Raw genomic sequence first — 288358 nt, 5'->3', positions numbered from 1 at the left:
GCTTAGACATCAACAGTGACCATATCCCAGTATTAGCAAAATGTCGAATTAGACTGAAGAAGTTAAGGAAACCAAGAAGCAAGAAATGGAATCTAGAAAAGTTAAATGATCCATTAACACAAGTAGCATTCAAAGAAAAGACAGACACGTCATGTACAACAACAACAACAACAACAACAAAACAGATTGGAATGCTGTCAAAGCTCCACTTAAGACGACAGCATATGAAGTGCTAGGAAAAAAGACGCTTGAACCCAGGATGAACTGGATGACTGTAGAAATACTAAATCTCATTCAGGAAAGAAATAAAGAACACTGGAAAAATACTCCAGAAACTAAAAAAGAAACTAAAAAACCTAGTTACACAGAAGTTCCAAGAGGCAAAGGTGAGATGGATGTATGACATTAAAAGCATAGAACATGATATGAAAATCAGAAATGCTTACAAAGCATACAATCAAGTAATAAGATTGCAATTCAAGGCTAAAATGAAATCCAGTGTAATAAAAGATAAGTAAGGAAATCTGTTAATAGAAGATGAGGAGGTAATGAAGAAATGGAAAGAGTATTTGGAGGAATCTACATAATGGAGAAGAAATTGACAGTCTAGATAAGTACATCATGAAACAAGAGCAGGATTCACAAGGTGAACTAGGTCCTCCCATAGTGAGAAGTGAATTCGAAACAGCAATGCAACAGCTGAAAAAGAAAAAGGCTCCTGGACCACACAAACTGCCTGCTGAACTCTGGAAAAACTCTGGAAAAAAAAAAGCTGAAGGTTGAACTCTGCTATGAAAACTGAGATATGCCGGAGGATTTTGTAGAAAGCAAAGCAGTACTTCTACACAAAAAGGGAGATTTTTTTTTTTTTTTTTTTTTGCTAGGGGCTTTACGTCGCACCGACACAGATAGGTCTTATGGCGACGATGGGATGGGAAAGGCCTAGGAGTTGGAAGGAAGCGGCCGTGGCCTTAATTAAGGTACAGCCCCAGCATTTGCCTGGTGTGAAAATGGGAAACCACGGAAAACCATTTTCAGGGCTGCCGATAGTGGGATTCGAACCTACTATCTCCCGGATGCAAGCTCACAGCCGCGCGCCTCTACGCGCACGGCCAACTCGCCCGGTAAAAGGGAGATTCAACAGAATGTTCCAATTACAGAATACTAAGCCTTCTTTCAGATACAGCAAAAATATTCACATGCATATTAAAAAACAGAATCAAAATGAAAACTGAGCAGAATCTAGATGATGATCAGTTTGGGTTCAGGAAACGAGTAGGAACGAGAGAAGCTATTACATCACTTAAAACCATCTTGGAGAGAAGACTAGAGATTAACAGAAATACATATATAGCTTTTGACAATGTTCAGTGGAAAAGACTGTTCAGAATTATGAAGGATATTCATTTGGCCTGGAAAGACAGAAAAGCAATACTAAACCTCTACATCAATCAAAGAATAAACACTGAAAGTAATGAAACAGTATGCAAGGTGAGGATCAGGAAAGGAGTAAGACAGGGGTGTTTCCTTATCACCATTTCTGTTTAATCTGTAAACTGAAGAGGCCATGAAAATTTTAAAATCAAAAACACCTGCCATTAAAATAAATGGAACAACTGTACACTGTATTCGATTTGCTGACGACATTGCACTTCTGGCTGACAATGAGAAGAACATGCAGACCATGCTCAACAAATTAACATCCATCTTAAAACATTCCAACTTAACATTAATGTAAATAAAACTAATGTTACGGTTGTAAGTAAATCTAAAATGAAGCCAGAGGCACATCTCAGAATCAGAAATATTTTAGTAAAACAGTTGCACATGTTCTGCTACTTAGGATCAGTTATTATCGATGACAACAGATGTACTGTGGAAATAAAAAGAAGAATTTCCCTGTGTAAGAAAACTTTTGAGGAGAACCAGCTCTTTATTAATAAATCCTTAGATAATGAACAAAAGAAATTGTTTATCAAAACATAATTTGGAGTGTGCTGCTATATGGCTGTGAAAGATGGACTCTCTTGCAGGAGGACGTGAAGTGACTAGAGGCAGTGGAAATGTGGCTATGGAGGAAGATGACAAGAACTAGCTGGATTGAGAGTAAAACAAATAAAGCAGTGCTTAGAGAAATAAACACCCAGAGACATTTAATAACGATAAAAAGGAGGAAAGCATCAGTTTTTGGTCACATTCTCCAGCATAATGACTTCATAAAGAACTTATTCGAATGCAAGGTGATGGGAAAGAAAGGCAAAGGGAAACCACGGAAGAAGATCACTGAAGAGGTAGTTGAGATGACGGGATTCCAAGGTTATGGAAAAATGAAAAGGATCGCACAGAGTAGAGATCAATGGTTGCAGCGACAAGGCAAAGCCTTTAGATAATGATGATGAGCTGACGGATCACTATTCCACACTACACATTTAATTTCATGGACACTGACCTTTTGAAGTCAATGGGGATTGTTTATGGACCAATAATGCATGTTTCGGAGGTTTACTTGGCCATGATTTGTAAATGTTGCTTCATCACTAAACAAGATACATGATAAATCTGGTGTATCTTGTCTTCATGCCCATCTACAAATCATTCACATATGGATCTTGATGGAGAGAAGCATACGGATGAGTGTAGAGAAGTGTAATATACTGTACTTGCCTGACTCATGCCACTTCCTTGTGCAATTGCACGGGAACCAACACGCGGATCTACAGCAAAAGCAGCTAGAACATTAATTTCATCCTCTTCTCCAAACACTCATTGTTTCTGTTGTTTCTAGGTGTTACACTTCCAGTTTTCCATAATTTCTTGAAGAGATTCACAAATAATTGTTGAGATGGGTGATGTCTATTGGAATATCGTTCCGCGTACAGAGAACAAGAGCAAACAACATTCTTCCCACATTCTCCATACACCATTATATTTGTCTGCTTTTTCAGCACTGATAAACACCATCTTCGACCACGTCCTACTTCTTGAACTATCACAAAGTAACTGACAAGGAAGTCTCAACGCAATCAGTGTACTGCAAAGGAAACAAACATAAGAACATCATAGCTCGTAACTAAGCAGTTGAATGGTAAACACAACTGTCAGTATTTTGTAAATTTCAAACTATGATAGCTCGTAAACTACTTGTACTAGAATCCTAATTTATTCTAGTTTTATTTTGTTAATGTTAATGGGGCCCACCTGGTGGCCATGATTGTTAAGGCATTGGAAGTCTAAGTGGTCTGAAACCATGGTTAGCCGGCTCAAATCCTGTTGGTCGAAAAAATTTTCACCATCAGAAAGTTGGCCAGCAGGGTAGGAGAGGTGGTGGTATAAAATTTCTAATCACTTGATTGCGTGACAAAAGCCTGGATTAAATTCCAAATCTCTCCGCAATGCTCATATGGAGTGAGATCATATGATGCTGTTGATGGTGATTTGTCCATCGGATGGGGACATTAAGCCTTGAGCAGACCCCTTGGTGTTATTCGACATGAGTAGGCTATGTGCTGGCACCGGATTTCACCCTCTCCCTTCCTACTATCATATATCACATCATGCATTTCATCTCATTAACTCCTCTGAGGAGGTTCACATCAGGAAGGGTATCCGATCATAAAAACCCGCCACAAAAGATTCAGCACACCTCATACCCAATCCCATAGAAAAAAAGAACAAGGGTTGGTCAAACAATGTTAATAGTCATTGTTCCATTTGAAAAATATAATTTCTGAAATAAACACACATTCTAATAATTATTTAAACCTGTGTATGGGCTACAATTATGAGCTCTTGGTTACACTTAATTTCTGTGAAAACAGCAGATCACTAGCACTTTCCATTTCAGGGATATTTGAGGTGCAACTTTTATGGGATTCACCTAATAATAATAATAATAATAATAATAATAATAATAATAATAATAATAATAATACTTCTAGTTAATAGAATACTACATAATACTTACTTTAAGTGCTTCTGCCATTTTGCCTGTATCAACATCTTTGTTGATATCGAAGAAGTTGAAACGCCTCCACTGAGCAGAAAGAAACAAATGTATGTCAATTAATTCATATATACAATTAGGTTAATAAAAAATTACAAACACACATTAACAACTAAACAAGCAATTAATGAACGACAAATACAAATTAAATCGTAAATGGTTAAATGACGACCATAAACTCACTACTGCGATAAGTAAGAGAAAGGAACAAACAAGGGCAAATTAACCCAGCTGAAGGATAGAAACATAGAAAGGAACACATAATAGGATACACACAATGGCAGGTCAGTGTTCTAAGAGAGTAAAATAAAAAACACAGAAAGACAAGGACAATCTTTATATCCTCATACACTGAAGTCTTCATAACAGACTGACTCTCTCCTCATCAATACCAGTTCTTCTAGGTGTATATCCGTTTCTTCCCACCCCCATTAAAACTGGGAAGCAGAAACGGGCTCATTGGGGACGGAGAAGGAAAGGATGTACGAGGGCTGTAAATAAAGTAGTTGCAATATTGATAGAATGCAATATTTAATGAACTAACAAGTACAACTGCATTACATTCCTTCAATGTAATCACTTTTGCCAAATGTCAGGAAGCCAGGAAGCCGTTGTGGACCATTGGCAAGGCGTTCTCTGTTGATGACAGCAACGGAGTGCCCGACTGTGCAGAGTACAGATGCCACATCAGGAAATCAGCAGCCTCAGAGGGATTCCTTCAACTTCGGAAACAGGTCGAAGTCACAAGGACTCGCATCTGGTGAGTATGGAGGGTGTTCCGAAACCTAATACCACTGTTGCAATAAGAGCTTGACATTGTGACAAAGCGAGTTGTCATGCAAAGCAATAGGGCAATCGTCTTGCAATAAACGTGGACATTTGCGCCGCATAGCCGGACGCACACGTTGCTCCAAAAATTGGCAACAGTAGTCACCGTTGACAGCCGGCCCTGTGGTGTAGGGGTAGCGTACCTGCCTCTTACCCGGAGGCCCCGGGTTCGATTCCCGGCCAGGTCAGGGATTTTTACCTGGACCTGAGGGCTGGTTCGAGGCCCACTCAACCTACGTGATTAGAATTGAGGAGCTATCTGACAGTGAGATAGCGGCCCCGGTCTAGAAAGCCAAGAATAACGGCCAAGGGGATTCGTCGTGCTGACCACACAACACCTTGTAATCTGCAGGCCTTCAGGCTGAGCAGCGGTTGCTTGGTAGGCCAAGGCCCTTTAAGGGCTGTAGTGCCATGGGGTTTGATTTTAGTCACTGTTGAATGTTTGTCCCTCAGGCATAGCATACATAATAATAACACCCTCATTGTCATATGCCACCATCAACATAAGCTTCACTCGACTGGGTTCCTGTCGAAATTTCTGTGGACATGGCAAACCTAGGTGAGTACGGAGGGTGTCACATTCATTCGCTTGACACTTGATTCAGTGATTCAGGCTCGTAGGCTCGTGCCCACGCCTCATCAATGGCGACAATATGCTGCAGAAATGAGTCTTCTTCGTTGTGGTATCTGTCAATATGGATGCTAGGCAGTGCACACCGATGCCATTTATGTACATTGGTGAGTTGATGTGGAACCCAACGGGAGGGAATTTTCCTGATGTTAAAACATTTTGTCAGTATGTGTCCCATCGTTTCACGACAGACCAATCTCTATAGATAATTCCCAGATAGTCCATCGATGGTCTACGAAAACGAGACCATTTGTGATGTCAATCTGATCTTGTGGAATGGACGGCCGACAGAGAAAATGTAGACAGCTATCACCTGGTCTCCATAACATCTGGTGTATGTAAATGCATGGAACACCTCATTGGTAAACGTGCTGGAATTTCTGAATGAGAGAAACCTGTTTAATAACAATCAAGATGGATTCCTCCCTGGAATATCATGCACTACATTTTTAACAAGAAAATGATGAGAGGCAACATTCCCTGGACCAGTATATCATCTCCAAAGTGGACTGCATAACTCTCAACTGAAGTAAGGCCTTTGATCAGGTACCTCCTCAACAACTGTTCTTAAAACTTAGCAAGTATGACAATCGAGGCATAGCTTCGATCATTCCTGGTAGGTTGAATGCAGTGCGTTGTGTTCAATGGGTCTAGTCACCTCGGGTGTGATTCACGGTAGTGTGATAGGGCAACTATTTACGCTGCAATTACCAGGTTGTGTATCATCTGCTATGGCACAGTGCATTGATGACACTATCGTTTACAGAGCTATTAAATATGAGAGCGACATAGGTCATTCCTCATATCAACACCTAGGTACTTACAACAGTAGATGCTCTTTAATCCAGCATTCTAAAGTTCAGCGCGCACCGATCGAGCCACTCATGTTCAGATTTCTTTGGGTGGATTCATACATAAATTGACCGACTGCCATGTTGCTGTACCTGCCATTTTCTTTGGTCATCTACTGTTCGTATGTGTTTCATACAATTATTTTTAATTTTTTGTTTTACAATTGGCTTTACGTCACACCGACACAGATAGGTCTTATGGTGGCGATGGGATAGGAAAGGGCTACGGCTGGGAAGAAAGCAACACGGCCTTAATTAAGGTACAGCTTCAGCATTTGCCTGGTGTGAAAATAGGAACCCACAGAAAACAATTTTCAGGGCCGCCAATAGTGGAGTTCGAACCCACTATCTCCCAAATGCAAGCTGATAGCTACGTGACCCAAGCCACGTAGCTACTTGCTCAGTCGCGCAGTTATACAGTGCTGTCTAGGAACTGTGCGCCCAAATTATTAGTTCACTCAGTGGTTACTGTGACTGTCAGTTTTCAGTTTTTTAGTAGAGTGTTTTTTAACAGGTTACATTTATCATGTTTGCATGGTATTACATATAACAGTGTACTGTACTGTAAGATGTTCTTGTAACACAGCAAGAGTTCAAGAGCAAATTAAAAACTAAGCGTAATCATGTGACTCACTATCCAGCAAAAACTAGATATAATTAATCATCTTGAAAAAGGTTCAAATAGAAACTTCATAATGTATTACCGGTACTTTTTCTTTTGTTCTATTTTTTTAATTAATATTTACGAAAGGCTGATGATGACACTGAAAACATGTCGAAACTGGTACCTTTATAATAATAAAAATGTTGTAATATAATTTATGTGCAACAGTTTTGTATGCATTGAGAGGGTGGATTCCATTATATTAAATTACTTTTGTGATTCTCAGTCAACACGGAACGGCCATGAAGTTCTTAACTTTAGATAGCACGTATCTGTTATGTTAGCCAGGCAGTCTGTAAAAACGGCAGGGCGGTGCGCCCAGTAAAAAGGGTCCTAAAAAGAACATTGGACATACTATGAAACATTTTTCCTTCTGGCACCCAATTCTCCCACAGATATGCCGCCATTCATGCTCGCAGTGGTAGTGTGTCTGTGTGGTGTTTGAGTAGATTTCTTGTTATGCAGTGGACAAAATCCATCGCATTCACAGAAAATTGAATCAGCGGAAATATCAACGGTTGTTGGAATGCTATATATGGTTATGTATGCTGGGATATTATGTCTTGCTGGCATTCTCCATTTTCAGCAGGATAATCATCCAGTCCACACATGTCAATCGATCTGAAACTGGTTTGCAAGGAGACAAGATATCGAACTGATAAGACTGGCCTTGTCACTCTCTGGACTTGAACTCAACTGAGAATATGTGGACATAAATAAAGAAGCTTATGGGAAAAAATTGGCCCTATCCCCCTCCAAGACATACAGATTTGTGGAGGCTCATGCAGGATTCCTGAGATGCCAAGGCTGGGAACGGTTGTTATTTAAAAAGACTAGTTGATTCCATGCCACTCGACAGCAAGATGTTGGAAGGAAGATGGACTAAATTGTTACTCTTTGTAAAGGCAGACACCAGTGAGCTGCTTTTAATTTATGCCTCGAAAGATATTTTTTGTTGAGTAAAATCTCTTATTTGTAGCCATAATGTCATAAAAAATAATATCTAATAAATGCTTGAACCTGGCATTAATTACTAAAACAGTCATAAAAGATTAAGGAGGAGTTCTAATTTTTCTCTCTTAAAAAAGAAAAAAAAGCTTTAGTTTGTGTTTGAAAGTACAACACAAACTTCTTTGCAGAAAATCCAAGTTTCATACGGAACTAGAAAATGCATTAATGTAAATCTATTATTATCTACAGTGTTCTGAAAATACTGCAACCAATTATTAAACTGTTATGATTTAAGGGGAATAAGATATTATTATTAGAACAGTCATGATTGAGGAGGCAGAGCAAAATCCTAATGAAATGTTGTTTTTTTTTTTTTCAGTGCTTTGTCATGTAGCCTAGCATTCTGTGCTGTGAAAATATAAATCAGAATAGCATAGCCAGTCATGGCTGTAAATGCTCTCAGGTGTCTAAAATTAACAGCAAGCAAGGTTCATAAATAGTTCACTGGAGTTCAGATTTTACAGTTGTCTTTTCTTTCTATTTGTATTCATGCTGCAGTAATGATGTACAAAGGGATTATTTTGAAATATTTCAATAGTATCACCTTTAGCAACTTGCCCAACATAACAATAGGCTACTTGTACCTCTACAGAAGTCTGCACTTGTCGCACGAGAGCTGGCAGCATATAACAGGTTATGCATTAAGGAAACAGTGAGTTTAAGGTGGTGGTGGTGGTTATTCTTTTAAGAGGAAGTACAACTAGGCAACTATCAAAGCTGACTGTTTTATGCCACAAAAGATATTTTTGTTGAGAGCAAAATCTCCTTTCTTTCTATTTGTATTCATGCTGCAGTAATGATGTTCGAAGGGATTATTTTGAAATATTGCAATATCACCTCTAGCAACTTGACCACCGGGCGAGTTGGCCATGTGGTTAGAGGCGCACGGTTGTGAGCTTGCATCCGGGAGATATTGGGTTCGAATCCCACTGTCAGCAGTCCTGAAGATGGTTTTCTGTGGTTTCTCATTTTCACACCAGGCAAATGTTGGGGCTGTATCTTAATTAAGACCACGGCCGCTTCCTTCCAACTCCTAGGCCTTTCCTATGCCATTGTCGCCATAAGACCTATCTGTGTCGGTGCGACGTAAAGCCACTAATAAAAAAACTTGCCCAACTTAAAAATAGGCTACTTGTACCTCTACAGAAATCTGTACTTGTCGCAAGAGAGCTGGCAGCATAGTACAGGTTATGAATTTCAGAGACTGAGTTTGAGGTGGTGGTGGTGGTGGTGGTTATTGTTTTAAGAGAAAGTACAACTAGGCAACCATCCTCTATATAACACTAATCAGAGAGAAAAAATGGAAAAGATCCGACACTTCGAAAAAATGAACGTATCAGCCAAAGGAACACAAGGGCCACGAATAGCGTGAAAATAAATGACTCCCTAACCCTCGGAAACTTAATAGTGTCGGGGTCGGAAATGAACAAGAGTTGACCAAGAGAGGTTGGATAAGATAGCTCAAAGAGAGGAGGCTGGCGCAAGTAAGTGGAAGCAATGCAAGGACTCAGTTAAGGGCTTCGTGGTCGTCAACCCAAGCTCCAAAGTTCAGAACCCCTGTAGCCCCTATTAGTCGCCTCTTACGACAGGCAGGGGATACCGTGGGTGTTATTCTACCACCCCCACCCACAGGGTGAACAGTGGGCTTGAACCCACCATCAATACACGTAGACTTTCCCTGCAAATTTTTATTTCCATACCAGGGAACTGCTTGACTGTACCTTAATTAAGACAACAGCCACTGCCTTCTTGGTCCCAGCACTTTCTAATTCCACCATTGCTGAAAAATTTTGTGTACTGGAGTGACCTTAAATGCCTACTAGAAATAAAATGCAAATAACTGCATCAGTCAGAAAATGAGGATGAAGTTCCACATGCTGTGTAGTTACAAGACAATGAGTATATAACAAAACATTGTCATTTCCATAAGTTAATAAAATGTAGACTACCAGACTAATATTACCGTTATCTAATTTGTAGGTTTCAAACGGGAAAATCAAACTGAAAATGTCTCCGGGCAAAAAGTAATCGCTGATTATTTTAATGTAAAGCACTCTAAAAGTATGGTCTTAAAAGAAAATACTGTCTCTTCTTAGATTCACACAGAATTAAACTATGAAAATCCACAGAAATACCCACAAGTAAAAGTACTGTAGGACATATTTTTTAATTTTTTAAATTTACTGCAGTATAACTAACTAAAGAAGGCATCAATATCACAGCCCAAGGCGCAGCTTTTCTAGGCCTACTGCAAAGACTGCTCCTTAAAAGTTTATAATGAGCTCTTCTGTTAACTACGATGATCTTCAAAACCCAAATCAGACAGGAAATGTTCCAATCGCCGTTAATTTAGTTGACTTTGAGCCTTTCACGTTTTAAAACTAATTCTACCACCACTTGAAGTAGACACCTGTAATGCCACTTTTCACTGCAGCCTGAAAGTCTTTCAGAGGTCCACAAATTAGATGAGAATTAATAACTTAAGAAAGATGTTGTAACGAACAATCAATAACAATATAATGACAAATAACTGATCCACCGGCCAGACACAGTTTAGGTTAGGGAAGACAATTATCCAGAACTCCAACACAAATAGAAATTGATTCTTGTATCTTAGGTTTAATTATAATAATACACACCTCTAGAAATGCCATTTCAAAAGTTTTCTTGTTCTTTCGTATAATATTACGCTTTTAGTCACGCCTACTGCTGAATAACCAAAATGATAATGAAAAGTTATGCGTGACGTTCCACCGGTGAAAACGATCCGGAATGTCCATGGTGAGGACACATACGTATGCACAACGTATATTCTAACATTTGGTTTATCTCGCTTTATCTGTAATCAATATTAGACTAAAAATGAATACCCCAACAACTATCTGTCAAAATTTACACTGTAGTCTACTCAAAGAGAAAATAAATCAACTGTATTCAAGACTGTATTCAAGTGACATAATGGATTATGACCTCTTTGATCGAGGAACATTCTCTGGCCATATTATTTAAATACCAATTTCGTTAACTATTAATATTAGAAAATGCTAGGAAGGAAATTGGTAGGAACAGTAGGAACTGAGAAGGAAGTAGGGAAGCTCTTGTCAACATCACTTAAAAATTGATTGATTCATTGAGCCGCGGTTAACGGATATAATAATATGACTGTGTGTGACATCCTATATCTCGTTCCTCAGCAGTGTTAAAAAAACGTACCGGTACATGCGGCATTGTTAGTGTAGTGAATTTTCCTTGGAAATTAATCTTGAGGGGATTAGAAATACTCCGAGAAATAATATATAATTTTCCTCTGCAATTGCTTTTAGAGTTTTAGAGTTAAGACTCTTAAAAGTTTTGACAGAAAACGAAAACTTAATTAAAAAATTAAAAAACCTGCGGCGCAACAGACCCAAAGAGCCATGGCTGAACAAGCGACCGCTTCTCAGCCCGAAGGCCTGCATATTATGAGGTGTCGTCTGGTCAGTACGACGAATCCTCTCGGCCATTATTCTCGGTTTCCTAGACCGGGGCCACCATCTGACTATCAGATGGCTTCTCAATTGTAATCACGTAAGCTGAGTGGACCTCAAACCAGCTCTCAGATCCAAGTAAAAAATCCCTGACCTGGCCGGGAATCCAACCCGGATTTGAGGTTAAAATGGGACTCCTCTGGAATGATATTTAAGGGGCAGCATGGTTTTAGGGAAGGCCTATCCTGCAAAAGCCAGCTCTGTTCCGTATGCCAAAATATATCGAATAAGCTCAACAATAGGTCAAGGATTGATGCAGTAGTAATTGATTTTGCTAAGGCACGTGGCATCCTACTTAACACGTTAGTGCGTACATACATTGACATCAGAGTTGTGAAATGGATACGAGAACTCCTCAATGGAAGAACTCAGAGAGTGCATGTGGGAAAAAGGCTATCTTCTTCAATAAACATTACATCTGGTGTGGCTCAGGGTAGCGTTATTGGACCAATTCTTTTCATACTCTTCATGAATGATATGCCTGATTCAATAAAATCAGAAGTGTGCCTCTTTGCTGATGATTGCATCATATACCAGGAGATAAAGACAGAGGAGGATGAACTATTGCTTCGGCAGGAATTAGATACAATTGAAAAATGGGCGCGTGAAAATTTAATGAAAATCCACAGCGATAAAAGCAAGAAATTTTGTCTCAGTAAAAAACAAATGACAGGAAAGAGGGATTAGAGCGAAGAGGAGATGGGTCACCTCCCCGCAAAAGTGAGGCCAAATATAGGTCGCCTCCCTGCAAAAGTGAGGCAAAAACTAGGACACATGCCCCCATGCAGAAAGCAAGAAATATATTGCCAAAATTGAGAATCAGCTCGTGGAAAAACCTCCGAACTAGCAGACATCCTAGAAATGGACATCGCAGCTGTGCATGAGGCAAAGTGGAGAGGAGGGAAAGCCAGAAACATCGGCCATGGTTATAAGCTCTTCTATAATGGTGATACCAATGTAAGAAATGGTGTAGGAATCATCCTCGTCAATCATCTTATCAGAAGGCTGATTTCAGTCACATGGATCAGCGACCATCTAATGGCAGTAAAACTAGCCATAGATGATACCGCCTGCCTGAATGTGATCTCTGCATATGCGCCTCAGGCTGGCTGTGATAGAAACACGAAACAAAACATCTGGTTTCGACTGTGATCTAGTGCAGCAGATGCCACATGAAGAGAACAAGATTGTGTTGGGTGACCTTAATGGTCATGTTGGAAGGACTGGCAAGGATTATTCTGAATGTCGTGGAGGTTTTGGTTATGGAATGAGGAATGACCAGGGTGAAGAGATCCTCCAGTTTGCCTCAGTTTACAGTCTAGCTGTAGTCAACACATACTTTCAGAAGAAGGAAGAACACCTTATCTCATACAAGGGGAACACCTCATCAATGGTACAGAACCGAGTGGAAGAGAAGGTCATATGTACACAAACTGACTACATTCTCTGTAACCGTGATCTTCTGAGACAGTTTTTTGACTGCAAGGTATTCCCAGGGGAGCCTCTGACTTCTCAACATAGGCTTTTGATCAGAGAGCTATTGCTATGGTGTCCGTTAAACAACAGAGTCAAATTAACTACGAAGATTAAGTGGTTCAGGCTGTGAGATAAAGAGACAGCACAACCACTCATTGATGGTATCGAGGTGTATATCATCCAGGATATCCAGGAGAATGACAACAACACCCCAGATCAAATGTGGAGGAGATTCCAGAAGTACTGTACCAGCAGGGCAAGGCATCACCTTGGAGTTTCTAATGGCAGACTGAAAATAGACAAGGAAACCTGGTGGTGGAAATATGGTATAACGTCCAGGAGGCGCTGAAGAAAAAGACTGTTTAAAGCATGGTGGAAAGAGAAAGACAAGAAGAACGGACATGACCTAAAGGAAGAATATATGATCAGGCCAAGAGAGTCGTAGCAATAGCTAAAAGTGAAATGCAGCAATGCCTCTATGATGACTTGCAGACACCAGAGGGTGTGCAGCGGATCTACAAGGTAGCTGCTCAGTGTGAAAGACAATCCAGGGATATTGTCACCACCAAATATATCCATGATGATCGGGGAACATTACTGACTAATGATAAAGCATTAACAACCACTGGAAGAAGTATTTTGAAGGGTTACTAAATGAGGGGTTTCCACGAGACAGAGCAGTTTCAAAGTGTTCAATTGGGGGACCTGTGCCTGAAGTCACCCCTTCTAATATTGCAGCAGCTGTGTCAGAGATAAAGAACAGTAATGCGGTTGGCTCTGACGATATTCCAGCTGAACTATGGGAAGTCCTAGGTGCCGAAGGAAATGAGTGGTTTACACAATTATTTGTATAAAGATGGGAGCTTTCCACCTAATCAATGCTTTATTTTGTCTTACTAATATACAGGACCAGTTTCGACCTCCTTTGAGGTCATCCTCAGCTGGTCATATAATTTAATATTAACGTAACATATAATTATTAAACATCACTAAATCTAATAAAGAATGTCATATGATGTGAATAATGGTGTTGTAGTATTAATGTAGTGTTTTTCTCTTCGAAGTTGACATGACCTGCATTAGAAACTTAAAACTTCACTATTCTACTCATAAATAACATATAATTAATTAAAATGCAATGTTCTTAAACTTGGAAATGCTCATAGCATCCTTGCGGTCCATATTAAAACTTTTGATCTGAATTGATAAAACATTATGTAAATATACAGGTGAGTTTATGCAAATGTTCTAGTATTTTCATCAGTGTGGACTGTTGGTCTTGAGACGTGCACTTCTCAGTTCTTATGCTACTTAATTGCATTAATATATCATACCATATTATCTAATATTAACATAACTATAAATATAAAACATGCTAGATCTAGTAAAGAATGTCATATGATATGAATGGAGTTGCCCTCATGTGAACAATCGTCAAAGTTCACATGACCTGCATTTGTGATTTAAAATTCCACTATTCTACTCATAAGTAACACTTTCTTTCTGTTCACACTGATAATTGACATATTCAACAACACAACTGTGAAGAGGGAGCATTCGCACTTATTAAATGCCACACAGTGAGTCATAAAATGGAACAAGATAATACGTCATTACATAACATTACATAAACCCACCTGTGTATTTATAAAGCGTTTTATTAACATAGATCAAAAGCTTTAATGTGGATCGCAAGAACGCCATGGAACAATTCCAAGTTTTTAGAACATTGTATCTGACAAATTAAGAACTGCAGGTGTTTCAGATAGTTTCCATGTTGATGTTGGTGTACATCAGGGGTCAGCACTGAGGCCGGTACTGTTCAACATTGTCATCAACTACCTGACGGAGCAGCTGATGACAGACCTGCCATGGACCATACTTTATGCAGAAGATATTGTTTTGTTTGGTGAGTCATGTCAGGAGGTTGATGCAGTCTTGGAACGATGGCGAATAATACTAGATTCAAATGGATTAAGAATAAGTCGCAAGAAGACTGAGTACATGTTGTTTAACTTTGCGCAGCCAGGGCAAGCGGGCCCACGCAACACTGTCTTCCTTGCTGGGGAACCAATGATGATGACCGACAAGTTCAAATATCTTGGATCAGTCAGCACAACTGATGGTAATATCAATGCAGACGTCAAGCACCGCATCGGTGTTGGTTGGATGAAATAGCAATCTCTTACTGGTGTTCTGTGTGATAAGTGGATGCCAGTCAAATTAAAAGGCAAAGTGTACAAAACAACTGTCCGGCCTGCCCTCATGTAAGGCTCCGAATTTTTGGCAAGGCAGAAAAAGCATGACCAGCGAATGCATGTCACAGAGATGCAGATGTTGTGTTGGTTGGCGGGAGTCACTCTGCGTGATAATTGCGCAATGAACATGTGGGAGGATCCTTTAAAGTTGTACCCATCAGCAACAAGATGGAGGAGAAACAGCTCCGTTGGTATGGTCACGTCAGAAGAAGAAATGAGCACCATTTAGTACGGAAAGCTCTTTCCATCGAAGAGCCGAAGAGAGGAAGAGGGCGTCCTAAGGCAACATGTGAACAAACTGCTGAGGCTGCTTTAAGGAAAAGTGAAGTGCCATTAGATCTGGTAAAAGAACATCGGACATACTCTCTCCGAGTCAGACGAGCCGACTCTGAGCGAGCTCGGGAGTGCCCGTTTTATGGGAACATATACGGCAAGGAAAGAAGAAGAAGAAGGAAAGAGCGATTACAAACTTGGAGAGGAAATTGTTGTCGAAGTTGATCGTTGTAAGTGTTTAAGATTTAAACTGGTCAGAGCAAGCGGAAAATGTAGTTAAGAAATCCTGGAGATCGTAACATTTTATAATGCGGAATCTCACGAAAGCTAATTTTGGTGCCAAAAGTAAAGTTTATAAATGTTTGGTAAGACCGATTCTCAAATATGGATCAGTGTGCTGGGTTCCATACAGGATAGGTTTTATAAACTCCCTAGAAAATGTTCAAAGAAGAGCAATGCATTTCATAACCAGGAACAGGAGGAATACCATTAATTGGGAAGGTCAAGAATCTAGAAGAACCAGACCTCGCCTGTATGGTCTTTATAAGAGGTATACGGGAAGGACTATCTGGAGTAGTATTAGGAATAGGTTGGAATCTCCCTCGTACTTATCAAGAAATGATTACAAGCATAAAATTAGGGCCAGAAACCAGCATACGGATGTGGGCAAGTTTTCCTTCGTAAACAGGACCATAAGGGATTGGAATAAATTACCTGCAACAATCTTTGATACATTCCCTTCTGGTATCAAGTCATTTAAGATCATTAGTGCTAGTGTAAAGTGAAAAGTAAAGTTGTAAATTACGTACACTGAATTTGTGATTTTCTGCTTGATTTAGAATGTTAAACAAGTAGTATTTCTTGTAGTATTCACTTTCCAGGGAATTATTTGTTATACTCATGTTGCTGTAGTTGGTGATGGGTAATTACCTATGTTTTTACCTCTACTTTATTATCACTTGTAATGCTAAGCTAATAGTAAGCTTATCCTATAGTATTGTAAGCTGTAGTGTTAAGACCTGGAAATACTTAAGTTGTGTCTGAATTTGTGTATGATGATACTGGATTTAGAGTGTTAAACTAGTAGTTTCTTGTAATATTTTCTTTTCATGGATTTACTTGTTGTTGTTGGGTAATTATGTTTTTAACTTTACTTTATTATCATTGTAATGTTAAGCTAGTAGTAAGCTCAACGTATAGTATTACAAGCCATAGTGTTAAACACTGGAAATACCTAAGGTGTGTGTGAAATTGTATATGATGATGCTGGATTTAGAATGTTAAACTAGTAGTATTTCTTGTCATATTTTCTTTCCATGGAATTGCTTGTTGTACTCTAGTTGTTGTAGTGGTGTGGTTGGGTAATTAGGTTTTAACTTCACTTTATTATAATTTGTAATGTTAAGATAGTAGTAAGCTCAACCTATAGTATTACAAGCCATAATGTTAAGCACTGGGTATACTTAAGAATGTTAAACTAGTAATATTTTCTTTCCATTTAATTGCTTGTTGTACTTTTGTTATTGTTGTTGCATAATTATGTTTTAACTTTACCTTATAATCACACTACTGTAAGTAACCATTGCCACAGGGATATTTTCCAATTGCAAAGTATTTGTTAATAATAATTTGATATCTCAACATTTTCCATTTCTTTTTGCACATTGTAGCAAATAATAATAATAATAATAATAATAATAATAATAATAATAATAATAATAATAATAATAATAATAATAATAATAATAATAATAATAATAATAATAATAATAATAATAATAATAATAATCTGTCTATGTATATACATACAGGGTCTCTCTTTTAAACCTAGACCGAGTGCACAGTGTTCGAACTCTGTGCTATAGCAGCTGCCTCAGTCCAACTTATATCGCACGTGATCGCCCTGCTTTAAGCGTGTATACAATCTTATATGAAATCTTACATTATAAAAGATACTGGAAGTGTCATCCTTTATAATGAGGGGCTTCATAAACACTATGAGGATTTTCTGCACACCAATAACAAGAGTTATAGATGGCAACCAGGAATGAGTTAGCTGGAAAATTTATAATGTCCAATAACGGACCATTTATATTGGTATTATAAATTTACTCATTCGAGACAAATATTTCAGGTTCCCTATGGAGACAAAGTCTCTCATAGTGCATTGGCACTGCCGGTGGCTTCAAGTAGGCTACACAGTGGCTTTCATGGTATACACTAGCCATGCATCTTGGTGGGTGTGCTATTTACCAACTGATGAGCCCAACTTAGCAGACTGGGGTGAAACGCTGGCAACTAGGAATGAGTTAGCTGGAAAATTTATAATGTTCAATAACGGACCATTTATATTGGTATTATAAATTTACTCATTCGGGACAAATATTTCAGGTTCCCTATGGGAATCAACATCTATATCATCTGATGGCCAGGCAGGCATCAATTTTCGGTAATGAGACAAAGTCTCTCATAGTACATTGGCACTGCTGGTGGCTTCAAGTAGCCTACGCAGTGGCCTCCACGTTTTTTTGTTTTTTGTTTTTTTTTGCTTTTCATCGACGTCTCTCTATACACATGGACTCATGGATATTTCGCTACATCTCCTATTTTTGATCAGCCAGGTGACGCCTCAACTGTAATTCCGCACCTCGCCGACTGTAAAAAAGCATATAGGTTGGCACCAAGTTGGAGGTCAGCCTTCCCAACCATTAACTCTTGCATCGTACATGTTGACCCTGCTATCTCCGAGGAAGACATCTACGTTGACCTTTGTACGACTGGCGTCTATAGCGTCACCAGACTCTACAGCGGCCCAGTCCCAGCACCAGACATACTGCTTCTCAAAATTCAAGCTAATGGTGCTTTCATCCAATGCCGCCTCCGCTGAGTGGAATCTACTCCGCCACACATATTAGCCTAGCTCATAGATGACAAAGAACCCATTACGATTACAACGGCCTCTCAGCCTGCTACAAGAACACTACTGTCATATACATCACCTCCACTATCTTCGACTTCCTGCTTCACCACCCCTGTCACCACCACTACCACCACGACCACCTCTACCACGACCACCTCTGCTCATACGTCCCCCTATATTCCTAATACTACCACAGTAATATCCCATCCTATTACCCTAACGACATCTCCTCACCCCCTCCCTCCCACCTCTGATCAAACTAGTCTCCAGAGCCCATCCCTTCCACTTCCTATCGAAGGAAATCCCAATGATCCACCTGCAACAATGGCACGTCCACCACTGACACCACCACCGCCTGATCACAGTAACATCTACAGTTGTTTCGTTCGTGGAGTGGATCTGAGCATAGCAGCTGAAGTTATCGCAAACAAACTTTGCCAGGCAGGCCTTCCTGTAAGAAGAGCTTCTCGTCTCTACAATGCAGATGGACCTACAATCTTAGTTAGACTACAGCTTCTGACTTCCGAAGACATCCAGCGCCTCATCGCCCAAGGACTACAACTCTACGGCTGCCACCATCGTGTTGAACCTTCTCGTTCTCCTCCACCACCCTTCCATCATTCTACCACACCCCGCAGCCGTCCCCGGCCGGCTCTTCCTCCTTCCTCACCGTCCACATCTTCAATCTTATCCACACCCACCCAAATATTTTCCACCACCGCCACCATCTATCGATCTCCTTCACCTTCTTCTTACTTCCCTAGTCAACTTCTCATCTTTATACAACACCCTAGCACTATATCTTCTCCCTGGTAATTTCGTGTAAACCTTCCTCCATTACCTATCTGTTCTGCATTTAAATAGGTCACATCTCCCTAGCCAAGAGGCCCGCCCAAATCTTCTCACTTTTCACACCGCCAATCACCCATCTTCTTCTTCTTTCACTTCTCCCTACCCCATCTCCTCTCCCGGCCAGAGAGAGGGTGTAACCCCCTAGGTGGCCCGCCCCACCATAGACTGGAACCATACTCTAGCAGGGGTCTTACCAGAGACTTATATGCCCTCTCTTCACATCCTTACTACAACACCTAAACACCAACACAACCATGTGCAGAGATCTGTACCCTTTCTTTACAATCCCATTTATGTGATTACCCCACTTAGGTACTTACAATGATCCCCATAAGTAACTTTCACCCCATCAATGCAGTTATTAGAACTGAGAGGACTTTTCCTATTTGTGAAACTCACAACCTGACTTTTAACCCCGTTAATCATCATACCATTGCCTACTGTCCACCTCACATTATCAAGGTCATTTTGCAGTTGCTCACAATCTTGTAATGTATTGATTACCCTATACAGAATAACATCATCTGCAAAAAGCCTTACCTCTGATTCCACTTCTTTACTCATATCATTTATATATATACGAAAATATAAAGGACCAATAATACTGCCTTGAGGAATTCCCCTCTTAATTATTACAGGGTCAGAGAAGGCTTCGGCTACTCTAATTCTCTGAAATCTATTTTCTAGAAATATAGCAACACATTCAGTCACCTTTTTTGTCTTGTCCAATTGCACTCATTTTTACCAGTAGTTTCCCATGATCCACCCTATTAAATGCTTTAGACAGGTCAATCGCGATACAGTCTATTTGACCTCCTGAATCCAGGATATCTGCTATACCTTGCTGGAATCTTACAAGGTGAGCTTCAGTGGAATAACCTTTCCTAAAACCAAACTGCCTTCTATTGAACCAGTTATTAATTTTGTAAACATATCTAATAATCAGAAAGAATGCCTTCCCAAAGCTTACATGCAATGCATGTCAAACTGACTGGCCTGTAATTTTCAGCTTTATGTTTATCACCCTTTCCTTTATACACAGAGGCTACTATAGCAACTCTCCATTCATTTGGTATAGCTCCTTCAACCAAACAATAATCAAATAAGTACTTCAGATATGTCATTATATCCCGACACAATGTCTTTAGTATATCCCCAGAAATCTTATCAATTCCACCTGCTTTTCTAGTTTTCAACTTTTGTATCTTGTTGTAAATGTCATTGTTATCATATGTAAATTTGAATACTTCTTTAGTATTATTCACCTCCTCTATCTGGACATTATCCTTGTAACCTACAATTTTTTCATACAGCTGACTGAATACTTCTGCCTTTTGAAGATCCTAATATACACACTCCCCTTGTTCATTAATGTTTCCTGGAATGTCCTTATTCAAACCTATTTCTGCCATAAAGTACCTATACATACCTTTCCATTTTTCACTAACATTTGTGTGACTGCCAATTATGCTTGCCATCATGTTATCCTTAGCTGACTTCTTTGTTAGATTCAATTTCCTAGTAAGTTCCTTCAATTTCTCCTTATGCATTCATCAAATCAAGTTCTTAGAAGCCTTTTTGACTATATATTTAAGTAGGGTAATTAAGGATTTTAGAGACTTGTGTTCAACAGAGACAAATACTGTAACAGATAATGTTTAGAAGTTGACCTAAGGCTAATACAGAGGAAATTGCAGCATGATATAAATAACCCAGTTTCATTGAAGAAAGCTCAAGTATCTCATTACCATTACTCTTTGTTATAGGTATGTATTCTCTTAACGTTTTTGAAATTACATTACTAATTAGCTGACCATTATCAAAGGATTTATTATCTTTTTGCAAATTCAGTCTTTAAAAACTTTGTTTTTCCTCATTGTTTATAGAATTTAGGTATTTGTGGTGCAGTACTGTAATTAAAAAAAATTGCAAGTGATTCCTTTTCAGAAAACTTAAAGTCTCTTTCTGTCCTCTTACCTTAAAATTCATGCCGCTGCTGTACTTGGGAGGCCAGTTCCTGATCTAAAACTGAGATCTCCACCTCGACACTCAGCCCAGAGAAAACAATGACGAACTCAATGTTTTACTGGAGCATCAGCTCAATATATAGTGCTCAAGATGGGGTAGAAATGAGGGGCACACGCACACATACAAGGAATTTGAGAATGTAGGATGCTGGAAAGTAGAATAAGGTTGAGGGTTGAGAATCGGATACAGGAGGATCGGTTTGGTTTCAGAGGTGGAAGGTCAACAATGGAGCCCATTTTCATTATGAGACGGCTAATGGAAGAGCATTGGGAGTACGGGAATGATATGGTGATGACATTCATTGAGATTGAAAGGGCGTATGACAGTGTCCCCGGGACGGAAGTTTGGGACAATCTGGTGCAAGAAGGAATTGGACAGGGATTGATAAAAATGATCATGGCATTGTATAGGGAATGTTGTGGTTGTGTGCAAGCACAGGTTGGCAGGACAAGTTGGTTCAAGTTAACTAGTGGGCTGAGACAGGGAGGTGTTCTATCACCAATCCTGTTTGCAGTGGTGATGGATGACATCATGAGAGCGGCAAAAGCAGCATATGGAGGAAGAGAAATGAACATGATGTTATTTGCAGATCATATTGTGATTTGGGGAGAAGACGACAGGAAGGTTCAAGAACAGTTGAATGTGGTGAATGGGAAGATCGAAGAATGTGGATTGAAAATAAGTGTAGAAAAGAGTAAAACTCTTGTTATGACTAGAGGGGAGAAAGAAGGGAAAGGTCCGATTAGACTTGCAGACAAGCCCCTGGAAGTAGTGGAAACGTTTAAATACCTGGGGAGTGAATTAATGGAGAATGCTCGACTGGATGCTGAGATTAGTAAAAGGATTCAAGCTGGAAGTTGTTTCTATCATAGTGTAAGAAACATGTTATGGGACAAAGATGTGCCAACGGAAGCAAAGGATACTATGTACAAGATATATTACGTACCCATAACAACTTACGGAGCAGAAACTTGGACAATGACAAAGAAGGATGAGAGTCTAATACAGGCAGCCGAAATGAAGTTCTTGAGGAGTATGATACAGAAGAGTAGAAGAGACAAAATAAGGAATGAGAAAATCCGGGAAGAAATTGGAGTGGAAAAATTGAATGATAGAATAGAGAAGAGCCGACTAAGATGGTTTGGGCACATAAAGTGAATGAGCGATGAAAGAATGCCAAAAAAGGTGATGGAAATGCAAATCCAAGGAAGGAGAGGCCATGGACGACCACGATTGAGATGGAAGGATACCATCCAATGCGGCATTATAGAAGGAAGCCTGGACTGGGACGCAGTGTTGGAGGAGGAGTGGTGGAAGGACCAAAGAAAGTGGAGAGGAACCATATTTGCCCCTACCCGGCTACAGCTGGATAAAGGGAAATGATGATGATGATGTAGAACAGAAGTCAGTGACGTCAGCAGGAACCAAGGTTCATACGCGGAGCGTTCGGCTGGTGGTTGACATTGCATGAGCAGGTTCGATGCGGCAGCAGGCGACAAAGGGTAAGTAGAATCACTACAAATGACATGTTTCGTTCCACAAGAACATCCCCAGACTCTGACAGATCATTTTAAAGAATGAATATACATTATGTACAAAAGTTTACATTGCATAAAATTGTCAATGACATTTGCATGATTCGTTGTGTAGGTTACTGTAGTCACGTCCTAGTTCGTGAACCATGGGCAACAGCTGACTGGCCAAGTAAGTGGTCCTGAGAATCAGGATACAAGTTGCTATGGAACAGGAGTGGGCATCTCAGACGTATTCCGAGACATGTCCTTCCTTGTGCTCAGGCTGCTAGGATTAGACAATCCACCAATGGTCCCTAATCCGTTAGAGGAGAGATTCTCACTGGGACTATGTGAAATTGAGGGTAGCATCCTGCTTCACAGATTTTCACCGATCACACTCCGAACATTTTAAGTAAGCCTCGGACCTATGGGAGTAATGGAGTCCCACTCCCATTTGACAGGCTAGGGACTCCTTGGAAAAATCTTGGCGAATGACATGGAATTTGATGGGAAGGTATAAATAATACTGGGGTTTATGGAAGAACTGGCTGAGTCAGCAAAGAGGGTGCATGGATAGGTTAGGAGTTAATGATATTCAGGTGCGGGGAGATAACAAGGAAGAGATAGGAGATTATAAAGTATATGTGATGGATGTTAAAAAGGGAAGGGGTAGGACTGTTCATCAGGAATACTATTGCACATAACATTGTTTCTGTTAGGCACGTAAATGAGCGAATGATGTGGGAGAACTGACAGTTGGAAGAATTAGGACAAGATTTGTCTCAGTGTATACACCAGGTGAGGGCATAGAAGAGGATGAAGTTGAGACAAGTTTTATGAAACATTTAGTGACATTGTAGTCAGGGTCAACAGCAAAGATAGGATAATTCTAATGGGTGATTCTAATGGGAGAGTTGGAAATAGAAGTGAAGGATATGAAAGTGTGATTGCTAAATATGAGGAAGATATGGAAGCTAACAGGAATGGGAAGCATTTGCTGCACTTCTGTGTTAGTATGGGATTAGCAGTTATATATTTTTCAAAAGATATCAGTTCACAAAGTGTGAATGACCACAAGGATCCTGAATTTTTACAGTTAAGGTGATGATAACCAAAAATATTAAATTATACGTTTTTCAAGCATAAGGCAATTCACCATTACACATAGGAGGGTAGGGACATCAGGTTGATAATAGACTATATCTTAACCCACTGTGAATTCAGGAAGTTTATTAGAAACATGTAGGTTTTCTGGAGCTTTTTCAATGATACAAACCATTATCTGATCTATAGTGTCCTAAGTATCTCTATGCCTAGGTTAGAGAACGTGAAATCTGTCTGCAGATGAATAATGTAGAAAATTTCCAAAACAAGGGTATTAGACATTACATGGATATGATTAGTAAAACGTTCCAAAAAAAATGACAGTAAGCAGGTTAAGGATATAGAAAGAGAATGGGCAGCTTACAGGGAGTCTGTAGTAGAAACACGAAGATAATGCCTAGGAAGAACTGTGTGTAAAGATGGGGAAAAGCAAATATCTTGGTGGAATGATGAAGTGACAGCAGCTTGTAACGTAAAATGAAGACGTATCAGAAATGATTCAAGGCTAAAACGAAATCCAGTGTAATAAAAGATAAGGAGAGAAATCTGTTAATAGAAGATGAGGAGATAATGAAGAGATGGAAAAAGTATTTGGAGGATCTATGTAATGGAGAAGAAATTGACAATCTAGATGAGTACATCATAAAACAAGAGCAGATTTCACAAGACGAACTAGGTCCTCCCATAGTGAGAAGTGAATTCAAAACAGCACTGCAACAGCTGAAACAGAAAAAGGTTCCTGGACCACACAAAATGCCTGGTGAACTGTGGAAAAAAACTGGAAAAAAGCTGAAGGATGAACTTTTCAAAATCACCAAGTACTGCTATGAAAATGGAGATAACGTCAGAGGATTTTATAGAAAGCAAAGCAATACTTCTGCAGAAAAAAGGAGATTCAACTGAATATTTCAATTACAGAATACTAAGCCTTGTTTCACAAGCAGCAAAAATATTCACACGCATATTAAAAAACAGAATCAAAATGAAAATTAAGCGGAAATCTAGATGTTGATCAGTTTGGGTCCAGGAAAGGAGTAGGAACGAGAGAAGCTATACAGCACTTAAAACCATCTTGGAGAAGATTTTTTTTTTTTTTTGCTAGTGGCTTTACATAGCACTGACACAGATAGGTCTTATGGTGATGAAGAGAGAAGATTAAGGCTTAACAGAAATAGACCTGGAAAAAGCTTTTAACAATATTCAGTGGAAAAGACTATTCAGAATTATGAAGGATATTCATTTGGACTGGAAAGACAAAAAAGCAATACTAAACCTATATATCAATCAAAGAATAAATATTGAAAGTAATGAAACAATATGCAAGGTGAGGATCAGGAAAGGGGTAAGACAGGACTGTTCCTTATCACAATTTCTATTTAATCTGTACGTTGAAGAAGCCATGAAAATTTTAAAATCAAAAACACCTGGCATTAAAATAAATGGAACAACTGTACACTGTATTAGATTTGCTGACGACATTGCACTTCTGGCTGAAAATGAGAAGAACGTAGAGATCATGCTCAACAAATTAACATCCATCTTAAAAGAATTCCAACTTAAAATGAATGTAAATAAAACTAATGTTATGGTTGTAAGCAAATCTAAAATCAAGCCAGCAGCACATCTCAGAATTGAAAATATTTTAATAAAACAGGTGCACAAGTTCTGCTACTTAGAATCAGTTTTTACCAATGTCAACAGATGCACTGTGGAAATAAAAAGAAGAATTTCCCTGTGTACGAAAGCCTTTGAGGAGAAGAAGCAGCTCTTGATTAATAAATCCTTAAATACTGAACAAAGGAAATTGTTTATCAAAACATTCATTTGGAGTGTGCTGCAATATGGCTGTGAAGGATGGACTCTCTTGAAGGAGGACATGAAATGACTAGAGGCAGTGGAAATGTGGCTGTGGAGGAAGATGACAAGAACTAGCTGCATTGAGAAGAAAACTAATGAGGCAGTGCTTAGAGAGATAAACACCCAGAGACATTTAATAACAGTGATAAAAAGGAGAAAAGCATCAGTTTTGGTCACATTCTCCAGCATAATGACTTCATAAAGTGAAGCACTTGTTTGAAGGCAAGGTATAGGAAATAAAGGCAGAGGGAAACCATGGAAGAAGATCGTTGAAGAGGTAGTTGAGATGATGGGATGCCAAGGTTATGGAGAGATGAAAAGGATTGCAGAGAGAAGAGAATAATGGTTGCAACGACAAGGCAATGCCTTTAGATAATGATGATGATCAGAAATGGCTCCAGACAAGAACTAGTGCAGACAAGGAGTTGTATGTGCATGAACGAAACAGAGCAAAACAAATAGTTGTTGAATCCAAGAAGAAATCGTGAGAAGGTTTTGATAATAATCCGAAAAGGCTAGGTTAAGCAGCAGGGAAACCTTCCTGAGCAGTAATAAGGAATATTAGAAAAAGAGAGAAAAAGGAAATGAATAGTGTTTTGGCTAAATCTGGTGAACTCATAATAGATCCCAGTGAATGACTGAACAGGTGGGAGGAATATTTTGAAAATCTTCTCAATGTACGAGTAAAAGGAAATCTTCCTGGTGACATTGCTAACAACCGAGCTCATGGGAAGGAGAACAATTTTGTTGGGGAAATTATGCTTGATGAAGTGGAAAGGATGGTAAGTAAACTACACTGTCATAAAGCAGCAGGAATAGATGAAATTAGACCTGAAATGGTGAAATATGGTAGAAGGGCAGGGTTGAGATCGCTTCACAGAGTAATAAGATTAGCATGGAGTGTTAGTAAGGTACATTATGATTGGACAAAAGCTGTAACTGCACCCAGGTGTTCACTGGAATTCTGGAAAGTTTGGTGTGATCATCAGTAGTTGAGAACAAGTTGGATGAAAGCCAGTGGGGTTTCAGACCACAGAGGGGCTGTCAGGATCAGATTTTTAGTATACACCAGGTAATTGAAAAATACTACGAGAGGAATACATTGTTATGTTTATGTTTTGTAGATCTAGAGAAGGCATTTGACAGATTACCCAGGGAAAATATGTTTGCCATACTGGGGGACTATATGATTAACGATAGATTATTAAAATCAATCAAAGGAATTTATATTCTCAATTGGGCTGCAGTGAGAATTGGTGGCAGAATGAGTTCTTGGTTTAAAGTACTTACAGGCAGTAGCGGCGATGAGGGGGAGGGGGTGGGGGGGCAGTTGTCCCTCCAATTTGTGGAGAAAACATTACATTTTTCCTTTATTTTTTTAAAATTACTAACAAAATTACTAGCAAAAATAGGCACAAAATGTCGTTTGTTGCCACTAACAGATTTGTATAGCGACATAGCAAGTAGTGGAGACTTTGCTTGTGCTGTGAGGAAGGATAGCAGGGGTATATATTTTGCTAAGGTCATGGACATTGAGGTTTGATTTACTCAGTCTGGCAGTCTCTTTAGTGTCTGTTAGTTTTTATGTTTGTAGTCAAATAGTAATTCATTTCCAATTGTATAATTATACCAGTGGCGGTTTCTGGTATAGCGCAATGGAGCAATGAACCTCCAGTTTATATCAAATTGTACTCAACTACGTAATTTTCATAACTCCCTCGTCAATCTCGAAGCTGTTGCTAAGTCCCTCTATCCGTAATATACTCGTACTGGCTTTCAATTCATGTGGGCTGCGCAAGGTCTGTGGCTGGATACTTGTCTGGAATGAACCCCCTTGCAAAGGCGATCTCTCCGTCCGGACATAGGCGAAGGGAGTGGCGAGGTGCGGGGGGACAAAAGCCAGCACTAAGGCAAGACCAGGATATCGCAGAAACGGATCTCTGTTCTTTACGCATGCGCAATAGGCCACTGTCTCAAGACTAGCTAGTCGTGTTGTTGGGGTTGGGGTATGTGCCTGCCATCTGTTGGCCTTACGGGAATTTGACTAGGCAGCAGATAATAGTGCACGTAACTAGCGCTAGTGTTGAAAAGCATCGTTACTACCAAAAGTCACATTAAACTGTCAAATTCCAATTAATATCTTGTCCCAAATATATCATTACTTACTAAACACCTATTAATTTGCCTTCTTTGGAATAATTACCTTTTGGAGAGAAACTTAACTCAAAAATCATTGAGGCAAAGAATAGCGGCAAGGTAATACCAATGAAAACTTTTAAATATAGCTGTTACTATTCCCATGACATCGGAAGCAGAAAGGTGTTTCTCTACCCTGAAGAGAATAAAGACTTTCTAGCGCAGCACAATGACCGAGGATAGACTTATTGCTCTTGCTATGTTGTCAATTGAAAGGAACTTTGTTCGAGACTCTGCGGACTTCAATGAAGCAGTTATTTCTTATTTTGCATGTGGTAAAACTCGGCATGTAGGCCTACCGTATTTTCTGCTCCTCTTGTATTTGATATCTTTCTAGAACTTATGTCATCTTAGTTTAGGAGGTTACGGCCCACGATGGAAGAGAAGCTGGCGGAGGTGGGGAGAGGAGAGGTTGGGGGGGAGGCAATTTTTTCTTCTTTTGAACCCCCAGTGATGAAAGTCACGCGCCGCCACTGAATTATACCATACTTCTATTTAATTGTAATACATATGTAATATTGTTCCTTTGATGAAAGTTGTATTGTATAGTATTGAATTTAAAAAAAAGTCACCATGTTGGTAAATTGTCAACCTTTACCTCTCTGTCGAGAGCATAAAAAACATACCATTTTATAGTTTTGAGAGATATATATATATATAATATCTGGTGGCTATATCTCACAAACCTTTTGCTGTCTGTACATTTTTTTGCACTCCTCCACTTCTAATTCCCAATCGCCACTACTGCTTACAGGGGTTAGACAATGCTGTAATCTTTCACCTTTGCTGTTTATAATTTTCATGGATCATCTTGCCACAGTGGGCAGGCTTGCACGTCACAATGAAGCAGAAAGCCGGCATCTGCTAAAAGGTATTAACTGGCAGGGAACGATTAAGTTAAGTGAAAATGTAGTAAGCAGTTTGGCCAATGTTGACGACTTGGTTTCAATGGCAGATTGTGCTAAAGCCACCAGTCCAATATCTTGAAACTTAAAAAAAAAAAAAAAAAAAAAAAAAAAGGTGCAGTGAGTATGGTGTGAAAATTCGCCTTTCCAAGACTAAACTGATGTAAATAGGTAAAGAATCCAAGAGAACTGAATGTTAGATTGGGGATACAAAGTTGGAACAGGTAGATAATTTCAAGTATTTAGGATGTGTATACCCCCAGGATGGTAGTACAGTAAGGAAAGCTAATGCAGTGAGCTTGCATTTGAGATCAATGGTATTCTGTAAGAAGGAAGTCAGCTCCCGGACAAAACTGTTTACATTGGTCTGTGCTCAGATTGCTGGTATATTCAATCAGGGGTGAGCAATGGCAGCAGGGTACTCAGAATGAGGAGATTAAGGATAAGCCAGGAATTAACTCAATGGGTGAAGCTGTATGCATAAACTAACTTCGGGGGTGAGGTCGTGTAAGGCGAATGGAGGAGGATAGATTACCTAAGAGTATAATGGACTCTGTTATGGAGGGTAAGAGAAGTAGAGGGAGACCAGCACAACGATGGTTTGATTCAGTTTCAATCGATTTAAGGATAAGAGGTATAGAACTAAACAAGGTCACACACCTACAGTAAATTCACAGAGACTTGAAGAATGAACGGCAAATGGCATAACAGTCTATAATGAAGTTGTATGTATTTGCATAGTTGAAACTAACTTGGCATAATTAACAAAAATAAAATGTAAATTTCCAAACCTGTCATAATTTGCTGATACCAAATTTTCATAATATATTTAAAATATTAGCAGTTACAGTAAAGTTGACATTACTTCATTCTGTTGGCAATAACCACAGTGACAGAGTAGTGTGAATAGAGGGAAAACAGAAAGGAGGGACAATGACAAATGCAAAAATCTAAAAGAAAAAGACAAATTTCACATCCTTTCCATACTGCCATTATATATTTCCAGAAGAACCTCTACCATTGATACAATTATGACATAAAATCCAATGTGTATAGTTCCATATCAACAATCCTTTTAAAACTGATGCAAAACCATTGTGAATGTACTGTAATCCCCTTGGGTGACCATATGCACTTGCCAGCTTTAATAAAATTATGGAAGCACTGATGAAAGTTATAATATGAGGCTTCTAGTTCTAAAAGTCAACATTTGCATTTTTCAGGTTATTGAGAAAAAAGTTAAAATTCATCATAATGCTAAAATTTGCATAGGTAGAGGTAGATTCAGCAAAGCATTTACGAGATATATCACATTTGAAGACTATGCATCATCAGAAATATGAATACTGACATTCTGTGAGTCAAAGCATGGGATATTAGAAGTTTGAATCATGGCAGGATAGAGAATTTGAAAAGGGGAAATTGATAGACTAAAGTTAGATGTAGTTGTTAAGGTTATGTACGTTGGCAGGAAGAATAGGATTTTTGGTCAGGTCACAACAGAATTTTTAGCACAAAATCAGGCAGGAAAATACAGGAGTTAGTTTATAAATAAGAAAATACAGCAGCGTTTAAGGTACAAAGACCAGCACAGTGAATGGATTATTGTTGTTAAGAGAGACACCAATTCAATGCCCACCATAACAGGGCATTACTATATACCTACTAGTTCAGCGGATGATGAAGAAATTGAAAGAATATATGAAGAGATAGAAATTTAATCTATATATGTAAAATAACTTGTCCTGACTGAAATGAAATGTCGTATGGCTTTTTTTAGTGCCGGGATATCCCAGGATGGGTTCGGCTCGCCAGGTGCAGGTCTTTCTATTTGACACCCGTAGGCGGCCTGCATGTCGTGATGAGGATGAAATGATGATGAAGACAACACATACACCCAGCCCCATGCCATTGGAATTAACCAATTAAGGTTAAAATCCCCGACCCGGCCGGGAATTGAACCCGGGACCCTCTGAACCGAAGGCCAGGACGCTGACCGTTCAGCCAACGAGTCGGACGGTCCTGACTCATTGACTGACTGACTGATTCATCATCGCCGAGCCAAAACTACTGGACAGAAAGAAATGAAATTTTGGGGATACATTCATATTAATATGTAGGTGCTTGCTAAGGGAGGATTTTTGGATATTGAGTCGCTAAGGGGGATGAATTTTTAAAATGGGGATATCTATATCTCAAAAAATTAAAAGTTTACAGACATAAAAATTGGTATCTGGAATCTCCTTTAAAAAAAAGAAATACATATTTTTTTGTTTTCCGAAAATCCCATTGGGGGGGGGAGAGGGTGGAAAGTGGGTTGAACACCTTTTATGAGGAGACTTATAACTCAAAAACTGAAGATGTTACAGACATGAAAATTGAAATTTGGAATCTCCTTTGAAAATAAAGAAACACATATTTTTGTGTTTTTGGATAATCCGATGAATAGGGGGTTAACAGGAGTGACAAACGGAGTGAATTTTTAAGAACACTATATCTGCAAATTATCTCGGACACGTAACATATTACAGATTTGAAAACTGGTGTTTAGAATTTCTTGTAAAATTAAAGAAACATAAATATTTTTTTCGGAAAATCCACTAATCGGAAACTGAAGAAGGGGGGGGGGGAATTTTCAAAATTATCGTTTTTACAGTATATCTTAAAAACTTAACATGTTGCAGATGTGAACATTGGCATTTGGCATCTCCTTTAAAAATAAAGAAACACGCATTTGGTGGGGGAATCAACTTGGTAGGGTTGGGGAATGAAAATGGAGATGATGTATTCCTTTTATGAGGATACATATGTCTCAAAAACTGAAGATGTTACAGTCGTGATAATTGGTATTTGGAAGCTCTTTTAAAAAAATGGGTACTGCTTGTTTTTGGAATATTCACTTGAGTGGGGAGTGTGAAAGGAAGTAAAAGAATTGAATTCTTTTTCTGCAGAAACTTATATCTCAAAACTGTAGGTTACAGACTTGGAAACTGGTATTTGGAATCTCCTTTAAAAATAAAGAAACATGCATTTTTTGGGTGTGGAAAATCAACTTAATGGGCGGGGGTGGAGTGAAAAAGGAGTTGAATTATTTTCATGAGGATACATATATCTCAAAAACTGAATATGTTACGGACATGAAAATTTGTATTTGGAATTTTCTTTCAATGTAAAGAAACACGTAATCTTTTGTCATTGGAAAATCCACTTCAGGGGGGCGAATTAATTGAAAAATTAGTTGAATACTTTGTGTGAGGATACTTATATCTCAAAGACTAAAGATGTTACAGACGTAAAAATTAGTATTTGGAATCTCTTTAAAAATAAAGAAACACACATTTTCTGGGGGAAATGAACTTTGGGGTGGGGCGGTGAAAAAGGAGTTAAATTCCTTTTTATGAGGATACATATATCTCAAACCTGAAGATGTTACAGTCGTGATAATTAGAATTTGGAAGCTCCTTTATAGATAAAGGAAGAAGTTTTTTGGTTTTCGGAAAATTCACTTAAGGAGGGAGGGTGAAAGGAGTAAAAACCTTTAATTATTTTTAAGGAGAAATTTATATCTCAAAAACTTAAGGTTACACATGTGAAAATTTGTGTTTGGAATCACTTTAAAAAATAAAGAAGCACACATATTTTGGAGGGAGGGAATCAACTTAACGGGCTGGGGTGAAAAAGGAGTTGAATTATTTTCATCAGGATACTTATATCCCAAAAGACTGAAGATGTTAGGGGCATGAAAATTTGTATTTGGAATCTTCTTTCAAAGTAAAGAAACACGTGTTTTTTTGTCTTCGGAAAATCCACTTAAGGGGGGTGAATGAATTGAAAAATTAGTTGAATTCTTTGTGTGAGAATTCTTATATCTCAAAAACTGAAGATGTTAAAGACGTGAAAATTGGTATTTGAAATCTCCTTTAAAAATAAAGAAACATGCACTTTTGGGGAGGGGGAAATCAACTTAACAGGTAGGAAGGGGGTGAAAAAGGAGTTGAATTACTTTTAGGAGTATACTTATATCTCAAACACTGAAGATTTTACAGACATGAAAATTAGTATTTGGAATTGCCTTTAAAAATGAAGAAACACGCATTTGTTTGTTTTTTCTAAATATCGACGTAAGGGGTATGGGGTTGAAAATAAGTAAATAAGGAGTTGAAATATGTTTTTGAAGATAGTTTATCTTCAAAACTGAAGCTGTTACAGACATGAAAGTTGGTATTTTGAATTTCCTTTCAAAATAAAGAAACACATATTTTTTTTTTCCTTCGGAAAGTCTACTTAGGCGGGAGAGGGATGGAAATAAGTCAAGAAGAAAAGTTGAATTATTCTTATGAGTATACATTTACGTATCTCAAAAACTGAAGGTGCTACAGACGTACAGGCATAAAAACTGGTGTTTGGAATCTCCTTTAAAAATAATGAAACACGTAATTATTGTTTTTGTTTTTGGAAAATCCAGTTAAGGGGCTAAAAAGAATTGGTAAAGCGGGTGAATTTTTAAAATGAGTACCGGTATATCTACATTATATGTCAAAAACTTAACATGTTAGAGACAAGAAACTTGCTACTGTATTTGGAAAATTCTTCAAAAATACAGGAACCTGTACCTTTTTCTTTTCGGAGAAGGCACTTAACAGGGCGTGAAAAGAAATGAAAAATAATTGAATTATTTTTATGAGAAAACTTATATCTTAAAAACTGAAGATGTTACAGACATGAAAATTGGTATTTGGAATCTCTTTTAAAAACATGTACGTTTGTTTTCGGAAAGTACACTTAAATGGGGGTGAGGGTGGGGGAAGGACTGATCAAGGGGTTGAATTAATTTTATGGGGATACTTATGTATATCTCAAAAATTGAAAGTGTTACAGGTGTGGGAATAGGTATTTGGAATCTCCTTTAAAAATAAAGAAACATGTATTTATTTTTTTGACTTGAGAGAAGACTGTTTCTCACATGTACAGTTCTATGTTGCATGGTCGTCTTAGCCCCAAAAAGTAATACCACAACAAACATGGTTTACATAGAATTTCTGGGGTAAATGTAACTCAATTTTTGGGTGAGTCTTTATACTTTAGGAATTTTCGGATAATGTCTTAGTACAATGCCAAGGAACGATTACCTTGATCAAATTACGGAATCCACGTGAGTGAAGCCACGGGTAAATGCTAGTACAATATGTAAAAGGAGACGAGAATCTAATTGTGATGGGGACTGGAATACAGTGGTAAGCCAAGGAAAAGAAGGTATTGCAATAGGAGAATTCGGACTGGGACAAAGAAATGTATGAGGAAATCGGCTGTTTGAATTTTGCACCTATCATAATTTAGTCCTTGCTAATACTTGGTTTGAACACCACAAACGACAGCTGTGTTCATGGATGAGACCTGGAGACACTGAAAGGTATCAAGTAGACTTCATTATGACTAGGTAGAGCTTCAGAAACCACATGTTGGATTGCAAGACCTTGATGTACTAGCCATGCGTCTTGGTTGGTGTGCCATTTAGCAACTGATGAGCCCAACTTGGCACACTGGGGTGAAACGCTGGCAACCAGGAATGAGTTATTTGGAAAATTTACAATGTCCAATAACGGACCAACTATATTGGTATTGCAAGACCTTCCCAAGAGCAGACATGAACTTTGACCACAACTTGGTGGTCATGAAATACAATCTGAAGTTGAAGAAATTGAAGAAAGGAAGGGATGCAAAAAGATAGGATCGAGATAAGTTAAAAGAAAAGAGAGTGGGGGATTGTTTCACAGAAAATGTTGCACAATGATTAAATGAAAAGGCTGAATCATTGTGGCAAGTTAGAGAATCTGAAAAGGGAAATGGATAAACTAATGTTAGATGTAGTTGGTATAACTAATGTACATTGGCAGGAAGAGTAGGATTTTTAGTCAGGTGACTACAGAATTATCAGCACAAAATCAGAAAGGGGAAATGCAGGAGTCTGCATGACTTACGTTAGGACTCCCTCAGCTGTGATCTTCGTTTTTGGACTCATTATTTGTCATCATGAATAAGGTTTTTATTTTAAAATGTGCACTAAACACCAAACATTTATTTGAATTATGAATAGGGTTTCTATTGCAAAATATGCACTGAACACTTGTTCACATATTTGGGCAAATTTTTGTCTCACTGTGAAACCTTCTAGACGGTTGTTGTTATGAATACGTTTTTATTGAAATATCTGCACAAAACACTTACCGGTATTTACATAATTACGAATTATGAATAAGCTTTTTATTGAAAAAAATATGCACTAAACACTTATTTACAAACTTGGGCACATTTGTCTCACTGAGAAACCTTCCAGACTATTTGACATTTGAGTTAGCTTTTTATTGAAACATTTGCACTGAAAACTTCTTTACATACAAGTTATGAATAAGCTTTTTATAAAAAATATGCACTAAACACTTATTTACACACTTGGGCACATTTTGGTCCCACAGAGAAACCTTCTGAACTATTTGTCATTATGAATAAGCTTTTCACTGAAACATCTTCACAATACACTTATTTACAAATGAATTATGAATACACTTTTTATTGAAACAATATACTAAACACCTATTTACATACTTAGGCACATTTTTGTCTCACTGTGCAACCTTCTGAACAATACTCCATCACATAACCCGACACACATTTTCAATTCACTGAAACACAGTCTGGGCAGGACTCCACCACATAGTCCTTGCAGATTGGCTTCCCACAGTTGGCACAGCACTTTGTAGTTTTGTGATCCTAGGCTCCAGGACAATAAGAGCACCTTCCTCCTTACCATATGGTTACTGGTTCAGTTGTACTTAGTTCCAATCAGATGCTTTATTTTTTCCTGAAGAGGTTTCGGCAAGGTGCTAATTTAAAGATAGAAATTTCATAATGTTCCGTATAGAACTGTATCACAATTAAATTGAAAACAGGAAATAAAATGGTTCAATCTATTCAATACAAGGAGAATAAGAAATGTAATGTTACATTCTTATTTGATTAAAAGCAGTACCGGTTTTGACCACTATTCTGGGTCATCATCAGCCGATTAAATAAAAATATAAAACAATGCATAGGAAATAGATATAGGATATGCATATTGTTTTCCTATGCATTGTTTTATATTTTTATTTAATTGGCTGATGATGACCCAGAATAGTAGTCGAAACCGGTATTGCTTTTAATCAAATAAGAATGTAACATTACATTTCTTATTTTCCTTGTATTGAATAGGTTGAACCACTTTATTTCTTGTTTTCAATTTAATTAAGGTGTTAACTGTTGCCCTTTTCTTGAGATAGTCATCCAATAGACTCCTTCCAAGGTCTTTTAGGAAGGTACGGTGAGTACCTTTATTTTGGTGTTTTTCTGCACTATTACTTGTGTGTTAATGCCACCCACATTCAATAAGAAGTAGAAAATTGTCAGTGACCATCGGTTGGATCTACGGCTCACTGAGTAGTTTAGGGTCATATGATTTACAAGATCGACACCTGCTTTAGTCTTGTTATAAAAGCTGTATCTCCAGTTTCCAGGCTTCGCGAGTTGTTGGGTCTATGGAAGGAGTGTCATGCAGTGTTGATAACAAGAGTACACAATTGTTCTTTAGAGGTACATAGGAAACAATGGTCATCTTGTTCACGCTAAAACTGAATATGCTGGAATAAACTGGTTTATTCTTTACATCGATGAATTCCTTAAGTACTTCCTTTTTATTCTTCCTGATAGTCCCAACCAGAGTCAGTTTATGATGGTGGAGCAGATTTCGTGCTAAAGGTATATTGGTAAACGAGTTATAGAATATTAAATAGAAGGAAGGAACCACCTTTTCAATACTCTGTTATTAAGTTGAACCAAATAGAAGTTACAACCTGTTCTTTTGGGGCCAGTTTCAACACATTTGGAGTGTCATCATCAGCCAATTAGCATGGCAGAGCAAAAATTAAATCATTAACTTCTAAAAACACATAACACAATGATCACAATCAAAAAGATACATAGAATAATTAACACTATTTCATGTCAAAGCAATTCCAGTTGATGTTCATAACACAATGATCAAGAGTAAAAAAGAACAACACTATTTCGTGCCGAAACAATTCCAGTTGAAGTTCATAAGCAGGTCTTGTATAATCTTGCTGTGCTGCATTCACATATGAAGACATTGTACTAAAGGTCAATAACGAGCTAAAGGACTTGTTCTAAGATGAAAACTTGAAGGATAACTCGTCATGAAATTGAACTTGTGATATGCAGTTATATATAGTTGTTGCTAGGCAAGGTCTTGTAGGCATTTGCTTTTTGGCCAAAGAGTGGAAAATGATATAATTGAAGTCTAAGGAATACAGTGTAGGACTTAATTTCAACAATTCAAAGTGGATATATAAATCTTAAAAAAATATTTGAATCATTAGAAAAGAATAAAACCAAATAAAAATATTTAAAAAAATAGGAAGAATATTTTAAAGAACTACAATGTGAGGTTCAACTTGAACAGATTGCCATGGTGATTGATAAATGTATGGGAGACGATAAATAGAGAAAAGGGTGGGAGGAAAAGGAAAAATGGGGGGGGGGGGATATCTAAGGAGGAATGTGGGGGCGTTGTAAAAGGGGCAAGTAGCATGAGAGGGTATTGTGTAAATTGTGAAAGATTGATCGCTTACTTGTTGACTTGAGATTAGTTAAAATGGAGATGAGAAAACAAAAAAGGGCGTTAGGCTTCTTAGAAATATCATTCAGGTTAAGGTTTGGATTGAAAAACTCAAGGTGTATAAAACAGTTTTCAGTGATGTCTAGGAGAGGGCCTTTATTTAGAGTGCTGAGAATTTTGATATCCTGGTCTATTGTAGTGAAAATATGTTTTGTGTCATGTATATGTTGCCCCACTGCCAAAAATCTGTTGTATTTTATTGCATTAACATGTTCAAAGTATCTAATTTTGAAGTTACGACCAGTTTGACCTATATAAGAAGAGTTACAGTTGTTGCATTTAAAACGGTATATGCCTGACTTGGAAAAGATACTGGTTTTATTTAAGGAGTTGGAGTTATGTAACAATTGAAGGTTTCTCTTATTAGTTACAAACCATCATTCTCATTTTCGTTCCGTATTGAAAACAGCGATCTCACTTAGTTTCCAAAAGGAGTATATTTATTACCCCACCTATTCAATACAATTAATACCACGTTATGTGGTTAAATAAACATAGAAATTCTAAATTTCATGGGGCATGTTTCGCCCTTTTTTATTGGGCATCATCAGCCTTATTTAATTATAATTAATTATAATTTACAGTTGAGGTACGTGGATGTCACGTTCGTAAGAATTGATAAGAATGTCACCAATAGCAGCAAAGTCTTAGAAAGCTTAAATAATATCAAACCTAACGTAAATTTCACTAAGGAAGATGAAGACAATGGCTCCTTAAATTTCCTAGACATAAAGGTCACCCGAACTAATACCACCTTTGAGTTTCAGATTCATAGAAAGCCTACACATTTGTCTGTAACCATAAATAATTCCTCACTACACCCCGGTTCTCAGAAATAGGCATCATTTTATAGTTTGATATATAGAGCGTTAAGAATCCCATTATCCTCTACTAGCTTAAAAAAAAGAATTAAATTACATAAGGAATCTTGCCAAAATTAATGGTTATAAGATCAAAATGGTAAACCGCTTACTTCAAAAGATTAAAAACAAGTTATCCATAAACCTTATACCAGACAAACATAAAAGAACTGAGTGCGCCACTTTCACATATAGTAGCCCAGTTGTCCACCAAATTGCTAACACTTTCAACAAATATAATATGAACATAGCCTTTAGAACACCCAACACAACAAAAAATATATTTTTCAATTACAACAAAATCAATAATAATAACAATAAATATTCAGGCTCAGGGGTCTACAGGTTAACATGTTCCCAGTGTGGAATGTCATATGTTGGACAGACTGGACGAAGTTTCTTTATAAGATACTTGGAACACTTCAATGCGAAAAAGCACAATAAATATTCGGCAATGAGCATGCATATGAAGGAAACTGGTCACCGTTTTACTTCAATAGAAAAGGATCTCACAATAATCAGAATACAAACAAAGGGTAAACTTCTAAATGAATTAGAAAATATACATATTTTTCTGGACAAAACATTTAATAAAGATCGAAACCTTAATGATGATACGGAAGTCCAGAGTCCCTTATATACTTTAACGCCTAAGCTATTAAAAACAGTCAATCCAAATCAGAACAGAGTCCCATGAATATTTAAATCCTTTGAATCAAAAACTCCCCTTATCTCACCGAATACTAAGCCTGCACTTGCCCCTCCAAACAATCCCTCTCCCACATTAACATCGACATGTAATGCTACGCCTACCTCCGCTTCCCCTCCTCTTATCACATCGATACAACACGAGGAGTAGGAACATCAGACAGACCAACGCTGCTAATACATAAGAGACATAATTATGGTGAATGATTAAGTACCCGCTTTACATAATACATAATTCTTGAACATTTTTTTTTTTTTTTTGTTCCTTTACAGTATAACCACATTCTTTACTCGGTGTTCTACATCTTCTAGAAGGACTACATTTTCATGTGACAATCAAACATACCTGTCAAATACTCTGATATACTCGTCTCAAAACAGCTTCAACCAGCATATCAACATCTTTTTGCATTGGTTATAACACAATAATTTTTGGAACAATCAACTTAAGAAGATAATTTTATAACATTCGCCTTTTCTCTTGGCCAATATTTTTTAGTGCCGGTTCGAAAAAAAATTCACCCTCAATGTTCCAACCATTCTAGTCTACTGAAAATTTGTGTCGACAACTGCCCCAAGCAAGTATATGCTGAATTTTCTTACAAAGAGGATCCACTTCAGTACCAGACCTGTGCCATTTTTAGAATTTTTTATGACACAAATTTTCTTTTGGATGAGATTTTAAATTTGTTTACAATGATTTTAACATGTGTTGTATATTATGTCATGTCCCAACATATTTTATAACTACTATTTCTTAGTGTTAATACCATAAGAAATCACAGTTCAATTTTGTCTGTGGATGAAAAGAGTCTTGTTTTATGGTATTAGCTGTATGTGTGGGTTTTCTATAAATCATATATGATAATGAGGAAGGTAATCTGCCACCCTCTAATTAGCGCTCATTATTCCCCACCCTTTTCTCTATTTATTGTCTCCCATACATTCATCAGTCACCACAGCAAGCTGTTCGAATTCAGCCTCACATTGTAATTCTTTAAAATATTCTTCCTATTTTTAAAATATTTTTATTTGGTTTTATTCTTTTTTAATGATTCAAATTTCTTTTTAAGATTTATGTATCTGCTTTGAATTGTTGAAATTAAGTCCTACACTGTATTCCTTAGACTTAAATTACATTGCTTTCCACTCTTTGGCCGAAAAAACAAATGCCTACAGGACCTTCCCCGGCAATAACTATACATAACTGCATATCACAAGTTCAATTTCATAACGAGTTATCCTTCAAGTTTTCATCTTAATTTTAACTCGTTATTGACCTTTTATACAACGTCTTCATATGTGAATGTAGCACAGCAAGATTATACAAGACCTGCTTATGAACTTCAACTGGAATTGTTTCGGCACAAAATAGTGTTGTTCTTTTTACTCTTGAACATTGTGTTATGAACATCAACTGGAATTGCTTTGACATGAAATAGTGTTAATTATTCTATGTATCTTTTTGACTGTGATCATTGTGTTATGTGTTTTTAGAAGTTAATGATTTAATTTTTGCTCTGCCATGCTAATTGGCTGATGATGACACTCCAAATGTGTTGAAACTGGCCCCAAAAGAACAGGTTGTAACTTCTATTTGGTTCAACTTAATAACAGAGTATTGAAAAGGTAGATCCTTCCTTCTATTTAATATTGTATATTTCTCTACTCAATACAGAACAATCATGAAATTTTTAACTTTAAAAGGTAAACCAGTTGTCGACAGTTATATTCCTTCCGGTCAACGATATGGGAGCTATCAGCCACTTGACAACATTGCTTGCAGCATTATTGATTACATGGGGCCATCAGGTTGCGTTCCCGTATACATCTCCATGTTTGATGTGAAAAAAGAGAGTCCGAAAGCATGAAGATTTTTCAAGCCGTACTTCACCGGCTTTGACCTCATAAATAATTTCAAGCTCCAGTGGCCCCGAAATGCTTCCAAATTCTCATCTATAATTGTATATTCAGAGATAGTGTATGCATATTGGCATTTTCTTACAAAAGCATCAAATATTTCATACACATGTCATTTTATCCACTCCTTTTCTATCGTCCCAAGTAGTTCTGTCATCAAACCCAAGAGAATTCATCATAACATAGAACAGTTTCTGTGACATATTGCAAATTACAAGTTCTATACCAGTACCACCTGATGCCCAAATGTCTTTTGTGTTCAGATGTGCAGATTTCATTATGCCAGTAATATACAGTATTCCAAATACATATGTTTTGATCTCTTCTGCATCGGTTACTGTGGCATCACCTTCCCTGGAATATTGTTTTCTCTTCATATTTATGTAAATGTTAGTATAATTTACTATCTGATCTAACATTTCTTCTGTAAATAATAAGCTCCAAGCTTCGTCAGCAGTCACTGCATTTTTAGCTATTTGTTTTACTCCAGGTCACTCTGTCACAATATTTCGAGCACGTGTTCTTCCTCCAGTATCTGGAGGTTCCTTATATCAGATTGTACCACCATTCCCTTTCAAACAATGAAGTCGTATCCCCAAGGGAAAGTCATCTTCTGAAAGGTTTACAGAGTGTGAACTATCTTCATCTTCTGATATAGAATCTTGATCACTTTCTGCGCTTTGTATTGAGTTTGAATCATGATCGCTGTCTTGTATTCGTTCCTCTTCTGATGAATACATATCAGATCAAAAGTTAGATGTATGGCTTTTCAGGCGTTTGTTCTATTAACCAGCGTCAGACCCTGACACATCACATCTGATGAGTCTAGTGTCAAGACCTAAGACAAAACGCTGGAAACGCCTGAAAAGCCATACATCTAACTTTTGATCTGATTTTTGATATGCTCTATTGGTGGAAAAATATATAATTCCCTCCATGGGAACTTAGAATTTCCATTTGAATACATATCTCTGCCAACAACTTCATAATCTGATGCTTTAAAACAAGCCTCAATTTCTTTATCCGTTAGTCTTCTTGCTCTGTTCATTTTTTGTATACACTGTTCGGCAATACACAATAAACAAGAACTACAATTACTCATAACAGACAGGCGCATGCGGGGTAACAGCTTTCTACCCATAGCAACAATGAGACAAGTGTTGGATGAGTGCACTTGAAAGTACGTAGTTCTCAAGTTCATGAAAAAATCATCTTGTAACAAGTGGCTCTTTCTTCTTCTCAGCAAAAATTTACCCCGCACGAGTCCTCAAGGGTTAATTATGAATAAGAATAAGAAAATAAGACAGCAGGTAAGCTACTATGACCAGCATGAAGGGTGAAGAGTGGACAGTCGTGAAGAATGAGGTCAGTAGCACTGTTGAAGAGAGGTAAGATCTAGTAAGAATCGGCAGATAACTCAGGAGATACTAGACCTGATTCATGAACAGCGAAAATACAAGAAAGCAAAAAATGGGAAGGGCAGAAAAGAATACAGGCAATTAAAGAATGAAGTAGATAGAAAGTGCATGGCTGAAAGAGTATGATGAAGGTTGTAGGAAAGGTTTGTGCTGCATACAGGAAAATCAAGTAAACCTTTGGAGAGGCAAACTAGGTGCATGAATGTTAAGAGCTCACACGGAAGACTACTTTTAGGGAAAGAAGACAAGGTAAAAAGATGGCAGGAATATATCCGACAATTGTATCAAGGGAAATAAATTGATGATAAGTTTCTGGAACAAGAAGTTGTTGATGCTGTGACATAAGAGACCTAATTTTGGGGTAAAAATTCAACACAGCTTTGAGAGACCTAAATAGGAACGAGGCATCTTGAATTGACGACATATCCCCAGAATTATTGACTGCCTTAGGAGAAATTAGCATGGGGAAGTTATTCCATTTATTATGTACTTTACTTCCTCTTCATGGATTAGGCTAATAGCCAGTCCCGACCTCAAATTTCATTCCGTCTCTTCATAGGATGACCAATATCTCTTCTTCTCGTACGATAGTATTCCAGGGCGAGTTTTGGGATTCTGTTGTTATCCATCCTCAGAACGTGGTCTTTCCAATTTATCCTGTTTTGGAATATTCTTTCATTCACTGAGAATATATTTAATTGTTGTCTTACCTCTTCATTTCGTATCTTTTAGAGAGTATCCTCTCACTGATCTTAGGAATCCCATTTCAGATGATTGTATTTTGTTCCTATACCTTGTTTTATCCACCCATGTCTCACTTCTATATAACAAAGTTGGTACAGTCATAGTTTTATAGAATTTAAGTTGAGTATCTTCTCTCACTTTTCCTTTTAGTGTCCCACGCATATATTTAAATCGATGAAACTTCTTCTTCACCTTGTCATTAAAAGATATTTCACAACCAAGGTACTTAAAATTTTAAACTTGTTCTACTGGTTGATTGTCAATTACTATCTTCGCTCTGATAGGATACTTTCTTGCCATGCCATTACTTTGGTTTTCATTCTGGATAGCCGAAGATTATAACGTTTACAAATGGTGTTTAACTTATGAGTTTATCTTTATCATCATTTGCAAAAAGCATAGTACTTATGTATGCATCTGTATTCAATTTTATTGCAGAGTGCACAGTTCGTTTACAGTTTTTTGATTACTACGTATATATTGAATAGCGTTGGAGAGAGGCTGCATCCCTGACGTACACCTTGGTTAATTAAAATTTCTTCCGTTAGGTTGTATTCTAGATTTAACACAATTCTCGCCCTTTTATACAGACTTTGGATAACTTGAATAAGATGTTTAGGGTATCCATTTTTTACCATTATATTCCATAACTGTTCTCTATCTATCCTATCAAAAGCCTTTTCATAGTCGACAAAAGCGACGTAAGTATTCAAGTTAAATTCTCTTCTCTTCTCCAGTATCTGTTTGAGGCTAAATATTCTATCTGTACAGGATCTGCCTTTTCTAAATCCACAAGGCTTAATGTTTTACTTTCTTACTTATTATATAATGTATGTCTTAACCTTACTGGATTTGGTATCAGTATTTTCATTTTTTTATGTTTCATGTTTAGTTTAATACTTTGATATTATACAAATGTACTTACTGTGATCATAAATCTGTATTGTATTATAAGAAGACGCTACATAAAGGGGCTTTTCAGCCTCAGTGGCATGTAAATCATGATCAATAAATTCAATTCAATTCAAATTCAATTGTTCTTCCAGTAAGAGATTGTGTGCAATAATCTTAAGTCTATTGTTTATTATTTTAACATATATTTTATAAACTTTAATAAACTTATTCCACGATAGTTACTGCAACAACTTCTATTTCCTTTCTTGAAAAGTGATATTATTTTAACTTACCACCATTCTTCGGGTATATTTCTTCTTTTCCAACCAAAATGAATTAAATGTAACAATCTAAATTTAAGAATGATCCCATCATACATGAACAACTCCATATTTATATTGTCAACCTTGGTGCTTTTCTATTTTTGAAGAATTTCAGAACAGTATTAAGTTCTTCCATATCTATGAGGTTAATTCCTTCAACGTCATCAGTATGTAAGATGTATAATACAGAGAAAGTGTCGGGAGGTAGTGGGTTCGAACCCCACTGTCAGCAGCCCTGAATGCGGTTTTCCGTAGTTTCCCATTTTCACACCAGGCAAATGCTGGGGCTGTTCCTTAATAAGGCCACGGCCGCTTCCTTCCAACTCCTAGGCCTTTCCTGTCCCATCGTCGCCATAAGATCTATCTGTGTCAGCGCGACGTAAAGCCATTAGCAAAAAAAAAAAAAAGAGAGAGAGAGAGAGAAAGTGTCAACCAATTTTAAACAGAATGTTGTTATAATAATAAATATTTAATTGCGCACAATGTGCATGAATACAAGTATTACACTGACTCACAAAAGTGTCTCAGAGATTCTGTTCTCAATTTGCACCTTAGTACATGGTATCTCTCACAGAGTTCACCACATCTTCTGCACTTACAGTCATGGCAGGGGTCATGAAATTGCTTGGATTCACACAGTTTATGGTGAAATCCATGCACGGCGAGCCTTGTTGATATATGTCTTAATTTATAACCTCCTTGCATCCACTCTAAATTAATCATTGCGTCACTGAGGTAAAAATCGTCCGATATGTTGTTCCTCTTTTGAAGAAGTTCCTGCAGTAGTGCCTTATACGCCGCGGTGGTGGGAAGCAGGAACTTTAGACGCAGCTCTTCTACATAGAACAGTTCTCTTGTCAGTATGTAAGCGAGGCGCGAAGGAGTGTACTTGGATAGACAAAGTACTCTTTTAAGAAATGCTGATTTTACATTCTCTAAACTTTGCAATTGTGCCTTGGTAAGATGCACCCATATGTTTTCTATTCCGTAGGACGCAACTGGACTGACTTTGAGATGAAACAACTCTATGGCCGTCGTCAGTGACAAGCTCTCCACAGTACAAGCTTCCCGGCACGCTGCAAGGTGAGTCTCCATCCTTTGATTCTCTATATCCATGCTTCATTTGACTTGCCTCTACAGAACTCCACACTCAAAACAGCTCTCTGTTTTCTTTAGGTTTTACGTTCTGATTGAACCGAGGAACCTCGGTCCCACACAATACAATAGGACCTACATGTATATTCTAATACCCACAGGACAACTTCAAATTAAGAAGATCATGCCACCAGCAGTGACCGGACTATTCCTCAGTACCGTATTATGAACAAGATTTTAATGCGTTCACGATAATTTTTATCATATCAAAGCAAAAAATTCACAGAAAGTGCTCCAGCTCATGTACAAGACTAATACGCCACTAACGCGTAGCTATCTGTAGACATTTTACATGAACTATTTTAAATGTGACAATTTACGAATTTTATCTAGTCTGAGTGTCTTGTTGCTATATGTAAATCTATTCACTTGTTTGGTTTTATCTATGGCTGATGATGACATTGTATACATGTCGAAACTGGTACCATTATAATTAAAATGTTGTAACATAACCTATGTGCAAAAGTTATGTATTGAAAAGGTGGATACTATTATATAAAATTACTTTTGTGATTCTCGGTTCAATAGAGAACGGCCATGAAGTTTATAACTTTAGCGCATCGGATTTAGCTGACAGTTTCCCTCCACAGATATTAAGCTGTCCAATGCCATATCGTTTTTTCCACCGATCAAGCCACCCAGCACTGGCAGTAAAATTAGGGTCCCCTTCATTAAACTCCTTTTAGAAATACACCACTATTTATTGCAGAATGGGGCCAGATATTGTCAGGACTTTTTCCCGGTTTTGAGTGAACCAAAGAAATAGTGCTTTATTCACTTTTTCATACTCACATTTTTCATTGTTTTTCTAATTTTCAGTGTATCACTTGTTGCTATGGTAGAGTACCACTTTTCAATTTCTTCTCTCTTATGTTTCCAGCCTCCCACTGTAACACGTCCAACACCATAATCTGGAGCCACTTTTTGAAGAGTTTCCCCTTTGTCCAGTCTCTTTAACCCACTCAACTTGTCTTCCACTGAAACAATCACTTTCTTTCGTTTACTCGCCATACTCACAGAGGATATGAAAACTATAACATTCGCACCAAACCAATACTACACTGAACAATGACTGAAAACTCGCTGCACCTGTCCTTGAGAAAAACCCGGTCCTACCGCATGACTGCCAGTGCTTGTCCCACGGTCGCACCCTCCACACCGGGTGTCCCAGAATTACCTCCACCTAAAGTTCAAATTAAGCCTACTAGTGTCGGATAACACGGAATGTCAGATAAGCAAAGGTCGGTTGAGCGAGACTCTACTGTATATGTAAAATTTAGTTTATCTTTTTGAACATCTTGATTAAAATTTTAAACATCTGTAATCAGTATAGATATGCCGATGAGTTAGATGCTGCAACCAGTGATTCAAGTGAAAGAAGTTCCTCATAAATGTGTACTAATTATAATTTCTGAGGCATTCAATGTTGGACTTCACAATATTTGGATTTTGAATAAAAGTATCTTATATATCTAAAATCTAATGATATGACACTGTATCACAGATATTATATCCCTAGAAGTTCAGTAAGTAAAATGGGTAAGTTCTTTATATGGCTTGGTTTTTACGTGACTGTAAATAGCAACTTAAGTATTGTAAGTTAATATAGAAGAACAGACGAGGTTTTTGAGAGCGTAGTATTGTCGAGTGGATCTTGTAAAACTCTTGGAAGTATCTCGAACCAAAGACAGAACCTAAAAGAATTTTGTATCCGAGGACAAGTTTGGCTCGCCAGATGCAGGTCTTTTGAATTGACGCCCGTAGGGGTGATCTACATGAAGTGATGAAAATGAAATGATGATGAAGACGACACATACACCCAGTCCCTGTGCTATCGGAATTAACCAATTGTGGTTAAAATTCCCGACCCTTCGGGGAATCGAACCTCTGTAACCAAAGGCCAGCACACTAACCATTTAGTCATGGAGCCGGACAGGTAATGTCTATATCAGTATGGAATGAAAATCATTAATTATGATAAGAAGATTATGGAAATAACTTAATGAAGCAGATGTTGGGTTTAGGAAATAAAGTCAAACATTAATATTAACTTTTAACCACAAATATAGTGTTCTAGAAAATCCCATGCCATTCGTTTGATGCATTTTTCCAAGAGGAAAGTCAGATGTCGACTTAATGTTGCAAAATTACACTGATAAGCCAGAACATTATGACCACCTACCTACTATCAATATAAACCCGTCCAGCATCACCTGACAAGGAATGACTGCTAGTCCGACATACGCAGGGTGCATGTACAGTAGTATCAGTGAGCGTGCTACCTGTGTGTAGAATGAGGAAGGTGCGCGATCTATCTGAGTTTGATCGAGGGCAGATTGTGATGGCCTGGAGGCTCGGCAGGAGCATTTAGGAAACCGCCTAACTTGTCGGGTATTCGAGGAGTGCTGTGGCAAGTGTCTTCAACAAGTGGTGAAACAAAGTTGAAAATACATCCAAACGTGGAGGGGTCGGGCGGCCACACCTCATTACGGACACCGGATGTCGTAGGCTGGGCAGACTGGTAAAACAGGACAGGCGGCGAACTGTGGTGAAACTAATATCAGACTTTAATGCTGGGCAGAGTACAGAGTCTGAACACACAGTGTACCGAACACTCCTACGGATGAACCTCCGACGACCCATGCATGTGCCAATGTTAATACCACCATACCTGCCAACTTTCAAAAAGAGAAATCCAGAAGATCCTTAAACGGAAATTTTTTAACAACACGCACATGCGTAACAGTCCTGAGATGTAATGAAAAAGAACGGTAGGGGGGGGGGGGGGGGAGGGAAATTATAAATAATACTAATACAAGTCAAATACAATAGATCCTCGATGCATCCTTCCCGGATCTGTTATCCCGTATTCATCGTTGAATTTATTCGGTCCCAAAAATGTACATATAAACCAATGTTAAATTTCCCCGCATCTATCGTTTCTCGAAATATCGTTTCATCACATTGATCGTCAAAAATATGTTTGTCCTTGGTCACAATTTTCCCGCGTTGATCGATCATACGTAAGAAAAATATATGCAAAAGCTTTTTGAATTTAGAGGGACTGCTGAATACGTGTAGCATATAATAGCGGCAAACTGTTACATGAGAATGTACAGGCGATTCAGAGTTGGTAGTCCTGAACAAGGATCTTGGAGGCTGGAGTGTTGTGCGCTGGTTATTCACGCATAACCTCACTACGAACCTTCTGGTGCCAACGCTTCTCCTCGGCCCACTAACTGACCCCTTATTTACAAGAATTAAAACGTAGACAGTGTAAAACTCAAATTTGTCACCATTTTCTGTGTTGGTAAAGGCAGGCTAGGGATGTCAAATATTTCAGATTCCCTTTGGTAATCAACATCTATATCATAGGGATGTCAACTTCGTTGAAAGAAAAAGGAAAATCGCGCAGTGCGCCAGATACGTTTTAAATAGTCACAGGGTGATTAACCGCACCGTACCTTGTGGAGTGTGTGGGATGCTAGAGGCCTGTTGATCGCTTTCTTGCCCTCTGCCCAATAGTCTTGAAAAGATGGACCTAACCAAGCCAGACCAATAATCTTTTCTCATAGCCTAGTCTTGTAACTAATTCCTAAATTGGCAGCTTTGCACAAGCCGCTGTTACATTGTTCGAGACGCGCCGCGTTGAATTTCTAACCTCTGTGACATCATCTGAGCCGAGCTGCGGGAGCCACGCCGTGTTGGGTATCTAACCTATCGTTCGCAAAGGGTCTACGGAATCTTTTCCTAAATACAGGTTATCGCCGTAATATCCACGTATATCTTTAATTTGCAACAAGGGAACTGAACCTTAAGCTTTTCAATTATTACAAAATGTGTGATGATATGTGAAACGAAACGGTGTAAAAGTCACGCTTTTTATTTTCATCTCGTAGGCCTACATCATGGTTGCAATATTTTGATACCGGTATGTATAGTATGAGCTAAATGATATATAAGTAATAATAATAATAACGTAAATGTTTCCACCTTTTCAATACAATATATTCACAAAATTACAAAATTATACGGTACTAGTTTCGACCCATCTAGGGGTCATCATCAGCCGTATTGGAGCAAAGATCATTTGTGGCGAAATCCTAAGACAATATTATTTTAAAGAATAACAAGTGAAATGAGATGTTATGGTAATAGTTAATAATACAAGGAATATACATACTAAGAGGTTTTTAACAAAGAATAAAGTATAAATGGGGTGTTGTAAAAATTATAATCATGGAAATCAGTAAGTTCTTGTATTGAAATGAAATATGGCTTAGGAAGAGGGCTTAAGGTGGGGCTGAAGGGTGCGGGAGAAAGTGTAATTGTCTTGGAAAAGTACCTTTGATTAAATTTAGGATTGAGTTTAGGTTGGCTGCATTATTGTTTCTGAGGAAAGTGATAAATAGATCGAAGAGTATGTTGGGTTTCTCTGAGATTTCATTGAGATTGTGACTGGCATTAAAGTATTGGTCTAGGTGTATGTAGTAATTTTCCATTATGTTCAGTAAAGGGCCCTTGTTTGCTAATACGAGGATGTCCATGTCTTGTTCAATATTGGTGAAATTATGGTTATAATCTTGCATGTGTTGGCCGATGGCTGAAAACTTGTTGTATTTTATTGCGTTAGTGTGCTCGTGGTATCTGATAATGAAGTTTCTCCCGGTTTGCCCGATGTAGGTTTTTTTACAGGTGGTACATTTGATCCTATAAACTCCTGATTTTAAAAAACTGCTGGTCTTGTTGATGTGTGAAGTATTGTATAAAACATTCATGTTCTTATTGTTGGTTTTGAAGGCTATTTTAACGCCTTGTTTCTTAAAGATGTTGGTTAACTTGTAGATATCATTGTTGAACGTGAAGGTGGAAAATGTTAGAGGTTTGGTTATTTCTTTTTTGAGGGTAGTTTTTGGGCGATGTTTGTGTTTATTGATTATCCTTTCTATAAAATGATTGCTGAAGCCATTGAATTTTGCAATTCCGCGGATTGTGTTGAGTTCGTTTTTTAGATCTTTATTGGACATAGGTATGCTGAAGGCTCGGTGAACTAGGCTGTTGTATGTGGCTCGTTTGTGGGACTGGGGGTGCACTGAATCTTGGCGAATGGTGGAGGCTGTTTGAGTGGGTTTCCTGAAAATTTTATAACTGAAAGAATCTGAGTTTCTAGTGATGGTTAAATCTAGAAAGTTGATTTTTTGATTTGATTCGGATTCTAGTGTGAATTTGATATGAGGATCAATATTGTTGAGTCTTAAGAGGGTGGTGGGTGCGTTAATTGATTTCTCATTCATGATTACAAAGACATCGTCGACATATCTGGCCCAAAAGAGAATGTTTTCGAATTCGTTGTCAATTTTGGTGTATTCGAGGAAGTCCATCACTAGAAACTCAGATTCTTTCAGTTATAAAATTTTCAGGAAACCCACTCAAACAGCCTCCACCATTCGCCAAGATTCAGTGCACCCCCAGTCCCACAAACGAGCCACATACAACAGCCTAGTTCACCGAGCCTTCAGCATACCTATGTCCAATAAAGATCTAAAAAACGAACTCAACACAATCCGCGGAATCGCAAAATTCAATGGCTTCAGCAATCATTTTATAGAAAGGATAATCAATAAACACAAACATCGCCCAAAAACTACCCTCAAAAAAGAAATAACCAAACCTCTAACATTTTCCACCTTCACGTTCAACAATGATATCTACAAGTTAACCAACATCTTTAAGAAACAAGGCGTTAAAATAGCCTTCAAAACCAACAATAAGAACATGAATGTTTTATACAATACTTCACACATCAACAAGACCAGCAGTTTTTTAAAATCAGGAGTTTATAGGATCAAATGTACCACCTGTAAAAAAACCTACATCGGGCAAACCGGGAGAAACTTCATTATCAGATACCACGAGCACACTAACGCAATAAAATACAACAAGTTTTCAGCCATCGGCCAACACATGCAAGATTATAACCATAATTTCACCAATATTGAACAAGACATGGACATCCTCGTATTAGCAAACAAGGGCCCTTTACTGAACATAATGGAAAATTACTACATACACCTAGACCAATACTTTAATGCCAGTCACAATCTCAATGAAATCTCAGAGAAACCCAACATACTCTTCGATCTATTTATCACTTTCCTCAGAAACAATAATGCAGCCAACCTAAACTCAATCCTAAATTTAATCAAAGGTACTTTTCCAAGACAATTACACTTTCTCCCGCACCCTTCAGCCCCACCTTAAGCCCTCTTCCTAAGCCATATTTCATTTCAATACAAGAACTTACTGATTTCCATGATTATAATTTTTACAACACCCCATTTATACTTTATTCTTTGTTAAAAACCTCTTAGTATGTATATTCCTTGTATTATTAACTATTACCATAACATCTCATTTCACTTGTTATTCTTTAAAATAATATTGTCTTAGGATTTCGCCACAAATGATCTTTGCTCCAATACGGCTGATGATGACCCCTAGATGGGTCGAAACTAGTACCGTATAATTTTGTAATTTTGTGAATATATTGTATTGAAAAGGTGGAAACATTTACGTTATTATTATTATTACTTATATATTATTCTCAGTTCAATACGGACCAAAAACATGAAATTCATAACCATCAATGAGCTAAATGGTTAGCACGTGTTGGTCTCTCATTCAAGGGCTCTCGATTGGGTCAAGGATTTTGACTTTCCTTTGTCTGTTTGACGAATTGAACATTAGAATTCATCTTTGGTAGGGCCGCATTTTCATATGCGCGTAGATCGCCTATCACGCGACAACTCGAAAGACCTGAACCCGGCTCCGGAGGCCACGCGCCATTATTGTTGTTGTTTTAATAATAATATATTTGCATAATGAAAAATGCCCCAATACAGTACCCGTATTTTATTATTTTGCCTTCCCCTTAATTTTTATGTTGCCCGCATTTATAGTTTTCCTGCATCCGTCGTCATTCCCCCGCCCCCTGAAAAACGATGCATCGAGGTTTTACTGTATATGATATGATCACCCCTGAAATCAATTACACAAAGTTACATCTTGATGAGGGCTCATCTGTTTTCACTTAACACTGAGAACACTTTCCGTGATCGTATATAACAAGGAAATTAAGCAGAATATGCCTCCCGAAAAGACTGATATCGTTTCTTAGTTGAACACATTATGAACATTACCAAATCAATTAGAAATTCGTCACACAATTCCACGAGTTTCAGAACTACCACCAATGTTACACAGCCTTCCAGCTGCTACAAAGCACGATGCAGTTACTAAAGTTATTTTATATGAATTCACAGCCTGCTACTTTTCACGGATTTATTTCCTTCAAAATTGCAGCCTGCTAGTTGTTTGGGAACATCTCATTGAATGAAGTAGCAGTTGGGGTAGAACAGGTGACAAAAGCACAGTGATAATCGATAACATGATTATCGATACATTTACCGGTCAAAATTCAAACACTGCACCTGGTATTACCAGCTACTATCGAAAGTCAAACAAATCTGATTTGACCGCAGAAAGCGAAACCTAGCGCGGATATTCAAAATCCATACAATAACGCTGTTCATCGGTACAACCGTAAAACACACTCAAAATCCGTACATTGTGCGGAAAAACCGGAATACTTGGCAGGTATGTTCCATGAAATCAGCAACTATGACTGAAATGGGCACGTGACCATCGTCACTGGATGTTGGCACAGTGGCAGAGCGTTGCATGGGGTGATGAATCCAGATACCTTCTTCATCGTGCCAATGGGAGGGTGCGAATCCATTGTCTTCCAGGGGAACAGCTCCTTGACACCTGTACTGTGGGATGGAGACAAGCTTGCAACAGCTCAATTATGCTCTGGGAAACATCCAGGTGGTCATCCTTGGGTCCAGTGAAGCTTGTGCAAGGCACCATGACAGCCGAGATGTGTCGTACACTTGTTACAGACCACGTACACCCCTTCACGACGATCATGTTTCCCAATGGCAGTGGCATTTTCCAGCAAGATAATGCGCCATGTTACAAGAACACAGTGGCAAGTTGCTATTGACGTGCTGGCACCCCAACTCGCCAGATTGAACACACCTGGGATGTGATTGAACGTGGAGTCAACACACCTCATTGCCTCCCTCCCTGGAGTTTACGGGAATTAGGTGACTTGTGTGTTAGTGTTGGCTACTGAGTGTATGAATCGAAGCAGTGTATCGATTCATTCAAGTGTCCGAGTGAATTGATTCACAGGAACAGCAAGCTCACGGCACACGATTCAGTTGACTTGCAGTAGACAGTGCTGAGAGGCGCAGATGTAACTTCCACTGCAGCGAGACATACAGAGCCATAGCACACTGAAAGAATCGTGCACAATCATGGATCAGTGAGATAACACACACGGTTCATTATCGGCACACTGGACAACATTGGTGGGGAGCCGAACTTCCCGCTGCAGCGATATACAGAGCCATAGCACACTGAAAGAATCGTACGCTGTAATGGACTCCTGCTCTCAGCTCATTTGAAAATAATACCCACTTGCATTCCCTGTCCTCTTCTTACAGTGAGGTTTAAATAATAGATCGATTTATTTGCAGTGTTAAAATAGTAGTCCAACCTACTCCACGACTATAAGTGATGCTCATGATCATTCAAAATGTTCTGTTTTATATTGGGAAGAACTGCTCGGTATTCTCTCGGGTCACATGTCGCATCAATGCACAATACTTCAATAATCAGTTCGGCTCCATGGCTAAGGGGTTAGCATGTTGGCCTTTGGTCACAGGGGTCCTGGGTTCGATTCCCAGCAGGGTCAGGCATTTTAACCATTGTTGGTTAATTCCGCTGGCAGAGGGGCTGGATGTATGTGTTGTCCTCATCTTCATTTCATCCTCATCACAACGTGCAATTCACCTACAGACGTCAAATCAAAAGACCAGCACCTGGCGAGCCGAACATGTCCTCGAACACTCCCAGCACTAAAAGCCATACGCCATTTCACTTCAATAATCAAATCACGAGATCATCAGTGTAGTGGACAGTGAGTAAGGAGCCGACTGATGCAACAACTTGAATGAAAAGATGCTGAGTCAGAAAACCAGTGGGTTACTCTGCATCTTGGTTAGCCTATACAAAATATGATGATTTAAAAAATTCTCTGATAGAAAAAAGACATGTTTTCAAAGATGATAGAGTAGTTGGCCGTGCGGTTAGGGTCGCGTAGCTATGAGCTTGCATTCAGGGGATGGTGGGTTTGAATCCTACCGTCAGCAGCCGTTAATTAAGATGGTTTTTTGTTTTGTTTTTGTTATTACCCATTTTCACACCAGACAAATGCTGGGGCTGTACCTTAATTAAGGCCAAGGCCACTTCCTTCCCACTCCTAGACTTATCTTATCCCATTGGTGCGACGTAAAGCAACTTACTTGATTTATGTTTAATATGTAGGCTACTTATTGTGAACAAAGGTATTTTTTTACATCTAATTTTGTATATAATAGAGTTGAGACTTTCAGAGAACTGCGGAAAACCATAAGTTAGTGTATAAAAATTTGAGTTATGTCAAATGGAAGTTTTGTGCTGTAATATAATATAAGCATGCATAATACTACACTAATACCTATTTTTTCCTGCATTTCATTTTTAACTTATTTATTTTGTATTATGTACTAACCGCGAATACAATGAAATTTTCAAGCTCTTTAAAATAATTTAAGAAAAGTCTAGGCAAACAAATGACAGGGAATCTCCCACTTTGGCAACAGCTCTAATTGCAGATCATTGATGACAGTGTGGACATACATTTTTCAACTAATTCTGTATACTTATTGAAGTTGTCACTGTGGGGAAAGGCTTTGTAACATCAAAACTTGATTCGAAGAAATGGTTGCAGGAGAAATCTGAATCTGAATGACACATAGGAAACTAATTCGTAGAATGAAGACCAGATGGCAGCAGCAAGCACTGAATGTTGTTGCTGCTGTCTTATCAATACACACACTACACAGATGCAATAGGAACGGTGACTCTAATGTGCCGTGAATCAGATCACTGTATCGATTAAGTAACGTGAATTGAATCCAATGAATTGATTCAGTAAAATGAATTGAACATCCCATCACTATTGTGTGCGCAGATGTGGTGCCAACTCCCACCAGCGACCTACCAAGGCCTCATTGCTTCCATGCCAAAACGTGTGGCCGCTGTTATCAGTGCCAAAGGTGGACATACAGGCTATTAGGTAGGTGGTCATAATGTTCTGGCTGATCAGTGTATGTCTCTTCAGGTTTTTTTTTCTCTTGGAAAGAGAAAGTCATGAGGTCCAAGTTGGGTAAACAGACAGGATATTGAAGCATAGATGTTTTACTCTTGGTGAGAAACTCTCCATACCAGTAGGGATCGATATGCAGGACTGTCTATTTCACTACATCAAATACAGTAGAGACAATACGGGACACTTCCGGATTTAGCCTTGTTAAAATGGGAGACAAGTCGCAAGTGGTGCTCCTAGTGGCTTGACCTGAAAATTTGCGCTAAATTCAAATATCAATGGAAATGTATATACGGAAATGGATAAATAAATTACGTCTAGAAAGAAAGTGTTACTAAGATATTGACTTCAAAGTTGCTAAAGCAATTCTGGATAAATGAATGAAGAATTATTTAACAAGTTATTATTTAAAGACTGAAATTAGACATATAATCAAGATGTGAAATGGACTGCTGTGAAAGGGCTTGATCTTTCATTTATGCGTTAGTTTTTTAGCTTCAGAATTTCTGCCTGAACGCTCACGGCTAGACTTTTCTTTTTTCTCATTTAAAGCATTGTTATCATATTAAAACACTTGTCAACAAAAATATCGGCACATTCCTTACACACGATTCAATGAATTTACATTTAAGAGCTGGACAATTTTCCTTTTAACTTGAAGCCTACTAACAGAAAGAAAATCTATAAATTTAGCCTAAAAAACATTCAAATTTTTCCTATAAGCAATACTTGCCATTACATTAGGGTAAAGCAAATTTGCATCATCATGTTGTTTCAACAAAATATGTACATTTCTTAAATCACCCATACTTTCTTCAGTGCTTGACAACACATTACGGCATTCCAAATGGGGTTACTTGGAACACAACCAGCCACACTCAAATGCATATGTATTTTCCTGAATTAAATCAAACCCACAGATCACACCTACAACACATCGGTATTGAAGGTTAACTGCTGCACTATACAATAAAATAGGCTTATTATATTTTAAGCCAGTTAAAATATGGGTCGAGCAGGTCAGAAGATTATGAAGTACCATAAAAATCTCTTTGTCACTGGACGAATATATATGCAAACTCAATATTACTTACATTTTCTTGACACGAGGCAAACGGAAGAAAGACCGCGCATTCTTCTCTACTTCATAGTTACTGCAGTCAAACACAGCACATACCTTTCCCCTCATGTTGAGAGGAGATATCAAGGAATGACTCATGCTATTTAACTAGGTCTACTCACTGAAAACGCATAAATAACACCAAAACTTCACACACAAATACACGTGCTCATATGACAGAATCAGTAGTTCTCAGGTCAATCCGCTAGAGAGCGCTCTAATAGCTGTCCCTCGATATCTCGCTGAGTGTCGCGTATTGTCTCTACTGTATTTAACTACATCTGAGGTTGCTTATATTGAACGGACTCCAGTAAAAAACGTAAAATATCCAAACACAGCTTGTTTACTGTTTTGCCCTTAGAAATTAATTCCAAATGAAGAATTCTCTACAAAAAAATAAAAATAAAAGTTTCTAGCATGACTTTCAGCTTGTTGTCACCCTGAACACCTTTCATCTCGCTGTTATGATCACCACACTGCCGTTAGCATTGTGAAAGTCTCCAAAGTTATTTCTCCCAAACGGTGATTAAAAAAAAAAAAGTTTACATGTTGCTCTTGAAAGTGAAGGTATATGACTTACTTTGCAGTAAAAACTCTATTAAAAGAAATGCATTATGCGAGAAATAAGGAGTAAACACTGAACTTTCACTTGTTATACAATACAGAAACTCAATCAATAACAGTCAGTAGTTCTTTAAATTTTTTATTTAGAAAATGGTAAAATGAAACATATACTATACTTCTAAAAATCAAATTTGTAGAATGATTCAATATTTGTTTTTTTTCTATATGTATACAACACACATTTATGTCTTAAATAACCATATGTTTTGTGAAAGTGAATGACATGATGCATGCAACAGAAAAAAAATACCAAGCCCTGTTTCCATTTCAAATCTAGTCCCATTTTAAATTTTTTTTTTTTTTTTGCTAATTGCAAAAACTTATCACCAAGTTATGTTGCAACTGTAATCCAGCTAACAGTGAGCTTACACTTACTGTCTGCCTGAGGAATAACATTATACTTCAATAAATTGTCAGACACAGTAAATATTCTAGATGGTAGGCCAGAAAAATTTTTTTTTTGCTAGGGGCTTTACGTCGCACCGACACAGATAGGTCTTATGGCGACGATGGGATAGGAATGGCCTAGGAGTTGGAAGGAAGCGGCCGTGGCCTTAATTAAGGTACAGCCCCAGCATTTGCCTGGTGTGAAAATGGGAAACCACGGAAAACCATCTTCAGGGCTGCCGACAGTGGGATTCGAACCCCCTATCTCCCGGATGCAAGCTCACAGCCGCGCGCCTCAACGCGCACGGCCAACTCGCCCGGTACCAGAAAAAACAAAACAAAAATGGACATACTGAAATACAAGTGAAAGATAATTAAAAGAATATAAAACACAGTAGAACCCTTTGTTTTGGACTTTTTACAGGATAGCAGAAAAATAGATGTAAATCACATGTGATTATAAATGGAGGGAAACAGGCATCATCTATTCATTTTGAATCTGAAACCATTTGGGATAAATAACTTGTTTTGTGTACTATATATTACTACATTAAATTTTACACAGCAAATTTACTGTATATTCACTTTAATGCTCATTTTTTGGATGATAATTTTTTTTTTTTGCTAGGGGCTTTACGTCGCACCGACACAGATAGGTCTTATGGAAACGGATGATAATTTAAATGTTATTTGTAGCCAATTTAAATATTATTTGTATATACAGTATTACTGTCGAGGGTAAGTAGCCAGTGCTATTTAATAGTTCGCTGTTAATGATAATATCTTAAGTTGTTCAGAATTTATTAAAAACAAGTAAGGATAGGTAATGACAGCCAAAGCTGATTCATACGTAGTACAGTCATTAAGTTCTGAGACTGTGACGGTACGATGGTGCTGTGGTGCACTATAGTGCATAGGTGGCGCCGTGGTCTCTCGTCCCTGCAAGAGACAATTGAGTGCATGCACTGGAAGCAGATGTAAGGTCGTTGTTGTGACAGTGATTTGAATGCGCCAGTCAGATCTTAATATGTCACAGTTTGAGCAACAAGCAAAAAATCAAGTTCTGCCAGAAATTAGGGAAAACTGCTGCCAAAACATTTGAAATGATGCAGGTAGTTTACGGTCAGGACGCAGTGAGTCGCAGTATTGTGTTTAGGTGGCACAGATGTTTTGTGCAAGGACGGGACAGTTTGGAAGATGATGCGCGTACTGGCTGGCCACAAACAGTTCGAATGGAATGCAAAATCCAAGAAGTTGCAACACTGGTGCGTGCTAACCGCTCCCAATCAGTAGACAATCGCGCAGCTACAATAGGGGTCAGCAATGGTACTTGCCACAAAATTCTGATGGATGACCTCAACATGTCTTGTGTTACCCAGTACAGTATGCCACGATCCTGTCGCAAGACCAACGTGATGATCGCATGATGATTTGTGGTGACCTTATCAGTAGTGGTGACAATGATCCGACGGTTTTCAACCGGATAATAACTGGAGATGAAACGGGGTGTTTCCTTTACGATCTGTAATTGAAACGACAACCCGCCACCTGGAAAACGCCTTCATCACCACGATAAGACAGGTCAAAAGGCAAGATGATGCTGGAACTGTTTTTTGATTAAAATGGAATCGTTCACATGGAATTCCTCCCAGGTGGTGCAACGGTAAACAAAATCCGCTACAAGGAGATCCTTGGCTGTTTACGCGATGCAATTCGCCGTGAGCGACCTGGGCTTTGGCGTACAAAGAATTGGCTGTTGCTACACGACCACGCCCCTGCACATCTTTCTGTCCTTGTCCAAGAGGAACTTGCAAGGCAACAGGTGACAGTTTTGCCACACCCTCCGTACTCACCTGATCTCGCACCATGCAAATTTTTTCTCTTTCCTCGCTTGAAAGCACTGCTACGTGGGCGTAGATTTCAGCCATCCAAAGAGGTCATGATGGCCACAAGAGAAGCCATATGGGACCTTCTTGCCAACTGCTTTCAGCGGTGCTTCCAGCAGCTATACCAACGTTGGCAAACGTGCATAACGGCCAACGGCGACTATTTTGAGGGTGGATGTGGTACTGTGTAGGTGCGTGCCGTGTAATGTGGCATTGTGTGCAACATTCAGATTATCAAGGACGCAGATGGGCACCATTTCACGTACACTTTGTAGTCTGATGGATGAGACATCCACAACTACCAGTCATATTGCATGATATGGCAATGCATTAACGTTGAACTTGCTAATGCATTATTTCTCTCTTGCATGTCCTTGGCAATGTTTGGATTAAGTTTCATGTTCATACAACTGCTAGTTTTCCATATAGACAGAGTTAAGTAGGGAAAGTTTAATTTATAACCACCCGGTATATTCTAACCAGAGTAAAACTCGAGAGAAACATAGACACATCTGAAACTGATATTCCTTTCTTCAATTATTTCCTCATGTTAACACATTTCAAATGATTTTGGCTCTGGAATTACTAGATAAAACACATTCCTGCCAATTTATAATCATTTGTGATTTACACTTTGTTTTCTCCTATCCCTTGGACCCCAATTTCAGAAACCTAAAGGAGAGGTTGTACTGTAACATAAATTACAATCAAGCAAGGATAAATAATCATCTACTAAACAATTAAAGTAATTGGTGAAACACTCCATACATACCTGTACACACACATTCCTTTCTGCAACTGTCAAGCTTGAATATTTCGTCGCTGCCAGGACAAAACCTCCTATGTGAAATATTTTAGCTTAGAACTTTGGCCGGTAAGGTTCTGTCATCTAAGGTGCAATATTGTGTGTATATTGTCAAGGCATTATCGCTCTTAATAATGTATGTGCTGCGGGTCAGTATTTCTCCAAAAATATTATCACATAGGAGATTTTACGATATTTGGAAAAACAAGTAGCGGTTAAAAATGTGTTATTCCAATTATACATCCTAGCAACTTCATTTGAAAATTGACAAGATGAAATGGGGTGAATCTACTTCAAACATTTGTTTCATACTCTGCCAAATTAACACCACTAATGCAATGTCACAAAGTTCTTAAAAACAAAGCCAAAGTTCAATTCCAATGATGCAATTTAATGAGTGCAAGGTGCAAAGTGGGATTGGGGGGGATTTCAAGCTATAATGCTACATACAGCAGTCATATTAAAGGGAGTCAGAAGGAGGCGGCTGATTGATATAGTTAATAATGAGTGTGTTGTTTGAGGTAGGGGTAGCTGTTACAGTAAGCCATTTAGGGAGAATTACCAGGTGTGGGGTAGGGATGGAGAGAGATGGCTGAAATCTGGCTTCGAAACATCGATTTTGTGGAGACCAAAAAAAGTAAGGGGTTTTGAAAGGTAGAGGGTTTGATTTCTTGAAGGACCTGTGGTTGGAATTTACTGCCTTGACAATTTGGCAAACAACAGGTTAGATCTCCTGGTAGTGAATGCCCTTCTCCGATCTTTACAGCAGGAGTCAGCTGTTGAGTAAATCCCTATATTAGGATGAGTAGATTGAAAGGCTGCAACAACAGTATTAAATGTGTACGAGTTAACTCTGTTGACGGTTAGTGTGCCTCGTGTCAATTCTGCCAACAGAGGAATGGAAGTTAACATCACAGCACAAAGAGAGAAAGGTGGGAAATATTTGCTATATGAAGTAGAGAATGTCCGAAGTGGCTCAGGAAACAGTTGTTGAAAGTGAGGTTATGGAAACAAAAGAACAAATGCACCTTTGAGTCTCCCCCACAATAAGGGGGTACTGTTCGAAGGCAAGAAAACCGCTCTTGTGTTTCCTTACATGGAGAGTGAAATTGAAAACTTTGTGGGATGTGATGGAATTGGTGAAATAGATGAGGATGTTTATCTATTATTTAGAAATCCATATATATATAATATTTAGTATGTGGCTAAATTATTTATTTCATATTTTGTTTCTATTTTTCTCTTGAAAACCCCCTGTTGAAATAGGATTAGGTAAATCTGCATTTATTACTGATGATAAATACATAATGAAATTAACTTGAGGAGGTACATTAAAGGAGAGTTCAGATATTCCAGTTTCTGCTCTATGGTCATAATTGTGAATTGAAAACTTTTGCTTTTGTATTATAGTCCTTTCTTCAATATTCAGTGTACATTTTTTGTCATAACAAATCTTCAGATTTTACAGATAGTCAGGTATTACAGTACACTTAAAGTATTTCCACACAGCATTTAAGACACAATTCCACAATTGTTTAATAAGTAGCTTTCTGAAAAATCTCAAAACACATGGAGAATGTTGAATTTTCATCATGGTGACAAAAAACATGACATAACTGATGTATTTGCAATTGATTGCATACTGGATGTCAGAACAGAATTGGTACAGGATATTTCTTGAGACAAATCTCTTCCAGGTGAGTAATCTGAAGAAAGAAGAGGAAAATGCTGGACCCGTCCACTGGACCATGCCTACAAACAGCAACATGATTACAAATGCAATATTAAGTGATTTACATTTTTCAAATTGAGCATACCAAGCCAGTATTGAAATTCAATTACAGCAAAACCTCATATTTGAAGTACCTGGAACGAAAACTTTGAACTTCAAATCATATTTCTTCAATGTATTCATATTTTCAAATTTTTTTTTTTGAAAATCTCATGCAGTAAGAAATATAATTCTGTACTGATGATCAAGCAAGCCACTGTGATCACCTGAGAACATTACCAATTGACCAATAGATGGCATACATACCTGAATTTTATCCGAGTACATTGTGATTTGCCACAACTAGACGCATGACAACCACAATATACATGATAGAAATAAAAAGCACGCTTTTTGGACTTTTCTTTACACATCATCATATTTACAACCCTTTAAAGCAAATTTCATTGTTAAAAATTAATGCTATAAGTGGATATTTAGCATGTTTAATAATTTTTACTTGAATTTCAAAAAAGTTAAGAAATGCATTGGTGAAATTACTAGCTAATGAATGGATAGGCAGGTGATGATAATTTTATTTTTGTGCAGTAGTTCCAAATGTTATAACTTAACCTCACAAGCCACGATAGGGATTTGGTCAGGTGTATGCATAAGTTAAGATGTTTGTTTGTTGTTACAATCTCCTTTATGTCGCACTGAAACACATTTTATAGCGACGATTAGGAGGATTTTTAGAAGGGTTATAGGGAGATATATTCAGGCAAATGGGGTGGACTAGGGACCAGCGATGAGATCACAGGGAGCTGGAAGTCAAGTTATGATGGCATGAAATTGTTAGGATTAAATTATAGAAGTACTGTAAGGAAATGAATAGAATTAATTTGTATGTATGTTGGGTATTCAGCCCGAAGGCTGGTTTGATCCTCTGCAGCTCTGCCAACAGCTGTCATAAATAGCCTAGGCGCCACTGAAGAGGCGTACTAGGGAAATGAGGAGCGAGGTAGTTTCCCGTTGTTTTCCTCACCGAGCCAGCCAATGCTATTACATATCAGTCTGTCAAGCCCACTGAAATGCAAGCACCAACCGACCCTATGAGCGATATTTTCACACCATTCATAACAGGGACTGGCTGCATAAGCGACGGTATTACTAGCATCACTCATATCTCAGTCACTTTCATATTGTCAAAGCCAAGGATGAGACTGAGACAGATCAATGAAAGTAACAAATTTGATATAGCCCATACCAGAAGACATAGTGCACTGTAAACACTACATCTACTACCTGTGATGTCCATGCAGTGGATGTACGCAAGTGTAAAAGATTGATATAACTTGAAAGCAATATTCTTTAACCCATGGGTAAATAATGCCAATATCAAGCTCAAATTATTATTATTATTATTATTATTATTATTATTATTATTACTACTTGTGAGGTATGGCTATGAAGTGTTTACATCCATTTAGTATTAGTATTATTATTTACGGATGATCACATTATTTGTGAGGTTATGTCATGAAACATGTACTGTGTATATATATATGAATATGAGTTTAGCTAATATTAGAACCCATCATTAATATATAATTTATTATTACCTGTACATATGATGTATAATCCAGTACAATATTGTGCAACACACTGTAATATCCAGAATGTATGACGAGAAATATGTAGAACCTTCCTTACATTGTAACTATGCTTTGGAAAATCTCGAATTTACGAGAAGATATGTTGTGACATATCCTTCTAGAAGCCTGGCCAGGCACATATATAAGGAGGCGGTCTTGATGGTGGAGTGGAGTTATTGTTTAGTTGGAGTTGTTTTTGTGAGCTCGTGGTGTGATTCTGAGGACATGTTACTGTTACAGTAAAATGTTTTTCAAGATGGCAGTCGCATTCTTCTTATTCTCCAGTTGTGGTTTGTTTATGATGGCAGTTGATTAGGTTGTGTGTGTTTAATGTGAAAATAAGTTGTAAATAAATAAGTGTACACAACTGACAGCATTTTGTGTGCGTCTTTGTGGATACATCATTGACGACCGTGACAGGACTGAAGAATAATTTTTGAGCGAATACTAGTGTAAGCGCAAACTGGAACAAAATGCAAGTGATACTAGAAAACATGTCCGTACAACTCAAAGATGAACTTGCCAAGAGAAACCTACCAACAAACGTTAAGAAGAAATCACTGAAGACGCGGTTACGAAAAGATCTCACGGAAAAAGGAAAAGATACCAAAAAGTTTTTCATCAAGGTGATCGAACATCTGGAATAGTCATCGGAGGAAGAGGTAAATATAACAAAAATTTGTTCCAACTTACTGAGCATGATGCAGGCACTCAATGACAAAATCTCAAGATGTTGATTCACGAGTTAATTCTACCTTAACGAAACAGAATGACAAACTTTATGACAAACTTTCAGACAAAATTTCATACGTCAATTCTGCCCTAACAAAAAAGATTTCAGAACAAATTTCGAAAGTAAATGACAAACTTTCAGACAAATTTTCTAGCTAATTCAGTTTTAACCAGACAAATATCACAAGTGTACATGCAGGTTTACTAAGTAGAACAATGCCTAGAATCGAAGATTTCAACTGTAGACGATAAAATTTCATCAATCAATTAACACGGCAGATATCGGGATCAGGTCAAAACTGGGACAGCTTGAGCAGATCGATAGAAGAGTAAGCCAGCTGGAAGGGGACATCTCAAACCTCAAGGAGGAGGTGGAAATCCAGGTTTCCGGCATAAAGCAACAGGTTGAGGGGAGAATTTCTAGCGTCGAGGAAAATTTTGGGAGCCGTATTTCTGCCATTGAAGAGGGTTAGAAAACCAGTTTTCAACCATCAAGGGAGAAGTGCAGAATATAAGAGAAAGCATCCTTCATGCGGTAGAAGATAGAGTAACTTGAACAGGACCTACTGCCACACCTCTAAACCCCTCAAACCTAACTGGAAATACAGGACACCTAGACGTGAAGGTATTATAGAAAGCCTTCCGGAATTCCACGGGCGACTGGAAGAGAACGCTACTAGTTTCATCGAGGGATCGATCAGAGTACTAGGAAGGATTAATTTACCAGAGGACATCTTCGTTCAACTCATCACACGGCGGTGAAAGGGGCAAGCCGCTACTTGGCGGAATAACTTGAAGGGCTTAAATTTAAACCGAACGGACATCAAGAGGGAACTCCTTGCTAGGTTTAATTCCGAAGGGGTGAAGAGTTCTCTGAAAAGGAAGCTACTGACTGAGGCACAACCCACCGGCATGAGAGCTAGCACTTTCGTCCTACAGAAGTACCAGCTTTTCAAGCGTCTGCACCCGGAAGGAAGCGAGAACGAGATCTTACCAGACATCACAGAGCTACTCCACGATTAGATTCGACCCCTAGTGAAAGAATCACAACCAAGATCCTTTGATGATCTATGTAGAATCATCACCCAGTGGAAGGGGAACGCAAGAGCAAAGCTATGGAAGAGACCAGCTCTGTTAGGAAGTGCTACTAGTGTGGAAGAACGGGACACCTGAAGAACAAGTGCCCAACCTTGACGTCAGAGAAACTACGTCCGGCCCATTCTGGTTTAAGGGGGGATGGGACCGGGAACAGGAAGGTGCTCAAGACCTGACAGACAAGCAGCCCTGGACAAGCAAGAGAGGGATGGGTCAGATCGTAGGTAGAACAGGCCAATCCCGCCCAGCTATCATCTTGAGGATAGGCAACGAGAATTTTTCAGCCATACTCGACAGCCAAACAAGCCATTCATTTGTCAATGGGACTGTTGCCAGATTACTACCACCTATGAAGTTTCACCACCTCGGAAGGGTAGTGGGAGCAGCGGATGGCGTAACCTATTCCATCCAAGGACAGACTGACCTAACTGCTAAATGCATGGACCTGCCTATTATAATTGACGTTGCAGTGATTCAGAACCTAATACCTGATATCATAACAGGTTATGACTTTCTGGTGGAATACAAGGTGATTCTAGATTATGCAGCTCATGAAGTCTTTTCGGGAAAAGACAGACGTCTGAGGGTCGCCTGGCACGATAGAAATCTCCGGACTCAGAAGGATGCGGAAGTCAACGTAGACCTGGGAGATATCCAGTTAATGCATCATTAACCAAGTGAAGAAGAGGAGCTGAGACGCGCCTTAAAGGACTTTCCAGAAGTCATCACCAATAAAATAGGACGGACTACCATGGTAACGCACACCACTGATGCAGCACTTTCTCACTCATCAAGTAACGTCCATATCCAATCAACCTGGAGAAGCACAACTTCGTCATTCAGAAGACTCGAGAGATGGAAGGGCAAGGTCTCATCGAACCCTCTACATCCTGTTGGGCTTCACCTATCGTCCTACCGAAAAAGAAGAACGTGGAGTAGCAACTGTGTGTGGACTTCTGCAAGTTGGACGAGAAGACCGTTATTGACGCCTACCCCATGCCTGACCTAAAAGACTCGCTGAAAGAAGTGGGTCTAGGATTTTCAGCACGCTGAACCTCAACTCGGGATACTGGCAAGTGGAGATCGAGGAAAGTTCTAGACCACTGACCGCCTTCATGACACCGAGAGGATTGTACCAGTTTACAGTAATGCCTTTTGGATTGAAGAACGCTCCTGCAACCTTCATGCGATTGATGGATAAAGTATTGTCAGTACATGTTGGAGATTTCTGCTAAGTGTATATCGACGACATTTTAATTCACAGCCAGAATTTTCAAGAACACAGTGTACATCTGAGGAAAGTGCTCGAATGACTGAAGATTCATGGACTGACTTGTCAACTGGAGAAGTGCCACTTCGCCCAGTCCCATGTAGAATAACTTGGCCATGTCCTAACATCTGAAGGCTTAGAAAGGCAACCGGAGAAGAATCGAGCTATCAAGGAAGCTGAGCGCCCGTGGACCAAGCGACAAGTACGTCAGTTCCTTGGCTCGTGTGGATGGTATAGCAGCTTCGTGCCGCACTTTGAAGGGAAGGCCATACCACTCACTGATCTACTCCATAACAACCGCCCGTTCCAATGGACCAGCAAGGAAGAGGCAGCATTCCAAGGCATTAAAGCTGCGACATGCAACGCTCCCGGTATAGCTCATCCCGACCCTCAACGGAAGATGTGCCTGCAGATGGACACCAGTGACTCCGGTCTAGGAGCAGTATTATTCCAAGAGAGAAGTGACGGCAGAAGGGACATCATCAAGTATGCCAGCAGAAAGCTATCTCCCACAGAACAATGCTACTGCACTGCCGAGGAGGAAGCCTTAGCCGTAGTGTGTGCTATGGGCAAATACAGAGGCTACTTGGAGGGAAGCAAGTTCCAGTTCTACACCTATAATGCCACTCTAAAACGGTTGAACTCTGTCTCTAGCTCAAAATCTAAATTGATGCGATGGGCTCTGTTAATTGCAGAATTTGCACCAAGGCGAGCAACAGGAAGGCAGATTCCAGTCAGCAAGGAAGACGGCCGCAACGCCCTTGGGAGGTCATAGTCCTGGACTTGATGGGTCTTTACCATAGAACACCACGGGGTAAAACAGGACTCCTGGTAATCACCGACCTCTTTACAAGATGGATTGAGGCCTTTACAATACCAGAAGCCATGACGGGGCGCATCACCAGCCTTCTACAAGATGAGGTATTCAGCTGCTATGGTTATCTACAGTGCCTTCTGTCAGAAAACGGGAGTCAATTCACGTCAAGGAAGTGGCAGCAAATGATGACAGAATGGGGCGTGGAGCACTGGATCACTCCTATCTACAACCCAAGGGCCAATCCAACAGAACGACGGGACCAGGAGCTAAAAAGGATGCTACGGGTCCACCTAAAAGACAAAGAACATAGACGGTGCGACCGTTAGATACCGCAGTCACTCCTTACACTATGACGCATCAACCGTGTCACTGGCTATTCCCCAACGGAGCTGTTTCTTGGTCAACAGCTGTACAGCACCGGGGATTAGGAGATTCGTCCACCACCCACTTCTGGTCAAGATGATGCAGCTGTTTCTCTAGCAAAGTGGCAGCAGCAGCAGCAGCAGCAGCAGGACATCAAAGAGAAGCAAGCTTTGGACGAGAAAAGATCCCTTACCCAGGCCAAGGCTCAAGATGTTGAAGAGACCCAGATCTTCTTACCAGGCCAACAAGTACTGCGACGTAACCACCCAGTCAGTAACAACATTGGAGGGTTTCACGCATGTCACGCACCTAAGAGGTTTGGTCCTGTCAAGGTCCACGCATTGGAGTTGCGGCAAGTCATCCAACTGCTGCACATACAGAGTAAGCCTGGAACTACCGTGGGTCCACCTGGAGGAGAGGTTACTAATGACGCAGCACAACCTGGTCATCATGAGGAGAATGCATCGACTATCATCAAGAAAGAGGCTGACAGTTAGGCAACACCAACCCCAGACATGGTGCGACCCGGTCAAGATGAGGAGAGCATATCCAGCGACGTCGAGGTAGACAGAAGATACAATCTACGTCCAAGGCAAAGTCGACGAGTGTGGTAGATTGTTAAAATTGTTTCAAGTTATAGGGGGGATAATGATGCAAGTGTAATAGACTATATAACTTTGCGGCAATATTCTTCAACCCATGGGTAAATAATGCCAATACTGAGCTTGAATTATTATTATTATCATTATTATGAGTTGTGAGGTATGGCTATGAATGGTTTAATCCATTCAGTATTAGTATTATTATTATTTATGGACGATTCGTATTATTTGTGAGGTTATGTCATGAAACATGTGCTGTATATATATTAATAAGAGTTTAGTTAATGTAAGAACCCATCATTAATAGTATATAATTTATTATTACCTGTACATATGATGTATAAACCACTACAATATTGTGCAACACACCGTAGTATCCAAAATGTATGACGAGAAATACACTAGAGAACAAAAGTTAAAGCATAATCACAAAACGATGCCATAGGAACAGAACAGACCATGAAATCCTCTTTGACCAAGCGAAGGTCATCACGCCTGTAAAAGACTTCTATGCTTGACTTGTAAGGGAAGCCATAGAGATAGAGCTGTGCCCACATAATATCAACAGGGAAGACAGCTTCAAGTTATCAAATTCATGGAGACCTGTACTGCAGAAATACATGCATAACACCACAATGGGAAGCACTCAATAAACTGTCGACAGAGGGTGTTGAATCAGTAACTTCCCGCCCAACCACCACAGCACAGCTCGATTATCCTTGAGTCCAATTAGTGGGGTATGCCTTGGATAGTACGGTCATGACTTTCACTTTCCTTCGAAGAATTTCTTTGCTTATTGTTGGAGGCAGAACTTCACATGCCCTGATGAAGGCCAATGCAATTGGGCAGAAAGCTCGGCCATTATAACGAACGCCAGTTTAACGAAATGTTCAGAATAGTGAAATTATTTTTAGGCATTTTCCCTTCTCTCCATTTAATGTGTGTTAAAATATTTCATTGTAATGAATTTCAAACTTTCAGTATAACGAGTTAAAATGTAGTCATTTGCTTATATTTAACATCTTTTCCTTTCAAAATATAATTGAAATTCATGCTGTTTTAATCATCGCATATTTCGCATGTCTCTATACAGCTAATACCAGGCGGCACACTCTATACAACACACAGGCGAAACTACCCTATTACAAATCAGGGAAAGGTAAGCAAAACACGTTACAATTCTGACGAGCGGGTTGCCTACCCAACAGCACATGAATACCATATTATTCAGTTTTGGTGTACAAGTACTGAACGTCATTATGTAGGATTAATTTTTTATACAAAAAACGCAAATTAAAGCCAATTTTCTGTTAATAAAAATATCTTCAAATATTGGGGCGCGCAGATTGGACTAAGTGTATTCGTTACAGTATTCGCGTTTACAGGATACGGTTCAGGTAGCCATTTTCCATACATGGATGTACGCCATTGGTCGAGCTGGATATCGATTTCAAAGTAAGAAATACGTAAGAAGTAATGCTACTGGCTGGGTAGGAATGCCACATTTACAATCAACAATGAATGTTATGGTTTCACATCTCTACACTCAGTACTGCATTTCGTTTATTCACGTCTCATGATGCGTTCATTGGTTTTTTTTTTTGCTAGTTGTTTTACGTCGCACTGACACAGATAGTTCTTATGGCGATGATGGGGCAGGAAAGGACTAGGAGTAGGAAGGAAGCGGCCGTGGCCTTAATTAAGGTACAGCCCCAGCATTTGCCTGGTGTGAAAATGGGAAATCACGGAAAACCATCTTCAGGGCTGCCGATAGTGGGATTCGAACCTACTATCTCCCGGATGCAAGCTCACAGCCGCGCGCCTCTACGCGCACGGCCAACTCACCCGGTGATCAAAAGAAGTGAAAGCAGTTTACTTTAAAGGAAAAATACAAAATACTTTTATAATGAAAGCCAGTTTAACGAGATGATTAGAATAGTAAAATTCCTTCTGAAGTGAAGAAAGAAGAAATAGCGAAGATGTATGACATCAGCCCTTCAAAGTTGTGAAATTCCTTACTAACGAAGACAAAATTAAAATCTGTCAGAAAGTGGACAGGGCATCTGCATCTTGAAGCATGCAAAGGTGGTGAATGTTGAACTCGCACCTTTGAGTTTCGACTCGATCACTTAAATTGGTCGAAGTTTGGTGTGATTAAAAATGGCGGCCAAATAATTCCTGCCACTCGGACATGGTCGAGTGTAACCTCCAATTCACTGTCAAAGAGTGTGACCAGAGAATAATATTTAATAACCCCCTGCTCCAAAATAAAAGGCTTCTACTAGCATTTGTTTTAGAAAAAGTGTGATCTGCAATAATATAATATTTTTATTGGCCCCCGTGCACATGTTTTCGTATTAGTAGTTTGGTGTTTTTTCACAACTTTCAGTGCACTTGTCATTTTATGAGCCACAGCAGAAAAGGTTTTCATATTTGTTCTTTCGTGTTTTTCACACCTTTTAATAATACTTTCCCCTCATCTTTAGATATGGTAGACATAGTTTACACTGTACCCGCGGATACAAGACGTAAAATGCCTTCATGTCGGAAAGGGTCGTATTTAGTGTTTCTATATCCCTGTTGGGTAGTTTTCATTTGTATATTCAGTACTGTAGTATGTTTTCTTGCTTAACACGTTCTTTCTTCTTTGTCCCCTGAAGAAACGTCATAACGAGGTTTGACTGTATATCATAAAAATCATAAAAGAATAATAAAACTACACTATTCATAAAATAAACACATCCATAAGTTCAAAAGTAAATTTTAGAAATAGTCCAACCTATATGACGGCAAAGTTTATACAGATTTTTCTAACAGAAACATTTTAAGTTTACTTCGACAGCAGTACTCAACAACTTGATTGAATTTTGCAACAGAAGAAAGTAGGACAAAGTAACAAATAAGTAACATAAAAGACATGTAATCCAACATACCAATTTCTAAAACAAAAGTTATTACAGTATAAGTGATAGTAATCCGTGTGATGACGAGGTGAAGAGGAAGATGTGCCTCAAAGTGTTCAACAGAGTTTGACTATTGTGCAGGCAACAAACATGGCACGTAGTCTTCAGGATTTTCATTACAAGTAATAATTCACACCTTGGAAATGTGGTGTTAACTATTATTCTTGTTTCAGGATTTTCTTCTGTCACAAAGTAATGTGCCAGAATCTGTGTTAAATTCAAGTGCAGTGGCTGCTGAATAACTTGAATATTTATTTGTAACTGGGAGTGTTCAGAAGAAAATCACAGATTTTTTCAAAATATAAAGCCGAGGACATAATGGTCGGTACAAGGTAAAATGTGAGATGCTGAAAACTTCTTGGAAGAACCTGTACTTTATACTATTACTTCATGTATATATAATTATATGTATCCTAATTTTCCTACTGGCATTTGTTTTAGAAAATACAGTATTAAGGTTATTTTTATGTGTAAATGTTGAAATGACGTAGATTCTTCAACAGGTTTAGTAATGGGCGAGTTCTTAAGAACTGAAATATTTCAGTATAACAAAATTTCACTATAACAAATTAAATTCTGAGATCCGCAATATTTTGTTATACTGGTATTTTACTGTAGTGGCTTCAATCCAGTTACACATTTATTTCTTTATGTTAATACTAGCAAGATACCCGTGCTTCGCTACGGTATTGTACAGAAATTTATAATTGAATGCTTATTGTTTTAGATATATAATCCACCGAAATTTGTGATCTGACTCGCTTTCTGTGAGAATCCACCGAAATTCGCGATCTGACAGGTTTTCTAATAGATTACGGCAAGTTTCCTCCCATTTTCCAATCTTTCTTTCCAGCAATCGATTTCGTACTTCCCGGGCTAGGTCCAGGTATTCCACCCGGTCAGCTGGGTCCCTAAATCTTTGCCATCTTTTCCTATAAGCATTTTTAATATGGATCAAATCCTTCAGGAGATCAGGCGTGGTGTTGTCTTAGGTGCCTTGGCGGTACTGAATCCGCGGACGGACTGCATTCTTAGTCATTACCCGTCCAGGACCCGTTTAGAGCGCGGTTTGCACATTTGGCGATGGTCCAGAACATTATTATTATTATTATTATTATTATTATTATTATTAGATGTTCTGGACCTCCCAGCAAGATGCAAGACCGCTACTTACATGGTTGACAATGTGACCAGCACCATTGTCGCTCGTAGGCAAGTGTGCGGGATTTCTGGTGATGCATATGACATACTTCCGTGCATTATTGACCTTATTATAGAGGTGAGAACGTTCTCCGAAGGAAAAGATGGCTGTTGAAATCGAACCCAGGAAAGATTAAAAATGATCGGTTTATGATCAGAATAAGTACATCGAAAATCTACAGTTGTTTCCAGTCATTCGACAGGGTCAGGAATGGAATAAATAAAACCCCATCTAGCGGCAACAATAGGAATTGTGCCGGCTGCCAAAGCACTCCTCTTTGGGCAATGATCAATGAATGTCAAATGAAATGAAATATTGGACAGTGTTGCTGGAATGAATGATGACAGGGAAAACCGGAGCATCCGGAGAAAAACCTGTCCCGCCTCCATTTTGTCCAGCATGAATGTCACATGGAGTGACCGGGATTTGAACCACGGAACCCAGCTGTGAGAGGCCGGCGCGCTGCCGCTTGAGCAACGGAGGCTCCTTATAAGTACGTTACGAACAGTAAAATCAATTGGTCTCACCTCCTTTTACACCCCACCGCCGTTAAGTTTATTTACCCTCCCCCCCAAAAAAAGAAATTAAAAGAAGGTGTGTTTCTTTATGTTTAAAGGAGATTCCAAACACGAATGTTCACGTCTATTACCTTCAGTTTTGAGATATAAGTATCCCCATAAAAAATAATTCACTTTTTTCACTTCCCTTCACACTCGCACCCCCCCCCCCCTCAAGTGAACTTTTCGGCAAAAAATACTTGTTTCTATAATAGTAAAGGATCTTCTAAATACCAATTTACACGACACTAATTTCTTCAGTTTTTGATTAATGTGCCCGCGTGAAAGGAATTCAACTCCTTTTCACTCCCGCCCCGCAAGATGGTTCGCCCCCAAAAACACGTTTTTCTTTGTTTTTAAAGGAAATCCAAATACCAATTTTCATGTCTGTAACAACTTTAGTTTTTATTATACTCCGTACGGCTCTACTTCTAAATTGACGTTTTAGCAGATTTTGGCTCTGTCTGGTGGTTATGCGCTGAAGCATAGACATCCAACCAATCCCAAGCTGCCATTCATATCGATTTATATTGGCAGAGCACGATCTCGGAACCTAGTTGCCAACTCTAATATTTACATTCGCCACATGGTTAACCTATCTCGCTCAGCGTGTATGGTATTCGGTACGGTTCACAATATTTTGCATTTTCCTTCAATATTTAGTGTGTTTTTTAATATTTGGAGGGTTCCAGTGACTCTGAGATCAGTAGAGTGTTCCCTTTGTAGGCCATAACCTCCTTTCTGTGCCAGCCATTAGCCGTTAGTGATGTGTTATTTTCTCATTCTCTTTTATTGTTAATAATACATTCTCCTTTAGTGCCAGATATTGTTAGAAAGTGTAGTTCTTGTGAATTTGTTTTCAATCCATATTCATTCGTTTTTCTGAGTACTGTATCACAATTAAAAAGGGCTGTTTACCGCGGTCATATTGCGTCAGCTCTTCTCGCAGGCGTAGCGCGCTGGCAACAGAGGGAAGGCGTTGCTCATTTGGTTTACGAAACTTCAATTTAGAAGTAGGGGCGTGCGGAGTATAGATATATGTATTCTCATACAATGAAGTCAATTAATTTTTCAATTCTTTCACCCCCCCCCCCCCCCCTTTCATTGGATTTTTCGAAAATACGTGTGTCTTTACTTTTAAAGCAGATTCCAAATATCAAATTTCACGTGTGTAACATCTTCATTTTGGACGTATCAGTAGCCTAATTAAAAGAAATCAACACCATTTTCAGTCACCTTTACTCCCCCTCCACCCAAGTGGTATTTCCGAAAACTAAAAATGCACGTATCTTTATTTTTAATAGAGATAAAAAATTCCATTTTTCACTTCTGTAACATGTTAAGTTTTTTGAGATATACTGTAGAAATTCTCTATCTTAAAATTTCACCCCTTTTTATTTCCCCTTACGTGGAGTTTCCAAAAACAAATCACCTATGTTTCTTTACATTTACAGGAAATTCCAAATACCCACTTTTCACGTCTGTAATATTTTATGTTTCGCAGATATTCTGTAGATATAGTGTTTCGAAAAATTCACCCCAGTTTGACACTCCTGTTTAAACGCCATTCATTGGATTTTCCAAAAACAAAAAATACGTGTTTCCTTATTTTTAAAGGAGATCCCATATACAAATTTTCAGTTCTGTAATATATTCAGTTTCTGAGATATATGTATCCTCATTAAAGGCATTCAACCCTTTATTCACCCTTTTACACCCCTCCTATTGGGATTTATAGAAAACAAAAATTATGTGTTCCCTTATTTAGATATTTAGATGTAGACACACTCATTTTAAAAATTCACCCCCCTTTTCATCCCCCACTATTTGGATTTTCCAAAAACAAAAAAAATACCTGCTTCTTTATTTTTAAAGTAGATCCCAAATACCAATTTTCAGGTCTGTAATATCTTCAGTTTCTGAGATATAAGTATCCTCATTAAAGGCATTCAACCCATTGTTCACCCCTTTTCACCCCTCCTATTGCGATTTTCCAAAAAAAAAAAAAAAAAAAAAAAAAAAAAAAAAAAAAAAAAAAAAAAAAAAAAAAACAACCACGTTTCTTTATTTTTAATGAAGATTCTAAATACCAATTTTTACATCTATAAACTTTAAAAGTTTTGAGATATAGATACACTCATTTTAAAAATTCACACCCTATTCACCCTCCCATTAATTGGACTTTCCTAAAACAAAAAAAATACGTGTTTCTGTATTTTTAAAAGAGATCAAAAATACCAATTTTCAGGTCTGTAATATCTTCAGAGTCTGAGATATAAGTACCGGTATCCTCATTTAAGGCATTCAAACCCTTTTTCATTGTTTTTCACCCCTGCCATTGGGATTTTCTGTAAACAAAAAAATATGTGTTTCCTTATTTTTAAAGAAGATTCTAAATACCAATTTTTACATCTGTAAATTTTTAAAGTTTTGAGATATAGATACATTCATTTTAAAATTCCAACCCCCTATTCACCCCCTTAGCGAAGGAATATCCAAAAATCCTCTCTTAGCGAGCACCTACATCTTAATATGAATCTATGCCCAAAATTTCATTTCTTTTTTTTGCTAGGGGCTTTACGTCGCACCGACACAGATAGGTCTTATGGCGACGATGGGATAGGAAAGGCCTAGGAGTTGGAAGGAAGCGGCCGTGGCCTTAATTAAGGTACAGCCCCAGCATTTGCCTGGTGTGAAAATGGGAAACCACGGAAAACCATCTTCAGGGCTGCCGATAGTGGGATTCGAACCTACTATCTCCCGGATGCAAGCTCACAGCCGCGCGCCTCTACGCGCACGGCCAACTCGCCCGGTTTTCATTTCTTTATGTCCAGTAGTTTTGGCTCGGCGATGATGAATTAGTCAGTCAGGACCAGTTATTTTATATATATAGACAATGGGTCTGTAAGGGGTAGTGATGTGCATTCCATAACCTCTCCTACCCAAATCTCAACCTCATCTGCCTGTGGTGCATTAACCTGCTTTCACAAACAAGGCTCTGGGGACCGAGTCATGGTGGTATAACTATTCCATCTCAGTACTGAGGAAATGCAGTACCATGTAGCTGTTTCAGAAGCTGAAAGATTTCAGACCCACCACTGAACTTACCGCATTCTTGCCAGCAACTACTTGGGGGGACATTTCCTTGCTTTCAAGTCTATCGAAGAAACAATTGCAGAATGGAAAAACCGCTTAAAGAAAGCACTACCCCAGGTGGTAGCTCAGAAGAGAAATCCACCATTGTGTTATGTAATGCATCGGGACCTAGGGTTCTGGGGAGTCCCAACATTTGCAATGAGTCACAGCGTCCTTGGAATCCTTCCACACTGAAGACTGAACACAAGTATTACAGCATGAATAAGGCTGATGCGTGGAAGAAAGAAAACATCCTGAAGTTTACCACATGGAATGTATAAGGTATAGCTCATAAAGAGGAACAGCTAGATGATATTTTGGCAAAAAAGGAAATCTCAACTGCCGTAATATCAGAGACCAAAAGGAACTACAAGGTACAAAACAGACACAAAATTACCTCCAGTTTTACGCTGGTGTACCTTCCAAAAATCGAGCACAGGCAGGAATAATGATTATGATAAATAAACGGTTTAAATCTGCCAGTACAGATTACACCTTCTGGAATGAACGAATAATAGGGAGGATTTTAGGACCAATAAGAGAAGGGGATGGTACTTACAGGATAAGGCACAACAATGAGATCTATGACCATCAAGAAGACATAGTTTTACATCCATGAGGAAGAGGCGATTGACTTTCTATGGGCATTTGACTCGTTTGAGTACTTACAGACTTACCAGCAAGATCTTTACCACTACAGGCAGAGGGAAAGCGTCCAAAAAATAAATGGATCACCACAGTGAAGTCCGACTTAGAACAGCTGGGGATTTCAGAACAAACCATACAGGATCGTGTATTATTCCGACAGTTGACCTTTCAAGGTGTCTTTCCAGAGTCTCTCACCAGCAGACAGAGTACAGGCAGCACCCGACCAAAGTGGACCGAGGAAAGGAAACAAGCACACAGCCAGAAGATGAAAGCTTTCTGGGAGAAGAAAAAACAGAATTTCCATACAAGGAGCCGAAATGAGCCCCGTGGTCCTCAGTAGGCCCCAATGACAAGAAGAAGAAGTAGAAGAAGAAGAAGATATACGTCTGAAAATATCTAGGGGATACCTATCTGTAATTGGAGTATATGCCCCAGCAGAAGGTGAAAAAGACAAAAATGAAGATTTCTACAACAAACTGCCACAGGTTTTGAATAAAATTAATAGGAATGATTATCTCTTATTGATGGGTGACTTCAATGCAAGAGTAGGTAATGAGAAAGTAGGACAGTCAATAGGCACATTTGGTGAACAAGTCTGTACCAACAACCGGATTAGATTAATAGACTTCTCCACTTGCAATCAGTTAAAGGTAATGAATGCTTTTTTTTACTCACAGAGACAACCATAAATACACATGGGAGGCAAGAGGCACAAGATCAATACTAGATTATGCTATTTGCAATATTAAACTAGCAGAGATGGTTTTAGATACAAGTGTTTTCTGAGGCCCAGAATTAGAAACAGATCACTACCTATTAATCTGTCCCATTAGAATAAAACCTCAATGGCACAGCAAGATGAAGAAACCAACAAAATCAAGTACAACCTCTCTCTACAAAGTATAACTTCTTCATGATCCTAGTATTAGATGGCTCTACCAACGACGACTAGCTGAATTAACGCAATCAACTCCAACAGTAGAAAATGTTGAAGAGGAATGGAAACATCTAACAACCATCTTAAAACAGGCAGCCAAAGAAAGCCTTGGCACCAAAACAAAATGGCAGAGTATCATGGGACTCAGAATATGGGGTGAAAACATCAAAGAAATTATCAAAGACAAACAGAAGGCCTGCAGGAAGTACTTACGAACCAAGAAATATGAGGATAAAATAGAATACCACAGAAATTGAGCAATTGCAAAGAGAGAAGTGCGCAAATACCATAGGAGGAACTGGGAATAATTTGTATCCCATTTAGAAAATGACATAACCAGACCTCAACCACAGACTTACAAAATATTGAAAAATTTAAATAGGAAAACTAAAGACACACTCAGAATCCACAATCTCGTGCAGTACTTGGTCAAATCACTATCAAAATTTATGGTCACAGAATCTCTCACCTATTCTGAAATTTCATTCAGACAATCCACACATCGAATGCATTACAATGGCAGAACTAGTTGTAGTTCTGAAAACAAAGTGCAATAAAACACCTGGGAAAGATGGCTTAAATATAGTTATACAAATATTCATGCGAATCTTTCCAAGAAAGATTCACCCAATTCCTAAATAGAATTTGGAAAGGACAAAACTCACCTGAAAACTGGAATAAAGCAATAGTTACACCCATCTTCAAGAAAGGTGACAAAAATGATTGTGAAAACTACAGAGGCATATGCTTATTAAATTCTGGTTATAAAATACACGCCAACATCATTAAAAATAAACTGTACAAACACTATGAGAACATTCTGGGAGAGGAACAATTCGGCTTCAGAAAGGGAAGATCTTGCTGCGATGGCTATTTCACAATGAAAATCCTTCTAGAAAAACACAGGGAATTTAATGTAGAAACACACATTGACTTTGTGGACTTCAAAAAAGCTTTTGACAAAGTAAACCACAATACCTTACTTAATATTTTAATATCTGACCAGACCCCACAACAGATGGTACAGAACATAAGTAACCTTTACAAACATAACCTGATTTCTGTGAAGGTCAACGATAAATTATCAGAGTGGAAAACAATAAACACAGGAGTAAGATAGGGTTGCAGTCTTTCCTCTCTCCTGTTCATAATCTATATGAATGCTCTCACACGAGAATTTAGAGGAAGACGACATGGTTCCATCTGCATTAACATAAATCTACAGCTGGTCACAATATTATCTGCAGATGACTTAGTGCTGGTCATCACCTCAGAAGTTGATATACAGCGTTCAATGTATAACCCAAACCTAGTTTCAGAAAAGTACTCAATGGAAATATCCCTGACAAAACTGTGGCAAGAAGCAAGATCTGCTTAAATAATAACATTTTGGAAAGAGTAAATGATTTTAAATACCTCGGCTACAAACTGTCTTTCTTTGAAGAACTGGGCATACCCGAGAAAATCTCCAAATTCAACAGATGTTTGGGAATCATCAATAAAGTTTTTAGATCATCAATAGTTCAAAACCACACCCGTACAAGAATCTACAAAAACTTGGCAAGACCTGTACTTCGTTATGGAAGTGAAACGTGGACCGTGAGGAAATGCGATGAGAGAAGAATAACTACAGCTGAAATGAAATACATGCAGCGAACAGCAGGAGTCACTAAGTGGGAACACAAAAGAAATACAGAAGTGCTGAATGACAAAAGAAAACCTCTATTGGAATACATCTATGGATACCAGAGAACTTGGCTAGAACACCTAAACAGGATAGACAGAAGCAGCATCCCCAAAGCAGTCATAAACTACTGCCCCAGTGCAAGATCCCTGGGATGCCCCAGGAAGAGATAGTGTGAAAATGCAAATCTTTTGTATAGACCGTAACAGTTCTTCTATAGGACTAATATATAAAAGGATGCTGATGATGATGATGATGATGTTACTACTATGAGCCATGAAAACCTACATTCATTAACTAGCAAAGATACCCATACTTTGCTATGGCTTTAAACTGAAAACAGAAAATTATTATTCAAGATTTTACATTTTGGAGAGTCCACTGTCAGCTGAGCCTGTAAAACGTTTTTGGGGGAATGATTATTTATTTTCTGATCTAACACTCATTTGAACCCCATACGGAAAAATCTGAATGTTTAAAATCCTATCGTATTTAAAATCTGGGATGAAAATTTTTTTTTTCAATTTGCTTTACGTCGCACCGACACAGATATGTCTTACGGCGACGATGGGATAGGAAAGGCCTAGGAATTGGAAGGAAGCGGCCGTGGCCTTAAGTAAGGTACAGCCCCGGCATTTGCCTGGGATGTAAAAGCGACCAACCTGTGAAATTTTGATTTTGTACTTCGAACAGTAATGGAGGATTTAATACTTTTTAAGGAGACTGGAATGCAGTGGTAGGCCAAGGAAGAAAAGGTAATACAGTAGGAAAATTCGGATTGGGACAAAGGAACAAAAGAGGAAGTCGGCTGGTTGAATTCTGCATTGATCATAATTTAGTCCTTGCCAATACTTGGTTCAAACACCAAAAACAACAGCTTTATACGTGGATAAGACCTGGAGACAAGGTGATTACGAGGTGTCGTGTGGTGAGCACGACGAATCCTCACGGCCGTTATTCTTGGCTCTCTAGACCGGGGCCGCCATCTCACCGTCAGATAGCTCCTCAATTGTAATCACGTAGGTTGAGTGGACCTCGAACCAGCCCTCAGATACAGGTAAAATTCCCTGACCCGGCCGTGAATTGAACCCGGGGTCTCCGTGTAAGATGCAGGCACGCTACCCCTACACCATGGGGCCGGCTCCTGCGTTATTGCACATGAACTGAAATCCAAGATGATAACGCAGATTTCCATGGAATTATTCAGCTCATGGTCAGCCGAATTATTTACGATGTCTCAGTTGTCATTGCTAGACTCTTACCTTACTACTACGTCGTAAGTGTCCGGGCATAGGATGAAAACTTTTACCCAAGCAGACAAGATAATTATTATGCAATGGTATTAAAGTATTATTTTATAAACTCGTCAGTAATGTAATGTAAAATCATCAATAACTGGGAAGAAATATTAACCTAATTACCGTATGTTTAAAAGAAATTGAAAAAATGAATGTTTGTTACTGACGTCTCGGAACACGGTCAACTACAGTAGATCTACACCGCGCTAGCTAGAGCGATGTATGAAGACGTCCGTGCTCCGGTTTGCAAGCTTTGCGCAAGCGCACTAGTGTGTCGCAACCAACAAGCTCAACTGATAACAAATTGCTGCATGCTTCCTTGCTGCCTAACAGTATTGGCTGCTCTGGAATGGACAGATCACAGATGCATTTATTTGTTTGTGACTGACGTGATTACTGTAGACATGTGTGCGGGAGAATTTAAGTTTTTTATTTGTGTTCGGGGTGTTTGTAGAAATAATTTGTTTTAATAGTGAACAATTACGGAAAGTAATTTATATTGCAAAACATTAACGTGTGAAGCATTTATAAGCGAATATGTGTAAATATAGAAACTATTCTGCGGGCTTCAAGCTAAGCGTAATTGCCTTCACTGAACAGCATGGGAACAGAGCTGCAGAAAGAAAATTTTCAGTCAGTGAAAAGTTGGTGCGTGACTGGCGGAAATTAAAAAACAAGCTAAAAAGCACAAACCCTTCTAGACACGCGTTTAGAGGTCCTAAAACAGGGAAGTTTCCTATAATTAACGAAGAAGTGTTTATGTACGTCAATGAAATACGTAGCAATGGCTGCAGTGTATCATACGAAATGTTACAAATTAAGGGACGGGAGGTAGCGCGCAAACACAACATAACTCAGTTTAAGGTGAGTCGTGGGTGGATTAAGGGGTTCATGCGACGACACAATCTGTCAGTGCGAAGGAGAACAACACTAAGCCAAAAGTTGCCTGCTGATTACACGACAAGATTGTAAATTTTCACAGATTTGTCATACGTTTGCGCAAGGAAACTTCGTACTTGCTTTCTCAAATCGGTAATGCCGATCAGACTCCAATCTTTTTTGATATGCCTCACAACAGCACTATTGCGCTAAAAGGATCACGGAGTGTATTAATGAAAACCAGCGGTAGTGAGAAGTTGCGATGCACGGCAATGTTAGCCATTACAGCTGATGGAAGAAAGTTGCCGCCTTACATCATTTTCAAGAGAAAAACAATGCCTAAGAATATACAGTTTTCCCGTGGAATTCATGTACGAGTACAACCAAAGGATTGGATGGATGTAGAACTCATGCTGGACTGGGTTAAAACTGTGTGGGATAGAAGACCAGCTCTGCTTGTTTTAGATAGTTTCCGAGGTCATCTCGTGAACAAAGTGAAGCAACTTCTCAGTAAAAATAAGGCACGACAGATAGTCATTCCTTGGCACTGCTGGTGGCTTCAAGTAGCTTATGCAGTGGCCTCCACGGTTTGCACTAGCCTTGCGTCTTGGGTGGTGTGCTAAGTCCCAACTGACGAGCCTAACTTAGCACACGAGGGCGAAACGCAGGCAACCAAAATGAGTTAGCTGGAAAATTTATAATGTCCAATAACGGACCACTATATTGGTATTATAAATTTACTCATTCAGGACAAATATTTTAGGTTCCCTATGGGAATCAACATCTACATCATTTGATGGCCAGGCAGGCATCTATTTTTTGGAAATGAGACATAGCTCTCATAGTGCATTGGCACTGCTGGTGGCTTCAAGTAGCTTATGCAGTGGCCTCCACGGTATGCACTAGCCTTGCGTCTTGGGTGGTGTGCTAAGTCCCAACTGACGAGCCTAACTTAGCACACGAGGGCGAAACGCAGGCAACCAAAATGAGTTAGCTGGAAAATTTATAATGTCCAATAACGGACCATTATATTGGATGATGAGTGGCGATCAGCAATTGACGCCCACTGGAAATATCAGGCGTCCACCCTTGGACTTGTTATGCTCGTGGGTGATGAAGTGTTGGGATCTTATACCACCTGAACTAGTCTCCAAGAGCTTCAAAAGGACTGGGATTTCAAATGCACTAGACGGATCCAAAGATGACGCAGTGTGGCAGAGAGACGAAGAATCTGATACTGGTATTAACAGCGGCGAGGACGGCGCATCAGATACCGAAACCTGCGATAGCGACACAGAAGATTTGGAATAAATTGTGCACCGGTAAGTCCGTTTTTCACAACAAAGAGATAATTTTTTGCAAGTGTAATATTTTAACTTTAATACTCAAATTAATGACAATTAACTTAATACGTTCATTTTTATTTTCAGGTTGGAAAAATGTTCGCTGAATTGTTGCAAATAATTATGAATTTTGTTTTAGGCTATTTTAATTATTTTGATGTATAAACATGAGTATTATGTGCATCTTAAACTTGTATCAAATATAATTTAGTTATTATTTATTTACATAGTTTACGCCCACATTGGAGCACTTAAATCAAACCCAAATACATTTATGTTAACAAAGAATTAACTGAAGATTTAGCTTGCATCATCTTCTTCCTTTCCCAAAACCTCTTCATTCTGGCTGACCTGGCTGCCCTTTCTTCATCAGATATGACATATTGTTTGTGTTGTACAGTTTTTAATGACAATCTTATTTGTTTGTTCTTGAGAATCCTTTTTTCTTCTCTATTTTCAATTTGCTTCATTGTAATATTCAGCTCTTCTAAAATCATTCTGAACTTCTTTAAACCAATTATTTTTTGTTTTACTTTTCCAAAAGTAATTAAATAGTTGTTTTATTATCCTATTATCATTTAATCTAGAAAGATGACAGAAAAAGGCAATTCTTTTTTTTCTCACCGTATCTATTATAGATTCACTTTCCCTATAAACCAGTGCATTAGGCAATAATCTCCATTGTCCATCCACCTGATGTTTTTTATTAATGATTGTTCTGAGTATCCTTCTGTCAACCTTTTGCAGTGTATCAGTTGTTGCTTTGGTGTTAAATTTAAATAGTGTTTCACAAGCATAAGTCGCTTCAGGTTTAATGACGGAAAAGTAATGTTGAAGTTTAGCATTTATTGAAAGAGATTTTTTCTTGTACGTTGGCCATGTAATTCGTTGTGCTTTTTTTAACTTAAATGTTCTGCTTTCTATTGATGATTTTTCATTGGTGTTCCAAGTTATAATTTCACCAAGATATTTAAACTTATTCACAATTTTAATTTGTTTGGTATTGGCTAAGGTAATGGTTGGTGCTGTAACAGGGAAGGTTGGCATTATTTCTGTTTTTTTCATATGAAATTTGCAATCCAACTTTTCTTGCTATGTTATCAAGTTCTTCTATTTGCAATTTAGCTTCTTCCATATCATTAGCAAGTAGTGCAAGATCATCAGAAAATGCTAAACAATTGAGTCTTATTTTTCTGCCAATCTTGATGTTAGGTTGACACATTCCATTCCCGCATGATTTTTTCCAACACACAATTAAACAATAACTGTGAGAGTCCATCTCCCTGCCGAAGTCCAGTATTAATGTCAAATGGCTTTGAGAGTTCATTTCTAAATCTGACTTTAGATTTAGTGTTCTTAAGGGTAATTCCAATAAGGCGAATAAGTTTTGGATGTAAACCAAATTCTTTTAGGATATTCAATAATGACTCACGATGGATACTATCATACGCTTTTATAAAATGAACAAAAGTGATAACTAACTTTTTGTTTCTAACCCTATGATGCTTCATAATCCACTTTAAACTGATAATTTGATCTGGACAACTTCTCCCTGGACGAAAGCCTCCTTGGTATTCTCCAAGTTCACAGTCAAGTTGTTCTTGAATTCTCATGTATAATAACTTTGAAAAAATTTTGTAAGTGATATCCAGCAATGATATCCCCCGATAATTGTTGGGATCTGATCTATCATCTTTTTTATGTAAAGGGTGTATTATCACCATATTCCACTCTTCGGGCATTTTTTCAGTATTCCAAATGTCTATGAGGTATTTATGTAAATTCTGAATGGTTTGTGTATTAGCATTCTTCCATACTTCTGCAGTTAGTTGATTCTCCCCTGAAGCTTTGTAATTTTTAAGTGAATCGATGGCTTTCAACACTTCATTGTAATCTGGTGGTATAACCTTTTCTATTGGTGTTTTATTTTTTGAATGAAGGTCATACTCTAGGTATTGTGTTGGTTCTTCGCTATTAAGTAATTCTTGAAAGTACTGAGCTAAAATTTCTGCATTCTTTTGGTTACTATGTGCCAGTTTTCCATTTGTATTTTTTAGTTATAAATAAATTTTTTGAGTAATACAAATACTGGTATTAAAAATTCTTCGTATAATGGTCGCACCCTAGTATATTTTTGAAAATTTTGGTATAAAAAGTGCGACGATTATGCCAGGAAATATGGTATACGTCAGGAGACAAAGCACGAGCTGTGAAGATCAACGAGCCTAACAGGGATACTACCAACCAGGACTACAGTAAAAAGAAAAAAAAAAATTCCTTTCTTACATGGCAGGAGTAACTGACAGAATAGGGTGCATTCATAGGAAGTACAATATAATTCCAGTTTAAACCACAGGCTGGAAGCTCAAATCCCTGTTTTAACCGGTCAAAGAAAAACCACATCTTGAAACACCAGGCATGTATGAAGTTCCATGTGGTTGTGGTTGCTCATATATTGGCATGACAAAAAGACTTGTTAGCACCAGGATGAAAGAACACAACACGTTGGTAAAGAATGTCACTCTTTCATCCTTCACAGAGAATGCTATAAACCACTCTGCCACAGCAGAACTTTTCTACAGAACAGACCATGAAATCCTCTTTGACCAGGCGAAGGTCATCACACCTGTAAAAGACTTCTATGCTTGACTTGTAAGGGAAGCCATAGAGATAGAGCTGCGCCCAAATAACATCAACAGGAAAGACGGCTTCAAGTTATCAAATACATGGAGACCTATACTGCAGATATACACGCATAACACCACCATGGCACAATGGGACGCACTCAAGAAACAGCCGACAGAGGGCGGTGAATCAGTAACTTCCCTCCCAACCGCCACAGCAGAGTGCGAGGATCCTTGAGTCCAGTTAGTGGGGTAGGCTGTGGATAGTACACTCATGACTTCCACGTCCCTTCGAAGAATTTCTTTGCTCACCATCAGAGGCAGAACTTCACATGCCCTGATGAAGGCCAATGCAATTTGGCGGAAAGTTCAGTTTTATTAAATAAATACATATAGTAGCTTTAATCGCGGGGTATAGCATGGAACCATACCCAGGGTTAACCTTAATAGCATCTTAGGCAGAGAAGGAGAACGGCGAATATGGTGGATGAGGCAACCCATCCTCTCTGGGGAAAATTAGAAGAGGAAACCACTGCCTTGTGGGGAAGAGGGATCTTCAAAGGCTAAGGGAGTAAATCCCGATAAAAAAATCCTCAGATGCGTTAGGCTTAGCAGGTCAGAAGACGTGTAAAGTTGTACTTGCTTTCAACTGTAATTCAAGCCTCGGATGGAAGTTTAAAACTGGAAATGGAATCGACAAGTCTCTGGCTACAGGTGCACAGTATGATTGTAATGCTGATGTTCGTGCAAGTGTTAGACCAGAGAACAAAGCCCAATTTGGAACAATGAAAGGGTAGGAAAATAAATTGATTGATCTAAAGGACAGACGGAAACTCAACATCCTGGGATTAAGTGAAGTAAAATGGAAAGGGAAAGGAACAAAGAAACTAAGAATGGGGTACACCTTGTACTCGATGGGTAATAGTAAAGAGAAAAGAAATGGAGTGGGATTTATAGTGAATCAGAATGTTGAACCAATAGCTGAAGTTAAGTATGTAAACGAAAGAATTATAATAATGCACATACATGTAAACAAGGAACTACTGAAGATAGTACAGGTGTATGCTCCACAGTGAAAGTATGGAAGGTGATCATAAATTATTAATTGTGGAATTAAAACAAGTAAAAATCCCTAAAATTGTACTGAAGAAGAAACCAAAGATCAGGATCTGGGATTTGGAGGAGGAGGATAATAGAATGGCATTCCAAGATTGGATAAAAAGGAAGTTGCCTAACATGGAAATACAAAGTGGTGAAGGAGAGTCGGACAATTTCAGAAAGACATTTGTGGAAGCAGCAATTGAGGTATGTGGGAAAACAAAAAAAACAAAAGTTAAGGGAAAAGAGACACAGTGGTGGACTAACAAAATAAAAAGAGAAATAAAAGAACAAGGTGAAGAAATGGATAAGGAAAAGCAAAAAATGTATCAGAGGGATGAGAATAAAAAGGTTACATATTGTGACCTTATCGGTCATGTACATATTTATTTATTAATTATTTGGCAGTGAAAAACCTTTGTAAAGCTCCCTCGTACTTGTTACAAAAAGTTGCATTAGGTTGCACATGGGGCCGATGACCTTCGATGTTAGGCCCCTTTAAACAACAAGCATCATCATCAGGTTGCACATGCTTACACAACCTTTGTAAACTGCTAAACACCACTCCGTCTTAACTAAAAGGATACACAGATAGAGAGAGAGGGAAGAAAATCTCAAGCCAGAAAAATCGATAATGATACCTTCACCCGTTGAAAAAATGGCCGAAGACGATGTTGCCAGCTCGCGAATTGCATTATTATGATGAGATTTCGAGACATGCATAATATTTAATATGGGAAACCTCGGGATGTGATATGATTTAATTATAGACATCTGCCAAAATTCTAATTCTTTATAATATATTAACGTGTGGAAGAATACGCAATCGTTGCATTATATAACACGCTAAGCGTCCCTTGTACGCAGCACCTTCATGGAAGACATTGTTGGGGCATTATTTTGATAATTAATTTTAAATAAATGGCCGAACATTTCAGGTTCCGCACATAACCAGACTACTTAAGAATCTGAGTCACACGTTTGAGTGTATTACCGATGTCATACGACACGTGGAACTATTAATTAAAAAAAGTAGTGGGGACTATCCATTGTCTCTTGCATGGAAGGGGGAAAGTTTATAAAAGGAATCAGATGATGACAACAGTATCCACTTCACGCGAAGGATCCAAAGCAGAACCACGGTTTGATGGTGTTCTGATCTATTTAGTGTTTCAGACTGTAAATGTACAGTTTATATCTTCGAGAATATTGTAATTGTCTACAAACAATAGTATTTAAAAACAGGTTGAAGTTATGTGATCGCAAGAACGGTATAATTGTAACTTTTTAAGTGATGCAACAAGTATTAATTTCATTATAGTGCTATTAATTGTATTTTTTGTGTTAAAGTGACGCAACAAGTCTTAATCTCATAAAATCTGTTATAAGTGTAGAAGATAACCATTGGAATATGAACGTGCTCAGCGGGAGTAGCAACGGACATGAACCCGTGACCAATGTCAACACCATGGAAGCTTAAAAGGAAAGAATGAGGGTCTTACCCGGGACCCGAACCTTGGATTGTTACGACATGATGATAAGTACTAAAATGAAGTAATTTTTTAATAAATGCGCGGTTATTCATTATGCAGATCACGTAAATTAGGTTAGACATGTAAATTGCATGAATTTTTTTTAATTAGAAAGAGAACTTGTGAGTGGTCTTCATATTCATTTATGTTCATTTCATGGAATTTATAGTCTACTCCATGGGCTTAAATATATATATATAATTAACGTAATGCATGTATTTGACGTGATGATAAAATATTAGTTAGTCAGAGTGCTTAGATTAGGTAAATGTAATAGATAGTGGATTTGTTTTTGGCACTGAGCCAAGCCGTAATTTTGTATAATTTATTTACATGATATCCAAGCTTATTATGATAATGCATGGTGATTATGCTTGTAAAAATGGATTATCGACTGTTAACATTAGGATAGCAAGGCACTCTTATTTTCATGTAATTCGCATGATGATATATTTGTAGATGGCTGTATTAATTATATGCGTAACTTGTGACATGCCTAGACATCGAACAGACGCCCTCCTATTGAGATTAGAGTTTTCCTTTTATGTGAAATATTTTCCCTTTCTATGTATGCGAAAAACGTTATGGATATGTTTAAAATCCATATTTGATTTTATTGATTTGATTTTAAAACGTAGGAAAAACCTAGGCTGTATTCTGTAATCGGATGGAATCGAAGCCAGTCATTCTGAGTTGATGGATGTGAATATAAGAAAATGAACACTGGATTGATATTGTATTATAGAATTATGGCAGGACAGTGAATTTATAAGCCAGTGGAGCTTTGGAAATATGATATGAGAATATATAATGAAATAAGATTATTTAACAAATATGTGTTCCAAGGGAAACGATTTGCTTTCACCTTGAGATGTTGAAAGGATATTTCTGCCACACTGGGCCATTATTTGCCCGGGCTTTGACGTCCAGAGATTTACGATGAGGGGAGAGTGAAGAAGGCTTGCCCCTTTTAAAGGATTACTGTATGCTGTATTGTTCGAGCTATTCCACTTAGAATGAAGGCCGTGCGACACCGATTATTGTTTAAAGGGTTCTTTGACTTTTTCATGTATGATCTTATAATAATATTTAACTAACTGGAACGCCAGTATTATCATTTATTTGTTGACCATATGATTAATTAAGAAAGGCAGTTTTATTAGTCCCGTTTGTCGATGCCATCTTGGATATCATCGGTTCGAGTTCTGAGGCAACCATGGATTTTTGTTGTCACATTTTTTTTATATACAGCCAATTGCATGTGTATATTGTTATTGTTTATTTTCATACTGTGTACATATTTTCTTTTTTTTAATACATTCTTTTAGTCGTGTTTCACTCTTTATGTGGATATAAAATCGAGTTTTATTTTCGTAATTTTTGTCATTGGATTCATTGGGATGTGGGTTCGATTTCTGGACCCGACATCAGTCATTTTATTTTGATTAGGATTATATCGACTAGCATTCATTTATTCTTTGTTTATTTTTGTAATATAATTAATTTAGCTAGGTGACCACTTCAAGTTATCTTCAATTTATTTTGTTGTATAAATAATTGCTTCTTCTGATAGTGAAGAAAGTTCGTAATGATAACCGTCGCATTTATAAGGATATTTCTGATTTTTTTTATTTGAAAAGTATGTTATACAAATTATGATGTAATATTTATCATCATGTCGGGAAGAAGAAAGAAGTAAAGGAGAAATAATTTTTTTTGACACTTTACAATTTGTATTTAGTCCGTTGGACGTTGCATATTCAACATTGATATACTATAAATATTCAGGATCAACCTTTAATTAATTTGATTTATCAAGGCTCAATAAATAGGTATTTAAATTTTTGTCTGCCTGTTATTTTGCCGAATAACATTGTATCCCAGGTTTCCTTCCGTTCATTTATGCCTTTAAGCTAGTTATGTGTTATTTTCTTTGATCTTCTGCCGCGAACGCACCATGGCCTTGGGAGGTCGGTGGTTTGATTCTATGGAACGGAAGGGTGCAGTAGACCCTTGCACGGTCGGAAGAGCATTTGCTCACCCATCATTCTGAATTTTTTTTGTTCCTTCCTGATGAGGTGGCATTTGACTCTAGACTAAAAAGGTCCCTTTCCATCAGGCGCTTTGGCGTATGGTGCTATATGGTGGTATCCCGATTTTTTTTAGGGATTATCATGCAGTCATTTGGTTCTATGCGGCAAATGGCGTGGGGTGGAAAGGTTGCAATATGGAGTACAAAAGATTGAAACAAGTAAAGAGGAGCATCAAGGAAGGAAAGAAGAAATGTTGGGGAGAGTTTACCAACAAAAAAATAGTCGAGGAAATCAGAAACTATTATAGAGAGTAATAAAATCGAAAAGAATAAATCAAGAAAAAATTAAGGCATGAGAGAGAGAGAGAAGATGGATCCATAGTACACGACGAAACGGGTCTTCAGAATGTGATGGCAAAGTATTCGGATAAGCTTTATAATAAGGATGACTGCTCGGAGGAAAAAGGAGATAAGAAAATGGAAATAATAAATGGAGAAAAAGAAGAGAACCCGATAACATGGTTGGAACTTGAAAGGGCAGTGAAAGCCATGAGCAAAGGTAAAACAAGTGGTATAGACGAATTCAATGCGGATATGATTAGGGGAGCGGGAAGCATTGGACTACAGTGGCTATACCGAGCCCTCAATGCCATATGGAAGGATGAAATAATACCTGAAGATTGGCAACAAGGAAGCATTGTACCATTGTTCAAAAAAGGAAATAGGAAGAAATGTGAAAATTATTGATGAATAACCCTATTATCACATGGGCTAAAAATAATGGAGAAAGACATAGACAAAAGACTGAGGGATACAATAGAAACACAGAGGAAGAACAATATGGCTTCAGAGTGAATAGATCTAGAATAGACTTGATATTTACAGTGTGAATGATAATGGAAAAACATCTGGAAAGAAACAAGGAAATCATGTTCATATTCTTGGATTTGGAAAAAGCTTATGGTACAGTTAAGAGAAAACATGTATGGGAATGCCTATGAAAAGGAATGTACCAAAATCATTACATTTTATATATATATATATATATATAAAAAAAAGGTCTCAAGCAAGAAGTGCACTGTCGCCATTATCTATACTTATATATATTAAGAGGTACAGTTAGTTTGAATGTAATGGCTAATCTCAGGAACTACTGGACTGATTCTAAAAATTATTCTACTAATGTAAACATTCATTATCCCTGAGGGACATGGGCTGTATTTTATTTTCAAAACAATTTGAGGAGGGGGGCACGGGGGAAGATATAATAATACTAGGCTAATATAGGTGAAATATCGAATTTGTCGTACAAGGACGAGACAAAGCTCAATTTAAGCCCCTGGAGGCAAAGAACAAAACTCGGTAAACCCTAAGGGCCCGAAAACCACGTTTTAAGGCCCTAAAACCAACCGTTATGGAGATATTGGCACCACACTACCCCTGTTCTAGGAATCGGATAAAGAAATGAACTGCTGTAACCATGGCAATGTCAGCTCTGATATTCTTACAGCAGCGAGATTATCTATATCACAGAAACCTAATATGTTATAGACATGAAAATTGGTATTTGGAATATCCTTTAAAAATGAACACAAATTATTCTTTTCAGAAAAATCCACTTAAGGGGTAAGGGCGGGGAGGGGGTTGTGTGTGAAAAGAAGTGAGGAAAGAGTTGAATTCTTTATATGAGGATACATATATCTCAGAAACTGAAGATATTACAGACGTTAAAACTGGTACTTGGTATCTCTTTTAAAAATAAATGAACACACTTTATTTGGAAAATCCACTTAAAGGGGTGAATAATAAAAAAAAGCAGGTGAATTTTAAATACGAGTATCTTCTTCTTCTACTGATTTTCCTACACCTGTGGAGTCGCAGTAGCGAACTGTGTTGCACATGTGGATTCAACCCTGTTTTACGGCTGGATGCCCTTCCTGATGTCAACTCCGTGTGTAGGGATCTAATTACTATTGTGTGTTCCTGTTGTGGTTGGTATTGTGGACTGAGTGAATATGAAGAGGAGAGTGTTGGGACAAACACAAAAAACCCGTCCCCGAGCCAGATGAATTAAACACACGTGAATAAAATTCCAAACCCAGCCTCGAATCGAACCCGGAACCCTGTGAACTGAAGGCCTCAACACTGACCACTCAGCCAAGGAGTGGGTCAGGTTTTAAAATGTGTATATCTACAGTATATCTAATAAACTTAACATGTTACAAACGTAAAAAATTGGTATTTAAAAAAAAAGAAATACATACTTTTTCGGAAAGTCAACTTAAGCTGGAGATCAAATATAAATGAAGAAGGAATTGAATTCTCTTTATGAGGATACTTATACCTCAAAAACTACGATGTTATAGACGTGAAAATCGATATTTGGATTCTCCTTTAGAAATAAAGAAACCCCCCTCTTTTTTTTCCCCCCCCGACTCAAAAGAGGACTGTTTCTCACATGTAGAGTTCCATGTCGCATGTTCCAGATTTAGCTCTGCCATTAGGTTGGTCATCTTAGCCTCAAAAGGCAATGCCACAAACGCGATTTACAAAGGGGTTCTGGGGTAAATGAAATGCAATTTTTCGGAGAGTTTTTATACTTTAGGGATTTTCAGATAATATCTTACCGAAGTACCGACGAACAATAATTTTTATCAAATTACCAAATCCTTGCGAGCGAAGGCGTGGGTAACAGCTAGTTGTTTATTATATTGATGGATGAAATCATAAAGCGTGTAAAACAGAGCATCAGTAGTGATGAAGTGAATGCTTTGGTATTTGCAGATGATGTGGTGATTTGGGGAAAAGGAGAAAAGGAAGTACAAAGGAGACTGGACATTTGGAATGAAAATCTGAAGGAGTTTGGAATAGTAATTAGTAAAAAGAAAACTGTAGTCATGCACTGTGGAAAAGAGAAGAGAAGCCAAGTGAACTTAAGATGGAGAACGGTTAGAGAATGTAGAACAGTTTACATATCTGTATAGCATTATTAATGGAAATAACAAAATCGATCCTGAAATTAATAATAGACTAAGTAAAGTACAATATTTTATCATCAAGTCAGAGAGCTTTTATGGGATGACAAAGTAATAAAGAGAATGAAATTAACATTATATAAACAGTATTTCATACCAACTGTAACATATGGACTAGAAACACTGGTGACTAATAAAAGAGACATGGTAGTAAGAATCAACCAGTAGAAATGAAATTTTTAAGAACATTGGTTAAAAAGACAAGAAGAGCTAGAATACAAAATATTAAAATCCAAGAAGAGCTAATTATAGAACCATTAGTACAGAAGATACAGAAAGTAAGACTGAAATGGTTTGGACATATAAAAAAAATGGGAAAGGAACAGGTAGCAAGACCGAGAAGGTGGATGGATCAGATTTGGAAGGATATTAGAGAAGCTGGATTGGATGCGGCAGAAGTAATGGAGCAAGAAAAGTGGAAGGACAGAAAGGAATGGAGGATGCTTGTTAACCACACCTGGGCGATTGGAGTGGAACATTGTTGATGATGATGATGAATGATGATGATGAATGATGATGAGTGCCTTTAATACAGTTACACATTTATGTTAATGGGTTACTTTGTATACAATAACGTCCAATTGTTAACCAAGTTGTTTTAAATTCCTTTTTTGAACTTGCAGATTCTTCCCAGTCCCTGGATGTCAGATATATATATCAGCAAGTGGCAACGGTCAAAATGATCACCTGCGGCCTTTATAAGTGAGAGAGGTTCGGCCTACTAGTGTTGAACATTTCAACAACTTTTTCCACTGATAATTTGTCTTTTACACATCCATCAATGATCTAAATTTAGCATTCACATCTAACACATTCCTCTTCTTTGAACCTGTTAGACTTCAACAATCATGACCACCGACACACAATTCTGTACACTAACTAACAGTGGATTTACCCACTTGTCAATAGTTTATGTACCTCGGCCCACTCAGCACATCAAAGTGGTGAGTTGATCCTTTCAGTAACCTGCCTCACAGAAATAAATTTCATGTCCATAGTACAGACATGGACACAAAGGAATATTTAACTGCATACAAAGTAATTTCCCACATAAGTAAAATTTTCAATTTGTTTCTGTGCTGGACAGTTTCTTGAGGAGCAGAAAAGGGGTTACAAGAACAGTGAGAAATGAGAATGTGAGGGAGGTAATGAATGAGGAACCTTTACAAAAGAGCACAGAGAAATGTTGACTAAGATGGTATGTGCGTGCGATATGAAGGATGATTTAAGGATACCCAGAAGAATGAATGAGATGGAAGTGGGCAGCAAAGTTAAGGAAAAGATGAAGAGGCCTGAAGGGAGTGAAGAACTGTACTGAGAAGAGAGGAGAAGACTGGAACAGTGTTGAGTGGAGAGCTGGTGGAATGACAGGAAATGATGGACAGACTTATATTCCAAACAGACCTGGCCAGTGAGAGGAAACTATGCTAGATGATGCTGGACAGTTTCCAATTAAATAAGGTTAATTTACACAGGCTTTATTGGAATAACTTTGAAATCATAAAATCTTTCTTATAAAAGCAGTTATATATCTAATTCAAGTTCCTTTGTAGGCTGGTTTGACTATATATCTATGTTTAAATGGGGACTTCCGAGCAATGTGTCAATGCATACACTTTGTTTTCAATACTTACTATTGTGAGAACTGCACCTTCAAAAAAGTTCTTTTGAAAGTTGATAGCGTTTGGTACTTCTTCCTTGAGACCTCGAACTAGACAACTGAAAAAAAAGAAAAAGATGTTAAAAGTATCTATCTGTATTGCTTAACTACATATAAATAATGTAAATACATACAACAGCCAACACACCATGGAGCAACAAGCAGGAGTGGAGTCAACTGTGTCTTGAAAATTGCAACGACGTCACAATCCTTGAAGAGAACGGCTAGATGGTGGCCAAGGTGATCCCAGGCTAACGAATGCACTAAACCTCCTAGCCTGAAACAAATCTGTCATCTGTCATTTATTCATGCAATCAATGTAATATTTACACAGTAGCAGGAGAAAAAATGAAAACAAGAACAAAACACTGACTCTTTGTGAAAACTGTTTTTATGGCTTAAATGACCTTTTATTCCAGCATTGATATTATCTATAATGAAAGGAACTGTTTTGTTTGTCTGTGTGTGCATGATGCACAGTCAAATCTACAGCATGCAGAGATCTGAAATTGTTAACATAGGTAGAAAGAATGGGGTCCAAATGCACCTCAAAGCCGGATTTTTAATTTTTGTGTTCACTGGGGAGTTATGAATGAGAAACCGGTGGAAAAAATGTGTTGAGATATGACAATCCCACATGCTGTCACCAGGATAAAATGCATAGATTTACTGTTGCTAGACAACGTATATAAGATAGGTAATACAAGTCAGGGAGCCATTTTCGGTCCCTGATACATCAATAATCTTCACTGTATACTTAATGACATCAACAAATCAAAACAGATTCTACCCTTTCCAATAACATTATTAATCAGTAGGGACCTGAAAAAAATCGCCTTTGCGATAAATGCTAATTTTTAAATCTTGTACTGAATCCAAGCCTACGGTAATTCTAATGTGGAATAAAATAATTTTTACGCATAAATAGAAGTGCAACAAAATGCGAATTGTGACTCAAAATGAGAAATTAGTATGAATATGCGATTTTGGTGCGAATTCTGTGAAAATGTTCAATTTATTGGCTAAAACAACATATTTTGGAAAAATTGTCAGAAATACTCAAAATACTCAAATCTTTCGAAAGTTTCAATCGATGAAGAAAAGTAGCCGATTGATGTAATATTTACACAATAGCAGGAGAAAAAACAAAAACAAGCACAAAATACTGTTTTTTTGTGAAAACTGTTTTTATGGTTTAAACCACCTTTTATTCCAGCACTGATATTATCTATAATATCTATAAAGGGTGGGAAAAAGAAGATAGTATTGTGAAACATGTTAAATCTGAAAAACACGTGGGTAAGCGACGCGATAACGAAAGTTCAACCCCTAATGCTAGTACGTCTCAAAGAAAGCAATCTTCTGAGCTTACGCAGTTAGATAGTTGTAAACGACGAAAAATGTCCAGAGATAACTTCTCGAAACACACAGTTGAAGTATTTACCAAAGCAAATATATCTCTGGAAAAGCTGGAAAGCAAAGAACTAAGAGCCTGGATTACTGAGTTTTCAAATGAAGAGCTGCCATGTGTGAGAACTCTACGTGAAGTATATTTACTGGGAAAGTTTCGATTCATTGATCGGGTGTGGTTTAGGCATTATGACATCAAAACCATGCGCAAAATTGAAGAATACAGAATATGAGTGCGATTTCCATATCGAACTATCTTACTGTACCCAACTGATCCAGTAATTTTAAATTATATTGTTATAATTTGAGGTCTTTCTTCCTTTCTAGAAGTTGCATCTGACCACCAGAAAAGAACAGCAGAGGGTCTAGTGGGGAAGAACATCAACATAATCTGCGATGAAACTACAGACAGAATTGACTGTTGTGTTTTTATCATCATATTCCAAGTACCAGATGAATCGAAAAGAGAGCTGCACGTTGTTTCTGTGAACTATCTTGATGGAGGAAATGCTACAAACTGCTCTTGTACTGTTTTAGAAGCTCTGCGCAGTTATAGTGTATCATATGATGCAGTTAAAGTGTTTGTTAGTGACAGTGCCCCGTACATGACCCGGTGTTATGAAACATTAAGTGTGGTCATATGGGATCATTTAATGCATGTACAGTGCTGGGCACATAAGATCAGCTTGGTTGGCAATAGTTGGGTCGCAGTGATGAGGATTTAAATCATGTGGTTGTGATGGTAAAGTCTGCATTTTTCAACACAAGAAAGCAAAAATCTAATTAGCCAATGGAATAGTTGGTTTCAGACTGTCTTCTATTTGAGTGCTTACTTTACTGAAGTTGTTACATTTTTCAAGATGTCTAACAAGAAAGACATCAACAACTATGGTATTAAGTACGTGACTGATCTGAGTGACTGAGAAGTGAATAGGTTTCACTCCCACATGGTTTTTGTCACAGATCATGCAGCTGGATTAGTTGACCTCCTTACTGAACTTGAAGGGTCTCTGTATTCTACCTCTCATCTCCTTTATCCCAAACAGCATAACCTTAACGCCAGTTCTACCTTCATTTGTGAGGGGAATTTTTCTGCGGCAACTAATGATGCTTTGATTAAGCTCACTCCTCTGCAGCAGGCTACATGTAGAGACACATTTGTCAAAGCTGCTCATTTTTCACAGTGCAAGCTAGCCACATTGAAAACTAAAGACCCCAACCATAAGCATTTTGTGTCAATTTCTCAAGCTTTGTATCCAAAAAATATAATTTTGAATAACATTGATAAATTAGATGAGCTTGAGAAATTGTTTGGAGTAACAGATCTCTCATGAAACGATATCTGGTCTGATTACTGTTCTCTCAAACATGCAACCCAGATGAAAGAAAGTGAAAAATGTGATTTTTGCATTAACTGCAGTTCAGACAGAGTTCGGCATATTTGCTATATACTGTCTTGAGTTGTTGTGGACCCAAATGAACAATGTAGATAAAGAGTGTGTGTTGTCTCGTTACAGCACTGTTGTTACAGACAGATGGAGAAATTTGAAAAACAGCAATGTCGAAGTAGGCTACTGACAATGCTTTCGTTTGAACAATGAATTTGTATTGTGTGTGAACCAAGGACAATAACTGCATTTCATAAACTTGGAATTGTTAAAATGAATAATACCATGTTATTATTTTAACTTTGTAAATAGATGCTAATTTTGAAAAAAAAAAAAAAATGCTAAATTTGAAACAAATAGATGCTAATTTTTCAGGTCCCTATTAATCAGTAATCAGTTATAATCGAATGTGTCTGTATATTTAGTCACTTGTTATTAATATATTGTATTTTATAGTTACGCCGGTCATGCAGTGCAGCGGTAGCATACCTGACTTATTCAAAGGCCCCGGGTTTGATTTCCGGCCAGGTCAAGGACTTTTACCTGAATCTGAAGACTGGTTTGAGGTCCAGTCAGCTTATGTGATTACAATGGACAGTGAGATAGCGGCTCAGGTCTAGAAAGCCAAGAATAATGGCCGAGAGGATTCGTCATTCCGACCACATTACACCTCGTAATCCTCAGGCCTTCGGGCTAAACAGCGGTTGTTTGGTAGGCCATGGCCCTTCGGAGCTGTTGAGCGGGGGGGGGGTTGGATTTTATAGTTAAGTCGCAATATGACCAAGCAGATGTGACCTTAAATAAAGTATTTAAAAATACATAGGTTTTATTTTTTGCGATTACAAAAAGAAATCACCCGGATTAAACATTTTGAATAAAAACACTAGTTCACTGGCTTTGAATAAACTAATCTGAAAGAAAATATATATATTTATATACACTAGCTGAAGATGCTGGAGCAGTCAAATGTTTGATAATGGGGAAGACATTAGGATACACATTTTCAATATTGTGCTTATTTGGTACTTCCAACATTCATAAGCTGACACTTGTGACACCACTGATTCACTGAAAAGTGATTCCTGAAATGGTGGTGATTGTACCTGGAACTTATAGTAGAGAACTAAATGTATATTTGAGCTTGCAAAATCAAGTCCCAATTTCTTCTCATCTGTATTCAGTTGCAGCAGTTCAGTGTTAGTGATTTGCTTTGGATCAATCATATAAGCAAGAAAATGAGCAGGACTTAAAGCCATGTTATATCTAAAATTTCTTCTTATTTTCATCTCAGGGTCACATCAATTATATATTTTTAAGTTGTTTCTAGAGATACACAGCATGAACAATGGGAAATAAGTCTTTCTGTACTTTTTGAAAACAATCAAGCAATGGGTTTCAAAATGGAAATCATATCTTCTAAATTCCCCTCAAGCATAATATAGGTAGCAATGGCTTGCATATTAATGTCTTTCTTGACCCTATTATCTTCACTGATTTTGAGAAGTGTGGGCCAACTTTCAATGTAAGCATCCAGACAATAAACTAACCTGTTCTAACCAGTTTCAGCTGGTGTGATAAGTTTTGGATCCCCTGATTGTTTGTAGAGAGCATTTGCAAAATGGTTGTCTGAAAATATTTAGCTACACTGAGAATACGCTTGTTCAGGTTCAGAATCTGACAGTCATTAGCTAAGAGATTGAAAAGATGTGCTAAACAGTTATAGTTTATCATGTTCATGTCTTCCCTGTTTTCAAGCAAGTGTTGCACCCATGAGACATCAGCTGCATTATCAGTCATGAATGAAAGCACAAAACATTTAAACAATTTTTTAATTTTTTTTTTTACTATTTCTTTTACATTACACTGATGCAGACAGGTCTTATGACAATGATGGAAGAGGGCAGGGCTAGGAATGGGACGGAAGCGACCATGGAATTAAGAATTACAGCTCAGCCCCAGCATTTGCTTGATGTGACTACCTTCAGTGCTGCTGATGGCAGGGTTCGAAACCCCCCACCAAATGGAAGCTCACAGCTATGTGAATCAAACACCGTAGCCACCTCGCTTGGTCATTTTAGCTATTCTTCACATTTCCTGATGATAACGGATGCGATGTCTGCCAGGTATTCTGATGTGTGTGGATTTCCTAATGTATCCAAAGATCTACCAAATAACTATAGCCTGCTGCTGTTAGTTACTGTTAAGCACACTACTGATTCATTATGGACATTTGACCATCCCCTAATTCCTATATAAAACAACTTCATTGTTTTAACACTGAAGAACACTTGTTTTTTACTTTCATGTAAACAGTGTCCAGTAAAGAACCTCCAATATCTTTTCTATTTGGGGGATTATAGCTGGGATGTAATTACTGCATTAGCTGGAGAAACTGAGGGTGTTCCCCAATGTGAAATGCAGTTATCGGACACATTATTTAAGGATTTGTTACGAAAATGTCCTCTTTCATTTCAAATTTTCTTTACGGAACAGCAGTCGACGGGTATTACTAATCAACCCCGATATCGCCTTTGAATGTCGACGAGAGAATTTGCTAGTGGAAATAGCGAGGAAACGATACCGAAGGTAATCGATCGCATGGAACATTATTGCTGGGGTGCTTAAATATTGGTAATGGGAAAAATCGCACGCGCTTAAGCGCTCGTAATAACGGATGCATCAGTGATAGGGCTCTCGCTGTAACCGAAGGATAATACACAGTTTAATATAGGAATTTTGAAGGGATAGCAAAAAACTGGCGTTATGCCGGGGTTCTCATTATATACCGTACTCGCTATAGCGGACTTCTACAGTATATCACTGCTTGCTAACAACTGCCTTTGAAGTGACATAATTACTACTACTGACCTCGAATGGTATACAACATCTCAGAACACCTGAAATATGTGCTCACATCTGATCATGCTCACACAGTTCTCTCAAGGCTGAGCATACTACATAGCTAGATAGTTAAGAAATGAAGTTTACCTTTGTAACACTAATAAAATCATGAAATATCACAATACACCAATGCACACACATAAATCAAATAGTGTACTTGAAAGTAACAAATAAGAATTTTACACACCATTGAAAAGTATAAAATTATGAATTAATAGTGAAGTAAGAGAGCCTTTTTAAGTGCTTTTGCAAATGTATAAATCAAGCTCACCTGTCTCCTGATTCTAGTTCAATGGGAGTCAAATCAACAGCTCTTAAGGCCACTTTGGGTGGAGTATCTTTTGCCTGGTAGAGAATCTGTGCCCCTGATAAACTGAGAGAGTATATCACTGGTTCTTCAGTTGTAGCAAACATCAGTATAGATCCACAAGGACTCCAACAGGCTGTCTGAACACGGCCAGACATAACAGTCCATCGCTCCGGTATCCACTTACGCGTCTCCCATACCCTATCGTACCAAGAACAATAGCTTATGAATTAGAAGCATATTCACAGTCTCAACAGAGCTGACTAAAACAAAGTCAATCACATCTCAACATAGTATTTTATAAAATAAATTCAGCTATTTTGTTGCAGTATGACACTGGGCTCATCAGTCGGAATACCACACCTCTCCATGACAGTCACCAACTGGTACACCATTGTGACACTACTCCAAGCCATCCTGAGAAAAGCCCAATTGAGTTCTACAGGAGATACCGGTATGTTTCTTCACTTGTTCCATGTTCCCACATAGCCTTTCATGATAAAAATTTAAGTTCTCATACGGATGAAGGGTATAATAGGTACAGTGAAAAATAACTAGAACTACATGATATACTGAAGAAGAATAGTATATTTAGAATGGATGGTAGCCAGAAGATGAAAGTGGTAACTTTATATATATATATAAAACAGAAATGGGAGGAAGTGTTATAGATTTAGTACTATGTTCAAGAGAGGCATTATTACTCATTAAAAGAGTAACTGTTGAAGGCTTGGGAGAATCTCATCACTTACCACTCATTATTATTCTAGTAAGTGACCTAAATAGGACAAGGCACCTGGAATTGATGACATTCCCTCTGAATTACTGACTGCCTTAGGAGAAACCAACATGGCAAGGTTATTCCATTTAGTGTGTAAGATGTATGAGACAGGAGAAGTCCCATCCGATTTTTGGCAGAATGTTGTTATACATATCCCCAAGAAAGCCGGTGCTGACAGGTGTGAAAACTACCGCACCATTAGTTTAGTATCTCATGCCTGCAAAATTTTAACACGTATTGTTTACAGAAGAATGGAAAAACAAGTTGAAGCTGAGTTGGGAGGAGATCAATTTGGCTTCAGAAGAAATGTAGGAACACGTGATGCAATCCTGAAAGGGATGTAGAAGCAAAACTCACGTTGTCCACTTTTCATGATTTACGGTAAAGTGGGAAAAACTCTCAAATGTGTACACCTGGACGAATCTTGCTATATATGTTTCTATTTACATCTTGAATGTATTAATAAATGCCGGAGAACATCTTTTCTTGTGGAAAGTAAACGTGAAGACAGCAAATTACATTTTAAATTTGGAGAATGTGAGTTTTGCTCTGCGGTTTTGGATAATGTGAGATATGCATCACAAGGCTAGGGATAATGTAAGTTTTGATACAAACATTCTTATGTTTAGTAGGCTATATATGAAACTAAGAAACAGGATTCAAACAGTGAACAGAAGCATTTATATAAAAGAAAAACGGACACTTGGAGGAGAATAATAATAAAAATACAGTTTATTAAACAGTAATGCATAGTGATAATACATGTTTATTAAAAGAGAATGATAGTGCTGCACCTGAAGATGTTAACATGAATGACCTACATTCCCACAAATCAAATCAGTTTGGAAGAGATACACTGATAGTTCTTAATAACCCTTATTTTGGGGAACTATTTATTTTAATTCAACAACTGACGTACTGATGAAGCCTTCACCTAACAATATGATGTAATCTGTAATCTAATGTAAACTGGGATACCCACAATGCACTCGGAAACAAGTGTAGCAACATGATTGGTGTAACCGGAGAGTGTGTGACTTTTGTTTTGTGCTGGAAAGTGGATAATGTGAGTTTTACAACTAACCCTGAATTTCAGAATGATTTTATACAAGTAAAATGTTAGTTTTGCTACAAGTATTTCATTGGAAATGATACCCATTAAGGTAGAGAACATGCCTTCACACAGAACTAAATATGGAAAAAAATGGACAATTTGAGTTTTGCTTCTACACCCCTCACTTTACGTCTGATCTTAGAGGATCGAATCAAGAAGGACAAGCCACGTACATGGCATTCGTAGATCTAGGAAAGGCATTCGATAATGTAGATTGTACCAAGCCATTTAAGATTCTGAAGGTGGGATCAGATACCGAGAACGAAGAATTATCTACAATCCATAAAAGAATCAGTCTGCAGTGATAAGAATCAAGAGCTTTGAAAAAGAAGCAGCAAACCAGAAAGGAGTTAGGCAAGGCTGCAGTTTGTTCCCTCTTCTTTTCAATGTTTACATAGAACAGGCAGTAAAGGAAATCAAAGAGGAATTTGGAAAGGGAATCACAATCCAAGGAGAGCAAATCAAAACCTTGAGATTTGCCGATGATATTGTTATTTTATCTGAGACTGCGGAAGATCTCGAGAAACTGCTGAATGGTATGGATGAAGTCTTGGGTAAGGAGTACAAGATGAAAATAAATAAGTCCAAAACAAAAGTAATGGAGTGCAGTCGAATGAAGGCAGGTGATGCAGAAAATATTAGATTATACTCCGCACGGCCTTACTTCTAAATTGAAGTTTCGTAAAACAAATGAGCATCGCCTTCCCTCTGTTGCCAGCGCGCTACGCCTGCGAGAACAGCTGATGCAATACAACCGCTGTAAACAGCCCTTTTAAATTGTAATACAGTACTCAGAAAAACGAATGAATATGGATTGAAAACAAATTCACAAGAACTACACTTTCTAACAATATCTGTCAGTAAAAGAGAATATATTATTAACAATAAAAGGGAATGAGGAAAAAACACGTCGCTAATGGCTGGCACAGGAAGGAGATTATGGCCTACAAAGGGAACACTCTACTGATCTGTCACTGGAACCCTCCAACAATATGAAAAACACAGTAAATATTGAAGGAAAATGCAAAAGATCGCGAACCGTACCGAATACCATACACGCTGAGCGAGATAGGTTAACCACGTGGTGAATGTAAATATTAGAGTTGGCAACAAGGTTTCGAGATCGTGCTCTGCCGATATAAATCGATATGAATGGCAGCTTGGGATTGGATGGATGTCTGTGCTTCAGCGCATAACTACCAGACAGAGCCAAAATCTGCTAAAACGTCAATTTAGAAGTAGAGCCGTACGGAGTATAGGAAATGAAGTCTTAAAAGAAGTAGATGAATATTGTTACTTGGGTAGTAAAATAAGTAACGATGGCATAAGTAAGGAGGACATAAAATGCAGATTAGCACAAGCAAAAGGGAAAGCAGGAGCAATTTCATGTATCAATAATGAATTTTGGAAGGAAGTAGGTAAGAATAACTTCCTCGAAAATATAGTGAAAATATTTAGTAAGATACTTGACGGAGCATAGTACCAAAATCATGGCAGGAGGGACCAATTTGCCCTACATGTAAGATACAGGATGAGAGATCAAATCCAAGTAACTATAGAGGGATAAGGTTGCTAGATTCACTAAATAAGATATATGCAGGGATATTGACAAAAAGACTAATGAACCGGGCAAAAGGGTGCTCGACCCTGTCGAGACTCCAATCAGGATTAGGAAAAGGAATGAGAACATGTGATAATATATTGGTTGTAAAAACAATAATGGACATGAAGAAGAAAACAGGCAGATTGTGCTTCATGGCAATCAATTTAGAGAGTAGACGGACTGTCATATATAAGCTGACAAGGGAACATCGCCAATCATGATGAAACTTGGAAAACACATTGAGGTACATGTAAAAAAGATGTCAGCATAAATTTTTGGTGCCGACATTCATTAGGGCGTTAACTAAGGGGCCTAAAGTTGCAACATTTCAAGTTCCGCGCGAAGAGCGATGAATACCTGCTGGCCAACGCTAAGCCGGCACACTGCCTGTCTGGAGACACACCACTGCACCTCCCCCCCCCCCCCCCCCCATCCTCCTTCTGGTTCGCCACCGCACGTTTCCCTTCTGCCTGCGCCTGCCGTCTGCTTAGCTGTCGAAGAGAACTGGTGCTACACTTAATACCAATATAAATGGTCCGTTATTGGACATTATAAATTTTCCAGCTAACTCATTACTGGTTGCCAGCGTTTCGCCCCCGTGTGCTAGGCTGGGCTCATCAGTTGGTACCTAGCACACCTACCAAGACGCTGGCTAGTGCATACCGTGGAGGCCACTGCGTAGGCTAACTGTAGCCACCGGCAGTGCCAATGCACTACGAGACACTTTGTCCCACTACAAAAAATTTTGATGCCTGCTTGGCCAACAGATGATACAGATGTTGATTCCCATAGGGAATCAGAAACATTTGTTCCGAATGAGTAAATTTATAATACCAATATAAATGGTCCGTTATTGGACATTATAAATTTTCCAGCTAACTCATTACTGGTTGCCCGCGTTATTGGACATTATAAATTTTCCAGCTAACTCATTACTGGTTGCCAGCGTTTCGCCCCCGTGTGCTAGGCTGGGCTCATCAGTTGGTACCTAGCACACCTACCAAGATGCTGGCTAGTGCATACCGTGGAGGCCACTGCGTAGGCTAACTGTAGTGTCCAATAACGGACCATTTACATTGGTATTATAAATTTACTCATTCGGAACAAATGTTTCTGATTCCCTATGGGAATCAACATCTGTATCATCTGATGGCCAAGCAGGCATCAAAAATTTTTTGTAGTGGGACAAAGTGTCTCGTAGTGCATTGGCACTGCCGGTGGCTACAGTTAGCCTACGCAGTGGCCTCCACGGTATGCACTAGCCAGCGTCTTGGTAGGTGTGCTAGGTACCAACTGATGAGCCCAGCCTAGCACACGGGGGCGAAACGCTGGCAACCAGTAATGAGTTAGCTGGAAAATTTATAATGTCCAATAACGGACCATTTATATTGGTATTATAAATTTACTCATTCGGAACAAATGTTTCTGATTCCCTATGGGAATCAACATCTGTATCATCTGGTGCTACACTTTGCGTACTCTATCAGCCTTCCTCATATCTCTCCTTTGTAATTTCCAAACTGTATTAGTTTACATTTTCTGAAATGTTTATGAAAACGTTTGCGACGATTCCTTAAGCGCAATGCCGCTGAGCATTTCAAAAATTATTTTCCATCTTCAAGCAAATCACGGAAGTCACGGTAAAGAAGGTCCGCTGAACTTTCGGGAGCTGCAGCTTTATAACACGATTCAGGGTGAGTGTTAAGCAGTCAACTGTTTTCAAATAGGTTTCGACGCTCACGGGGTGGTCACACTGCATGACATAGGCCCTAATAACGTAGATTGAAGCGTGGTCTTTTGCGCTACATGTGAATTTTTTTTTCTATTTGCTTTACGTCGCCCCGACACAGATAAGTCTTACGGCAACGATGGGACAGGAAAGGCCTAGGAATGGGAAGGAAGCGGCTGTGGCCTTAATTAAGGTACAGCCCCAACATTTGCCTGGTGTGAAAATGGGAAACCACGGAAAACCATCTTCAGGGCTGCCGACAGTGGAGATCGAACCCACTATCTCCTGGATGCGATCTCACAGCTACGCACCCCTAACAGCATGGCCAAATTGTCCGGTATGTGAAATTTTAGATTTTAGTTTTCAGCACTGGACCGTCTGATATGTTGATACCGATAACTCTCTCTTTTTTTTTACAAAAAACATTTGTGTTCTCCGTTGTTTCTGTCAATAAATATAGGGTAAACCGTATAGTAATTGGCCACCTTACAATTATTGGCCAATACTGATTTAAAGTTCAATTACAAGGCAGTTGTAGCATTTAAAGTCTGATTTTTGTCACCAGATGGCAGACCTATCCTTTATTCTCCATGAGCATGGAACTTTTTCCCTCCGTTATCTGCGAGAGTTCAAAATGGTGGCACTCAACTGGCACAGTGTTTAATATTGTGATATTTTTTGTGAATTTCTTTAGCGTCAGGACTTATTTGAAATATCTCTGATAGTGTTTTGATACTATCCTACACTCCAGGCAAGGTTACTGAGGTGAGTTAAGTTAATAACCAATGAGTTAATGTGATAATTTATAAGAATCATTGCAATGTGTACCATTCACGTGGGTGGCCAATAACTGTAACTGAAAAAACTGCATTACATAACTATTGGCCACCCCGGCCAATAGCTGTGTTTTGGGAGTCTATAAAAATCGTACTTTTATGCGGTAGACAAGCTTCTTATATGATCAGAATATCAATATTCCTTGGTTTTTTTTAATAAAAGCAACCTACACAGTTAATGGCCACCCGGCCAATAACTGTTTTGGGTGTAGTCCATTACTGTAACAATTTTTGATTGGTACTTTGTAGGTAATTTTAAAAATGCCTAAACTTCCAAAATACGATCCTGCTGCTATGGAAGCAGCAATAGCGGAAATACACAATGATCCTGATAAATCTCTGAGAGCCGTGGCGAAAAAATATGGCCTACCACGAACCAGTCTACAATTTAAATTGAAAAACCCTGCTCACAAAGATTCTTTTGGTCCATCGCCAGTTCTCACGAAGGAAGAGGAGGATACTTTAGTCAGGTTAGCCTCAGATGATTCAAAATGTGTAACATGAAGTAGAGAGATACATATTTTGCATTATTGTGATGGTTCCTAACAATGGAAAGGAAATTTAATATTTCTAGGTGGATTCTCGAAATGGCAAGGAAAGGTTTTCCGAGAAAGAGAGAAGACATAATTTCCAGCGTACAGAATTTTTTGACATTAAGTCCACGGCCGAACCCTTTCAGGAACAATACCCAGGTGAAGGCTGGCTGAAGGTATATTCGTAGAACTTTTGATTAGTATCCATGTAACTGTAAATTCTTCTGAAAATATTGAGTTCTCTTTCTTGTTTATAGGCTTTCCTGCGTCGTCATCCTCAAATAACAGAGCGAACAAGTGAGTCAGTAACAGCAGCAAGTTCACGTGTCTTGGAAAATGATGTTAGGAAGTGGTTTTCCGAAGTAAAGGAGTATATTAAAGAGAAAAATCTTGAAGAGTCTTCAACGGAGATGAAACAGGTTTCCAAATATGTCCCTCAACGGGTCGAGTGCTAGTGAAGAAGGGGGCAAAAAATGTGTATTCGGTACAGGAGAGACCTTCTAAGGAGAACATAACTGTTATGTTCACCTTTTCGGCCAGTGGGAAAAAATGTTGCCGAATGTTTGTCTATCCCTATAAAAGAATTCCTGTTCCCAAGGAATGGGGAATCGCTCGAAGCGACAGTGGGTGGATGACTTCCAAGGTATTTTTTGATTACATAGCAAATGTGTTTCACCCCTTTCTTGTGTCTGAAGGTATAACACTGCCAGTAGTATTGTTTGTTGACGGACATAAATCGCACCTAACTTATCAATTAAGTGTCTTGTGCCGTGATTTACAGATTGAAATAATAGCATTGTATCCAAATGCTACCCGCATCTTACAACCTGCAGATGTTGCTGTGTTTCGGCCCCTGAAAGTATGCTGGCGAAAGGCAGTGCATGATTGGTATTCTAATCATCCAGGTGAGGTTCTAAACAAATTTTCATTTGCTCCTCTTTTGAAGAAGGTAGTTGAGTCTGCTGCCAAACCTGAAACCCTGGCGAAAGGTTTTGAAGTATGTGGTATTTGTCCTTTAAATCCTGATGCAGTGGATTACTCCAAATGTCTGGGGAAATCTAATGTGACAGCGGTCCCGAAGGAGCAGGGACAGATTCCCTGCAATGATGAAAATATCTCAAATGTAGTTATGAATTATGCCACATTTTTCAGCATTGTAGGAGCTGAAAAAATTGAAACATTTAAGAGTGATGGGACGGTTCTGCGAGAAACCAGCGAAGATTTTCACTCTTTGTTCCGAATATGGAAATATTTCAAGAAAGAGAAGAACTTCAGGCGAATGTTAGGCGCTGAATCAAGCAGCGCAGCAAGTGGCATGATTCAGTGTAACAGCCATTCATCCAATATGAAGGATATTGATTGCCTTTTTTTTTTTTGCTAGTTGTTTTACGTCGCACCGACACAGATAGGTCTTACGGCGACGATGGGACAGAAAAGGGCTAGGAGAGGGAAGGAGGCAGCCGTGGCCTTAATTAAGGTACAGCCCCAGCATTTGCCTGGTGTGAAAATGGGAAACCACGGAAAACCATTTTCAGGGCTGCCGACAGTGGGGTTCGAACCTACTATCTCCCGAATACTGGATACTGGCCGCACTTAAGCGACTGCAGCTATCGAGCTCGGTGATATTGATTGCCAATCCACTAGTGTGACTCCTGAGAGAAACGGGGCAGGAAATATCATTAGCAATGTGACCCCAAATAATGCCTCACAGAACAGCCAAATATGAGTAGAAACTAGCAATATCTCCAGCAAGAGAATGTACACAGGAGAGGAGGAAAAGGGTTCAACTAGCACGACTACCTCAGTAATCAAAAGAGCCCGTTTAGACCATATGGAGGAATTTCTTGTTTGGCCTGAAACTCCAAAGCGTAAGAGAAAGAAGATCACAGACAGACAGCCATTTGCTGTGATATCAAAAAAATATCATGACATGTTTCAGAAGAAGCGCCTTGCTAAACTTACCGCAGAGGAAGAGAAAGAACAACAAAAAAGGAAACGTGCAGAATTGAAAGGAGAAAAGGAATGCAAGGAACGCGACAGGTGCTCAATTAAAAGGAAATTATTTGGGAAAGGTGGAAATGAAGTATCGTGTTGCATCTGCCATGGCAAAGTCAAAAATGGGAGGGAAATACGTTGTGACGATTGCCGCAGTTCATTTCATGAAAAATGTGTACCTAACAACCACAAAAATCATATTCCCCTGGCTGAGGGCGAGGATGGGTTCCTTTGCCATTTCTGCTACAATGTGAAATCAGCCAGTGAAATTGAAGATTTCACTGACAATAGTGTGCATGATGATGATGATGATGATGATGATGAAGTTGGTGAACTATATAACCTAGTAAAACGTATAATTTAAGACTGTGTTCCAAGAAAAGTATGATACACTGTTATATAGGAGTTTCTAGATTGTTCAATAAACCCAAGATACAACGTCACCAGTAGAAGTATGGAATGGCCAATTACTGTACCACATGTGGACAATTACTGTCAGAAGTGGCCAATAACTATACAATTTTACAAACTTATAAATAATTTAATGTATAAATTTGTAATATTATTTTATCAGAAGAGTCTTAGTACTTCTTGTATTAGAAATAAATAACTATGCCAAAAATCTGTTTAAAAAAATTATTTACTGCCATTCATGAATTTTATTGAATAACAAACTTCAAATTATCCTTAAGTGGCCAATAACTGTATGGTATAGACTACATGTAACAACATGTGTTTTAATTATTTTCATTTTGTTTTTCAGAGCTTAGAAGTTACTGCCTTGAAGGTGAATGTCTCTATTTAGAGGACGTTACAAGTTTGACGTACAGATCTGATTAGTCGGAACACGAAAAGGGTATTGAATATAGTGAGCCAGAACCGAGACAAAGCCAAGACAGTGCCAATTCGATGGACACCGCAGACTTACAGTATAAAACAAGAGGGAGGGGTGGAAAGCGGAAAAATCTGAAATCTGCAACTGTGCAAAAGAAATTCTGTCGTCAGCATAGTGAGATACAGCTCTCCGCCTGGAAAAAAGTAGAGGATGAAGGAGGCTCTCTCCGAGACAAATTTGATCTTATTGCGATGGATTGCAAAGGAAAAGTACCGGTAAAGTAAGACTACAGGTCTGCCTGTGTGATTACCGTATATCTACTGCATAATAAATGCACATCTTTTTTATTTTTCAAGGCTTTTCTTATTACGTCAAACTTTAATACATTCCATGTTATATTCATATCAAAGTTGTCTATGCATTCAATTGATTTATATTGGACAACCATTACTGCAATTGAAATGTGCTGTATCTGTTAGTGCAAAACATAAATAAATCGTTCAGTACAAGCACAAATAAAAACATCTACCTATATTCCTTATACCAGAGTACGCAATACGGAAAATACCAGTAGTTTCAAACTCAGAGTTTATAATTGTTGTTGTCTTCCACGATTTCGTTTTGTTATGACACAACTGATAGCGTACACAAAATAGGTGGGGGGAAGGCGACATGGTCTGGACCTGTAACCAGGTTTTAATATCGCGAGGTACCAAATCTCATTACATTAATTGAGATCCTCTCTACCTGGGCACGTAATTTCTTTAAATAAAAAGATATTTAACGTTAATTTATTTAATGGTGGGTGATTTAATTGAATTAATTTCACATCTATGTCCAGTCTAAAGGACACTACCAAAAGCTTTAAGGCGTTTTAAAAGTAAATAATAATTTAAGCGTAGATCAGACGCGGTACCCCATCCCACGTTTGACCACGCCTAGTGGTGCTTAACTTGGGGTTGTACCCACGAATGTGGCAACTCACCGGAATTAGCAGGAATGAAAATATAAAATTTGAATAAAATATGGGTATATTAGTTTAGGTTATTTATTATCATTATGTGAGAAACGGAACATTGTTGAAAGGATTTCACTAATTATAGTACGAAAAGAAGTATAGCACCAGTCCCGTTCAACAGCTAAGCAGCCGTCAAGCGTGGGGAGAAGGGAAACGTGTGGCGGCAAACCAGTTGGAGTGGAGAGGGGAGGAGGTGCAGAAGTGTGTCTCCAGGCAGGCAGTGTGCCGTCTTAGCATTGGCCAGAAGGTATTCATCGCTGATCGCGTGGAACTTGAAATGTCGCAACTTTTAGGCCCCTTAGTTAACGTCCTAATGAATGTCGGCACCCAAAATTGATGCTGACATCTTTTTTTATGTGTACCACAATGTGTTTTCCAAGTTTCATCGCGATCGGCAACTTAACCCTTGTCGATGTTCCCTTGTGAGTTGGATCGGAATATCAAGAAAGATGATAAGAGCAACTCAAAACACATTTGGAATTCAAATGTTTTATTAGAGTGAAAGAAGGGGTATTACTGGGACAGATCATCATCATTTTCCAACTCCAGTTTCCCGGGTGTGTACAAGTGCTCGCCATCTCTTCCTGCCTGCATACATTTTCTGTTCCAGAGCATCTTCCCATTTGAGACGTCTCTCCTCCATATCTGATTTCACTGTGTCTATCCAGTGCTTCCCTGATCTTCCCCATGGTCTTTTTTTCTTGAACAGTTAAGTTCAAAGTCTTTTCTGGCAGGTCTTTTGCTCTTCATTCTCATACAAAGGTAATGTGCCCGTACCACTGAAGTCTACACTTCTTTATTACACTGGTAATAGGGACCTCAATGCCAGATACCTTCCTGTTTACTTCATTCCTGATTTTGTCCTTTCAAGTAGTCTGATTCATAGTTCTAATGAATATCATTTCTGCTGCCTAAATTCTGTTGTAGTCATTGTTAATAGAATACATGCCTCTAAACCATATGTGAGAATCGGTACGAAGTAGGTGTGCTACAGAGTGTTTTTTTTTTTTGTGGTATTTTGCAGACCCAGATTAGATTTCTGATTTGACTGTAAAAGTTTGATGCTTTTGTGTCCTGCTGAGTATTTCCGGCTTGACAGTGTTGTCTTTGCAATTGTGCTTCCGAGGTACTTGAAGTGAGAAACTGATTCTAATTTTGCTCCTTCCAAAAAGAGGCCCGAGTTTGTTGGGAATTTATTGTCGTCGGCTGCAACCTGTATCCGAGTAAATATATTCTTCAGCAGTTTACATTTTCACACTCACAAAGTTTTGTTAATATATTTCATATGACTTAGTAGCCCAATCTTGGCAGGACACATGTGTCCACACAGACCACATAGAATGGTTGGGGGAGGTCGGAAATGAGCTTGACGGTGCTTCTGCGTTTGTCGTTTATTCTCTTCACATCGCCGTCATTCCTCTTCAAACACCGAAAATGACGTAGAAACAGTGTGGTGCCAAAGTGTACGCTTCTCACTAAGCGTATCCCAGGACTGAGTGTTAATTCCAGCTCTTTTCATAGTATGCTTTAACTGATCCTTGAAACACCTCAAAGGGACTTTATGAGGTCTAGTGCCAGAACAGAGTTCACCACACAGAAGTTGACGAGGAAGCCTGGTTTCTCTCATGCGAATGGACGTGCCCTATCCATCTGAGACGGTGGCCAATGATGGTAGCTCAATGCTTATAGCATGTGCTTTCTCAAGCACTGCAAGGTTGGTGACCCTTCCTCCCATTTGATGTTCAAGATAGAGAAGTATTTCCAGAAGGGTATACAGTTTACCGTAGAGACTGAGGAGACAAAATGGAAGGTGGGGATGTTCATTCTGGTGAAGGAAACTTATTGTTTACATGAATGGTTTACTGAGGAAAGGGATGAAACATTAGGGATAAAATTAGTTTGTGAAAATATGAGGGAGGTGGGAATTATACAAACATATAGGCCTGGAAGAGAGGAAAAAGACATGAAAATATTTGAGAAAGAAATAGATTATACTAAAAAGAAACAATAATGATGATATGGTAATAATTGGCGGAGATCTAAATTTGCCTGAATTTGAATGGAATGGAGCTGGAAGTGAAGTCCATGAACAGAAACTGGCAAATAAGTTAATTTGGGAGGGAGAATTTACACAAGTAATAGTGGTGGTGGTGGTGATTTTTATTTTAAGAGGAAGTACAAATGAGGTAATCATCCTCTCTGAACAAATTAGTGGAAAATAAATTTAGGAGATAAGAGTGCGTAGATCGTGAATGACCTATCCTCAGCCTACACAATACTATGGCCTCTCTCTATGAAGGCTGGAAAGAGGACCGCCACATGGTAGTTGTCTTCTTAATTGATCTCAGCTTGTTGGGAGTTCAGATAGCTAGCCACTCCCATTCCCAGGACGCCAAGATGGTTCAACGTAGCTGAGAACAAACATCTTTAGCAGGTACATTGACAGGTCTTGGAGGTAAGAGTATCACTTCCTTTGAAGCTTCATCTGCAAGTTCGTTTCCCAAATCCCAACGTGGCTTGGAAGCCACGCGAAAGTGATTCTGGTGCCCGCATTACTTAACCTGGCAAGAAGGTCATGAATCTGCTGTACCAGTGGGTGTTGCGAGAAAGAGGCTTCAATAGACTGCAGAGAGCTTAACGAGTCGGTACACATAAGAAAGTGGCTTCTTTCGTCACCCAGCACAAACTGCAGAGCCTCTAAGACGGCGTAAAGCTCTGCAGTATACACGCTACATACACTAGGAAGCGAGATCTTCGTGCTCATATAATCGCCTCATTGGTGACGAAAGAACAACCAACATTTTCTCCGATTTTAGAACCATCCGTGAAGATATGTTTCGCGGCCGGGTATTAGTGAACGAAGTACTGGAAATGCCTCCGATAAATGGAGGAATCAGTGTTCACCTTGGGTCCACGGAGTAGATCTAGATGTACATCCGGTTGCGGAACTAACCATGGAGGTACCTCACTAAAAGTTTGTTCAAGACAATCACCGATATCGATATTCAAATCACGACACAAGCTATCAATCTGAATCCCAACCGGCCGTGTGGTATTAGACCGGTCTTGGTACCTCTGGTGGTATTAGGTACTAAAGATGCATTGATAGCTTGGATGTAGCGACATTTCACGAAGTTTGGCAGTGTACGCGAGGAGTAGCTGCTGCTTCCTTATCCGTAAAGGTGGAACTCACGCTTCAGCGAGTAGGCTGGGAATGGGGCTAGTACAGAAAGCTCCTGTTGTCAGCCTAACTCCACTATGGTGAATACAGTCTAAAAGGCTCAGCGTAGATTTTGACGTTGAGCGATAAGCCGCACTTCCATAGTCAATTCGGGAGAGGACCGTTGCCGTGTAAAATCGTAGCAGCACCACACGTTCAGCCCCCCCCGAAGTGCCGCTTAGAAGCTTAAGCATGTTAAGTTCCTTCATGCAGGCAACCTTCAACTGACGGATGTGGGGCTACCACGTTGGTCTCTTATCAAAATGGAGACCCAGGAATCTGCAGGTGTCTACCACTGGTAAGACACTGTTTCGCAAGCAGAGCTCTGGTTCAGTATGTACAAATCGACGTCGACAGAAGTGTACAACTGAGATTTTCGCCGCTGAAAATCGAAAACCAGGTTGCAGGGCCCATTTGTTGACTCGGTTAATGGCTTGCCGTAGCTGCCTCTCAGCAAATGCCACCCTTCCGGAGCTGTAATGTAGAGCTAAGTCGTTACATACAGCGATGGAACGACTGCAGGCTCAGCAGTGGCAACTATGCCGATGATGGCGATTGCAAATAGCGAGGCATTTAGTTCAGATCCCTGAGGTACTCTATTTTCCATGAACGTAATATTGAGAAAATGCATTCCCTACTCGGACTCGAAAGAGTCGGAGGGACATGAAGTTCTCAATAAACGTAGGCAAATTCCACCAAAATCCCCACTGGTGTAGGGTGGAGAGAATTCCATATCGCCAGGCAGTATTGTAAGCTTTCTGGAGGTCAGAAAACATGGCGATTAGGTGTTCCTTCTGGAGAAAGGCCTTCTGAAGGGCGATCTCCAGTCTGACCAGTGGCAGATCGATGAGAGAGAAACCCACACTGGTAGTTAGACAAGAGACGTTCCTTTTAGAATCATCAACTCTTTTCAATAATTTACTAGATGTATTCTCGGTTAAACCATGGGAAATTGTTGATAAAACTGAGGTAATTGAAGGAATAGGTGACCATAAGGTTGTAATAATGGACGTAGGACTGGTTCCAAAAAAGGCACACAAGACAAGAAACTGTACAGAAAAACTAACGTTGACGAATTCGGGACTTACCTTAAATCACAATTCAGTTGTTGGATAAGTGAAGGGAGTAATGTGGATACACCTTGGGCAAACTTTAAAGGAATCATTTGGGAAGGAGAGAAGAGATTTGTACCTGTTAAGAAGGGTAAAATGATTTCAGACCCCGTTTATTGTACAAGGGAAGTAAGAAAATTAAACAGAAATGTAGAATAGTAAACAGGAAGATAAAGAGGGTAAAGAGAATAGACAAACTAGAAAACAGCTAATGAGGGAACATAATATAGTGAAAATGGAAGGAAAAGCGAATTACAAGAATGACATACTTCATGAGGGTAATGACCACAAAGGGAAACGGTAAAAGCTGTATTCATATATTAGGAATCAAAAGGGAAACGGAATCCAAATTCCCACAATGGTGGGAGAAGGGAGTGAACACTTTTTAACAGATAATGAGAAAGCAAATCTATTTAGTATAAATCCAGTAGAAGATTGTCAGGAGTTGGAAACCGAAACAGAATATAGAGAGGAAAGGAAACAAGAAGCTTCTCATTAAAGAGATGAGGATATTTTCAAAGAAATCCAACTGCTTTAGCAAGGAAAAGCAGCAGGGAGTGATCAAATTACAGGGGAGGTATTAATGACAATGGGATGGTACATAGTGCCTTATTTAAAATTTCTCTTTGACTATGTCATAGATACTGTAATAGTGTAACACCAAAGGAATGGAAGGAATCTGTAATAATACCAATTTATAAAGGAAAGAGTGATAAACGGAAAGCTGATAACTACAGACCAGTCAGCCTGACCAGTGCAGTTTGCAAAATACTGGAGAGTTTAGTAGCAAAGAACGTTAGAGGGATATGTAATGATAAAAACTGGTTCATGAGGAGCCAGTATGGATCTAGAAAGAAATTTTCTTGTGAGGCACAACTGGTGGGATTTGAACAGAACTTATCAGATCAGTTGGATTCAGGAGGCCAGATAGATTGCATAGCCTGTCCAACCTTTCCAAAGCTTTTGACAGAGTGCAACATGGAATATTATTATCGAATTTGGAGGGAATAGGATTGGACATAAGGGTTATATGTTGGATAAGAACATTTCTAAATTCAAAAGTTCAGAAAGTCAAAGTAGGAAATCCCGTATCATAGGAAGAGTAAGTTTGGAAGGGAATTGCACAGGGTAGTATAATTAGCCCATTACTCTTCTTAATATATGCAAACGATTTAGGGAAAAATATAACATTAAAAATAAGATTGTATGCAGATGACATATTTATTTATAGGGAAATAAATACTGTAACACTGAGGATTGTGCAGAATTACAAAGGGACCTTGAAAGCATCCAACAATGGGTTGAAGAGAATAATATGAAGGTTAATGGAGGAAAATCAACTGCTACAACATCTACCAACAACAGGAGCTTAAAAACTGAATTTAAATATACTTTGGATGAGGTAATTGTCTCAAAAGATGGCAAGTGCAAATACTTAGGTGTGAAATTTGAAAGTAATTTGCACTTGAAGGGTCATGTTGATGAAAATGTTGGGAAAGCATACATATTGTTACATGTCATAATGAGGATACTTAAAGGATGCAACAAAGAATTAAAAGAGAAAAATTACTTAAGTATGGTTCGTCCAGTATTGGAATATACAAACATTGTTTGGGATCCTCACCAGGAATACCTAATAAAAGAAACAGATGGCGTGCACAGAAAAGCAGCAAGATTTGTAACGGGATTTCAGGAGAAAAAGTAGTGTAATCAGAAATGTTAGAGAAACTTGGGTGGGGAACTTTAAGAGAAGGGAGAAAACTAGACTTATATAGATCCTATATAGGAGACGAAGCATGGGGGGGGAAATACGTGAGAGGCTTCAGTTGGAAAATAATTACATTGGCAGGGCTGACCACAAGTATAAAATTAGGAGGGATTTTAGCAGAAGCGATTGGGGCAAATTTTCATTCATCGGGAAGGGCGTGAAGAGTAGAACAGTTTAGCAGGGAAACTGTTTGATCCTTTTCCAAAAATCGATACAGATATTCAAGAAAAGAATAAACAGCAACAGAGAAAAGAAATGCTAAAGGGCTTTCGACCTGTACTGGTTATTGTAAATAACGAATTTTTGGAAATAAATTAATTCCATCCCCTGGTCTACGGAGACTGGACAGCCGAAGTAGCGGACTGCCTGTAAGGATGAAGTACAGTGCGGACTTTGAGGGCACTGGGACTGCTACGGCAGCTGTGAAGGCCCTTGAGGAACTCTGGAAAGCAGTTGCAAAAGTGTCTCTGGTTAAGACGCAGCAGGTTGTTATGCTTATTAGGTACCAATTTAAAAAAAAAGGAAATTTAAATCTTATAGCACTTGTATAGTATTATTTGAAGTAATTCAAGTCATTCCACATACTGTATACATGTAAGGATGAGCAGTCTGTTTAATAGAAAAATTGTTAGTGTAAATTGTATAATACTGTATTTTAGGAAAATGTCTTATCTTTTTAATTTAAAATTTAGTGCTTGATAATAATGTATTTTTTGTGTACCATTTGCCATTGAGATAGACACCTTTTTCAAATAAAGTGATTTTGATTTCATTTCGAAGATGGATCTTATGTTTTTGCAGATGGAAGCGCTCTAGCTTTTTATCCTGATGGTAGGGGGTCCACGTATCACAACCGTAAAGCAGTGTTGATATGACAACAGCATGGTAAACCATGATCTTGATATGCATTGTAAGGTCCTTATTTGTGAAGACACGGCAGGATAAATATCCAAATGCTGAGTGGGCAGCACCAATTCTCCTATCAACATCTTGTGAGCAGTTAGCATTTGTTGAGAGGATACCTCCTAGATATAAAAAGGGGTTGACCTGCTCCAGTGGAGTATCCGCAATGGAGATATTGGAAGGTGGGAAGTTCGATCCAGGTGCAGGCTGTGAGAGTACTGTACTTTGGTTTTCTGAACATTAATGGAGAGACCAAAATGATCGCAAGCACTCTTGAAACAACTGACTGACTGTTGCAGCTCCTCAGGTGTGAGAGCAGGTGCGGCAGAGTCATCTGCATACTGCAATTCCATAACGGAGGAAATCCTAGTAAGCTTTAGGGAGAGAAGTCTGGCCAGATTGAACAGTCCCCCAGTGGAGCGATGTCTGACCTTTACACCTTGGTTGTCTGCAGATGTTCCATACAGAATGGCAGCTAGGTAAAGAGCGAAGAGTGTTGGAGCAAGCACACATCCTTGTTTCAATCCACGATTGATTGGAAATGGATCAGAGATAATATTTTGATGAACGACTTGCCCAGACGTGTTATCATGAAGAGCCTTGACTAGATTTACAAAATGCTGTGGACAGCCAAAGTGTTTCAGTACTGTCCACATAGCTGGTCTTGGGACTGAGTTGAAAGTCTTTTCCAGATCATAGAACACTAGGTATATAGGAGTATGTTGCTCTCTGCATTTTTCCTGGATTTGCCTTGCACAGAAGATCATATCTGTTGTGCCTCTGGATGGTTGAAAACCCCACTGTATCTTGGATAGGATCCCTTCGGAAATAATCTGCAGGCGATTGAGGAAAATTCTAGCAAGAATTTCACCTGCTATAGATAACAATGATATACCGTGATAGTTGTCACAAACACTACAATCACTTTTTTTTTTTTGTAAAGAGTAACAATAGTAGCATTTTTAAGGTTACCAGGTACTTCGCAGGTTTCTCATATTAAGAGGATAAGATTTTGAAGTCTTAAAATCATGGGAATAAAACCAACTTTTGGGTGGTTAGACCATGTGCATTTGCAGAGTTTCACCCAGAAGTCTGGTCTTTTACAGGTAGGTCTCCACTTTGAATCAGTTCCCGAGGAATATTATCTGGTCCAGGAGCCTTGCCAGGTTTCAGTTTACTGAGAGCAGCATTGAATTCCTTGAATGTTGGAAGAGATCCACGGTTGTTGGGGATGTAGAGGCAAATCATCGAGAAAGTCTTCAGCAGCATTTGAACTCCAATTGGGAAGAGAGGAGAAATGTTCTTTCCAACGTTCTAGGATTTCTTGACTATCAGTAATAGTGGTAGCATTATCGGCAGCTTTCAGTGTCCCGGAGGAGGAGCGAGTTGGGCCATATAACTCCTTTATTCTTCCACAGAAGTTACGCATGTATGGGGCATCAGACATACTTTGCAGTTCCAGAGCTTTCTGCTGCCACCAGTTGTTCTTTATTTCTCTTATTTGCCCCTGACATTTACGCTTGAGTTTGAGAAAGTGTGCTTTCTTTGCGTCTCAAGATGGATACTGAAGAAGGGATAGATGGGCTTCTCGTTTAGCATTGATGACACACAAAATCTCTTTGTTGCTGTCATCAAACCAGTCTTGTCTTACATTTTTCTTAAAACCATGGTTTTTTCAGCTGATTCTGTGATTACTTTCCGAAATGTAGCCCATTCCTGCTCTACTTTGTTTGTGTTGACTGGAGCGCTTGTCAGCATGTCGGAGATCATGTTGTGGAAATTCATGGCTGTGGGTCCATCTTGAAGTTTAGATGTATCAAACTTCTGCTTGGACGGGGTGAAAATGCCTGAATGGTTTATGGTGAAGACTAATTCTAAGACAAGAGAATAGCAACTTGTGATCCATCCAGCAATCATCAACATTTCTAGCTGTTCTGGTGATAAGGAGATCCTTTCTATCACATTGTCCAGTGATGATGTAATCAAGGATGTGCAAATGCTTAGAGTGAGGGTGCATCCATGTGGTCTTGAAGCGACTGAGTAGCGGAACTGCGTATTAATGTATCCACAAAGATGCTGTCAGTTGGTACACTTATTTATTTCTCCTTAACTTCACATAAACAAAATATACACATCAACAAACCGCCATCTTTAACAAATGCCTACCAGTAAGCACATTCCACATAGAGGTGGCAACCTTAAAACACAGTTGAAACAGTTGACTGCTTACAAGCATGTCACCTACAACACGTGGTCACAAGTATACTCCTGTTAAACCATAACTCCAGCTAAGTAATAACTCGTCTCTACCACCAAGACCACCTTTTTATATATGTGCCTGGCCAGGCTTCTAGAAAGATACATTTTCTCGTAAATTCTAGAGTGCTTAAGGACCAGATATAACATATAGAATATTCTACCGAGTTCTTGTCTTCCCAGTACCATTGTGGATGTTACAATGTGTTTCACAATTCTATAGTGGATAACAGATCATTAATACAGTATAATAAATTATATACAGGTTCTTACATTAACTAAGCTTATATAAATATCTATATACAACAAATATTTCATGGCATAAGCTCACAAATAATGCAATCATAAACTAATAATGATACTAATAAGTGGATGTACATCACAAGGAATAATAATAATAATAATAATAATAATAATAATAATAATAATAATAATAATAATAATAATAATAATAATAATTCGAGCTCGATATTGTTTTCAAGTTATATCAGTTTATCACACATGTGCAATATTAGTTATCAAAAGTTCATGTTCGGTACATACACCAAGAACCAGAAATCCACTGACAATGCAACTACCGAGATTTTGTTTGTCCATTACATAGCAGATTATCCTTCCCAACTCTAGCATTGAAGTCACCTAGTAGGAAGAGCTTATCTATAATTGGTACGTTGGAGGTGGTTGTGGAAAGCAAGTTACAGAACTGGTTTTTAGCATCTTCATCAGATCTAATATAGGAGCATAAGCAGAGATGACAATCATGTTACTATCCCTGGAGAGTGGTACAGTAGAACCTCGATTATACGTTCTCGGAAACTACGTTTTCCTGTATTCTTCGTTCACATTACGTGGTCCTGCGAGCATGGTAAAAATCCTGTATTATCCGTTCCTCGAAGAAACGATTTCCCGGATCAACCGTCCAGAAATTTCAGTCCCATCAACGCTAAATCCTCGATCACGTATTTTTCAAGAAACTGTATCTCACGAAAGGACAGCTACGGCATACTACGGATCTTGGTGGTAATGTCCTGTCATTGCGATAATTAGAGGAAAAGCAATCAGCGGTGAACTTGCATAACGGACCATCTTAGCATCGTACTCGGGTGGTATTGTTTAGAGAATCCTCGGAAATCATACAGCAGAGAGTGGCCACAACAACTGGAAGGAGACAGAGTGCATTTCAACAACTCTACAAAGGGCACTAGGAAAGTTTTTGCAATATGCAAAAACGGTTGGCTGGACACCCTTGTTATGGTGAGGGATGAAAAGAGGGGTGAAAACCGGTCTAGAAGACAGCAAGGCGCGAACTTAACACCAGTTGTTACCAAGCAGTGGGACTGAAAGCAAGTTAAGATGTCAGGGTGGTCTAAAGGTGAATATCGCACAATTATCCGCTACAAATTTGCTTGTGGATTAACTGTTGACCAGTGCCTGGAGGAAATGACTCCTGTACTGGGGAAAGACTGTCCACATCGGACAACAATTTTCCGCTGGTACAAAAGAGTTCCGGAGGGTAAATTTTGGGGTTGAAGACAATCGTCTTTCTGGGCGACCATCTGAATCAGTGACTGAGGAAAACATTGCAGCTGTGAGGTAAATGTTGCAGCAAGAGAGGCGGTTGACATATCGGCAGATAGAAGAGACCACCCACATCCCTGCACCAGCTATTCATTCAATTCTACACGACCATCTCCATGTTAGAAAGGTTTGTTCCCTTTGGGTGCCCCATTCACTTTCAGAGGAACAAAGGGCACATTGAGTGAAACGGTGCCGAAAAATGCTGTTTGAAAATGGGACTTGGTGTAACGTCAATAGCTTCATCACAGGTGACGAAACTTGGTTTTATTATTACGATGTCCAAACAAAATCACAGAACAAGGTGTGGCTGTTTGAAGATGTGGGTACTTCTGTGACTGTGCGAAAGTCAAGGTCAGTGAAGAAAAGGATGATTGCAGTATTCTTCACTAAACGGGGCATCCTGACTCGGGTTGTGCTAGAAACACAAAGTGTAGTTACTGCGAAGTGGTACAGTGAGACTTGTCTGCCTCAGGTCATCCAGGCTCTCAAGCAGCTCCGCCCAAGGTCACGGCTCAACATTTGGCTCTTGCATCACAACAATGCTCCAGCACATCGTGCTAATGTAACAATGGATTTGCTTGCCAGATCAGAGTTAACTGTGTTTGATCATCCTCCATACAGTCCTGATCTTGCCGCATGTGACTTCGCACTCTTCCCAGAAGTTAAGATGAAGCTGAAAGGGTGGCATTTTGCATCCGACGAGGAGCTTCTGGCAGCATGGGATCAAGAGTGTGAAAATGTAACCGAAGAAAAGTGGCAGAGTTGGTTCAGTGACTGGTTTCGACGTATGGAGAAGTGTACTGAGTGTGGTGGAAATTATTTTGAAAAAGCCTAAAGAGTCACTCACATTGTAGAACTTTCCTCATGCCCTTTGTACTTGAAGACAGAACGAGTTTCGTCAAATGTTCGTACTTGCAAAATGTCTACAAAATGTCCAGGGTTAGATGTTTATATTTTTTTACTTTTTTTCAATTGTATTGCCGAAGAGGTTTCCGGCACTTCCTTCAGGGCACTGTATAGTCACTGGGCTTTCAGGCAGAAATCGAAACTGCTCCTTCTTAACACAAATTTATTTATTTTAATCATCGTATACGATTATGTTATCGAGAACAGAACAGATGTTGCACCTTACATACATAAAGCCATGGGAGGTTTTGGGATTGCCTATTACTCTTTTGATCCTAACATAAGACTGGGAATTTCATTTTTTTGGGTGTTAAAATGTCATAAAAACCACAGTTGTTTTATTTGCGCACATTACATTTAAAAAGTTTGTAGCATTTCGCACTCGTTCTGACTTGTTCAGCGAGCCCGCTTCGCAGCTGCGCTCAAGGTCACGAATAACTGTGATTTCTAAAGTTTTGATGATATTTTTTCTCATTCCAATTTGATTGTGATCAGTGACGGGCAGAATTGAATATAATGCATTTGAGAATTTTTGAAAATCAATATTTACATTCGAAATCATATTCTCGAGTTTAAACCAGGACGATTCAACATAACCTTAACGATGTAGGCCTAATTTACGTGGTATACGATTTCCATCAACTGACTACGAACTGTATACCAGTGACCAAATTAAAATGGAAGATAAAAAAAAAGGGATTTCGCCATCATGTTGGGCGCTTTTGTATCTAATGTGCATTATTTTATTAGATCAGAGAATTAAAAACTACTTGCGGTCGATTGTTGTTTGGCTCGGTGTTACCGGTATTAGATTTTTCGAAGTTTGGATGATCAAAGTTGCTGAACTAAAAGAAGTTTTCACGGGAAACTTATGAAGTTTTCAGGGGAAACTTACGAAGCTTCCCCAGTAGAACTGAATCTAAAGTTTTGAGATTTTTAAGTCGCATACCGGTAATTCATGTTTGAAGCCGGCCCCGCGATCTAACTTGTCTGCCTCTCACTTGGAGGGCACGGGTTCGATTCCCGGCCAGGTCACACATTTTTACCTGCATATGGGGGCTGATTCCAGGTTCACTCATTCTACGATTACCTTTCATTGAGGAACTATCAAATGTTGAGATGAGGACCTAGGTCTAGAGAGCGAGGAATAATGGCCGAGAGGATTCGCCACACTGACTATGTGTAACCTCGTAATCTGCAGGCTTTCGGGATGAGGAGCGGTCACTTGGTAGGTGGAAGGTCTATTGGGACTGTAGTCTGGGTTTGGTTTAGGAATGTTTATAAGATTATAATAGCATACATTTCATTTTTGTGACATTTAGCCAAATTGTTGACGAGTCATTCGTTCCCGGATTATCCGTTTTCCCGTGTTGTACTTTTTTTTTTTTGCGGTCCCTCCAAAAACGGAGAATCGAGGTTCCACTGTATAAAGGAGAGTCATAAGTTTTCTGCTAACTGCAGATGGGACAAGTTGGTGACTAGCAGTTACATTTGTCTTCATGGCAAATCCAACACCATGAATACTACGCTCTCCATCCTCCTTATCCTTCCAAAAGATGGTATATTCTGAACTGGATTCAATAACTTTGCCTTCACTGGATAATTTTGTTTCAGTCAAGGCAGACATCAATATTCAATCTAGAAAGCTTGTGGGCAACAAGCTCCTTTCAGGTCTGTCGCTCTCTTTCGTGTTCGGACATTCGATGTTGCAATTATAAATTGTTTTCCTTGATTGTTTCGACCGCATATGGGGTGACCCACTGGGTGAGGTCGCCCAACCGGACAAAAATGCGACGTCCAATGTTCAGCCCACCTTTCATAGGGGCTTCCCAATTTAGGGGTGGGCAGCGGTGATCCTAAATAGGCCTGCCCAAACAGGATGCAGGACCGAATTCCCAAGTAGTCACAATTCTTAGAAAGACAAACATTACACACCTGCTGCCAACATGCAGGTTCAAACTGAAGGCTTCCAGTTTCACCTGAGAACCTGCCTCCACCGCCCTTATCCCAACGCCGTTGGACGTGGAGTGAAAAGTGACAGCTGAAGAAAGTGCAACTGGTGTAGATTTGTTTAAGGTGGATCACAGGTTGCCAGGAAGTGACCCACACACCATGATTTCGGAGTCCTTCACCACGGCACATATGCATGAGACATGTGGTGTCAAACACTGGCCTCAACGGACTGCTGCTGACTCGAGAGAAAAACGCCTTCATAGCCAGTCCGTCTGGCATTTTCTCTTCCGCTTAACTCGCCGTACTGAAACCCATCTTCTCTGCCGAGTAAACCGTTAAGTAATGGTGTTTCAGTAGCATTACCTCTCCTGACGGACCATCAGCCCTCCTGAAGAGCCTCATCTATCCAAAGCCATTGGCCTCTTTAGAGCGTACTCTTATTTATCCCCGAGTCCAGGGCTGCCTCTTCTGCCATCTCCACCATACTGAAGTCCATCTTCTCCGCTGCATAGTGTTGAGGACTTCACTTGTAACCCTGAGCTGGTACCCTTACCAGATGTTATACACTGGGTCAGTGTGCTCTGGGACTCACATAGGCAGGGGTGCCACTCCCTGGGTAGAGCTGCCCCTGAAGAGGATCCTTACCTGCTGAGAGTTTATATACAATATTTGAAAAAAAGGAAAATCAATGAATTTCTTGTAATAAAGATAACGTGGCACACCTACTAAAAATAGTATAAAGAAACAAGAAAGGTCAGAGAGAACTATATAGATGGGAAGGCGTTACATATAAAAAATGAACCTGAATTTAACACTCTTGTTAAGATATTGAACACAGAATGAAAGACATCAGGCAGAAAGAGGAAGAGAAATCAAAAGGTGAAAACAGAGACGATGCATATGGTTAGTAGTAAGGATATACATGTAGAGGTATGCTGGACTCTATGACTTAGTTAAAGTCTCGGAAGTACCTGAAAAGCTAAGTTTATCTAATCATACATACATCTTCATTATAGAATGTTATGCCTTTCAACATTCAGTCTGAAAGCCTCTGTGAATTTACTAAACATAATCACAATTCTCTATTTGTAACTAGTTCTGTGGCCTCAACAACTGCCTTAAACCCATCTCACAGTCTGTTTACTCCCTCATGCCTATCTTATCAGCCACATGGTACTGCCTAATAGTCCTACTTTTAGAAACTTCCTTTCTATCACAATTATTTTTAACTACGATAAAAACAGCTTTGTGATCACTTATATCATTTATTACTTCAGTTTCACTATAGAGCTCGTCTGGTTTTACCAACACCACATCCGGAATATTCTTCCCTGTAGTTGGTTCCATCACTTTCTTATTCAGCTGTCCTTTCCAGATTAACTTTTTTTTTTTTTCTTAACAATTTGCTGTAGGTCGCATCGACACAGGTAGGTCTTACGGCAAGGATGGAATAGGAACGACCTATGAGTGGGAAGGAAGCAGCCGTAGCCTTAATTAAAGTACAGCCTCAGCATTTGCCTGATGTGAAAATAGAAAGCCATGGAAAACCATCTTCAGAGCTGCCGACAGTGGGGTTCGAACCTACTATCTCCCAGATGCAAGCTACAGTAGCATGCCCCCTAAACGCATGGCCAACTCACTCGGTATTTGTCATTTGTTGGTCATGCATCTTGGAATTCACATGACCTTCCCTTTTGACATTTGGTAAATTGAGATCACCCGCTACATATAGCTGTTATCTTATAAATAACTGCTAATCAGCATCTGCGCCACCCTTTCCAGGTGTGTACACTCCAAAAACACAAAGTTTAGAGATGAGCCTTACATCTACAATTTCGTGTTTGTCGTTTTTAACTTTTTGGTACCTTACCAGAAAGAATACTCCCTCTCCTATCTCTATGGTAAACACTTCAGTTCTGTAAGAAAATTTCTGCATCTGTTATATTTCTCAGCCATGATTCAACATGTATTACAATATCTGGTAAGTATATATCTATTAAATTACTCATTTTTTCTCCATATACAAAATCCTTCTGTGAATGTTGATAGATTCCGTGTTCTCTGCCTACAGAAAATGGATCACTGTATGCAACTCCTATGACAACTTGTTAGGTTACACTGACACTTCGCAACTGATACTGCACGCCATGGTTCTATTTCACCAAACTGTGCAGATACATAAGTTGCAGTGAGCTAATTTCTCTGGTTCTGAGCAAGAACAAGGGAAACATACCAAATAATAATTGCAGATTCATTCATATGTATCATTGCACCCAAGGGTAGAACTAAATGATGTCACAGTACTAGTTCCAAACAGAGCTGGCAAAACCTGTTGTAAATCTCCAAGAAAGTGGAAAATGAGAGATTATGAAAATTATTGAAGTGATAAGAAACAGGTAAGATCCTGCAGAAAATGAATTGTACATTTTCTTACCTCAGAATACACTATAAAAGTAACTGAATAAATACACAAATAAAACCTTGCATTGCAAATCAATGGAATGAGCTAGTTTGTCTAACCTGAAGACGATGCCACTCGCCGCAGCAAAAACATGTGAACCACTGGGTGCCCAGGACACCATACACACACCTCCACCACCCATTCGTTTAATGGGAGTGTACCGCTCCATGCTCACATCCCATGCATACATGGTAGTGTCATGAGCTGAAGCAGTCAGAAGTAAATGCCCCTGAAAAAACGTGTAAAGTTTCAAAAATTATTCACAAAAATAAAACAAATAAAGTAGAAGTCCATTATAGCGAGAATTCATAACAGCGAAAAATTTACTTGCTATAACGGATTGTCGTTATATCCGATTTTTGTATAAAAGTCGGAAAACCCTTCATGCACTTTAAAATCGGTATGAAACGGCAATCAGTTTGTTCAAAACTTGCGTTTCCGTAGATGATATCCACACTACGGCTTACTTGTTTGTTATTTTTCATAATCCGATACTACGTGAAAGTGTATGTTTAATTTCATTCTGAAAAAAATATAGTACCGTATATCTCAGAATCCAAGATGAATCCCACTTTTTCCTTCAAAAAATTTAAATCAGGCTCAAAAAGAAGTTTGTAAAATCATATGAATGCCTTGTCTTACTGTAGGCCTACACATTTTCAGACTATTTTTAGACACCGAACATTGCCTTTCGTCATGCTGTATTTCTTTATTTTTGGCGGCTGCACAATTATTTATTTCCGCAGGTTTAAGGACCATTAACTCGACATTGGCCATCATAATACCGAAGAGAACTCGTTGAAAATTTTCCGGCAATACCTATTCCATGCGTCTCTACAATAGAACGATCCATCAGGAAATTATTCCTGCTGTCTATAAAACTGTTACTTTTACGCAGCGTCAGATATAATCGGCTGCCACTACACGCACGTCTCGCTTGTCGGGTTCGGCCAAATTCAGTGGCTAGCGATGTATTGGCCTAATCGCAAACGTTGAAAGTCAACGAACAAGTTTATTGCGCCACGGTATGGCCATTCCGCCCTTGTGTTTTTCGTGCACATACCTCACAATTTCATCTTTGACTTCTTTAAAGCGTCCTTGTTGCGGACCACTGAATTAATTTTTTGTACAGTACGCTTTTTTTTTAGCTCTTTGTCTTCACGCTAACGCCAAATACTGGCTTTAGTTAGGCCTATGCCGTATTTTCTTGCGGCTGCACAATTATTCTACATTTCCGTGTGTTTAATAAACATTAACTTATAATTGGCATCATAATATCGACTAGAACCCGTTGAAAATTTGCCGGCAATACCTTTTCCACGTGTCTTTACAATACGACTACCCATCACGAAAATATTTCTGCTGTCTATAAACCTTAATTTTACTAAGCGTCAATTACTACTGAGTAGTCATGGCTTTTCTAGAATTCGAAGGGTCACATGCTTTGATGTCATTCTGCAGATTTGAGAAACACACAGGCTCTGTACAACCGGTTGTCGCGGCTAGCGATGTGTGGTAAAGAGGCAGTCTTTTATTGTCAACGAGTTCTGTGCGCGTTAATGGTTATGAATTTCATGTTTTTGGTCCGTATTGAACTGAGAATAATATATAAGTAATAATAATAACAACGTAAACGTTTCCACGTTGTTATTATTATTACTTATATATTATTCTGTGCGCGTGTGAAAACAACAGGTTTTGCCAGGTATCCATTAACTTACTGTTAGGCCGTGAATGCAACAACCCTTGAGATTTTGCATGACATTCTGAGAAAAAAAACCGTCTTGGATTCGGAGAAATACGGTATCACTCCAGAGATTTCTGTGGCAAACACCTCAGCTTTCTTCTTCAAACAGCGCCACCTAACCTAACCGTATATGTAGCCTATCATGAAAACATATTTGAAATGCATGTAGAGAAATAACCTCCTCGCGAAAAATTTACATGTAAATAGCCGTAACTAGACACGAGAAGATATGAAATATCCTGTGAAATCAGTGATGTACTCTGCCATATCTTGAGGTGTATCACATTCTTACTTAATATAACATTAAAATTAAGATATCGTTTACTTCAGTCTTATTTTTAACGAGTTAACAACTGCTATCGGCCACGTTATTTACGCATTTATTACGAAAAGGTGTTTTCCTCTTTCATTTCGAATTTTCTTTAGAGAACAGCAGTCAATGGGTATTACTAATAAACTCCAACATCGCCTTTGAATGTCAACGAGAGAGCTCGCAAATGCACAAAGTGAGAAAACTATACTGTACCGAAGATGATCGATAGCATTTTGTTGCAAACGTTTCAGTTTTCTTATTCAAACAGCGTCACGTATCCTAACTTAACTGTACTATACGTATGATGAAAACACACTTCAAGCGCCAGTAGAGAAATTATACATTTCTCGCTATAAATTTTCATAATAGCCTTTCTGTAATTTAACCAGACGTGACAAAACAAACTAACCTCTGAAATCATTTAAGCACTCTACCATATCTCAAGGTGTATCTCATTCTTACTTAATTGCAGTATTTAGCCTCAAAATTAAGCGGTCGTTTAGTCAGCCTTAATTTTAACGAGTTAACAACTGTTATCGGACACGCTATTTACGCATATATTACAAAAATATGTTCTCTTTCATTTTGAATTTTCTTTACGGAACAACTGTCGCCGGAACAACTAATCACTTTTCATGATTTTCTCTCCGAGTGTTGGTACAGGTCATTCTAAATTCCCCCTGTACAGACTGGTCCAAACATTTTCCTTAAGAGTTTTCTTTGTTGATTTTCTACATCTTTAATCAATGATCTGCCCCAGTGATCAGATTCATATAGTGCTTCAGGCTTGATTACAGTGTTATAATATCTTAATTTTGCATTTATATCTGTTCCTAGTGAGTCGGTATGGTCTTTGCAGTTTAGAGACCCTTTCTTTGTTTGCTTCACAATTGAGTCCTGAAGGTTGGATGACTTGGGATATTTTGCCATATTGGGTTTTCATTGGTTGTCCAGCTAGGTACCGAAGAGATCTTTCCATGTAGTGAGTTTTCTGATGTCCTGTTCTGGATGCAATGTAATGGAATTTTTCAATGGATGCAATTGCTTTGCCGGTATTATTATTATTTGTAAACTATGAGGTCCACAACCTCACCATGTGCTACTATTGTTCATTTCCATCTGCATCATTTGTTTTTTCATTCCTTTGTTTTCTTAGGTTAACACAGTTTTTAGTTTCAATTATTATTTTAAATTAACAACTTTTCACTGAATTTTGTTGCAGTGAATTGTTTTTTACTCCGCATATTGATGTAAATATTGTATATTTGTGCTAATTTTGTTTCCGTCTAGGCTCTCTTTTGTTTGTTTTCTCATTTGCTCCTTCATTATGTTTTTTAGCATTTTTTCAACTTATATTATGTAAATTATTTCAAACTCCCCTCATTTTTCACTGAAGATGGCTCAAACGAGCCGAAACATCTTTGAATTTGTTTACTCCGTCTAATGACGGAATATTTATTGTATTGAATTAGGAGGATACTCTCATTTTTCACCTTTGTAAAGTGAAAACCGTCAATACGGAATGATTCTAATATCTTGTAATGAAACAACTAATCGACTCCGACATCGCCTTCGAATGTCGACGAGAGAAATCGCTAGTGTACACAGCGGGGAAACGATGCCGAAGGTAATCAATCGCATGCAGTATCATCGCTGGGGTGCATAAATATCGGTAACGGAAAAAATCGTGCGCGCTTAATCGCTCGTAATAACGGACGCGCCAGTGATAGGGTTCTCGCTGTAACCGAAGGATAATACACAGTTGAATATAGGAATTTTGAAGGGACAGAAAAATGTCGTCGCTATAACGGAGTTCTCGTTATATGCCGTACTCGCTATAGCGGACTTCTACTGTAATTAGGCATGTTTAATTCTATAATCAACCTACATTTAACTGACCTGTGGACTCCATGCTATACTCGTTACAGGAGAGTGGCCATAACGCTTCAAGATGGTTGCACAGTTTGTTGAAGGGTGAGTAACAACAGAATTAGGGTCCACTTGCCATACGTACACACCCTCTTCACAGCCCACAGCTAGTTCAGATGCAGACAAAGGTCTAGTCACAAAGAAATGGATATGTTTACATGATAGGGAATGCAAAGGTGATTAAGTTTTTGAAAGTACACCAAAAGTAAATGTTGTGTTATTTATTGTATATGCAAGTCAGGTCTGCATAGATATTATATGAAACATCATTACCATATTTTCTTGCATAATTAATGCACTTTTCTCACGAAAAATACAGGCAAAATATTTGGATGCGTAAATTATTCAGGGAATTCAGATATAAAATAATTATTTACATTTTAAAGATACACAAATATAATATACACACAACTGGTTCAACTGATTTGCGGTTATCGTCATCAAGCATAAAATTACGGCATGCATTTCTTTCTGAAAAGTTAAATAGGGTACATCAGGTAAGCTGGACATGTGGGTTTGAGGTACTGACACTAGAAATATTCTTCCCGTTACAAACTGACAATACGACCTGAAGAGAATACAGTTCATATAAGTAAATAAGGACATGCCTTTTATAGCCTACCATCTTCGAGTTCGCTACCAGCATTGCAGGAAGGATTGCTGTTACTGTTATCATTGCTCACATCTCTCCATAAAAAGTCATCTTCACTCCCATTTAACGAATTCGAGGTTCCTGTTTTCTTGAAGCTCTTTTAAATCACTTTCGAAGAAATCATGTCCTAAGCACGCAATATCCACTCACAAAGGAGTTCCACAGGTAGTTTCCAAATGTTGCCTGTTGGAGTAAGTTCGCGCACACTTTCCATCATCCAGCACTGATAGTTTTAGCACTTTGTCCTTGAATGGTTTATTTACCGAAATGTCCAAGGTTGGAGTACCAATGTCAGTCCAGCATAAATCACTGCCAAATTGGTTTTCATGGTTTCCAATAACTTCTTAGTGACTTCCGTCAGGTGGACACGAAAACTGTCCAACATGGGAAGGGCCAGGCATCGAAGGAGGGACCCTGCTCGATTTCCCCAAACCATTCATATCCAATCTTGTATGAGTGACATGTCCATCCACCCCTTTTCTTGGATACAAACGTGGATTACTCACAGAAATTTTACTTTAGGCATTTCTTTTTCATTTTAGAACAACATAAGGTACAAGCTTTCTGCCATCAGCTGTTACAGCAAGCATTACAGTATATCATTGTTTTTCGCCTGATGTCCCTTTCTTATTAGTTGTTCGACTCTGTGGCATATCGAAACTGACTGGCATCTGGGGCCTATTCCACGAACGAACTTTGCAACTTTTCACTTTGCACTTTTCAGTTCAGATTTTGTTCCACCATCGCTTTTCAGATTTAGCTTGCAAAGTGAAAAGTGAAAAGTTAGAAATCTTTTCACTTTTCAAGCCTGTTATGTTCCTCCATTGGTACAGAAATGCAAAGTGCAAAGAAATGAAGTGAAAAGTTTTCATAAATCTTGCAGAGATGATTCCCTTTTCATATGTTAATTAACAAGTATGTACATTAGTTTCTTGGCGTGGAGTTTGGTTTAGTGATATAACACGTTACGACGTGAGCTTTTGTTAACATCAAGCGAGGATAGTGATGAAGAATCCAATAATGGAACGTACAAAGACAGGATTAATTTTCATAACCTCGTTTCGACGTAATATCGCGAGTGATTTCGTATTATCCCAAGAGAGGCCGACTATATTCTTGAAATGATCGGTCATTTATTGAAACATAAAGAAGTAAATTCCTTTCCAAAAAAGAACAAAGTCTTATGTTTACAGTTTTTAGTAAACGGTGCCCAGCTGTACTGTGTAACAGCAATGCATGGGATATCAAAATTAATTATTTGTAGAACTGTTACCAAAGTCGTAGATGTTATAGTAAATGTAATATTTCCTAACAGTACGTTGGCCTGATAATCCACTTAATATAGCGACGGGATTTCTAATGAAGGGTGAATGTCTTTCTGTGTGTATATGTGTTGACGGTACTCTCGTTAACATTGATTTGTGTCATCATTTGAGAGGTTATCTTTAAAGTTGTCAAAAAAGGATGTCACGTTTCTCCTTGACAACTTCCAGCACAGCCAGCTTCTTATAATAACCTTTCTTTCCCATGATAAAAACTTTAACGGTACGACAATTATACCGCCAAGTTTGCCGCGAAAAGTAAAGCATTAAAATCATAGAGTATTAGGCCTATACAGTTTGCTCATAGAATAAACTCGATCGGATCACTCATTCGCAAAGACTTTTCACTTTGCGAAGAAATTGAAAAGTACAGCCTAGTTCATGGTGGAACAGAAAGACTTTGCAAGAATTGAAAAGTGAAAAGTGCAAAGCTGAAAAGTTGCAAAGTTCGTTCGTGGAACAGGCCCCTGATCTTTCCATCACTTTACGCCTCTCAATCACAAAGCAATGAAAATCAATTACTTTTTGGTTGAAATCACTCAGTATTCTTTGGCAAAATGTTGTTCTTCGTCGATGGGAAAGACCATTTCTATTCATAAAATTAATCATCCAGCCTGGGCAAACCTTACAATCTGAGAAACTGATTCCACGTGCAGCAGCTATTTCTTGTCCCTCAAAAAACATCTATGATGAAATTCTAAAAGAATTCATTTATATTAGGGCTACCTATTTAATACGTTTCTGTCATTTATTAAATGGTCTGTTCAAAATACCTTGGACATGTTTCAACCTGGCTTAGAGGTCATCATCAGCAAAATAACACAGAAGAAAGACATATGACAAAAACAGTGATACATAAAAATCTGAGATAAAATACAGTCAACAAAGGCAATGGGAGTTAATGTTAAAATGTACATAGCTTCAATATTAAAAATATATTCAACAAGTACAATGGACAATTGTTAAAAATGTACATAGATTCAAACTTGGACACAATAAGTTGATAGTGTGGGTCCAACCATATTCAGTACAATATTAGTTGGCTGGAGGAAATACCAGTGAAGACAGTTAGATGTTGTTCTAATATGTCATGTTTCTGGAAAATGGAGTGGTTTATAAAAGATCCATTGTACTGCATTACAGAAAACACAAGTATAGCCAGGATGTCCTCTTTCCTCCAGCCCTATGCTTGTGTCGATCAGGTTGGGTCGGTGTTGACCTCCACACTGACTATGTTGAAAAAACAGCATTTAGTGAAGAATGGCATATCCATCATTGCGTAACAAAATCAAATATTTAAGCAGATCTTCCTCTACTTTCAGAAACTTGCCACTTTTTGGTCTGCGACATACTTTGCGAGACTTGTTGGTCGTTTGAAGTGCAATTTTCTGTTTCCGCCAGTAGCGCACATTGCATTTAGACATTGAATACTTGCATCCCGCTGCCCTACTCCTGTATGTTTCGGCGTAACTGATCACCGCAAGTTTATATGACGCAGTATTACTCGAGTACTTGCTCACTGTGGATTAACAAACAATTTTGAGATCACAGAAAACGCATGTACCTTACCCAAAACACTCCTAGAATATGTTTGTACCAGGCTGGAATAGGGCATCACTAGTCACTTGTGCGCAGATTCACTCAATGAACTAGTGCAGTGGTACTTCCTACCACTGATAACAGCACGTTGTGCAGTATTTGGAATGCCCGGTTTTGCAATAGGAAGGCTGATGCCTGAGTAGTTGACATCTTTATTTCACAACGCCTCCTAAACTGCGTGATGCATGATCGAAGAACTGGGTGCGTTAAATATGGGAACATTTCTTTTTCTCAACTTTGGACCCAAAATACTGGGATGCGTAAATTATGCAAGAGCGTTAATTATGAAAGAAAATATGGTAATATGTTCTTGTCCATGATAGATCTTCTGCAATATGAATTCAATGTCACTAACATATTTACATAAGAAGCATGTATGATAATGATGGTTACGTCTTCATGACGGGTGCACACATAGGAGAATTATTTGCTATGGTATAATAATAGGTATAACATACTTGGTATTATAGATATTAGAGTCATCTAACAAGGTAAGTTACACAAGTAATGATAATTTATTTGGGTTCAGAGTTTCTTTCATCTGATTGATCATGACGAATGATTATGTTTGAATCATCATTAGAAGGAGACTTACAGGATGAGGGTATTACAGTAAAATCTCGTTAATTCGTAGTTGGAACGCAAAAATCGGATTTTGAATTACGTGATTTTGAATTAACTGCCAACTCGTAATTCAGAAATGCCAATCCTTGCCCCATCACAGAGTATTCTAAGGCATGCAATCACCTTGATTCACAGTTTAAACCTTTCAGATGCCATGGAAAAGCTATTTCCAAAATGTATCCAACAAGGTGCATGTACATTATTCAAATAATGCACTTGAATAAATCATTGGCAAACATAACCTCACGCAACAAAAAAAAACCCACAGGATTCAAAGGCGAAGAAAAAATTATGCTGGCTCCCCTGTGCAAATGCTTTATTATTTGGATTACTGTACTGTTTGCATTTTTTAGATGCCTTGTACTTGCACGGAAAGTGCCCGACGCCCTTAAAACATTGCGGCTTATCGAACTTTCCTATGAAGAGTGTAGGAATTCTCTCGGTTCCGTGTGCATTGCAACACAGTACAATGACCCCCACCCTTGTACGATTTCTGGGATGGCACTTCTCTCCTTTAAATTCATAAGTCCTTTGGGGCTCGGCATTAAAAAAATGCTGTTTCATCGGCATTCACAATATTGTTCGGTGCGTACGAACTGATTATACGAGCTATGCTTTTTTGCCAACTGTCGGCATCACAAGTGTTCGTGGATTCTGCTTCTCCACACACTGCCTACTACTTGACATTGTGGCGTTTCTTAAAACGCTGAATACAAAAGAATTAAAATTTTACTAGAACATACCAAAAATGAAGCACTCCGTAGACACATCGAAGTACAGAAAGCTACCCCAGTACATTCACGAAGACGTGTTCTATCATGACGCGGATAAATTTTGAATTTAAATTATTCTGAGAAATAGTTTTAAATGTAAAGGCAGTTATGAATTAAAAGTCCATATTTCGAGTTAAACAATTCAAACAACATGCAAAATTGTACCTCCTGTTTCCGGGAACGAGAGCTTCTTTGAATCAAGCAGGATTTTGAATTAACCGATTTTGAATTATCGAGATTCTATTGTATATATATAAATTGACCATATGTTGGAATATTTACCTGCAAACTTATACTTTTTTTGCGAGGCAGATGAATGATGTACATTATACATAAACTTTATTAATTTGTTTATGGTAAAAATTGTTATTATTTCAGCTCTGACTAAGACAGTGCAGAGGAATGGCCAGAGCTGGAGTCTTCTAATTATGATTGCTTATAAATGTTATTGTCGTTTACAGAATCACAAAGTTGCTAATGTTCAACTGCATGTTTGATTGCATTATCATACCTGCCAACTTTTAAAAATAAAAAATAGGAAGATTTTTTAATTCTTGGATTTCATCACATATATTGTGCCACGGTCGAGGTGAAGAAATGACAGGATAAAAGACATACATATCTACAGTTACAATGCAAAATGACCATTAAATTTAAAATTTTAAAGTAAGGAAAAATAAAAATGGTTACAAGAAAATGTGCCTAATCATTCTCATTTATGACATATACATACGAATAATAATATTTATATCACATCGATACATGCAACAAAATGCATAATAATTTCCTTTATTAGACTGTAAAACAAATGAAAATTTTATTTTATAGGTATCTCTGAACACTTGGATATAAGGTTTGTTATGTTTTTTGGCCATTATGTGACGAGAAAATACGAGAAACTGTCACCGACACAACTCCCTGAAATACATTCAACTCATTAAAATTATGAAGTAAGAACGAACAGAAATGCACTGAAATACGCAAAACTACCACATACAAATCAATACGTCTCATACATTATGAACATACGAGTTTAGCAGAGGGAATAGCACAGAACCTCAAGAAAAAACACGTGGCCTACAACACCAACGAAACTACGCACAGAAACGATGTAGACGTGCGAACCACACAGTAACAAACTCCTTTTTTCGTCCTGATTAATGGAGTCACTAGCGCGCGCTAGCCTCTCTTGCTTGTGGGGCGATTGCCATCCCAAATCCCCAGCTGTAAAGAAAACACGCTGCTGTGGTAAGCGGGAAACACGATACACGAAGGCAACGGACGATACACTCGCGAAATAAAGCATCAAATAAATACGCTTGAAAAAGAGTTTGCGTAACTTACACAAGCACATAAGAATTTATCCTTTATCCCAGGGGAAGGACATTGAGCGTAATGGAAGTTATATTGGTAAAAAATAGGAGGAAGTAAAAGTAAATCAGAAAATTGGAAGACGAGTTAAAAAAAGGAACGCTTTTGGGTAAATCGGAAGGGTTGCCAGGTATGCATTATCCACTCAGGCTACTACCTGATATTTCTGCTCTATAGAACAGAACTAGATTTTCCTTTCAAAAAGGGAGGAATAATGAAAGAACGTGAAAGTGACCACATATGAATAAATATGTGCAATGAAACAAATTTGGTATGCAAGGTTTCGCAATAGGAAGGCTGCTACTCACCATCTTTATATTTAAATACAGTACATCCAGAACAGTGCAATAAATCTTCAAGAAAGTAGGTGCAGCAAATATGCAAACATTTCTTTTTCTCCAATTTGAACTCCAAAAAATGGAAGTGCATAAATTATGCAAAGAAATATGGTATCATTATTAGTATGACCAACACTCTGATGCTCATATACCCAGTTCACGTCGTTTCGACCACCCTGTGTATACAGGCAGAGCAGTAATTGTACATACCTCCATGCCAAACAAGATATTGCTCGCTGGTTTTTGCATTTGAGAACTGGTGTGAGATTGGAATTGGAACTAAACACTCGAACAGAGTCATCCCAAGCTGCCACAGCAAGCTTAGTGCAGTGAGGGTGCCAAGCTAGGCAACGAATAGGACATGTGTCCCAGTCTCGGGTCTGTGCAACTGCAGCAATCAGCTTTGGACCACATTCCTACAACATTAACAGACATGATGCATTTTACTGACAACTAAAAAAAATAGAGAATTATTTGTGATACTGAAGGATAAGATGGAAGATATTCGTTCTTAGAGGAGCCAAGAGGTTTCATATAAGTTTTCATTAGTCTTACATCTTTATCATTGTTTAAGAATACAGACATTTAGTACAAAGTAACTATAAGCAAGCATCTGGAATACTACAGATTTTGGCAAGGGAATTATCAGACCACCAAGTTCAACTGAGGTATGCTCTTAAAACTAAGCAAGTTCTATTAGCTTTACATGTGAAACATCCTCACTATGTTCTTACATTTTAAACAAAGAGAGTAAACTCTTCTGTCTCTGCATTGCCAACAACACACCAAAAGTCTTGTTCTATCCTTTACATCACACTGTCGTGCACTCACTGGTATCTTCTTATTTTTGAACTGTATTTATAAAATCAGTGACGATCTCTTTGGCTATATTTATATGTTAACATGGAAATTCTTTTAAAGAGAAATTCTGAATTATATACACACGTCAAGTATAAATATATACTTCCTTTACTCAATTTTCATCTTTACCATCAAACTTCTTTTAAGAAATATAATGCCAATAAGGAGATTATTAATATCAGATGTCGAATAGAGACATTATTTTTCTACGTTAGGCCCCAGTAGAAAATCATGCGTTATCAGTACGCTGAACATTTCAGTAGAGTATTATTACATGTATAATATGGAATGGATGGTTTACGAAATAAGATATAGGATACTACTGCACAATCAGGGAGGCATTTGGTAGTGATTACAGTAGAACCTCGATTATACATTCCCGGAAGCTACGTTTTCCCGTATTATTAGTTCAAATTACGTGGTCCCGCAAGCATCCTAATTAAATCACGTTGCAAAAATCCCACATAATCCATTCCTCGAAGAACCGATTTCCCGGATCAACCATTCAGAAATTTTAGTCCCATCAACACTAAATTCTTGATCACGCGTTTTTGAAGAAACTGTATCTTACGAAAGGACAGCTACGGCATACTTAAGGATCTTGGTGTTGACGTCCCGTCATTGCGGTAATTTGAAGAAGTACTGTACTGGAAAAGTGATCGGTGGTGAACTTGCATAAGGGATCATCTTAGCATCGCATTTGGGTAGTAGTGTTTAAAGAATCCTTGGAAATCAAAGCAGAGAGTGCCCACGACAATTGGAAGGAGACAGAGCGCATTTCGACAGCTCAATTTGAAAACTGAACAAGTTTCGACAAATGTTCGTACTTGCAAAACGTCTACATTATGTCCAGGGTTAGATGTTTATATTTTTTACTTTTTTCGAGTGTATTGCAGAACAGGTTTACGGCATTTCCCTCAGGGCACTGTATAGTCACTGGGCTTTCAGGCAGGAATCGAAACTGCTCCTCCTTAAGTAACACAAATTTAGTCTCTTAATATTATCGTAGGCCTATACAATTATGTTATCGAGACCAGAACAGATGTTGCACCTTACATACATAAAGTCGTGGGAGGTTTTGGGATTGCCTATTACTGTTTTCGTCCTAATATGACTGGGAATTTCATGCTTTTGTGTTAAAATGTTATAAAAGCCGCAGTCGTTTTATTTGCGCATGTCACATCAAAAAAATTTGTATCACTTCGCACTCGTACTGATTTGTACAGCAAGCGCGCTTTCCAGCTGAGCTCAAGGTCGCGAATAATCGTAATTTTGGAAGTGTTAATGACTTTTTTTCTTTTTCCAATTTGACTGTGATTAGTGACGGGCAGAACTAAATATAATATAAATATAATGCATTTGAGAACTTGAGAATTGATACTTTCGAAACCATATTCTCGAGTTCAACATAACCTTTAAAAGTCGATGTAGGCCTAACTTATGCGGTACAAGATTTCCATAAACTGACTAGGAACAGTATACCGGTGACCAAATTACAATGGAAGATTAAAAAAAAAAAAAAAGATTTTGCCATCATGTATCTAATGTAGAGAATGAAAAACTACTTGTGGTGTCGATTGTTGTTTGGCTTGGCGTTATGGGTATTCGATTTTTCGAAGAGTTTGGCTGATCAAAGTTGCTGAACTGAAAGAAGTTTTCAAAGGAATACAGCATGACGAAATTTTCAGAGGAAACTGACGAAGTTTCCCCGGTAAAAATGAATGTAAAGTTTCAAGATTTTTAAGTCGCGTACCGGTAATAAATGTCTGAAGCCAGTCCTGCGGTCTAACTTGCCTGCCTTCCACCCGGAGGGCCCAGGTTCGATTAGTGGCCAGGTCAGGCATTTTTACCGGGATATGAGGGCTGGTTCCAGGTTTAGTCATTCTACAATTGCGGTACCTTTAATCGAGGAGCTATTTAATGGTGATATCCCTTTCAGACCGTGTACGCACAACTGTGCGGGTTCGTATTTTATTTGTCTCTGAGCTTATTTGATGTTTTCTTGGTGCTAGTCCGGACTGCAGTGCTTGTGCGGGACACGTAGCATGTACTTCAGTTGTTTTTATTTAGCGCTTGACCACCGGGTTGCAGGAAGAAGAGCTTAAAAATACAGTTCATCGGCAAGATTGTGGGAAGCAGTAATGCCTAAAATTAAGTATTTATTTATTGCATTCATATTAATCTAGACGCTCTACTGAATATCAGAATATAATCAAGTGTGTAAATTGTTTAGCGAGCGTAAATTGTGAACTTACAACATCGTACATGATACCATGAGGTTTTGAATGTTGATATGCACAAGTGTGCGGGCTAGGTTTCCCTGCAGGCAATGCATGCAAGAGTGCTGGGTGCTGCCACCAAAAGACTGTGAAGGCAGAACTCATACTCTATGTGAGAAATGTAATGTATAAGATTTTAATTGTTTAAAATACATTGTTCCACACTGTAAAATAGAACATTTGATCATGTACATGTGTATATTCACATGTACTGAGCTGAATTTTCTAATTTTTTATTTTTTGTAAGTAGTGAACAAAGTCCTGTCACGCACAATTGTGTGGGTTCTGTTTTCTAGCTGAAAGTTCTCATTTTGTAAAATAAACTGTAAAAACATGTATTTGAGAGCATTTTAGTATGTTTTTGACAAATTCACAGCTCCAGTTTTCTTTCAGATCCAATGACAGGGTGCTGATGCCCAAAGGGCAGTAAAGGCAAAACTCGTCCTCAGTGTAGAAAATGTAACATTTACTTGTGTTTGAACGAAGATTTAATTGTTTTAAATTATTCCCCACTGTAAAATAGAACATTTGATCATGTACATATGTATATTCACATGCGTTCAGGTAATTTTTCATTATTGTAAGTAGTGAATTAAGTCCTGACATGCACAATTGTGTGGGTGCTTTTTCACAGATGTTAATTTTTATTTTGTAAAATAAACTAAAAATATATGTATTTAAGAGCATTTTAGTCAGTTTTTGACGTACAAACAAAAAATTCACACCGCCAGTTTTCTTTCAGGTCTGAAAGGGATATGGCGACCCCGGTCTAGAGAGCCGGTAATAACGGCTGAGAGGATTCGTCACACTGTCCATGCGTCACCTCGTAATCTGCAGGCCTTCGGACCGAGGGCGGTCGCTTGGTAGGCAGGAGGCCCATTGGGGCTGTAGTTTGGTTTGGTTTAGGGACGTTTGTAAGATTATAAGTATACATATTTCATTTTTGTGATGTTTGGCCAAATTGTTGATGGTTCATTCATTCCCGGATTTTCTGTTTTCCCATGTTGTACTTTTTTTTTTTCCCGTGGTCCCTCCAAAAATGGAGAATCAACGTTCCACTGTAATAAAACTCAAGCAACATAACACTGATGAATTCTCAAGTAATCTATTCAGTGGTGGCACAACTACTCCATCTGTTTGAAACAATTTACAAATACAGTATTCAAAAAATACTTAATTTGACAGAAGGCAACAAAATCTATTTTCAAGATGTAACATGAACTGATATTAAATGGCAGGGGTCTCCAATCTATGGCTTATGGGCTGCAATTTCCACAAATACAAAATTACGGTTACTATGCTCCACATTTGATCTAAAAAAATTAACAAATGTTAAATAATTAAAACACAAGAAGTAATTTGGTCATTAGTTTTAAAAATTAAACTGATTGCAGAAAATTAAATTCTCTAATCCAGATGGCACACAACACTTTGGTATCATCATAGAGTTCTGACATCAGCCACCAGGGTAGTTTGCTATTCTTATTTGTCCAGAAGAGCCTGCTGAATCACAGGCAGTGAACCAGAATCACAGCATGTTTCCCTGTCTGTTACATAGGCAATGCTAATAAAAGGACATGGTTCGCAGACGTTAATGTTATTCTTTGTTTTCCTTCAGTTGTGAGTGGTTATAAATAAATCTGGCTTCTTGGCTAAATGGTTTAGCATACTGGCCTTCAGTTCAGAGGGCCGTGGATTTGGTTCCCGGCAAGGTTGGAGATTTAAGCCACGGTTGGTTAATACTTCTAGCTTGGGGTCTGGGCGTTTGTAACGGAAAACACGAGTCCTGAAAATGAGGATAATAATTACACATCAAGCAAACATGATGATGTTATATGACGTACTCGCTATACAGTAGCATGTCCTGACTGGCTGATTCATCATCGCTAAGCCAAAACTACTGGACGTAAAAAAAAAAGAAATTTTGGAGATACATTTATATTAGAGTGTAGGTGCTCACTTAGGGAGGATTTTTGGATATTCCATCGCTAAGGGAGGTGAATTGTTTACATGAGTATATACATATCTAAAAACTTAAATGTTAACAGACATAAAAATTGGTATTTGGTATCTCCTTTAAAAATAGAGAAACAGTATTTTTTGTTTTTAGAAAATCCCTTTAAGTGGGGGGTGAAAAAAGGTGAAAGGGGTTGAATACCTTTTATGAGGATACTTATATCTCAAAAATTGAAGATGTTACAAACATGAGAAAATTGGTATCTGAAATCACCTCATATTTTTTTATTTTTTGGGAAGTCCAATTAACAGGGGGGGGGGGGGTGAACAGGAGTGACAAAGAGCGTGAATTTTTAAAATCACTGTATCTACAGTACATCCAAAAAACTTAACATGTTACAGATGTGAAAATAGGTAATTTCGATCTCTTTAAAAAATAAAGAAACATGTATTTTTGTTTTCAGAAAAAAACACTTAAGGGGGCGGGGGTGAAAAGGACTGATAAGGGGCTTGAATTATTTTTATTACGATACTGATATCTCAAAAACTGAAGATGTTACAGATGTGAAAATTGGTATCTGGAGTCTTTAAAAAAAATAAAGATATGCATATTTTTTTTGGTTTTCAGAAAATCCACTGAGGCGGGGGTTGAAGGAACTGAAAAATTAGTTGAATTCTTTGTATGAGGATGTTTATACCTCAACAACTAGAGATGTTACAGAAGTGAAAATTGGTATTTGAAATCTCCACTTACGAAGGAGTGAGAGAATTGAACAATTAGTTGAATTATTTTGAATGAGGATACTTTATATCTAAAAAAACTAAAGATGTTACAGGCATGAAAATTGGTATTTGGAATTTCCTTTAAAAATAAGGAATTTTTTGGGGGAGAAGCAACAAGCAGGGTGGGGGTGAAAAAGGAGTTGAATTCATTTTATGAGGATACATATATCTCAAAAGTGAAGATTTTACAGTTGTGATAATCTGTATTTGGAAGCACATACTTTTTCTTTTTTGGAAAATTCACTTTAATGGGAGGGTGAAAGGAAGTGAAAAAATTGAATTCTTCTTATGGGGGTACTTATATCTCAAAACCTGAAGGTTAGATGTGAAAATTGGTATTTGGAATCTCCTTTAAAAATCAACATGAATTTTTGGGGGAAAAGCAACAAGCAGGGTGGGGGTGAAAAAGGAGTTGAATTCTTTTTATGAGGATACATATATTTATATAAACACACTTCTGGAGGGAGGGGGGAGGGGAGGAGGATCAACTGAACATGGGGGTGGAAAAATTATTTGACTTGTTTATGAGGATACTTATATCTCAAAAACTGAAGACATTACAGATGTGAAAAATGGTATTTGGAATCTCTTTTAAAAATAAAGAAACATTTTTGTTAGGAAAATACACTTAAGGGGCTGAAAAGAAATGAAGAAGCAGGTGAATTTTTAAAATGAGTACCAGTATATCTACAGTACATGTCAAAACCTTAACATGTTACAGATATGAAATTTGCTATTTGGAAAGTCCTTTAAAAGTACATATATGTATATTTTTTGTTTTTTTAAAAAGGCTTTTAAGGTGTGTGTGTGTGTGTGTGTGCGCGCGCGTGTGTGTGAAAAAAAAGTTGAAATATTTTGTAATAATAATGTTATTTGCTTTACATCCTACTAACTACTTTCACGGTTTTTGGAGACGCTGAGGTATTGGAATTTAGTCCTGCAGGCGTTCTTTTACGTGCCAGTAAATCTACCGACACGAGGCTGACATATTTGAGCACCTTCAAATACCACCGCACTGACCCAGGATCGAACCTGCGAAGTTGGGATCAGAAGGCCAGCGCTTCAACTGTCTGAGCCACTCAGCCTGGTGAATTATTTTTTACGAGGATACTTATATCTCAAAAACTGAAGACGTTACAGATGTGAAAACTGGTATTTGGAATCCTCTTTATAAGTAAAGAAACATGTAATTTTTGTTTTCGGAAAATCTACTTTGGTGAGAGTTGGGGTGGGGGAAGGACTGATAAAGGGGTTGAATTCTTTTTATGAGGATACTTACATCTTAAAAACTGAAGATGTTACAGATGTAGAAAAATGTATTTGGATTCTTCTTTAAAAATAAAGATGTATTTTTCTTTGTTTTCGACTTGAGAAAGACTGTTTCTCACATGTACAGTTCTGTTGCATTGTCATCTTAGCCCCAAAAGGCAATACCACAAACGTAGTTTACAAAGAGTTTTTGGGGTAAATGAAACTCAATTTTTCGGTGAGTTTTTGATACTTTAGGGATTTTCAGATAATGTCTATGTACAGTACTGAGGAACAATTACTTTTATCAAATTACAAAATCCACGTGAGTGAAGCTGCAGGTAAATGCTAGTTTCATCTATTCCTGCTGCTTTATGAAAATGGAGTTTATTTATCATCCTTTCCACTTTCTCAAGTGTAATTTCACTAATATCGTACTAGCATTCTTCCTCCCCATGAGCTTGGTTGTTTGCAATGTCAACAGAAAGATTTTCTTTCATGTTGAGAAGATTTTAAAAATATTCCTTCCACCTGTTCAGTGATTCCATGGGATCTAGTATGAGTTCACCTGATTACCAAAAACACTATTAATTTCCCTCCCCCTCCTTTCTAAGATTCCTTACTACTGTCCAGAATGGTTTCCTCGCTGTTTGACCAAGCCTTTCTAGTTTACAGAAATCTTCCTGCGATTCCTTCTTGGATTCAACAATTTATTTGTTGTGCTCTGTTTATTTCATCTAAGTACAATTCCCTGTCTGCATCAATCCTTGTTTGGAGCCATTTCTGATATGCCTTTCTTTTACATTTACAAGGTGCCCTTACTTCATCATTCCACCAAGATATTTGTCATTTTTCTATCTTGACGCACAGTTGTTCCTACACATTCCCTTGCTGTTTCTACTGTAGGATCCTTCCTGTAAGTCACCCATTCCTTTTTTTTTTTTTTATATCCTCAACCTGCTTACTGTCTACTCTTCGGAACTTTCCTTTACTTACATCCATTCACTTCTAATCCATGTAGGTCTAATTTCCACATCCTGGAGATTCTCTACCCTTATTTGTCTGCAGATAAATGCACAAAAGTGCAGTAAATGTTCCCCTCCGTATTATCTTCCCCACATTTATACATCACCTTCACATATCCTTCAGTTCTATTTTCAGCTCTCGCATTGAAAATGCCCATTAACATGATCCTATCCTTGCTGTTGACCATGGCACTCAGGCTTCATAAAACTTGTCAAACTTCATCCCCATCTGCACCCTCACATGGTGAATATACAGAGACAATTCTAGTCCTAGTTCGTCCAATTGCTAAATCTACCCATACCATTCATTTATTATGGCTATCAGAAACTATGCTGCATGCAACAGTATTCCTCTTTGCCCTTCCCTATCAACAACACTTTATATTCACTTTTCTCTTCCTAGTTATATCCCCTTTCTTGGACGAACACATTACTTGGTCTGGACATATCTCACATATCTGCCAGAAGGTTTTCTCTGCTCTTCATTCTTTATATAAATATAAATACATATTTCCGATAAAACTTAAGCAGAAATTAATCGAGGCTCTTGTAATGCCACATTTCGACTATTGCGATGTTGTTTTCAATGATGTGAGGCCACTGCTGTCCCTAAGGCTACAACGCGCTCAAAACGCATGTGTGAGGTATATATGCAATCTAAGAAAATATGACCATGTGTCATTGTCTTTCCTAGAACTAGAGTGGTCGCGACTCCACGTTCGTCGTAATCATCATACTCTGTCTCTCCTCCACCGAGTCCTTACTACATCTTCCCCAACATACCTTTCTTCGCGTTTCCATTATTTCTCAAATGTGCATAACAGAGGTACACGGGCTCAAACATCAAACCTGTTCGTCAATCCTCACCATCGAACTGCAACATATAATAACTCATTTTCTGTGTTTGCCGCCCGAGAATGGAATCGCTTACCGGATGACGTCAGAGGAATACCAACCACCAGGTCATTTAAAAGAGCGTTAAGAGGTACAGCAGGATACGAATGAACTGTGCATTTCTAGTCCTTTACTGATGGTGTTAGTACATTATTACTACTAGCTATTATTATTATTATGTTATTATTATTATTATTATGATTATTGTTGCTGTTATTATTATTATTAGGCCTATTATTATTGTTGTAAGTATGTTTATCTCACTGGGGTGGAATTTTATTTCTGTTATAAAATATTTAGATTGTCTTTAACTGTGCTATACTTAGTATTAATTACGGTAGTGTTAACTTTGATTCTATGTACAAATTGGTTTAGTGTAAGAGAAGGCCTAATGGCCTTAACTACGCCAATAAAGACATTTATCTATCTATCTATCTATCTATCTTTCTTGAATATCATCAACTCCTAACACATCCAGATGCATCCTCTTTACTGACTCAGCCAGTTCTACTTTCTTTCTGCCATAAGCCTCATTTGGTTCACTACACTCTTTCCAAGGTATCCCTCGCCTGTCAAATAGAAGTTGGACTCTGTTTCTCCAAAAGGTCTGACACTTGCTTAAAATATTCTGAGCTTGGTAAATTCTGGGAAGCAGGATACAACCCTACTTACACATAGTCCCAGTGAGAATCTCTCCTCTAACAGGGACCAGTGGTTGATGGTATAGTCCTAGTTGCCTGAGCAAAAGAGGGCCATGACACAGAATATGTCCAAGATGCTCACTCCTATTCTGTAGGAACATTTATCCTGACCCTCAAGACCAGTCTGTTACTTGGTTACTCAGCTGTTGCCCATGGTTCAAAAACTAGAATGTGACTCAGTAACCCACACCATGAACCATGTCACCTATAATAGCAATTCAAATTAGACAAGCTTTATTCCCACAAAGAATGCTTTGTACAATGCATAAATACTGTCAATATGGTCTAAGCAGTCCTGCTCAGTTTAATATACCGTATAATGTAAATGAGCAAGCATCAGATGTGGATATCTAAAATGTCATATGAAACTAGTATGCCATATATGAGAAAGTAAATAATAAAGTTTCAGAAGCACTGTGTAATAAAGTTAAACAAGAGATGTGTTTATGATAAGATTAATTAAATAGTACACAATATGTGATAGGCATATGTATGTTAATTGCTTGCTAGACTATTTGACTGTCCTTGGGACTAATGCTCGCTGTTGAAAAAATGAAGTCTGTGTTATACGCATAGCAATTTTTCACGGTGTGAACATCTATTGTAGTACACACGGGAAGCTACATGCATCAAATGTGCAACCATCCACCTTCAATGCAATATTTTAATGGCTGTTCAAAAGAATCTGATCATTCCTGCAGGTACCTACACTTGAAAAAGTCATATGTGGTGCTGTAAACTAGCAGTGAACAAAGGCATCAAAAAGTAGTCTCTATGCCAAAACTTAATATCATTTGGAAGCAAACTAGTATCTGTTATAAATCTGACCATATTTTTGTATAGTCAGAAAAAAGAACATATGTGCTGGTTTAATTTGTCCTGTATATTTTCCAGGGAGTAGAACATTGTGGAAAGTAACTCCTTCAGCAGTACAAGTGGAATACATGTGACCACTAAAAAGAACATTCTTCTCGTCTTATACATTTGGTCAGAACACTTCACAAAGAAATATGTCGAGGTCTGCCTTATCGATGTCTGCTCTGTGGCCGGCAAGTTTATATCCATTATACTTCGAAATTTTTCACTAGTTCTGCACCCACTACATCCATGAGAGGCGCCAAGGTGCCATTCATTTTTAAAACTTGCATTATCATATACGAATAGGTTGTGGCAGTGATCAAACTTAAGGCTCCATGAACACGTCTAGTTTCAGTGAATTCCAGAATATGAACTGCTTAAGCCATGACACTGATGCTAAGTGCAAGTTCTGAGGATCAAGCTGACGTTTTATATGAATTGCCTATAAACAAAGGGTTCTATCATGAACAACACCACTTTGAACCATAACTTCGTGAATTTCTTTGCACAAGTTCAGAGTCAATTTGCTGCCGCATGGATCTTATTTTTCTGCTTTCATTCAGATTTAATGAATCTTTATATTGCTGAAGTGTTTCCTTTGTTTTTATTTTTCATCTGAGAATTTGCACAGTAGAAAACTTCACTCTCAGTAAACCATCAATTGCCAGTCCTGGCACACACACTACAGGTGTTGCAAAATTGCTATCCTCTGTACGTGGCAGTTTTGTCCATATTTTCTATGCATCTACAACATAGTCAACAGATTATTTTGATATCCTTTTAGGTGAAGGATGATACGATGACCCGCTGCTCTCTTGGTCCTGCTAGTGTGTTTCATCACTTGTAAGTGGCACGACACTATCACTACTATTACTTTCGCAATCATCCATGATTACATGTTACAAACTTCATATTTGGTCCGTATTGAAAATGTACATCAATTTAAGATTATTAAAATTTTATTAGTCAACCTATTCAATTTATTTGTATTGAATAGGTTGACTAATAAAATTTTAATAATCTTAAATTGATTGATCATCCATGATGTCAAGAGTTTAAATTTCATCAATAACATCCTCCTCTTTAAGTTCCCGTTTTATTTCCTTAAAAATAATTTCCACTGGCATTGGAGGATCATCTGCTAAAACAAAATGTGATGGCAACAGATGGATAATTTACTAAAACTGTCGTACTGATGTTGCCTTGTAAAATGCTGTACTAAATCTGTAAATAGAAAATGAACTATAAATATAGGTAACTTCACTAGATGGCATAAATTATTAAATTTTTAAGTTATTAAATCAAATTTGTATAGTTCTTGTGGGAATTATATACTAAATTAGTGCATTTTAATTTTTTTTTTGCCAGGGGCTTTACGTCGCACCGACACAGATAGGTCTTATGGCGACGATGGGATAGGAAAGGCATAGGAGTTGGAAGGAAGCGGCCGTGGCCTTAATTAAGGTACAGCCCCAGCATTTGCCTGGTGTGAAAATGGGAAACCACGGAAAACCATTTTCAGGGCTGCCGATAGTGGGATTCGAACTACTATCTCCCGGATGCAAGCTCACAGCCGCGCGCCTATACGCGCACGGCCAACTCGCCCGGTCATTTTAATTTTAAGAGTTTCTTATTTTACAATTTACTTTTATATATTATTTAAATAGTAGTTTACAGTACTTGCCATTTCTGTCAAGTGTATAAATCCAAACCAATGCTACTTCAATTTGCCTCACAACCATACAGCAATGAATACACATCTCAATGTCCGGTGTTGTGGTGTCATTATCGCCCAGCATACATATCTATTAGGTGTATGTACCTTACCACTTATGTAACTTCAATTTCTGAACTGTTAAATTCATTATAACCACAGAGATTTAAAATGTGTCTTCATGTTTATATTCGCCGGGAACTGGCTATCCATTCTTATGTGGTTACGTACTGTACCGTGCTGTCACCTGGCGGCAGTCGACGGAAGTATTTGCAGTCTCGGATTGAGCGCCTTCTGCTGTTTTCTCCATGTCATTCAGGAGTGAGCCAGTGATCTGTGAAGGTTGGTGAGACATACTCTTTGGTCACTCGTCAAAAATGTTGGCCACGAAGTTAACTGCTGCAGGCAGGGTGATGGGTCTCGTAACTAAAGACGATGCCACATTTCTGTGAGGGATTCCTTTTGTTTTCATCTATTAATTAGTGCATCATATAACTGTATGTGTGGATGGCCAGCAATGGACTGTACCTACTAAATTTTAAACTTCAAGAAGATTTGGTGTGATCGGAATATATCATCATTTTTGCGTGGAATTATACTACATTGGGAGATGAATTTCCATGTCTACTAGAAAATTTAAAAATGGTTGAAACATAAAACACGTGGTTCTTCTGGTACAATGTGCTTAAAAATGTCTTACTTCAGCTATTGATTTAAAAAGTGTAACTTTGTAATGAAATATGGGAAATAGCTGATAATCTATTTTGAGTAGAGATTTTCAATTTAAATCTACAGCTGGAAATCAAACATTAAGATCTTCTTTTTCCACTTTTCCCACACTTGTGAGCTGTGGGTGCAAACTGCGTCGAACATGTGGGTTTGGCCCTGTTTTACGACCCAATGCCCTTCCTGACACCAACCCTATATGGAGGGATGTAATTACTATTACGTGTTTCTGCTGTGGTTGGTAGTGTGGTGTGTTGTCTGAACATGAAGAGGACAGTATTGGGACAGACACAAACATTCAGTCCCCGAGCCAGAAGAATTAATCAGAAGCAATTAAAATCCCTGAACCAAACAGAAATCAAACCCGGGACCCTCAGAACCGAAGGGAAGTACGTGGACCATTCAGTCAAGCAGTCAGACAAATCAAACATTAAGGCTGTTGTGTGTTATTTACATTTCATTATTTAATTTCAAGAGTGTGTATTTTTGTCGTTTCATCTCTGCTAGTACTGTAACTGCTCCTGTTAATTATTTATTTTACCTCATATCAATTTTCTTTCTCTAATTGAGCTGACTGCTCATATTTTATTTGAATGAATTTACTGATTTATTATTATTGGTAAATATTTAATTCTACGTTAATGATTTGAAATATGTTTTAATTATATTCAGGGCAAGTAACATTTGAAATTTAAGTCGATGGTGAAGCCAAAATTGTTTTTGCTTATTTAACATTATTGTGTAACTTAGTGCTTTCATCTTTCATTATTTTATTTGGTTGGTCGGCTTTGTGTTATCTTATCTCTTTACAAGCAATTAATTTCATCATTTGGCCCAAATTGATGGATATGGCTTATTAATGAAAGTTTTACTGACCACCTAATCTACAACCTGTGACAATAAAGCTTGGTGAATGAAGTCAGAACGGTTGATCCGGCAACACCGACACGCAAGGCTGCACCTGCGTAGCAGCAGGTTTTGACCACCTGCTCCCAACGTTGTTCAGTTGAACATCGTGTGTGTGCCATGTAAGACCTGTCTGACAAAGTGCGTGTTTAGTGCGTTGGTTCTGAACTGTGAACAGGAACATGAACGACCAAACGATCAATGTACAGTTTTGTTTTAAACTTGGCAAGACACTGAAAGAAATGCATGCGATGCTGGTACGTGTTTATGAAGATCAAGCACTGTCCTTGAAGTGTGTGTACGAGTGGTTCGCTTGTTTTCGAGGAGGCAAGGAAAGTGTTTCTGACAACCCCTGTAGCGGAAGACTGGTGACCACCGTCAGTTACGAAAACACTGAGAAGGTGAGGACATTAATCAAGAACAATTGGCGATTAACTGTGCGCATGATAGGCCTAACGGATGAACTGCAGATTAATCGTGAATCCGTGCGACAAATCGTTACCCAGAAGTTAGGGAAGAAGAAAATGTGTTCTCATCTTGTGCCACATCACTTGACTGATGATCAGAAGCAGGTGCGTTTAGAAGCTTCACACGATTTTGTCGAAACGGCAGATGCGACACCAAATTTCTTGAACAGTATCATCACTGAGGATAAAATCTGGTGTCTCACATATGACCCTAGAACGAAACGGCAAGGTATGGAATGGCGTTCTGCGGGATCCCCTCATCGGACAAAGGTCAGAGCCGAAAGGTCACACATCAAAACCATGCTCATCACATTTTTCGATAGTCAAGGCATTATCCACAAGGAATTTCCACCTGAGGGAACAACGTTGAATGCTGCACGGTTTAAATTTTTACTCGTTTCATAAAATGTCTACGCAGGGTACGACCCCAGTACGCACAAGGTTCATGGTTTCTTGTCCATGACAACGCTTGCCCACACACAGCCAATATTGTCAAAGAGTTCATGGCAAAAAAGGGGGAGGTGTAACTTGAACATCCCCCATACTCGCCAGATCTCAATCCTCTAGACTTCTTCTTATTCCCACGACACAAACTTCCTTTGAAAGGAAAGAGATTTGACAATATTCCTGACATCCAACGAAAGATGATGAGGCTTTTGAACACCATCCCAAAGACAGCCTTCTTGCAAAGTTTCCAGGACATGTATTGCCGATCTCAGCAGTGCATAGTTATGGGAGGGGACTATTTCGGAGGACAGTAAGGTCACTGTTGTGCATTGTTCATCTATGCTGACAGTACAGGACTATTCACCAAACTTTATTGTCACAGGTTGTATACAGTATTTTTTTTTACTAAGACTAGTTTTGGTCACGAAACAGCCATCTTCAGCTATTTATAGCAAGACAGTCTAAAGAAGGACAAAGTGTCAATAAAATTGAATGTCTTTATACAAGCGTCAAATAGAACTGAATCTTAAAAAGCTATGACCACAAACATGGTCACCAAAACACACATATGTCCACAATTGAAATATTCAGTATGGTCCATATACAAGTTCTTTTTTATCTTGATGAACACTCGTTAATTAAAACTGACATTAATCTATTACTGTCCGTTGATGCTCATACAAAATGTAAGTTATGAACATGCATGTAAGAAGGTGAGGACGTTATAATACACTCCTCATGAACACCAAAGCTGCTGTGTTAAAATTATCGGTGTTGAGGTTGAATAATGAATTTCAAATACAAAGTCCACTGAAAACACTTAAAAATATGCTGTGTGCTGTACATGTGATTGAAATACTTGGAACAATCTTCTTTTAAAAAAATACAATGTTGCCGTATTAAAACGAGGAGTATACTGCTTGGTAATACACCTTGTGAAGCTATTAGTGTTGTGTCATGAGCTTGGTGTCAGCAGTAGCTTAGATAGATTAATGTCATTTATATTTAACCCTAGAACTGCTGCAGGTTTTTCTGTCAAATGCTGCAGTTATTCTCCTCAATATACACAATGAAAATAAAATCATGCCTGTAATCACATCCTAATAAATCCATATTATACACCAACAGAAAGCCGAAAGACTGATCTAAATGAAGATAACAAAAGAAATACTATCATGATTTCTAATTATTGTAAAATACAATTACATTTTTTGAACAAAGGAAATTGTTGAAATATTTCGCTCAAACAAAATAGTTTCTATAGATAATTTATTCCTGAAACATGATATTCTGAAACGCACATGTATATTCTTATATATTCCTCTACAGTTCTCAACTTTTCATTTTGAATGCTAAGAAAACACAATTTTTCATTGACACAAATTTTGAGTTCTTCTCACGAATTTCGAACTTACAGCTTATCTTAGTTTTATTAGATCAATTTCTTCTTTCCTGTATCGTGATCAAAGTCGTCGTAACAATATACACAAATATCAACAGTTCACACTTATCCCTTCACTGGTTTCTTCAAATATTGACGTACTGCCAATAATAATATAACCTGCACCGACTTCAACATCATTCCGGTTATCGGAACTTCCCATTACTTCCAAGGCACCTTGGACTTTGCTGTCACTTTCACTAATTTCAGGAATAATTTTCTCTCAGAATTAACACATTATCACTGTCACCACCAGTACTGTCACTAAGAGCTTCGAAAATCAAGTGCTTGATATCAGAATCGTCAACAAAGAGGGCTGCCATTTTGATTTTAAGAACGTGTGAAAGTACTTTCACTTCTACAGCTAAATACATTTGTCCAGATCAGTTTCTTTTTCAAATACTTTCAAAAGTGAAGGTAGCAGGTATCTATATTAGTGTCATCTGGTGACCAATTATAAACCTACAGCGGAAGAATGACACCGTCTCTCAGAAAGACTATTGCACTTAAATGAAACAGTACACCGTCTTCCAGAAAGACGGTCCGCAGTTATAGGGTTAACAAGTGTTCTTCAAGATAAGAAGTCCTTGTATATGGACCATACAGAATATTTTAACTGTGTACATGTGTGTTTTTGCGACCATGTTTGTGGTCATAGCTTTTTAAGATTCAGTTCTATTTGGTGCTTGTATTAAGACATTCAATTTTAATGACACTATGTGTTTCTTTGAACTATCTTGCTATGAATAGCTGAAGATGGCCGTTTACATCGGCCGAAACTAGTCCTAGTAAAAAATACTATATTGATTAGATAGTCAATAAAACTTTCATTAAGAAAATAAATAAATCTTATCTCTTGTCAGTTTTGGTACTTGTTATACTTGTTACGAGTTGCATCAATTGTCATGTCGGGTATGTGCATTAATCTGTACGTGTATTAATTTGATATTAGCTAATTTAGAAGGTTGTGTTAATTAATTTTGAGTTTATTATTTCACACGGTATTACAATGTTGAATAAATTTTAATCTAGATTAGTAAATTAAATGAACTTTGATTTGCAATATTATTACTACTGTTATTATTATTAATTTTAAGGTAAGGTTTCATTTGCTAGTTTGATAATTTAGTCATTTAGCGTGGATCACATTTTTTATTTGCTTTGCCAATTTTATTTAAATTAATAAATGTCATTTTTCAAAGTTTAATTTGGGTTCTTATTTATGTAGATTGATAGTTATTATGATTATTATTCTCATGGAAGTGTGTTCCCTGTCTTCCCTTCCTTCTTTATGGTTATTTGTTCTGGTATTCTACCACAGGCATTTTGGAGAAGTGGTAATTAAGGGAAGTTCATGTTTTGCTTGGTGTTATGTTGTATTATTTATTCTGTAATTTGATGTTTGATTTTCTTAGTGTTCCCTTCTCCACCCCCTTGTTTTTGAGCTGCAGTCCCACCAGCGTCCAAGGGATAGCGTAGACTTGATGCTGATATATTACCATGTACAGTGCAGCGGTTGCAGTGTGCGCATATGTAGACCAAGGTTATGTGCATTGCGCCAAGATTTCTTTGTGGGTATAAAGTGTGCACAATTTGAATTGCTATGGCACTCAATATCTTTTTTCTCCTCAGTTGCCCCTTGACCATTGCACGTAATATTCGGCATATATCCATATTAGCCTATGCTCTATCATTTCCCTCTACACCAGAAGCATAATGCAAAGGACAGTTTGTGCCTTCTGTCAGTCCCATCCTTGGTTTTGACAATATAAAAGTGACTGAGGTATGAGCGATGCTAGTAATGTCATTCCTTATGCAACCAGTCCCTGTTATGAATGGTTTGAAAATGCTGCTCATAGGGTCAGCTGGTGTGTGCATTTCAGCAGGCTTGGCAAACTGATATGTAACAGCCAACTCAAGTTTGGAGAGGAAAGCAATGGGGAACTAACTCACTCCTCTGGTATTTTTGTTCTGTACTTAACATCTCTTTGATATGTACCTACTATATGTACTGAGCACGACCTAATATGCTGAAAACCGAGCTCGATAGCTGCAGTCGCTTAAGTGCGGCCAGTGTCCAGTATTCGGGAGATAGTAGGTTCGAACCCCACTGTCGGCAGCCCTGAAAATGGTTTTCCGTGGTTTCCCATTTTCACACCAGGCAAATGCTGGGGCTGTACCTTAATTAAGGCCACGGCCGCTTCCTTCCAACTCCTAGCCCTTCCCGGTCCCATCATCGCCATAAGACCTATCTGTGTCGGTGCGACATAAAAAAAAAAAAAAAAAAAAGCTGAAAGTTTATTTTGAGAATAATGATAACAACAAAGTATTAATCTCCTGAATACTATAGTAACTGATACCATACCAGTATATATTGAGTTATTTTTTCACACAGCTTTTATAAATACTGTAAGTATAAGAAAATATCTTTGTAACACACAAATACCAAGTTACAGACAAAGCTCCCAGTAGAGATGCTTTTTATAATTATTACAAACTAACAAGGGAGCATCAACCAATGTTAAGAAATGATTAAACTGATTTATACACCATCCAATAGAGCACACTGAAATATGTGAAACCCTTGAATATTACATCATAGTGTACATATATCGATAAGTTACAGGGTGCCTGGTGCTCTTTGTGATTATTTAACACCACATACTATTGTCAGTACCCAATCAGAGTGAAGTTCTTTTGAATTTCTGGTACGATGTAAGGAGAAGCGGGTGAGAGAGAGAGATTATTTATTATTGCAATTTGCTTTACGTCGCACTGACACAGACAGGTCTTATGGTGACGATGGGATACGAAAGGGCTATGGGTGGGAAGGAAGCGGCTTTGGCCTTAATTAAGGTATATCCAGATATTTACCTGGTGTGAAAATGGGAAACCACGGAAAACCATCTACAGGGCTGGGAGGGAGGGATAGAGAATACTGTGAGTGCAGTGAACTTGGCACTCTGAGTTGTGTACGGGTCATTCCATAGTAAGCTTCTACCTGTAAATATGAACCCTCTTAACGTAGTGAATGCATTATATAATCATTTTAAAGAAAATAATTTGCTAGCTCTCTGTTTAAACAAAGAAGATAAGACAATATTTCAGTATCTATGTATATAAAATAAGAGTTTTGTCTGTACATTGCTCAGAATTGATAAAGAATGGTATTTATGTATCACTCATGTAGAAAGTAACAAGGAAAATGTACTTTTCAATTTTCCATAATTTCTGTCTGTCTGTATGTATGTATGGCTGAAGAGAATTTAATGAAAATCGGTATGTAAAGTCGGGGAATGATGCACTACAATCTAGGCTATAAATCACTTCATTCACGATGAGTGAAATGAAAGTTATGGGGAAGGCATAAATTTAATTCTCAAATGTTTATTTTATTCGTTGTCCTATCAATAAATACTACATAACTAAAGCTTTATAGAATTCAATTTCCAATCTTTTATGTCTTATACATCTTTACCATACCGGCTATGATAACAGAGATATCTGTAAATTTTAATTTTTGTTGATAAATCCATATCAAACCAAACCAGTAGAAAACGAGTAAATGGAATTTAATGAAATTCCGTATGTAAAGTCCGGGAATAAGATGCTACAGTCCAGGTTATAATTTGTATTCACGCAGGATGAAATGGTGGCCTAGTTTAGGGGAAGGTGCCTAAAATTTAGGTACCTATGTTATTGGTGCTATCGAAAAGTACTGCATAATAAAAGTTATAGAGAATACAATTTCCGATTATTTATGTTTTATTCAGTTTTAATGTACCAGTTATAATAAAAATGGTATTTCAGAGTTGGAAGAGAACTAAATGTGAAGGCCAACAATATTGAAAGCTCATAAAGTCATAAAATTGATCAACAATAACATTACATTGACCATTGTTTGTTGTGATGTTCTTTGTCTCTTATGCTGCTACTCATCTCCGATAGATGGGATCACTGTTGGGTACCGAGTATAACAGCCTGCCTGAATACTGATGGGAAATAGCTGGGGAGTTAGATAACTTTCTTCTTTAGCATGCCATTTCTCTGATTCATACATTTTCTGACACTGCTGGTACGTAACACACTGGTTCATCATAGTATTCCTGCAATTAGATCCCTACTTTGAGACGCTGATTGGAATGAGCAGTATGCACACTTAACGGAATAATAGCAGAGAAGAGTTCGCAGTTCACGGCTGTCTGCGGCTTGGTATATTCCAGCTCTGGAAGTTTCGACTGTTAGATCGGCAGTGTAGTACGGTTCGTTTAAATTGAGAAAATGTGCGGTTTATCATTGGTTCGAGTATTTCTTATGATAGTACTGCTTTTAATCGCGACATTCCTACTGATGTCATTGTTATTACCTATGTTGATTTCAGTTGGGAAAACCACTAAGACAGTCTTTCCGAGGATGTAAAAAGGCAGGTGGAGAATGAGAATCTGCCAATATTATGAAAACTCCCCAACTTGATTGTGACTGATGGTAGAAAAGAGGACCTACCATTACAATAAAAATTCCCTAACCCAGTATTTGCATGATAAAAGAAGTTTTGTCATCCTCATCACATTTCTGGGGTAAGGGCAAGAGCTGTGCAATTTAATACAATCTTACTCACAGCGTGTAGGCTACACTACCTAACTTAGAATTCTGTATACAACATAGAATTCTGTAGCGAAGCACGGGTACATCAACTAGTTTAGTAGATATAATAGAGTCTGATACAGAAATAATATATATGCAGACTTTACATATTAATGAATATGAACCTGTATCTGAAACAGTGTTAGTGCCCGAAGGATAAGAATTACCACCAGAAGAATCTATTTCACCTTTAGCAAAACGGGAATCAACATCAGAAGGTCCACAGAGCCCAGAAAAACAGAAGAATGATCATAGGAAGAAAAATGAAATTTATAAACACATGGCTGAGTGCAAAGAAGTGGAAGCCAATGCAAACATTTCCACACTTATCATGGAACTCTATGAAAAACGGATATCCTCGATTGAAGCACGAGACGCAGTTGTACCGTTTTAAGGAATATGCTGCAAAATCGGATTCTAATGGCAAGTCATCTTCTAATTTAATAGTCACAGCAGTTGTATGAGTTGGTGTTTACGAAATTTATGGAGACTCGCGCAGACAACTTAATAGTGCACAATATGAACTTACATAAATGGTGAATAAGCCAAATCACTTGATTTACCTTCGTCAGCGAGTGCAACATTGGCATGGAATTTCAAGCAACATTTTCACATAAGATCAAGAAAAATTACGCACTTTGTCACACGTAAAGATGATGATGTTGATACCACTAACAACATACTGCAATCCTGGAGAGATGAGACAATGTTGCTTATAGAGCAGTACGATGCTGACAATGTGTATAATGCTGATCAATCTGGCATCAATAAAGAAATTCCAGAACATTTGATTGCTGTGGAAAAAAGGTAGTATGTGGTGTTACACAATCACAAAGTGTACAGACATATTCATTCATAAGTATGCCAATTGTATCATGAATTGTATCTCCTTCCCTGCATGTTTATCATGCTGCAGAAATCAAAGCCACCAAGTCAAACTGTCCAGCAGGGTATGTTTAAAGCCCCTAATTTCATTGTGCAGTGGTCAAAATCTGGAAAAATGACAAAAGACTTTTTCTGTAATTTCTGGAGTTGACATTTTTACCTCACACTGGTCCATCGAACTGTTTACTGTTGGATTTCTGGGCGCCTCACAAAGATAATAATTTAATACATGAAGAACTTTCATTAAATAACTATGAGCCTGAAAAGTTAAAAGTGCAAATCATTCCAGCAAAAACAACTTCTGAATTGCACCCGTTAAAAAGGCATTTTTTCTGAATGTTCAAAACAATGGACCGACATATCTGTGATTTTGTTGTGTTAAAAGATAGTGATGTGAACTTGTAACAGTGTAACAATATTCTCAAATACATGACATTGATCTACAATCAAGAATGTTCACTGCACTTCTGTTTGTCACATAGACATGGGTCTGATTAACACAAATGATGCTTTTGAAAATAGCAGAGACTATTGTATTAGGAAGGAATTGGTACTTGTGAATCATTGCTTATGGAGGACAATAATAATTGTGATGAACTTTCTTTACTCAAATGCAGCTGGTGCAAGAAGCTATTGTGTTTCGAATACTTTTTTCTTAATTTCCATTATCATTCCCAGGAGACTAAATATGCTGAAGGGGATTAAACATGACTGCCACATTATTGGTGAGTATGTAATTGTTTAACCAGTACATATACATACAGTGTTTAAATGTTTACTTTGAATAATTTTATCCCTCATGTCATTACAACACAGCCGCAGGTTAGTATTTAATTTTATCTTTAAAACATGTATAAATTAATTACAAGTCTTGCGATTATTGCGTTATGATTTAAAAGAAATGAATACATAGTTTAACAGGCGTACAATGTTCACAAAGTTCATTGCACTCACAGTACTCTCTTCTCCTTACATCGCGCCAGCAGTTCAAAATAACTTCGCTACAAGTTGGACACTGACGACCTCCACCATCTCCACCCACACATCTTTACCGCCCCGTAACTCGTAGACATACGCACGACTAAGGTTATGTTACAAGGAGATTCCCACCTTCCAATACTTGTCAGTTTCTTATAGGTATTATTATTATTATTATTATTATTATTATTATTATACTCAGAGATCAAGCTGGATTATGTCATGTAAATAATAAACTAGCTATAAGAAACTGACAAGTATTGGAAGGCGGAAATCTCCTTGTAACATAACCTTAGTTGTGTTGAGCTAATACAGGACAAAATATGAGATTTATAAGCTGTAAATAAGCACGACTGGATGTAATATTTGAGGGTTTCATATATTTCAATGCTCTCTTTTGGATGGTTCAAAAACCGGTTTCAAGTTTTCTTAACATTGATCGATGGTTCCTTGTAAGTGATGATAATAGCTGCTTCAAGCTTCTCTCTTCACTGACTTCTGAGATAATGAGATTCTTACTATATTGGTTCATGGTAAGTACACCAGCTATTAGTTAACTAACTGCACCTCCTCTGAAAGACTTGTAAGAGAAGAAACCAGTGCAAACTTGAAACATTATTACCATGCTGAGAACAAGTGGTGTAAGAAAGCAGATGCATTTTGTGATCCTTGTAAAGTTAGGCCCTTCTCATTTTCTAACATAATTTACAAGTGGAATAAATATAAGACAATTTGACTACTAGCATTAAGTCTTAGAAATACAAAACTATATGGGTCTTGTCTTACCCTGAGATGAGGGTGAAATGTGTTGCGTATCTGTGTGACACCACGGGCAACTTTGAGCATGAAGGAGGCAACTCGCTGTAATAAAGGAGGGATGTCTCCATGAGATGGATTGGCAAGAGATTTCAAGGCTTCGACCATGCCCTGTTCATACCTTAAGAGAAAAAGTAACTAATGCATTACATGTTATCACTGATCAACTGAATAACTGAGAAATGAAACTACAGCACTTTACCATATGTGGACCAATCTCTTCACAAGAGTCTCCTGAACAGGAAGGAATACCTCCTTCAATTCTTCCCGATACAAAGAAGTACGAAGCAGCTCCCGAGTGATGGTTACTGTCGGATGTTTCGATACCTGTGGAAATAATACATTAATTAAAAGCATGAAGAGAAGTAGCATCTTTGAAGCCAGTATTCAGGCATAAGTGACCCTAAATCACAAACTACAATTTTGTAAACATAAAAAAATTCACAGGCCACGTAAAAAGTATGCAATTATGAAACTAGTTAGGCATGAATTATCTTTAGGTTTTACAAATGAATAAATTACAGATTCTTTAAGACTACTATGACAGATGATATTTTACCTTGATCACTAAGGACATGCAACTTACTGGTAATGATCAATTCATCACTTACATGTGCTAACAAGAATACAAGAAGGAAAATAACTTACAATAGGCTCCTGAGAATCGCTCAGAAAGTGCAGTTTGGTCTTTAGAAACCCAAATATTTTTCACATTATGATTGCATTATTAAGTACCTAAAGATGATGAGCATTTTAAAGTGTGAGAGGAGAAAAGGAATTAGTATGTTTTTGGAAACTTTTGGGCAGAAGTGGTAATCTTCACATACGGTATACAAGTTTGGAATTCCCAAAGTACAAGACAAGAAATTTCATTATTTTAAAGGAGTAGCATCACTATAATGGTAGTAAACAAAATCTTACGAAGAACATTTCATTTTCCAATGCTCCATTTACATTTTCATCAGTATTCTGTATCTTACACTTCATCAACTTTTTTCAGTCTTAAGGACCAACAGAAAATAAAATGAAGCTCAGTTTTTGTTATTTTACAGGTTATGTATTAAACGCATGCATATTATTCAGTGTATTGCTTTGTGTACCTAGTAAATCAGTTCAAAAATGTAATTAATAAAATTGATTATAAATCAGCGGTAGAGTGTCGGCCTCCGGATCCCAAGATAGTGGGTTCAAACCCGGCAGAGGTAGTCGGATTTTTGAAGGGCGGAAAAAAGTCCATTCGACACTCCATGTCGTACGATGTCGGCATGTAAAAGATCTCTGGTGACACATTTGGTGTTTACCCGACAAAATTCATTAAATCTCAGCCATAGACGCCCAAGAGAGTTTCGGTTTACTCGGTCTGCCATCTAGTGGGGACCTAGAGTAAAACGGAACGTCGAAATTGACAAGCAGACAGCCAGATGGCGTCAAATTGAAATGTCTGCACACGGTAGCTGAGGCCATACGATTATTATTATTATTATTTAATAAAAAATCAGCAAATAAGTTAGTTACTAAAAAAAGTTAAACACCTGTACATCACCATTTTCTTTTAATTAATGTGAGGGTCAAACTTGTCATCCTTTGTATAACTGTTGGATGATTTGTTGTAGATAACTTTATTTTAGTCACAAATCAATGCACATAAAGTTTAATATGAACATTTCTAAACTTCACTTTTATTTCTTTCCCTGCAATGATGATTTTTAGAAATTTTGCATGATAATCTTCAAAGTTTTCTGGACAGTTATACAGCCAAATGAAAGATTTAGGACTATTTTCCCCATTTTTGCAAAGCACAATTTTTGGTTAATAATGAGAAGTTGTCCATACAAATATCAACATAAAGTGGATTTACAAATACAGAGAAATCTGCCATAAAATTTATTGGGAAAGTAGGTTTCAAATTCCTGTTTAAATTATAGATCTTTAAATTAGTCTTCTTTTACATAACTCATGTACGGTTTCATTTTTCCTACAAAGCCTTCATTTGATCACAAACATGATACTAACATTGAAGTGAGGTCTCAGAGATTTGTTGAGACTAATGTGACTGTGGAAGAAAGGATATGTAATAGAAATTGCCACCAAATTTTAATACTGTAGTTCACTTTGAACTACCTAATAATGCAATATTAGGTTTTATTTATTGCAACGGTTTAACATTGCACTACTACAAGTTTCTGGTGATGCTGGGACAGGGCTAAGACTAAGAAGGTATTGACCATAGCCTTAATTATCGTACAACTCTGGCATTTGCCTAATGTGAATTGTAACCCAAAGGATTTAGATATGGATTGCCAGATGACCAATCAGCAACAGAAATGAAGCCAGGAACATTTGCTAGCAATCATTGTTAAGTGGTCTTGGCCTTGTGTGATAGAGTGGATTTCTGTATAAAAACTTCAATTCTATTCCTTGAAAAAAAGTTTGATTTGAGGGCTTTACAACGGAAGATACCACTATGTTTTGGCACATTTTAGCACGTTTTGACATCTTTCTTATAAAGGTGAATGTCCTAAACTTCATCGTAACTCCTCATCAAACAATCTCTGATGCCAGATGGTGAGCTCTATGGATTTCTGAAGCCACTGGTGAACTGTGACTGCATCTGGAACATATGAGACACAAGACACAGCAACAGCATCACTTTGGAGGTTAATATAGATTATTTGCAGCAAAGGTTCTTCTATATGCCATAGTGTTGTGAGGAAAATGACAGAACTCGGAGGGTACTTTGTAACACTATTTATGATTATAGGATATAGACTTCAAGGTTTTGATCCGTACTGAATTGTGATCACAATAATAATTATTATTTTAATGTTGTATGGTCCATCTTTTTCAATACTACAGAGTCCGCCAGAAAAATATATACACTCTTTGTTAGACGATATCGGAATATGGATATTGTCAACTGTTATCATTGTTTTTAAATGTTGTAGTGTGGTCTTTCGCTCAACAGATGTCGGTACTTGCATCACGATAGTGGGAAAACAAAATGGCTGGAGCACGCTTGACGTTGTTCAAGCAACGAAAGTACATTCTGAAGTGGTTTATCAGGTTTTATAATGCCGCTGAAGTGCAATGTCAGTGGAGGAGGGAGTTTGAAACAGAACCGCCAACACGCCTAACAATTAAACGCATTACTGGGAAGTTTGAGGCACATGAAACGATTTGTGATATTCACAAAGGAAGATCGGGAAGAACGCGCACAGCTACCAGCCCTGCTTCGTCGGCTCACGTGTTGGAAAGTTTTGCTAATTCTCCATAGAAGTCTGCTACGCAATGTGCATGTGAAGTGGGGATTAGTAGTACAAGTGTAGGATGAATTTTGAAAACAGCTAAGTGGAAAGTTTACATCCCACGATTACTGCATGCGCTTAATGAGGACAATCCCGATCGTCGAATGCAATTTTGCGAATGGTATCAGCCAAATGGCAACCCAATATGAACAAATTTCTGACGAAGTTAGTGTGGTCTGATGAAGCCCAATTTAAACTTAATAGAACAGTGAATCGACATAACTGTGTCTAGTGGGCTCCGGAAAATCAGCATGATTTTAACACGCACTACGGGAACATTTCATTTTATTTCGATGTGGAGACACCATCTAGCAGTTCTGCGTCAGCTGGTGGTTAAACATATACAGTTCAAATCCTCCCCAGGTCGGGAATCGAACCTGGGGTCTCTAATTCAGAGATCAGTAGGCTGACGATTCAGCTAAAAAGCCGGACAGATTAAACCACTGTTAAATGAAAGTTTTTGTTTATAGTGGCATCCAGTGGCTTGTATACTGCTAACACCACTCAAGTAGGTTTGGTGATTGATCTGACTACAGAATCAACATTTACCAGTTTTCGTTTTGCAATTGAAAATGTAACGATTAGCAGTGATGGAACTAACAATTCTATGAATATCAATACAAGAAAGAGTCTGGATGATGAGCATACCCCAGATGCTAAGAATTTAGAGCTTAATTTATTTCTCAGATTTTACACTTAGTTCATCCCAGATTTTAATGTTAATTGTGTATTTGTACATTAGTATTCATACCAATTGTGTGTTTTAACATTTGTTTAGTTATTAGATATATTAAATTAAGCCTGAATATGGCCAGCCAAGGCCGAAACTAGTCCCTAGCTTAGTAATGTAATTCAATAATACTGCATAACATAGTATAGGTGGACCATACGACATTAACTTAATAATAATTATTGTGAACACTATTTATGGTCAGACTAGGTAGATTTAATCATCTCTTTTTTTTCACAGCCTCCACCAGTTGTTGTCTCATGGTGCATGAAGAATATTCCTATATGAGCTTTTTTTTTAGCATGAATAATAAGAAAGAGCTAAAATGTTTTTAACAATCGCAACATATGAAATTAAATTATGATTTCCTTATGGGAAAAGTTTTGAAATAATAATATATTTTGTGAAGCCACATGCTGAAGGTATTGGAGACTTAGTTTATTCACAGAGGCTAGCAGATGTTGGAAGGCATAATGAAAATGGAAGAAGTAATTTTTTTTTTAAATGTCGCACCGATACAGATAGGTCTTATAGTGAAAGGGTTAGGAGTGGGAAGGAAGCGACCGTGGCCTTAATTAAGGTACACCCCAGCATTTGCCTGGTGTGAAAATGGGAAACCACAGAAAACCATTTTCCAGTCTCCCGACAGTGGGGTTTGAACCCCCTATAATGAAAATGTATGTATTTATTTATTTACAGGTATCATTTATTTGATTTATAAACAAGTAGTTGATATTTGGGCAATATATGCACTAAGTTAATTTAAAACTACCAAACTCCAAAGGATAAGTATAACCATACTGTTGTTAGTAATTGAATTTTAAGTTGCCTTTTCTTGTTACGCTTTGTTTAATATCACACTAATACAGACAGATCTGATGTCAACAATGGGATAGGAAAGGGCTAGGACTGAAAAGGAAGCGACCATGGCCTTGATTAAGTGAAAATTGGAAACCACGGAAAACCATTTTCAGGGCTGCTGACAGTGGGGTTCGAACACACTACCTCCAGAATGCAACCTGACAGCTACATGGCCTAAACCATACGGCCACCCATTCGGTGATTTTAAGTTGTAACAGTAGTCCTTTGACATATTTTGCAACAGATCTCATGTCACACAGTATTGACTCAAGTTCTGCGTTCTATCTCAATTAGTTCTGATTTATCAACAGAGAACTCTAAACACAAAGAAACACAAGACAAAAAAAAATACTAATCTTAATAGAACTGTTAATGTTTCATCACTTAAATATTAAGCAAATGAAACACATTTTTGTAATGCTTCACGTACATATTTAATCACTGATAAGCAGCTTACTAGAACACAGAGAAATGGACAATAATCATAACAAGGAAAAATTGTATCAATCTTGAGCATACCCTTAAGGGTCAATAGCATTACTATGTGGAAATATGGAATTGACCATATGACTTGATGGAACCTAAGCAGTTAGGCCTAATATCTCTGGGAACAGTGAGAAGCAAGTGATCTGACAGTCCTTAAACGGAATTGGTATGCAAAGTAGGGGAATAAGTCACTAAAATCTAGGTTATAAATAATTTTATTCACGCTGAGTGAAGTGGTAGTTTAGGGGAGGCCTAAAATTTAATTCTTAAATATGTACGTCATTAGTGGTCCTATTTCATTGACAAATGGTATACAAAGTCAGAGAATGAGCTACTACAATCTAGGCTATAAATCATTTTATTCATGCTTAATGAAATGGTAGTTTAGGGGAAGGCCCAAAATGCAATTCTCAAATATTTATATTTTTAGTGGTCCTATCGATACATACTACATAACCAAAGTTGTACAGAATTAAATTTCCGACCATTTATGCCTTATACATTTTTACTGTACTGGCTATGATAACACAGATATTCATGAATTTGTATTTTTGTTGCTAAGTCCATATCGACAACGAGCCACGAGAAAATGGGTAAACAGAATTTAATGAAAATCGGTATACAGAGTCGGGGAATATGAAACTACAGTCTAAGCTATAAACAATTTTATTCACCCTGGATGAAATTGCAGTTTAGGGGGAGGCGCCTAAAATTTAATTTTTAAATATAGTACGCGCACTTTTTCTTGAGCCCTAGTTCCCATTCGTTACTATGGAGATCCGGGCTCAAGATAAAGTGTGCGTATAGTACCAGTACCTATGTTTTTGGTCCTATTGAAAAGTACTACATAACAAAAGTTCAGAGAATACAATTTCCGATCATGTATGTTTTATTCAGTTTTACCGTACCGACTATGAAGAGTGGTGTTTCAGAGTCGGAAGAAAACTAAATGTGAAGGCCTACAATATCGAAAGCGCATAACATTCATCAACAATAACATAACATTGACCATTGTTTGTTGTGATGTTATTTGTCTCTTATGCTGCCTCTCAACTCCGATAGATGGCATTACTGCTGCATACCGAGTATAATAGCCTAACTAAATACGGGGAGTTAGAAAACTTTCTTCTTTAGCATGCCATTCCTCTGGTTCATACATTTTCTGATACAGCTGGTAGGTAACATACTGGTTCCTCATAGTATTCCAGTTATTCGATCCCTACTCTGACGCGCTGTTTTGAATGAGCAGTGTGCATACTTAAGGCTGAGGCTGACTTAGTAGTAGTTGCTTATTAGTATGGCCTGCTCTAGAATTACAATTTAGTCCTATTCCAAGTTATAGCATGACAAGTCACTAAATAACTCAAAATTCAACCCTGGATAGAGCCGTTTTTAAAGAAAAGCTTCTTCCTCTTCACTTTTATTAAATTTTACATTAATTTTATTCCAAATTATCATTGAAGAGGAGGTTTCTCCTCTGGCTTGGAGGAAAAATTTGCCTCCAAGTCAGATACATTTTTCCGCCGGCAGTGTAGTGAATGGATATTTTCCGACTTATCGGGTACTCCTAGGAAAAAAGTTAGTAAAAGGGCATAGTTTTTGTTCTGGGAGTCTCCACTATTCGACCCTCTCCCCACTGAAAAAGTCGAAGAGTGTACATGAATCACGGCTATCTGCGGCTTGGTCATTCCAGCTCTGGAACTTTGGATTGTTGGATTGGCAGTGTAGTCCTGTTCGCTAAAAGTGAGAGAATGTGTGGTGTTTCATTTGATCGAGTATTTCCTATGAAGGCATTGCTTTTAATTGCGCCATTCCTACTAACGTCATTGTATTGTATGTTCATTTCAGTTGGGAAAACCATTTAGACAGTTTTTCTGAGGATGTAAAAACACAGGTGGAAAGTGAGTGTCTACCATGATAATGAAAACTCCCCAACCTGATTGTGACTGATGGTATACAAACGGGTCTACAACTACAGTGAAAATTCCCTTTTCATATGAGAAAAGATGTGTGGTGACTTGCCCGTCGCATTTCCAGGGCAATGTTAAGAGCTATGCAATTCAATACAAACTTGCTCACAAGGTGTACACTAGAATTTTGTTTACAATGTAGAATTCCGTAGCGAAGCACGGGTACATCAGCTAGTATTCTAATATGTGCAATAAACATTTTCAGTGCTTTTGGCAGAGTCTTGAGTTCTGTAGTTGCTCTTCGTACCCTGGAACGGGACGTTTCAGTTCGGCGCGAGAGCTGTCTAGCGGTCATGGGATAAATCGTTGTAACCCGTCAAACAAGTATCATTTCATGTGGACATATTATAACACATCGAGTTCCATTACAGATGATCAGCTAACGGTAGCCGAGTGAAAAGATTAGACCAGAGTTGTGGAGAAATGCAGAGAACTACTACCACAGTCTAAAATGGTCATAACTTCTGAGCCATTCATGCAAATGATGTCCTGACAATGTTATTGTAATCTTTATGAAATAGTGGAGGAGGTCAAACAATTTATTTTGACGAGGAGTTCGAGGATAGTATCAAAATATTTATTTAATCTTACGGAGTTATGTTTCTTTTACCACCGACTATAACATAAAATCGCTTCTAGAGGGCAACCGCTTTGAAATAGGTATATACCATAGTGGACTTTTTTCATTACGCTTACACTTGGGGTCTATCGTTGACGGTTCAGGCAGCGTAAGCCAAGAAAGCAAGTGACGAACCACGGTATAGTGCTGGCCTTCTTAGCCCAACTTGGCAGGTTCGATGTCGGTTGGTCACTTTCCTAAACTATTACCGCCAAAGCAGTGCTGACAAATTCTTTGCACTTAGAACATATGGAATGACGTGGTTATCAATTCTTGTATTTTCACCGAACATTATTTATACTTTCAATTTAATTACAGCATCTTGGTATAGGACGGTTTGTACTTTAGAAATACGGTTGTTTTTATTCCTGTGCATTAATGGAAAATTGGCAACGTAGCATCAGACATCGGAGCCCGCGAACTCGGAAGCCATTTAACGCTGGTGTTTTTTACGTTTCTGTGTTATACTTGAGAAAATCGGCAAAATGAAACTAACAAAGCCGCACAAATTGACTGATGTGAGCAAAAAATCAGTGTACTCTTTTGGATTTCTTCGTAAGTATGGCCCGTAAATTTAACATAAAGTGATAGAGAAGCGAGTGAATGTGAGAAAACACTTGATGGAAGTGCCGACTGTAGTGTTCAAGACGACAATGACCAGCATGAACTTTATGGTGTTTAAGACAATGATAAGTCAAACATTAAAAATACGTCGAAATTTCAATCTTCAGGCAAACGGAAATTTCAGCACTTCTAGCGAAGTGCGTAAAGAAAATGAATGCTAATATGTTATAGCATATGAATGCATTGTTTATGTCATCTTATCATATTGCAAAAAATTAACAGACCCTGCACTGATTTTGAAGGTTTGGTTGCATTGTTACGCAAGTTGAATGTTACTGATTCAGAGAAGTATGTGAATGATACACAATGCAGAGAATCATAGCTTGAATTACTACTGTGGCTGTGCTACAAAGAAGAAATTGCGAAGTGTAAATTATGTAGTAACTTTCGTAGTATTGCCGACAAAATTTCTGAAGTTGTATCCGGATTTTCAGGACCATTTAAACTGGAAACACAGGAAAAATTCTATCCTCACTCGAAATGTCAGGAGGCTAAAAAATGACGTATCATCCCCAAAGGGCCTTGGTGTACCAAGCGACTGCTGCTCAGTCCGGAGGCCTTCAGATTATGAGGTGTCGTGTGGTCAGCACGACAAATCTTCTTGGCCGTTATCCTTGGCTTTCTTGACCGGAGCTGCCATCTCGCTGTCAGATAGCTTCTGAATTGTAATTGGCTGAGTGGACCTCGAACCAGCCCTCATGTTCAGGTCAAAATCTCTAACCTGCCTGGGAATCGAACCCAGGGCCTCCGGGTAAGAGGCAGGCACGCTACCCCTACATCGTGGGGCTGGCAGGAGGCTGAAAGTTTCAAGAAAAATCCTGAACGTGCACTTTTAGTGAAGTGCGTAAAGAAATTGAATGCTAATATGTTACAGCATATGAATGCATTGTTCATGTCATCTTATCATATTGCAAAAAGTAAAAGACCCTACACTGATTTTGAAGGTTTGATTGCATTGTTAAGCAAGTTGATTGTTATTGATTACTAGCTGATGTACCCGTGCTTCGCTACGGGATTCTCAGAAAGACTGACTTTGTGGTTTTCTTAACCTGAAATCAACATAGGTCATTACAAAAACGTAAGTATGAATGTAGTGATTAAAAGCAATGCTATCATATAAAAAACTCGATCAAATGGAAAGCCGCACGTTTTATCACTTTTAACGAACAGTGCTGCGGTTAGATTGTGGTGCTAGTCTAATAGTCCAAAGTTCCAGAGCTGGGATGACCAGGCCGCAGATTGACATGAACACTCAACTGCCATTATTCCGCTAAATATGCAGAGTAGGGATTGAATAGCCCGAATGCTATGATGATCCAGTGTGTTACGTACCAGTAGTATCAGAAAATTTATAAACCAGGGGAATGTCATGCCAAAGAAGAAAGTTATCTAACTCCCCAGCTACTTCCCGTCAATATTCAGGCAGGTTGTTTCACTCTGTACGACTGGGCGAGTTGACCGTGTGGTTAGCGGTGCGCAGCTGTGAACTTGCATCCGAGAGATAGTGGATTCGAACCCCACTGTCGGCAGCGCTGATGATGGTATTCCGTAGTTTCCCACTTTCACATCAGTCAAATGCTGGGCCTGTACCTTAATTAAGGCCTAAGGCACTCCCAGCCCTTTCCTATCCCATCGTCGCCATAAAACCTATCTATGTCAGTGCGACGTAAATCAAATAAAAAATACTCGGTACGCAGCAGTAATCCTATCTACCGGAGATGAAGGGCAACAGATGACACAAAGCACATCACGACAAACAATGGTCAATGTAATGTTATTGTTGATCAATGTTATGAGCTTTCTATAATGTAGGCCTTCACATTTAGTTTTCTTTCGACTCTGTGATTTGTAAAATATTATTATTATTATTTTTTTTTTTTGCTAGGGGCTTTATGTCGCACCGACACAGATGATGGGATAGGAAAGGCCTAGGAGTTGGAAGGAAGCGGCCGTGCCCTTAATTAAGGTACAGCCTGGTGTGAAAATGGGAAACCACAGAAAACCATTTTCAGAACTGCCGATAGTGGGATTCGAACCTACTATCTCCCGGATGCAAGTTCACAGCCGCGCGCCTCTACGCGCACGGCCAACTCGCCCGGTGTAAAATATTTTATACAATAAACTGTAGTTTCTTATTCTCCGACTTTACATACTGATTTTCATTAAATACTGTTTACCCATTTCTGGTTACTAGGCGCTGATGTGGACTTAGTAACAAAAATCCAAAATCATGAATATCTTTGTGATCATAGCCAATACGGTAACAATGTATAAGACATGAATAATAGGAAATTTAATACTATATAACCCTAGTTATGTAGCATTCATCGATTACACCTCTTAATAAGAAATATTTGAGAATTACATTTTAGGCATTCCCCTAAACTACCATTTCACTCAGCGTGAATAAAATAATTTACAGCCTATACTATGGCGACTTATATCCTGACTTTGCATACCGATTTTCATCAAGATAGGACTACTAATAACAACAATATTTGAGAATTATATTTTAGGCCTTCCCCTAAACTACCATTTTTCTCAGCGTGAATACAATTATTGATAGCCTAGATCGTAGCAACTTATTCCCCAACTTTGCATACCCATTTTCTTTAAAATACGACCACTAATAACAAATAGTTGAGAATTCAATTTTAGGCCTTCCCCTAAACTACCATTTCACACAGCATGAGTAAAATTATTTATAGCCTAGATTGTAGAGGCTCATCCCCCGACTTCACATACCGATTTTCATTAGACCACTAATAACATAAATAGTTGAGAATTCAATTTTAGGCCTTCCCCTAAACTACTATTTCACTCAGCGTTAGTAAAATGATTTATAGCCTAGATTGTAGAGGCTCATCTCCTGACTTCGCATACCGATTTTCATTAAATTCTCTTCAACCGTTTTCTCATTATGCGTGTACATACATACATACAGACAGACAGAAATTACGGAGAAGTAAAAAGTGCATTTTCTTGTTACTATGGGCATGAACGATACAGAAATACCATTATTTTCAAATTCTGAGCAATGTACAGACAAAACTCTTATTTTATATATATAGAAGAGAAGCATGTTAATGATACAAAATGCAGATAATTTATTTCACACACTGCCCCAGATCTTCGTGATGGATCAACAGATAAATCTCATGATGAGGAGCAAAAAAAAAAAAAAAAAAGGTGACTTTCTATTGTGTCACTGGAGGTTGTAACAAGCGATAGCTAAATGGAGGCTCTAGAAACAGAATTGCTTCAGTTAGGGCTTGGAGAACTCTTCACGTTACCAAACTAATAGTTACAGAGACTGATGGAGCACTATGCGTGATCGGTGTCCGTAATGGTTTGGTTTCAAAAATATCCAATAGAAAATGAGGACTTGGTAAAATGTTCATGGTGTTGCACATCAACTCCAACTCATTCTTCTTCACTCAATGAAAAATGTGAAACTTAAACATCATTGATGAAATTGATTCTACACTCAGGAAACTATAGGCCCATACGGTTTATCGACATTCGTCAGAACGACTTCGCGAACTGAAGAACATTTCGGAGTTGCAGGAATGTGAAATATCTAAATTGCAGTATTTACACCAAGTTAGATGGGTAGCAAGCAAATTAAATGCTTTACATTCAGTTGTCAAAGACTGGGAATGCTTAGTGGTGCATTTAGAGGATATTTCTGAAAGGAAAGGTGAAGAAGAATCACGGCTAAATGTCTTCTAAAGATCAAGGAGTTCAAATTTGTCATCACAATTCATTTCTTGTATGACTATCTGAGTATATTCAAAAGACTTCCACTTGTATTTCAGAGGCGTGATCTGATTTTTAAGTCAGATAAGAGCACATGCAAATAATGCAATTAATTAATTTCAGCAACTTCAGAACACCAAGGGCCCAATGGCAGAAAAGTTTGTTTCTACTACACTTTCAGGAGTTTTCAGTGGAATACAGTTATCAGGTGCATTGAATAAGAATTTCACGAGCGATAAGGAGCATATTTTGGCAAGTGCGATCACCTTTCTGAACGACACCTTTCTTCAAAATGAGGACATTGAAAGTGCAACTGATGTTTTTGACACATATTTCTGGCCATCAGGAAAACAACTGTAAAATTATGGCAACAGTGAGATACAGCTTTTTCCCACTCATTTCTCAACACACCTTCAAATTGAGAACAATGTAGAAGACGTACTGAGCGAGCGGTACGAGTTCAAAGTAGCCGGGAAAGGTCTTCCACTAAATGTTCTACTTGAAAAATCACAGACTATGAAAGGACGATTTCCGATTTTAGAAAAGCTCCTAGTATAGTGGCAACACTTCCTGTATCGACTCATCATGTGAGCGAGGGTTCAGCACGATGAATATTATTAAACACAAATTGCGAACCAACCTTGCCGAGAAGAACTTAAGTGATCTCATGATGATAACTTTGAATGGACCATCTTTAAAGGAATTTGATGCAACAAAATGTATTGATCGTTTGAGTTTTGGTGGGAAATCAAACAGGCACATGTAGTGTAATTTTAAAGGACGCTGAGCTTGAAGGTGACTGGTGATTGTTTGGGTTAGTATCTCTTAAAATATAAATTTCAATTCTTATGTGAACTGACAGACTATACTACTTAAGGTCACATTTCAAAAATACGTAACTTTATCCTTGTCTAACCTGCGGTTACCATGATGTATATTTGCAACAACAAAAAAAAGTGCTGGCTACTGAATTATTTTTACTTTTTTCTACCCTGATAATAATAAGCAGAAGAAGGTGCGCTTAGCTGAGCATAGTACAGAATCTGTGTGTGATTGACTTCACTCTTTTTGTGCACTTCAGTATGGGGTATGTGTCACAATTTTTGCTGCACAGCACACACACACACACACACACACGCAATCTACGTTTGGTTTGTGAAATCACTTGTTAATACACAGCTTGTAGTGAAAGCTGTGTACTGAAAGTCTGGCTATTACATGTCTTTGCTTCTGGTTCTCTCTGGTTCAGGACTTCTCCACCATACCAGGCGAATTGTAGAATTCCAACTGTATTTCTTCTCTCTTCTTATTTCAGTTCCTTAGTAGCTCTTGATATGGTCCTGTTGATGGTAGGTGGAGTTGGATCCTGATGTCCTCTATGAAGTAGGTTTCTCTCATCATCTCGTCTATACAGAAGCCGTGAAGGGGCTGTCTTCACTACTCCCATTGCTCTTTTCATGTACATCGCCTTCACCTTTTCAATTTTGGTTAATTCACCTATTTTTAACTTTTCTCAGATGATCTGTATGCTGTAGGTGATGATCGGGGCTATTGCACTTCTAAATAGTGCCAGCGCTGTGCTGATAGATTCCTAATATTCTTTATGTAGTATATTTCCCTGATTGCTGCTGTTGTACTTTCTTCTATGTGAAGACTGTATGATGATGCTGTTGTTTGCACTATAACCCCGAAGTATTTGAATTTGTTAACTCTCTCTAGTGGAGTGCCTGAAAACACAATTTTGTCGGTTGCTGCTGCTTTTCCACCCTTCCTAAAAGTCATCTGTACAGTTTTCTCTTGGTTTATAGTGACATTGTTTTCCCTGGCCTGATTCTCCAGCTTGTTAACTGCTTCTTGTACTTCTGTCCTTATAGGAGACCCAATCACCATGTCATCTGCATACAGGATTATAGTTGTATTCGAGTTCTCCTTAACGATTATCATGATGTCTGCTGTATAGATGTTAAATAGTGTAGGAATGATAGTCATTCCTTTAAGTTTCTCGATAAGCTGCTTCCTGTTTACGAGGTTGAACGCTTTCCTGTAGTCTACAAATACCACGTAATACTTACCCCCCGCGGTGTCTAAGGGAGTCCTCTATTTGCTCTAATAGGTAGGAAATTGCTTGTAATGTACTCCTGCCGTTCATGAAACCAAATTGACATTTCGGTACTTGATTGTCGATAATTTCCAGTAGTCTTTCATTTAGAACTTTCGTGAACATCTTGAACTTTCCAATACCACTCCTCTGTATGAGTCGAAGCTTGTAGTACTTCCTTTCCCTTGATAGAGAATCTTCATTGTTGCTGTTCTCCAGCTTTCTGTCCTAATTCAATGCATTTGTTCATTAGATCTACCCAGAGATATTGCACAATATCCATAGACTCCTTCAGATGCTCGATGGAGATATTGTTTGGTCCCGCTGCCATTTTATTTTTTTCCCTCCTTACTTCCTCCTGTCTTACTGGATCATACGTGTGAATACAATATTATACAATGCACTAATATTATACTATACTACAATGAAAAAAGTTTGTCAAAGTTTCAATTCATAATTATTTCTAGTACAAAAGTTTATGTTAAAATCAATTTTAAATAGTCCATTGTAGATGTCTGACAAACAGGTGGAATAGTAAAATTGTAGGGTTTCTTAGTAGAGAACATCTCTCACGAGTGACTGTGGATGGCTTAATAGGAGATCTTGAATTGCACAAGTTGAATGCCCAGTAACTGTGTGATGATGTATGTCAATCTTGGATGAGAAGTCTACAAGATAGGAAAAATGAATCTATTGGAATGAAAACTTCAAAGATATTGGAATAAATTGAGACGATGCAGAAATGGACTACTTACCACCCCGCTGGCCCCAATGGACAAAATGTGACTTGTAGTTGCAATGATGTTCGACTGCTGAAATACATGATAACTTTGAAGGCTGGGAAGCAGCCTTGTTGACGTGTGGCAGAGGGGAAAATGGACGGAGGGACTGTTGTGGGCGGGGCGGTAGTGGAGATGAGAGAAGTATGTGTGATGATAATATTTATTTTCTGCTTTAGGACTGATATCTTTTTTTTCTTAATGATTTTAAATAATTCTTCAAGAGGATATTATGTTTATCTGAAATTTTGTTTAATTTCCTGTTGGGTTAAATCTTTAATCTCAGCTGGGCTGAGTGGCTCAGACGGTTGAAGCGCTGGCCTTCTGACCTCAACTTGGCAGGTTCGATCCTGGCTCAGTCCGGTGGTATTTGAAGGTGCTCAAATACGTCAGCCTGGTGTCGGTAGATTTACTGGCACGTAAAAGAACTCCCGCGGGACTAAATTCCGGCACTTCGGCGTCTCCAAAAACCGTCAACGAAGTTGGTGGGACGTAAAACAAATAACATTATTATTATTAATCTTTAATCTATGTGAATAAACATATTTTAAAAAGTGTTTAGGAGAATGCCTTTGTTTTTGATGCGTAGTATGCTACGATCTTGATATAAGGTGAAAAAATAATGATTAAAATCTGTCATGTGGGTACTCATGACAGAAAATCTATTATATTTCTTGGCACTCATATCTTAGCTATTTGTAGACAATATTTGCAAAGACCCATTTACACTCCCAGAAAAACTTCATAAAAAGCACCATAGCTGCTATGTAGCTCTATGTATTCATAGATGTCCAAGGATCTGTAGTTAAACAGATACTGAAACTCAGCATTATAAAATATGTTGACAATAAGAGTGTCACATGTTGTTCATATGCTGCCGGAATGAGGGATGGGGAAATAGTCCTCCTATCAGGCAAGAGGTAAGCAGAGTTTAATCCAGTAATTTTTTCCTATTTGGTTTTGACATCTCATTGACACAGACTGATCTTATGGTGATGAGGAGATAGAACAGGACAAGACAGTCTTAACTAAGGAACAGCCCCAGCATTTACTTGATGTAAACATGGGAAACAACCGACAGCCACCTTCAGTGTTACTGACAGTGGGGTTTAAACCCACCATCTCCCAAATATAAATCAACAGCTATGTGACCCAAACCGTGTGGCCAACTCGCTTGGTAAATCTAGTATAAAAAGCGCCAATATCTAGTCTTCTGCCATAGAAAAAGGTTGGAAATATGCGGTAAACAACTGTGTAAGTGGCTTGTTCAGCCTTTTCTGTATATCACTCTTTTTCTTTATAAAAATTATGATAGCAGCTGTTACTGCACTGCCCCACAGGTTGCAGTCGATGATGAACTTTCAAGAGGGATGGATACACATGATGGCACTTGCAATGGCTTTTCAAGACCTGATATTTGAGTACCATGCACACTATCAGAACTACATGAAATGGTGGAATTTTTAGATATTTTAAAATTATATTTATTACTAATGGGTACATTTTTTCAAAGCATTTCTTGAAATTAGAAACCATTTTCCCATAGCAGAGTTTTCGTCTACATAACTCATATCAGGTCTTTTGTTCAGTGTTCACAATACAGCGTGAAACATGAGATGCAAAGTGGGATGACCACGTGGAACTGTTTCAAGGAACTACGCTACTCAATGTATTAATATGCTTACAATATTGTGATTTTTTATATCCCACCTTTTCAATACAATTGGTTTTATGTTGTTAGATCATAATGCTACAACACTGTTTTATAGGGACATGTTTCGCTTGAATTTCAAGCATCCTCAGCCTGTATAATCATCTCAAGGTTAAGACCTGTCATATTTGATTAGTTTTGACAAATTTGTGCTTAATTATAATTCTAACAATAAAGTAAAAAATATATAAACATAGGAATAACCATTAATTCTAAAAATATTGACATCCAAAACACAGTGTCTTCAAATGTTGAAAATTTGGCTAAAATTGTTTTCTCAAAGTTCTAGTTTATTAAAAACAATTGTAATTTGACTTCTGTGTTAAAACTTGAGTCGTAATTATAGTTAAAACTTATTGGTGTCTTAAGATTAAAATCTTGGATCCGTTTGGAATTCAGCTTCTTGTTTTAATTTTCAGGCTTGCTACTGTAATTTAATAGTTTTGGGCAGTAAAATGTTGAATTAGTTAGTTTCATCGAACTAGTCTTGTTTTTACAATAAGATTTTTCGTTGGTAGTAGTTTGTATTTATGAGGTATTTAGTCAAAAGGGACATCAATCCAAAATCTTGAGTTGATTTGTTTCTTTCATAATATTTGAATGATGGTGCGTCCCTTTGACTGCTACTACGAAATCTTGTGGACAGTCACCGCAATGTAACAAAGTCCACAAGGTTTTGTAGTAGCAGTCAAAGGGACGCACCATCATTCAAATATTATGAAAGAAACAAATCAACTCAAGATTTTGGATTGATGTCCCTTTTGACTAAATACCTCATAAATACAAACTACTACCAACGAAAAATCTTATTGTAAAAACAAGACTAGTTCGATGAAACTAACTAATTCAACATTTTACTGCCCAAAACTATTAAATTACAGTAGCAAGCCTGAAAATTAAAACAAGAAGCTGAATTCCAAACGGATCCAAGATTTTAATCTTAAGACACCAATAAGTTTTAACTATAATTACGACTCAAGTTTTAACACAGAAGTCAAATTACAATTGTTTTTAATAAACTAGAACTTTGAGAAAACAATTTTAGCCAAATTTTCAACATTTGAAGACACTGTGTTTTGGATGTCAATATCTTTAGAATTAATGGTTATTCCTATGTTTATATATTTTATTACTTTATTGTTAGAATTATAATTAAGCACAAATTTGTCAAAACTAATCAAATACGACAGGTCTTAACCTTGAGATGATTATACAGGATGATGATGCTTGAAATTCAAGCGAAACATGTCCCTATAAAACAGTGCTGTAGCATTATGATCTAACAACATAAAACCAATTGTATTGAAAAGGTGGGATATAAAAAATCACAATATTGTAAGCATATTATAGAAAATTCAATACGGGTCTAATCATGAGATTGGTTACATGTAAATAACTCAATGTATTACCAGTAAGCCTAATACAAAGCACTTCAAATACACAAAGAATATCTGTAACTACCCAAAAAATAACAGAGTAGACATGTCAGTACTGCCTCTAAACAGTTACAAAATATATCGCTAGCGTGTGTGCAGGAGTGCGCACTTAAAGCAAGCTGCTGTGCTACCAAATATCCGTTAGCCAATCAGGAACTCTCTACCCTTACCTTGTTTTTTTTTCTGGGGCAGTTACTTTTGTACTAAGGTCTCCGGTGGAAAATAATATTCTGGAACGGCTTACTGTGATGGAATAAGATACAGTACATTATTTCTAGTCACTAGCCAGACCTAACAAAGACAGACCAATGGTTCTGTCACAAGCCAGACCTTATCAACCCAGACTAATGGCTTTGTCACTATCCGGTATACTTCATTAATTCAGCATTTTGCCACCATTGAATGTGAGCCCCCCAAGCACAATGCTTTTGTCAACAGCTGGACCTAAAAATGTAGATCAATAGTGCTGTCCGTAGTTCCTAAGTTACCGAGCGAGTTGGCCGTGCGGTTAGGGGCGCGCAGCTGTGAGCTCACATCCGGGAGATAGTGGGTTCGAATCCCACTGTCGGCAGCCCTGAAGATGGTTTTCCGTGGTTTCCCATTTTCACACCAGGTAAATGCTGGGGCTGTACCTTGTTTAAGGCTACGGCCGCTTCCTTCCTATTCCCAGGCCTTTCCTGTCCCATTGTTGCCATAAGACCTATCTGTGTCAGTGTGATGTAAAGCAAACAGCAAGTTCCTATGTTGGCAGCCTTCCGCAGAATGCCATCCTGCCTTCCGAGAGAAACAAACAAAAGACAGTGCGGCCCCATACTGCAGGTCTGCCTTCAAGCTACAGGAAATGCTCTGGGCTACACTTGATTACCCTCCTTACAGCCTGACTTATTGCCCTGAGATTTCCATTTGTTCGGACTGCTTAAAGAAGCTCTAGAAGGGCAACAATTTGAAGATGATGAGAGTGTGGAAGACTTTGGGCGCAATTGGCCGGTGACACGAACCTGTTCTTTTTTATGATGAGGGCATCAAAAAGTTGCCCATACGCTGGGACAAACGCATTTCCAAAGGGGAATCTATGTGGGAAAATAAATTGTACTTGCTTTGTGTTTTTCAATAAATGAATTTAAATACAAAATAAAATCCTGTTTATATCTGATGCCCCCTCATACAAAGACCTACAATTCTGTGACAACTGACTTATGTCTGTAATATGCACTGAAAAAAGCTTTACCTTTACCCCCATGACGCAATAGTCCCGAAGGGTCATGGCCTACCAAGTGACTGCTGCTCAGCCCGAAGGCCTGCAGATTATGAGGTGTCATGTGGTCAGCACAATGGATCCTCTCGGCCGTTATTTTTGTTTTTCTAGAGTGGGGCTGCCATCTCACCATCGGATAGCTCCTCAATAGTAATCGTGTATGCTGAGTGGACCTCAAACCAGTCCTCAGATCTGGGTAAAAATCCCTGACCTGACCGGAAATCGAACCCGAGCCCTCTGGTTAACAGGCAGTGACACTACCCCTACACTGCGGGGCTGGCTAGCTTTACCTCTACGTGGAACAATATCATTGGAAAATGCATGAAAATTGATGTTTGGCTGGTTTCAAATTGATACCAAGATTACTGATCTTCTGGGAGGATCCAATATCTTAGGCCAGAGTCGACTTCCATTTCCTGTGATCTATTCTTGATGGAGACATTAATCATGTTTTTACCGGAACTGGAGTTAAATTCAAACAAGTCAACATTCCCAATGTTACATAGCACAGAACATGTATTTTGTTGACACCATACAGATAATCGACACAGAGAGATCTTATAGCGATGATGGGATAGGAAACGGTTAGGAGCGGGAAGGAAGTGAAGTGGCCTTAATTAACGCACAGCTCCTGAATTTGCCTAGTGTGAAAATGGGGAAACAACAGAAAACCATCTTCAGAGCTGTCTTTAGTGGGGTTCGAACCCACTATCTCCCCAATGCAAGCTGACAGTACCTTCCTATCACATAGCACATAATTAATTTCATCTCATTAACTTGTCAGATGAGCCAAACGTCAAAACAGAAACTCGCTACGAAGATTCATCTCACTTCACACCCGACCCCGCAAAGAAAAAAGAACATGTAATGGATAATATTACACAGAAAGTGTATATACATGACAGCAACATCCACTTAAAGTTACCAATGCATAGCCTCTGTAGCAAATTGCATTAGGCCTATAGTCACAGCGACCTGCAATAAATTATATTCTTTCAGTTAATAGGAAAAAAAAAAAAAGGAAAAAATAAATAAAACTGTACCATTCTCGAAAATGCTAAAAGAACACTGCAATTTGAAGTGAAAAATTCACACTGCATAAACATAAAAATCCAACTGAAATATATCTGAAAACAAACAAAAATTAGGTGTTTACTTACAACATTTGTCACGAAATTCAAATCGGCTTGATCAGCAGGTGCAGAATGCACCTTTCCAAACATTTCACAGAGGGAGATATGACCCTCAGGAGGCAGAGGGGGGAATCCCACAAGGGAACACATTCTTGTAATTGATCTGAATAAGTAAAAGTGTTGAAGGATCCATTATTTTCAAGTAAATCAAATGTTATGCAATGGATAATCGCAGTAACACCAAATGTAGGTTATGTACTGAACACATGGATGAATATTACACTTACCAGTTTGGAACAGTTAAACACGTTATCTTTAAAGTTATTATTATATATCAAAAGTCTCTCTCATATAGTCTTCTTCTTCTACTTCGTGAACTGTTTTTGGGATCATATATTCAAAACACTAGTTCCATTACAAAGAACAATACCATTAGACAGCTTGCATTTCCCGGCATTTTTGATCATAACATTTACGACGTTCACTTTTCAAGCACTCCGCCGAGCGCCAGATAGTCAGCGTTGCCAACTCTACATCCTAAAATATCGCTAAATACCTTGATAAAAGTCCCTAAGAACCACCAAGTTTTGATCAAGAGTCGCTTACTTTAAATTACCAATAAACGTAGTAACTAAAATGAACATACCTATGCAGAATAAAATACTTCATCTTCATCAACTTCCGTTTTCTCCTCAGCGAAAGATGTACAGTAATTGCCACGCAAGACCATACACGAAGCGGTGACGAAGCGGTATGGACAGGTCGGTTGCGATCGCCGCGACATCTCGTGGTGAGCTTTTTTGTCTTCTGCTGTTCATTGGCGGTAAGGGGCGTATCTTTGAACAGCTATTTTTTACCCGTGTATACGCGCGCACATTAATGGTGTCCCGATGTAAACAATCAACACTGCTCCACTCCAGTACTGATAAGGAGGGGAGGGAATGAAGGGCTAGTGTTGAAGACCACTCCAGTACAAAACAGGAGGCAAGGGGTAGTGACCCACCTTCTCGCTTAACGCACGCATTTCTACATGTAGACAGCCCGCTACAAGACTTTGTGAAGAAAAACACGAGCTCTGGTTCACTACACTCCAACATGGCTGCTTTCCTCTGCTTCAACGCAACGCATAATTTTTTCTTCGGCCGGGTGACTGCTCACCTTTACTTATCACCCCGTCGAGACAACAAAGCATATAGGCTGGCACCACGTAGGAGGTCGGCCTTCCCACAATGCTCTACACCTGCCTTGCCCGCAACGTTCCTCTCGTCTTCTCAGACCAAGATGTCCTCACTGCTCTTCGTCTGGCGGGTGCCTATGGTGCCTGCCGGCTAGTCGACGACGGGGCTCAACCACTATCCGATGTACTTCTCTATTTATCCACTCCAGCTGACGTCTCTACCATCATCAAGAATGGCGCACGCATCTACAACCATCTCTATGCAGTTGAACCTACTCCAGAGGATCTTTTGGCTGAGCTGCCGGACACCGACGACCCTCCGCCTGGAACCATCGATCTGCCCGCTGCGACCACACCACCTCCCTACTGCTCACACCCGCCCCCTTTGTCCTTCACTCCTGTTACCTCTGTCACTGCTCTAACCACTGCTACCACCACCATTACCACCTCAGTTTACACCTCCTCTTCCCTTCCTATCACTACTACTATTACCACTCATCCTTCCCCTCTCATGACATTTCCTTTCCCCTTACCTCCCTCCACTGACCCCACACACCCCCAGCGCTCATCACTTCAGTCATCTGAAGAGGGATATTCCCATCAAGATACTCCTGGCAACTTGGCACAGCCACCATTGGTCCCACCGCCTTCCACCAGCACTACCACCTTTAGCTGTGTCGCCTGCGGTGTAGAGCCCAGTCTTCCATCAGCATATATCATCCAGAAACTCCGACAGACAGGGATACCAGTGCGCCGAGCCTTTCGGATCTATAACTCCGCTGGACCCACCTATCTCGTACGACTTCATCTCCCGACTGCTGAAGACGTTGAACGCCTCATCGCCACCGGGATCCACCTCAACGGTCGTCATCATCGCATAGAACCATCTCGCTCACCTCCACAACCTCCATCTCATCCCTCCACACCTCGAAGTAGTCCCCGGCCGGCCCCACCTCCCCAACCACCTCATCCACCATTTCAGCCGTATCTCTTCCCGCCCCCACCTTCTTACTTCCCCCACCTCCCTCTTTTGATATCCTTCGCCTTCTTCTAACTTCCCTTGTTAGCTTCTCCTCCTTTTATAACACCCTTGCCCTTCATTTATTTCCCTCTCACCTTGTATCACCCCTTTCCTCTTTGCATCATTGTTCATAGCTCATTTTGACATAATCACAACTGTATTCTAATTTCAATAAAGAATAAATACTTAGGCATAGGCACAATTCTCCTCCATTCTCCTATATATTCACATCCTTTATCCAACTCCTTCTTCCGTCACATCAATCCCAACCCGCCCGCATCTCTTGGCCAGAGAGAGGGCGACACCCTCTAGCTGGCCCGCCCCACCCCTTTAGGGTGGGGAATGAAAGCATTTGATAGATAGATAGATAGACTTTGTTGTGATTGAAATGGGCACAGCGGCGGATGTATTGAAGTACAGTATTATTTTGTTATTTTTGCTATTTGCTTTTACGTCGCACCGACACAGATAGGTCTTATGGTGACGATAGGATAGAGAAGGCCTAGGACTGGAAGGAAGCGGCCGTGGCCTTAAATGAAGGTACAGCCCCAGCATTTGCCTGGTGTGAAAATGGGAAACAACGGAAAACCACCTTCAGGGCTGCCGACAGTGGGATTCGAACCCACTATCTCCCGGGTAGTAGTTCTTCTAGGAGCCTTGTTATGTGTCCTATGATCTACCATTTTTTTGTTAGTGGTTTTACAACGCACCGACACAGATAGGTCTTATGACGACGATGGGATAGGAAAAGCCAAGGAGTTGGAAGGAAGTGGCCGTGGCCTTAATTAAGATACAGCCCCAGCATTTTCCTGGCGTGAAAATGGGAAACCACGGAAAAACCATGTCTGCCGTCAATGGGATTCGAACCCACTCTCTCCCGGATGCAAGCCCACAGCCGCGCGCGCCTAACCGCACGGCCAACTCGCCCGGTCAAATCTTTCTTCACCTCGTTCTTGCCTTATTCCTACCCACCTCCAAACTGTCTTAAGACTGCATGGTATTGCTTGGGGGACCACGCGAGCCTCCCACATGCCAATAATACGGCCTCGATTCACTTGTGGTAAGATAGGAGCCATCTCACAGTGTTACAGTATAACGAAATGTGGGCCGCCGCGGAATACACACACTGTGCCGTCAGCACTACCCGTTCACTACCTTTCCCTCCTTCTCGGTACTGGAGAGGCCTTCAACACTACCCCTTCACTCCCTACCCTCCTTTTCAGTACTGGAGTGGGGCAGTGTTGATTGTTTATGTCGGGACACTATTAATGTGCACGTCTGTACCAACGAGCTAGAAACCTCTTATGCAACACGATAACAGCTCAACAACACTAAGGAGCTTATATACGTTGGGCAGCTTAACATTGATTAAATCATGCCACAGTTCGACAGCCCCTTTCAACTAATAAACCAACATCCGAATACTCCAACAACAGAAACACATTAACAACATTAAAATGTTAGTCAAATGAAGAAGATTTTAATGACATTTCAGCAGTCCTCATCAAGTTATTAATTTAATTATTCAATATAAGTTCGATTTGAATTGCAACATGAAACCATCGTTTTTCTGCGCTAGGCACACCATTAATACAGAGAGTGCTCAACGGAGGTGGATGGTCTAATGATATTTCGGCAAACTCATTTGGTTGGTCTACAATAGATTTGCTCGTAAATTTGCGACGTAAATGCAACGTTTTTCTGGGCTAGTCACGAACTATAAACAAAAAATTTATAACTTGTTTGCTAACCTTGAATAGACTACATGAAGTACGACGTGCCAAGATCAAACATTACGGAAATTGGCACAGTATTGGAATTACAAATCATATAGTTAACTGTATCAAAGTAATCATAAATCTACTACACTAATGAATACATTGAACAAACTTCAATTAAAAAAAAGCCTTCATACATTTCGTACATAAACATTTGTATTGTTCTATACTAATTTCCACCATTTTGTAATAATATTTTTTAAACTTTCATTAATATTTAGTCTCGACCATGACTCCAGGCCATGAATATTATATTTCTACTTGTATGAAGGCTTCTTTAATTGAAGTTTGTTCATTGTATTCATTAGTATAGTAGATTCATGATTACTTTGATACAGTTAACTACCGTATATGATTTGTAATTTTTTTAATTTATTCAATTTCGCATCAGATTTTAGAACAGTTTTCAACCAAGTATAATGTTTTAACTTAAACGTCAACGTTTTGAATTGTATTGAATAGGCGGAGGTGAAATGAACTTCTTACATTTATTACAAGGTACTTTCAGTACGGATTTGCAATGATATTCATTACTTGTACTCAATAAGATCTTCAAGGTAGTTTTTACTCTCAAACGGGGACCTCGGTGGGTGGTTGTAACCAAAACCTATGAAAATCTCTCTCCCACTCTGATTTCCTTTCTTTCTTTTTACCCAAATCATTTCCTCACAACCCGATTCCCATAGCCCTACCTGATTGCATATTCCATCTTTTACGATCACCACTATCCCTCTCGGCTAACGCCCTTTCAGGCTTCTTTTAGGTTTCCTTCTAATCCAGACCTTGAAACCCGGTATATGTACATTGTAGCCCTGCGGCAACCAAGTCTCTACCATTCCAATAATCTCACTATCTCTCATTAGATGTCTAACTTCATCATTTCCCAGTTTTCTCAATATACCCTCAATATTTATTAATCCCTCGACCCAGTCTGGCTATTTCTTCGTGCGTATGTCTGCTGTCGCCAAGGCCTTACTTCTCGTCATTCGTGCCTTTTCTAACTGTATAATGGATCCACTTGGGGAGCTAACTATTTCCACTTCCAACCCCCTGGCTTCCTCAGACCTTGTCAACCCTTTTTTAGCCTGAATGTCTTTCAAATTTAACGCTTGCTTACGTTTCTTTTCTTCTTTTCTCCCTGGTTATCTTGCCTCCTAGGGACCCCCTCTGTTTCTTCAGTTGAATTCGTGGGTTGGCGAAGCCTAGTTTCGAGCGCCGCGTCACCCAGTTCATTGTCTCTACTTTGCTGATTGCCACACACAGCTGCTGACTCGGATATATTGTCGTCGCTCACTAGTCCGCTGGCCTCCCGTATAGCTGACACATAAGGGCAATGCTCTAGCTCGCGTAGCTGACTAGCAGTCCATGTCCTACTCCACGATCGCCCACTGTTCTAAGTCTGTTTCCACGGATGAATGCTTTTATACCCTTCCCTTGATAAAAACGTAATGCTAGGATATTTTCCATTTCTCCTTGATCCAATTCTTTCTTAATCCATATTTTTGTGCCCTTCAAGCTTTTCGCACTTTCCAAAATTTTTCGGGCCTTCAAACTAGATACCATACATACTTTTTCTGGTCTTCTTTCTTTCTATATTCTTCCCTAATCTAAAGGCACTATCGATATCACTCTCAGTACACTCGACCTTCAACTTCTCCTGATTAAGGAAAGTATTCTGTATAACATATCATTATTCTCTTTTTCTGTTTCTGCCAGCCCGTAGATTAGTATGTTTCTCTTCCTATCTTCATTCACTCGTGTCCTTTCCTTTTCTTCGAGGTTCCCTAGCCTTTCTTCTATATCCAGGAGTTTCTTCCTCATTTTATCTATCTCGTTCTTGTTCTTTTTATATCCTTAAGTTCTCTTTATATAAAGATCTTCAAATCCTTAAATTCACTTTTTGTTCCATTAACATTTCCTTGGTCTTCTCCGCTTGGCATTCTTGCATGACCTCCTTGAGCTTCTTAATATATTCCCATGACAGCCTAGGGCCTGGATTTAGCTCCACTCCACTCCACTCCACTCCACTCCACTCCACTCCACTCCACTCCACTCCACTCCACTCCACTCCACTCCACTCCACTCCACTCCACTCCACTCCACTCCACTCCACTCCACTCCACCGATCACTAGTAGCACCATCACCACAACTAATGAAAATACAATTTGCGTAATGCTGAAGCTATTTTTCACCATTTGAGTTGATTTCACTTTCCACCTGCCCTGCAGTGTGCCTATAGCACATCTGTATTGATTAATTGAAACTCCATATTAGCACACTCGTACACCTTTCACTCCCTCAGCACACCACGTCCTTTCACCTCGCAAGCTGAATTTCAACTGTTTCACCTAACTGAATTGCACATATGCACATACTACTGTGAATATAGATTTAATTAATACATTAGATAACGTTAAATATAACTTACCAAAATTAGCTTCGTATACGTTTACATCAGTGCTTTTTCTGAGGTATGTTGATTCCACGCGTTTATTTTGACGTTCAAGCCTTCGTGGTTGCAAGTAACTCGGATAACTGGATACAAATTCTGGCTTTAAAATGTTCTTTTTTGGAATTCCCTTCAGAGTTTTCTTTGCGGAAATGAAGGCTACATACACGGGAATAATCTAATGGAAACAATTTGCTTTCTTTGCTTTACTGCAACGTTGTCTGGGCACAGCAGCCAACCATCTCTTTTTGAAGTTCTCTTGCAGTGAAATCTTATTTCCTTTCTGTGAGATTTGCTTGGCGAGACTTGCACAACGGAACACAACAAGTGCCCATTGCGGGCACTAATAAAACAAAAGCATGGACAACTAAAACTCTCAGTTTCATACTTACGACTTTTGTTAAACAAACCAAAACTCTTAATTGAAGAAAATACTCCGTATTGTATTGGGGTGAATCATTCCCTTTCTTGTGTGAATTGTTCTCCAGGTTTGTTGGAAAACTCATATTTTCTTTACATTATGTGATTGTATGGGGAATATTTTACTATGATTTTATACGAACAACTTTGCGGGTTATAAAATTTACCTTAAAATGCTTATAGAGGTGAGATATCTTCATTATGAATGCCAGGGTCCCACCGAGCCCACCTCAAAGTGTAGATTTTCTTTCATAACCTAATGAAATATTGCACGGGCCATTGTCCATCAGTTGAGCAGCTCCTAGCACTGTCATTGGCTGACATATAATGGGAATGACATCTTCGGAATAAAAACACAAGTAAATGGCAGCTGTAAAGGAAACAACAGTATTTTGCTATGAAACTACAGCATACTTGATTTTTCAGCTTTTCGTCACTGTGGAACATAGAATGCGCTACCGGAATTAAATAATCCAGACAAATACCTTTGTCAATATTTAGCATACTTCATTAATTCAAGGATACGCACAAACAAACACACTGCAAACAACCAAAATCAAGAACAAGAAACAAGATCAACTTACCTTGGCCGGAGTAAATTACATAAATAAAATGTGGAAGGAATCCAAAAATTAATTAGAGGTAAAAGGCCAGGACTCAAAATGAAAGTTGACACTTGACAAATTACTAATGACGCTCAGTACACCAAATGATAGGACAAGACCTTCTTAAGGTGGAAACAAATATTTAAGTAAGTAAATTTAATTTAGAATAAATTTAAACTGAAAGAAGTTTCAAAATCTCATAGTGTTTTCCAAAGTTAAAAAAAAATGACGGATAACAGAAAAATTCATATAAATATCAAATACTGGCCAGTAACTATGGTTTCCTTTTGATAGTAAAATTTAAGTTAAATGGATCCAATACAAAATGCTAAGCTGCTTAATGAAACTAGAAATTTGTTTCAACCTATTCAACCTTCACATTAACATGTTTAAATTATAATCATGGTATCAAGTTCACATTGATTATGCGTCTCAAATGCGACTTCAATGGAAGTTGAAATTAATCTCAAGCTAATTAAGTCTTCACATTAAGTGGTTAAGTATAAAATCATAGTAAAATATTCCCCATACAATCACATAATGTAAAGAAAATATGCGTTTTCCAACAAACCTGCAGAACAAATCACACAAGAAAGGGAATGATTCTCCCCAAGCCAAGCTACTACTGACAACAGGCAAGGCCTGCTTAACTTAAGCGTATTCGCAAAATGAAAACTTACGCTAGTAATAATGGAAAGGAAGAAAACAAAACACTGATATGGATCAGACTAGTGAGCGGTAAATAAATGAAAAATTAAGAAGTAGCAGAATCAAATTTCAACTCTACATACCACTGTGACGATGATAATTAATAATAAGACTTACATTAGATTGTATGATTTAAATTGGATTGCACATAAACCTTAAATTTAACAGAGAACAAAATCGTGGTTATTTAATTTAATGTAAGGTGGCCTTGGAAGCGGCATGATGGACTTATGAGGTAAAATTTAAACACCCAACACGAGAATTAGAAAAAAAGGAGAACAATCCTATTCCGAGAAAGCACCAAACACAGGCAAAACCAACAACTGAATAATGTTACAAATAGAGTTCACTTTACAAGCATAGGTAACATTTAGGTAGAATAAAATACACCATAACAAGAATAAGGAAAAAGGTACCCAAACGAAAATCAGGAGAAAATATAAAACTCATGCAAGAGTCCCAAATAAAAAAACGGCTTATAGGATAACCTCATAGGCCCATATACCGCGATTCCAAATCATCTCAGTTACCCCATTGATATTATTACTACTTTCACATAAAATAGTTCAAAATTATTTTTGACAAGAAGGTACGAATTAACCCATATTAAACAGTTTTTCGGTCGGTGAAGGATATTTAAATAAAATCAAGTGCAGAAAATCGTTGCCAAAAGTCTTTTTAGGTAGGTAAAAGTCAGTAATATTTTATTTTTCCCATGATGTCATTAATAACTTGAGTAGACTCCATAACGGTGTTTTGTTTACTCAATTTAAGGTAAAATCTTCTTTAATAAACCAACGGATAGTAGAGTTCCAGTTCCAAATATACATATGAATTTGAGATTACTTACATCAGGCGAGACGAAAATAAAGGAGGATTATTCAAACTTTCACATAGCACTCACTTCAAGATCGGCACACGGCCGCTTGTAAAATGTTAACACATCACGCATCTATCCATACCCAAAGAAGAAAAAACAAAAAATAAATCAAAACTACATGTAGAAATTGAGTTAATATTTAAATTAGTTTAGCCTGGAGTATCAAACTCCACTTCACCGACCACAGCACGTATCCCCATGGACACACACATACGCATATCCATCTTGAATCCCGGACAGACAACCAATGCGCCTGGAGAAGCTCACTCGAGGAAGAAGAAGCGTTCCGGGCATGCGCGCTAGTATTAATTTTTCAGCGAGGGTAATAACCTTCATCTCAGCTATGACGCAACAATTACATATCACACATTTAAATAATTAGATACAGTAGAATTACACCAATAAAAGAGGCGTACCAAACAATGGACAATTAAACGGAAATAATATTCCAATACACAGGTTAAATATGCTCCAAGAAATATAGCTTCACTTATACAGGTTACACTTTCGCCCTTTTTTTCTAAATACCCATGACGCGTTAGACCAATCGCCTTCGTCACTAGTCAGGACGTGCACAATCCCTGAGACACACATGTAAAAAGAAGCGTTACGAAAGGAATACCATTTTCAAACCTACCTTAATGCAGAGGAAGGTAGAGTTCTGCGGCTGCTCGGAAGAAACGGTGGACTCTCTTGTGTAAGGGAAGGCACTTTTGAAGATAAATTCTGCCAATAACCTACGAAATATCCCTTTTCCTCCCGAATCAAGGACTGACAGTGGCGAGCAGACCCACCCAATCTAGCACAAGCTACGCGCATGCGCGCACAATCGATTTATTGAACGAATGGGAAGATCGTAGCTCAGCGTCACAAGGCAACTTGCAGATATAAATATTTTTACATTGTCGATCGCACCAATCAACAGCAATTCCAAGCAATGGGTGATAATGGGAGATAACATTCCAATACATGAGCAGATATGCCCAAATAAATACTTGTTAACATTTTCATGTCACAGTTTCTCTCCTCCAGAAGCCAGAATACAGGGGAGGTGAAAAGTTCAAAACAATGGATAGCAAGTCATATGGTACAATTTCAACTTCCAGACAAGGTCTTCGTACGCTGAATACAGGAAGAGACAGACCAAAATTTTCAAGTTCAATTAACATGGAATGGTCTGGATAGGTTGCAGGAAAGCAGATATTCACACTATACCGGCAGATTAACATGTTAAGTGTGAGCAGAATGGGTTGAAACGTGGCCAGCGTTTCACCACACACCACACAAGTTGACAGTACATGACATAGTATATTGATCATACCATACAGCGCGTAGTAGGGATCCATAGGTATCTCTAACAATAGTCCTCCGATCAGCAGTTGCATGGGTGTAACGGCGCGCGAATAAAACCGAATCACCACACACATGAGCAGAAAGCGTGGGACCAAGTGAACTTCTACAGATCACAATGAATCAAAATTGCTCAACTACACATGTTAGGGACCACATAATTTTTCCAACCAGGTTTCCAAGACACTTTTGTAATGTTTTAGTAAATTTCGAGGGGTAATACAAGTTTCACGTGCCTAAACTGACCTGAGATAACTGCTCCAATTTTAAGCTTTAGTTAACACACAAGTAACATCATTAACTTAACTATGTCAGACCACATTGTTGGTATTGGCATTTGAAGGATCACCAAAGTAATGAAGTTATTTTACGTTTGTTTGCTGGCGTGTAAGCCAATATACACTAATTTACTTGAAGTACCAATTTATGTGCTATGGTATTAATAATCCAACCTTTGAGTAAGGATTGCATATTAAGAAAAGGGAAAATAACTGAAATGTTCCAAGAATTCAATATACTAATATCGAGAATAAACGCAAGAGAACAGAGTAATAATTTTGAATATTTAAGATGGCTCATGGAATCCAAAGGTAAGTTACAGTAATTCTTATCCCAGCAATTAAGTTCAATTTAGTAGACCCAACCAGAATATCAAACAACAAATTAGGTCGAAGACCATTATAGTTTCCACATTCATTTACATGAAATACTAGCATTCTTCCAGATATTACATAATTCCAAAGGTCAATACAGATACCAGAAAGATCCCAAGACAAAAACAGAAAGGATAAATCAACAGAGGGTACAGGGAGGTAACAATGGATAAGCTTATTACTAGATGGACCTTGCAGTACTCACAACGATAAACCGTCTACAGAAACTAGATGACCCAGAACATGAAGGTTAGGAAAACAGGTAGTAGAGAGACAGAAAAAATATAGTAAACCAAACCATCCGTAACCATAAGGCAGAGATCACATGGACCAAGAATAAGAAAGAAGCAATGGCAATAACTGGAGACTTCACTAGCATAATGATAGGTGAAGGGGTGTACACAATGTGTGCCTGCAAGAGATCACCTTGCAACCATTACCGAGGTCAACAACAACATGACAGCCGACAATTACAATCAGGACGATAGGGAACAGCTAACAAGAAATGAAAATGATATCACAAAATCAACCAGAACCAGCTCTACGCAGCATAAATAAGGGCAAAAATTCAAGGAAAGTTTCATCTCCATATAAATAATCTTTGAACATAACGAGCACAGGTGTGTCATCATGACCGTCAAGTGTTCAAAAGAACCTCTTACAATATGGTGGCGTAACGACATTCCACCCTGTGTCCCATAATTATTATTCTCAAATTAATCGAATAAATTCTTCCTATTATTCCTTTTCATATTATTATTATTATTATTATTATTATTATTATTATTATTATTATTATTATTATTATTATTATGGTAACTTAATTTCACGTGTTACACTACCGTTAGTGATATTTATGGTTAAATGCATAAGCTTTTACAATTTCGGTCTACTTTGGCACTAAGCAATTGATTTAAGGCAAGATTCACTTGGATAATAATAATAATAATAATAATAATAATAATAATAATAATAATAATAATAATAATAATAATAATAATAATAATAATAATAATAATAATTAAAAATGGAAAGTTGATATTTTAATTTCCACTCTTTAGAATTCAGTACATATATTAAATACCGTTATGAACCACCAAGATCTGCTTTATGTCGGTCGGGACAACACGGTATTCAGGACCGTACCTTCAAATTCGTACTGCCGTTAATTTTATGGGGACACATGTCCTCCCAAGACACATCTCACAGCCCCAGCATTTGCCTGGTGTGAAAATGGGTTTTCCGTGGTTTCCCATTTTCACACCAGGAAAATGCTGGGGCTGTACCTTAATTAAGGCCACGGCCGCTTCCTTCCCACTCCTAGCCATTTCCTGTCCCATCGTTGCCAAAAGACCTATCTGTGTCGGTGCGACGTAAAGCAACTAGCAAAAAAAAAAAAAAGACACATCTCACAACCTATGGCACATCGCGGCTGGGCAAATACCTCCAATGCCGGCGATTGCTAAACTATTCCTTCCAATTCATTCGAAGTCCATCTTTTTTTATTGGAACACTTCATACATTTATTTCGTAAATTAATCCTCGGTGCGTGGATTCTACCACTCATAACACCGGAATCGGCATTTTATATCATCTTAGACCTTGAGATTCATCTATTTCATCATTACAAACAGTACGGCTCAATTTTATTCCAAGCCGGATTTTCGTCCCTCATGACTTCCAATTCTAAATATTGGCTCAAACCACTCTGGGCTTTTCAACATATCGTGACCATTCTAATTCACGTACCTCTATCGCTTTTAAACAAATTTTAATGGTTAAAATAAAGTCCAAAAACGTGAAATCAACAATTTACGTATAATCAAACTGACTGCCCGAATTAAATTCTTTAACGCTACATGTCATCTCCATATTGATTATTATTTGCACTAGCCAACTCACGAAGCACTGTCATTATTATTATTATACTTTAACTTGCAAACGCACAAAATATTATTATTATTATTATTATTATTATTATTATTATTATTATTATTATTATTATTATTATTATTATTATTTTACTCTCCTTTGCCAACTCACAAACATTATTATTATCTCTCACTCGCAAACACACCCAGCAGGATTACTATTATTATAGAACTTGCGAACGCAGAAAGGACATAAAGCAGTATTATTATTATTATTATTATTATTATTATTATTATTATTATTATTATTATTATTATTATTATTATTATTATTATTATTATTATATATTATGACCTTCCGTACGCAACACAAAATTTACTCTCTGGCACTTTCATAATCTGGCTGTCTGGTAACAAATATTCATACTAACATACAAATAATTACCGCAGTGATTGAAAATCAAATAAATGGGTTAGCACAAAAAGAAATCTAACACTTGAATTGAACTTAAAGTATACACAAACAGCATGCATTAATTGAAAGAAATATCCAATATTTACATTATATACAACAAACAAATACTAAATTAATTAATCTAACCCATTATTACGTTAATATAAATTAGTTCGTCCGTCTAACAAAAAAATAAAATCATGGATTCGGGAGACAGACCATGTTAAGTAACCACAATTAATCTACACTGGACCCCGTTTTGTCTCGATAACATCCCCAAATATTAAATTGGTGTACTCATTCCTATGTAGAATTCCATTGTCTCGTAGCGGATGAGAAGCCTCATGACCCCATGGTGATTCACTCGTCCATCATATCGCACTTTATAAATTAACACAATAAAACACTTCTGGGCGACTACCCATGATTATTACCTTACTAGAGAATTTACAATAATTTATACAAGAATAAAAAACACTTATAAGTGCCTCTAGACCCATTACACTAGTACACTATTATTCTTCCTCGAGCCCGAATCACACGTCGTGACACATTACGACGAAGTGTCGTTTCATTCGAACCGGCGCGTATCGCGTTCTTTATCCGTACTTCCTGAAGTATACGATGCCGTCTTGTGATCGCCTCGCTCCTACAGTTCCCTGCTACAATAATTGTTACACCATCTATCATGAAATATTTATTTCAGGCTCTGAATACTGCCTTCAAAAAGTATTATCGGCGTTCCTGTCGATCCTTTAAATTCCAACACATGAAATGTTGAGAAATGTATTATTTTCACATACAGTGATACTGATAATTTACACTCGATATACTGAATAATTATCACTGTTCGTTTTCACCTTCAAGACTACTAACGTACTTTCCACTCTAACAGAATCTATAATGCGTTTTCTGGCACTGAGTTACAGAGCCACCGTGTCAGCGTATCAAATTATTTCAAACAACTGGTTGATGTGAAGCTCGACTGGTAACAACTGGTGACTGGAAACAACTGGTAATGTGAGGTCCAACTGCCGGTTATTTATGGACGATATGGTTTCCCGCCGGGGTCATCCGTGGTCATACCAGGGAGAGGGGTGTTGGTTATCCTAAATCGGTATTTGCTGGTGGATTTGGATCTCTTAATTTATCCCACTTAATAACCTGACGATACACATTCACGTGTCGTATTCTGAACTCATATCGTTCGGCGATCACGGAGATATCACTTGATTTCTGTCCTCTACGTTTCGCGCGCTAAGTCGGCGTCCCTGATGGCGTGATCGTTTTGACCAATGGCGAGCTCGCGTGGGTCATTTCCAAGACTTCTTTACTTTAATTTATTACAATTACAATTAATCAATATATATGGGGATGGTATCACAAAAATCCCCTCTGCTCAATTTCGTGGTTGGAATAATTTAATTACTTTTATCGGAGAAGCTAACTGGAGTTCGCCTCGGTTTCTCTTAAGTTAGTGCATCTGTGAGCCTCTGATAAATTTTGTCAATGGCTACCATCGCAGCGGTTATTTCAAATATCGCTTCCTAGCAACCTGACTACAAAATGCCTCGAGGCGTTGGAAACTCTAGTACGTCATATTCTTTGCATTTTGTGACATATCGGCTGCACCTTGTTCAGAAATAAAAGCTCTTTCACTTCCTTGTAGTCATTACTTCTGTTGTTGTGAGCTCTAGATTTAATCCTCTTAACTTTCTGACCAAGAAATATTCTCCCCATAATGACAGGCTTAACTGTGGCGACGGATTGTCGCGATCCCGTCTGACTATGTCGAAATTCTTCTTTCCACACCAAACTGACACTGTACATAATTTAATATTCTCATATGTCTGCATTTATATTATAATACCAAATCATGATTATCTAGGGCCCATCTCATCCGGGTACAATATCAAGCAAGGAAAGTGTCTTGGTGGCATTTTAGTCATTCAATATAGGAATGTCTTTGGGTGCTGTGATTTTTACCCTTCGGTTTATTGACTTGGCTTGTATAATCGAAACCTTAGGCTAAGTTTGGATAATATTTTAAACGCCATCATCACTGTTATTTTAGCATCAGTTATGTATTTTCACCTGTGTGCAATTATGTTATTTATTTAATTAATATTATGATAATTATTATAATAGAGCATAGTTAATTTATAAGACTGAGACCACTGCAACCGACAAGCATTGGTTTTGTGTAGAGATATACATTATTGTTAAATTCACGTTGTTTTCTTTCATGATGTACATGCCTACTTTTTGTTATAACTTATTATACAGTATTTAGCTATAGCCTAAATTTGTTTACAAATGTAAGCTCTTCAATAAAGACATAAATAACTGTTGCATGCCTAGATAAACTGGTATAATTAGAGCTGTCAGTATGGTTCATAACCCCTTTGATATATTACCTTGACATGGATCACCTAAAGCTTAGGTTAGGTTTGGAGAATACTTTAATAATCAGCATTAATGCATGCACTGTTTATTACTTTCATATTCTAAGATGTAATTGAAGCATTTAATTACATCATCAGACATTAAAATTTAATGTTTTAGCACCAGGACCCCTGACATTGAAAAGTGATTGAAAATTCAAACAAATTCAACTTACGTTAAAATCATCTTCAAAGAAATAAACTCTATACTTTTCCAATATATCACCGGATCGCCAAAATCCATTTCTTTCTAGTTTTAGCGTCCTTTGGAACATCTATAAATAATTTGTTTGGGATGGTATGTGGTATGCCATGTGCTATTGCACATCGAAACTATACACCATTTATCCGTTTTCTACGTCGCTGTCTGCGCAGGATTAATTTGAAGTCCAAAATATACCACTCAGATTATTTCCCAATGTATAGACCTCGAATTTAACTATACCAGGCACTAACATAAAGTAGAAATACGCTAAGTGTATCATGTTTCTCACAGGACACTATGTGTTATTTCGTCTGCTAATTCAGTCAACCTGTACGATGACGTCAGACCAATGAGATCGCGTAACTGCGTCACGTGACATTTTCGTACTTTAATTTAGATTTTTATCATGTTCGGAGTTCTTATTTGTACATTCTGATCACATTTTCGAATTCTGCATGAAATTTTGAATCAGATTAGCATATTTTTATTTAAATCCCCCTATCATGCATATTCCCTATTGAACTTGGTCACACACCTTCCACGGTGAAAGATTACCATAGCCATTGTGACGTGTGAAATCATCTGAACATTTAGTAATATTCAATCATTGGAATGATAAATGCGGTCAACATCTTAGAAGAAGAAGAAAGTCAAATCTGTACGTCATTGTATTGCTCGGTGTAAATAGTATATGTTTGATACGATAGGGTATTTTCACTTTCAGGAGTGTATTTAGATGATAGAATTAGGATTTAGCTGATTCTTTCTCGTGTCATATTGTTTGTTTTATGGTCAACATGGGGGGATTCACCCACAATGTAACGTAAATATTGAGGTCAGTAGCCTTAGAGAAGGAAGGCAGCTTGTTTACGTCTCCTAAAACAACATTTCGCCTACAGTATCCAAGCAAATTGCAACTGAATAATTAAATAACTGAACAGACCTCTGTAAAGTGTAAATAAATAAGACTGCAAATGTAAAACCTTGGACTTTAAAGCATTTCTTTAGTAAGTGGGGTAAAATATCTGCGAGTCATGCAGACACGAACGGGTTAAAAATTGAGTGTGTAAAATGCTAATATGTAAATGCTAGGGAGGTCTGTTCAGCTAATCTAAAGGAATAATAATAAATTGACCCACAGAATCCGTGTATACAACACAGTGATCATAAGTGCTCATAAGTGTTTACAATATGCTCATATACAAATCATACAGGTTATAGTTAGCTCGTAGTCAGTTCATATCCAATTCAGGTCGATTATGTAATGTAATAAGGAAATTTTGTTTGAGCATCCAACCGATACCAGGTCATGAAAGGCCACTTGAGGTCATATGTATTTGTATGCTAATTTAGATAACGATAGTATAACAGGGAGCAGTAAACTCCCAAATTTAGGTGTGGTCTCAAGTAACTCCTGTCATTTATTGGAGCAGTTTCAATTCATAGATTTCAATGTAACTTTTATTTCATTATTTTATTTTTGATAACTTTCAGTTTAATTTAATATAACATTTACACTACTCAGAGATACCTTATGTAACGAGTACTGCATATGACATTTTAAAATGAAATATAACTAAAGTTACGTCACTCATTTAATCAGTATGGCACAGTTTTGTTTCATCAATCAATTTCAAGTCAATTAGTAATTTTAATTGATGATGACCTGGTAAGATTATTTAGTTAAGAGATTTATGGGGAGTTGTTGCTTATAGGATAACCTAAGTTTTGGTGTTTGTTCTACAATTTGAGTAAATTTCACGATTTTGTTGTCCACTTATACTTTTGGAATCTAATTAATTTCACAATTACAATAAATTAATAAGTTAAAATTTAGTCTGACCCATTCTTATTTAGTAGCGATAGTACCTGTAGTGTTTTATTCTCTTATGCACAAACTTATGAAGAAGAATCCCAAACTGATCGCGTCCCAAGCCGATGAGAGTCTCTGAGTGGTAAGTATATTTTATTACAGAGTGCCGTGGCAGAACCCTAGATCAGAAAACCGCCGCTTCATCGTTTCCATGGGTACAATATGAACACTGCGGAGAGGTTTGGAATTGAATTCAGGCTTTTGGTACGTAATCTGATGATTAGCAATTGTGTACCACCACCTCTCCTACCCTGCCGACCAATATTCTGATTGAGACATATTTTTCGACCAACCGGACTCGAACCGGCTAACCGCGGTGTCACACCATATAGACTTTAAGTCTTAACTATCATGGGCCTGCCTGTTAACATGCGATTCAGCGAGGGTCGTCACCATTCCCATGGCTAACACCCCGTGGGTGGAGGCGGTAGAATAACACGCATGGTGCCTGTCGTAAGAAGTAACTAAAAAGCCCCAGGGGCTATGAACTTTAGAGCGCGGGTTGGCGACCACGGGACACTTGGCTGAGTCCTGACATTGTTTCCAGTTACTTGTGCCAGGCTCCTCACTTTCATCTGTCCTATCCGACATTTCTTGGTCAACTCTTGTTCTGTTCCCACCCCGACGGTGTTGGGTTTGTGAATCCTAGGCAGTCTTTCATTTTCGCGCCCTTCGTGGCTCTTGTCTTTTTTTGGCCGATACCTTCATTTTTCGAAGTGTCGGACCCCTTTCACTGTTTTTCTCTTTGATTGGTATTGTATGGGGGCGGTTGCCTGGTTGTGTTTTCTCTTAAAACAATAATCACCACCACCACTCTTTTTCCTTCATACCTCGACAGTATACCCCCTATGGAGGGGGTGATAGAATAACATCCACGGTATGCCCTGCCTATAGTAAGAGGCGACTAAAAGGGTCTCTAGGGGGTCTCAACTTGCTAGCCTGGGTTGGCGATCACGGGGGTCATTAGCTGAGTCCTAGCATTGCTTCTACTTACTTTACCAGGCTCCTCACTTTCATCTATCCACTCCGACCTGCCTTGGTCAACTCTTGTTCTTTTCCCGACCCTTGACTGTTTGCGAATCCAAGGGAGTCTTTAATTTTCACACACTTCGTGGCCCTTGTCTTCTTTTGGCCGATATCTTCATTTTTCGAAGCATCGGATCCCTTCCATTTTTCTCTCTGATTAGTGTTAATAGATGATGGTTGTATTTCCTCTTAAAACACTAATCACCACCACAACTCCCAAGGCTGACACCATTGCTTCTGGTCAACACACTAGTCTTTTTCTATTCGTTCCGCTGTAAGACGCACGAAGAACTACTACTAATAAAACACCCTCTTACGATATATGAGAAATGATAATCCAGCACAATAATATATTTATTCCTTGCATAAGAAGCATCGGTATAGCTAGTTACCAATTTTAGCGTTCACCAAATGCCCTTACAGGATACTTACGGTTCCACTACGTAGCTGCCAAAGACTTTAATATTACTTATCTAGACTCACAGAGCGCGCTGATGGTATGCGGAATATTGAACACTTTCGCGCATCGCCATGTTGCGGGCGCTTCAGCTTTGAATGCATGGGTAGCACGTGATAATGTTTACAGTCCATTGCATGTTTTCGATTTGAATCATGTCTGTTAGTGGATCTGTTGTGGTATTATATGTGACGGAGTGAAACTATATTGTCAAATATCTTCAAGGAATGTGAGAGCTTGTACGATACGCTAGTTAAATTTTTCGGCAATATTAAAGGGAAGTAAGTTAGGCCTTACGTGTGGAATGGAAAGGTACCGTATTCACCAGGGTGAATTCATGTGCAACCTTCATTTGTACAGATCGCTATCAGATGGGATCTGGTATTTCTTTTCACATGTGAGGAGAAATTGAACTGTTAAAAAATGACTTTCAATGACCATAATCGAAAACTAAACAGGTTACAAGGTGGTTGATTCAGACAATGTATGGACATTAAATTTAGAATTTTTAGGATTCTTTTTTTCCCCCCTCTGCCTCTTTCCAATCCATCGGGGATAAGTTTTTAGAACTAAACAGCTGTTCTGAAAAAGCATAAGTTACATATTTATCGTACAGACTGTGTACCGGTATTACAAATTTGATAAACTTGGGCCTAGAATTCGTAAGATATGACTGATAAAGCTTAATGAAACCCTTTTAATATTAGGGTAAGGTATTGCTTCAAATTATTATCAATTACCGGTATCTGAAAAATGATTTATTGGTATCGTAACTTATCTCTTAAGTTCTCCTAAATCCAAATCACACAGACATGATCATTTAAGTTCTACTCATACCATTACGTTATGTCATAGATAAACCAAACCAAACCGAAAGGCCACGGCCTACCAAGCGAGAGCTACTCATCCTGAAGGCATGCAGATTACGAGGTGTCATGTGGGTAGCACGACGAATCCTCTCGGCCGTTATTCTTGGCTTTCTAGACCGGGGCCGCTATCTCACCCGTAGATAGCTCTACAATTGTAATCATGTAGGCTGAGTGGACCTCGAACTAGCCCTAAGATCCAGGTAAAATTCCCTAACCTGGGCGGGGACTGAACCCGGGGCCTCCGGTAAGTGGTAGGCACGCTACTCCTACACCGCGGAGGCGGTATTTCATATTCAGAAAATGATAAATGTATCTGATATTTTAGAAAGATTTTCGCAGTTATGTGCTTTTTAAACTGTTCAGAAACTTGAGTAAAATTTGCTGCAATGACGTATGAGAGAGGAATGATAAGCTATGTACCGTTCATAGAAATATTTTATTTCACAGGTTTCCTTTTTGTTGATACTGAAGATTATTGTTATCGGTACAGAAGTGTGTAAATATTTAACTAATGTGTTCTTCAGTCTGCTGAGAGACGGGCAATTTTTCTCTCGCGATATGTAATCGTACTTATGTTGTAGGTCGCTGTCATTTGAACAAGTATTCGTATTTTCAATAAAGCTAAAGTGTAGAGCCTAGGTTTCAATTACATGTATCTGTTCCGAATGTTCAAACACATCAGTTACAAACATGACGCTTATATTAAAATGAGCGACATGATTACGTTTAAGTACCGCTAGGCCTGTATACTGTTTTTTTTCTGTTTTCGGAGAGTGAATTTCAAATAGGAAGTATGGTATATTTATTTTTGTTAGTAGTGTACTTTTCAGTCTTCTTATTCAGTCTGCTAAAGGTTTTCTTATTTTTAAATTTTATTTTATGTGCCCCATCTATACGCTATCCAAAGGATTTGTGTAGATTGTTCAGTACAATGCAAAATGTGTTCAGTTTTTATACACAAGTATTTTCAATTTTACCAAGGTCTTGATATTATTTATATTTATTGCGTGTGTACATGGTAGTCTGTGTAGGCTGGCATTAATTTACCAGGGCAGGTGTTTTCATATGTGCAAAATGTAAGTTAATGCATGAATTCCATAGTACGGTCTCCTCGGTGAGCTGTGGAGTGCCCGCAAGATGGCGGTACGCGCATGGACATATCTTCCCCAGTCACACGCTTCTGCGCAGCCAGCGGTGTGGGGCCTTGGTAGCTGCAGCAGTGAAGTGATCTTGACGTTACATTTTTGGGAGGCCATGCACCTTTCACTAGTTTCTTGGAGATCAAAATCCAAACGGCAGTGATCTAGTGTTCCTTGGTAGCGACTGATGCATTTGTTTTCGCCTCAGGAAACATTATTGATAAGTTTTAATATGTAGGGCTCACCACAACATTTTTACATGTTTTCTTTACTTATCTGGCTTTTAACATGACTTAAATTCCACGGTGGTAAGGAGCACGCTCAAAAATGGATTCATTGAAAGGTTGGTCACTCTAATTATATATTAAATATGGGTCATACACTTTGAGTTCTATCTCTCTAACCTATTAGCTCATTCCACTTTAAGAACACAGTATTGGTCTCATGGACCTACAAGGAGTGAACACAACCCCTCTGAGACACCCATAATTCCTCGTGATAAAAGGACATTCTACTGTATTTTGTAATGAATTATGAAAGACAGATAAAAAGGATGAGGTATTTTTGCCCGTGAGTTATTAAAGTAACTACATAACCTTTTCTTCTTCATAAATATATTGGTAGGAAGGACGCACCAATGGTAGCAACAGCCATCGCTTCGTTGCCTTCCTTCTTTTTCCTTCTTCTGTGTTTCTCTGGTACAAGCATCGTGTAGTCTCACACTCTGTGAACCGCCGACATTTCACTTCTGTTGTAAAGTCATCTACAGTATTTATTTGTTGCGTGTGCTTTTTGGGTTTTAAATCAGTGCATACTTGTGTTGAGTGAGGGTTGGTTGTATATTGCGTAGTATTTGCGTGTGTTCTGTTATTTTCGTACTGTACAGAAGTTGTTACTTAAGATTTTGGTGTTGTGGTGTGCAGCGATACGTCATGGCATAACTTGTACTGATAAAAAATGACGTGTATTTTATTTGTGCCTGTTTCTTATTTAGCTGTTCTTTCTTAAGCGCACTTTAATTTTACCACTGACCTTTTAAGACCGCAAAGGATTTTTGCTGTTCTGTGAGCGATAATACAGAACTGTAGTACCCCGCGTTGCCAGGGTAAATTCATTAAATGCAATTAAATGCATCCCTGACCCCTCTTGCGCATATAAAAAATTATTTTTCTATGTCCTCTCTCAATTTGCCTTACACTTCAATGCTGAGGTTTTTCATGTGCCCTAGTTTACCCCTGATTCTGTACAAACCAAAAACAGCCCCTTTAAAACCCAATACCCTTTAGTTCATCAAAATAATTTGCACCGTCGTTTCTTCTTTTTATATATTGAACTTAAATACGGAATTTCACAATTTTTTTGCCGCAGTCTTCCCGTGATGGTGTTGAGAAGAGCTGTTCGATATGGCAACCCTGTTGTCATAACAGCAATACTGTTCTCTTAACATAAAATTAACTAAAGCACGATCCCTATCACACGATTTTGATTACATAAATTACTTATCACAGCCTTAAAAATATTTCTTATGACTATTAGTTACTCTGTCTTGCTCAGGAGACCGAACCACCATGAAATGTTATATGACATTGCTTCCTTTCAAGAAGGTGACATACTATTTCCTACAAGGACCAGAAAATTACAATAATAGAAACTCTATGAGTCCAGATTACATCTAAACTAACACTAGATCAGTATGATTAATAAAGTCACAAATCATGATTGGATACATATGTAAAAGGGTATGAGCATTCTGTATACAATAGGGTACTATCCTTTTGTATGTAATAGGGTAATAGCATATTATACAGAATATTACAGTTTTTTTGAGATTAACTCCAACTACCCTTCCTGTATCTACGATATTTGCAGACGATATTCTTCTGAGGTATTGCTCTTTGAAAGACACAACCTGACGAAAAACTTTACATTTAGCGAAGACTCCATTCTTCCTTGAAATTAAACACGACCGACCACAACTGTTTCCAATGCAGTATCAGGCATTGCATTATGATCATCAGCTAGAGACGGGTATAACGGAATCGCTTCATGCATAAAGAGATTCATTTCTCATTTTACGAAAATGAGATTTTCATACCAGCGTTTTGCACACTCATAAATATACTAGATCCATCCATCCATCCATCCATCCATCCATCCATCCATCCATCCATCCATCCATCCATCCATCCATCCATCCATCCATCCATCCATCCATCCATCCATCCATCCATTCCATTCCATTCCATTCATAAGATCCTTTGTAGTGGTACTGTTTTGATAATACCTGATGGTGATCACTGTAAGCACCTATGTGCTAATTTAAGGAAAATATCTTCGTTGGGTCAATCACTTTAAGGGGATTATAAATAAAGGTCACAGATTTATTCAAACGATTTTTAGGTATTTTGGGGGATGTAATCAGGATATAAGGGACAGGATGTATTAAGTCTCAATTAGAGTATGTAGATCCACACCAGGATTGTTTGCCAGCTACTTTAAAATGATTAGCATTAATTGTAAGAGTATTGGGAGGTTGGTTAGGGTATGAGATTTCTAAATTTTCTTTATCTTATACCTAATATCACTAAAGACATTTATAATATCTTTCCTACTTTTAAAGACGCCACTCAAACTTATTCGTCTACTAATGTCATTCCACGCCATTTCTCCGCTGACAGCTCGGAACATAGCACTCAGTCGAGCAGCTCGTCTCCTTGCTCCCGGTTCTTCCCAGCCCAAACTTCTTATTCAATCTTCCTTGGAATCCTTCCATACTTACTATCTTCTTTCTAAAAAAATCTCTCTCCATGGTTTCTCCTTCTCTTATATTATTTCTTTCTAAATCGTTCTTTACTTCTTGAATATAGCTAGTTGTTGCCTTTTTGTTCCAAAGGTACTTGAAAATCCTTTTCTTCTTATTATTATTAATTCTCACACTTTATTACAGGTGCAGTGCAAAGTCTTCCTCCTCAGGCGATCTCAGTTATCCTGGTATCATTATTCCTACTGCTGACCTTCATTTTGCGATATACTTTAAAAGACAGGTGCGCGGACACCTACGCCAGGTATCTGATTCTGGAAGTGATATCAGCGGCAGAGTTGACGGCCTGTTGGACTGAAATTCCGCCAGGTACATGCAATAAGATACTATGCGGAGTGAGAGTTGATTACTTTGATAATTCATAGGGGCTGTCCAGACGGGACGGTAAAGGAAGTTGGACAATTTAGAGAGGAGACTATCATTTTTAGATAGACACAATTGGCACAATTGGTTTAATCATCCAATAACGGAAATGGATATTACGCGTCTGATGTGTGATTAACGAAGACAGGGACGGGAACTGCTCGCTTTAAACAGAGCGGCGCAACCTGATACCTCAGTCATGCCTTCGTGGAGCACTAGTGAATTGTCTTAGCAATAGTATTGTTGTCATGTATGTGCAGTGAATATGGGAGATCCGTTGCTTTTTCTACTACTTCAGTGTTGCTTAGCGAAACTTTAAAGAAAAGCCTGCATGGAAATCACGCAAAGTGATCTGTTCACAGGGAAAGAATCAGTGACGTATACTGAGGTCTACCGAGGCTATCGGTGAAGCCCAAACCTCAAATGATAACGATAGAAATCTAAAGCTTACTATAATGTAAGCATCTGAGACATCGTTCCTCTTTTAAAACTTGACAGCAATGGGAAAAAACGTTGCACGTATTTCTGAGAACGCCATGCCATGCCATCCTCATGTTCGATGCATTGAGCCGTACGCTCAATGCGAGAACTTTTGGCCCATCGACCTTACTGGTCTTGAGTGCCATGTCAATCAAGTGATCCCATTTCTTTAATGAAGTTGGTGGATTGGGATATGTGATTTCTGGTGCTCATTCATTGGCCAGAATATGACCGGGCGCACTTCCATTCATGTGCGCTGTGAGTGCTTTGAGCAATAGGTAACGGTGAGGAGAAGGCGAAACAGACATACGGAGAGCGGTCAACCATCCAGTGAGTGGCCACGCCCGATGTTGCTAACTGTCTGTAACAGCTTTTGTTCCAGTGCTTTAAGGGAGAAGAAAGCAGGGTGTTATTTGCTTAAGAGGAAGAAATTTTGGGTATAGTCGGCAAGAGGAATTACAAGGCGTGGTTGCTTTGCGGGAGTGAGGGCTTAGCATTTCGTGGCGGGAGAGGGGATGTATTTCGTGGCGGGGACGATGTTTTCCTGGTAAGGGATGGTGGGTTCAGTTAAGGATTAGCTGTCTGATTGGCATGGTGGACGAGAGTAACTTGATCAGTAGTAGGTTCAGGAGGGTAGTTGTGTCTTGGCTGGGTAGGCTGGTGTGATCATGGCTAGGGAATCCGGGGTTGGGGAGTAGAGGGGGAGTTGAGGTTTGTGCTTGTATGTGTCTAGCCTGTCGGTAGTGGGCTTTAATTGCCTTTTTTACAAATGGGCAGCCAGGGAATGAGGCGGCGTGGCTGCCTTGACAGTTAGCGCACCTCGCCTGGGCCCGTGGAACCGTACAATCAGTGTGGCGGTGAGGACCCCCACATCTGTTGCATCTGGTGGCCTCTGAGCACGAGGCTGCAGAGTGATTTAGTTTTAGGCAATTAAAACATTGTGTTATTAGAGTGGGTCGAGGTGGGTGCCGGGTTCGAGTTTCTGGAGTGAGGGAGTTGTGAGTTGGTGCGAAGTTGGACTTAGGGGCAGGTTTGTTACGCCTGCTCCTAGTCTGGGTGTATCTGGGTTGTGAGTCCGAGCCCGGTATTAAGACTGGTGGTGCCTCAGTCCGGGGTTCGGTAGCTGGCTCTGGGGAGAGGGGAGAAGTACCTGTGTTGAGTGTTGAAGTGTCTACTGCTGTGATTGGTGGGAGTGTGACGTCAGTCTGTGCTGCTGGCTGTACATTGGTTGTGAGGGTTTGTGAGTGTTTGGTGAGTGTTTTTGGCGGAGGGTTGGTCTGTGCTGCTTTGTGTTTGACTGCGGGCGTGGTCTGTGTATGTTTATCCTCCGTGTCATTGTCATCTGCTAAAATTTTGAACCTGACTTCGTGTAGATTTAACTGTGTAATGATTTCGTAGTAGCCTTCTTCGGTGAGAGAGAAGATGAGTGTGTAACCGTTTTCTAGTTCCTGTAGGAATTGTATGTGTTGGCGGACTTTGCGAATGGCTGTGTGTGTTAGTTTGCGGTGCTCATGGTGTAGATGTACTAGGTCTTGAGGGGTCATATCTGAAGCATTAGGGAAGGTAATAACAATGGGGTGAAATTCGGAGAAGAGAGTGTCAGTGCGGATTAGGAGTTGCCTATGGAAGGGTGACTTGGGATTTTGGAATTCTGCGGACATGTTGATAAAGGATGCGTACGGTTGGGACTGGGGAGTCGGTGTCCTGGTCACTCAATCCACCAGGGTGGTCCCGACAGGGCTGGGACGGACTACTTGGGCGTTGTTAAAACACTGGAACGGTCAAACTCACAGGGAGGACCGGCTCGTTTCTTGGCTTGGCGCAACTCAGTGAGTACAGTCGGTTCAGGTATAGGTGACGTATCTCAACGTGACAAGAACCGAGCGTGTGACTACACTGAGTGCTACTGACAAATTGCTTTTGCCCGCACAATGGCAGGCAGGCTGGCAGCTGGCTCTGGTCAGGTCGGCTTATGCTGGGTGACTGGTGGCGACCTCACCATATGTCTGTTTGGACACCCCCTAGGGGGTGCCTATTGCGGTGCCAGCACCGGTGCGCTATGTAGCGCTCCTCACCTGGCCTGTAGTAGAAAATAAGGTATAAGAATAATAGGTATATGAGAATTGATGATAATAATAATAATAATAATAATAATAATAATAATAATAATAATAATAATAATAATAAAAGAAAGATGGTGAAGTTTTGTACTGTAAATTGATGACGGTTATGTGGTAATATGGTGAAACGCAACATTATTCACAGAGTGCCATGGCTTTGTGGGAATATATCTAAATTGGTGTGGTCCAGCGGCAGGGGCCGAGTCTGGATGGTGACCCATCCAAGCTCTGACCACGCCCGATGTTTCTTAACTGTATCGGGCCCTGATGCTAGGTTGTGAGCTAGAATAGGATGCTATTCTTGTGCATCGGATGTTTGTGGCCCTCAGAAAGTCCTGGTTGACTATATCAATTGGTCGGATCGCGCTGAAAATTTCAAGATGGCTGTCGCAAGATGGCTGCCGTCAGGGGGAGCACGAGGAGTCTCTTGGCGGCAGTGAGCTGGCTTCCGGCGGTGTGCTGGCTCGCTGTATGCTCGGGGCTTCAGTTCTGCCCTGTGATTGGTTGGAGCTTGAAGAACTTGGCGGCAGGCGAGCTGGTTATTGCAGGGTGCTAGCTCGGTCTGAGAACGAGGTATCGGAGGCTAATCTTGTAGCCCAGCCACTGCGTCCCTCCCCCTCGACTCACCTTCCGCGGCAAGCTGCTGTATGTCTAATAGGAGCGGGAACCGGGGGATAGGTGTGCTAGGCTTCGCTCTGTCAGATCGCCACTGCTAACGAACAACCATGCGTTCCTCATCGTATATACTGTACTTCCTCACCTCATACTTCTGATTTAATTATATAGATAAATCAAGAAATCCTTTGTATAATTGACTAGCGTGGTCGAATGTAGGCCATAAAATGTAAAATAATAAAAACTCACGTTTACTTCAACCTTGTAGGAAGATACTGCAGGGCTGATGCTACAGGAACCGGGCGAGTTGGCCGTGCGCGTAGAGGCGCGAGGCTGTGAGCTTGCATCTGGGAGATAGTAGGTTCGAATCCCACTATCGGCAGCCCTGAAAATGGTTTTCCGTGGTTTGCCATTTTCACACCAGGCAGATGTTGGGGCTGTACCTTAATTAAGGCCACGGCCGCTTCCTTCCAACTCCTAGGCCTTTCCTATCCCATCGTCGCCATAAGACCTATCTGTGTCGGTGCGACATAAAGCCCCTAGCAAAAAAAAAAAAAGATGCTACAGAAGTACCTGATATAGTTTTCTTTTTATAGGTAGATCTGCTAAAATGAAATGCAATCTTTCAGTGTTCTCTTTTGTTGGTTGGTTGGAACTGAACCCGTGATCAAGGGTCGGACACCACCAATAATCTCTCGAGGAAGCTAATGAACCATTGAACGATGGGTACGATCGCTGGTAATGCTGTAAAATTCAAAATAATAATAATAATAATAATAATAATAATAATAATAATAATAATAATAATAATAATAATAATAATAGTAATTATAATAATAATAATAATAATAATAATAATAATAATAATAATAGTAATAATAATAATAATAATAATAATAATAATATTTATTTATAATTTTACATTTTATGGCCTACATTGGATCATTTAAGTCAATTATAGAACGGATTTCTTGATTTCCTTTCAGCACAATATTTTTCATTCTGAGAGATGCTGCCTTCCTTTGTTCTGTTGAAAATACCCTCCCATTGGACCTTTTATTGCTCTTGGTCTGTATCCTGGTGTGTGTGTCTTGAAATATCTTAATTCTTTCTGTTTTGTTTTTGAAATCATCTATTGTTATTTGTAGTTTTTTGTCCGCCTCCGCAGCGTAACGGTTAGCATTATTAGCTGCCGTCCTCGGAGGCTCGGGTTCCATGCCCGGTACCGTCAGAAATTTAAGAATAACAGGAGGGTTGGTATGTGGTTGAAATGCAGCTCACCTCCAGGGGGGGTGTGCCTAAAAAAATTGCACCACCTCGGGATGTGGACAAGAGTTTACTTTTTGTCTGACTCGTTGGATGAATGGTCAGCGTACTGGCCTTCGGTTCAGAGGGTCCCGGATTAGATTCCCGGCCAGGTCGGAGATTTTAACCTTCATTGGTTAAATCCAATGGCGCGGGAGCCGGGTGTTTGTGCTGTTCCCAACATGTCCCCAACATCCCTGCAACTCACACACCACACATAACACTATCCTCCCCCACAATAACACGCAGTTACCTACAAATGGCAGATGCTACCCACCCTCATCGGAGGATCTGCCTTACAATGGCTGCATTCGGCTACAAATAGCAAATTGCAGTTCTTTAATATCCTCCTTAATTTCCGTGATCCATTTAATCTTGGTCTTGCTATTCCATAACTTTTCAATTCTTCTTCTGCTAATTCTGGTGTCAGGTGTTCTGATAAGATGTTCGAAGAATGCTATACGTATTTTCCTAATCGTGCTCAATACTGGTTCACTTTCCTTATAAACTGTTTTATTTCATGTTGTTCGCCATTGTCAATTAACTAGACACCGTTTATTTATGGACGTTCTAATTCTTCTTCTTTCTGTCTTAAGTATTTTGTCTGTTTCAGCTGTATTAGTAGCTTTAAAAATGGTTTCACCAGCATAAGTTATTTCTGGCTGTATGCCTGTTTTATAATGTCCTAATTTTGCTGTTATCAATAAGCTTTTTTAATTGTATGTAGTCTTGGTAATATAATTTGCTTTGTTTACTTTATTTATTCTGTTCTGATTTCTCCTAAATACTTAAATTTGTCAATAATTTTGATTATTTGCCCATCAATTGTTATTTCATTTACCAGTGAGGGATATGTAAACATGATCTCAGTTTTTCAAAGGATATTGTAAGATCTATTTTTTTGTGCTATTTCCTGTAGAGATTTCAAGCCCGCCTGGTGGCCATGATCGTTAAGGCGCGGAAGTCTAAAACGGTCTAACACCGAGGTTAGCCGGTTCGAGTCCCGTTGGTCGAAAAAATTTTCACCATCAGAATGTAGGCCGGCAGGGTAGGGGAGGTGGTGGTATACAATTTCTAATCACTAGATAGCGTGCCAAAAGCCTGGATTAAATTCCAAACCTCTCCGCAGTGCTCATATGGAGTGAGGGCATATGACGCTGTTGATGGTGATCCGTCCGTCGGATGGGGACGTTAAGCCTTGAGCGGACCCCTTGGTGCTATTCGACAGGAGTAGGCTATGTGCCGGCACCGGGTTTCACCCTCTCCCTACTATCATATATCACGTCATTCATTTCATCTCTCATTAACTCCTCTGATGAGGTTGACGTCAGGAAGGGCATCCGGTCATAAAAAAACCGTCACGACAAATTCATCTCACCTCATACCCGACCCCGTAGGGAAACGGGACAAGGGTTGGACAAACTCCAAATTTCCTGTAGAGATTTCATTTGGTGTCGAGTTTTCTGAATATTGTTGGAAAATAGAGCAAGATCATCATCAAATCCTAAACAGTTTAAACTCAAATTTATTTTGGAACTTCCAACTTTTATGTTCTTTGGGTTGATCTTGTACCATTCCCTTATGATAAATTTTAATGCAAAATTAAACAGTCTCTTTGTCTTAAACCTATTTGATCAACAATGGTTCAGAAACCTCTCCTCTAAACTTTACTTTTGATATGGTATTAGTTAAAGTAAGTTCTATCAGTTTAATTAATTTAGGATGGAGTCGAAAATCCTGTATCATTTTTAACATTGAAGGTCTATGTATACAATCATATGACTCCTTAAAGTCAACAAATGTTATTACCATAGGCTTGTTTTGTTTCCTGTAGTATGCCATTATTATAGATTGATGATCTGTTCAGCACAACTTCTCCCGAGTCTAAAGCCTCATTGGTATTCTCCTAACTCTTTTTCTAGTTGCTCTTTAATCCTTCCATGGGAAAAACTTGTATGTGCAGTCCAAGATAGACAATCCTCTATAATTATCCGGATTACTCTGATCTATTTTTTATGAAGAGGGTGTATTAAGGCTGTTGTACAATGTTCTGTAAACTGTTCAGTGATCCAAATTTTTGTTAAAGCTATGTGTAAGGAAATCCGAACCGTATTACTTGAATACGATATAGATATTGATTCCCATTGGGAATCTGATGACCAGGCAGGCATCAATTTTTGGTAAAGAGACAAAGTCTCTCATAGTGCATTGGCACTGGCGATGGCTCCAAGTAGACTACGCAGTGGCCTCCGCGGCATCAGATCTCTCAAGTGGACTTCACAAATCGTCGCAGAAGACTCTCCTGCTAATTTTGATCGGCTGGATGGCTACACATCTTTACTATCAGCTCGCGCCGACTCCTCGTTGGACGTTAGCCTCCCGAATACCTTCCCCCACCATGCCTACAACCACAGTCACCACCACCATAGTGTCCTCTTATCACACCTCCTCCTCCCATTCTATCACCACCACTACATCGTCCCATCCATCATTTATTATGTCAACCTTCCTTTCCCCGTCAATCCTTCCCGACCCACCTCGCACCTACCGCCTGTTTACGCCAACACCATCTGTCTCGTCATCAACTCTGTTACCACCATCTTCAAGTCAACCTTCGTTGCCGCCATCCACAGTATCACCACCATCTTCATCAACACCAGCAGCAGCCAGTCAACCTTCGTTGCCGCCATCTGGAGTGTCACCACCATCTCCAACCGCACCAGCAACAGCCCATCAACCACCGTTACTGCCATCAAGAGTGTTACCACCATCTTCAACCGCCCAACGCCATCGACATCAACTACACCCGCACTGTTCAGTTGCGTCGTTCGCGGCGTCGACCCCCTCATCTCGACAGTGGAAGTTCACCATCAACTTCGTCGTCAAGCCATGCCCATCTGGAGGGCATTTCGCATCTTTAACACCCACGGCCCAACATATCTAATCCGTCTCCAGCTCACCAGCGCAGCAGCAGTTGACCACGTTATCTCCCATGGTGTCTTCCTCTACGGCCGTCGCCGTACTGTCGAACCTTTTCGTTCCCTCCCCAACGCTAGAAATTCTCAATCCACACCTCGTCGTCACACCCGGCTCGATCATCATCCTCTTCACCGTACACACCATGTCCACCCATCTTCTCCCTGTCTTACAATATCTTCCTCCCCTCCCCCCCACCACCGACACTTGGACATCTACGGTACTTCACAACTGTCCTCTACCACATCGTCTCAACCCTTCACCACCTCACCTTCCCAACCACTTCCTTACCGCCACTCTTGTGTAAATCTTCACTTTTCCCATCTTCCTTAAAAATTCACGCCTATGCATATCCTCTTTCATTAACAACACCGTAACCTCCTCATTCAATCTGTCAAATCACTTACCCACCTTTTCATTTTTCGCATCTCTCAGTTATCCTCACCTCTCATGGCCCGAGAGATCGCGTAATGATCTAGGGGACCCGCCCCGCCCTTCAGGCGGGGAATGAAAACTTAAAAAGAATAATAAAACAAAAGCCTCCACGGTATGCACTAGCCATGCGCCTTGGTGGGTGTGCTATTTACCAACTGATGAGCCCAACTTAGCACACTGGGGAGAAACGCTGGCAACCAGGAATGAGTTAGCAGGAAAATTTATAATGTCCAATAATATACCATTTATATTGGTATTACTTGAATATTTTCACATCTCTAAAACACCTAGTATTCTCTCCATGCCTTATAATTTTGAAGTTCTTTTAGTGCTTTTTATAATTCCTGAAATATTGGAGGGTCTGTGTTATTAAATTTGGTTTTCATTGGAGTATTTGTATTCATTTGTAATAGTTCCTTAGGTTATTCACGGTTCATGAGTTTACTGAATGCTTTTGCTATAATATCATCATTTTCACTACTGCTATGTGCCATTTTTCCATTTTCATCTTTCAACATTAATGCAGAAGGAACATATTTCTGTAGTTGTCTTCCAAACATTTTATAATAGTCTCTAGAATTTGTGTTATGATAATTAACTTCAGTTGAGTTTATTATATCCTTATGAAATCCTCTCTTAATTTTTCTAATATTTTATGAAAATTTCTTCCTGATATTTTTTAGGTTGATAGTATTTTGTTCTGATTTATGGGCTTGGAACTTTAACCATGCCTTATGTCTATATGAATTTCATCACATTCTGTCATCCAACACGCATGTTTTTTACGAGGGTTCAATGGAGCTAAATTTTCAGCTTGTTTTTTGTGAACTGAGATCAATTCTTCAAGGTCATCTGTCAGTTTTATTGTTTGCGTGACTTACTTATAGTTGTCAATTTTTATTAACTGGTGTGGGTCATAATTCCTCTTTACTTTATTACTTTTGATATTCTTCTTCTTTAGTGGTGTGAATTTAAGTTTAATTTTGACAATGCAGTGATAAGAACCAGTATCTATTCATCTTAATACTATTACATTATAACTTTTCTTATGGAAAAAAAATATCCATACAAATATGGTCTAGCTGCCATTCCCTTTCTTCCAATAAGGATGCTTCCAAGTTTAAAGCTTGTTTGGTTTCGTTTTGAAATATGTTGATTTGGATATAAGTCGTCGGCGATTCTTGTTTATAAATTTATGTAGAGCCCATTTTCCAATTATATCTCTATACCTTTTTCCCTTCCTCATTGGGTATTAAAGTCCCCTAATAAAGTTTTAACATCAGTTTTATTTACTTTGTTTATTATGTGTTCAAGGAGGTCCCAAAGATTATCCACTTCTTTCTTTGTTCGGGATAGAAATTTTTTTCTTTAGTAGGGGCATGGGCATTTATTATTGTATACATTTTGTTTGTTGTTTAAAGGTGAGAGTTGTAATTCTTGGTGATATTGCTTGAAAATAGACTCTGTTATTTTTAAATTCACTATAAACCCTGTTCCAAATTGGGGACATTGATTCTTAACTCCTTGGTCAGGTATCCCATTATAAGTTCTATAACATTGTGATTCAAAAGGTTCTTCCGTCGTGTTTCTCATTTCTTAAAGACCCACTATTAAAATTTTTGTTTATCTAATTAATCTGTAAAAGTACTCCAATTTTACAGAGAGAATAAATATTGTGTGTTGCAATGTAATTAATTTGTTGATGTTTAATCCTTTTTAGTCGGCTGCAAATGCTCCAACTCATTGCTGTCTCTCAGTTGGCTACCCACCGAATCCGAAATAGCCTTTTCCTGAAGCCTGATTGGACAGGACGGTGGAATTATTTTCCTAAAAGACTTTGCCATATTGACTATCGAAGGCAATGAACCGCAGTGGCGGCTGGTGGTATCTGAAGCTGGGTGTTGCACCAACATTTTCAGTGTCACATTTTTATAGCTTACAGAAATAACAAGAAACTTTATTATCGTTAAGTAATGAACATTCCTACTAAAACTGTAATACATCTTGCAATTACAACCCAGGAAATAAGAGGCTAATTGTACATTGTAAGTACAGCTACTCTTAATAATAACGGTTTTACGTCCCACTGACGACATTTTACGGTTTTCGGAGGCGCCGAGGTGCCGGAGTTCTTTTACATGGCAGTAAATCTACTGACACGAGGCTGACGTAATTGAGCACCTTCAAATGCCACCGGACTGAGTCAGGATCGAACCTGCCACGTTGGGGTCAGAATGCCAGCGCCTCAACCGTCTGAGCCACTCAGCTTGGCACAGTTACTTTTGCCTCACTTGAATCGAAAATTTGCCGTCCTGTTTTTCGTTGAAGAAAGATGTTGGTAATATTGTGGGTGGTCTGGTATGGCATAGAAAAGAAATTACCCAGCAAGTTGGTCGCGCGGTTAGGGTTCCGTAACTGTAAGCTTGCATTCGGGGGATAGTGGGTTCGAACACCACTGTCGGAAGCCATGAAGATGGTTTTCCGCGGTTTCCCATTTTCACACCAGGCAAATGCTGTGGCTGTGCCTTAATTAAAGCCACGGTCGCTTCCTTCCAACTCCTAGCCCTTACTTATCCCATCGTCGCACTCCCTGAGACCGATACTGGTGAGCATGCTACTTGATGATTTTTCACTAAGTTTTGAAGACTTTCACTACCCTGCACATGACATATCAATATTTTCACTGCAAGAAAGCGTCATTTTCTACTACACACACAAAACAAACTTTTCCACCAACCCGGTGTGCATTTAATTGCTTTGCTTTCTTGGCCTGTCCTATGAGGCCGGAAATACGACCCTAAGGATGTTTATAAACATACAACTGAACGTACCCCAAGCCACATGCAGAATGCCACGCTCAAATGAGAGACAGTAATTCAATTGAAGTTGTAGCACTAATGTGGAAGCATTAGAAGTGTGTTCGAAGTACTAGTGTAGTGAGCGTCTAGGATGGCACGACGTGCAATGTCGATATGGGAACGTATAGACATAATCACGTTATCGGTATGTCAAGAAGGATGGTCAACAAGGGCAGTTGCTCATTCTGTCGGCCGTCATCAAAGTGATGTGGTTCGAACGTGGAAGCGGTACAGGGTGGTAGGAACTGTTGATGACTTGCCTCGCACAGGTTCACTAAGAGCTACGAATGCAGTCGATCATCGTTACCTTCGAATTTCACCAATTCCACCAATACCACCATGTTGAATAATGATCTTCGGTCAGTGACAGGTTGCCGCGTTCAACTCAAACAGTGAAGAACAGGTTGCACGAGGCAGAACTGCACTCTCAATTAAACATAGACATCACGGGGCGCGGTAAATATGTGGCCAGCATTATGCTGAATGTTCTTTTTCAGAATTGGCATGGAATCCTTTTTACTGATGAGTGTTGCATAAGCCTGGTTCCTAACGATCGTCGGCAACGTATTTGGAGGAAATCTGCTCAGGATTCATGTCTCACACTGTCCAGCTAGGTGGTAGTTCTCTAACGTTTAGGGGCGGCGTTATATGCGGCCACCGTACGCTACTCCTAGTCATGGAGAGCAATATCATGGCTGTACGATAGTGGAACGACATCCTCCGGCCCATGGCGAAACCGTATTGTCTGCATTTTGGAGCAGTATTTGTCATAATGGGGGATTTAGCACACATCAAGCGTGCGGTTCTCATTATGACTTCCTTCGTGATCACAATATCTCTCGATTAGAACGTGGGAAAACTAAAGAAAGCTGTTTATGGACGTCAAGACGCACTTACCAATCTGCGAGGTCTACGACGAATCACCATTGGGGAGTGGGATAACTTTGACCAACGTTACCCTCATGAACTAGTGAACAGTATGTCAAGACGAATTCAGGCATGCATGAATGCAAGGGAGACGTGTATCCGGTATTAAAGGTACTGGCGTGTGCTGTATTCAGTAACTCAAATTCAGAAAGCAATGCTATATTGTTGCAGAGGCTCTCATTTGTTGTTTTATTGGTCAATAAATAACGCTGATGTGGCACCTCTTTCGATTCCTTGTCAAGAGTCAGGAAATCTTTGGTCCAAGGTGATATAAAACAAATTCTTGATGTCTGCAGTTACTCCTGATAACTTCAATACAACATACAATTTCCTGAGGAAGCAGTCTTGAATACTGCTTGCGTCAAATGACTTGGACCGCGTGCACCGTAGTGTTCAAATATAGTACAGTTCGTAACGCCGCCAACAGTCGGGAAACGTTCTCTTAGCAGCTCTGGATGGGTCTACTGTGGTGTTTTATTTTGCAAAATAACAAGAAAATGTTATCTTCACTGTACAATAGTTAACAAAACTGAGATAAACCATTTTAAATTAACGTCTTCATACCTAAGACTTCTTTCTTTGCTAGTTGCTTTACGTCGCACCGACACAGATAAGTCTTATGGCGACGATGGTATAGGAAAGGCCTAGGAGTTCAAAGGAAGCGGCCGTGGCTTTAATTAAGGTACAGCCCCAGGATTTGCCTGGTGTGAAAATGAGAAACCACGGAAAACCATCTTCAGGGCTGCCGACAGTGGGATTTGAACTCACTATCTCCCGGATGCAAGCTCACAGCCGCGTGCCCCTGACCGCACGGCCAACTCGCCCGGTAGACCTAAGACTAGACGAATTGAAACATATTTTCTTTCTGAACAATGTCAATTTGAATCACGCGCCCGGAAGTAATAAAGAAACGTCATTTTCTCGAAAAGAAAAATGAATAAAACTGAGATAAACCAAAATAACCTCTTAAGACTAGACGAATTGAAGCAATTTTTTTTCTTTTTGAACACATGTTAGTCTAAATAAACTCGAACGACAATTTGAATTACGCGGCCGGAAGTAACAAAGAAACCTCAATTTCTCGAAAAGAAAAATTTTCTCCGCCTCTCCGATTGCATCATCATTCTCATACACTTAAGAAAATTGAAATTGCAACACCATGAAGGCATTGGTCGTTTGTGTTGATTTTAAAAATATGGAACGATGCCATGTAGGTATGTAAACGATCAAAGTTTCAGACCCATTGGATTGTTGCTACAGGTCTCCCCACGTGATTGGTCGTGGAGGGATCAACTCCAGTATACGGACTCTGGTGTAGCGTAGTTGACTTGCAGTCTGTGCAGTGAAGTGTTCCCCGTCAAACATGCCTCGACGACAGAGAAGAACACGCTATCAACAACTGTCGCCGTTTGAGAGGGCTCGGATAATTGGGCTGTGTGTGGCTGGATTATCGCTAAGGACTGTCGCTGCACGTGTTGGCCGACAGGCATCTACGGTACAACGTGTATGGCAGCAGTGGTCAAATGAAGGTACCCACACTCGTAGACCTGGCACAGGCCCAGCGTGACTGACAACTGTGAGAGAGGATCGCCGCATCATTCGGATGGCCCGGATGGAACCCCATGCAACAGCAGCGCAAATTCGAGCAGCTGTGGCACCCCACGTTACACAACAAACAGTTGGTAATCGCCTGTGTGCAGCTGGCTTACGAGCCCGTGTCCCTGCAGAAGGTGTTCCATTGACCCCACAACAGCGACGTGTAAGGCTGGCCTGGTGTCGAGAAAGATTGACGTGTGTCGACGAATGGCATAGGGTCGTCTTTACTGTTGAATCGCGCTTCTGTCTTGCCCGCAGTGATCACCGGAATCGTGCGTGCCGACGTACCTGGTGTGAAAAATCTTCAGAAATGCATGATGGGCGAGAAGAGGGGTTGGAGCGGCAACGAAGCGGCCTTAGTCTTACTTAAGGTACAACCCCAGCATTTTCCTGGTGTGAAAAATAGGAAACCACGGAAAACCATTTTCAGGACTACCGACAATGGGGTTTGAACCCGCTATCTCTCGAATGCAAGGTCACAGCTGTTCGCGCCACTAACCACACGACTAACTCGCTCGGTGTCGTTGATGTTAGTCGTGTTGATAAAGACAAATCTAAATCATGGCCGGTTATCATATTGCAGGTACCGGTCCTCTGCTATGCTTCTTTATTTTAATAATAATAATGTTATTTGTTTTACGTCCCACTAACTACTTTTTAAGGTCTTCGGAGACGCCGAGGTGCCGGAAGTTAGTCCCGCAGGAGTTCTTTAACGTGCCAGTAAATCTACCGACACGGGGCTGTCGCATTTGAGCACCTTCAAATACCACCGGACTGAGCCAGGATCGAACCTGCCAAGTTGGGGTTAGAAGGCCAGCGCCTTAACCGTCTGAGCCACTCAGCCCGGCCTTCTTTATTTTAGTAGCCATTAAAAGAGCTATTTGTAGTAAAGTAAGCCATTACTAACGAACGTGCAAGGAGCTTGTGAATGGCCATTTGATTAATGAAGCGAATGTTCAAAATGACCACCTCCTTCGTTAATTAATGAAATCTGAGCACGGAGGATGAAAGACATTCCTGCATGCTGCGACACAGTGGTGGTGGTGGTGGTGGTGGTGATTATTGTTTTAAGAGGAAGTACAACCAGGCAACCATCCTCTATATAACACTAATCAAAGAGAAAAAATGGAAGGGGTCCGACGCTTCGAAAAATGAAGGTATCGGCCAAAGAAAGACAAGGGCCACGAAGGGCGTGAAAACGAAAGACTCCCTAGCCCTCGCAAACCTAATAGCGTCGGGGTCGGAAATGAACAAGAGTTGACCAAAGGAGGTCGGATAGGACAGACGAAAGTGAGGAGCCTGGCACAAGTAAGTGGAAGCAATGCCAGGACTCAGCTGAGGGCCCCGTGGTCGCCACCTCACGCTCCAAAGTTCCGAGCCCCTGGTGCCCCTTTTAGTCGCCTCTTACGACAGGCAGGGGATACCGTGGGTGTTATTCTACCGCCCCCACCCACGGGGGGGAACACAGTGGTGAAAGCTGTCTGCAGGCTTCAGTCTGATGTCCAGACAGCGGTGGGCCATTCGTGGACCGTACGCTGTTACTTCGTCGAATGGGTGTGTCGTAACGTTGACAATAAGTGCAGTGCGCTTCGTTCGTTGTTCTCGGAAGTTATTCTCTTCTTGTGTATGCTCTATGTATACTTAGGTATGGTTTTGAGACTTAACGAAGTTAAACCTTAATTAGGAATATCTTTGAAAATCCACAACTTGTTTCCAGTCATTCGGCCTGGTCAGGAATGGAATGAATGAATGAAGCCCCATTTAGTGGCGAGGATAGGAATTGTACCGGCTGTCGAAGCCTGTCGCACTCCTCTGGGGGCAGTGATTAATGAATGACTGACATATGAAATGATATTGGAGAGTGTTGCTGGAATGAAAGATGACAGGGAAAACCGGAGTACCCGGAGAAAAACCTGTCCCATCTCCGCTTTGTCCAGAACAAATCTCACACGGAGTAACCCAGCGGTGAGAGGTCTGTGCGCTGCCGCCTGAGCCACGGATACTTTTGGAATGCTTTTACGAGTATAATCTAAAAATAAAATTAAAAAGATCGAAACTAGATTCGAACTCTGAAACCCTAGAAAAAACATAGGTTGACTGCTATTAGTACCATGCAGCCACTCGCAGCGACAAACACCATTTCTTGTAATTCTGTACTTATGGAATGATCTCGGCTATCTCTTCGAAACTGATCTTGTATAATTTCTGATCTCGAATGTACAGACAGGTTTTCATTGCTTCAAAAACCAAGGTATACTTGCAAACCATCTCTTTTAAGCACAGATATTTAGAGCCATTCCCTGCGCGTGAAGTATGTATCTGTTACTTGGTTGAATGAGTTCAGCATATGTTGTGAGCGGTATTCACAATGCGTTTTCCGTAGTCGGTTCTTTCATTACGTCCGCCTCTGTGGTGTAGTGGTTAGCGTGATTAGCTGCCACCCCCGGAGGTCCGGGTTCGATTCCCGGCTCTGCCACGAAATTTGAAAAGTGGTACGAGGGCTGGAACGGGGTCCACTCAGCCTCGGGAGGTCAACTGAGTAGAGGTGGGTTCGATTCCCACCTCAGCCATCCTGGAAGTGGTTTTCCGTGGTTTCCCACTTCTCCTCCAGGCGAATGCCGGGATGGTACCTAACTTAAGGCCACGGCCGCTTCCTTCCCTCTTCCTTGCCTATCCCATCCGATCTTCCCATCCCTCCACAAGGCCCCTGTTCAGCATAGCAGGTGAGGCCGCCTGGGCGAGGTACTGGTCATTCTCCCCAGTTGTATCCCCCGACCAAGAGTCTGAGCTCCAGGACACTGCCCTTGAGGCGGTAGAGGCGGGATCCCTCGCTGAGTCCGAGGGAAAAATCGAACCTGGAGGGTAAACAGATGATGATGATGATGATGATGATGGTTCTTTCATTACGATATTTACTGTGTCTGTTTATAATACCTTATAGAGATATCTGAGGCTTCCGAAAATGCAAGTCTTCGTAAAGGATGCCAACCCGAGTACGAAATGAAAATTACATAAGGCATTAGTGAAGGAGGGTTTGAACCCCTCTGCTCCGAATAGCCAAGTATAACTATCATGCATAATTCCACGCACCAACTTCAAGCCGGCAAATTCAACCACTATAACTGTGTATTCACAAGAAGAGCGAAAATTCTAACTTCGAAAATTACTGATGAGTTACAGCCGTATGACCCGGTTTTAAGCCTTTATTGAACAATCTAACGTCAGTAATTACATGGCGTAAGCCAGGGCCATCCAAACAGCGCTCCCCGAGCGCTAGCGCTCTGGCCGCGCTCCAAGCCAGTGCTCCGAGCGCTTTGGGGAAGGTAGTGGTGGGAGAAGCTTAGCTGGCTGATCGAGCGGTCTGCCCGCCGCGCCGAAGAGAGCAGTCGATCTATCAGTCGTAGTCTAGTCTAGAGTGACTCTATACATATAGTGTAGTGTCACTGTAGTCTAGTCCTATGCGCTTTGTTAACAGCGTGTAACTAAATAACTAAATCAGTTTCGCAGTTGTCATGGCTGAACATCATTAAAAAAGAAAGAGTGGTGAAGCAGCAGCCTTCAAAGCAGAATGGGAAATTTCATTTTTCTGTACAGCTTATAAAGGGCATGCCAAATTTTTAGTGTGCCACCGAGATTTAATGTGTTTTAAAGAAGCACAATTCGGAACGGCACTACAGTGCCAACCACAGGGATGATTACGGTGATTTGACAGACGCCAGTTGCCAATCGAAGTTGGAAGAATTGAAAGAAAATTTCAAGCAGCACTGTTCTGTAAATATTATTGTTTTAATTTTTAAATGCTTTTTTACAAACGGGAATGAAGAAATGATTGAATTATCTGAAAAATACTAAAATTGTGACTTGCCGTATTTTTGTCTGACAGATGAATGAGGAGAGAGAGGTTGGTGGACCCAATTTACGAACAAGCTACAAATGTTCGCCGCGAATTGCCAAAGCTGGGAAATCCTTCACGGAAGGAAATGTAATCAAGGAGGAGCTTAATGGATGTGGCGGCATGTATTTGTCCTATGGAGCTAGTTGAGAAATTTGATAAAATCTCTCTTTCTCCACAAATTGTGGCTCGCAGAATAGACGACATGTTCGTTGATATGGAACAGCAATTAATGGAGAAGGCAGCAAATTTTGTATCATTTTCCATCGCCCTCGACGAATCAACCGACATTGTGGACAAAGCTCAGCTCCTTATTTTCATTTGAGGGGTGGATGATGATCTTCGGGTTACCGAGGATTTCCTAGACTTAGTAGCTCTCAAAGACACCACTATCGGTTTCGATATTTTCCAAGCAGTGGAGGGTGTTTTTGAGTCAATGGGATTAAAATGGGAGCGGTTGACGAGTGTAACGACGGATGGAGCTCCTGCTTTACGTGGTCTACGCACGGGGTTCCTCAGCTATGTAAAATTAAACATGGCTGAGAGCAGTAGTACCCTAATGGCGGCGATCCAGTGCTTTATACACCAGGAGACAATCTGTGCAAAAGTCGCCAAGCTTAAAGACATAATGGGAACAGTTGTGCGAATGGTAAATTTTCTTCGGTCCCATCAACTCACGCACCGTCAATTCAAAGAGTACTGGGCGAGTTGGCCGTGCGGTTAGGGGCGCGCAGCTGTGAGCTGGCAATCGCGAGACAATGGGTTCGAACCCCACTGTCGGCAGCCCTGAAGATGGTTTTTAGTGGTTTCCCGTTTTCACACCAGGCGAATGCTGGGGGTTGTACCTTAATTAAGGCCACGGCCGCTTCCATCCCATTCCTGGGCCTTTCTTGTCCCATCGTCGCCATAAGACCTATCTGTGTCGGTGCGACGTAAAGCAAGTAACAAAAGAAAAAAATCAGAGCTCTTGGGTGACATCGAAGCGGAGTATCCGGATATCCCGTACCATGCAGAATAAAGGTGGTTGAGCAACGCGAAGTGCTTCATCGAGTTTTTGCTTGCGGAATGCAATAGATACCTTTTATGACATGAAAGGGTGGCCCGAAGTTCTTTTGTGTGATCCTAAGTGGGTGGCGGACTTGGTCCCTTTAAGTGACTTTACTGCCCATCTGAATACTTTGAACACTTCGCTTCAGGGCAACAAGCACATTATCTCCGATTTGGTGGAAAAAATTCAAGCGTTCGAAAGAAAATTGATTTTGTGGGAAAACCAGTTGCGTGCAAGGAACACAGGACATTTTCCATTGCTTGAAACAGTGAAATACGGTGTCGACTTTGATGAGTATTTGCAGGTAATTCGCCAATTACAAAAAGAGTTTGAAAAGAGATTTTCAGAATACAGAACTCCAAGCGGTGTTTGATGTATTTGTTCGACCATTTTCTCTTAGTGCAGACAGCGCTCCACAGCTATTTCAATTAGAGTTGCGTAAACTGCAGTGCAATGTTCGTCTTAAAGACCACTTTGTAATGTCACGAAGTTTAAAAGAATTTTTCAGCGGCTTTCCGCAAGAAGAATACCCCCTTTTGTATAAACATGCATGTAAAGTTCTGTCAATGTTCGGCTCAACGTGCATTTTTGAGTGTTCCTTTCGGTTCTTAAGTTTACCAAAAGTGAACATCGTGCAACGATAAGCGATAGAAACTTGCGCAGTTGTTTAAGAATAGCTGTGTCCAGAAATATTGTAGGCCTACTCAATTTGGAGATGATTGTTTGCTCCAAAAGTAAAAGCTCGTTAAAACGACTGACCAAAAGTCACTCAATGTCTGTACTATCTGTTCATATCGGTAAAACGTTGTTGAATTTTCCTCTCAGATATGTTCAAATTTCAGTTTTGAATAAATCACATTACTGTATTCTTTACTTAGCACTTGATTTCGTTTCCTGCATATTCCATACATCGGAGTACCTTTCGATTTGTAGATGCGGTATATTTTTACGGCAAAATAGCCCTATCAATATGATGTCAACAAACCCACAAAAGCCATCGGACGCAAGACTGTACGTACCGGTATGTATCTGGTCAGCGCGGTCCGAACATCGTCTGTCCCAGGTCTCCTCCCTGCCACACTGTAGTGGTGGTAGGGGAAGGAGCGCTAGTCTGACTGCCCAGTGCTCCCCGAGCGCGGGCGCGCTCTCGGAGCGCAATGGCTGGATGGCCCTGGCGTAAGCTATCACATCTGTTCCTACCGTGTTCTTTACAACATTTAGGTGCCATTAAAACACGTTTCTATCATTTTAGATATGATGAGACAGATAAATTAGCGGTGAGTTTACATGATCCTATCCTATACGCATCCTATTGTACCGTACCTATGGGTAGGAACCCTCTAGGACGATGCCTCCATTTCCTGACCAAACATCCGACTAAGCTCATGTGGGTAGAGAGTGGTTCAGGTTGTCGCGAGTAGTCTAAAAGTCGAAGTTTAAACTTATCTCTAAGTATCATGACAGGAGTAATAGCGGCTTATATCGAATTAGAAATACTAATATGGGGTAAGATAGATTTATTATACAAAATAATCCGTTCCATACTATATCAACAATAATAAAAGCAAATTAAATGGCCTCAAAATGGCACCGAAATGAAATTAAATCCAACAAATTAACACATTAAAATATAAATCACACAATGTCAACGCAAAACAAAATGAAAATGTAAATTCTCATTACAAAATTAATTACTTGAAAGTTTCAGTACGAATCAACATGATAGTCCAAAGTTCATGTTTACATGGAGTAGCATCGTCGCGTAAACACCATTTAACGGATTTATTTAATTTGGGAGGATTGCCTCGATAAGTGCGTCTACACGTGACCTAATTCTGTTTATATAGGTACATGACTTTATGAAACACGATTAAATACTAGTGGCTCTTCCCTACTCTGTATTTACGACAATCATAACGGGCTAAATAATCAAAGTATTTACACTGAATCAGGTGGATGAAAAGCTTACATACTACACTGACTCGACATGTGAAACCCGGGTCACCAAACATCTAGTCGGAACTAGAATATCCTTCATCATCAACTCAGCACTCGGGCTGTTCCCCATTAACAAGACATCAAACCAAAATTACAATAAATCACACACATGCACAATCCAGTAAAAACCCGAATCAACATAAGTCAATGTACACAAAGAAAATAACGGGCAACACTCCCGTTCATAATACTGCATAGTAGCGCAGACTAGCGCCCTTCGTCAACTCCAGATTTCCTGCTTGGCAATCAGCTGTAAATAATATCAAGACACAAGGCTACTCTCAAGACTTGGTCACTGTTTTGACAAGGTTACTGCACGGAAGCTACTTTTCACTTCACAACTGGGCTATAATTCTGGCTGATAATCCGACCTTGATAGCGAGCAAATATTTCGACCACCACTGGTAAGCTCACATTCAGACATACACATTGCAGGCATGCTAACTTCTTTCTCAACATATATATACTAATATATTGGCCTGCCATTTCATTCGCAGCATCTTTAATTCTCAATAATATTTCTCAATAACAAAATCACAGGCCGATTCTCGCTTCACATATATATTACAATATTACTAGGCATGCACACTGCCCGCATCATTGACTTCATTTATTATACTGCATGAATTTCATTCACATACTTATCCTGCATTTTCATCAGCCCTTTGTCCGACTCGTTGGCTGAACGGTCAGCGTACTGGCCTTCGGTTCAGAGGGTCCCGGGTTCGATTCCCGGCCGGGTCGGGGATTTTAACCTTAATTGGTTAATTCCAATGGCACGGGGGCTGGGTGTATGTGCTGTCTTCATCATCATTTCATCCTCATCACGACGCGCAGGTCACCTACGGGTGTCGAATAGAAAGACCTGCACCTGGCGAGCCGAACATGCCTTCGGACACTCCCGGCACTAAAAGCCATACGCCATTTCATTTCATCAGCCCTTTCATTAGAAATCAAGGTTTGATTCCCTGCTTAACCATTGCCAAAAACAGTTTCCAATCCATTTTAAAAGATCCTGTTATAATTCAACGACGTATCTTACAGCACCTGAAATTCATGCAAACAAGCAGCCTATCTGAATCTAATTTCTGTATAAATAAAATAAAGATTTAGTCTCGAATCTGCGAGTGCATGACTCTGGATATCGATAATTTCAGTTATCTAATTCTTCTAACTACGGTATATAAAACACGGGAATGGCACTAAACTAGATAACATGCATAAATTCACACAAATAAATATAAAAATAAAACCTATCATCTCCCTGGGTTTCCCATCTAGCTAAATATAAAGCAATAAAAAGGAAACATGCAATCCAATCCTGTCCATATTTACAATTACAAACACATAACATGAAATCATGCCATCTGACAGAAATTAATACTATAAATCCTTAATCTAAACCTTACTAGTATTTAATGTACTTCACAAAAATGCTACTTAAGTATAATATGCGACTTATATTGGCAACTTCCAGGACGTCTTTAGCGAGTCACATTCTCGCTACCATAGAACTTTACTCCATTGCTAACACACTTTGCACACGTGGATCCATTCTTCTCTCTTCACTTGATGATGCCATCTTCTAGAAGCTGGTCCCTGTATAACAGCAACCCATAAATATATAGTCAGTCACTCTTCGCTCTCTGTGCACGTTGCACCGTAATAAACCCCACTGAAGGCTGTAATAGAAAGCCAACGTGAATAACTTAGCACAAGCAACTTATTTACAATCAAATGTATCCTTCAATCATGAAATTACTCGTATCGTATGGCCATTGGTAACAATGCATATCTCTCGAAAGGATCTTCCGAAGAGAGAAATAACTATTTCACTTTTCTCCCATGTCAACATGAACGAATACTACATGTTAGCAATGCCGGAACGGGAATAATTGTTTAATTATACTGTAATTTGTTTATTTTTAGAAAATCTATTAGAGGACGTGGTTCAAACGATCTTCTACATATTTGCATGGGTAGCTCTATTCATGTGGTTTGACAGTCAGTGGGCTTACAGAGAGCAGTCCAATCCATGTATTGAAGTGGAGGATGTTGTAGAGGACAGGACATCAGTAACGACTGCTGCTGTCAACATCTGGATGCAGCTTAGTGGTGCCGTATTGGGATACAGGTACTGTATTTTGCAGCCGTTGTGTAGTCAAGTTGTAATAGTATTAGTCTACTTACAAATAATATAATAACATAATCAAAGGGGAATGTGTACGGGAATGTTGGTATGAATGTCATTTGTAATTATGTGATAACACAAAAGGAAGAAAGCTCATTTTATTACCAAAATAGTTACTAAACAGGGTGACTAAAAAGGTTTCTTAGAAACTGAAGTAACCCATAGAGGGATCGAAATACAACTTTAGAATAGGAAATATTTTTTTAAATGATGAAACTCTGAGTCAGAATATGCCTGTAAATGTCAGGAATTACTTAGTGGGTTATTTGATTTATTTCTCCAAAATGCTCGAACAGCATTTTTAAACAACATTCGGTGTCTGACTTCCCTGTGTGCACAAACGGTTATCAATTCAATGAATGACAGTTCTGCATTCTTTATGAATGTTGAGCATTTTGGAAAAAATAAAATTAAAGTGTCTGTTATGTCGTTCCTGTCTTACAAGGCTTTGTCTGACTCAGAGTTTTGTCTTAGACCAGGGGTAGGCAAACATTTTTTATAACGGGCCAAATACTGTGTGGCCGAGATGCAAACTCGAGAATTTTTGTAAGTAGGTCTATCTAGAATAACAAGAAAGACAAGTTTTTCACAGATATACAGATAAAAATGTAACGTAATATAAATACTAAGCAGAGTACAATTATTATTTGAATCACAGATTTACTAATGAGAATGAAATTGCTTCTTTTGAAAGAACTTTTCGCCAAAGTGGGGGTCAAAGTTGCTCCCTATCATCAAAACTGAACTGCTGCATGGCGGGATAAGTCAAGGTATTCAGCTTCCACTTCTGCCAGAAAATCATGGAATTAAAGACGTTTCAGCCGTGAGAACGAATGAAATTCACCTTCGACAGAACTGGTTCAAAAACACACGATAGATTGAGATATTGCCCACAAAGTACCTGCTGGATAATAAACCATAGGCTTTGGACACCTTGCATTTTCATAAGCCTTAAGACTATTTCCAATTGAGCCTTTGCCTGTTTCATACATATTTTGACCACCATCAGCTGTGACACATTTTAGCCGTTTCCACCTCAGATTGTACTTCATTAACGTTTTCTAACTTCCTTCAAATGTTTTCACATGTAGTAGTTCCATGCAGAATAAACTAATCCTTCAGTCACTTTAAAGTCAGCGTTGACTCCTGGAATAAACACCAGCAAGTGAGCAGTATCTGTAATACCTGTCGACTCGTCCAGACCCAAGGAATACCACTCGAGAATACCACCTTATGAATTAATTGGTTACTGATGTTGCTCCCATTGACTTCAAGTATCCGATTTAATGTTTCTCATTTTTCTGACCGTTCCTTCCTCTGAGTCGGGAAATTTGTGGCGAATGCCTAGTCTCAAAATGCTGACGTATATTGTACTCTTCTCGCGAAAATTGGGGAGGGGGAGTATTCATTCTGGTGAAAGAAGAATTTGTAAGCTACGAAAAGGTTAAAGATGATACACATGAAAGTCTAGGTGTAAGGCTCATTTCTAAAGATAATAGTCAAATTGATAACTTTGGAGTGTACAGACCGGGAAAGGGTAGCGCTGATACGGATTCAGAATTATTTGATAAGATTATCAGCTACAGTATGTGGGAAACGACATGGAAAGGAATGTGATTGTAGCGGGTGATCTGAATTTACCAGATATCAGTTGGGAAGGAAATGCGAAGAACAGGAAACATGACCAAACCCTGGCAAATAAGTTAATATGGGAAGGACAGCTGCTTCAGAAAGTGGTGGAACCAACTAGAGGGAAAAATATCCTGGATGTGGTGCTGATAAAACCAGATGAGCTCTATAGAGAAACTGAAGTAACAGATGGTATTAGTGATCATGAAGCTGTTTTTGTCGTAATTAAAAATAAATGTGATAGAAAGGAAGGTCTTAAAAGTAGGACTATTAGGCAGTACCATATGGCTGATAAAGCAGGCATAAGGCAGTTTCTAAAAAGTAACTATGATCGGTGTAAAACAATAAATAAAAATGTAAACAGTCTCTGGGATGGGTGTAAAGTAATTGTTGAGGAATGTGAAAACAGGTTTGTACCTTTGAAGGTGGTAAGGAATGGTAAAGACCCACCTTATTATAATAGAGAAATAAAGAGACTAAAAAGGAGGTGCAGACTGGAGAGAAATGGCTGTGGAAGTAAGGAGAAACTGAAGGACCTTACTAGGAAATCGAATCTAGCAAAGAAGGCAGCTAAGGATAACATGATGGCAAGCATAATTGGCAGTCATACAAATTTTAGTGAAAAATGGAAGAGTATATATAGGTATTTTAAGGCATAAACAGGTTCCAAGAAGGACATTCCAGGAATAATTAATGAACAAGGAGAGTGGGCATGTGAGGATCTCCAAAAGGCAGAAGTATTCAGTCAGCAGTATGTAAAGATTGTTGGTTACAAGGATGTTGAGATAGAGGAGGAGACTAATGCTAAAGAAATATTACAATTCACATGTGATAACAATGCCATTTACAATAAGATACAAAAGTTAAAAACTAGAAAAGCTGCTGGAATTGATAAAATTTCTGGGGATATACTAAAGACAATGGGTTGGGATATAGTACCATATCTGAAGTACTTATTTGATTATTGTTTGGTTGAAGGACCTATACCAAATGAATGGAGAGTTGCTATGGTAGCTCCTGTGTATACAGGAAAGGGTGATAGACATAAAGCTGAAAATTACAGGCCAGTAAGTTGACATGCGTTGTATGTAAGCTTTGGGAAGGCATTCTTTCTGATTATATTAGACATTTTTGCGAAATTAATAACTGGTTTTATAGAAGGCAGTTCGGTTTTAGGAAAGGTTATTCCACTGAAGGTCAACTTGTACGATTCCAGCAAGATATAACAGATATCTTGGAATCAGGAGGTCAATCAGGCTGTATCGCGATTGACCTGTCTAAAGCACTTTATAGGGTGGATCATGGGAGACTACTGGCAAAAATGAGTGCAATCGGACTAGACAAAAGAGCGACTGAATAGGTTGCTATATTTCTAGAAAATAGGTCTCAGAGAATTACAGTAGGCGGAGCTTTATCTGACCCTGTAATAATTAACAAGGGCATTCCTCAAGGCATTATTTTTGGACCTTTATGTTTTCTTATTTATATATAAATGGTATAAGTAAAGAAATGGAATCAGAGTTAAGGCTTTTTGCGAATGATGTTATTCTGTACAGAGTAATAAATAAGTTACAAGATTGTGAGCAACCGTAACGTGACCTCGATAATGTTGTGAAATGGACAGCAGGCAATGGTATGATGATAAACGGGGTTAAAAGTCAGGTTGTGAGTTTCACAAATAGGAAAAATCCTCTCACTTTTAACTACTGCGTTGATGGGATGAAAGTTCTTTTTGGGGATCATTGTATCTAGGTGTTAATATAAGGAAAGATCTTCATTGGGGTAATCACATAAATGGGATTGTAAATAAAGGGAACAGATCTCTGCACATCGTAATGAGGGTGTTTAGGGGTTGTAGTAAGGATGTAAATCTCTGGTAAGAACCCACCTAGAGTATGGTTCCAGTGTATGGGACCCTCACCAGGATTACCTGATTGAAGAACTGGAAAAATCCGAAGAAAAGCAGCTCAATTTTTTCTCTGTGATTTCTGACAAAAGAGTAGCGTTACAAAAATGTTGCAAAGTTTGGGCCGGGAAGAATTGGGCGAAGACGAGCTGCTCGACTAAGTGGTATGTTCCGAGCTGTCAGCGGAGAGATGGCATGGAATGACATTAGTAGACGAATAAGTTTGAGTGGCGTTTATAAAAGTAGGAAAGATCACACTATGAAGATAAAGTAGGAATTCAAGAGGACAAACAGAGGCAAATATTCATTTATAGGAAGGGAAGTTAGGGATTGGAATAACTTACCAAGGGAGATGTTCAACAAATTTCCTATTTCTTTGAAATCATTTAAGAAAAGGCTAGGAAAACAACAGATAGGGAATCTGCCACCTGGGCGCCTGCCCTAAATGCAGATCAGTATTAGTTGATTGATTGATTGATTGATTGATTGAAAAGGATGATAGTATTAAATACATTCAGTTTCTCTGGATACATTTCTTCGGTTTCTACAATCAAATATGATTTAATTAACTCACCATCAGTAAAGAATTTTCCTTTCTTGGGTAACAAATGAGCTACTCGTAAACTTAGCTTTGTCTCAGCCTCATTTGCACTTTAACTTTTATGAAGAAACTGCACAGTAATGAAATACTTCGATTTAATGTTTCTCATTTTTCTGATAGTTCCTTCCTCTGAGTCGGGAATTTTGTGACGAATGCTTAGTCCCTAAATGCCGACGTATATTGTACTCTTTTCAAACAGTTATTTCACTGAACAAAACACACAATTTTCTGCCATGTGATTCAGTACCAAAATAATAATAATCACTCCATTCTGCCTTACAAAACACGACATTGAAGTTCACCTTTCCCTTTTTTGCGTGGTTTCAACATGATGGATATGCATTGGTATTAAAACGAGAACAAAATGTCATATAACAGCGACATGTGGCACAGAGCAGAGGCCACGAAACAACGTGCGAATGCGAAGATATTGGTGTGCGACATACGATCTTTCTCGCAACTTCTTAACTCAAACCCGGCCGTTAGAGCGCGGAACCAACCATAGACAACACGTGTTGAAAAAGGTCGGAACGTTCTAATACAGTTTCATACAAACCAAACCCCATGGCACTACAGCCCTTGAAGGGCCTTGGCATGCCAAGCGACCGCTGCTCAACCCGAGGGCCTGCAGATTACGTTGAAATATTAATTCCATATAATTTTCGCGCTTCATAGAATATTATCCCGATTTTAAATTATTAAGTATTTGAAAATGTAAAATCCTATCTGAGATTGCGGGACATAGAAAAAGAAGCGACGGGCCGGATCTGGCCCATGGGACGTAGTTTGCCGATACCTGTCCTGGACTATAGGCCTATGTTCCTTTTTAAAGTTTTTGAACTTCAACCTGTCTACGGGCTATTACTGTTTCTACGCAACCTTTCGAATCACCAGGTATAATTAGACTTGGCCAGTCAGTAATGCTTCTGTTTGTGATTATTTTCTCATACATGCATAATTATACAGTTTATTCATTATCTTACATGCAAACAAAGTATAATATAGGAATCTTCCTCGATGAATAGTAATTGGATAATTAGAATAAAGGTTACTAGTTGAATTTCTGGAAGACTTTCAGTACATAAATGTTAATTCATAATATCGTCACCACCACCACCACCACCACCACCACCACCACCACCACCATCATCATCATCATCATCCTTCTCGTCTTCCTTATCACAGTTATTCTGTACAATTGCAGGTCCAGTGTGCTATGACTTCTTCCATTGTTCCCTATTCTGTGCTTCCCTTTTCATGTTTTCGTAATTTACTTCTTTCAGGTGATGTAGGAATTTTGTTCTCCTTCGTCTTATTTTCTTCCCTCCCTCATAGATTACTTTCAGGACTGTCTATTCTCAAGGTTTTCATCCTTTTGGTCAATGTTCTGCTTTGGTTACTAGGAAAGGGATGTGAGCTGATATGTTGATGAAAACAAAGCATCATTACTGAGCTGACATCATATGATGGCTGGTACTGGTGGATATTAATGTTCCGATATGGGGTTACCACCTGCCCCAATTTAGACAGGACATCCAGAATTTTGAGGAAAACTTCAGTCGGACTTCAAATTATTCCAAGATATCACAACATGTGCAAAAAACACGTTCTGTTAGGCCTACTCAACATTTTACTTTTTAAGAGGTTGACATTACATATTCAACTTCGACTGTTTCATTTCATGCATTTAGGGGAGAGGAAGACTTTCATATTCAGTATGTCCCACTTTTGACTTACGAAAAGGTGGCAAAATTATTGATATTTAATAATTATTTATTTAGTATATGACATTATACATGAAATAAAATATTGAAAGTACAGAATAATTGAATAATTGATAATCATGTTAGTGACCCAACGTTGGTTGCTTCACAGATGTGCAAACGAGTATCCGGGATTTTCTTTTCTAAATATGACCTATATATTTATCGAAAATTTACCATCACATTTCATAATACAAGAAAGTCGAAATATACCAGGCCTTTCAAGCTTTCGATCTTTTAATATTGAAATGGAAATGAAAACATTAATTTCAAAGATGAAAATGTTTAACAATACCTTAATTTCACAATAGTTTCAAAATTGGGCTCATCTTTATTCTTCATCGATAGTGCTGTTATGACAGACCGTCATATAAATTTGACTCTTGAAAAAGTAATCCACAAGATTTAAATCCAGATCAAACTTCTGTAAACGGGGAGGTGTGAGTTCTGGAGACATACACTACAGAACAGAATTAGGTAGCTTTGTTTTCGAGCACCATAGAAATCTGCAAAGAAAACCTAGGATTTCAATGACTTCAAATCAGAAACTGACCTCCAAGAACTGAATGGCAGTGACATGCGTCGAATTCTATAGATCACCACTGATCTGCATTTAGGGCTGCCACCCAGGTGGCAGATTCTTTTCTTAGTCTTTTCTTAAATACTGTAATTTAAAAGAGTCTGGAAGTTTATTGAATGTCTCCCTTGGTAAATTATTCCAATCCACAACGCCTCCAATTTGTCCTTTTGAACTTCAGCTTTACCTACATATTGTGTTCTTTCCTAATTTAAAAAATTCCATTCAATCATATTTGTATATTAATGTGACTCCATCGAATATAGCAATATACCATTTATTCGAACAACGTGTCTCCTTTCTCCCAAGTCTTCCCATTCTGCAGTCTGCAACATTTTAGTAAACTTGATTTTTTGTTGTCGGAAATCACCCAGAACAAGTCGTGCTGATTTCCTTTGGTTTTATCCAGTTCTCGAATCAAGTAATTCTAGTGAGAGTCCCATACACTAGAACCATACTCTTAATGTCATCTTACCAATTCCTTACATGCCTTCTCCTTTATTTCCATACTACAACCCCTGAATACCCTCATAACCATATGAAGAGATCTGTAACCTTTACTTACAATCCCGTTAATGTAATTACTCCGATAAAGGTCTTTCTGTATATTAACATCTACGTACGGTACTTATCTCTGTGACTTACCTCACCCCATCAACACAGTAATTATAACTAACAACCTGACTTTAGTTTCACAAATGCGTGTATCTATTCGAACTTTAACTGTAAAGAATCTTTACAACTAATCGAGTAAAACTATGGGATTTTCCTTCCCATTGGCTTAATTCACGTTGTCAACGGTAATAACTGAGAATTTAGCATTCATACACTCGTAGTTTTGAAATAATATACTAATAAAATACACTTTTAGAGACCGTTAAAGTCCTAAAGTGTACCTAAATGCGTTTCGACCGTTCCTGCTGAAAAGAAGCCCTGAATATATCTAGTGTAGGTATGTAGTTATTAGGATTATTTAATAATTACTTGGTTTACAGCACAAGAAGATTTAGTGGGATTTTGTATTTATATGGTAGATGTCATAATTTCACGAAATTTCACGACTATTGTTGCTTAGATCCCTTGAGCACCTACTGTCTCATATTATATTTCAAGATTCATTTCTTACTCAGCTCGCAATTATTAGAAAATTTCATCATTAGAGTGAAATCAAAACCTAAAATTCGTCCACAGTTCCACAATTGCTACCTTCAAATCAATCTTTCCTAACAGTCTATAAGTAAGTTTACCTAATATTTTGATGGTGAACAGATAAAGCTAGGTCAAGATAAATAACACTGCTTGATTTCGGCATCACTGCTGTATTTTTCTACTGTCACCAAAGTTTTTCAATCATTTTTCATAGGACAATGAGTGTCATCTTTCCTGGTCGATAGAAAATGCCATCCTTTTCGTTCGTTGAACACCTCTAACCGATTCAGCGTTACACGTCTGTTCCACCACTCCATTTTATTAATGGCATTAACAAATGCGTCTTTTATTAATAGACGCCCACTCCATTTTTCAACTTCAACAATCGCTCGACTCTCTGCAATTTCACGAGACAATATCCACATTTGTTTGACAGGCATCACTTTCCTTCTGTATATCGACGCAGTCCTCTTGTGGATGTTGAGAGGATCCGTGTTTTTGCCTACAGAAAACGGAACATTATATGAACTTCCTCCCGTTAGTACTCCTTTAGTAACTTCACCATTTTGCAGGTATCGTTTAGCCAAGGTTCTGGTTTATTCACTATCGAATAATTAAGCTGGACTAACTTCCGTTCCTCTGCTCCTAAGCAATGAAACAGGGAAACTTTCCTTTCTCCTCATCCTAGGAAATTTCTGATGAACTCTTTGGACAAGTAAAGATCTTTCTTCGGTCGTCCCTGTCTACTCATAGTCAAAGTCTCTGAAGCATATAATACGTCTGGTTTAACAACCATGCTGTAGTGTAAAAGCTTGGCTCCTATATTGAGGGTTTTCCTATTATGGAAGTTTTCCATCACCTGATATGGCTACTCTAATTTCCAGACTTTAAAATTGAAGGTTTCTTGCTTTAGTCCGTTGTGCTGGTTTACTTCGCCCAGATACTTGCACTTCTTGACTCATCCAATTTATCCATAGAGATCAATCATTCTGGTCCATCACTGACGGACTTCTTCTTCCCAAAAGGAGAACTTTTACTTTTACTCTCTTAGCAATTTCTTTCAGCAGGTTGTTCTTTATTGATGAACTGATGTTGGTGGCAAAAATGTCCAAATCATCCTCAAAGGCCAGATAGTCAACGTACACCCCTTTGAGTTTGGGACCTAACTTGAACAGTTCATCGTTCTATTCTTCTTGGTCCAGAGTCTTCATCCATTCATGAATAATCTTTTTCAAAATACAATTGGAAAGGAGTGGAATGAGTCCATCAATTTGTCTGACACCAGTTTTGACCTCAAATGCTTCTGAGATCTCATCTATAAATTTCACCTTCGACAAAGTGTTGGTAAGTGTCTGTTTAAATCAGGTTTTTAGACGTATCGTCCACCCCAAACTCCATCGAATCGCACGATTTCTTAAAATCGACGTACATAACCACATAACTGTATCTACCGATAGAATTGGTATCTTTCGGTGTTCTTCGAACTGAAAATGTCCTTTTCTGAAACCAGCCTCTTATTCATTCTGTGCTTCGGAAGAGATCTTGTATGGAATAGGAAACATCGATATGATTCTGTAAGTGTTAACATCCCCTTTTGTGGATTAGTGCTTACTGCCACTCTAAGGTACCCTATCAGTCCTCCAGAAGTGCTCAAGTAGTCTGTACAGAGTATCCTCGTTCGCTAGGTTCGGCAGTCCCCGAACGATCTGTTTAATTTCCATCTTACAAAGAGAAGGAAAGACACCTGAAGCACTGTCTGTGGGCTTGACACCATTTCAGGTTAGACTGGAAAGTCCGATAAAAGTCTCCGACGTTGTTCGTTCAGAAATCCTGATCGATCTGTTCCATCTGTTGTTTCACATGCGCTTGTCCTACGTGTCACTCAGGTTACATATATTTTAACCTTACGAAACAAATCAAAATTTTCGTGTCTTTTTAAGTAGCGTTCCACTTTTTCTAGTAATTTGTTCTACGTTCCAGTGTGTCGTCAAAGGCTTCATTCAAAAATCTGTGTTTTCGTTCCTTAGCAGCTGGGATTGTAACGTCAGCAGTTTGCTGGATCTTAGACATGATGCCAGGTCACTTCTTGGAATCAAAAGTCGGGTGCTGATGATACCGTTCCAAAACCTTGATCGATCTTCAGTTTATTATTATTATTATTATTATTATTATTATTATTTTAAGTTTGTGAAATTATGACGTCACGTTCTGACGATACTTGCTCTTTTGGCCGTATGTGTGCAAAAAAGAAGAGAGAGGAAGAATTGAATTGAAATTAGTGATGATTTACATGCCACTGACGTTGAAAAGACCCTTCATGTAGCGTCTTCATATAAAAAGGTACAGGTTTAAGAACACCCTAAATTATCTTTATATTAAAGGGAAAGTCGATTCTTAGTAAGAGTTGAATCTCCCTAGGCAGAAAACAAACAGATCAATTTTTCCTAGGAAGAGTTAACTATGCCTGCTGTGGTTTAGTAAAACTTGATTCACAGATGCTGCTCTGAAAATGTAACCGCGCGCGACAAACCTTTGTTATGATTATTAATTTTTACTAGTGGCTTTAAGTCGCACCGACACAGATAGGTTTTATGGCGACGATGGGATAGGAAAGATGCAAGGAAGCGGCCGTGGCCTTAATTAAGGTACAGACCCAGCATTTGCCTGATATGACAATGGGAAACCTCGGAAAACCATCTTCAGGCCTGCCAACAGTGGGATTCGAACCCACTATCTCCTGGATGCAAGCTCATAGCCGCGTGCCCCTAGCCGCACGGCCAACTCGCCCGGTAAAATATGATTATTAAAACATTCCAATTGTTTGGACTCGTACTTGTATTATTGGAACTTTTCTTTGTTTTGATTACCCCAGCACACAACATTCAGTCGCCAGTCGTCATTACTCGGCTCTTTATTGTTGCGTAATAGTGACAAAAGATTCATTTACGGTGGTGGTGGTGGTGATTAACGTTTTAAGAGGAAGTACAACTAGGCAACCATCCTCTATATAACACTAATCAGAGAAAAAAATTGAAGGGGTCCGACACTTCGAAAAATGAAGGTATGGGCTAAAGGAAGACAAGGGCCGCGAAGGGCATGAAAATGAAAGACTCCCTAGCCCTCGCAAACCTAATAGCGTCGCGGTCGGAAAAGAACAAGAGTTGACCAAGGGAAGTCAGATAGGATAGATGAAGGTGAGGAGCCTGGCACAAGTACGTGGAAGCAATGCCAGGACTCAGCTGAGGGCCTCGTGATCGCCAACCCACGCTCCAAAGTTCAGAGCCCCTGAGACCCATTTTAGTCGCCTCTTACGACAGGCAGGGGATACCGTGGGTGTTATTATACCCCCCCACCCACAGGGGGAGATACATTTACGTTTAAATGAATAGTTTAAGTGTGTACTAATTATGTTAGACCCCACTGCACAACTGTTTCGTGATAAACTGTCGCAGGAACGCTCGATATCCGAGGTAAATTCACTGACACTGACCAAATTGAAATATGCTAGCTACGTTCAAAAAGTGAAAACATTAAAAACTGCAACTAAAAAGCAAACTAACGATGTCAGATTTTTAAGACGATATCACATTATTCAGTTAAATAGTATTAAAAAGCTAATACACCCCGTCACAGACACAGACAGCATAAGGTATTATGTTTTCGATGAAGAGTTGGTTGGAGTTAATGAAGCGCACATATCCACTGGACATGGAGGAGAGATCGTATGATTCAGCAATTGAAAGGAAAATTTCAATATGTTACTATAAAGGATATTTTACTATTTTTAAGATTGTGAGAACCTTACGATCAAAAATTGAAACATAAGAAGAAGGGACTGGTTGTAAAGCCTTTGTTATTCAAGTAAATGAATTCACGATGTCAAGTGGATTTGATCGACTTTCAGTCGCAACCTGATGAAGATTTCAAATTTATTATTATTGTATACCAGGACCATTGACACAGTCTGTTGCACTAAGACCACTGAAATGAAAGATTGTAGACGAAGTGTGTAACAATATCATTGATATTTTTTACTTTGTTAAGCGCTCGTTGTATTTTGCAGTCGGACAATGGCAGAGAATTCGTTATTGACAGTCTGGTTAATACATGGCCTAACTTCAAAATGGTGTACGGCAAACCGGGACATAGTCAGAGTCAAGATAGCGTCGAAAGAGCTAACCAGGACGTAGAGAATATGATAACCACCTGGATGCAAGACCACTAAACATCAAAATGGAGTGAAGATCCCCGAATGAGGCAATGTCCGGTTGCCCCCCGAGACACGGCTTATCTAGTTCAAAACCACCAACTGAGGTACTGGCAAATTTAGGAACAGAAGATGATCTTCAATGTGCATTTGATCAAATTCAGCAACACCAAGAAAACGAAATTTAAAGTAACAAGAATGTAAATCTTGATGAAAATGAAACAAACCAAAAATTATCAAGGGGTGAAAAGCTCATAGATGATAGTGATTATGTTCTCACTGACCTAGACAAGTCTACTCAGAAAAGAAGCTCTCTAGTGTCTAGAACAACAAGCTAAACGCATGAAAAACCTCAGATCACATTCATCTGCCGATAAAAATTAATATCAGTTGGAATTCCTGTTGCGATGTTGCCCGCGGCAGAGGAGATGCTCGATCTATTCTTGGCGTTGAACCATATCGTTATATGCTCCGATTAATTATGTATAACACTGTGGATACTTAAAGCATCATGACATGGAAGGAGACAAAGGCCGGAAATGGAGGTGGCCCGTGCCCTAGGCAAGTCAGCTAGCAACGGATATTTCAAGTTTGAAAGGAGCCGTTGGCTGAGAAGTCACGTAGACCATTGTTTTCGAGTCAAATTTAACCGACCGCAGACTGGAGGGGAGAACTTTGGAACACTGGGATCCACCAAACAGCGAAATCAGGCTGACCAACTTCGTCTGCCCAGGAGTGGGATCATTTGTATATAAGATGAGAAATCCGTCACTGAACGATAATTGCACAGTTTTGGCTTGTTGAGAAAATGAGAATAGAATTAATATCTACCTGAGTATGATAATAATGACTAGTTGTGTTTTATTGATTATAATATGCATTTAAACATAAAGCCGTTTGAAACTGAGTCGCCGTTGGAAGAGGACTGCAAGTGTATCATTGGGAACCCTCGTCGCAACGGCGTCACAGCGAGGCTTTAAAAGGGACTGTGGAAGTGGAACCGCTCTCATTTAGTTCTCAGTCGTTCTGATTCACTGGTGAAACGTTTATCAGTGGCATGTTACTCGATGTCCGTTGATGTGTGTTTGAAATCAGCCGCAAGCTAGAAGCGAACTCTTTATTTGTATCTTAGTTTATATAGACCCTGATAGAATGTAACTGTGGTAGTGACATCTGTTGACAGTCAGAGAATGAAGTACGGTATTGGTATCTCTTGTCAGGTATTGGAACTGTTTGTATGTGCGCATTGCAAACTGAGTAGGTCGCTTTGTGACTATAAGCATTCTAAGAGATAGTTACCTCTACTTAACTTTCTTAATTGTGATGACGCCAAGGTGCGGGTTGGCGTAAATTTAAATATTGCTAAACATTAAACTGTGAGACTGGTGCTCGATATCTGTGAGTGAGCTCACGCGTGTCTATAAATTCTGTTATTAGCAATAAACATTCGGATCGCGTTCGTGGATCGCGAGATTATATGTGCGTTCCGTGATTGAAAGTGCCGCTAAAAAAGGACAGATTCTGCCTGGGTTTTGATCCTTTAAATTAATGGTGTACAGATCGAACTAATATTTGTGCGCAGGCTGTAGCTAATAGCAGCCAAGCGTTAAAGGTAGAATCCTGTGCACGAGCACAATTAAGCGGTGAAGCAGACGTATTCTAATTCAACTAAATTGCAGAAGATTTCAGTATCAGGAGGGCAGCAATGACAGGATCTGAGTCGACAGGATGACCGTTCAACCCCAGGAGATCACCGTCATGGTGGGCTAAGGCCTTTATGACAATAGCGGTCATGTGAACGTCGCTGATGGCAGCTCGACGAAAGCGAAGCTTCCTATGACCATTTTAGCATGCTGAAAGTAGAAATAATACACTAGTCAGATTATTTTTCAAGTAGAATGTCTTCATTTAAATGTCAGCCAGAGTGGCTCTTGCTTTGCTTTATTTTATTAACGTGCATGTGTTCAGGGCCAATGCATGCTTGCATGTGTTCAGGGCCAATGCATGCTCTAGCCAATAACAAGTGTATATAATTTAGTTAGATGGGATTGAAGGGACGAGATAGGATAGCTGTAGGTTCTTTTTGATGTGTGTAAATTAGTGTTTTTATTTTATCTTATATTCTTTCCTTTGAGCGTTCATTTTGATTTTGATAGAGATATTTGGATATAGTCCTTATACATTAAATAGGCTGTACGCCCTCTGCGTTGTTTTGGGTCATAGTAATTATTATACATCAGTAGAGCAGGTTGTATTTCTATGCATGAAGCATGAACTTTCATACACGATAACGAGATGTGCGGTAGAGTTGTATTCGATTTTGATTAAGATCGGATTTTTAAATATGCAGGGAAGGCAAGTTCTGGAATGTGAACGGTCGAACCAAGGAGATGATAGTTGAGAGGCCAGTGTTGCCCATGGATTAGTGACGTGAAGGGTCGAACCAAGGGGATGTTAGTTGAGAGGCCTGAGTTACTCATGAATGGCTAATGAGGCCGTATATATTTGAAATAGGAATGAAGCCGTAATGATTCACTGGGAGCAGATTTAGGTGTTGAAATAGCCAGCTTGTGAATTTGCTTAATGAAGGCAGTGGCGGTGTGCCAGTATTTGACAGAGAGGTTTCGTGTCTTGTGTTAGAGATGGGATATCGGCCTAGATCTGACAATTATGTGTGCTCCCCTGCGCAGGTAGCTAGAGACAGCTGACATGGTGTGAGCCCTTCAGGTGAGAGTATTTACGATGCGAGACCGCTAACATCCCTGAACCCCGCATTCCTCCTGCCAGCCAGGTAGATGTTTATGTGTCACAGCTGATCGTCGTACCCACGTGGAGAGAGAGAGAGAGAGAGAGAGAGAGAGAGAGAGAGAGAGAGAGAGAGGGAGAGAGACTGCTGTGTTGTGTCTTGTTCAAGACGCAACTCAACAACGCCTATATTAATCGGAATTATATCCCAGGAACTCTATCAAGAAATGTACATCTTTATGTGTTCTACATTGCAGGTTCTTCGTGTGTGTGTATCTTGTCTGTGTATTGATTGTACTGTGCTATTTTTGGTTGTGTCATGACTCTTATCCTGCGTTGATTAATGTGATTTTAGCTCGATGGCTAATTGTTGGTATGACGGTTTCTGTACCGGTCCATTTGCATATGGATCGGACCTATGGTAGAATCAGTGAATTTTGGTGGGATGATTAGGGATGGCCCTGAACTAGTTGTTTTATTTTTCTTTGTGTCCTCTTTTCTTGGAGTGTATATATGTAGAGTTGTATTACTGAGGCAGCAAACGGACGATTTAATTATCGCGCGTACGGTCAGGGGCTTAGAAAGTATAGCCAAGACGACACACCATCTAAATGCAACACAATCCAAGTTTCTCACGTATTAAGTTTTGTTATTATTTCCGGGTCGTTACCCGATTGCTTTGTATCAATTTGATCTTGTCAGATGTACTTTCGCTTATGTGCGTGTCACATTTTTAAATGACCTATTTGGGGCCGATTCCATTAATTAACTTTCCAATTTATTTTATTAGTGTGAATTAAATGTTTTTAGCCGAAAATATATCCATCATAACCCTTCATCTGGGTTCTTATTCACAAAATTAATGTAGTCATATTTCCTGTCCATATACTCTTTAGTATAAGATACATTTAGATATATTTCTCGTCGCCTACTTTTTCGAACGCCACCACGCGCTCTTACCCTGAGTTTAGCCCAATTTATGACAGGATACGGAATGGAATTCTAAAGCAGCTTTCTTCAAGGAAAGTTTCCAAAGCTAAAATAAAATGTATCTCTCTCTCTCCTTTCTCTCGTTGCCCGTAGTATGAAATTGTTTAGATTTCTTGATTATACTTTTTCAGGACTTAATTTAGTGAATGTCCTACGGAAATAATTAAAGAAAATGTTCATATGTATAAAACAATAGCTGTGAGGACTCCTGCAACTTCACAATCACTTGGAAGTGGACAAGGTTTACTTAAATACTCTTGCAACACTAAATGCGAATGAAGTATATGTGTAAGAAGAAAAGTGTGCTTTGCAACTCAAAGTGTCACAAATTTTTACCTTGCTGTAATAAATGATTAACATTTCTAACTCTGTATGTACTATAAAGGTTTTGCATTTTTATTAGTTTTCTTAAACATTTCTATCTTTTTATGGATTGGTTTTGCCTTTTTTTTATTAGCTAGTACCGTTTCCTTGAAAATAGTCAGTGAGAGTATATTTCCCTAGGTATAATCAACTCTGACTAGTAAATGTTGATTGAAATTGAACACTTACCGCTATTAATAAACATTTACTGTAAAGACCAGTAAGAATCGACTTTATCTGGGGAGAGTCAAGACCGACTGCAATCCTCAGACCGTAATATTAAAAACATGGCGTCCGAAGTAGCCGGATTGCTGGTGTTGGCTAACGCGAAAATATCACGTACATATTATATAAACGGCGGTAATTTATTATGATAAATGTAACATCATAGGGAAAATCACTTTTACACGTATGAAAATGCTTCGCAAACAAGTACGCACCACATATAATCAACTAGAATTACATATATTCTACTAGAAAAGAGACCAACAAACTGATTATTAGACATTTCAATTCGTCAAATAACGTTTTCTCGTAGATTTCACTTCGCTGGATGGATGGAAATACATGATAAAACTGTTAAAAATGATATTTCTGACATCATTTTGAATGTTTCAAAATAAATTAAGGTGCGAAATTCCTCGATTTATTCTCTCTCGTGAGAACTGTGAAACATAACTTGTTTCCTTAGTTTTGAAGTGGTGGACAATTTCTTAAATTCACCACCCAATGAATGGGAAGTACACCCGAAATAATAATGTTATTGGCTTTACGTCCCACTAACTACACTTTTTACGTTTTTCAGAGACGTCGAAGTGCCGAAATTTAGTCCTGCAATAGTTCTTTTACGTGCCAGTAAATCTACCGACACGGGGCTAACGTATTTGAGCACCTTCAAATACCACCGGACTGAGCCAGGATCGAATCTGCCAACTTGGGATCAGAAGGCCAGCGCCTTAACCGTCTGAGTCACTCAGCCCAAGTACACCCGAAATGAATATGTTAACCCAATGAACGGTCCTGGCAATGTTAACATAATGTTGACATATGGCATAGCAGCACTTCATACAATGATAGTAACCTTAGTAATGAAACGTTCAGACACTAAAGATATAATAGGTTTTTACCCATTAAAGAACATGAGTGCAAAAACTGTATTGACTAAACATTGATATTTAACCACATGGACAAGCTTCAGTTCGACGCAGTTTGCTTGATAACAGATAGCCACAGCATGAATCTGAAGGTGTTGGTAGTGTAAAACCCTACGTTACAAATTAACACCTAAGTACTTACAATGATCCCCAAAAGGAACTTTCACCCCATCAACGCAGTAATTAGAACTGAGAGGACTTTTCCTATTTGTGAAATTCACAACCTGACTTTTAACCCCGTTTATCACCATACCATTGCCCACCGTCCATCTCACAACACTATCGAGGTCACCCTGCAGCCGCTCACAATCTTGTAACTTATTTCTTACTGTGTACAGCAGGGCCTCTCAGGGTGCATGCGCGTGGTGCATGCACTGTGCACGGTGCAAAAGACGACTTGGCTTGGTTGACCAGAGTGCAGATCCCCCACTCCTCGATTTTGAGCAATAGCGCTTACTCTCTCTTTCCTCACGCCTCTCTCGCTCCGCCTGTCTCCATCTGCCCCACTTGCGCCGTAGCGCTCCAGATCCGGGCTGAGTTGAGCCGAGTATAGCCGAGTAGAGCCGAGCTATACCGAGCGGCACCGATGCACAGTGCACGGAGCTCTTGCGCCTCGCTCTGCACGCGTGAGATTTTGGGCGTTTGAGAGGCCCTGGTGTACAGAATAACATCATCTGCAAACAGCCTTATCTCTGATTCTGCTTCTTTACACATATCATTGATGTATATAAGGAAACATAAAGGTCCAATAATACTGCCTTGAGGAATTCCCCTCTTAATTTTTACAGGGTCAGATAAAGCTTCGCCTGCTCTAATTCTCTGAGTTCTATTTTCTAGAAATATAGCCACCCATTCAGTCACTCATTTTTATAGTCCAATAGCACTCATTTTTGCCAGTAGTCTTCCATGATGTGTGGTCATGGTCCAGTCGTCAGCATACCAAAATTTCCTGCTGGAGGTTTTCGGCGTGTCGTACAAATAAAGGTTGAAAAGGAGTTATGCAAGAACAGATCCTTGTGCCAGACCATTGCTTAGTTTGAACTGCTTGCTGGAGGTGTAGGTGGCATAAATAACAGTGCGTGAGATTTGAAAATGACGTGCGCCAGTTTAAATATTACAAGTTTGGATTCGACTACAAGCTTAACCTTACACGGGTGCCAACCTTTCAGAGTCAAGTTCGATATCTAGAAGAGTTCAAGCTTAAACTTACAGGCTTGGATTTGACTCTAGTCTTAACTTTACAATGGCTTCAACCTTACCGACTAGACGCTTCTTCTTCTTCTTCTTCTTCTTCTTCTTCTTAATATTATGATTATTATTTCCTTCGTGCCTGGTGTGTCGTACCATCTAGAAGCGTTTTGTTGTTTCAGTAACAAAGATTTCTTTCAAGTTAGTGTTGCTGATTTATTAGTAGCTTTGTAACACTGATGACATCAACCTCATGTACTTGTTATGTATGTGTGTGGAATTTGTTTGATAACGTGGGCTGCTGTAGTATCTCTAGTAATGTGTTTAGGTGTACTGGTGTGACGGAGGGGGTGGAGGGGACATCCCTTAATAAAAACAATATTATCTCCTAAACCGGCAGTCGTAGAAAATTGTTCTTTGGCTTAAATTTGATCAAAAATATCTTAACAATTTTTACTTCGTATCACTCTCCAAACCACTTTCCCGGATGCGTTCCACTTTAGTAAAAATCTTATAGACTGAATTAAGGACGCTTATTCCTCTATGATGTTCGCAGTTTTTCAGATTATCTTTCTCGGCCAGCTCAAAGGAGGATTTTCATCTTGCCAAGCCCTGTTCAAAAACCGAAAGGAATCTACGATTAAAGCATATTTGAATAATTCTAGGTTCAGATCATTTTCTCCTGGTGATTTATTTTGTTTCAGCTGCGTGAGAACTGCGTATAGTTCTTCTGATGTAATGACTTCTGTAGTTGATGTTTGGGACATTATAGGTATTTTATGTGATACACAGAGATCTTGTAAAATCTGAAGCCATGAGCCTGCGGGAAAGGATTTATTCTAACATTTTATCTGGTGTTGTTATACAGGTGCTTTAGGATTTTGTATGTTGTAACTTGGAGCTTGTTGAAATCTGTTTCCAGGCGAAGTACGAATTCATTCCATGAGGTTCTTTGTAGTTGCTTGACTTCACACTTGACAGTGACCCTCTTACGGTGGTATTCAAGATTGTCATCTAATTTATTAGTGGATAGATATTTCTGATAAGCAACTCTTTTATCATTGACGATTTGATCAATGTCTTCATTCCATTGTCGCAGACATTTCTTGTTCCTCCATTTTTTATGTTTCCAGGCTTTCGAAGGCAGTTTGTTTTAATATGTCGTATAGATTCTTCCACTCCGTTTCTGTGTCTGCACCTTCTGTGAGAGATGAAACGATTTCATAGAGGCTTTTTCAGAAATTAACCATGAAAAAATGTCACTCACAGTGATACATACATCCAAAGTACTACCTGATGGCACCAGTAATCCTTCTCGCTGAAGTTATTCAAACTAGGGATCATCAGCTTCACTGGTTTGAAGGGGATATAAACATTGCTTATTCTCCTGGATATTAATAAAACTGCGTAAGCGGAGATGTATATTACGTCTGACACTTCAAATTTCCCTCCAGGAAGTCGCATAGTAATAATGAGTCAAATTCGTTTGCTCCTGAACTGTGATATCTTATGCCATTTACTATGTCAGAATGAGTTATTTCTAATTGACTGCAGTAAAATTTTAATTTACCGTATCTAGATGAATGCAAGAATACTCTTCATCCGAATTTTCCTCCTTAATTTATACAGCGGCAACATTGTAATTGCAACCAGTAAGTTACCTCTTTCCAGGTTATCCGTTTGAAACTTACCCAACATTAAATAATCTGCCACCATCATCTTTTAACTATTTTTAAAAGAAAATTACGGTGGCAATTAGAATAGAGTCTGCTCGCTTTCAAAGCAGCTATGGTGGCGTCATGAAACCTATTATCAACCAAAACCACTTTCCACATATCAAGATTGTTACGATGCACAGTCTTACGGATGGTTTTGAAAGCTGTGACGAACAGTTTGGATGTATGACTAACATAAATATAACATAAATGATCCTGACTAACATAAAAAGCAAAGCAAAGTCACCTCCGTACAGGCGATGAAGGCCATTGTAGGAGTGGAAGGTAAAGGCTTCCACCATTGTTAACCTCGGCACGTGATGGGGGTAGAGTGGTTAGCTCTACGCCCGGCCGCCTTTGCCCCCAGGAATTAACCTGGTACTCATTTTTGGTGTAGGCTGAATGAACCTCAGGGCCGTATGCATCTCCGGAAGTGGAAATCTCGTTTCTTAAATTTTACGACTTCCTGGCGGGGATTCGAACCGACATCCTTCCGGTCGAACCGAGCACGCCTTTACCGCCTCGGACAGGCAGCCCCTTGATTAACATCAGGTAATCTAAAACTTCTTTACCAGTGAAGCAGGCTGTACGAATTACTTTTATTTTTTCAAAATGCTGAAAAAACAGAAGCTTTGTTTCTGTCTTTATGACTGAGCCAGTATTTCTTATGAATTTGAAACTATGCTTTGGGTCAAGCATTGGAAAAATCTGTACGTCCTTACGTTTGAGGCTGGAGATGCATGAGGACTTTCACTTTCTAATATCGAATAGGTATATAACCTACAAAACATATTATTTTTCACTCTAGTGTTAGCACAAATAGGCCTAATACACATAATTTTTAGCCTGGCATCCTGAACAGTTTGTGTAGAGTTCGATTCCTGTTGCGTTAAAATTTCTCCTGACAGTGCCTTAATTGGAGTGAGGGATTTGAGGATCCTAAAGCCGAATGCATCGTAAAAGCTAGAATTATTCTTAATTCCTCTAGTTATTCATAGCCTGACGCACAAATAACCCATTCTTATATTCTTCTTTTTTTGCTAGTGTCTTTAAGTCGAACCGACACAGATAGCTCTTACGGCGACGATGGGATAGAAAAGGCCTAGGAGTAGGAAGGAAGTGGCCGTAGCCTTAATTAAGGTACAGCCCCAGCATTTTCCCGGAAAACCATCTTCAGGGCTGCTGTCAGTTGGATTTGAACCCACTATCTCCCGGATGCAAGCTCACAGCTGCGCGCTCCTAACCGCACGGCCAACTCATCCGGTATTCTTATATTCACAGGGTTTAACGTAAATATCATCCAGAATAAGAATCACTTATTTATCAATATAAGGTAAATTCCTTGTCACTCGGGATACACAATTTTTCATTTTGTTGTTCTGAATTAAGAGAGGCTTGTAAATGTTAAGCTAGTTTTTCCGGTTACTTGGGAGTTAAAGAGTTAGAAGTTACGACTGTTCGTCGTGCAAAAATTAATGTTGAGTAGTGCTCGCTGGTTTTCGTACACAGTTGATACTTTCTCTCTAAAAAATTGAGATTGGTTACAAATTTTACTCTTCCATAAGCTATGTAGTTAGAATGAAATAGTTTATCAATCATTTAGTTGTTCTATGATTACTTCCTTCATATAACATTATCAGAAACGTCTAAAAAATTTAACAAGAACTCACTTATCTAAGACAACTTTGAGACTGAGACACGTTTACATTATGTAATTGGAACCTCATAACTAAATATTAACTAACACATTGACACTAAGGCCGTGTAGAATTTTGACTAAGAAGTTAACATACAGCAGATTATAAAAATTTAGCCTAATCTGTATACAGTATACAAAGCAATTTGCAACGGACAGAAATATGCCACACAGTTGTATTGATCTTGGAACTGATTTGAGCTTCAAATTAGAAAAATAACAAAGAAATCATTCTGAAGTTGTGTTTCGTCTAATGCAGTTCTTATTCTACCTTTTCTACCAATACTTTCTACTCTCCTTTCTTCCGGATCTTTCCTTTTGACATTATTTGATGAAACATTTGTGTGTTTTTAATTTCTTGACCTTTTCTCAATTACCTGAGATCGTCACTATGAAAAATATTTGGGTAAATATGGAAATATTTTGGATATGCTTAAGGAAGAAGTTAGATTTAGGGGACTGAAAAGTAGGTTACATTTGCTATCAAAAATCGTTTCTCTGGTAGAAAATGTACTTCAATTACTGAAATGTTTTATACAAACAACTAAACCTTTTACTGATTCCCAGTTATCTCATTTTATCGCACGAATCCATTTTTGTTTTAATTCTTCATCTAAAGGGAACCTGAACGGGGTAACATAACAATCTGCTTTCATATTATAGTTACTCTGGCGCATTAGTACACAGCATTTTCTGGGCATCTGAAAGACACAACATTTAATTGTATATCCTAGCATAACTTTATCTCTCTCGGTAATTGTAAATTGTAAAGCTGTAAATTGACGTGACAGCTTACCTTGTTAAATTAGATGTCCTGTATCCATGAATATACGCTACGGACAACATATGAAGTAATAACACAATGAGCACTTTCTTTCAAATCACTACCAAACACAGACACCACCTGAACTCAGCAATTGTCTCAGTGACTCAGTCAAGTGCTAATTAGTCTCCATGGGTATCTGGAGCCGTGATTTCTGCAATGCGTCCCGCAACTGTTGAAGGGTGCATGGCGGAGGAGACAGACGGCGAACACGACTGTCGAGCTGGTCCAACAGATGTTCAGTTGGATTGAGATCGGAGCTGTTTGGGAACCAGGGAAGAACTTTCAAGTCTTCATTGTGCTCTTTCAGCCACATGCGAACTCTTCTAGTCGTGTGGCAAGGCGCATTATCGAGATGGAATAGTACAGCCTCCCAAGGAAAGACAATTATCACGCACGTGTAGACATGGTCACTGAGAATGAATCCGTAACAAAATTGCTCAAGAGTGCCTTTGACCCAAATTATGGGACCTGGAGAGTACAATAAGGACATTCTCCAGACCATAACACTGTCCCCACTGCCTTGTCTTTCTTCGGGAGCGTGGTAATCTTAGCAAGACGAGTCCTGCGCTATTGAGTTAGAGGTGAATTATATTTTGATAATAATTTTTTTAAATATTAACTACCACGTAAATGTATTTGGGTTTGATTTAAGTGCTCCAATGTGGGCGTAAACTATGTAAATAAATAATAATAAATACCACGTGTTCATTATTATTATTATTATTATTATTATTATTATTATTATTATTATTATTATTATTATTATTATTATTACTTTTGCAGGTTTATGAGTCTACTCATTAGCAGTTTAAAAGGTGATTCGAGTTTTCCCAATCCGCTGACGGTAAGCAAGCACTCTCAGCGAGTGTTATTTTTCCCTCCTAGTGTAAGCATGTTGATAACAAGGATTTATTTTGTGACATAATAAATTGCCAGGTAAAGCACTTTGTAAATAATAATGGTTTGTACAGGAGGAAGAGAAAAGGATGTCCCCTACTCCATATTCGTGGTCTAAAGTATTATAGTGTCAATTATTTATCAATATTGGTATTGAGAGTTAGAAGGAAGAAAAGAAGAGTTCGGCGCGGTAATATGCAGTTTTGTCCAACTCATTTTCTGCTATGTCTCCACAGACCACTGAAAATGTCCATTTATACATTCTTAACGTCCCTAATTCAGAGAATATTGCATTTAAATGAAATGCATACGAATACTGAATAGGTCAAGAATAAAAATACTATGGTATAGGAAAATCACCCAGTAGTCATTGATAAACACAATATCGAAACTATGCATTATCGACCCTTAAGTTAACGCCATGCCTTCGCTGGCGAAATGTAGTGTTTACAGTGCACTATGTCTTCTGGTATGGGCTATATCAAATTTGTTACTTTCATTGACCTGTCTCAGTCTCATCCTTGGCTTTGACAATATGAAAGTGACTGAGGTATGAGCGATGCCAGTAATACCATTCCTTATGCAGCCAGTCCCTGTTATGAATGGTGTGAAAATATCGTTCATAGGGTCGGTTGGTGCATGCATTTCAGTGGGTTTGGCAGACTGATATGTAATAGCAATTGCTGGCTTTGTGAGGAAAGCAACGGGAAACTACCTCACTCCTCATTTCCTTAGTACGCCTCTTCAGTGACGCCTAGGCTATTTATGACAGCTGTTGGCGGAGCTGCAGAGGATCAAACCAGGATTCGGGCTGAATACCCAACATACAACATACAAGTTAACGCCTGTTGGATTTATCTCATTCTTCTTCATGTCTCACTTTCCTAAAGCTGTGGCTTTGCTTCTCAGTTGTCAAGCACCACTGATCTACATTTGAAGACCTCTCCGGAATAAGGATATAACCAACAAATTTTTGAAAACTGAGATTTCAGTGGAGATAGGGTGTATCATCACGCCTCTATGCTGCGGTGTCATCTAAGGTCTTACATTTGAAATTCAGGCTGGTACAGCCAATAGACCGGGTGAGTTAGCCGTGCGATTAGGAGCGTGCGGCTGTGAGATTGCATCCGGGATATAGTGGAGTGAGTTCGAATCCCACTGTCGGCAGCCCTGAAGATAGTTTTCCGTGGTTTCCCTATTTTCACACCAGGCAAATGCTGGGGCTGTACCTTAATTAAGGCCACGGCCGCTTCCTTCCAACTCCTAAGCCTATCCCATCGTCGCCATAATATCTATCTGTGTCGGTGCGACGTAAAGCCACGAGCAAAACAAAAACTAAAGAACCCCCCCCCCCCCCAGCAGAACTTTGCCCTCCGTGGTGTAAGGATGGAACATTAGTCAAGATGATGGACAGTGCTTGTGTTGGTTCATCATCAAGTGCAATAGATCATTTAAATAAAGGCCAGAGACGAAATCACAACTATATTTTGAAATATCTTCTTCACATTTTAATTATTGTTGTTATTTTTATTATTTCACTAATATTAATAGGTATCATTTTTGTTCCAACGGTTGGACATGATTTCTCTTCTGTTATATAAAAACGTAAGACATATATGCAGAATATCTTTCAGTGTATCACTTCCAATTCATATAATATTTTTAAAACCTGAAGTTATAACAATAACATATAGTTTTTATTAAATTAACTCATATGTAGACTTGCATATGCAATTGGTTCAAGTACTGTATACGATGAAATAAGATTTCCTCTCTCACATGGCAGATGCCGCCCACCCTCATAGGAGGGACTGCCTTACAAGGGCTGCACTCGGTTAGAAATAGCCACACGAAATAATAATAATAATAATAATAATAATAATAATAATAATAATAATAATAATAATAATAATAATAATAATAATAATAATAATAAAAATTAAAACGTCTAAAGGGAGGTGTTTTCAGTTGAAGAAAGGAAGTCTTCAACTCTCAGAATGAAGAAATAATAGGCTGATATGAAATCAAGAAAATCTTTGTATAATTGACTAGAGTGGTCAAATGTAGGCAATAAAATACACTGACTGACAGAGCAAATGCAAGACCAAGAAGGAGTGGTTCGAAAGGGATGAAAGTTGGGGAAAAAACAGAGACGGCACGGACGAATAATTGATGTTTATTTCAAACCGATATGCAGGTTACACAATGCGCACGGCATCGACTCAGTAGGATGTAGGACCACCGCGAGCGGCGATGCACGCAGAAACACGTCGAGGTACAGAGTCAATAAGAGTGCGGATGGTGTCCTGAGGGATGGTTCTCCATTCTCTGTCAACCATTTGCCACAGTTGGTCGTCCGTACGAGGCTGGGGCAGAGTTTGCAAACGGCGTCCAATGAGATCCCACACGTGTTCGATTGGTGAGAGATCCGGAGAGTACGCTGGCCACTGAAGCATCTGTACACCTCGTAGAGCCTGTTGGGAGATGCGAGCAGTGTGTGGGCGGGCATTATCCTGCTGAAACAGAGCATTGGGCAACCCCTGAAGGTACGGGAGTGCCACCGGCCGCAGCACATGCTGCACGTAGCGGTGGGCATTTAACGTGCCTTGAATACGCACTAGAGGTGACGTGGAATCATACGCAATAGCGCCCCAAACCATGATGCCGCGTTGTCTAGCGGTAGGGCGCTCCACAGTTACTGCTGGATTTGACCTTTCTCCACGCCGACGCCACACTCGTCTGCGGTGACTATCACTGACAGAACAGAAGCGTGACTCATCGGAGAACACGACGTTCCGCCATTCCCTCATCCAAGTCGCTCTAGCCCGGCACCATGCCAGGCGCGCACGTCTATGCTGTGGAGTCAATGGTAGTCTTCTGAGCGGACGCCGGGAGTGCAGGCCTCCTTCAACCAATCGACGGGAAATTGTTCTGGTCGATATTGGAACAGCCAGGGTGTCTTGCACATGCTGAAGAATGGCGGTTGACGTGGCGTGCGGGGCTGCCACCGCTTGGCGGCGGATGCGCCGATCCTCGCGTGCTGACGTCACTCGGGCTGCGCCTGGACCCCTCGCACGTGCCACATGTCCCTGCGCCAACCATCTTCGCCACAGGCGCTGCACCGTGGACACATCCCTATGGGTATCGGCTGCGATTTGACGAAGCGACCAACCTGCCCTTCTCAGCCCGATCACCATACCCCTCGTAAAGTCGTCTATCTGCTGGAAATACCTCCGTTGACGGCGGCCTGGCATTCTTAGCTATACACGTGTCCTGTGGCACACGACAACACGTTCTACAATGACTGGCGGCTGAGAAAGCACGGTACGAAGTGGGCCATTCGCCAACGCCGTGTCCCATTTATCGTTCGCTACGTGCGCAGCACAGCGGCGCATTTCACATCATGAGCATACCTCAATGACGTCAGTCTACCCTGCAATTGGCATAAAGTTCTGACCACTCCTTCTTGGTGTTGCATTTGCTCTGTCAGTCAGTGTATATAAAATAAATAAATGAATAATAATAATTATAATTAATTCCGTGGTCTAGTCATGTTCTAGTCAGTCAGAGAAAGATAAGAATACTCTAGAGACCTCTTACAGAGAACAATTGAAGCGCTGAAAATACAACTAGACTAAGCCACACTATCCAAGTTCAGAGAAAAATGGATTTTAAGTTTCTGCAAACAAATAAAAGCTGATATATTAAATATGAAAAACTTGTTTATTTTTAATCCTCAGTTCGTTTCTTCTTCTTCTTTGTCCCGATTTATTGCGGCCAGCACTTAAAGTTACTCAGTTTTACAACTGGATGCTCTTCCTGACGCCAACCCTATGTGGAAGAATGTATTCGCAATAATTGTGTGTTTATGTAGTGGCTGATAGTGTAGCGTACTGTATGTGACTGTTTTATATCGCTAACATGAAGAAGTTCATCTACGAATGTCTCTCGAGTGCTGTCATTACCATCTTCAGTCATGAAGGTTCTGTAAAACTTGTGTTGAGTATTTTCAGGAATATACTGAAGGATATGTAACGATTCATTCAGTTCCTCTTTTTGGATAGGATTGCCATTTGGATATTGTACAATCAAAGCTACATACGTTCTCAAGACCACGATCCTCTCTTTGCTGCAGATCAAGAACTTCAAATGGTCTTTATTGCTTATAAATGTACAGATACTTCATCTGCAAAGGATATCTTTTTCGGAAGGCGATTTTCTTCATTTCCGTCAATTTTACAGGTCATCCTGTAATACAGCTTTCTCTTTAAGAAACAAACTGAAAGTTTCCTATATTTGTTAAACCATTTGTGATGACTCAGCATCATTGTTTTCACTCTCGAGGATTATCATATCCCGAAGGTTCCACTTGCCTCAACACGCTGCATTGGAGATGGCCTACTTGTATTCTTAACCATTTCAGTGGATAGGCATGGTCTGTCATTACTAAAGCCCGGATTTTTATGCAGTAACAGGTTAGATTGCAAACCAATTTGGTTAGTAGGAAGTGACGGCCACCCACTCTTCTATAGTGTAGCAAGAATAACATAAATTATAGGAGTTCTGATGGGCCGTACCCCTACTGCTTTTGCAAACCCTATAGCATAATCGTTGTGAAGGTAGGCTATACTTGCTACTCGCTTCAGTACGTTTGCATTCGAACCTATTAATGCATAAAAATCCGGGCTCTAGTCATCACCATCTAGCAGTAAGCCAGGACAATACTTAAAATGGCATGGTCTATTTGTACTATATAAAAAAAGTAAAGCAATGGGGCACTTATCTGGGGATTTGGTTTAAAGTAGACCAGAGAAGACTCGGCCTACTTGTTTTTTCAGCGCTCCAATTATTACGTGTCTATCTAAACTGTTATTGTCTATTGTGTTTGGCAGGTATCTGTGTGGGAAGGTATGCTGTTCCAGTGTCTTGGTGCCTTCGTGTGCCGACTTACAGCTCTTTGTTATCCAAAGGACGTGTGTGCCAACTACATGATCATTAACTATTGCGTAGTCCTCATTGCTCGTTTCGCAGGTAGGCTACCTTCAGATATCTGTACTAAAATGGTAACGCCCATGTAATTTGCTATTTACAAGAATAGTTCGCATTGCAATGACTTTAATGCTATTTTTATACAGGGTCCTCAGAAACTGAAGTATCTTATTCAAGGGTCGGTATACAACAACTTCAAAATAGGAATATAGTCTAGGAAAGAATCGTGCCTGAGAATATCAGCGACGTCATAATGGACAATTGATTTAATTTGCCAAAACAATCTACATTCCTAAACAATGAAGAACTGATAATCATTGAAGTGACAGTCGTATGTGTAAGTAGTGAAGTTAGACCCTGAACCTCGCATGTCGTTTTAAAGATGCTGTTCGAGCACTTTTTTGGGGAAAAAGAATCCGTTATATCATTTCTGACATTTAGAGGCTTGCCCTAACGCAGGGTTCATCCTATTCTAAAGTTGTATTTCGACCCCTCTATGGGCTACTTCAGATTCTGCGGAAACGTTTGAAGCAGCCGTTCGATTCCTGCATCTAATATGCAGGGAGTGGGAAAGGAAAGAAAGCTGTATTTGTACCTTAAAGTTCCGAGGGTGATCGAATATAAATGAGTTTTTAATCAACTATTTATTATATTAAAGTACCGGGTGTTTAATATACACATCGGCAGGTTCGAGCCCGGGTCAGTTCGGTGGTATTTGAAGGTGCTCAAATACGTCACCCTTGCGTCGGTAGATTTACTAGTACGTAAAGGAACTCCTGCGGAACTAAATTCCGGCACCTCGACGTCTCCGAATAAGTAGTTAATAGGACGTAAAACAATTATTATTATTATTATTATTATTATTATTATTATTACTATTATTATTCTTATTATTATTACTATTATTATTATATAATTCGCTGGGGCTATCAAGGACCACGTTAAGTCTTGTTGCATTTGACACTGAACTTGGCCTTCTTTAGAGCCCAAATTTCCCTCATTCTTTGTGAGTGGGCCTGCTTACGCTCCTCTGTCCAAGGGGCACCGTGTCTTCTCTTCGGTTGCTCGCCTCGGTTTAGGCCGTTCGTCAATATTTTCTTGCGGAAGAGATCTCTGTTAAGGGCGTCTTCAGCTGAGGTATGTAGCATTTGCAGGTCTTCTTTGGTATTTCTAAACCAGGGAATTGTGGTTTTGGGGTTTGAATAAAAAAAGTGAAAGATTTCTTTAGTTAACTTTCTTCCGCCCATTCTTTTCAGATGACCGTAAAATCGGGCCCGTCTTTTTCTGATTGTGTCGGTAATTTTCTCTATTTTGCTGTAGACTTCCTTGTTGGATCTCTTTTGTTGGATTCCATTTCTGTACTTTGATCCCAAGATTCCTCTCACAATTTTGCGTTCTCTTTTCTCCAGTTCTTCAAGGAGTCCTTTGTTGGCATTTAGAGACAGGGTTTCGGCTGCATATAAAACTACTGGCTTCAGAACTGTTTCATAGTGACGTATCTTGGTGTTTTGGGAAAGGCATTTTTTGTTGTAGATTGTGCGGGATGTTTGGTAGGCTATTTCCAGTTTGCGTACTCGCTCCTGAAGTGCTTCTTTGTCCAGTCCATTTTTCATGATAATCTCACCCAGGTATTTGAATTTGTCTACTCGGGTGATGTCCCCGTATTTTGTATGGAGTTTTGGTGGAGCTTTTTTGATGTTAGTCATTACTTCTGTTTTCTCAAACGATATCTGCAAACCAGTTCGTTCGGCAATTTCCTTTAAAATTTCAACTTGAGCTCTAGCGGTTTCTATGTCGTTTGAGAGAACAGCAATATCATCGGCAAATGCTAAGCAGTCTGTTGCGATCCCCTTGGATTTGGTTCGTATTCTCAATGGACTGTAGTTGGTTTCCTGTAATCTCACCCGCAAGGTTCTGATGATCTTTTCAGGAACACAGTTGAAGCGTATCGGGGATAGCCCATCACCTTGTCGGACTCCTGTTTTGATGTCAAAGGAATGCGAGAGACATCCGTGGAACTTCACCTTGGATTTTGTATCGGTCAGGGTGGCTCTAATTAATGCCAGCAGTTTCAAATCAACTCCATATTCATTTAAGATGTTTAGCAGGACTTCCCGGTCAATGGAGTCGTACGCTTTCTTAAAGTCCACAAAGACAGACACATACTGCTTGGACCTTAGTGTACAATATCTGATGATCGTTTTGAGCGTTTGGATCTGTTCAGCTGTTGAGCGACCTTTTCTGAATCCTCCTTGGTATTCACCTATTTGACGTTCGACTTGTGCTTCCAAACGCTCCAGGATGGCAAGTGATAGAATTTTGAAGTCACGGGTAGCAAAGATATTCCTCTGTAGTTGTTAATGTTCTTCATGCTGACTTTTTTGTGTAATGGATGGATCAAAGCTATTTTCCAATCTTCGGGTAGGGTCTCCTTGTTCCAAATTTCTTCTATTTGCTTTTGCAAGATATCAAGTGATTCCTCTGGGGCATATTTCCATAGTTCTGCTACTACTGAGTCTTCCCCCGGGGCTTTGTTATTTTTGAGACGTGCAATGTGGCGCTTGATTTCATCTCTGTCGGGTGGTCTGGAATCTGGGTACCTGAGTAAGGGTTCCTTGGTCTCAATGGCGCTTTGCGGTTTAGAGCAATTAAGTAAATTCTTGAAGTAATCTGCCAGAATGCTGCAATTTTCTTCATTTGACGTCGCCAGTGTGCCGTCCTTTTGCTCAAAGTATAGAGATGGTGGTTTATAGCCAGTGAGTTTGCGTTTGAAGGCTCTGCAGTACTCTCTGCTTTCATTCTTCCTAAAGTTTTGTTCTATCTTTTCAATGAGAGATTTTTCGTATTTACGTTTCTCAGTTCTGAACACCGTAGCTGCTTGGGCACGTTGGGTTTTGTATGTTTCCCAATCATTTTCTGATTTTGTAGAGTAGTACTGTTTCCACGCATTGAGTCATTCTTGGAGGACTGATTCGCAGGTACTATTCCACCAGGCATGCTTTTTGCTTCTCTTGATTTCTGGAACGTCTTTTGCGGCCTCAACAAGAAGACTTTTGGCGTTGTTAAAGTCACAGTCATTTGGTCTAGCCTTCTCCTGGAACTCCTCGACCCTTTGCCGAAGTTTATCATTGTCAAAGCGTGTGATCTGTTTGGTTGTCTTCCTTGTGTTTGCGGGCATTGGTTTGAATTTGATAAGATACATATAATGATCTGAGGCCACATTGATGCCTTTATTTACCTTGACATTCATAATCTCAGGGCTGTTTCTCCTGGAGATTGCAACATGATCAATTTGGAACTCTCCGAGAGCTTGGACGGGAAAACGCCAAGTCATTTGCTTTCTGGGTAGGAGGAGAAAGTGGGTCGACATGACCTGCAGGTTGTGATTTTCGCAAATGGACACCAGTCTTTTGCCGTTGGGATTGGTTCTTTTGTGAGCAGGGTAATTTCCTATAACTTTCTTGTACTTCTGTTCACGACCTAGTTGGGCATTGAAGTCACCCAAAAGAAGCTTGACATGGTATTTGGGGATTTTGTTTAATTTTTCATCCAGTAGGTCCCAGAAATTATCAACTTCGTCTGGATCAGACTTGTTCTTATCGTTTGTAGGAGCATGTGCGTTAACTAGGGCGTAGGTTTTGTTCGCGCATTTAATTGTGAGTATAGACAATCTGTCATTCACAGGTTCGAAATTTGCAACCGAATTAAGGATCTTGGTTCTAACAGCAAACCCGGTTCCAAGCATCACAGCTCCATTGAGGATTCATCTTTGCGCTTTTCTCTTGAAAAATCGATAGTCTTCGGATTCAAAAATTTCTTCATCTGGGTACCTTGTTTCCTGTAGGGCCATTATGGATATCTGATTTTCGTGAAGAGCTTTGGTGAGGGTTTTCAGCTTTCCAGTTTGTGTAAGTGAATTTATGTTGAAAGTTGCTAGAAAGGTTTATATTTTGGCCTGAGTTTTTGACTCTTCGGGGTACACCGAGACGCTCCGACTCGTCTCTTGCATGATGTCGAGTCTCCCCCAGAATCCGAACGAGACTCGTGCGCCGTTGCGTTCACGACGAGGGATTTATCCGAAGATTTACCCCCTGGGGTATGTTTCTTGAAATGTTGTGCCATCATGCTTTTTGACTTGACTTTGCTTTGGACGGGTACCCATCCTTTTTACAACTAGGGTTGTTAACCCTAGAGGTTGCCTCAAGATGTTTTCTGGCTTCTGGTCATTTACCAGTCTTCGCCGTAACCCTGGCAAGGGACCAGTTTTTTTCACGGTGGTATTTTATTTCCCTACTACCCTCTGACTCTGCTGGCGGCAGAGTCAGCGAGCTGATTCCCCAATTCCAATCCCCACACGGGTATTATTATTATTATTATTATTATTATTATTTCAATGCAAGGATTGGAGTTGAGAGGAGATTTCGTGTAGTGGTGAGGCGATGGCCAGCGCATAAATTGACAAACAAGAATGATGATCGGTTAATGGAATTTTGTATTAACCATGAACTAATTTTGGAGACGACAAGGTTTAAAAGAAAACCGCATAAATTAATGACTTGGAAATGTCCTAATGTTAAATTAGGCGAGTCTCAGATAGATCATGTGACCATGGATCGTGAATTTCTTAAAGACAATTATAATGTAAAGGTTCTTCGTGGTGTCGATGTTAATTCGGATCATTACATATCAAATATTAAAATCAAATTAACTCTTGAAAGGAAAAATAAACCACAACAATTCATTAAGAAAAGAATGTATGATCTTAGTTCAGTCATTAATAATCCAGTATACTTTGAGAAATCCATAACGCTTTTAAGCGACAACTTGGGGACCACTGTTAACAAATTAAAAGCCTTAGCAGAAGAAGTTGCTCACATTAAAAAAAGAAAGGAACATGCACGGTGGAATGAAGAGTGTGATATAGCAATACTACGCCTGAAGAATGGAATGTTGCAGTTGTACACCCACTACACAAAAAAGGCGATAAATCAGATCCTAGTAATTATCAAGGAATTTCTTTGCTGAGATTTTATGAGATTTTTCTAAGATTTGTATTGAACTATGGGCAGTATTAAACCCTTTGCAAGGAGTATAGCAATAAGCAAAATATTAGGGTATGTAAATATTGATAGTGATAAAGTAGAAAATGTAGCGTACGAGGGAAATAAGTAGTACCTATCCAAACGCGCAGTGAGAAGGTAAAGAGCCCTCAGAGGACGTGAAAAGGGACAATAGGAAAGCAATTATATTCATTCATTCATTCATTCATGTCCTGAAGGCGAGGCCTTGTCGCTGCAACCACATTTGTCTTTCATCTGCTGAGCGTTTCAGATCAACATATTTTTTTCAAATTCATCCTGTCCATCACGGAATTCAGATACTTCTTCCTCGGTCTTCCTCTTCCTTTCTTACCCAGAACTTTTCCTTCCATCAGAGTCGTGAGGAATGTGTTATGTCGAAGTGTGTGGCCAAGGAATTTGGTTTTCCTCTTTTCTACAGTGTTGATCAATTCCCTTGTTTCGTTTATTTCCTTAAGGACCCTATTGTTTGATTTTTTCTTTGTCCAACTAATTTTCAGCATTCTCCTCCATATCCACATTTCTATTGCTTCCTGTTTTGCTAAGACCCATGTTTCGCAACCATTCAACAAAACACTCCACACAAACATTTTAGCAAATTATTTCCTAATTTTAATGTTAATGTTCCTGCTTGCCAAAAGCTGTTTCTTGTTACTGAAGGCTTGTTTAGCTAGAGCAATCCTCCTCCTGATTTCTGTGGTGCACCTGTTGTCCTGAGTGAGAATGCTTCCCAAGTAGCAAAATTGACTTACTTGTTGTAAAGGTAAATAAAGGTAAATAAAGGTAAATAAATATATTTAACAATCAACAAGTAGGATAAAGAAACATCTGTCATAAGATAGGAAACACCAGATAATAATTTTGCCTAACAATACCAAAAATGAGGGAGCCTCCGTGACTCAGACGGCAGCGCGTCGGCCTCTCACCGCTGGACACCGTGGTTCAAATCCCGGTCACTCCATGTGAGATTTGTGCTGGACAAAGCGGAGGCGGGACAGGTTTTTTTCCGGGTAATCCAGTTTCCCTGTCATCTTTCATTCCAGCAACACTCTCCATTCTCAGTTCATAGCATCTATCAGTCACTCATAAATCACTTTGGGAGTGGCGACCCCATCGTAATACTAGCCTGTTAATATTCATTCATTACATCCCTGACCCAGTCAACGACTGGAAAACAGGTTGTAGGTTTTCATCGATACCAAAAATGAAAGCTCGGAAAGCAAGCGAAATATGCCACATTTACAATAATCAAAGGTTTAATGAACATCATCAACAACAACAAAAAAGAATTACGAACGGTAAAAACCAGATACAATAAAGGTGAAGTATAGTTAATCATGAAAGAATGCAGGGTAAGGATGGAGAAAAATACAAGAAAGGAAAGGGAAAGGAAATAAGGATCGAAACTACAGGAAGGATTCACTTCCCTGTTTAGTATTTAAGAAATAAGTCTCACAAGTGCGGAATTAATAATACACGTCGCAAACAGGCCATGTAAATATTCAGACAACAGTTCTCATTGTCCAAAGGAAAGTCCGTATTAAAAAAAAGGAAGAATAATGGAGTCTGCAAGCATAACATAAAACGCCGGTATAAGCTGGCAAGATCAAAAGTGGGTAGTGGTGAGATAGCCGACAGAAAATTTTTAAAGTCCAAATAACAACTCCATAATACTTGCTCACCAAGCAGTCGGCAGATATTAGCACAGATGTTCGGTACTCCACCACTCCGATACGAAGACAGACTCATTTGTGAGAGGTGGAGCCCGAGAATATAAAGCGCAATGGAAAAGTCTATTCTCCGGACCACCTTTTGAGCAGACTAAAGCGGAAGTGCGTGTATAGACCAGGGGATGGCGCGGACGATAGGGGCAGCGCCTACCGTGTTGTCACACGGTAGGTGAGGGGGCAAGAGGGGTGCGCTACTCAGTGCGAGTTTTGGCAATGGTGCAGTCAATGCGGAGCTGCCATACTTACTCACTCAGTGGATGTCCTGAACACGTGAGTGCAGTTCCAATCATAGTCTGTTTAAAAGAGCAGTGAGATAATTTTATCAGTGTGCTTCGCTTTTACAAAAACAGTGTATGTGCGTATTGTGTGCTAATTCATAATTCTTGTAGTCTCTTGTACGTTTGTAGGTTTCTTCTTACTCGTTATTGGACATTATTGTGCAATGGATCCGAACAAAAATTCACCAGACTGTTATAAGCTGAAGAAGAAACGCAACATTTTTACTTCCGGCAAGAGAAATATGATTCTGCCTGTTTATAAGCACTTCCGAGCGAATAGTATTGACGGCGGGATTAGTTTACCTCGTGTGGTGACCCCGGCTCTGATTCCGACTTGGGTGTGCAGCCACTCGATAGTGACACATATTAATTACTGTGGCACAAGGTAAGCTGACGCTGAAACTTCCTGCATGATAATAATAATAGTAATAATGATATATAATAATATTTTTTATAAAAATATATTTGTAATAATGAATTTATTGAAATTGTGCTGGACAAAGCGGAGGTGGGACAGGTTTTTGCCTGGATCCCCAACTTCATCTGTCAGTTTCAAGTTAATTCCAGTACGAGTACATAATCCTCACTTCTCTCGCTTATTCAAAAATCGCCCGTGAGGAATCAGGCCATATATTTAGATAATAATAGTGAATAATAAAATAAAATAGTAAAATAAAAATAGTAATAATTTAATGAATGTAGTACTTACTGTTTATGTCAAAAGAATTTATTCGCAATGCTTTAATTGTGAAATTGTAGTTAGTACATTAAAACTGTGAAAACCGGGCGAGTTGGCCGTGCGCGTAGAGGCGCGCGGCTGTGAGCTTGCATCCGGGAGATAGTAGGTTCGAATCCCACTATCGGCAGCCCTGAAGATGGTTTTCCGTGGTTCTCCATTTTCACACCAGGCAAATGCTGGGGATGTACCTTAATTAAGGCCACGGCCGCTTCCTTCCAACTCCTAGGCCTTTCCCCATCCCATCGTCGCCATAAGACCTATCTGTTTCGGTGCGACGTAAAGCCCCTAGCAAAAAAAAAAAAAAAACTAAAACTGTGGAAGCCTCCGTTGCTCAGGTGGCAGCGCGTCGGCCTCTCAACGCTGGGTTCCGTGGTTCAAATCTCGGTCAATCCATGTGAGATTTGTGCTGGACAAAGCGGAAGTGGGACAGGTTTTCTCCGGGTACTCCGGTTTTCTCTGTCACCTTTCATTCCAGCATCACTCTCCAGTATAATTTAATTTCATCTGTCAGTCATTAATCATTGCCCCAGAGGAGTGAGACAGGCTTCGGCAACCGGCTCAATTCCTATCCTCTCCGCAAGATGAGGCTTCATTTATTCCATCCCTGACCCGGTCATTAACTGGAAAACATTTAAAATTTAATTCAGTAAATTAATTGTTTAAAGATGTAAGCCGTTAAAAAACTGTATGGGATTCTAACACGCAGACGTTAGTGTATTAATTCTTTTAAATTAATTGGAGGTTTAATCCGTGAGCTGTGCTGTATTATAGTGGTGGAGTACAACTTTGAATGGCGCGCCGGCTCGTTTGGCAACCACGGCGAGTGTGACGAGACAATGACGTCACATCCGCTTTAGTCTGCTCAAAAGGTGGTCCGGAGAATAGATGTATACGGAAAAAGAAAGCCAGCACGTTCCAGAAACACAACGCCACAATCACGTGTCCATAGGTGTTGCATATGCACCCATCGCAGAGGAGGCGAAGATCACTGCGTCTAGAATGTGATGACGTCATAGTCACATGTTCAGCAGAGTAAATGAGAGCGGGAAAGCACAGCAGTAGAGAGTGAAAGGCCGCAGCAGAGTGGTTGAAGAAAATGCGGCAGCCGAAGGTAGGAACAATACAGAACACATAGTGGAGAGATCGTAACAGATTTTATATTCCAGAATTCATGAACAACTTGATAGTGAATTTGGTGAATATCAGGGTGGTTTTCATCCAGGACGTAGCTGTCCATATCAAATTATCAGTCTCAAATATATTATAAAACATCAAAGGATTAGCAGCAAAAAATTAGTGATCACTTTTTTTGATTTTCAAAAGGCGTATGATAGTATCCATCGTGAAGCATTATTGCATAACCTTACTGAATTCGGTTTACATCGCAAACTTGTTAACCTTATTGCAGTCACTGTTAGAAATATAAGCTCTAGTGTTAGGTTCAGAAATGAAATCTCCGAGCCATTTGAAAATCATACTGGTCTTCGACAGGGAGATGAATTATCCCCGTTGTTGTTTAATTGTGTGCTGGAAACAATTATGCGTGAAAGGAATAAGGTATGTCCACCGACTGCTAAGATTGGAAGAAATCATCATCCTCATTTTCCATTTCCAGCAGACACCGGGCGGGAGCAACTATGATTCCTCTCCACTTTGTTTTGTCGTTCCACCTTCCTTCTTCCGACATGATATTCCAATGTTAAACCGTTTCCATGACGTTTGGCGGTAGCTTGTCCGTGCCTGACCGAGTTATCGGTACACCTAGCGGCTCTGAAACTTTTGACGTCAGCTGTTGGTTGGGGTTTGCCTTTCTTGTTTCCAGTAGTGCTTTGACAAGCTCCACATTCCCCCTGATTATCGCGACTGTGAGCGGGAGCTCCCCTTCTCCACCAGCATTTGTAACGTTGTCTAAAGTAGCATCTGGCCTCATGCATAGAGCATGCAACACGTTCTTCCCATTACACTTGCAATCGCCATCATCTGTGAAATCAAAGGCTTTGTCATAAGATCGGAAGGAATATTCGACTAAATTGTCTCGCATTGCTGATGATCTAGGTAGGTAGTGCCCCCGTTTTGCCGGGCAGCTCAGCCGGTAAGCAAAAGTCCCAGAGGCGGAACGTTCGCTTACAGGCAACGCTAAATTATAGGGGTCAGGGACAATCTAAGGACTGACGACAAATGAAAACACTAAAAAGAAATGGGTTTTAACATTTATTAAATAAAATATCAGCACTTTCCAGATTCTATAAATATTTTCAAAATCTTGAAATAAAATATTTATCTCTTCCCTGCTGGAATTCACCCGCAGTTCTCCATTAAATTTCATTCTGTAAAGATACAGAACTAAGTCTTAATAAATCGTCTTAGGAAATTAAATAAATTATTATTTGAGAAAATCCTGTCTCAAAATACCAAAAATCTGAATTATTTTCCTTTTTGAATTATTATTTAAATTAACAATACTCTGCGATTCATTTAACCGTGAGTCAAAATTTTTTTATCTCACACGAAAAAATCAAATAAATCATTTCCATTAATTAAATATTATTCTAATTAATTATTTAAACTTCAAATTATATATTAAAATTATTTTGAAATCAAATATCCAACTCATTTGATTCTTATTTTTACGTCAATTGACCTAGTGTTGTGCACAACTCACAATAAAGACTCAAAATTCTCACATTGTAGCGTTAAACATTTTACATTTTGTGAGCTTAGTTCATTGACGCGATCCTTGCTTAAGTATTTTCCCTCGAAGCAAAGATCCTAATCTATCTTATTCCGTCATAAAATTACTTAAAGATTCATAATTGAGCCAAATATGCTCGCCACAAAACAACAAAAAAATCGAAACTTTACGCGCTCAGCGTACACATATCATGACGAAATATAACCATGGAAATCACAATTATAAACAAAATCAGTCATTCATCCATCTCACATTCAAGCTTTGGTCCACGGTAATATTATTAATAGATTTATCGAATCCTATCTCTTGATTTTTATTTTTAAATTTTATTTGAAATATGAGAGTTTCTCCCGATGACAGTATCAGACAAGGGCTACAATTACGATCGTCTGACGTGTGATTGTGACAGGATTATCACTTTTCCAATGAAATAGATTCCACAACGATGTTCCAGGATAATTTTGCAGTAGAAATCATCACTAAAAATTCCATAGAACTGCCTACAGTCACAGATAAATAAACATTCGCGCATACGGTCTATGAGTCACGACTACGTTATTTTTAATCTCTTATTATCTCAAATTATTGATCAACATGTGCTGCATAAGAAGAAATTATGTTCAAAGACACACTCTCTTCCTTAACTGACTCATGTAATGGACACACAAATAAAATCCTATCTTAAGATCCATTTACAAGTCTCAAAAATACCAATAACAGTAAATGCAAAATTTGTGGACATTCAAGCCACGACCAATATTCCAGGCCAACATCTACTTCAAAATAACACACATTAATCACTTATAAGCACAGTAATAATTACACTCATGACCTTTAAACATTCTATTAGACCGTAATAATGTCACTTATTATTATTATTATTATTATTATTATTATTATTATTATTATTATTATTATTATTATTATTATTATTATTATTATTATTATACGCGCGCGGTCGCGTCATCGCAGGCTATGGTTTAATGAAATCATAGATGACTCTATTCTATCTCGAATCTATGGTAAACCACAAAACATCAAGGAAAAATCCTAAATTCACAGAACACGTCGATATTCTGTCCCAAATAATTCAAAAATTATTCCATCATTAATTTATAAATTAATAACTATTATCGCGTGGGTCAAATATTTTTAACACTTTCCTAGACTTATCATGGGACAGTGAGAACATGTCACGAAGCACTCACTCAAATAGAACAAATTATAGGTCCCAAATACACTCTCACACACATCAAATCTACCAACACCAGTGAAAGAAGAGTGAAAATCCTAACTACAAAGACTATTAGAAATGATTTCAAATATTCAAGAAAGGACTACGTCTACATAATTATTACAACAGAAAATAGAGAAAAATATAATTTAAAATCTTAGCTGTAGTAGACTTGGCTTCTGGACTCGGTTGATGATCAGTAAATATTTAACCAAACTCCATCTCCGATGTTATTCTCTCCCGAGCTGAATTATGCCTCACATTTTAATGATACATGGCTGCAGCAGGCGAGGACTTAGGACAATTACAAACTCCGTCGTAATGCTGAAGTTCCATTCTTCCAAAGTATTTCAGGACTGCTGGGGATCTTGCGTCTTCTGGTGAAAGCTGAAACTAAAAGATCTGTCTTAGAAATAATTCCTAACACACACTCGAATCTTCAAGATGGCACAGTTTTTACCTACTTTAAAAATTTTCTTCAAATTTATAAAGGTAAGGAAATCTGAACTGCGGCGTTTCCGATATTTCTGTGATATAAAATTTCCTCAGAAGCGGAAAATTTATCGTCTTTCCTCAAATGAATGCTGGTAATATTCCACGTCGGATACGCCGTTTCCAATAACACATGTGCTCGAACAATTATTCCCGTAGACAACTGAGCAACTGAGCGAATGCAAATGAGTGGAACAGAATGAGCCGAATGAGCAAATAAGCAGAATGAGAGAGATTTCCCCAAGTACATGGGTATTTATTTCTTCAAGACGTAGGTGTGTTTGTTAATTAAATTTTATTGGCTGAGACTTTGCGATCGGGCTAACCTTGCGATTCAATTGGTTAAATATCATGACGTCAAAATCTCAAAGTATTGATCGCTTTTAATCAGGTAGAGTTCCTGTCCACGTGCCACCCCTCTGATGTCTTCAAAAAGGCACAAAAAAACCCAGACTCGCACACACGGCACGGGAAAAACCTGTTTCCCTGCGGGCTAGCAGACAGTGCAGAGTTGAAATCACCTTCCTGGATGATAATTTTATGCATTGTTCCACTCCAGTAATAAAATATTCTTTCCATACAAACCAATAACCAATTTTCAAGGGTGCATATTCTCCCGTGGCTGAAAAAATGATTTGATGGGCAGATTAAATCATTATTATCTGGAAATATAATTAACATGCCCCTTGAAAATTTTGAAGTACAGTTATGTGTCACACTATTCCATAATTATTCCAGATGACGTTCCAGCACGTAGCCTACTATTGTCCAGTTCCAGCGCAGCACAAAGCAAGCGTAATTTACTCATGGCGGAATCTTGTAACTCCTGACACTCTTTACATACTTCTTCCGTCATATCGACCTGCGTTGAAGCATGAAGGTAGATCGGACCCTCATCTTCGTTCCATGACGTTTCCTCTTCAAAGATGACGTTTATTTGATCTATAGCAGATTGTTTAGGACAGTTATAACTTTTCAAATTTGAACCATTATGAACTCCTTCATATGATCGATCAAGACTTTGTATGCGATAGGCATTGTTCCCATAGACTTTAATAATTTCGTACGGCCCAATAAATAACGGTGCAAAATTGGCATAAAATTTACTTGTGGTTTCTGAGGAAGCTGGTTTCTTGAGTAACACAAGCTCATGTAATTTTAATGGACGACGAAACTTCTTGTTTCTGACACGTCTTTGCCTTCTCTCAGCTTGTTCCTTTAGAGATTTAGCTGCCTTCTCAATATTCTCCTCCAGGGTAGGTTTTGCATTTCCTGGGCATTGAATGATACTATCCCAAGGTCGGTAAGGTCGTCTGTCAAAATGAAGAACAACTGGAATCTGAGATGTTGCCTCGTGCACAGTGTTATTTAAGCATTCCATCATAATTGGTAACACATCTACCCATAACCAATGTGTATTTCCGCAGAAAATACGGCAGAATTTTGACAGTTCCTGCATTACTCTTTCAGCTGGATTGCTCGATGGATGGCGGACAGAATTCAGTATATGCTTAATGCCCAATTGTTCCATAGCTTGACGAAATTCAGTGGAGGTAAATTGTGATCCGTGATCAGTCAATATGGCTTTTGGCTTGCCCATATGAGGTATCAGGTTGCGGATTATCCGGCGGATTACAGATTTGGAATTCGCCTTTTGAATAGGATACAAGGCAATATACTTAGAAAATACGTCGATAGTGACTATTACATGTCGGTTTCCCCTCCTAGAGATCGGGACTGGTCCAAATAGGTCCATTGCAAATAACTGTTTAGGCCCTGTACGTATTATGGGAATAGGACTGTGCTGAAGCAGATGAGAGCTAGGTTTTACTCGCTGACAAGTATCACAGGTGCGGACTACGTTACGAACAATGGTTCGAAGTTTCTCCCAAGTGAATTTCTCTTGAATAGTGGCAACCGTCTTGTCAATACCACCATGACCTGTTATTCTGTGCGTATGCCAGATAAGAGATTCCTGTAATTTCGGAGGCACCACAACTCTAAGTTCAGATTTTGCAGAATCAATGAATTTAAATAATATTCCATCCAAATATTGGTAACGTGAAGCTTTCCTCTTATATCTTCTGTAATTAGGTTCTCCGGGTTTGATTCTCTTCTCCAAAAAGTCTATGATGTTTCTTAAATCTTCGTCTCTTTTTTGGGCTTGCCGAATATAACGTTATTTTCTTAAAAATTCGTGGTCCTCTGGAACTAATTCAATCTGATGGATTTCCTCAATATCGGCATTCGGGTTACGACTTAAACAGTCAGCTAACAAATTGCTTTTTCCAGTACAGTGCTCCAGTTTAATGTCAAATTGCTGGACAAACATCGTCCACCTGAATATTCGTTCGGATGCCATGGTAGTTTTCAACATGAACGTCAAAGCTTTGTGATCAGTCCTGATAATAATTTGATAACCATATATTATCTTCTGCCAGTATTTGAGGGCATAAACTATTGACAACATCTCCAACTTAGTAACCGTGTAGTGCTTTTCGTGATTTCTCAATTTTCTGCTGACGAAGGCAAGATAAATTCTCCTTTCAGGGTCTTCCTTATTTTCTTGGAATAACACAGCTCCAATTCCAATACCTGATGCGTCTGTTTGTAATATGAACGGTTTTCCAAAGTCCGGATATCCCAATTTGACGTGTTGTATCAGCATTTCCTTGGTCTTATTAAATGCTGTCTCACATTCATCATTCCATTTCCATCTGTTCCCCTTTTTTAGCATATCCTGTAAAGGTGCGACAGTCTGCGTAAAATTAGGGCAATGGTTGGCGAAAAAGTTGGCCATCCCTAAAAATTGCCTTACATGTTTCACTCTTATGGGCCTTGGGAATTTACTTATGGCTTCAATCTTGACCGGGTTAGGTCTGATTCCTTCACCATCTATTATATGTCCTAAAAATAAGATTTCAGTCTGACAGAATTTTGACTTGGCTAGATTTATATGAAATCCCGTTCTAGAAAGATTCTCCAGCAATTTCTCCAGTTTAGATAAGTGATCTTCGAAGGTTTCACTGGCCAAAAGTAAGTCATCAATGTACCTCGACGTGAAGCTCTTTACTTCCTCCGTAAGACATCGATCCAATGCTCGAATAAGAGCGCTTCCTGCATTACATATGCCAAAGGGAAATTTTCGGAAGACGTAGGTCTGTTGATTGAACATGAATCCAGTTAGGAGTCTAGATTTTTCCTCCAGGAGAATGTGATAATATGAAGAAGTGAAGTCGACTGACGTAAAGAGATTCATCCCTCGAAATTTCCTCAGAACTTCTTTAATTGCAGGTGCCTGGTCTCTTTCAGGGATTAGCTTGCGGTTTATCTCACGAGCGTCTAAACACAAACGAAGGGATCCATCTGGCTTGCTTACGATGACTAAAGAACTAAGAAAAGGTGTACTAGCTTTCATTATAATCCCATCTTTCTCATGCCTTCGATTAATTTTTCCACTCTAGAATGGAATTTCTCCGGGATCGGGTATGGCTTCTTCTTAAAAGGAGTCCAGTCAGTTGCCACCAATGAATATTTAAAATCTGGAATTTGTCCCGGTTTGTCATCGAACAAGTTCTTATATTTTAATAATAAATTTCGAAGTTGTTCCTTTTCCTTATCAGTTCCCTGAGCTGAATTCACCTTCTGATTTATAAGATCCAAGGGATGTATTCTATTTTCGCCCTCTTCAATGATGTCATCCAGAACCTGATGAATTTCTTCTAAGGCCTCATGGTCTTCTTTCTCCCTCGATGTTAAGGCGCAATTTATGTGGAACACCTCTTGGTCGGTTACATCAACAGGATTCATGACTGCAATTTCTGAAAATTTCTCCAGACGAAATACTATTTGGTTGGAGTCCAAACTAATGTCTGCGTGGTATGATGTAAGAAAATCTATTCCAAGAATGATATTAAATTTGATATTCGTCATAGCCAAAAATATATTAGGGAACTTGGTGTTTCCGATTTCCACATCGAGAAATGTCTGCTGCTTGCAAATTACAATCTTGTCAGGGATAATTCCTTTAATTTTAACATGTGAGACTGGAATGATGGGTATTTCGTGCCTTTCTCTTAAGTCATTCATAAATGATGTTGATATTACACTAATAGTGGAGCCGGTGTCAACTAAGCATTTAACTCTCACGCCACAAATTCTAGCTAATATTATTGGTAATGTCCTTGCATTATTTCTACTAGTCTCAAGTTTTTCTTCTAACAGATCATCAGATTTAGTAACCCATGAATAAATCTGAACTATAATCCATTCCTTCGGGACCTCTGAATTACAAGAGTTAGGATTCGTACTATCATTTTCTAGTTGGATGGATGTTTTTTTAATAACACCTTGACTATAATCTTCCTTTTCATAGCGTTGGCGATTTTCTTCTTGCTTAGCCTTTTGGTATTCTAAGCTTTCTGCTCCTACTATATCTGGGTTCACGTCCTGGTCCTGAATCGCGTGACGCCACTTGGATTTCTCCTGATTTTCCTTGCGTAATTCCTGGTTGTATTTCTCTCTCTCTTCTTGTCTCCAGTTTCTTTTTCTTCCTCCCGTATGGTTAGTTTCGCTATTTCTTCTCCACCTTCCTCGAATATTTTCATAGGGTCTGCGTCGTACATTCCTTCGGAAATAATCTCTCTCCTCGTCACTTCTGCGTCCTGACCTAGGAGAACGGTCTCTCGGTGACATTTCCTTTGTAGTTCGACCGCTAGGTCTCCCTTGGTTGAATGAAGTTCCACTGTCGGCTCGGACGACTGTAGCTTGCAACACCTGTTGCTCTTGACCTTGGTTACGTCGTGGCTGCTCTCTCGAAGTTAAATCGAGTTGACGAAGCACGGCCTCAGCCTGAATTGCGGTCTGCGCGTTCGAAGCAATCATTATACGTTGAATGTCCGCTGGAAGTTGCCTTATTATTACACGGACTACTTCAAGTTCTGAGGGTGGCATATCAAGCTCCTTTAGTTTACGTAATTGAGCCGAAAAATAATCAGCGTAGCGTGTGGGCGTAGAAGAAGCGTATCTCTTAGCGTAGAGTTCTGTTTTTAAATTATGCTGTAAGTCACTGTTCCAATATCTCTCCAGAAATGCTTTCTTAAACCCTTCAAAATCTTCAAATGAATACTTGAACGCTTCATACGAAGTTAATACTGAATTCTCCAAATAGCGTTCAGTCACCCTTAGTTGGCGTTCAGGAGGTATCTTATTATCTCTAAAGTATTCCTGAAGTTCACGAATGAAGCTTTTAGGAGTAACGCCTTTAACATTATTGAACTTCTTTGGCTGTTCCTCATGAAGTTTAATAATATTAACAATTTGAGTTTGACCTGAAACATTTGCTGAATTTATCCCACTACTGTCCTGATTTATGTAAGGATTTGTGTTATTTATGGGATTAGCCATGTCCACCACTTTTGGAGTTGAAGACGGGACTTCACCAGACATCCGCTTCTCCAATTGACCTTGCCTTTCCAATAATGTTGAAGTGACAATATTATGACTCTCGCCCTGAAGTTTGATTATCTTAAGCTCTTTAACAAGCTCCTTAATTCCATCCTGAAGTTCACGCTTCGATGCTTCGGACTCAGCTTTTACTTCGCTAATTTTCTTGTCCACTTTCGTTTTTATTTCTTTAAGACCTGTCTGTGTCTCTTCGATAGTCTCATAGAAATATTCTAGCCTTTCTGACGTGGTTACTTGGGAAACTTTTATTTCTGCTATGACTCCCTTTTCCACTTGTTTCAAAGTTTCGTAAAGGCCGGTAAACTTTTTACTCCATGCTGCCTTAGTCGCTGTAAGGTCCTCTGCATTGTCCACAATTTTCTCCTCAATATTCTGAAAGTTTCTCTCCACCTCATTTTTGTATTTATCAAGCCCCTGTAGTACGTCTGTCTGGATTTTAGCGAGTCTCTCACTAACTTCGTTCGACATCGCAGCTAACGAACTTGTAATACCCGCCTGTATTTCACCTTTAAAGTCTGAGAAATTCTGTTTGACTGCTACAAGTTCACTTTGAATGGATGCTATTTTCCCATTAAATAATTTCACATCCATGTGCAGTTTATTAATGTTTTCGTCCGTCCTATTCTGTATTTCTTCCAAAGCACTTTTAAGATCGGATTTAAATTTATCCTGACCCTCGTTCAGTTCTAATTTCAGTTTTTCTTTATTCTCACTTAATTCAGCACTAAGTTCCTGTTTTAACTCCTGTTTTAATTTATCACTGTTCTCGGTCATTCTAAGCTCCAATTTAGCCTGATTTTCACTAAGGTCCTGCTTCAAGCTATCTTTCAAATTTCCTAACGCATTCTCCAAAAATGCACGCCATTCATCCATAATAATAAACTTTTTCAAAGAAACGGCAGTTCAGACCTCGGGGAGAATAATATCAGAGTATAAACCAGAGTCCAGTTCCACGTCTACTAATGAATTAAGCTCACCTCCTTAGAGGAAGATTTCTATATCATTTCAATAATATTTAACTATTAAAATCCGAAATATTGCGCAAATGCAGTCGCATAAAAACTTTTTTTTTCTAATCTCCAAGATTTTGTTTCAAGCATTCAACATGGCCCTTCCTAACTTTAACTAAAGTGCTCTCTGCCACAGAGATCTGGGCTAATAATTATCAAATAACCCAAAAATCCTATTGTCGCCGCATCTTGCTTATGTCCAAATTTTGGACTACAAGATCGAGTCCTTAGATTGGCGTCGCCGATAAAATTCGGGCCAAGCACGTTACGGGCGCCAAATTTGTACTACCTGCCCCCGTTTTGCCGGGCAGCTCAGCCGGTAAGCAAAAGTCCCAGAGGCGGAACTTTCGCTTACAGGCAACGCTAAATTATAGGGGTCAGGGACAATCTAAGGACTGACGACAAATGAAAACACTAAAAAGAAATGGGTTTTAACATTTATTAAATAAAATATCAGCACTTTCCAGATTCTATAAATATTTTCAAAATCTTGAAATAAAATATTTATCTCTTCCCTGCTGGAATTCACCCGCAGTTCTCCATTAAATTTCATTCTGTAAAGATACAGAACTAAGTCTTAATAAATCGTCTTAGGAAATTAAATAAATTATTATTTGAGAAAATCCTGTCTCAAAATACCAAAAATCTGAATTATTTTCCTTTTTGAATTATTATTTAAATTAACAATACTCTGCGATTCATTTAACCGTGAGTCAAATTTTTTTATCTCACACGAAAAAATCAAATAAATCATTTCCATTAATTAAATATTATTCTAATTAATTATTTAAGCTTCAAATTATATAATAAAATTATTTTGAAATCAAATATCCAACTCATTTGATTCTTATTTTTACGTCAATTGACCTAGTGTTGTGCACAACTCACAATAAAGACTCAAAATTCTCACATTGTAGCGTTAAACATTTTACATTTTGTGAGCTTAGTTCATTGACGCGATCCTTGCTTAAGTATTTTCCCTCGAAGCAAAGATCCTAATCTATCTTATTCCGTCATAAAATTACTTAAAGATTCATAATTGAGCCAAATATGCTCGCCACAAAACAACAAAAAAAAATCGAAACTTTACGCGCTCAGCGTACACATATCATGACGAAATATAACCATGGAAATCACAATTATAAATAAAATCAGTCATTCATCCATCTCACATTCAAGCTTTGGTCCACGGTAATATTATTAATAGATTTATCGAATCCTATCTCTTGATTTTTATTTTTAAATTTTATTTGAAATATGAGAGTTTCTCCCGATGACAGTATCAGACAAGGGCTACAATTACGATCGTCTGACGTGTGATTGTGACAGGATTATCACTTTTCCAATGAAATAGATTCCACAACGATGTTCCAGGATAATTTTGCAGTAGAAATCATCACTAAAAATTCCATAGAACTGCCTACAGTCACAGATAAATAAACATTCGCGCATACGGTCTATGAGTCACGACTACGTTATTTTTAATCTCTTATTATCTCAAATTATTGATCAACATGTGCTGCATAAGAAGAAATTATGTTCAAAGACACACTCTCTTCCTTAACTGACTCATGTAATGGACACACAAATAAAATCCTATCTTAAGATCCATTTACAAGTCTCAAAAATACCAATAACAGTAAATGCAAAATTTGTGGACATTCAAGCCACGACCAATATTCCAGGCCAACATCTACTTCAAAATAACACACATTAATCACTTATAAGCACAGTAATAATTACACTCATGACCTTTAAACATTCTATTAGACCGTAATAATGTCACTTATTATTATTATTATTATTATTATTATTATTATTATTATTATACGCGCGCGGTCGCGTCATCGCAGGCTATGGTTTAATGAAATCATAGATGACTCTATTCTATCTCGAATCTATGGTAAACCACAAAACATCAAGGAAAAATCCTAAATTCACAGAACACGTCGATATTCTGTCCCAAATAATTCAAAAATTATTCCATCATTAATTTATAAATTAATAACTATTATCGCGTGGGTCAAATATTTTTAACACTTTCCTAGACTTATCATGGGACAGTGAGAACATGTCACGAAGCACTCACTCAAATAGAACAAATTATAGGTCCCAAATACACTCTCACACACATCAAATCTACCAACACCAGTGAAAGAAGAGTGAAAATCCTAACTACAAAGACTATTAGAAATGATTTCAAATATTCAAGAAAGGACTACGTCTACATAATTATTACAACAGAAAATAGAGAAAAATATAATTTAAAATCTTAGCTGTAGTAGACTTGGCTTCTGGACTCGGTTGATGATCAGTAAATATTTAACCAAACTCCATCTCCGATGTTATTCTCTCCCGAGCTGAATTATGCCTCACATTTTAATGATACATGGCTGCAGCAGGCGAGGACTTAGGACAATTACAAACTCCGTCGTAATGCTGAAGTTCCATTCTTCCAAAGTATTTCAGGACTGCTGGGGATCTTGCGTCTTCTGGTGAAAGCTGAAACTAAAAGATCTGTCTTAGAAATAATTCCTAACACACACTCGAATCTTCAAGATGGCACAGTTTTTACCTACTTTAAAAATTTTCTTCAAATTTATAAAGGTAAGGAAATCTGAACTGCGGCGTTTCCGATATTTCTGTGATATAAAATTTCCTCAGAAGCAGAACATTTATCGTCTTTCCTCAAATGAATGCTGGTAATATTCCACGTCGGATACGCCGTTTCCAATAACACATGTGCTCGAACAATTATTCCCGTAGACAACTGAGCAACTGAGCGAATGCAAATGAGTGGAACAGAATGAGCCGAATGAGCAAATAAGCAGAATGAGAGAGATTTCCCCAAGTACATGGGTATTTATTTCTTCAAGACGTAGGTGTGTTTGTTAATTAAATTTTATTGGCTGAGACTTTGCGATCGGGCTAACCTTGCGATTCAATTGGTTAAATATCATGACGTCAAAATCTCAAAGTATTGATCGCTTTTAATCAGGTAGAGTTCCTGTCCACGTGCCACCCCTCTGATGTCTTCAACAAGGCACAAAAAAAACCCAGACTCGCACACACGGCACGGGAAAAACCTGTTTCCCTGCGGGCTAGCAGACAGTGCAGAGTTGAAATCACCATCCTGGATGATAATTTTATGCATTGTTCCACTCCAGTAATAAAATATTCTTTCCATACAAACCAATAACCAATTTTCAAGGGTGCAGTAGTTAAGGGTTATTCTGCTCGAAGGCAGGTCCGAACCTCCACAGATGTTTCCCTGAGCCGGAGTTTACGTGCGGTAGGGTGGCCAGTTCCTTTCCGCTCCTCCATTCCCTTACCACCCACCAACAGCGCGTGGCAACCCATCCAACTCCTGACCACGCACAATGTTGCTTAACTTCGGAGATCTCACGGGATCCGGTGTTTCAACACGGCTACGGCCGTTGGTTGATGATCTAACATTATCAGACAATAGTATTGAAGGTGAAAAATTTCAAGCAGATGATTTGGAACGATTAGCAGCGAAGTTTGGGTCGAAAATTTCTTTTGAGAAAACAGAAAAATGATGCCATATTTTCAAGTTGACACTTCAAATATTATGTTAAATAATAATCAGAAAATAAAGGTTGTAGACACATTTATATATCTTGGTGAGATATAACTTGGAATGCTAATGAAAAAGCATCCATAGATAGTAGAACTCAAAAATTTAGACGAGCACAACAAATTACCTGGCTGAGTTACAAGAAACAGCGCCTTTCGATTAATGCTAAATCGACATTATTATTCTGTCGTTAAGCCGGAAGCAACATATGCAAGTGAAACTTTATTTAAACTGAATGACCAATCAGCAACAAACTGCAGAAAGTTGATAGAAGAATTCTTAGGACAATTAATAATAAAAACACCTGATTGATCGCCAGAGGAGACCTTTGACTAATTCAGGACTTTACGAGGAAAGTGAATCGATCATTAACACGATGCGAAAATGGAGGATTGCATTCTTTGGAGACATATACCGCTTACCAGTTACTAGACTCCTGAAACAACGTTTTGATTTCTTTTGGAATAGTAAAACAAAAAAAACCGTATTTAAAGAAATACAAACGAATTTAAATGAACTGACAATTACTAAAGATCAAACTGAAAATAGAGAAGAGAAACGGATTCTAAATAACAAGCACGCAAGGCTATAACTAAGAATGTCGCAGCGTAAGCAATATGTTATATCTGCAGAAGAACGGGCCGCAAGATCAAAACAGAATGAAAAAGTTTTGGGAAAGGAAAAATGTGTGTTAAGTATTAAAAGCTGAACTTATTCTTGAAGACTTTGTCGTATAAGGTTTGAATCTGGTGCTCCAATGTCGGCGTAAATAGTGTAAATAAAAATGATTATTAAGTATACTCCACAGTTAGATGCGGGGTCTACGCGGTCCGCTGTAAGAGCTTTCATTGTAAAGCACGAACCAGCCACACGCAAGAACGTAAAGTCGGAGAAGCTGCCGACATCTCAGGGGCTGTGGACTAACCGGGAACTCAATTAGCTGAAACACCACTTGAGGGCTCCGTGCATTGCTCAGAGTACAAACAGGTTTAGTGCGTGAACATTCTGCTGGACAATACTTTATAATGAAAGAGTCACATTGTACAAATAACGATCTTGTGGTTGTGCTGCTTATATTTGAAGAATTTCATCTCCATGAAACGACTAGTAGTTGTGCTTGATGCATGGGGATGTCCACACAGGTGACATTCACATCGCAGTATATTCCGGAATGGTAACTCGTCCGTTGAAGACTCAGAAAAAGTATCCGGAAGAATTGAATGAGAGATACTGTTGCTGCAGGGTATCATACACGTTGTAGAGCTGTAGTACACACAATGGAATAATCGTGCTAAGGTGCATAATATTATTAAAATATTAATATTCTCATGCGTCTCTTTAAACAATACCCAAATTCCCGAAACCACGCAAGAGGATGACTGTGTAGCAAGTGGTAGTAGATCGTGTGAGGAGAGGTAGGTGTGGAATGTTATGACTTGCTGTGTCAGTCAGGAGAGGTGAAGGAGGGTATTGTCCTCAATATGGGTGTGCCTTACTGTCTTATCCAATTTGAAATTTGCCATTTTAATTTTGCCTTTTTGTCATTTGTTCATCTAATTGCTGTACTAACATGGCTATCGGTTCTCCGGGAGGAAGTTGTCCGTGGGCCATTTTTCAGCAGGTGCCGAGTATTTTATGAGAATTTATTTCGTGTGTGTTTGTATAAGAGCTTGTTTAGGTTAGGTGTTATTATTTTTCTCCATTAAGGGATCAATGACGGTAGTAAATACTGTAGATCTGGAGGACAATAAAGATGTGAACAATACGCAAATTCCCGAAACCGGATTACCATGTCTTACGAGAGTCTTTCTGTGAGCGGATTGCTGAACAAATGATTGCCTACGTGATATGCACGGCCTGGAAGAACGGGCGATTTTTCACAGGAATAGGGGGACACTTGAGGTTTGTAGACTCGCCGGTAGATGTCAGGTTTATGAGCTGTTGTCAATCTACCGTAACTTGGTGTAAGATTCGCGTTACAAGTGTGATATGTTTTAGGTTTATTGATGGTTTTAGAGGTATTTTTGGCGTGCTATACCTGTACAAATTATAGAAGTCCATCCTGCTTTCGCTTTTCCTTTCATTAATTACAACTTGAATAATTTTTTATCTTATTCCACCTTCAAGTTGGTTTACATCTTCGTTATTATTTTGCAGTTTATTCATATAATTTATAGGTCGGTAGATGCAGAGTGGGTCTCAGCCCTTAAGTAACCACGGATGGTCCGTGGTCCAACAGCTCTGCACTCTGACGGGCCAACCGAGCAGAGGAGGGCTGGCCATGGCTCTACTGTGGCTCTACACCTTTGCATTCTAGAGACGGGACAGGGCTGGACCTCACGGTTGGCCCCAACCGTCGGCTGTCCTGAGAATGGTTTTCCATTCTCCTGCACTAAGGCGAATGGCGGGACAGTTCATAGTATAGGCTACGGCCGCCAACCCTTCACCTTCTCCGAGCATCTCCTTCACCATAACAAATCTCCCGGCCTGAGAGATGGCGTCACCGTCTAAGAGGCCCGCCTCTCCCTTCAAGGGAGGAATGAAAACATTTTAGTAGTAGTAATTTATAGGTTGCCTTTTTCGTTTTCTTATGTACTAAAACACCAAGAATACCATTAGTTCTTTGTGGCAATGAAGATTACTGTGATTTTTCTGTCAATAACGTGATAATTCTTGTAAGGCAAAGTCATACATTATTTAGTGCACAATACAGGAATGTCAGTGAAGTGATAACGGTGGTGCATTGCTGTATTCCGAGATATTCTTCAGACATTGCAAAGAAAAAAGACAATGTGATGTTCCATCTGTTTCCTACTGGTTCAAATTTACTAGGAGAGTGGAAAATTTCCGTTTCGAGGCAAGGTAGAAACTAGGTTCTTTGTGCTTACCCACGAGATCATCTAAAGTGTGTAGCAATCATTTCCTGGAATTTTATTAGTGTTAGCCACAAATAAGAGGGGTTCTTCCAGATAAATTACCATCCGTGTTTAATGATTACCCCACTCATAAACAAAAATGTGCCAAACTCAGAAGTTATCCTACCCCCAAATTAGCCTCATGTAAAATCAGAAATATTTTAAACAATGGCAGCACCCCCTAGGAAGAAATTACTCAATCTTCTGCAGTATGAAAGAAGTAGGAGTTCAAGTATTCACCCCACCTCTGAAAGAATCCCGAAGAGCTGATTACAATAGCAACAGGCGAAACACTATCTTATTAAGGAAGTCAAATTATAGACATATAAATTTTATGAGACTACTTTGAAAATATCTCTCTTGTAGCGTAGAAAAGCACGTAATGGTTTCACTTTCATTAGATCTAAGGGTTGTCCAAAATATTCTCACAGGATGACATTAAAAAAGTACATTGGCTACACTTATGGAGAGACAGGTATAACTTCTCTGATTAAACAACGACTGCACTATGAAGTAAGGAATTTGGAAAACCCCGAAGAAAAGATTTGTTCTATCATAATTGACAAGATGGCAATTTAGGCGAGAGTAATGTATGATCGTAATATCGATCAGTTTTTTGGCTATTCCGAAAGTCATCTCGAAGAGACTGGTACCAGCGATAAAGCTGAAAACAGGCTCTTGTGTTTCTTGTTCCGAGGACTGTCAACTGCTTTTCGTATACCTCTTACCTTTTATTTCACGCGCCAACTAACGCGCACCCAACTTCACGCTTTGACGAAGACAGTTGCCATCGAAGTGGAAGAATTTGGTTTCCAAGTTATTAGAATTGCTCAAAGAACGTTCATATAACAAAAGGGTTTGGTAATGATAACCTTAGGAGCGAAATTCCACACCCTGTTGATGAGAACAAGCCGTTTTTCTCAGTTTTAACTCAAGCCATATCTTAAAAAATGTGCTCACACAGTTTCTGGACAAGGAATTCATCCATGAGGGGAAATGAATTTCAAGTAGGCACTTAAAGATGTATGAAACACAGAAGGAGAACATTCTGACTCCTACACGAGGTCTCACCAGAAATGTTCTTTTTTATTCTGCGGTGTAATGCTGGTTCTGGAACGACGTGTGTGAAATTAAAAGTTACTGCCTGACCTTTACGAAAATAACTTGTGCCACTTTATACGAATACTTGAGGCTTAGAAAATATATCAGTGTTGAACTGTGGACATAATCTGCAGATTTAACATCTTTACGTGATAAAAGATGAATAATTATGCGCTGCGGAGTAGACACATGCACTTGCTATTTATTCGTCATGATAATCAAATTAGAAGTGAATGTGAAAACAGGCGTGCAATATAGAGCGCGTCTAAGCATTCCTACCAACAGCGCACTGTTGCCGCATCAACGAAAATAGGGGGAAGTACATCTGTCGACCTGGTGAAACTCTAATATTTACAGCGAAGCATAACTTCTTCGTCTTATCCCGTTCATGGGGGCTCGACGTTTCTGACAAGTTATTTCCTTTTCCCTCGGTCCCAAATTACGTTTTCTGTTAACCGCTTCTCCTTGAGATCATCCGGTACCCAACCCATCCACCTACTTCTGGGTATACCTCTCTTCTCCTCTTACCTTCCACCTCCATATCAAGCATTCTCACTCCTACATAGTTTTCACCGCTGCGCTTAATGTGGCCATACCAGAGGGATCTTTCTTGGACCTTTCTGGATATTTCAGTCACTTAAATGATGTCTCGGATAAAGGTGTTCTTGACTTATTGTTTCTTCGTAACCCCACACATCCATCTCAGCATCTTAATTTCAGCTACTTCCAGCCGCTGACAGTGTGACTATACTACTGACCAAGTTTCTGCACCATATAGTATTGCAGATCTCACCGTATCTTTATGGTTTTCCCCTTTGTTCGGATATTTAGTCTCCTGTCACACCAGACAACCTTTTCCAGTTAGACTAGGAAGCCTGGATTCGGCGAGTAATTTATAGATCTAGATTATGGTAATTACCATCGGGAGACATAGCAGATCCTAAGTATTTGAAACTATTCCTTACCTGAAGCTGGTTTCCACCCATCTGAACAGTTTCATTTTCAGTTCCTCCCAGCTACAGATATTCAGTCTTATACCGGTTGATTTTCTTTCTACTAAGGGTCTTCTCCAGCATTGTGGTTTATGTTCAAGCTGTTCTCTGTTCGTGGTGCATAGTACAATATAATCTGCAAATAGCACACCGAGGACCTGGTTCTTTTAGCCTTTCAGAGAAAATATCCATTATCAGATAAAAATATACGGACTCAGTGCAGATCCTTGATGAAGACCAACCTGAACTGATATGGTTTCCGCCAATCCTATACTGCTTCTAACTCGCTTATTTGCTCCTAGGTACATGTACTGAACAAAGCGTACATCCGTCTGTGGTACTCCCTTACATCTCATGCACCTCCATACTTCCTGACGGGGCATACGCTCATAAAGTCTATGAGCACCATATATAGTTCTTTCCGCTTTTCCCTGTGCTTTTCCATGATATGCCTTCTAATCCCGTATTTACTTTTCCTGGCATAAATACAAACAGTTTTTCCCCTATTGTCGTCTCCTCCCTAAGCCTACCTTCAACAACTTTTTCGCAGATCTTGATAGCATGCAACGTGAGTCTTATTCTTCTGTAAAGAGCACAATCTTGAATGTCCCCTTTCTCCATAGATATAGGAATTATGGCACTCTCTCGCTACTCCTTTGGCATTATTTATTTAAATATAATTTAGAATATATTCCACACCACCTTCATTTCCTCTTCCACCCCAGGAATTTCCAGGCCTCCACAGATATTCATCGGGCAGGTTGCTTATCCACATTTTATTTTGCTCAGAGCTCTAACAAACTCCATCCTACGTATGTAGTGGTTCTATTATAATTGTGGATACTGTAATCGAGAACAAGCCGTACATTATTCCCATTAAGCAGTGTTTTAAAATATACCTCCCATCTCCTCTGAACATGTTCTTCATCTCGAATGACAATTATTTGTTCATTCTTAATCTGACCGATGTGCGTGATATATTCTGATACTATGTAGCGAGCCTTAGCAATTCTAAAAAAGCTTTTTCTCCCCTTTGGTGGCCTCTAGGTTTTTGCAGACTTACTTCTATGCAGCATTTGTTTTTCCTCCGTCTCTTTCCGCGGCTTTATTTGCCTGTTTGTACTGTTATCTGTCATCGACAGTTCTTGATTCATCCCATTTCTTTCTGGATTGCCTTTTTGCCCTGATGGTTTCCTGGACCTCCTCTATCCACCACCTTGTTTCCTTATCCAGTGGAGATTTATTACCCAAAACTTCCATACCTACTTTCCTGATTATGTATTTACCGTCCACCATCTTTGAACGCCTTCAACTAACTGTGTTTCTTGCATAACCTTATCATTGAATTCATGTTCCAAACTCGTACATTTTAATCCCTACCATTTAATCCCTAGAGTCATTTTCCTTACTGCAGTGTAATTCACACCCGTGCATTCATAGTCAAGCACCAGAACCCTGTGTTGAGGTGCGACATATTACCCCAGGATGACTTTACAATTCCCTCCTTAAGATGCATTCGTTTGCATAAGAGGAAATCGATTCAGCTTTCTCTTTCTCCACTATTGCATGTCACTATATGCTTCTTGCTTTTATGGAAGGTGTTACAGATCGATAGATTCGATGCTAGGGCAAAATTAAACACTCCTTCACCCTCCTAATTTCTCATATCAAATCCCCAACCTCCATGTATTCTCCCCAATGCTTCTCCTTCAACACTAGAGACAGTATGTCATTTCAGGTCTCCCTCCAGAAATATCCCTTTATCATCTGATATACAGAAAATTTCCTGTTCCAGATCTCTCCATTACGCATCCCTTTCTTCCTCATAGCCAACTTGTGGAGCATAGGCAGTTTCAGTGGCAAACTCTTCCTTAACACACAACTTCACACTGATTTATTGGTCGCTTCTCTGTATATTGACCACGAAAGTGACGATGTCTTTTTTGAGAGAATAATTCCAACGGTATTTCTTTTCTTCTGTATTTGATACACTATGCAGCAACTTAAAGTCGCTTCCTATATCTTCATTTTTCGAAGTGTCGGATCCCTTCCATTTTTCCCTCTGATTAGTGTTAGATAGAGGATGGTTGCCTAGTTGTACTTCCTCTTAAAACAATAATCTCCACCACCACCCGACGGTATTACGTTTGCAGGCCTAGGGAGTCTTTCATTTTCACGCCCTTCGTGGCCCTTGTCTTCCTTTGGCCGAAAACTTCATCTTTCGAAGTGTCGGACCCCTTCCATTTTTTCTCTCTGATTAGTGTTATATAGAGGATGGTTACCCAGTTGTACTTCCTCTTAAAACTACACAAGCATACAAAATTCCATTATGGTCTCTGAAAAACC

General features: G+C 38.9%; 2 protein-coding genes across 5 annotated transcripts in view; both read right to left on the bottom strand.

The window, feature by feature from the left end:
- The window catches only part of Vps11 (vacuolar protein sorting 11), a 214854-nt gene extending 203969 nt beyond the window's left edge, over nt 1-10885 (bottom strand). The window contains exons 1-2 of the mRNA XM_067137441.2: nt 10628-10885; nt 3965-4033 (exon numbers count right to left, since the gene is read on the bottom strand). Of these exons, the coding sequence (XP_066993542.2) occupies nt 3965-4033; nt 10628-10642 (84 nt within the window). The 5' untranslated portion in view covers nt 10643-10885. The remainder of the gene's footprint in view (nt 1-3964; nt 4034-10627) is intronic.
- Nucleotides 10886-61934: 51049 nt separating this feature from the next.
- On the bottom strand, nt 61935-184028 carry LOC136876987 (aladin). 4 transcript variants are annotated; one of them, XM_067150767.2, is made up of 11 exons: nt 183575-183735; nt 183315-183450; nt 162724-162848; nt 162492-162642; nt 139103-139308; nt 132184-132343; nt 128284-128453; nt 101588-101824; nt 95766-95894; nt 95592-95676; nt 61937-62498 (listed from the first exon to the last, which is right to left on the bottom strand). In XM_067150767.2, exons 2-11 carry the CDS (start codon nt 183435-183437, stop codon nt 62337-62339), a joined length of 1548 nt encoding a protein of 515 aa, XP_067006868.2. In that variant the 5' UTR covers nt 183438-183450; nt 183575-183735; the 3' UTR covers nt 61937-62336. The 4 variants fall into 4 exon arrangements, with proteins under 4 accessions (XP_067006876.2, XP_067006868.2, XP_067006884.2 ...); XM_067150775.2 differs by lacking the exon at nt 101588-101824 and having other exon boundaries at nt 61935-62498; XM_067150783.2 differs by lacking the exons at nt 183315-183450; nt 183575-183735 and adding an exon at nt 183934-184028 and having other exon boundaries at nt 61938-62498.
- Nucleotides 184029-288358: the final 104330 nt, after the last annotated feature.

Source organism: Anabrus simplex, chromosome 1 (assembly GCF_040414725.1).
Source record: "Anabrus simplex isolate iqAnaSimp1 chromosome 1, ASM4041472v1, whole genome shotgun sequence".
Taxonomy (NCBI): Eukaryota; Metazoa; Arthropoda; class Insecta; order Orthoptera; family Tettigoniidae; genus Anabrus; species Anabrus simplex.
This window is presented reverse-complemented; position numbering and strand designations above follow the sequence as displayed.

Excerpts from the sequence above, each read along its gene's own strand:
- LOC136876987 (XM_067150767.2), bottom strand. The coding sequence starts at position 183,437 with ATGTGTTCCCTTGTGGGATTCCCCCCTCTGCCTCCTGAGGGTCATATC. Across the intron at positions 162,643-162,723 it reads AAGAGATTGGTCCACATATG|GTATGAACAGGGCATGGTCG; the intron begins GTAAAGTGCTGT and ends TTTTCTCTTAAG. Across the intron at positions 101,825-128,283 it reads GCGAGTGGCATCGTCTTCAG|GGTATGGGAGACGCGTAAGT; the intron begins GTTAGACAAACT and ends TTGGTACGATAG.